Below are 288,358 nucleotides of genomic sequence, written 5' to 3'. Positions count from 1 at the left end.
ATGGCTGAGTGCTTTTCAGCTATGTGTTTACCTAAGCCACTGTTGTAGCCCCTCTCCCAAGATCAAACTCTTATGGCCCATACTCACGAGGGACTTTTGTCGCCTCAACACGCGGCGCGCGCGTGTTGCGGCGACAGGTCGCCCGTGAGTATGGGCCGTTGCACGCGCGCGCACCCTGAAAGTTTCAATCGCATGGCAACAGTCGCCGCCGCACCTCCGCCGCAACTGTCGCTAGTCCGCGTGAGTACGCGGACTAGCGACAGCAACATGATAGTAAATAAACGGCGCTTCCGGCGGGGGGAGGGACAACGGCGACAGCTTCCGTCGCATCAGTTGCCAGGTCCCTCCACCGTGTGTATGCGGAGGGACCTGGCTACTAGCTGTCGCCAGCATGTCGCAAGCACGCTCCCGTGTGCTTGCGACATGCAAAAAAGTTGCCTGTGAGTATGGGCCATTACTGACCGCACACTTTCCATGATGTTGCATTAAATTCATTGGTGAATTGTACATAGGAGATTTTCTATCTGCTAAAGGTGTCCTTTAATGATCAAATTTCCCTAATGATCGACTTTCCGATCCAATTGCTGCGACCAATCAGAAAGGATCCTTTGGGCCCACCAACGGAAGAGAAAACGATAAGGAAACTGCTCAGACTAAAATAATTATTCCGAAATTCATGTTGACGCATTGATCAACAAAACGGTCATTCTTCGTCTATCGGCACCATTAGCGATACCGATCCAATTGTATGGTTGAGCATTCAGGAGATTGCACTTTTCATGAACACCTTTACTGAGTAGTTTATCTGTAGTTGTATTTTATCAGCTTACTTAGGGCTGGTTCAGACGGGCGTTTTTGTGGCGTTTAACGCAGCGTTTCAGACGCAGCGTTTTTTGGGATCTACTGCCATCCCATGCAAGTGAATGGGAGCGTTTAGAGCTGGCTTTTGCAGGCTTTCATGAAAGCCTGGCAGTAGATCCCAGCGTTGCGTCTAGTCTCAAAAGCAACATGCTGCTGTCAGAGGCAGTAAACGCGAGGAAACAATAGCAGAGACCAGAACTGCTAGCCTTGAACGCTTTTCAAAAGCTTTCAAAAGCTAGCTTTTAAACGCTGGCGTTTAAACGCTGGCGTTTGAACGCAATGCCAAGCAAAAGCTCAGCAGACGCCCGTGTGAACCAGCCCTTACATAGTTTGGATAAAACTGTGTACACACGTTAGATGAAACTTGGGCAAGGTGGAAAATGACTGCCTCTGCCTAGAATTCAGCATGTGTATAGCATCTTCCGATCCACCTTAGCTGCTTGGCCAGCAATCAACCTGTCGCATTGCTTTGGCTGAGCACTGGCTGAGAGTATTGTCCTCCACACTCACCTGGCTCCCGTGTGACATTACACCTGGGCTGCTCTGTTGCCCCACTACATAGCAACAGGCAAAATGAAGAAACCCGCACTTCCAGCTTGTTGCAATAGTAGGGATGTGCCAGGATCAGGAGTTGACAGCAAGCAATTCCAATCTTGTATAAATAAAGTTGAGTCCGGCACCATCCACTTGAATGCTCTTTAAATTTATTGTAAGATATCTGGCATCTCAGACAGAGATGTCTGAGATGTCAGATATCTTACAAAAAATTTAAAGAGCATTCAAGTGGATGGTGCCGGACTCAACTTTATTTACTACATAGCAACAGAACACATGTCAAAATGGGAGACTGTTAGCAGTGGGGTCCCACACGGGTCAGTACTGGGTCCAGTGTTCTTCAATTTATTTATTAATGACGTAGTAGATACAGTAGAAAGCAATGTTGCTATTTTTGCAGATGATACAAAATTGTGCAGAATCATCAAGTCTTAGGAGGATAGTGACATATTGCAACAGGATCTGGTTAGGATGGCTATATGGGCACATAAATGGCAGATGAAATTCAATGTTGAAAAATGTAAAGTTATGCATTTTGGTCATACCAATGGTCTAGCACCATACAAAGTAAACCGGATAAAGGTGTGGACATCAAACTTGGTGAAGGACTTCGAGAACTCATCGACAACAAGTTAAATAGTCATATTCAATGCCAAGCCGCTGCAGCTAAAGCAAATACAATTTTGGGATACCTTAAAAGGGAAATAAAAATTCGAGATGCTAGCATAATATTGCTCCTGTTCAAATCTCTAGTAAGGCCACATCTGGAATATGGAATTCAGTTCTGGGCACCACATTACATGAAAGATATTGCAGTTTTAGAGCAGGTGCAGAGACGAGCAGCAAAATTGATACGAGGGATGGAAGGTCTCACTTACCAAGAAAGGTTAGATAAACTGGGTTTATTTAGTCTGAAGAAAAGACACTTTAGAAGGGATCTAATTAACATGTATAAATACATCAGAGGGCAATATAAAAGCTTAGTGGATGAGCTTTTTGTCCCTAGGCCTTTACAAAGGACTAGGGGACATGCGCATGGAGGAAAAACATTTTAGCCATTTATTTAGGAAAGTGTTCTCTACAGTAAGAGTAATTAAAATGTGGAATGCATTGCCACAGGAAGTAGTTTTGGCAAATTCTTTATCTGCGTTTAAAGGGGGCTTAGATGCTTTCCTAGCGCTGAAAGACATCCATGGCTATAATTACTAGGTAATGCCCAGTGGTGTTGATCCAGGGATTTGATCTGATTGTTATCTGGAGTCGGGTAAGAGTTTTCTTCCCTTTTGGGGATAATTGGACCATGCCTTTTAAGGTTTTTTCCCCTTCCTCTGGATTAACAGGGATACGTGAGGGTGTAGGCTGGTGTTGTACTTTACTTTCTTGTTGAACTCAATGGACGTATGTCTTTTTTCAACCCAAATAACTATGTTACTATGTGAATTTGCATTCAGGAAAAGGCATTTAAATATCCATTAGATCACTACTGCTGGTCGTATAGGCTGTAGCAGTGATAGCATTCATAACTGACCCCTGTGCCAGGACTTACAGTATCTCTGGATTTTGACCCTTGCACAAAAATTGCATCCAGCTTGGGCACTTCAGCTAACAGCAATCAAACCCAGAATAACGGCATCTACATAACTAAGAATATATGCAGAGCTGGATCATCCACAAGGCATGGTGTTTTGGTTTGTAAGAAGATAGATAGATAGATAGATAGATAGATAGATAGATAGATAGATAGATAGACATGTGAGCCATTATATAAGTCACTATGCTTAGAGAAAGGGCTTTCAAATGTGTTTTCCACTATATAGTGGATTCCAAGTGTTTATGGGGCCCATACCATTTATGGCTATTATTGTCATAGCCTTTCCATTCAGTCACAGTTCTGTGTAAATGAATAGTATGATGGAGTAGTTATTTACCCTTTAACACTGAAGAGCAACAAGCTGGCAAGTGGTGAATAAACAGTCACCAAAAAGGATGAGGAGGCAAGAATGGCACATCTTGAGACCTTTCCGGCTAGGCAGCCAGCACTGATATTGCTATTGTCTGGCATCGCATTCCACACCGAGGCAGGACAAAGAAGCTACTCACCAACGTTTTATATTGTTCACTGTCAGCAAAGGGCCAGGCACAAACATGCCTGGCATATCTAAGTGGTGCCAAGCTATTTGTGCCACAATTTAGTATCTTAGATTTCTCAAACCAAATGGAACAAAATCAGTTCTACAAACCAGTGCTGTACCATGACCAGGCCTAACAGTTGGCCGCACCGGCAAACCTATATACAGAGCTATCGCATCCATAATACAAAGGATACAATTAAAGATACTAAAGCCTAGTACACACTTTCAATTATGATTAGCCAATCACTGACCGATTTTACCACATCCATGTAGCATGGTTGCTTTTTTGGCTTGGGATATTGATGATGTTCCTTTTTTGGAAATATCTCTTTTTATTCCCTCTCGGTCCTCCTTTCTAACACTAAGCCAAGTGCGCCCTAAATGCATAAGTTAAGTAGCCATGTTCCCCAGATAACAGACTTAATCTGTTCTGAGTGATGGGGATTCATAGGGGAAGTCGTGGCGGTACAGCACAGGGGCAGGTATGGGGCGCAGCACAGGGGCAGGTATGGGGCGCAGCACAGGGGCAGGCCCATGGTGCTGTGGTGCCCATGGCACAAGCCATGCCTGCACCCCTCTATATACGACTCTGCAGCAGGCCACCTGGAGTGTTTGGGAGCCTTCCACAAGGACTCCTTAGACTTTAAAGTCAGATCTGACAAGACTAGCTGCATGCTTGTTTCTGGTGTTATTCAGATACTACTGCAGAGAAATAGACCAGCAGGGCTGCCAGGCAACTAGTATTGATTAAAAGGAAATAAATATGGCAGCCTCCGTATACCTCTTACTTCAGTTCCCCTTTAAGCTTTGGTGCAACTGATGGTGCCCATACACGGTACAATAAAAACATTACATTTACCAGTTTATTCAACTAAAACGATCCAATCGAATGAAAGTTTAAATTAATCTTTTTTTGAACAAGAAAAACTATTCGATTATCCCATTTTTTCAATAAAAATCTTATTGGACATGTTGGAAAAATCTTATATTCGATGTAACAGAATAATTGAACAAAATTATCTAATCAAAAAAAATGAACAAATTGTACCATGTATGGGCACCATAAGGTACACTTAATGTGTAAAACCTTTCGTCCAAGACTCATCAATTTTCCAGCTGCATTCTGGTAAAGGTGCCAAACCATCAAAAAACAAAACAAAATGGGCTCTCAATAGTAAAGACTACGAGTGAAGTGTAATGCATCCTATTACAATACATTGTTACCATCTTATTCTTCCATTCCTAGCCTTGTGTAGGCTCTCTATTGCAGAACTAAACTACTTGATTAGCTCATGGCACATAACATACATTTATAAGTCGTGTCATGAGCCCCTTCACCAGCTATTTCCTGTAGTACCAGAGCTGCAAGACAACAATCTTCTCAGCAGCTCACTCTGGCTGTGTCCCCATTGCAATCTGAACAGCTTCAAATTATGCTGAGTAAAGCTGCAACAGCAGCTCCGCCCACAGAGTTGGTTGTTAACTTCTTCGGTTGGGCTGCTTTAAAGGACCTCTGTCGCAAAAATCTTAAAATTTAAAATACACGTAAACATGTACAAAAAAGAAGTACGTTTCTTCCAGAGTAAAATGAGCCACAAATTACTTTTCTCTTATGCTGCTGTCACTTACAGTATGTAGTAGAAATCTAACAATACCAACAGATTTTGGAGTAGCCCATCTGCTCATGGGGGGTTCTCATGGTTTTCTTTATTTTTAAAAGCATTTAGTGAATGGCAGTTGCTCTGTCCAACTACCAAAGAAGTGTACTGTGAGCAAAGAGGCTGGCCAGCATCTTTGTATAAATCTTTTTCAGGGAGTGTCTTTATTAAGAATAAAGGCCATGCTGAGAATCCCCCATAAAGAGATGGCCCAAAACCTGTCAGTGTTGTCAGGTTTTCTATAAGTGACAGCAACATAGGAGAAAAGTAATTTATAGCTCATTTTACTCTGGAAGAAATGTACTTCTTATTTGCATGTGTTTTAAATTGTAAGATTTTTGCGACATTTACTCTTTAACCTTTTGCCGACGGCGTCACCGCGGCGGCAGCCCCAGGACCGCCTAACGCCGATTGGCATAAAGTCCTGGGGCTCTGTTTTGCAGGAGATCGCCCGCACGCTGCGCACGCATCTCCTGCTTGGGGGGCGGAGTTCAGCCCCGCCTTCAGTCTCCGAGCGGCTCAGGAGACTGTTAGACGGCGTAATCGCCATCTATTTACATGGTGCAGCGCTGCAATCAGCAGCAGCGCTGCACTGGGGACAGCCATCTGACACGGCTGTCCCCCTGGGGGACAAGAGAGCGATTGGCTCTCATAGGGTGAAGCCTATGAGAGCTGATCGCTATGATTGACTGACTGGGGGGGAGGGAGGGAGGGCATTTAAAGAAACAGGTTTTTTTTTATTTAAATACAGCAACAATAATATTTATCACAAAAAAATAAACATGGGGGAGCGATCAGACCCCACCAATAGAGAGCTCTGTTGGTGGGGAGAAAAGGGGGGGGGGGAATCACTTGTGTGCTATGTTGTGCGGCCCTGCAGCTTGGCCTTAAAGCTGCAGTGGACAATTTGACTAAAAATGGCCTGGTCACAACGGGGGTTTAGCCCTGCAGTCCTCAAGAGGTTAAAGAGACCTTGTAACAAAAAACCGTACCCTGGGGGGTACTCACCTCGGTAGGGGGAAGCCTCAGGGTCCCAATGAGGCTTCCCGCTTAGCTGTAGCTGCAGGCAGTCCAGGGCTGGCTCCCTCGAAGTGTCATGGAATCCTCCATCGACAAGCCTGACAAGCGCTGATTTATTTACCTTTCCTGGCTCCAGCAGGGGCGCTATTGCCGCCCTCCACACGCAGATAGGAGAAAATAGACGATCTCTGTCTGGTCCGCTGTACTGCACAGGCGCAGAAGAATTGTGTCTGCACAGTAGAGCGGCCCGACAGCGATCGGCTATTTCCGCCTATCTCCAAGGCGGAGAGCCGATACTGCGCCTGCGCTGGAGCCCGGGAGGTAAATATTTACATCCCTGCCATTCCAGGAGAATTTTCGCCACCGCCGTGGGACCGAGGAGGGCGGGGGAAGCCTCAATAGGACCCAGAGGCTTCCCCCACCCGAGGTGAGTACCCCCCAGGGGAGGTTTTTCTCATTACAGGTTTTCTTTAAAACAAGCGAGCACAGGGCATGGCTGGGAATGCTGATCTTCAATTCCCATGGAATTTCACTGTCCAAGAAATGTCTTTCTGATTTCAATGGAAATAGGAATTTCTGATTACCTTTCCACTAGCGTGCTTTGTTTCTCACCCTAACTCTGCCATGCTATTCTTGGTGTGATCACATTTCGTTCCTTATGGCTGTGCGGTACAATCGCGGCAGGTGGAAAAGGCAGTTTGCGCAAACGCAGCGCAATTGCACTTGCAAGATGAAAAGGGCCCGAAAGCTAGTTAATTGTAAAAAAAAAATTAAATCTTTTTTTCACAATCTGTTATTTTTTGAGGATGTAGCTATTATGCAGGATTCACCTTCTCTGATTGGCCTAATACTTCCAAGTCTTCTGATTGGCCTAAAAATGTGCCAGTAATCTGATTTCTGCAGTACGATACTGATTCTCTGATTGGTCCAAGTCTTGTGATTGGCCCAAAATGTCAAGAGTCTTGGCAATGTGGTATTTCCACGGAATTTGAATTTCTGCAGACCAATTTCTTCAATAGTAAAAATCAACTATTTATTTGAAAATCATTAAAATGACATTCAGGTTAGAGGCCTGCATCGGGTTGGATACCCATGGGTTACCCAAAATGCGGGTCGGGTTTGGGTACCCGTTTTGATTTTTATCAGGTTGCGGGTTGGGTGCGGGGAGCGGGTCTGCAGGCACCAGATTCACCAGAAAGCGGGATGCTGGTCGGGTGCGAGTAATGGGGCTGCACGTGCAGGTCGGGTCTGAAAAAGTAGACCTGCACAGGGCATCAGGTCGGGTACCCGCATGTGCCCTCAGGTTACCCGAAATGTGGGTCGGCCTCAGATACCCGTTTTGACTTCATCGGGTTGTGTGTCTGGTGCGGGTAGCGGGTCTGTGGTTGCGGGTACCAGATTCACCAGATAGCAGGGCTGCGGGTGTGGGTCTAAAAAATTAGACCTGCACAGGCCTCTAATTCAGGTGGCTCCGGCGACAGCCTGCCGTTTCAAGTCCATATGCTCCTTTTCAAGCAGTTTAGCCATATAACTGAAGCAGGGCAATAACCCAGCCTTGTATAGTATAATGCATACAGATTTTTATTTATTTATGTATTGTATTTATAAAGCGCCAACATATTACGCAGCGCTGGACATTAGTTAAGGTTACAGACAATATTTAGGGGTTACATACAGCAATACGACAATACAGGAATACAAGAAAAACCAGATCACACAGCACAGTATGAGTACAAGGTAATGCTTAGTCAGTCACTGGAGGGGAGCATGGAGATTAGGCAAGTTGAGTTCACTCAAATGCATAGCATGGGTGCACAGTAATGGAGGTGCATGATCAGGTAGGACACAAAAGGAGGAGGACCCTGCCCAAAGGCTTACAATCTAGAGGGAGAGGTAGGGACACGAAAGGTAGGGGACCACAGTTCCGCTGCGGATTTAGAGCACTAAAGAGGGGTGGTAGGCCAGAGTGAAAAGGTGAGTTTTGAGGGCCTTCTTGAAGATGTTGAAGAAGGGGGCTGCCCTAATGGGTGGAGGTGGGAAGTGTTGGAGCAGCTCTTGAGAAGTCCTGGAGGCGTGCATAGGACTGGGGTGATTCGGGGGGCAGTCAGGCGAAGTTCAATGGAGGAGCGGAGTGAGCAGCTAGGTATATACCTCTTGCTAAGATCAGAAATGTAGGTTGGACAGATCGACCAATAGATTCAAATGTGGCAGCAACCAATGGCTGCACAGTGCACACAGAGAGGACCTGATGGAAAACTAGTTTAAAAATGCAAAAAAAAAAAAAAATGAAAATAGAAAATCTTCTTGCTACCAAGCGGGAAAGGCCGGGCCTTGTATAATACAATCTAGCCCATCTTACCGCAAGTTACTTCTGGGTGCAGTGAGATTGCCTGATTTTTGCTATTGGTGGTGCCTGCCTCTGTGGACTTATGTGCTAGTTGGCCACATGGTGCTGTGGCTAGGCATTGGCACACCGAAGTCCTTTATTCATGGAGGCTCCCTTATACCATTTGTATCTACCAATTCCTTCATACTGTTTCCCGCATACCAATTTCTGCCACGAAAAGACGATTACCAATCAGAAATCGGATGCTCATCCCTAACAAGTACATTTTGGAAAACATTTACAAGACCCATCTGGCTCAAATAGGTTTATTTGAGCTCTTTGCTTATTAAACTCTCTGATGATGTTTATATGAATTTTTGATAATATGGTGTGTTTTTAGCTGGGCCCAGCAAACAGTGCTTTGGATGTACTAGTACTTTAACTTGCCATATAGGATAAAGTTACTGTACATTCTGTGCAAACCCACACCAGATGCCTTGTTACACTACGCTGAAAATAATCATGCTACCTTGCCGAGGACAGCTGCTCTCTAAAACTGACCTTGCTGTATACACAGTATATTTTAGTTTAAGCAGTGTTTAGTGCTTTTTATGAAATAATATAGTATTATAACTTAAACACATGTCTGATCTCTTCAGAAGCCGTATGTGAGGGTGAATAGCAGTTGTCAGGTTGTCAGTAAAGTTCAGTGAATCTACCACTTCCACCTCCCAGACCTTACAGATACTATATGGCGGTTATATAAAATGTCTTTTTTAAGTGAGACACCTTATAGCAGTCACAAGATGGACTGTCATGGAAGCATATGTCATGTACTTTAAAATATGTCAACACTAAAATGTAGTCTCAACTCTCAAATAAAGTCGGGATCTAATTCCAGTATTGCCATATGGTTGCTACAAAAAAGGTCATTTGTAAATAAATGTTATGTAGACTTTACAGAGAGTAGTGCACTATTTCAATGCACAGGCTTCAAAGCTCACAAAAAAATAAAAACGTCTTTAGGTGGTCTGTAGCTGAAAGTTGAATCCCAGGAACTCAGCATGTTGTTGCACTTCTGTGACAGTTTCCAACATAAGAGGGTACAAGAGTATAACATGCACAGAGTCAGGGCAGTTTCTAGGCTAAATTTCACCCAGGGCGAGGGTGTAAAAATCGCCCCCCCCCCCCACCGTGGAGCCAGGTATAGGTGCCCACAGTATAGGTTAGCTACGTAGGTGCCACCAGTATGTGTTAATTAGCTAGGTGCCTGCAGTATAGGTTAGATAGGTAGATGCCAGGGACGGATCTAGAACAAATTGCGCCTGGGGCAAGGTCAGGTTTTGGCGCCTAAACTGCCATTCCTCATCCAGTTTTGGTGCCTTAAGGTCAGGTTTTGGTGCCTAAACTGCCTTTCCCTATCCAGTTTTGGCGCCTTTTTACGAATTCAACAAACTGCGCCTGGGGCAAGAGACCCGCTCGCCCCCCCCTAGATCCGTCCCTGGTAGATGCCCCCAGTATAGGTTAGATAGGTAGGTGTCTGCTGCATAGGTTAGGTAGGTGACTGCAGTATAAGTTAGATAGGTAGGTGCTGCAGTATAGGTTTGGTAGGTAGGTACTGCAGTATAGATTAGGTAGGTAGGTGCTGCAGTATAGGTTAGGTAGGTAGGTGCTGCAGTATAGGTTAGGTAGGTAGGTGCTGCAGTATAGATTAGGTAGGTAGGTAGGTGCTGCAGTATAGGTTAGGTAGGTAGGTGCTGCAGTATAGGTTAGGTAGGTAGGTGCTGCAGTATAGATTAGGTAGGTAGGTAGGTGCTGCAGTATAGGTTAGGTAGGTAGGTGCTTCAGTATAGGTTAAGTAGGTAGGTGGTTCTAATGTATATAGGGGCTTTGCTATTGACCTGAATAGAATTAGTGGAGTAGCTTCGGCAAAAATTCATGGAATCACATGAAGTTTGAGGAAATTTTCACGACTGCCAAAGACATTCTCACTTATTCCTACCTGCCAGAAACTAACAGATAGAAAACTGATGTCAAGGATGGAATATAACATTTGACCCTGAGAAGATTTAAACCATTACCCCAGGGTCTGACTGTGTGATGGGCAGCAGAGGTGCCGGTCTTGACTCTATCTCAAAGAAGGAGCTGTAAGCGCTGCCTTAAAGGAATACTATCGATTCACATATTTTTTTCAATTGACACAGGAATTATTTGGGAAGTGCTGCTAAGTACTGGTGTATACATTTTAATAGCAACTTTTTTGTTTACTGTTAGCAAAATACTTTCAAAGTTTACTGACGCCAAAACTGACAGCTGACTGAGGAGAGGGGAAATTCCCCTCACACTTGATCAGTTAACTCTATGTGTAACTCTGTGCGTGACAGAGAGAAAGCTCCCAACAGCTGCAGCTCCTGTGTCTTGTGTTTCTGACTGAAGTGTCTGAAGAGAGCAGAGGAAATGTAACTAATTGTCACAGCTTTTCATACTGTTTTTGCTTTCAGAGTTTGATATGTTTGATATTTGCTTTCTGTAGTCTGATATGCAACTCTGGCTCTGCATTGAAGCAGGCACCCCTTCTGCAATTGATTTGTCCCAATATAGCTAAATCCTACCCTCAATAAATTACATCTTTTGCCTCTGATATTTAAAATGAAAAGTAGGAAAATGTTTACACAGCTACTTAGACATTATTTGCACACTGTCATTTTAGAACACTTGAGTATCGATAGTATACCTTTAAGCTGTTAGTGCAGTGACATCGGCAGAGTACCGCGTATTGCATAGGAGAAGGGATTTTAGCAAGTACTATCTATGCATATTGTTCCCTTACCGTGGTTACAAGAGAGGATGGAACTGGAATATTTGTGCTCAGCTGCAAAAAATGTGACTGCTGCTGGTTGAAATGGGAGGGCTCTTTTTAACTGCATTGAACAGCAGAATAATAGATATTAAAATATGTAATTCTGACAGCTTGACGTGCACTGTAATACAGAGCAGTTCTTTTCTTCCAAAGGAAGATTATCAGACAAAGTATCTTGTAGTAAGCTGTGTAACATCTCAGGTATTCTGATCTGACCCATGGGTGACTTTACCAAAGATGTGTTGCTATGGAAACCCACAGAAACACAGACATGTTTAATTGCATGTTCTTTGTGTGAACTTTGGATTCATCAAACCAGTGTAAGAGCCAAACTCAATAACCTGTAACTTCTGCAGCAGCTCTCTGCTAATCAACCTAGAACAATCTAATCAGAACTCTTGTCAGCTACAGCTTTTCATAAGTGAATTACAGAAATAAAAAAAAAACTTATGAGAAGATGTGGAACAGTTTCCTTTTGTGACTGGAGCAGTTCCATTTTTCAAATGTTTTCATAAACGTCAAGTAACCAAACTTACTGTATATTCCTGACACGCTCATAGGTTAGAGATTCGTTTTGGCAATCAATGATCCTGGAGCCGGTTCTCCACTCAGGGCAATGACACAGCTGTAATGGCTACCAGCCCAGCTACTGCAAGGAACAGTGGTCATGTGATAACCTGTATACCTATACATGATCTTTATAACACTGCTGGAAGGAATGGTGGGAGCCACAAAGTGGACATCATTATTATTATTGTGTATTTACAGTATATAGCACCAACATTTTTCCCACCACTATGCAGAGTACATAGTCCTGTCACTAACTGTGTCTCAGAGGAGCTTACAGTCTAAATGTGGCCACACACAACACAATTTATTATATATTTGTACAACTTCAGAATTGCAATCAATTCTTCTGATTGATTGTAACATTTGGAAAACCTGATCAATGTATCACACACGTGTGAGGTTTTTTGTCATTTATAAAAGTTAAAAAAAAATGATTGAAAACCCTGAAAAATTCCTTGGGTTTTTAAACCAAGAAATTGACAATCAATGCCAAACCATTTAATTTTCATGGAAATATACCCAAAAAATCAGCCACTCCGGATCGACTTATATCAATAAAAAAAAGGGAAATTTGATCAAATTTCTTGATCAAATAAAAAAGAAACCTTTTGATTTTTTCTTTACAACTAGTCATTTTTATTGAATTGCCATAATTGGACCATTTTATAATATTGTGTGTGGCCACCTTGATACCTACCATTATCATTGTGAAATGTCCCAACAATAATCTAAGGCAAACTGTGTGTGTGTGTGTGTGGGGGGGGGGGGGTTAATTCACTTACCGTTATGTTTTTGGGATGTGGAAAGGATGTGGAAAGAAACCAGTGTGCCCAGAGAAAAACTCACACAAACATGGAGAAAATCTAAAAACGCAACACAGGCATTACCACTGATAGCGCAGATGAGCATCTGCACTGAAAAAATACTAAATATTCATAAATGACTTTTTTCAAAAAACCTTTATATAAAAATGTCCACATAATTTAAAAAATATATATTTTTGAGAAGTACTTAGTCAATAAGTAAGTGATAATGGACATGGCCCGAACCTCCGATTTTCGGTTCGCGTGAACTTCCGCGTACCGCAATAGACTACAATGGGGAGGCGAACTTTGAAAAATAGGAACACTTATGCTGGCACAAAAGTGATGGAAAAGAGGTTTCAAGGGGTCTAACACCTGGAGGGGGGCATGGCGGAGTGGGATAGATGCCAAAAGTCCCGGGGAAAAATCTGGATTTGGCGCAAAGCAGCGTTTTAAGGGCAGAAATCACATTGAATGTTAAATTGCAGGCCTAAAGTGCTTTAAATCATCTTGCATGTGTATACATCAATCAGGGAGTGTAATTAGAGTACTGCTTCACACTGACACACCAAACTCACTGTGTAACGCACCGCAAACAGCTGTTTGCGTAGTGACGGCCATACTGGACTGGTGCGCACCATGACGAGATTGCTCTTCCTCACTCAGTGAAGCCAGGTAATGTCTGACTGCCTTATCAACTTTCAATGATTGTTTCTCTACCATTGTTAAAGCTTACATCTATTTTTTTAAATACTTGTTCTGCTTGCTGTTCAGTACCTGCAACGAGAATCTTTTATGAAGGGCAAGTCTGCCATTGTGAGTGACCACTGGTAATGGCTGGGGAATCCTGGTTCGATTCCGGTCCGGAGAAACGGCTACCACCACCACACATCCAAGGAAGGCAGCAGGCACGCTGTGGGCAAAGGAGCAGGAACGGCTACCACACATCCAAGGAAGGCAGCAGGCATGGCATGCATGTCCCGAGGTAGTGACCAAAAGGAGGACTTTTGAGGCCCTGCTGTAGATGACACTGATAGACTGTACTACCTGTAACGAGAATCTGTTATGGAGGGCAAGTCTGCCATCCATTCAAGTGAAAAGTATGCAACAACAGGTAGGTAGGTATATGCAGTAATCGGTATTACAATGTGCACCTGTCACACACAGACAGGTAGCGGAGAGGCACAGTGACATTGCGTGCACTCAACTCACGTAGGTAGGTGGGTGCACTGTGAATGACAGGTAGGTAGGTATATGCAGTAATGAGTATTACAATGTGCACCTGTCACACACAGACAGGTAGCGGACAGGCACAGTGACAGTGTGTGCGCTCACGTAGGTAGGTGGGTGCACTGTGAACAACAGGTAGGTATATGCAGTGATTGGTAATGTGCACCTGTCACACACACAGCTAGTCACTGAATGTGCTGGGCCTGGCAGTGACACACACAGTATGAATTATCAAGGCTGTCTATGCAACACAAGTGTCAGTGGGACAGAGAAAAAAAAATAGATCACAAGAACAAGATTAGCTCTCAAAAGAGCTGTTGTGGGGTGCTATTTTAGCAATAAGAATCAGCAAGGAGCAAGCTAAGAAGCCTACAAGAGCCTAACTGTAACGATCGGTGTCAGCACACAGAGAGAATCTGATTATTAATGATCTGCAGTATCACCAAGAATACAGATATATATCTGATTATTAATGATCTGCAGAATCACCAATAATACAGATATAGCTAACCTCTGGACACCTATGTAATGTGAGTGTTTTGGTGCAACAGTAATGACTTTGAGTGAGACCACCCGAGGAGCAGATGGTCTTTGGCAGTATGGGCAATACTGCTTTTTCAGAAGAGCGAAAACCTTCCAGCAGCCTGAGACCTCCAAAGGGGTGGAGTCCCAGGCTGAAGGTAGGAAGGACCTATGAGTGAGTGACACCTGAAAGGTGGATGTCACTAGCAGGACTGGAGACTATCTCTTAAGGAGAGAGATAGCTCTCTAGGTCGGGCAAGCCAGGTCGGCAACACACGGAAAGATAAAGTACAGAGACAGAAGGCTGATTCGGTATCCAAAGGCAGGCAGGGTTGGCAACAGATAATCAGATATGCGAAGGTACCGAATCAGAAAGCAGAGGGATAGTCAGAAGAGCAGTAGGTCATAACAGATATCAACAATGCCTAGTCTTGGGTGTGAGGTCCGTGGTCTCTACACCCTGGAACTAGTCTGAAGTATAACAGAATGATAACAAAAGTCCCTAAGCTTGGGTGTGAGGTCCGTAGTCTCGACACCCTGGAATTAGTCTGAATAATAACACAATGATAACACAAGTTCCCTAATCTTGGGTGTGAGGTCCGTGGTCTTGACACCCTGGAACTAGTCTGAATAATAACACAATGATAAACAGAAGTAATCTGGCTCAGTGTGAATTCCAAGGTCCTCCTGGTTCAAACACACTGTGGGATCTGACTAAGGTCTGAGTGCTTCCACGTAAGTGTTCGCAACGGCAGACCACCTGAAACTGGCCAGCAGTGACTATATATAGGGCAGCACTCTCCGGCGCCACCCATCAGCGATCAACCAATAGCCACTTGTCTTGAGGTCAGCTGACCGACCTGGTCAGCTGATCCCTCCTTGTTTGTCATAAAGGTCCTGCCTCTCAGTGCGCGCGTGTATTCCTCAATCTGTGTGAACTAACAGACCCAGCCACACCAGACGCATGCTGCTGCGGACAAACCGCTGCGCTGGACGCGGAATCAGCCGCCTTGCCGCCAGTACACGCGGCGGATTTTCCGCGTTCTCTCACACTAACTAATCTTTCCCTATGAGAGAGTCTGTAGCAGCTGTCCCTTCTCTATTTACTGCAGGCACACGAGTGAGTATAATGGCCGGCGATGCCTGCCTTTTATAAGGGGGGAGTGGCTCCAGGAGGGAGTGTAGCCTGATTGGCTACAATGTGCCTGCTGACTGTGATGTAGAGGGACAAAGTTGACCCTAATGGTGCACTATGGAGGCAAATCGAACTTCCGGTAAAGTTAGCGGTTCTTCGCGATCGCAAACCCCCGGAAGTTCGCCTGGAACCGTTCGCCGGCAAATCGTTCGAGACATCTCTAAGTGATAAAAAAAAAATCAAGTACTGCTGTTAAAGATTTAGGCTAGTTTCACATTTTGAGTGGTGTGAGCGGTGTGATCATCCTGTGGCTAGAGAGCCCGGGAAGGATGATCGAACTGCACCATTGCCCCATACATATTACCCTGCGGCTGAGTTCACCAACAGGATATGTGTAATGCCACCCCGCTCAGTGATGAACTCCTTGCTGGACTAGAAGTACATCACTGGATTACCGTCACCCTGCGCATGCGCGGCATTACCGCGACGGCTTGTGCACACTTACCACACCGTCATAGACTTGCATTGCTGTGTATTCCATACGGTAGGAACGGATCATGCGGCAACACATTTCAGAGTTTGCGGCAGGCCTCCATCGATTTCGCTACTTCCGTCGCACCGCATTGTGTCGCCATAGTGTGTAAGTTTCCATACTTACATTGCCCTCGTGACAAGCTGCGGATGGGGAGAGCTACAAAACACGGTAAGTGTGCAAGTAGCCTACAATAAAAAAGGAAATAACAGGCAAGTTTAATCACTTCGCATTAGACAATTCAAATTATCAGATGCTGCATCAATGTGTAAAGATCTTCCATATAAAATACACTACTATATTTGGTGGTGATCACAGCATTGCCTGTGTCATATAAGGCCTAAGGGCTTGTTCACACTTAGAGCGTTTTCGGTCTTTTTTTTCTAGTGCCAGGGATTTTTAAAATCGCCCTAAAACTAAGTGCTTGTGCAATCTCACATATGAACGGTTCGATTCCGATCCGCTCACCAAAGTGATGCCTGTACCATTTTCGGGTCGATTTGCCTCAATGGAAGGTATAGGGAAATCGCAAAGTGCTTGAAAAAATGCTTTGTATAGCGATTTCCCCAGCTCTTTCATTATTAAATACATTGTATTAATTCATTTCAGGGTGTAAGAGTTCACTTCCTGACTGACATCAGGAAGTGAAAAAACTAATTGCTCTGCAAAAGTGCTTCGAAAAGCGCTTTACAAAAAAATCACAACACGCAGGTAAGCAACAGGAGGTGCTAAAAAAAATCACGCACAAAATCAAAAAATGCTGGTGTCAGCGATTGCGATTTATGATGTGAACAAGGACTTAGGGCCCTTTTCCACTATCCGCGTTTGCGATGCTGAATTGCAAAATCGCAAATCACTATAGATTTTTAAATCGCTAGGGTTTGCTAAATAACATAGGAATCGCGGTAGGTATTTTCCACTACCTCGATTAGATTTTTACAAAAGTGCAATCGCGCTGCGGAGCAATGTTTACCACAATTTTGCTACGCAATGCAGAAAAAAATTAGGGACTTGCGCAAGCACTAGCAATTGCTAGTAGAAAAGGGCCCTTAGGGGGCCAAATGTTAGCGATTGCGCAAGTCCCTAAATTTTTTTCCGCGTTTGCGATCGCGATTTTGCTATAAAATCGCGGTAACAATCACTCCGCGGAGTGATTGTGCTTTTGAAAAATCGAATTGCGGTACTGGAAAATACTTACCGCGATTCCTGTTATTTAGCCATCCCTAGCGATTCAGCATCGCAAACGCTGATAGTGGAAAAGGGCCCTTACAAATGGTAAGAAAATGGTTAGTAAATGTATGCTGTGCTATTGCATGATTACATGGGTAGGTTTTTTTCCATACATAATATGAACAATATTTTTTTAGATTACCAAAGATAACCACTCATCACTTGTTTATCTCTGATTGAAACTGGAGTTTTAAGCCTGTGATCATCCACCCAATACTGAAATATGAGATCTGGGTGGAGTGAGAATAGTTTGAAAAAGGTACAGAAGAAAAAGCATGCAGAGTATGAGATAAAATGTATGCAACACATTTAGCCCTTCCTTCACTATCTGGCCTGACCTAAAGGCAAGAGCTAATCCCAGTTTGCTGCTGCTGCTGATCCTTCATACAGATCTGGTCACCTGTTAGAATAACACAGGTAGATGAGTGAAGGAAGCTCCTCCCTTCCAAAGGGGATGCTATGTTGTACCTGTCACAGTTGCCAAGCAACACATTCTTTGTTTGTGTCACCTTTTACTTCAGGAAAGATTAGCAAAGAAAAGGAGAATGTCATTTCTACCCCAAGCTGACAAGTGGAATTCACTTTTGCTTCCAGGTAAAACAACAAATTAAAGAGAAAAAAAAGTACAATGCTGCCCTTTTCTTGCTGACAGATGAAGAAGAGGAATCTTATGGTAGTGACAAATTTTATCCTGTGCTCAGAGCTCTCTTCTGGGAGAAATGTTGAAGCAGCCACCGATTCTGCATCCTCTCCTCTACTGGAACGCAGACCACAGATATCAATGTGAGGTCCATCCATCCCAGCCAGCCTCATGATAAAATGTCTGTGCTGTAAACCTGGAAGTCCAGCTCAGCACAGACAGGCTAGGGCCAGGAAAGGCAAGAAGGTGAGGTAAAGTTAGAATTAGGCAGAGGAGGGCAGGCAAGTTGGGGCTTGGAAAGGCAAGGATGTGAGGTAAAGTTATAATTAGGCAGAGGGGGGCAGGCAGATTTGGGCTGAGAAAGGCAAGGAGTTGATGTAAAGTTAGAATTAGGAAAAAGAGGACAGGCAAGTTAGGGCTAGGAAAGGAAAGGAGGAAAGGTAAAGTTGGAATTAGACAGAGTAGAGCAGGCAGATTTAGGCTGAGAAAGGCAAGGAGGTGAGGTAAAGTTAGAATTAGGCAGAGGAGGGCAGGCAAGTTAGGGCTAGGAAAGGAAAGGAGGTGAGATAAAGTTAGAATTAGGCAGAGGAGGGCAGGCAGATTTGGGCTGAGAAAGGCAAGGAGGAGATGTAAAGTTAGAATTAGGCAGAGGAGGGCAGGCAAGTTAGGGCTAGGAAAGGAAAGAAGGTGAGGTAAAGTTAGAATTAGACAGAGGAGAACAGGCAGCTTTTGGCTGAGAAAGGCAAGGAGGTGAGGTAAAGTTAGAATTGGAGGGCAGGCAAGTTAGGGCTAGGAAAGGCCAGGAGGTGAGGTAAAGTTAGAATTGGAGTGCAGGCAAGTTAGGGCTAGGAAAGGCAAGGATATGAGGTAAAGTTAGAATTAGGCAGAGGAGGGCAGGCAGGTTTGGGCTGAGAAAGGCAAGAAGGTGAGGTAAAGTTAGAATTAGGCAGAGGAGGGCAGGCAGATTTGGGCTGAGAAATGCAAGGAGGGGATGTAAAGTTATAATTGGGTAGAGGAGGGCTTGCAAGTTAGGGCTAGGAAAGGCCAGGAGAGGTAAAGTTAGAATTAGGCAGAGGAGGTCAGGCAGGTTTGGGCTGAGAAAGGCAAGGAGGGGATGTAAAGTTAGAATTAGGCAGAGGAGGGCAGGCAGGTTTGGGCTGAGAAAGGCAAGGAGGGGATGTAAAGTTAGAATTAGGCAGAGGAGGGCAGGCAGGTTTGGGCTGAGAAATGCAAGGAGGTGAGATAAAGTTAGAATTAGGCAGAGGAGGGCAGGCAGGTTTGGGCTGAGAAAGGCAAGGAGGTGAGGTATTTTTTATTTAGTATTTATATAGGGCCATCTTCTGCAGCGCTGTAGAGTGTATTGTCACTTAACTGTCCCTCAGATGGACTGACAATCTAATCCCTACTATACTCATATTTCTATATATCATATGTCTATATATCTAGGGTCAATTTAGGGGGAAGCCATTTAACTTAAGTTTTTGGTATGTGAAAGGATACCGGAAACCCACGCTGACACGGAGAGAACATGCAAACTCTGTGCAAATAGTGCCCTGGCTGGTATTTGAACTGGGGACCCAGTGTGCAAGTGAGCAAGGTGAGAGTGCCAACCACTACGTCACCGTAGTGGTCTTCTGCTTCTGGATCAAGTATGCTGACCCAGGGGAGGGTTGGGGCCTGGTCAGGACACTTTAGCATGCAACTGGAGACAATGGGGGGGAACCAGAAAACGTCCCAGCAAATTTAAGCAGCTAAGCAGGGAAGGATCGAGACCAAGTTGCCCCAAGTTGCGCCTGGGGCAAGGCCAGGTTTTGGCGCCTAAACTGCCATTCCCCATCCAAATTTTGCCGCCTTTTTAAGAATTCAAAAAACTGCGCCTGGGGCAAGAGACCCGCTTGCCCCCCTAGATCCGTCCCTGCAGCTAAGTAGGTAATTACTATTTTTTACAACTTGTTGTCTTGGATATCCTCTAACGTAAACCTGAAGTGAGAAATTCACTTCATGTTTGATACTTACCTAAGTAGATGGAAGGCTCTGCATAGTATAGAGCTGTCATAGTGAACCTATGGCACACATGCCTGAGGGGGCACTTGACAGTTTTGAGGTGCATGCCCAGGGCGAAGTTGCGACGGGAAGAAATGGGCTTATGCAGAATGCACAGCAAAGTGGTGAAGTTAATCACTCACCTCTCTAGGATCCATGAAGACACACACAACCCATCTTTCTCCTCCCTCTCTATGCATATCTATGGTGCAGTGCCACCTGGTAGAGATGCACCATAGAGGCGGAACTCCTAGGAGGAGAATGATGGGTCACATGCATCCTCGTGGTGGATCCTCTGCTGTGCACTCTGCATGGGGGGAAGTAAAGGGGGGGGGGGAGGTCTGGCTACCTGTACTTGGGGGAAATAATTTGGATGCTTAGTTACATATGGGGGGGGGGGCCTGGCTACCTATACTGGGGGGGTCATCTGGCTATCTGTTCTGGGAGGTCATCTTGCCCTCTTCTGGCTACCTGTACGGGGGGTGGGGGTATTGGGCTACCTATACACAAGGAGTAAAACTTAAAAGGTGCTGGAGTGGTCACTCTATCAGGTTTTGCCCACCAGGGCAGCAGAGTCTCAGTTATCCGGCACCAATGGAAATCGGCTGATGCCGGATAAGTGTGCTTTCTGGTTGCTTTAGACTCAATGTTAAAAGTAGGCCTAGTTGCTACAGTACAATACCACTCTATATACATACCATGAACTCTGTATTAAATGTTAAAATACAGTAATTGAAAGTATATTAACCTTGGTGGAGCCGTGGAACCCAGTGTTTAACCTCTTGCCGACCGCGTCACACCGATGGGCGTGGCCGCGGCGGCAGCCCCAGGACCGCCTAACGCCGATTGGCGTAAAGTCCTGGGGCTCTGTTTTGCAGGAGATCGCGCGCAAGCTGCGCGCGCATCTCCTGCTTGGGGGGAGGAGCTCCGCCCCGCCTTCAGTCTCCGAGCGGCTATTGCCGCTCGGGAGACTGTTAGACGGCGTGATCGCCATCTATTTACATGGTGCATCGCTGCGATCAGCTGTGTGACACGGCTGGCCCCCCGGGGGACAAGAGAGCGATCGGCTCTCATAGGCAGAAGCCTATGACAGCCGATCGCCGTAATTGGGTGACTGTGGGGAGGGAGGGAAGAAACTTAAAGAAACAGGATTTTTTATTAAAAAAAACACTGACATAAATATTTATAAAAAAAAAAAAAACATGGGGGGAGCGATCAGACCCCACCAACAGAGAGCTCTGTTGGTGGGGAGAAAAGGGGGGGGGGTTGGGGAAATCACTTGTGTGCTGTATTGTGCGGCCCTGCAGCTTGGCCTTAAAGCTGCAGTGGCCAATTTTACTAAAAATGGCCTGGTCACTAGGGGGGTTAGCCCTGCAGTCCTCAAGAGGTTAAGCACTGCAGAGCCTACAAAAAATCCTATGAAGTTGGCCTTAATGGATACCATAGCCGAAATAAGAGGGAGAAACGGGGGAGCAGACATATATTGTCAGCTGTCCTGATGCCCACCGCTTCCCCCGTTCTCTTCTCTGCCCCCCATCTTACCTAAAAGCCCCCCCAGCAGCCTTTTCCAGGTTGCCGGAATTGGGCTTTACTGTGCAGGCGCTGGCCATGCTGTGCACGTCCTACAGCGCATGGCATAATCAGGATGTCATACACAAGCACAGTGAGCTCCCGGGCCGCAAGCGTGCACTATAGAACGCACGCAGCTTGGCCAGCACCTGCGCAGTAAAGCCCAACTCCGGGGTCTCGGAAGAGGCTGCCGAGGGGCTTTTAGGTAAGATGGGGGCAGAGAGGAGAAAGGGGGGAATGGTGGGTATCAGGACAACTGACAGCAAATGCCTGCTCTCCCGTTTTCCATCTTATTTTGGCTGTTGTTCTGGATAACTGGGACTCCACTGTATATTAAAAATTCAAACATTCTGCTACCCACAAAGGCATTACTTAACAACAGTTCTCTGTATACAAATGCTCAGAAATGGTAGGTAGTATGTTCACTATATGACAACTTCTTATCTGTCAGCAGGACTGCTAATGCGGGCTGGGGTCGCCTTCTTCATTTCCTGTAACAACCTACACTTATCTGCAAGTACTGACAGGTCAGCATCCGTGGTCAGCGGAGTAATGCCTATAAGAAGTCTTGCAAACTGGAAGACACTAAGTAAAGGAGGGGGGGGGGGGACCCCTGTCAGTAACTCTTTGACTACATGAAGAGCTGCCAGACAGTCAAAAGTGGGATTTTTAAGAATTTAAACAAAAATAAATGAGGTATTTATGTTGCTGCCAATACATGAATAACTATTAAAGTACCAGAATAGGAAGTTTTACCATAGTAGTCCATTAACCAGTAGCCTTAAATTAACCTAAACTGAATCCCAACATTAACTCTATGCTAACTCTAACTTCATTAGGAGCCCTGATACTTGCCTTGTAATGTTTTTCTAACACCAGGTGGAACTGGGATGAACTGGTGAGAGCCTGTTACCCTCTTTGCATGCCTGAACTAGTAACGTGATTGAAATCACACCATGACATAACTGAGTATAAGGCCTGGAACCCACTTTAAAATCGCCACAGCAATGTGTGCAACGATTCCTAGGACGATTGTGATTCCCCCGAGCTTGGAAGTGCTGTACAGTAAACTGTACAGAGCTTTCGGTTTGCAATTCTTTTTTTTTTTTTAAATAAGACTTTATTATACTTACTCGGCGTCCTTCCATCCGTAGCCCCGCCCCCAAAGGCAGAAATCATACGTGCTTCTCTAGGACCAATCAAAGAAGCGCCTGTGACCTCTACCTTTAGGGAGCGGAGCTGCATAATCACTTTGATAATCGATTTATGAAGCGCTTATATACTTTGCATTGAGCTAACGCGCACAAAATGCTGCATGTCTTGCGGTTGCGATTACCCCTAATTGCACTCTCTCTAATGGGTTCCCCCTCACTTACTTTCATTGGCAAAGCAATTTTGGAAATCGCTGGCAATCCCAAAACGCTGCCAAATATGCCCTAGTGGGTTCCTTGGCCTAAATCTAAGGTCCTGTTAGAATTTCTGTGAAATGGCTGTTTTACATGCACAGTCAAACCAGGTAAGCAAGCTGAAATACTGTTTGTCAATGAATAGGGCTGAATTGAAGAATTTGCTTTTTTTCTTAACGATGTTGGTTTTTTCTCAATACCTTTGAATTTGTGCATTGTAATTCTAGATCTTTTATCCATTGCAGTGCTGAAAAGACGCAAGGAACCAAATATGACTCACCTCACCAGAATTCATCTAAAACCTTGGTTGGACTAGAGCTGATTCAGTGAAAGCATGGCAAAATGCTAGGTTAAATACTAGATAACAAAAGGGCATTACTTGGCATTAACGGCTGCTGTTAGCAGCTACTGACTGGCGCCATACAGCATTTTGCAAGTGTTGACGTGATTGGGAGTGCGTTTGGCCAGCATTCACAGACCTTTTTTTTTTCTTAAAGTCAGTGTCTTGCACGTATGTTGTTTAACATTTTAAAGGTGTTAAACTCCTCCAGTATCAGAATTAAACTCCAAATGCCTGGAGCAGAATGTCAGCTATCACGCTGCAAACACCTGCTAAAGAATGGTTTTCTGATGTGTTACATCACACTGGACAAGCACTGGCCCGATGAACAGCATTTGTACTGCCCTTCATTATGGAGACCATTGCCATACATTCCATTCTGCTTAGCATGTACTCATGAATAGGCCCTTCAAAGTCACCTAAGACATGGGGTCGCCATTTTTACCCCCATTTTAGAAAAGCAGACATTTTGGCATTCGGCAAACAAGCAGCCAGTGAATTCAGAACATTAAATTTGCATAATCGTCCTGAATCTGACATTCTTAATTTATTACATACATCAGCACATACTTCCATACACCTTGAAGGGTATTGAAAGCTACAGGGGTTACCATATAGCATATACATTTGATAGTGTAAGGAATGGTTAAAACCCCAGAGTTGGATCTCCAGTGGCCAGTTTTCTGCAATGACTCTGACTCTCAACGCTGAAACTTCCACATCTTAGAGGAAGTCTCCTCGCTTCATTTCCAATCTCTCAGACAGGAAGTGATTGGAAGTAAGAATGCAGACAGCCACGAATACCTGAGTTAGTGCCAGGGAGTCAGGGTGTGCTAATTTTAGATTAAGGTTTCGATGTAAGATTTGAAATAGATATGAGTTATGAGGTTAAGACTAGGCTAGTGAACTGCAAACTTGGCTGTTAAGGAACTACAAGACCCACAATGCATTGCAGGAGTCTGACAGCCACAGTCATGATTCATAAAGCCAAATGCATTGTGGGACTTGTAGTTCCTTAACAGCTGGAGAGCCAAGTTTGCAAAGCCCATCTTCATGCAAAGATCCCCAAATATAATCTAATAGTTTGCAATCAGTATGCTTAAATGCTGCCTTTTGTGTGAACTTCTGCAGCTAAAAACCCTGTCTTGAAATTTTGATCATATGATCAAAACCAAACAGTTTAGTCAGGCAGCTTTAAAGTGAACCCAAGGTGAAAATAAACTTGTGAGATAAGCAACTGTATTTATCCTCCTACTCCTAAAAATTACTTTTTTTTTCAATATCCCTTGGATTAAGTTTATATTTAGACATTTACAAACCAGATTGAATGTTTTGTTGTCTCTGTTCACTGCCAGCCTAATAAGCATCCCAGAGTCAAAAGTTAATGTATTTTATCTCCCTCTGCTCTCAAAAGTTGTATTCTGCCAGGAAAACATTTATGGCTGTAATTTGCTTATCAGTGATGTTTACTTTACTCATGACAAGGTACAGACAAGACAGAAGCGATCACTTTCATGCCTATAAATTAACTCTTTCAGGCAGCAAAATAATTAAAGTAAAACAGCCTGGTTATTACCGTACATACTCGCAAGCAAGCCGACCCGCATATAAGCCGACCCCCCAACTTTTACCTGAAAAACCAGGAAAAATTATTGACCCTCATATAAGCCGGGGGTAGGAAATGCTGGCTGCGTGATCCCCCCAGTGTGTCCCAGTATAGCTAGTATAGTGCCGGTATGGGTAGGTAGTGCCTCAGTATAGCTAGTAAAGTGCCCAGTATAGCTAGTATAGTGCCCATTATGGGTAGGCAGTGCGCCAGTATAGCTAGTAAAGTGCCCAGTATAGGTAGTATAGTGCCCAGTATGGGTTGGTATTGCCCCAGTATAGCTAGTATAGTGCCCAGTATGGGTAGGTAGTGCCCCAGTATAGCTAGTAAAGTGCCCAGTATAGCTAGTATAGTGCCCAGTATGAGTAGGTAGTGCCTCAGTATAGCTAGTATAGTGCCCCAGTATAGCTAGTATAGTGCCCAGTATAGCGCCCCAGTATGGGTAAGTAGTGCCCCTCCCCATGTCCGCCGCTGCTATTACCTGAGATGGCGCTACTTCCTCTATTCCCCTCTCCTGCACGTAACTAATTCACAGCAGTGCACCCCACGGCGGCTGCTGTGAATGAGGCAGGAATCAGGAAAAAGCGGCTTCCTGTATCGTCGTTACTATGGGAACCACTCTCTCTCTACGGCTCCCTACCTCATTATCACAGCAGCTGCCGTGGGGGTAATAGCAGCGGCAGCCGCGCGGGGAGCGGGGGGGGGGGGGGTACCGCGGACCACATGACTTGCAAGAAAGCCGACCCCCCAACTTTTGGCCTACTTTTTGGGGGTCAAAAATTCGGCTTGCTTGCGAGTATATATGGTAATATGTTTTGTACTGTAGTGTACACAGAGCCGGATTAAGGCTAAATGGGGCCCTAAGCAAAGTAACTGATTTGGGCCCCCCCATCATGTCGTAATAGAATCAGAAGATGCAGCTGCACAGCAATATGTCGCACACACCGGGCAGCCGAGCTACTGGTTGCTATGGGCAACAGCACGCTTTCCTCTGTGGGTGCACAATGCAGGGAATAGCAGCGGCAAAATGCAGAGTGAGAGATGAATGGCTGGGACATTTGCACTCAGGGGCTGGGGCACCCCTGTGAAGAGGGCGCCAGATATCACAGCAGCAGCACTTTCCCCCTGCATCTCCAGCCTGGCAATAGCAGAAAGCTCTGGACACCGCCAAACCGGAAGCCGTTCCCCAGACAGAATTACATAACCACTCCCACCACCGAACAACCAATTTCCTCCCAAACTAGACAGCCACCATGCAGCCTCCATCCCAGTGAATACGATAGTCCAGCAGAGAAGGCAGCCGCAGTGGGGGAGAATGACAGCACCATATGAATCACATTCACCTATTGCGATCCAAGCAATAGAGGTCCCGTCATCCGGAGCCCATCTGTCTCCTCTAGAGTGCTGCCGCTCTGTTACTACTACTATTACTACTTACTACTTCATGTCTGATCTGAGAATCAGGAAGTTCAGAGCGAGCGGCTGCACTGTAGAAGAGACAGATGGGTTTCAGATGACGGGATCTCTATTGCTTGGATCATGGATAGGTGAGTGAGCGTTTGCCATCTGCTGCTATCATTCTTGCTGCAGCTGTGGTTCTCTGTGGGAAGGGAGGGTGGAGTGGGCAGCGGCAGAGCGCACAGTAGCAGGAGGGGGACCTAGGAGGAGAGCCTGGCTCTGAAGACAATCAGCAGCGCACGGCATCATTTGACAAGACAAGACAAATAACATTTATATCGCGCTTTTCTCCTGGTGGACTCAAAGCGCCAGAGCTGCAGCCACTAGGACGCGCCCTATAGGCAGTAGCAGTGTTAGAGAGACTTGCCTACGGTCTCCTACTGAATAGGTGCTGGCTTACTGAACAGGCAGAGCTGAGATTCGAACCCTGGTCTCCTGTGTCAGCGGCAGAGCCCTTAAAGGGACTCCAAGCAGTGCCTGTGGATATGCCTTTAAGCATACCCACGACTAATTCATTACATCCTCACACCTACCAGCATGATGTTTGTAATTATATCCCCCTGGGTTCGTTATATTTCATTGCATTGTGCTGAATCGAGCTGCCAACTTTGGAGAAAAGTCGTCCTGTGGCCGTGATTTCGATCGTGAAAATATCAAAAACTAAAAGGCATAGAGCAGCCGTTTATATATCATTGGAAAGAGGAGAAAAGGAGCTTTAAAATGATATGCATCTTTCTATAGTTACTGCACTGCTCAGAGTCCCTTTAACCATTATACCATCCAGCCACTGCTGACTTTGGAGAAAAGTCGTCCTGTGGCCGCGATTTCAATCGCGAAAATATCGAAAACTAAAAGTCATAGAGCAGCTGTTTATATATCATTGGAAAGAGGAGAAAGAGAGCTTTAAAATGATATGAATCTTTCCATAGTTACTGCACTGCTCAGAGTCCCTTTAACCATTATACCATCCAGCCACCGCTGACTTTGGAGAAAAGTCGTCCTGTAGCCGCGATTTCAATCGCGAAAATATCGAAAACTAAAAGGCATAGAGCAGCTGTTTATATATCATTGGAAAGAGGAGAAAGAGAGCTTTAAAATGATATGAATCTTTCCATAGCTACTGCACTGCTCAGAGTCCCTTTAACCATTATACCATCCAGCCACCGCTGACTTTGGAGAAAAGTCGTCCTGTGGCCGCAATTTCAATCGCGAAAATATCGAAAACTAAAAGGCATAGAGCAGCCGTTTAGATATCATTGGAAAGAGGAGAAAGAGAGCTTTAAAATGATATGCATCTTTCCATAGTTACTGCACTGCTCAGAGTCCCTTTAACCATTATACCATCCAGCCACCGCTGACAGGATGGCAAGGGCTGGTTTATGTGCTAATGGGGCCCCTTTGACTCTGAATGGGGCCCCAAGCGACTGCTTTTGTTGCCTGGTCGGTAATCCGGCCCTGAGTGTACATACCCGTTTATCACATCATGTCACATATCGCCTCGGGTACACTTTAAGGCTCTTTGGAAGGAGCTGCTGCTGATTTTCTTGGTGCCTCATCTCCGCTGTTCAGACAGCAAGGGTGCTGGCACAGTCTTAGGGCTGGTGCACACCAAGGGCCTGATTCACAAAGCGGTGCTAACAGTTAGCACCCTGGTGAAAAGCCCTTTATCACGCCTAAACTCAGTTTAGGCATGATAAGTTTAGGTGTGATAAGTTTAGGTGTGATAAGTTTAGGTATGATAAGTTTAGGTGTGATAAGTTTAGGCATGATAAGTTTAAGCACCAACTGCGTTAGCACCGCAGTGCACAGCTGATCAAAAGTTTTGCGCTAGCAAAGTCTGGTGCACTTCGCATAGAGTTTAATGGCGCTGCTTTGCGTGCGGGACTTTGCACGCTATCTACACTTATCTAAACTTAGCATGCCTAAACTTATCACACCTAAACTTATCACACCTAAACTTATCACGCCTAAACTGGCTTTTCACCAGTGTGGTGCAAAGGTTATCATGCCTAAAGTCTTTTAGGCGTGATAACTGAGTTATCACCGCTTTGTGAATCAGGCCCCAAGTGTTTTTGGTAGCGGTTTCAAAACCGCTGCCTCCTGTGAAAACGCTTGGCTAATGTATCTCAATGGGATGGTGCACACCAGCGGTTTGAGGTTTTTAGCAAACCACAAACGTGGCTCCTGCAGCATTTTTGCGGTTTGCAGATGTGTTTCTGCCTCAATGTAAAATATAGGAAAAGCTAAAACCGCTCGGAAAAACGCTAGATCAGAGCGGGTTTCCAGGAGTATTTGTTACAGTAGCTGTTCAGTCACAGCTTTCCTGTAACAATATATGAAATCTGCTACACAAAAACGCTCCAAAAAACACTAGGCATGTTTACAAAACCTCTCTAAACATGCCTAGAATCGCTCTGAAAATATGCTTCAAAAACCTCTAGCATTTTGCGGATCTGCTAGAGCAGGGGTGCCCACACCTTTTTGGCCCACGAGCTACTTTAAAATTTGCCGAGTCCAGGAGATCTACCAACATTTAGGTAGCTAGGTATAGGTGCCTTCAGTATAGGTAGATAGGTATAGGTGCCTGAAGTATAGATAGCTAGGTACATCGGCCTTTCAATATAGGTAGCCAGGTATAGTATAGTTAGGTATAGGTACCTTCAGTAGATAGCTAAGTGTAGGGGCCTTCAGTATAGGTAGCCAGGTATAGTGTAGTTAGGCGTGGGTGCCTTCAGTATAGTTAGCCAGGTATTGTGTAGTTAGGTGTAGGTGCCTTCAGTATAGTTAGCCAGGTATAGTGTAGTTAGGTGTGGGTGCCTTCAGTATAGTTAGCCAGGTATAGTGTAGTTAGGTGTAGGTGCCTTCAGTATAGTTAGCCAGGTATAGTGTAGTTAGGTGTAGGTGCCTTCTGTATAGTTAGCCAGGTATAGTGTAGTTAGGTGTAGGTGGCTTCAGGATAATTAGCCAGGTATAGTGTAGTTAGGTGTGGGTGGCTTTAGGATAGTTAGCCAGGCATAGTGTAGTTAGGTGTGGGTGCCTTCAGTATAGTTAGCCAGGTACAGTGCAGTTAGGTGTGGGTGCCTTTAGTATACTTAACCAGGTATAGTGTAGTTAGGTGTAGGTGGCTTCAGGATAATTAGCCAGGTATAGTGTAGTTAGGTGTGGGTGGCTTTAGGATAGTTAGCCAGGCATAGTGCAGTTAGGTGTGGGTGGCTTCAGTATAGTTAGCCAGGTATAGTGTAGTTAGGTGTGGGTGGCTTCAGTATAGTTAGCCAGGTATAGTGTAGTTAGGCGTGGGTGGCTTCAGGTTAGTTAGCCAGGTATAGTGTAGTTAGGTGTGGGTGGCTTCAGGATAGTTAGCCAGGTATAGTGTAGTTAGGCGTGGGTGGCTTCAGGTTAGTTAGCCAGGTATAGTGTAGTTAGGTGTGGGTGGCTTCAGGATAGTTAGCCAGGTATAGTGTAGTTAGGTGTGGGTGGCTTTAGGATAGTTAGCCAGGCATAGTGTAGTTAGGTGTGGGTGCCTTCAGTATAGTTAGCCAGGTATAGTGTAGTTAGGTGTGGGTGCCTTCAGTATAGTTAGCCAGGTATAGTGTAGTTAGGTGTAGGTGCCTTCAGTATAGTTAGCCAGGTATAGTGTAGTTAGGTGTGGGTGCCTTCAGTATAGTTAGCCAGGTATTGTGTAGTTAGGTGTAGGTGCCTTCAGTATAGTTAGCCAGGTATAGTGTAGTTAGGTGTGGGTGCCTTCAGTATAGTTAGCCAGGTATAGTGCAGTTAGGTGTAGGTGCCTTCAGTATAGTTAGCCAGGTATAGTGTAGTTAGGTGTAGGTGCCTTCTGTATAGTTAGCCAGGTATAGTGTAGTTAGGTGTAGGTGGCTTCAGGATAATTAGCCAGTTATAGTGTAGTTAGGTGTGGGTGGCTTTAGGATAGTTAGCCAGGCATAGTGTAGTTAGGTGTGGGTGCCTTCAGTATAGTTAGCCAGGTACAGTGCAGTTAGGTGTGGGTGCCTTTAGTATACTTAACCAGGTATAGTGTAGTTAGGTGTAGGTGGCTTCAGGATAATTAGCCAGGTATAGTGTAGTTAGGTGTGGGTGGCTTTAGGATAGTTAGCCAGGCATAGTGCAGTTAGGTGTGGGTGGCTTCAGTATAGTTAGCCAGGTATAGTGTAGTTAGGTGTGGGTGGCTTCAGTATAGTTAGCCAGGTATAGTGTAGTTAGGCGTGGGTGGCTTCAGGTTAGTTAGCCAGGTATATTGTAGTTAGGTGTGGGTGGCTTCAGGATAGTTAGCCAGGTATAGTGTAGTTAGGTGTGGGTGGCTTTAGGATAGTTAGCCAGGCATAGTGTAGTTAGGTGTGGGTGCCTTCAGTATAGTTAGCCAGGTATAGTGTAGTTAGGTGTGGGTGCCTTCAGTATAGTTAGCCAGGTATAGTGTAGTTAGGTGTAGGTGCCTTCAGTATAGTTAGCCAGGTATAGTGTAGTTAGGTGTGGGTGCCTTCAGTATAGTTAGCCAGGTATAGTGTAGTTAGGTGTAGGTGCCTTCAGTATAGTTAGCCAGGTATAGTGTAGTTAGGTGTAGGTGCCTTCTGTATAGTTAGCCAGGTATAGTGTAGTTAGGTGTAGGTGGCTTCAGGATAATTAGCCAGATATAGTGTAGTTAGGTGTGGGTGGCTTTAGGATAGTTAGCCAGGCATAGTGTAGTTAGGTGTGGGTGCCTTCAGTATAGTTAGCCAGGTATAGTGCAGTTAGGTGTGGGTGCCTTTAGTATACTTAACCAGGTATAGTGCAGTTAGGTGTGGGTGGCTTCAGTATAGTTAGCCAGGTATAGTGTAGTTAGGTGTGGGTGGCTTCAGTATAGTTAGCCAGGTATAGTGCAGTTAGGTGTGGGTGGCTTCAGGATAGTTAGCCAGGTATAGTGTAGTTAGGTGTGGGTGGCTTCAGGTTAGTTAGCCAGGTATAGTGCAGTTAGGTGTGGGTGGCTTCAGGATAGTTAGCCAGGTATAGTGTAGTTAGGTGTGGGTGGCTTCAGGATAGTTAGCCAGGTATAGTGTAGTTAGGTGTGGGTGGCTTCAGGATAGTTAGCCAGGTATAGTGAAGTTAGGCGTAGGTGCCACTTACCTCCCTCCAGTTCCAGCGGCAGTGTCTGGGGCTCCTCCTGGTCTCCCCTCTTTCGGCCGCGCTGGCTGGAGTGTACAATGGGTGGCTGAATGGCGGGCGCAGGGGGCGGCAGGCAGCGTGCGTAGATACATCGTGCCCAGCGCCGCCCCCAGCTTTGACGTTGCGGCATCCTCCACTCCCACTGTACCGCCTCTCCCCCGCTCTGCCTCTTCTGTTTGGCTGGCAGCAGAATCTGATAGCTGCCGGCCGCAAAATGTAACATGACGCGGCTGAACGGCCGCGATCTACCAAATAGGCGGTCGCGATCTGCCTGTAGATCGTGATCGACCTATTGGGCACCCCTGTGCTAGAGGTTTTTGGTGTGCACTGGGCCTCAATCTGTATGAGAAGACTGCACTGCGCAAGACCACACAAGAGCTGATATCCAGCAACAAGTGGAAGCCCCACCAACTAAGAGAGCTAACTTTCAGTTAGCCCAAAGCCACCAATTTTCAGTGAGAAGGCTGAAATACTCTGAAACCCTTACAAATAAGGCCTTGCATTAAAAATGGCTCATTTGGGTACTGTACAAAAGAAAACTTTCTATAGTGGCTGGATGGTGTAATGGTTAACCACTTGCCGACCAGTGGATTTCTGAATGATCTGTGCTGCGTAGGCTCTACAGCCCGCAGCACAGATCAGGTTTTAGCCAGGGTGATCAGACTTACCCCCTTTTTTCCCCACTAGGGGGATGTCCTGCTGGGGGGGTCTGATCGCCGCCGGCTCTTTGCGCTTTGCGGGGGGGGGGGCTCTTCAAAGCCCCCCTTCGCAGCGTTTTCGGCGCTCCGTCCCCCTCCCTCCCTCTCCCTCCCTCTCTGAGCTGCGCAGGACGGATTTCCGTCCTGCGCATTGTAGGATAGGCTTCAGCCTATCAAATGACGGCGATCCCTGGCCAATCAGAGGGCGGGGATCGCCGATCTGCCTTACGGCGCTGCTGCGCAGCAGCGCCGTATGATGTAAACAGCGGGGATTTCTTCCCCGCGTGTTTACATTTCGCCGGCGAGCCGCGATCGGCGGCTCTCCGGCTGTTCACGGAGACAGCCTCCGTGAACGGACATGGAAAGGCCCGCAGACGACCAGTTTACGCCAATCGGCGTTAGCTGGTCGTCAAGAGGTTAAGGGCTCTGCCTCTGACACAGGAGACCTGGGTTCAAATCTCGGCTCTGCCTGTTCAGTAAGCCAGCACCTATTTCAGTAAGGAGTTTCTTGGGCAAGTCTCCTTAACACTGCTACTGCCTACTGAGTGCGCTCTAGTGGCTGCCTCGCAAGCGTTTTGAGTCCGACAGGAGAAAGGCGCTATACAAATACTGCCATTATTATTATTTAAAAGCAAAATTGTCAACAGAGAAATACTCATATAGAAAAGTCCTTTGCTGACCTATTAAAATGCTAGTAACCTAGCTAGAAGTACAATCCCTTACCTAATTGTCATTGCCCATATACTGTAAGTGTTCTAACCAGTGGCAAAGCAATGGCTTGCAGAGGTTGAAACTGCACCTGGGCCCCTGAACCCGGGGCACAACTAGGGCCATCAGCCACTGCATTAGCTTTTCATTGATCAAATAGTGCTAATGATTAACTGTTCTTTTAATAGTGGTAACCATTAACAAACTATTTCCCTCCCTGCTGACACTGAGGCTGTCCTAGTAAGGCAGGATTTGGTGTTCTGCACCATGTGACTGGTATACAGTATGTATGTGACTATAATCAGTGGATCAGCCTTAGGACTTAAAAACTATCATTTTCAGAAGCTCTAGATTTTCCTCATGACAGCTTTACTTTCCTTAATCATTGCTGATTTGTTGCCAAGAAATAGTTTTTTGAACCGTTATGAAAGGGCTGAGTTTTAGTGCACTTCAAGCACAAACTTCCTATTCGTATGTATGTGGCCCTGATTGCAATGCAGAACGAAGAAGCATAGGCAGATGTTCAAACAGCAGTTTGCATTAGGCCCGAACGCGGTCACTTCTGTAGCGCCTCATGTATAAACCAGGCTTAGCCTCCCTTTTGTTGCATTGTGTGCCTTTATGAAGAGAACGGACACGGGGGGGGCACTTTGAATGATGACATGAGCCCCATGGAGATTAACCTCCATCATTTAATAGGTCAAGAATGAATTCACGCGTCCCAGCTGTGTAACTTCGAACAGAACGAGCAATTCTGTAGCCACACTTCTTTATTACCATAAAACCCCGGACTCGCTGTCCACCCTTCAGCTGTTATTGAACAGCAACTGACGAACAACAGAACAAGGGGGTGACTAAGCAGTGCGTGTGGATTAAGGGAGATGTACAACAACATTCAGAACACGGTTTATCAACCTTATTATACGGTAGGCCTTTTTATAATGGTCAATGTTTACCAAGTACCACCTGGTGTGCAGCGTTTCATCTTTCACACCCCATAAGCTGTGTGTATTTAGTACCATCCAAAAGATTATGAAAGTTTTCCAAGCAAGCCAATCACTGCCAGTCTGTATGTTGATGGGTTGCTATGGTAACATACATTTCCCCCAGCTAATGCAAAGAGCTGTGAGGATATGCAGTGTGGTAACGTATTGTGACCGCCAGAAATCCTGAAGGTGGATTCCTCTCAGCAGAAAACTATCATGAAAAAGTCCTGCTTATTTTAAAGAGGCACTGTAGTGACATATAGTAAAGTATAGTAAATTCTAGTAGACTAGTTGACTAGTAGAGTCAGCATCAGAAATACTTCCAATATCAATATATTGCTGTATATTGGTATGTAGCCCCACCCTCTCAGTGATGCTTAGCTTAGGCTGTTTAGCTATGCAGAATTCTCCTACCAGAGCATTCTGGGAGACCAAGTATTATTTTCACTGGCTTCTCAGAAACAAGCATCCCTCAGAGTGTCACCTGAAAGGAATAAAGATGTCGTCACCTATAATTAATTTCAGAATGTAAATCAAGGCCAGGAAAGATTTTACAATGGGTAAACCCCAACTAATTTATAAATTAATATTGTAATACAAAAATTAGTAATTGTATTTATTACGTTATTTTCACTAAAAGCGTGATGAGGGTGCACTCACTGTATAAGTAGAGATAAGACAAATAACATTTATATTGCTCTTTTCTCTTGGCAGACTCAGAGCGCCAGAGCTGCAGCCACTAGGACGCACTCTATAGGCAGTGGCAGTGTTAGGGAGACTTGCCCAAGGTCTCCTACTGAATAGGTGCTGCTTACTGAACAGGAAGTAGCTGACGTGCCTGGTCCCATTTTATTTTCCAGCTACATGAACCTTGTACAACGTTTCGAGATAACCATCTCTTTCTCAAGTTTCAATGCTTCTAACATGTATATGTACCTTGAAAATAAAAACATTACATTTTCATTACAGTTCCTCTTTCATACTAGATACTGTTCTAGTTATTTTCAATATTAAATCAGCACTCTCCACATGCAGATTTGGCTGGCTGCTCTGCCCAACTATCAGCCACTTGTTCACTACTGACATAAAAACCAATATGCAATAAGATGAAGTAAAAAGTGCAGGACAGAGCTAGTGGGGAATAAGGGTTTTGGTAGCCTCTCACTCTGCAAACATGTCCACCAGAGATAGGTAGCGAAGGCCAGGTCTAGAAGAACTCATGGAGAAGCATGTGATCAGTGTGGTCAGGTGATAGATATATAAGTCTCTGATTTGCTAGTCATGATCATGTTCTAAAGCAGGATGTGATCACAGCAAATCAGAGCTTTGCAAATCTATCAGCTGATCTAACAAACCACATACTTCTCTATGACTTCTAGACATGCCCATCACTAGAGATGTGTAATGAGATGCCAATTTTCCAAACTTGCAAGCAAATAGTTTGTAGTTGGCTCAATCAAATGCATTTCCTGAAAACCTAGATTGGCCCAGTTCAAAGCTGGATATAATATGTATGAAAGTAAAAATTAGCATCTGATTGATGATCATCTTTAGTATCCACTGTAGACTACACCCCTCCACTACCAACCTGCACCCCAATCAATGAGGGCAGAGGTCACAGGAAGGGGAAAATTATACAATTGGCATACTCAGTGAGAGGGGTTTAGCTATCAAGCAGGCACTAGATGCAACACTGCTACTGATAATGTGATCTGCTGGGTCCCTGTCTGCCTATAGGACCCAGGACAAGGATGGGCGAGACACTCAGAGACACTTTTTGGGATCTTTCTCACCCTCTTCCTGTCATACTTCATTTATAGGTAACATCATCTGGAAAGTCATCTCAGGAATGAACAAGACTGTTAACACACACACTTGCTAAATGGGCATTGGTAGCTAGGAACTAGGCATCCGACAGTTTACTCATTGTGCTCCCGCATGGCTGTGCACAGCAACCATTACCGACAGCATCCTGGGCATGTGCAGTTTGAAAACATTCAGAACTGTACATGACCAGGATGCTCCCAGCTATGGCTATTTCAGGCAGCCTTGTAGTAGCGCATACAGAGAGGGCACACGGATGTACTGTATATGCACCCTGGACATCACAAACAGAGGCTACAATGGCAAGACGAAGGGGAGGCCGGACACCAGGGGCGTTTCTAGGGTCCCTGGAGATCGGGGGCACCTGTGGGCACCAGGCGGGGAGGTACATGCAAAAATGGGCGTGGCCATGCAGTGAGTGGGCGTGGCCATGGGTGGGGCCAAATGTACATGAACTTAGCAGCGGTGTAAGCTACAGATAACGGGCCTGCCCATCGAAATATTGGACGGAGCCCCCTGTCCTTTATTTAGATAATTTACAATCAGTATAGGCATAGATCAAAGATGTATACGCACATACAATTTTGATTGGTCAATCACTGACCCCCAATTTTCCCACCCCCGTGCAGTAAGTGGGCCAACACACAATGAATTTTATGAACAGAGCTAAAATTGGCTAATCAAAATTGTATGTGTGTACCAGGCTTTACAGCTAATACTGTACATACTGAAAGTATCAGGGATCAGCATACAATACAGCTGGTTTACAATCAAAGGCACGGAGTAACACCTTACACTGTACACACTGGAGGTAAATCAGCACACAGTGCAGGCACTAGAGAACAGCGTATACTGTACATACTGTAGGCAGCAGAATTCAGCACACTGCAGCTAGCGTGCCAAAAATGAGGATCACGTTGTGCGGCGTGCTTATCGCGCCGCACCAAAAAATGGGTGGGCCATGGACCAGAATATAGGTGTGGTAACGGGTGGAGACAAATTTACATGAACCTAGCAATGGTGGGACATTAGATTATGACAGTGGTGGCGAACCTTTTGGAGGCCGAGTGCCCAAACTGCAACCCAAAAGTCACTTATCTATCGCAAAGTGGCAACAGCAATTTAAACTTAATACTGTACAAACGTTTTAACTCATACATGAACATTATGGAAAATCCAAGTTGAAAATAAACTGTGAAGATAAACAATTTCATCCATCCTACTCCTAAAAATGTATTCAATTTTTTAGAACCTCCCAGTTTTATTTTCTGTTTTAAAACGCTAAAAAAGTAGGTTTAATGCTATTGTCTCATATTATAAGGATTCAGCTTTTCCCATAGTCTCGCAGTTAGCAATCATGTGACCCTCAACAAGACATATTCAGCAATCATGAGGCCCCCAACAAATCATGAGGCCCCCAACAAGACAAATTCAGCAATCATGAGGCCCCCAACAAATCATGAGGCCCCCAACAAGACAAATTCAGCAATCATGAGGCCCCCAACAAATCATGAGGCCCCCAACAAGACAAATTCAGCAATCATGAGGCCTCCAACAAATCATGAGGCCCCCAACAAGACAAATTCAGCAATCTTGAGGCCCCCAACAAATCATAAGGCTCCCAACAAGACAAATTCAGCAGTCATGAGGCACATAAATAGACAGCATTTCACATAAATAGGCAGAATGCCCCCTTAATATGGTAGCCCCCCAAGTTAGCTAGTGAGTGACAGGGACCCCCAGGTTAGCTAGTGAGTGACAGGCGCCTCCAGTTAGGTAGTGAGTGACAGGGACCCCCATAGTGAGTGACAGGGAGCCCTTTTAGGTAGTGAGTGAGTGCCAGGGAGCCCCTTTAGGCAGTGAGTGAGTGACAGGGAGCCCCTTTAGGCAGTGAGTGAGTGACAGGGAGCCCCTTTAGGCAGTGAGTGAGTGACAGGGAGGCCCTTTAGGCAGTGAGTGAGTGACAGGGAGGCCCTTTAGGCAGTGAGTGAGTGACAGGGAGGCCCTTTAGGCAGTGAGTGAGTGCCAGGGAGGCCCTTTAGGCAGTGAGTGAGTGCCAGGGAGGCCCTTTAGGCAGTGAGTGAGTGCCAGGGAGGCCCTTTAGGCAGTGAAGGGTGCCAGGGAGGCCCTTTAGGCAGTGAGTGAGTGCCAGGTAGGCCCTTTAGGCAGTGAGTGAGTGCCAGGGAGCCCCTTTAGGCAGTGAGTGAGTGCCAGGGAGCCCCTTTAGGCAGTGAGTGAGTGCCAGGGAGCCCCTTTAGGCAGTGAGTGAGTGCCAGGGAGCCCCTTTAGGAAGTGAGTGAGTGCCAGGGAGCCCCTTTAGGGAGTGAGTGAGTGCCAGGGAGTCCCTTTAGGGAGTGAGTGAGTGCCAGGGAGCCCCTTTAGGCAGTGAGTGAGTGACAGGGAGGTCCTTTAGGGAGTGAGTGAGTGACAGGGAGGCCCTTTAGGGAGTGAGTGAGTGACAGGGAGCCCCTTTAGGGAGTGAGTGACAGGGAGCCCCTTTAGGGAGTGAGTGACAGGGAGCCCCTTTAGGGAGTGAGTGAGTGACAGGGAGCCCCTTTAGGGAGTGTTTAGGGAGTGAGTGAGTGACAGGGAGCCCCTTTAGGGAGTGAGTGAGTGACAGGGAGCCCCTTTAGGGAGTGAGTGAGTGACAGGGAGCCCCTTTAGGGAGTGAGTGAGTGAGTGAGTGACAGGGAGGCCCTTTAGGGAGTGAGTGAGTGACAGGGAGCCCCTTTAGGGAGTGAGTGCCAGGGAGCCCCTTTAGGGAGTGAGTGAGTGACAGGGAGCCCCTTTAGGGAGTGAGTGCGTGCCAGGGAGCCCCTTTAGGGAGTGAGTGAGTGACAGGGAGCCCCTTTAGGGAGTGTTTAGGGAGTGAGTGAGTGACAGGGAGCCCCTTTAGGGAGTGAGTGAGTGACAGGGAGCCCCTTTAGGGAGTGAGTGAGTGACAGGGAGCCCCTTTAGGGAGTGAGTGAGTGACAGGGAGCCCCTTTAGGGAGTGAGTGAGTGAGTGACAGGGAGGCCCTTTAGGGAGTGAGTGAGTGACAGGGAGCCCCTTTAGGGAGTGAGTGCCAGGGAGCCCCTTTAGTGAGTGAGTGAGTGACAGGGAGCCCCTTTAGGGAGTGAGTGCGTGCCAGGGAGCCCCTTTAGGGAGTGAGTGAGTGAGTGACAGGGAGGCCCTTTAGGGAGTGAGTGAGTGAGTGAGTGACAGGGAGCCCCTTTAGGGAGTGAGTGAGTGACAGGGAGGCTCTTTAGGGAGTGAGTGAGTGCCAGGGAGCCCCTTTAGGAAGTGAGTGAGTGCCAGGGAGCCCCTTTAGGGAGTGAGTGCCAGGGAGTCCCTTTAGGGAGTGAGTGAGTGCCAGGGAGCCCCTTTAGGCAGTGAGTGAGTGACAGGGAGGTCCTTTAGGGAGTGAGTGAGTGACAGGGAGGCCCTTTAGGGAGTGAGTGAGTGACAGGGAGCCCCTTTAGGGAGTGAGTGACAGGGAGCCCCTTTAGGGAGTGAGTGACAGGGAGCCCCTTTAGGGAGTGAGTGAGTGACAGGGAGCCCCTTTAGGGAGTGTTTAGGGAGTGAGTGAGTGACAGGGAGCCCCTTTAGGGAGTGAGTGACAGGGAGCCCCTTTAGGGAGTGAGTGAGTGACAGGGAGCCCCTTTAGGGAGTGAGTGAGTGAGTGAGTGACAGGGAGGCCCTTTAGGGAGTGAGTGAGTGACAGGGAGCCCCTTTAGGGAGTGAGTGCCAGGGAGCCCCTTTAGGGAGTGAGTGAGTGACAGGGAGCCCCTTTAGGGAGTGAGTGCGTGCCAGGGAGCCCCTTTAGGGAGTGAGTGAGTGAGTGAGTGAGTGAGTGACAGGGAGGCCCTTTAGGGAGAGAGTGAGTGAGTGACAGGGAGCCCCTTTAGGGAGTGAGTGACAGGGAGGCTCTTTAGGGAGTGAGTGACAGGGAGGCCCTTTAGGGAGTGAGTGAGTGACAGGGAGGCCCTTTAGGGAGTGAGTGACAGGGAGCCCCTTTAGGGAGTGAGTGCCAGGGAGCCCCTTTAGGGAGTGAGTGCGTGCCAGGGAGCCCCTTTAGGGAGTGAGTGACAGGGAGCGTCTTTAGGGAGTGAGTGAGTGACAGGGAGGCCCTTTAGTGAGTGAGTGAGTGAGTGAGTGACAGGGAGGCCCCCCTCTAGCCGCCGCTGCCGCCGCCGCCGCTCCCCCCCTACCTCTCAGCAGACCTCAGGATCAGCGGCGACCCGACCAGTTGTACAAGCGGGCGCTGGACGCACCCGCTCTATATGCGGAAGTGATGTCACTTCCGCATATCAGTGCGGGCGCTGGGTCCTAGCGCCCGCACGATTGGTCGCCGGCTCGCCGCCTGATCCTGAGGTCTGAGATTGTCAGTGACGCGGCGGCTGGATGGAGCCGCTGAGTCTGACAGAGGGGGCGGCCGGGCGGAGATCCGTGGCACCCCAGGACAGATTGGAGGCATGTGCCCCCCCAAAACAGGGCTAGCGACGCCCCTGCCGGACACAGTAAGGAAGACTGGAGGTGGCAGGAGAGTCTATTCATCACTTTGGTAAGTACATCTCTGTTAACCCTTTTCTTCCAGTCAGGTTTATATTACCATATCATTTGCACATTGAAAGACTGAATGGTATTGGGGTACTTTTCACTTGCACATCCTTAATCTTACAGATAAGCCTGAAGTTGGTAGGCTGGCAAGCACCTAGAGTTGAACTACTCATTTGCAGTGTATCCCATAGACACAGCAGACCAGTGATGACAAATGAATTGAAATAATATGCAAATTCTGATCGGACTGGACCTGGAATTTGCACAGACTGAAACAGGAAAAGTTCCAGTTCAGTCCACACAAATTCTGGGTCTTTTTGAGCCAGAATTTGCCCATTTCTTAAATGATTTGATCATCACTACCATAACACAAAGTCTGCTCAAACACAGACCTATCTCCCTAGCGGTATGGACAGATATATCCGTCCATACAAAACATGCTGTGAACAGTATAAACGTGCATACACATCAATACTCTCCTGCACTGTATACTAGACCCTTGCTTGACACATTTTGGCAAGTTACAGGGAAAAAAAAAGTTTTAAAAATTAATTTTATCACTTTTTGCACAGAAATCCTGGGGAAATTGAACGCCAGGGAGGTTACCTTTGATGAATGCCACCTGTTTGGGATCGGTATCCGAATCCCTTGTGTGACATCGCTGGGTCAGGCTGCACAGACACGAGTTTGGGGGGGCACAATGGAGTGGGACGTCATGCAGCAGGCAGGGGAGCAGAGTGCATAAAAGAATCTGGCGTCGCTGCGGGTGAGTTGATCCGCCGGGCGAATAACTTGCAGATTGGGGGACGGGCACCTCTGTACACATGCCTGATTATCGGCTGAGACAGTCGTTGTCAGCTGCCTCAACAGACTTTAACCAGGTGGGTATATGAGGCTTTAGCTGGCAAATTTCAACCAATAGTGTGCTGATACAGCAGTAAATAGAATTTCTCCTTTTACTACCAGGTGAATTGCCATAGTTACATGATGCTCAGCCAAAAAGCTGATGCCCCATCACGTATTTATATTTGGCTGAGATAGATATTTCACTCCTATAACAAAAGATCCTTACTGCAGTAGGTAGTCGCAAATACTAATACCTGCTACTTCAGATGAGAAGCATATCAGGCTTATGGGTACTTTAAAGGGAACCTGAAGTGAGAGGAATACAGAAGTTGCCATCTTTATTCCCTTAAAAACAATGCCAGTTGCCTTGCTGTTATGCTGAGTTTTGGGGTCTAGTTGGTTTTGAGTCACACACCTGCAATAAGCATGCAGCAAGTGGAGTTAGGGCTCGTTTCCACTATCGCGAATCCGCATGCGTCCAACGCATGCGGATTCGCACATGTAATGCAAGTGGATGGGCCTGTTTCCACTGTAGCGTTGTTGAGGTGCGTTTTTTTCAGCGGAAAAAAAACGCACAAAAGAGCCAACGAATTCGCCTGCGAGTGGAATGCATGCGAATCGCCGCTAATGTATTTAATAGGAAATTCGCATGCGGCTATGGTATGCAAGCGAATTCGCATAGTTACCAATGTAACTTCAAACAGGCAGTGACATGGTTAAATTCACATATACCCTCACCTATGCGAATTCGCGGCAAAAAACGCGAAAAAAATCGCATCCGCATGCTATTTCATCAGCGGTGGAATCCAGGCGATTCTGCACCGCAATAGTGGAAACGAGCCCTAAGACTAGAGTCAAAGCATCTGATATGTATGCTCATTGTGGTTTAATGACTTTCACAGTGGGACGTTAAAGTCGCACGTTATAAAAAATAACGCAGACTAACACACCGCAATACAAAGTCTGTGCGACATTCACGTTGCGTTGTGTGTAACGTGTAGCAATATTTAGAAAGTGCTGCATGCTTTTAGCGTTTAGCAGTAAATTTGCTGCGTTATGTGTGTTGCACATGCTCAGTAATGTGTTTTTTTTAAATGTAACGCATGCGCCGTTTTTGTTCCATCAGTATATAACAAAAACAGTGCACCAAGAGACACATAATGCAGTGCAAAATAACGTCCAATTTCATAACCTACATGCGCTGCGTTAGGGGCAAGTTATGCGACTTTAATGTCGCATCAAACACAACGTCCCACTGTGAAAGAGGTCTTAAGGTGCGTACACACATTGCCAATCAGTGATCGGGACCCGATCCCCTAGGGTAACATCACTGGCTGGCCTGTAAAGACACACAAGCTATGTGGCAGACAACATGCTCTGTTGCTATACGGGGGGGGGGGGGGGCAAGAGAATGGCGAGTGCATGATGTCACACAGGGGCGGGGAAGCAATGCAGACAATGTGATTGGCTGTCACAGGGGTGAGTTGCAGGTGGCCGATATACACACACCTATCAGCTGTGGCAGACATTATCGGCTTAGTCAGGAGTGTGTACAGGCCTTTAGAGGCAGAGCATAAGCACAGAAATCAGGCCACTGGCATGGTTTATAAAAATAACTAAATCACAAAAACATTGCTGCTGGAGTCTACAAGTCCTTTTATATTTGCTGAAGTAGTTTTTTAAAAAAACAGAGCATGTGTGTCATGAGTGCAGAGGGTTAATGATTGTTTGCATGTAAATTCACTACTCCCTCAACACTTTGCTTTTCTATTTAAAATCATGGTCCCCAATCAGGATGAGCATAGCGCCTCCTTTCTTATATTTATGTCTTAAGGGCTCGTTTCCACTACACGCATTGCTATGCGGAAACAGCACTGCAAAGAAACGTAATGTCAATGGAGTAGTTTTCATTGACGCGAATTGATTTTCGCGATCTAGCACGATGCGATGCGGAGGAATTTATGGATAGCATGCTGCAGTTTTCCACAGCACGCATCCAATTCCCCATAGCTGCTGACGGGAAGCCGCATGACGTATCTGGTTGTACAGACGACAACCGAAAGTACCTGCAGGGATATGCGAGGCGATGCGGTGATCAACTCGCATCCACAACGCTAGTGGAAACAGGCCCTAACAATGATTGTGGTCTGGATAAAGGCTGTAGCTCTCCTGTCCAGTACAGCACATTTATCGGATGGTGTATGCAGTGCAGGTTATTGCTCCCAGGCAATCTCAGACTGATTAACATGCATCCGTGTTCCCGCGAATGATTGAACCAGACGGTGTCTCAGCTGGAATCCCGCATTATGAGCATTAAACGTTTGCTTGCTTGCTTGCTGACTGATACAGGTAGAGTAAGGACCCTTACCATGAAGGGAAAACCTCATCGCTGGTGTAAGGGCCCATTTGCGCTTGAAAATGGCAAACCGTTTAGCGCGGGTGAGTTTACCGCAATTTTCGCGGTAAAATCTCTGTGCACTCTCGCAACTGCAGACCATCACGATCAGCGCTTTTATAAGCACTGTATCATGATTGCTCCAGAATCGTGAAAAAATGCTGCAGGCAACACGTTTAGCGATTGACAATCACTGCCATATTGTTACAATGCCCTCTTCAAACGCATTAACTTGCAACCTAATTGTTCAAAATTATTTGTACCTGAATCAACTCGAAATTATCCATCCTCTACTCTAACACTCTTCTGGTTTTAAATAGGCACCATTTCTCTCCAGCGTTCTAAATGCTGTACAGGTTTTCATAGCAAGAGAGGGGCGTACGAGAGAATTTGCCGCTGGGAGACTTGGGTGCAGGATACAGCCAGTATGGCTTATTCTGCTGCTGCACAAGTTCCCAGCGACGTTAAAAAAGTGTTCCCCCTCCAAGGTCCACGTGGATAGCGGGGAATGAAATAATTCGGCTTCCAGCAATTGCTGGAGGCCGAATAAGTGTTTAAAAAATAACTTCAGCTCTGTCTTCTGACGTCACTGAAGTTACTCCCTGTGCGCTGCTATAGCCGTAATTCCTATTACAGCCTATGGTGGCGCCGGCTGCGTCTAAGTCTCCTGCACTGGATTGCCATTGTTCGAGAGGGGGGACATTAAACCCAGTTGTGGGTAGGTGGAGACACAGACATATGGCCTGATAAATCGCCTCTCTGATGTGCGCTGTAAACAAGCGTCCATAAGGATGCTTAAAGAGGAACTCCAGTGAAAATAATGTAATAAAAAAAGTGCTTCATTTTTACAATAATTATGTATAAATTATTTAGTCAGCGTTTGTCCATTGTAAAATCTTTTAAATCCCCGATTTACATTCGGACATTTATCACATGGTGACATTTACAGGGAGTGCAGAATTATTAGGCAAATGAGTATTTTGACCACATCATCCTCTTTATGCATGTTGTCTTACTCCAAGCTGTATAGGCTCGAAAGCCTACTACCAATTAAGCATATTAGGTGATGTGCATCTCTGTAATGAGAAGGGGTCTAATGACATCAACACCCTGTATCAGGTGTGCATAATTAGGCAACTTTCTTTCCTTTGGCAAAATGGGTCAAAAGAAGCACTTGACAGGCTCAGAAAAGTCAAAAATAGTGAGATATCTTGCAAAGGGATGCAGCACTCTTAAAATTGCAAAGCTTTTGAAGCCAAGGCGCAAAATAACTGCCCATGAACTGAGAAAAGTCAAGCGTGCAGCTGCCAAGATGGCACTTGCCACCAGCTTGGCCATATTTCAGAGCTGCAACATCACTGGAGTGCCCAAAAGCACAAGGTGTGCAATACTCAGAGACATGGCCAAGGTAAGAAAGGCTGAAAGACGACCACCACTGAACAAGACACACAAGCTGAAACGTCAAGACTGGGCCAAGAAATATCTCAAGACTGATTTTTCTAAGGTTTTATGGACTGATGAAATGAGAGTGAGTCTTGATGGGCCAGATGGATGTGCCCGTGGCTGGATTGGTAAAGGGCAGAGAGCTCCAGTCTGACTCAGACACCATCAAGGTGGAGGTGGTGTACTGGTTTGGGTTGGTATCATCAAATATGAGCTTGTGGGGCCTTTTTGGGTTGAGGATGGAGTCAAGCTCAACTCCCAGTCCTACTGCCAGTTTCTGGAAGACACCTTTTTTAAGTGGTGGTACAGGAAGAAGTCTGCATGCTTCAAGAAAAACATGGATTTTCATGCAGGACAATGCTCCATCACACGCGTCCAAGTACTCCACAGCGTGGCTGCCAAGAAAGGGTATAAAAGAAGAAAAACGAATGACAGGCCTCCTTGTTCACCTGAGCTGAACCCCATTGAGAACCTGTGGTCCATCATAAAATGTGAGATTTACAAGGAGGGAAAACAGTACACCTCTCTGAACAGTGTCTGGGAGGCTGTGGTTGCTGCTGCACGCAATGTTGATGGTGAACAGATCAAAACACTGACAGAATCCATGGATGGCAGGCTTTTGAGTGTCCTTGCAAAGAAAGGTAGCTATATTGGTCACTAATTTGTTTTTGTTTTTGAATGTCAGAAATGTATATTTGTGAATGTTGAGATGTTATGTTGGTTTCACTGGTAAACATAAATAATTGAAATGGGTATAAATTTGTTTTTGTTAAGTTGCCTAATAATTATGCACAGTAAAGGTGGCCATACACTGGTCGATGTGCCATTAGATCGACCAGCTGACAGATCCCTATCTGATCGAATCTGATCAGATAGGGATCGTATGGCTGCCTTTACTGCAAACAGATTGTGAATCGATTTCAGCCTGAAACCGATCACAATCTGTTCAGCTGCTCCTGCCGCCTGTCCCCCCCCCCCCCCCGTATACATTACCTGAGGCTGGCTCCCGGGCGTCTTCTCTGCACTGCACCGCACTGCTGTTCTTGCTCCATCCCGGCGCTTCCTGTGTTACTCCGTGACCAGGAAGTTCAAATAGAGCGCCCTCTATTTCAACTTCCTGGTCACCGGAGTGACACAGGAAGTATAAGCGTACACTGGGAGATGCGGAAATGCGGTGCAGCGAGGAGAAGAGGACCCCGGAGCCAGCTTCAGGTAATGTATACATGCTCGGATCGGGCCCGAATCGTACGCCGCAAGCGACGCGCTCCTACCGCCGGGCGATCGAGGGTAATTTCCCGCACGGCGCGATCGACGGTCCGATCCGATTTCGGGAGGGAATCGGATCGGCGGGTGCGTTTAGCGCAAGCGATTGGCAGCAGATCCGATCCCAGGATCGGATCTGCTGTCGAAACGGCCGTGAATCGAGCCAGTGTATGGCCTGCTTAATAGTCACCTGCACACACAGATATCCCCCTAAAACAGCTAAAACTAAAAACAAACCAAAAACTACTTTCAAAAATATTCCGCTTTGATATGAATGAGTTTTTTGGGTTCATTGAGAACATGGTTGTTGTTCAATAATAAAATTATTCCTCAAAAATACAACTTGCCTAATAATTCTGCACTCCCTGTATACTGCTGTAGGTGATGTAGCTGCTGCTTGCTTTTTTGGCAGTTGGAAACAGCTGTAAACAGCTATTTCCCACAATGCAACAAGGTTCACAGACAGGAAACTGACAGGAGTACCATTGGTCCTCAGTTTCTTGTGGGAGGGGTTTCACCACAATATCAGCAATACAGCGCCCCCTGATGATCCGTTTGTGAAAAGGAATAGATTTCTCATGTAAAAGGGGGTATCCGCTACTGATTGGGATGAAGTTAAATTCTTGGTCACAGTTTCTCTTTAAGAGCTGTTAGCAGCCGGCAAGTCCCGTTGCACCCGCCTGCTGATCTGCCTGTAATAAAAGCACTAGTAATTGCTGGATGGTGCCCCTTCTGATTCAACATACTGACTTGCAAATCTCACTGCTCCCATCATCCTCTTCTGCAGCATAACGAGGGTTTGACCATTTTTGGTGCTGGAAGGTGGTGGAACAGGCAAAGCTATGTGAAGGATAGCAAGTGATGCAGCTGGCTGTGTAACACTGCAGCCACCGAATTGCTGTGTGGGGTGTTACACAAACCTCACAATAGGAGTTTGGGAATGCACACTGGGTTGCATTTAACCTCCTGAGCGTTACGCCGCTTGGTTTTGTTACTATTACCGATTTTAATATAAATGTGCTAAATGGCTATAAATCCTCTAGCTAGCACTAGGCTAGCTAGAAGTAGTCTCCGGCACCCTCTGATCGCCGCCGCTCCCAACGTTTATACATTACCCCCCCCCCCCCCCCTGGATCCAGCGATCAGCGCAGCCTCCCCGGACAGCTCCGGTCTTCACTATGGGGAGGATCGCAGATGACGTCACACGCAAACCCGATCCTCCCCATAGAGAGACCGGAGCTGTGCCAGGAGGCTGCGCGATCGCTGGATCCAGGGGGGGGGGGGTGGGGGTAATGTATAAACGGGGGGATCGGCGGCGATCAGAGGGTGCCGGAGACTCTTACTAGGTAGCCTAGTGCTAGCTAGAGGATTTATAGCCATTTAGCACATTTTTTTTATGGGGGACTCCTGGGGCCACAGAGCGCTATTCCTGACACAGTGTCGGGAGGTTAAGAAATGTGTGATCAACTACTGCATATGGAAGTTCACCATTATCCAAGGTGGCCAGTGCCAGGTTCTTGTGGATTAGATAGCACTCCATAGCTTGAGGCTAGGTGCACACTTAGCAGAAATGCAAGCGTTGCGGAAACGGCTGCATTTTTGCCGCTAATGGAAGTCTATGGGCCGCATGAAAAAACGCATATGCGTTTTGTATGTGTGCGTTTTTATAAAACGCTAGTTTTGTTGCATGCTATTCAAAAACGCATCAAATTTAACGCACATAATGAAAGTCAATGGGAAGGCAATGTATTGCATTTTTTTTAAAACAAAAATTTTGTAAAGCATTTCCGCTTCCTGTTGTCTTCCTAGCGATTTGCATAAATCAAAATATAAAAATGCATTTGCGTTTTGTATATGCGAACCGCAAACTCATAAAAATGCACTCATAGTGCTAGAAAAACACATATGCGGAAAGAGTGCAAACGCACACTAAAAAACACACGACAGAAACGGCAACCTTTCACGCTCTGTTGTGTGTGCACCTAGCCTCAAACAGTATTTAAATTAGCAAGTTGATATCCTGTATTCTTTTGTACTTCTAGGGGATGATTAGCTGAGAAAGGGATTGGAAAATCGGGAGCAGCAAGCACATTTTAGTAATTTTAATGATGGGCCAGAAACTATTTTCTTCCTATCAATTCACAGCGGGGGGCTCCGTGAATAGCCTGCGGGCTGCAGATCGCGGCTCGCAGGCTAAATGTAAACACAAGCGGAAATCCGCTTTGTTTACATTTTTACAATGCTGCTAACAGTAGCAACGTTGTACTAGATCAGCGATCCCCGGCCAATCAGCGGCCGGGGATCACTGTCACATGACAGGCAGGAGCCTGTTAGAGGCTGCACAGGACAGATCCGTTCCTGTGCAGCCTCCGATCTCCAGAGCAGGGAGGGAGAAGAGGGGGAATCCTGCCGTGGATGGGGCTTTGAGTTGCCCCCCCCCCCCCCCCGCCAGCCAGCCACACGCAGGCAGGAGCGATCAGACCCCCCCAGCACATCATCCCCCTAGTGGGGAAAAAAGGGGGGCGATCTGGTCGCTCTGCCTGTTATTTAATCTGTGCTGGGGGCTGCAGAGCCCACCCAGCACAGAGCTTAGAAATCAGCGCTGGTCCTTAAGGGGGGGGGGTAAAGGCTGAGTCCTGAAGTGGTTAATATTGGTGATGGGATAAGAGAGCAACGGTCTTCATTTATCCTAGTATAGCTCTTTAGTAGAGAGAAGACATCAGGCCTAATCTGTTTCCTGATTCTTTTGCAAATGAATGTTACAAAAGACAACTGTCTTTTGTAACATTCATTTGCAAAAGAATCAGGAAACAAGTTGGTAGCAGGGCAAACCTTTCAGGGAACAGTATATCATATAACTCGCGAGATCTTGACTGGCTAACGCCGAACACATGGCGCATGCGCAAAGAGGACTGGGGACGAATGTACGCCATGGATGATGCTGGCAGAGGGATAATGCACTGCCAGCTCACCGCGTACTCAGTGACTCTTTGGTAATGAGGGAATGGGCTGGGAAACGGGAGGAGGGTATTGGGAAGTGTATATAGTTGAGTGCAATTCCGTGTCCCCCAGCTTCTGAGTCAGTAATGACGAAACATGTAAGGCAGGGCGAGACACAGGAGTAACAATATTACACGAGGAGATCCCGAGCGGCGTCCGGAGCTGAGGGGGAGTGGAGGTGCATGCCATCCCAACCACAGTAGAGGGACTAAAGGTGCCAGCGGGGGGCCCAACAAAGCGGGGGAGAACCTGTATTTAAATTACTCTGTGCTGGCTTCAAAGGAGAGGAAATTGTGAGTGTACTTTTATGCTTTAAAATAAATGTCGCTGGTTTTACGCTATGTGAGGCGTTTGTTTTGAGGTAATTGTATTGGGAAGTTGGAGACTACAAATGCAAGGATAAGGAGCATCTGATATCCAGTGGTGACGATCATCAGCCCGGTGTGGTGGGGGACAGCCCGAAGTGTCCCAAGGCGCTGATAGACCTAATTGGGGGTCTTAACATTTGGTGAGTGTCTGTTCACCTGGGTGCTGGTGAAGGTGATAGGAAGAATAGAAGCTGTGATCAGTGTGACTCCTGGGCAGATGTGGACTTGTATTGACTTTTATAACTTTTAGTGGCACAGGACCTTGTAGCCACAGTTAGGAGATTATCCACAAGAGGTCTGCGCTCACAGCTGAAAAAAAAGGGGACACCTGGGTGCTCTCCCTGTATACTATTAGCAATGATTAAAAACACCTGTTCACCTCCTCCATACTATAAAACAAATCAAAAAAGAGGTAGCGCTCACGGTGTATTAATAGCACAAAACCTGATCCTTAAAATCATAAGACACAATAAAAACATAAAAGTCCAATATCAATGTGAGGCTTCATCAATCAGATGGAAAACAAATGCTGTTGCCTGTAGTCTTCACAGAGGGATAGGCCACCACCAACACCCTTTGTGTGCCACTCACCGCAATATTAGACCAACTAAGTGGTCCAAATGAGCCTTGGGACCGTTCCCGGGTCGTCCCCCACCTCTCAGGCACCAAATGTTATTGATTCTTTCCTCCAGATAACCTCCTGCTTCTGTAGTATTTTATCATCACCTCAATGAAAAAACTTCATATAGTGCAGTAACGTTTAAAAAAGTTTATTGCTAAAAAACTGGTACACTCACATGCTCCAGCTGAGCGGCGGTGAGGTGTGCACGGGACACACTACCGACCGAGCGCGCGGCGGAGGTGGAGTGAGCCACACGGAAGCCCGGAGCCTGCCTACCCGGCCATCATTACGGGGGAGAGCCCGTTTAATCAAATCACTCTAAGCGTGTACTATCGAAGAGCATGCGAGTGTACCAGTTTTTTTAGCAATAAACTTTTTTAAACGTTGCTGCACTATATGAAGTTTTTTCATTGAGGTGATGATAAAATACTACGGAAGCAGGAGGTTATCTTGGGGAGAGAATCAATAACATTTGGTGCCTGAGAGGTGGGGAAAACCCGGGAACGGTCCCAAGGCTCATTTGGACCACTTAGTTGGTCTAATATTGCGGTGACACACAAAGTGTGTTGGTGGTGCATATCCCTCTGTGAAGACTACAGGCAACAGCATTTGTTTTCCATCTGATTGATGAAGCCTCACATTGATATTGGACTTTTATGTTTTAATTGTGTCTTATGATTTTAAGGATCAGGTTTTGTGCTATTAATACACCGTGAGCGCTACCTCTTTTTTTGAACAATTAGGAGATTGTTTCATTGGACTCTGTATTTAATTTTATTTATCTAATGGGCATAGTTGTGTGAAGTGCCACCTTCTAGGATTGAAGGAACTTTCAGGGAACAGGCAGTCATTATTTGGAAGCAGTTATACAGTTTGTGGTCAGCACAGTGGTATTGGAGGATATTTAAAGATGGCACCTGAATACCAGGAGCCATCAACTGCTTTTTAATCACAAATTGCAGCCATATTGTGGGTAGCCATTTTGTTTGGTGGGCCCATCAAATAGTTAAGCTTAATCTCAAGAGGTTATCAAAGAGCAGGAGTATTTGTTTTGTAATCCCACTGTATTATTGGGGAAATTGAAATACCAGAAGTCACCATTTCGTTTTTGCGTATATTGATGCATATTGAGATACCAAAGTCCCCATTTAGTTTTTGCATATATTGATGCATCTTGAGATATCAAAAGTCTCCATTTAACTTTTTGCGTATATTTATACACAGTCATATTTTACTCTCTCCTTCACAAGAATGAGCAGACAAAATGTTTTCCTGGACAAACATTTTATTTTAGGTAATGCGTCTATACACTGTACATTCAGTCACTGTGGTATATAAGCATAGCTATTTTCATACATAATCTCATTAAGTCCTTTATTTTACAATATTAACTGTGTGAGGGCAAAGGATCTGGAAAAAGGTTTATTTAAAAAAAAAAAAAAAGAATTGACAGTACACAGCGAAATAGATAAATATGCTAAGCTTTTTTTTCTCTCTTTTTCTTTTAATCAGGCATTCATAAACAATAAAGCATACATTAATTACACAAAAATAGTTCTAGAATAGTTGAGTAAGTTTTTTTTAATATTGTCATTAGCAGCAGCATAGGATGATAAAAAAATGATAACATGTATTGAAATGATATTGGCTAAAAAACATACAATGGGTGTATTTTTCCTTGACTGGAAAAAGAAACTGTCATTTGTAAGAACTTTTCTGGTACAAAAAAATCCCTCTAAAATGTGAGAATTTATGAAAAAAAAAAAAAAAGTTGCGTGATAAAAAAGAAATTCACAATGAAAATATGGACAAATGTATTGGAAATAAAAAGTAAGACTACATATATAAACTGTAAAATGTCTTCTAACAGAGTTTTGGAGTTAAAAACACAAACATTAAAACAGACAATTAGCACGTAATAAAGAGCTTTTAAAGGAAAAAAAAACAAAAAAAAAAAAAACACCATATACATTTATAATACAACAGTGTAAAATTAAAATAAAAAAAAAAATCTATATACAAAATTGTGTTTCTTTGTACAATTGGCTAGTTTTACTTTTTAAAAGTTAAAAGTAGAATATTAGGATTAAGAATATCTGCTGAATAATGAATGTTATTGCTGTTGGGTTGTTTCCCTTTCAAATTTTTCAGCATAAAAACGTCTTGTTAAACTGAACGTACACTCAAAGTAATGCTTTTGAAGCAGGAGCATCAGAATCTGCAGGAATGGGCGAAGCAGTCGAAGAGTTTGTGGATTTAAAAAAAAAAAAATAATAAAAAAAAAAAATTCTACAGATTTACTGCAGGGCTGATTATTCTACATAGGAATTACAAACCAAATCCCGATTTTGATTATACAACACCCCTCATTCACCTCCAAATCAAAATTATAGCATGTTGTATTTAAACCTGTAGGCCCTTAACTGCTAGGCTGATAAGATTTTAGACTTTAGGAGAATCTACTCTAATTTAACCGGCTTTAGAAAGTGGAGAGTTTGGAAGGCTGAAAGCTTGTTTAACATTTTCAATACAAAATGACCGATACAGTGAAAACGAAATCTGAAGGTGTAGCCCATAACATCCATAAGCATGCTTTCAAGTTAGCTACTGTACCTTAAAAGGAAAATGAAACCTTTAGTCGTTATGGCCAACATCTTTTCAAATTTCTTCAGGGTTTTACATACAAGGCCAACTATTTTTGTGTGGGTGCACTTAATAGGTTAACCAACAATTTGGGGTAGCAGCAAAATTGTAAGGCAAACAATAGGGTATTTTCATAAAACTTTACTCAATAAAATGGCTTTATTTGTCATACATAGATCAGCTGTTGAGCAAGATTTGCAAAGTCCCTAACCTTGCCTTTAAATTGTAGCTCTAGAATGTGACAGCTAATGGATTTCTGAAGAAATGATATAAGCCTACCTCTATTAAAAAGCCACATAACAATGGACAATAGCCAAGAGCTACCAATCATGAATCCCCTTTCCTTGGTATGACTACACAATCCTGTCCACATTTAGTTGCTGTTGGCTATAGCTCGCTTGCTCCAGGATATTCCATAGAGGCTAAAAAACACTGCAGCGTGAAACAATATTCCAGAGCATTACGCCATTAATAAAGTAGCATCACAATACACAACACTGGTAAATGCAAAAAAAAAAAAAAAAGCCTAGCATTCCAAATATACACCAACAACTATACACTAGTCTGCCTGGCAGCTGAGATGCCATGCTTAAAAGAATGGTAAACTGAACACACCTGAAATTCAATTCCAATGTGTCTTTTGCAATAATTCAAGCGTTTGCTTGCTGCTATTGGAGCAGCAAAATTATGGCTTTCATATTCTTTGAGTGCGGGCCCCTCCCCTAAGGAAAATTGAAAGCATTTAAGAATACTTCAGCCCTATAGCGAGGAAGCTTCTAATCTCAGCCATCTTGACCTAGTCAACACAAAGGGTGCTGTCCACACCTCTAGTTGAGATAACGGACCCCAACACTGATGGGGAGAATGTTCTTACAACTGATGCTATAGACTGATTCCAAGGCACAAACATCCAACAAGGAAGGAAGGCACGGCTAAGAGTGACCTCTGTTGATAAGAAATTCTTGTGTCAAAATGAGACTATAGTGGCATAGAGATGTCAGAAGAACTATCCAAAGAGTAATAAAAGTGTTTTAATGTAAAACTGTGCAACCTCAGTTTTTTTTCCCTCAAAATGAATTTTACGCACATTTTAAAAAACTTTCTAATTTTTAGCCTCTATTTTTGAATCTATATAACAGGTCGACCCGCTATTTAATTTCTAAAGCCATTGTCGGGGACCTCAACATGCACCTAGATTCAGTTTATGTTTGGCATTGTTCACTGTAGTTGAACACCACGTATTCTGTTCACTGAACCCTGCAGAGAGCAACATTTGAAGAGCGAACAAGCAGTTGGAGTAAAAGACAATTATTGCCACTTCTGTACAGCATCAACTCTGAGTGCTTATTGACAACCGTAGTGGGTTGCTTGAAGAACTCAACAAATGTGATATTCTTCAAGGTAACGGAACAGAGTACAGAAAAAACACAAAGGGTAGCGAATGAGCCTATGAACAAACACTCAAAAACTGGACAATGAACAAACTTACGAAAGAAATTTAACTGTTTGCCTACACGCCAAACAACTCCCCTTCCAAAATGGAAATCAGTGCTAGAGTGGGTACAACTGAAAAAGCAGAAAAGTGGATGTACAAGAAAAGCAGAAAAATAATCTGCATAAAAAGAAATTGTTAATGCCCATTCTGTAAGTGTGGCAAAAAGTCTCACATCATGCATTATTTAAATAATGGAAGAAAGTAATAGCTGTAATCCAAAGCTAAAAAGTACTACACATATGTAGACCATAGAAACAATATTTTTGTATGCATTGCACATTATAGGAGGAAAAAGAAATTAACAGCTGCAGGACATAATGCATGCAAATGAGACGCAGGAGCCTCCAGTACCAGCGGAAATATGAAAGCTGCACAGAGGACTGTACAATGAATCTTAAAGACGTTATTCATTGGGGGAAACATGACCTGTAGCACAGCCTTTAAGTAAAATACATTCTATATGTGAGGATACCTGCTAGCAGCGAAAGGGCAGGTCTCCGAACGACCATGAAAATATAATATATAGGTATAACATTAACAAACACTTGTGAGCCACTGAATTTTTGCATTGTGTGTGCACTTATAGTCCACTGAATGAAGGTTGAAAGCAGATACATCAAAGGTGCAGTGACACGGGAGGTTTATACCATATACACGTAGGCATATTTTGGTACTCTGCTAGGCGTTTAAGACTGTCCACTAAGTTATAACCAGCACACCTGTGCAGAATTTGCTAGGAACACTGATGATCAGGAGAACAAGTTGTAAACAGGGAAAGCAGAACGGCAGCCATGTTAGTGCTACATGGGGAAATACTTATTAAAACTTGTTTCTACTGAAACATTATACCTTTAAGTGCAAATTATATCTTTTTTTAAGGTGATCAAGGTTGGGTATAATAATTAAAGCTTCTCATTGCCCTGTTTTGGACAGAATTTCAATACTAGCTGGTATTCACATGAACCTATAAAGAGTAATTATATGAAGGTACCCAACTCACAGTGGCACTGCACCTCTGAAACCAAGAGAACTCATTTGTTTAGAATCAGGGAGAAGACCCCATTAAAATATATTTACAAAGCTAAAATGAAGAGACAGACCAAACATGCAAAGAGACAAAATGTGTTTTGGTGAAGATTAAGACCAGACCTTTGCAGTCCCACCAGCAATGCATCAGTTACCAAAGATCATTTTTTAATTATTATTTCTAAGTATTTAATTCTGACATCTTTTCAGTATAGAATAGTTTTTTTTCTCCCATTTACAATTTTTATCTTAAAAGAGCAGTTAGTAAACTTTACAATAGAGTATAAATATTTTCTGTACATACTCAACGTGAAAGCCCCTTTGAAAGGTATTTAGACAACTGTTCAAATGAAGCCTGAGGATTCCTTGTGGACGCATGAACAGATAATAGGGATATAAACAGAAAACCGGAGTAGCAAATAGCAGAAATGTTTTTACTGGATGAGATAATGGTACATCTGTCTTACAAAGGCAGAAGTTGCAGAAGATGGGTATTTGTGGCTTACCAGGTTCCGTGGACATAAAACTACCTGCAGCTGGACAGTTCTAGGCTGCTTTCTGGGCTGAGCATCTCATACGCCTTCAATTCATGGGGAATACAGGCACGAGAGTATAGAAGGACTTGAAGTTGCCTTTGCTTAATAACATAGATGGTCTAGATACCAGTTGTTGGGATATGACTTTAGATAGACCTGTAGCATTTTTTTTTACTATGAGCAACATTGACGCCCTGTGGTTTATGACACTTGGAAAATGTATTCCATTCAAGAACATCAAACAAACAAAAGATTCCTTCTTTAATGCACACACTTTCATATCACTCCTCAGACCAATTTTACAGAAGCGTAGACAACCCTTTTATAAAAGCTGAGACACCTGCATCACATAACCAGTAGATATTTTTCTAAAGACTTCACACCATAGCTATAACTTGAGGATACAAAGTGGTTCAAACACTGCCTCCAAGACAATGAGTAACAACGTTGTCATGTAGGTTTTAAGTCTCATATGTAAAGTACCTTTTTTCTGAGAAGTGAAAGACCCGTTTAACGTCTCAAAAGAACAAAAACATGAATAACCATGCATAACGTGTTGTCTTGGTTATGCATGATTCTCATACAGTTAAAAGCAATATTCAGCACTCTGTTCAAGAAGTGTTTCTGAAAGATTTTGGCAATGAAACCCATTGGCTTCTCTTATTGCTCTTGGTGATTCCAATTAGGATATCTTTACAATTTAGCAGCCAGGTTCACCTACTTGATTCCCCAAATATTGAGGAGACTTTATTTGCACTTGATCTTACTTTATAGAAAGCAGAAGAAAGTTATCACCATGACCTAACCTGGCATCAGACTCTCACTAATGGAAATCCTCAAGAGACATTAGAAGACAACAACAAATCGGTGTAAAGAACAAATATGGGCAAAAAGCCTTTTTAAAGGTTTTCTCATTCAAACTAATAAGTTGCCAGAAACAAAATTGTTAGCCAATTGTTGAACTTAGCTAATGAGGGACATAAGAAGGCCACCATCCTCAAATTATAGCCATAAATGTGGATTGTGTATCACTTCAACAGCAACACTGAATCTTAAGATTTGCACCGTACAAGGGGTTCTTGCTTTATGTGGGTCTAATTTACACACATGAAATAGGTGTGTAAGTGTCAGCTCAGCCATTATTTTAAAGTACACTTGTCACAAGAGAACAGTGGGAGCAGCAATTTTGAATCTCCTCTTAAACATGCTAGGCATTAAGTTATAATACTTTGAGTCACTCACATGAAATACTACGCAGATAAGGTGTTTCTGGAAAAATGTCAGAACTGATCTGCATGATCATTCCAAAGTGATTTAGCGTATTATAGCCATATGATCAGCTATATATATATATATATATATATATATATATATATATATATATATATATATATATATATATATATATATAGCAGTGGTAGGCTGTATTTTGTTCTTATGACAAATGTATTTTAATTTATATGGTTGAATAAAAAAAACACACATCATACCATGTGTTCTGGGGATGCTGGCATGGGTGGGGCATCGTAAGACTCAAGGGCCCTTAATTCCCTTTTTCTCCTAAGTTTTGTCCAAGGAGAAATTTTCCTCCTTCCCTTTAAAATAACTTTTCAGCAACTAGCAATGTAAATAGTAATAAAAAGATTACAAAGTAGTATCAAAATTATGATTTTCTTGCTTGCTGGGGGTCTTAAAAAGCATTTTATTCACAAGGTGTAAAATTATCTCCTGTGAGAGGAAAGCTAATTGAATAGGGACCAGGTGTAAAGATTTTCTTGGCTATGTTCCCATTTAGAATAGACTCACTGGGATTTAATAGAAGAATTCAATGAACTTTGGCCTGGGGTTTTAATTTGCGCCAACAGCACATTATCAGTACATTTATTGCAACTGGACCTACAATCTGACCTGTGGCAGCAGTAATAGAATAAGTCACTTTAAGTCCTTTTAAAAACAGGTGCCAGCCTACAATTCAGTAGAGCGTTGCTATTTAAAACAAGTGTTTGAACCCCGGCATAAATCAAGAACCTCCTGTACTGATTTAGTAAGCACAAATCAAAGCATAAAATGGTTAAAAAAAATAACCTTTTTGCTTCAACCCTAAACAAATCCAACAAATTATACAGACTTCCAAACAAGCTATTCTTTCCACAAAACATTTATCTATGTCCTCCATTCTATCTTTCCATATCTCCACTTTTACCATGAGCAGCTTTAAGCAACTATAACCCCAGAGATCTTTTCCAATATGGTGGGATTTAAAAACACTGGTCAGTACAGCTAAATATAGGGTTTTTTTTATTTCTTAATTTTGAGTTTCTGTCCTTTACCCTCTCCTACATGCACACAGATAACATTTTTTCTCTGTTAACAAAATAAAAATAAAAAAAATATACATATATTTATATATATTTATATAGGTTAAAAACCAACAAAAAATAAAAATAAAAACACCAAGATGAAGTACACGGAATATTTCCAGAAAAAAAAAAAAAAAAAAAGATCGGAAGGTGAAGCTACTAAGATGTAAAAAGTCAATTTCAGTATTGATGGCTTGCTACCAATACATTGCACAGTCGACATGAATGGTGTTGAGACCAGGGATGGGTGGGTTCAGGTGTAGGGAACGAGGGCCATTTTTTTTTTTTTTTTTTTAATTTTGTAATAAACCCCTCAAAAAAAGCCTGTAACGTCAGTTAAAATTGTGCATCAAAGTTTCAGTTCTGTTATACAAAAATTTGTTTTTTCTTCCCCTTCCCAATTTTAATAGTCTTTATAATGTCCTTGTCATTTAATATATCTTTTTATATTAAATAGCTTATAAGAAAATGTAAATCTCAAAGTGTTCCGGGCAAGCTTAAGAACGGTTTAAAAGAATTGATAATGCTTGCTTCTTTTTCTTTTTTTTTTTTCTTCTTGACTTTGTCGAATGCTGCTTTTTTCCTTGTAGTTGACTTGTACAAAAAAAAAAAAATTCACTGGAGAGCCAAAGTGACTCTTATTTTATAAACACTCTGTCTGAGGCACAGTAAGATGTTGTGCTGTGTGGGTTCAAAAGAGGCGCAAGTTCAGTGCTTCTGTTGTATAGGGTAACATTTTTCCCCCATTTCGGACTTGATAAAGTTCATGTTTATTTGTGTGAGCTCATGGCGCACACTCCACACACTCACACATGCACCTATTCATGCATACATTGGGGCATCCTCCTCTTCCTGTGCATATTTGAAGAATTCTGTATATGAATAGATACATTTCTTTTTTGCTTCATATAGAAATTTTTTTTTTTTTGCTTTAGTTTTCAATGTCCTTCCTCGTGTGTTCGCTATTGGAAAGGTTACCAGGCTTAGCCCAAAGTTGTTCCTGTAGATCTTTAACAACTTTTTCTAAGTGTTCTCTGGCCTCCTGCTCATGTGCAAGTTCTGTCCGCAGTCTCTCTCTGTCACTGTCCGCTTGCTGGAGTTTTGCTTGCAATTCTTCTATCTGAAACGCAAAGGGGAGACACCACAATTATTATACTGGAAATATAACACACCAGAGTGGAGATTAATAAAAAAAGATAATAAAGCTTCTTCTTATTTGGATTTTAATTGTGGCCATACAAAGATTTTAATACAATGCACATTTTTATCTGATACTTTATCAGATTAGATTCAGCCTCTCATTTGATACTACATTCACTTTTCACTGCAAAATATTTCATTACTCAGAAAAAAAAAAAGGAAACATTAAAATGCACCCTGTTTGCATTTAGAGAGTTTAGCCCGTCTAACTCACTCTCACATGTGTCTAATCACAAGTTGTATTTTGATCTCTCCTCTGTATCACATGACTGCCACTGCAAATAAGCCCATTTGAAAGCACAGGATGTTAATGTGTCTGCTTCCATAAATCAGGTAGTAGAAACAGTGCAGAGTTATTTTAGAACTAGTGACCAACGCGCCGTGCGCATGCGTGCGCACACACGCCTGCCCCGTCCTCCGGCTCTCTGCAGTGTCTCTGCGTCCCTGCACATGCGCAGTGTACAAAAAGCACTGACTGACGGACATGGGATGCAGGGACACTTGCCTTTTATTAGGTAGGATGTGTATCAGCTGTAATGAAGAAATGTTTTTCTTTACAGGTTATTATGCTGATGCTTATGTTTTGGAGGAGAGCGGATATTTTGAGTTCAGGTCCGCTTTAAAAAAAATTTGTTATGACAACTGTTAAAGGATAACGGATTACAAACTCAAGGACATGAGGTGGCAGTAAATACAAATAGATGGACACAGATAAGTGTGCTGTAACTTCTAGAAAAGGATGCTGGTTAAATGACCCAGCCCTGACCTTGATTGGGGAAGCTACTTGCCTCTGGACTGCTGGCTGCAAAGCAACACAATTATTTCACAAAGCCTTGCAAAATACCAACTGGTTTTGCTCTTTTAAAGTTGAAAGATTGTGCAAACTCATACGGCTGTGCAATGACTGTTTCTCACCTACCTCGGTCTATTTAAGAAAATAATACCTTCAGATACACTTCATATTCCCACAATTCTTTTCAGCAGCAGCCACAAACAAGGTGTGATCCTGTACATGGCTTGACAGTTTCTGGCTTATATGCACATGCACTTGCAACCTCCAGCCACTAGGTGTTCCTCTTGTGGACAGAGGGCTTAGGGGCAAATAATAGACATGCTGACAGTAGGACTCAAATATTTAGGATTTTGAATTGCCTGGGTATAAGGCTACATCTAGTTTGTAATAGTTGCTATGTAGCTGCATTTTCATTTTGTTAGTACATCTCTTGCCCCAACAGTATTGTGAAGGACAACTGAAGTGAGAAGAATATGGAGGCTGCAAAATTTATTTCCTTTTAAACAGTACCAGTTGCCTGGAAGCCCTGATGGTCTATTTGGCTGCAGCAGTGTATGAATCGCACCAGAAACAAGCATGCAGCAAATCTTGTCAGATCTGACATATGCTTGTTCAGGGTCTATGGCTGAAAGTATTAGAGGCAGTGGATCAGCAGGATAACCAGGCAACTGGTATTGCTTAAAAGAAAACAAATATGGCAGCCTCCATATACTTCTTGCTTTAGTTGTCCTTTAACAAGTAAATGGGGAGGGGATATAAAGATACTAAGGCAAGCAAGGTCTGTATACAGACAGTATATGACTATCACCCAGTCCAACGTTTTGCATTTGGAAGCTGCAAAAACATCTGCACTAGACATCCTGTTTGGAGAACTGCCACCTGATTGTCATTTTATTCCACCACAGTAGGAGATCCTTGGACTATCTCCCCCCTCCTTCTCTCAATAGAAATAGGCTTGGCTTAACCATTATTCTTTTATGCTTGCAGGCTGTTAAGCACATATGACTGCAGCTAAATATCTCCCCCAGCCCTACATCCCCTGCTTGCAGGGTTTAGCAAATGCTAACTACTAAGTTAAATTTACTTCAAAAGGAACAGGACTATTCTTTGCTTCATCCTTCATAAAATTGCCCCAGTGATGCATTGCTTGTGCACAGACCCAGATACTGAGCTACAGGTGACATTCAGCAGACTAACAGTTTTTAGAAAGCAGCAGAGGAGAGGACACTGAGGCAGCGCCACCAGGGAGACAGTAAAGGCTTAATTCCCCAAGGTGACTGAGCGAGAGAAACATGGTAACAAGCCAAGTTTCTTAGCGTTTTTATACGTGATGGAAGTGAGCTGCAGGTTACACCCATCGCACAGTTCTCACTCTGGTAATGTTTAGTCTGGAGGCCTCTTATCAGCTTGACGCTGGCGAGGAAGTCCACATCATTTCCTGGTTTGGCTTGTCTCACATCAGTATATTCCGTCTACTCCCCTTCCCGGAATTGACCGAGTATTTTCAAAGAAAACCAAATTGTTTTCTTCTCTCAGCAGACTGTTGTATACCAGCTTATTTTCACAAAACTTTCATTACTCACTTAAACTGAAAGGCAAACTGAAGTGCAGCATTCTATAGAAAACAAGAAGTCGTCTTTTAATGACAGGACTTCAAAAAAACTTCACGATCATGGTGGTTTATTGTGAATTCTAGGCCATTCACATTTTTTTGGGCATAACAGAACTTCACATTTCACTAATTCAGAGCTTAAAGGAGATCCGAGGTGAAAAACGAATTAGATAAACTATTGCACCTATCCTCCTTATAAAAATACCTTTTTAGTTATCCCACATTTTTATTTTAAATTTAAATCTATTTTTTAGGTTTGTACTGTTTCAGGGTTTCTTCTCAATGGCACATTTATTGAAGCAGGCTAGAGATAAAATCTATCAACTAGTTATAGTCATCTGTGTGCTTGGCACTGTACATTCACGTTTATCTCATCACGTCACCTCGGGTGTTCACTATGAGGTGCAACATGCTGGAAAGTACATCTTCCTACTGTTCCTCTAATAGCAGGCAAGGTTTTGCTCACTCTCTTCCTTTAGCAAAGCTGTGCATTTAAATGCCAAACAGACACATTGATTTCCACTTTCTCAGTTGCAGAACACATTCATAGTGTTGGCGCACTTGGCATATTCGAATTTGCCAATCAAAACCTAAATTTTCGTGCATGCACTCTGTGGCGGGGGCGCTACCACACCCTTGTTGCTACCTCTGTGTGCTGTCTTTCGTGTTGCATTCCAGCTCTCCTATTTTCTCCTTCATAAGGAAATACTGTATGTGAGCTGGAATGCAAGGAGGAGGGCAGCACACAGAGGCAGCAACAAGTGTGAGGTAATGCTCCATGCCTCGAAGCGCAAGCACAAAGCTTGAGATTTTGATCGTCAGAATTCAGAACAAGGTTTCAAATTAGCATATTTTTAAATGGCTATAAACGCGGGAAGAATGCCTGTACCAAAGTTTCCTCTGCAAGTTATAGATGCTTTACCAAAATTGGGTTTAGTGTTCCCAAGAGAACTTACCTGGGCAGAATATTTGACCCGTATCCGGCCGGCCTCGCAGCCCTTGTCGCACACTCTAATCTGCCTGGCTTGCTCTAGTTCTCTCTTCAGACGTAACCGTGACTCATTGGCCTCTTTCATTTTCTTTTCATTCTCTGCCCTGAGGCGCTCGATTTCTTTCCTCAAGTTGCGTTTTGCCTCTGTTGCTTCCCTCAGCTTCTCTTTCTTGGCAACACGGAGGAACTCCAGCTCCTGAATTGAAGAGGAAAACAAAGGATAAGTTCCGGTATAAAATAGCTTTCCTAAGGATGCAATTATTAAAAATAGTTTTTAGTGATCATATTCACTGAGCTCACAAGACTTACTACTATTTCCAGGTTACACTCTCCCTGTACATTCTCAGGAGATACTCTTAAGGTAGCCATACACTGGTCGATTTGCCATTAGATCGACCAGCTGACAGATCCCTATCTGATCGAATCTGATCAGAGAGGGATCGTATGGCTGCCTTTACTGCAAACAGATTGTGAATCGATTTCAGCCTGAAACCGATCACACTCTGTGGAGCCGCCGCTGCCGCCTGTCCCCCCCCCCCCCCCCCGCATACATTACCTGACGCTGGCTCCCGGGCATCTTCTCCGCATCTCCTCCACGCTGCACCCGCTCCATCCCGGCGCTTCCTGTGTCACTCCGTGACCAGGAAGTTCAAATAGAGCGCCCTCTATTTGAACTTCCTGGTCACTGCAGTGACAGGAAGCGCCAGGATGGAGCGGGTGCAGCGCGGAGAAGATGCGGAGAAGACGCCCGGGAGCCAGCGTCAGGTAATGTATACCTGATCGGATCGGCCGCCGCTAGCGACGCGCTCCCTAACCGCGGGCGATCGAGGGTAATTTCCCGCACGGCGCGATCGACGGACCGATACGATTTTGGGAGGAAATCGGATCGGCGGGTGCGTTTAGCACGAACGATTGGCAGCAGATTCGATCCCAGGATCGAATCTGCTGTCGAAACGGCCGCGAATCGGGCCAGTGTATGGCCACCTTTATAGGCAATTTTCCTAATCCTCATACAGACCAATGGCAAACATTCTGCGAAACCTGACACCCCCTCCCCGTAAAGAAAATTAGTCAGAGGGGATGGTGAGATGTTAGTAGTCTCTCAAAGCCTCTCTGCAGTAACAGAAACCGGTATTCTCAAACCCTCAGGACCTGTTTCCACTGCACGCAGATTGGATGCAGAAAAACTGACTTCAATGAATGCCTATGGGGCTGTTTCCACTAAGAATCTGCATCAGAAAAATTGCGTTTAGGGCCTGTTTCCACTACACGCAGATTAGATGCAGAATGGATGCAGAAAAACTGACTCCAATGAATGTCTATGGGCCTGTTTCCACTAAACGTGATTTTTCTGATGCAGATTTTCCCATAGGCATTCATTGAAGTCAGTTTTTCTGCATCCATTCTGCCTCCAATCTGCGTGTAGTGGAAACAGGCCCTCCCTGAAATTGTTAAACTACCTACAAGAATCAAACGGTCTGTATGTGGACAGTTGGACTGACTGTTACCTTGCAGGCCCTAAAATAGCGATTTTAACTAAACTTCCATAATTAGTGGGAGCCATCCTGAATGTCACTGTAGCGCATAAAAAAAAAAAAATAGCACTTTACATCACTGGGAGATGAAGAGAAAGATTTATTCCTCAAGCCAGAAAATTGTGGCCTTCCTTTTTCATGTGTGACAATTTTCTATCCTACTTCTACCAAGTCAAACTCTCAGGATAGCCATGCCAACAGATCACAATTGCAGTTTCTCATTTACAAGCTAGGACCGAGGTTTAGAAGTTACTATACTCTTTCCGACATAACAGACTCTGCAAGGATTCACAGGATAAAAAACATGGAAGAGAGGGGAAAAAGGGACCAGAAGTGAGACTTCCTTTGGCTCTCTGATAGCAGCATGCACAAAAAACATTTCTCTTAAGTAACACCCTGCAGCTAGGTCATGGGAAATCCTTTTCCCTTTAAAATAATGTGACATCCCAGCCAAGCCATTGTTAACTACAGCACACTCCTGACTTTCTCTCCACCAGAATTAGGAACTGGGAAAGGAAGCTGCAACGATTCATCTTGTAGACAAGCAAGAGTCGCAGTAGCCTCCTGTTTCTAACAGCCATGGGATCGCAGGTGGTCAATACTAAACAGCAACAAACATCTGTAGACTGTCTGTCACTGGCCCTGGCCTGACAACTGTCTCTATGGCGTCTTCTTTCTTTAAGATTACCTGTCTAGAGAGAACAGTACTGACAACACCACCATGGAGACAGTCATTAGGGATGGCACAGCTGAGAGACTACACTGGAAAAGCCAATTTAAACCACTCACCAATACTCAAATTGCTAATGTGTAAGTTACTGCAGAGCTTCACCATTTAAATACCTTTTGAATATCCATAAAGTCTTCAACTAACTTCATATAAACCTTAAAAAGATGCACTTGGTTGTGCAGACATTTGAAATTGTAATATAAAGTCGGGCCTAAATTTTCCAGGAAAGCCACATAAGCCGAAAGAGCATGAAACGTCACACAAATAACTATCTGTGATATATTGCTAGATGCTTTCATTGGTTGCTAACAATATACTTTCATTAAGAATGAGTGTCTCCTCAAAATGCAGACAAACCTTCAGCTATCATGTAGGCAACAAGAAGTAAACAGTGAAGATCAAAAACATTTTCACTAAATGTAAGTATTTCTAGTGACTAGTTACATAGTCTACAAACTAGCTGAAGTGCATCAGCAAAGTCACCCATGTGACAAAGGCAAGAAGGCTGACAAGAGCGGAGGTTACATGCTGCCTGGTTAATACCACCTGGTCACCATAAACTACCTGTGACTAAAAAATCTCATATTACTGTTAGCAGTAATCTAGCCCAAGTCTCTCTAGTAATCTTGCAGAAGCTTTGTCAGGGCATCAGTAAAAAAAACTAGACTTGTAAAACTAAAATCCTTGTAGCAGGACTATAAAGATCAGGTTTAGATATGCCAGGTGGCAATACAAGTCCAAAACTACAGTAGAAGACTGATGTCGTCAGAAGGAACCTATTGGCTGGCATAGAAACACAAAACCAGCATACATGACCTATAACACCTCGTGTATCCTCTCCCTACCGTCCTCATAAAACAGAACGGGCTGTTGAGAAGCATATCTGTACAAAGTTTACTAGAATGTTACCCAAAAAAACCATCTCAAAAGGTTCTTTACAGGTGACAATAATTGAAAGACTATACATCCCTCAAAGTATTCTTCTCAATGGCTTTACTCTGAACAATGCACTGGAAAAAAAACAAATTACCTGTTGAAGGCTCCGTTTGGCCTGCAATGCGGCATTTAATTTTTCTTCCTGTTTCACTCGCATTTTGACTACTTCATGAAGGAACTTTTCTTTGGCTTCCTTGGAATCCAGACCACTGTCCAGGGCTTGCCGAAGATGCTCCAACTCTGCCTCAAGTCCACTGCTATGCGAGTCCCCCAGAGGTGCAGTTTCAAAGGAATGGTTAGCTACAGCTGAGGCCAACATGCCTGGAGAACTCAACTCCTTGGCTGAACTTGATGATGTGAAGGAAGGAGACGAGAGTGAAGACAGTGAAGAGGTGACTGCAAGAGAAGAAAGCTCAATTGTAAAAACAAATCATCACTAACCTCTTATTTAAGAATGAGCTGTCAATAGAAGGTATGCAACACTGGTAATTAAGTCAATTGACAAATAGAAGGAACAGAAAAAAAAATCTTAAGGTACAGGATTTGCTTTTAAAGAGAACCCGAGGTGGGTTTGAAGATTATTATCTGCATACAGAGGCTGGATCTGCCTATACAGCCCAGCCTCTGTTGCTATCCCAAACCCCCCTAAGGTCCCCCTGCACTCTGCAATCCCTCGTAAATCACAGCCACGCTGCTTACAAACAGCTTGTCAGAGCTGGCTGTGTTTATCTCTATAGTGTCAGTCTGCTGCTCTCCCCGCCTCCTGCAGAACTCCAGTCCCCGCCTGCATCCCTTCCCTCCCTGCTGATTGGAGGGAAGGGACGGGGGGCAGGGACTGGAGCTATGCAGGAGGCGGGGGAGCAGCTGAGACTGACACTACAGCTGTAAACACAGCCTCACAGCATGGCTGTGATTTATGAGGGATTGCAGAGTGCAGGGGGACCTTAGTGGGGTTTGAGATAGCAACAGAGGCTGGGCTGTATAGGCAGATCCAGCCTCTGTATGCAGATAACATTCTTTAAACCCACCTCGGTTTCTCTTTAAGCAATTTCAGCTCTACATATTGCAATAGTACAGTCACAGAAAGATAAAATAGAACAGCAAGGGTTAATGCATGTACCCCTTAATGCCATACTACAAATATCCACTTATCCTTGCTGATCCATTTTGTCAGTTGGTAATTCCCATTATCCATTTGTTGTTATACTACAGGTGTTGGTAGTTATTAACCTCCTTAGCAGTAATCACGAGCCCAGCTCTGGGTGGAAAAAACAAGCCAGGAGTGGTAACCCCGAGCGTGACTTGTGGTAGGGCGACAGAGATAAATGCAGAGTAATGAGCGCAGCAGGCGTTTTCACTCACCTCCCGGAGGATCCCGACGTCGGCCGGCATTCTTCTTACTTTCCACAGAGGCTTTGCATCCCCCTGGTGAGATCGCTGTCCGTCTCACTACAGGGTTACAGCGCCACCCGGAGGACTGAGGGAAAACTGCAGCGCTAGATCCCAGTGAGGTAATTGCTGGGCTGCTGCAGATCTCCCTAGCAGCATGATTTTTTCCCCCGGTTTTGGGATCTAAAAGCCTGCAAAAAAATTGCACCACTTTTAGACCCTAAAATCCAGAAAGAATCATACCGCCACGGGGGTTAATCATTCCTGTGTAGCTAATTACCAGTGATGGAAAATTTCTAAGCAGACTATACTCCAAAGAGAGCACATGCCATACTTGCAAAGAAATAGAAAATGCAGTTGTTAAAACTCATAGCTGGCTGCAAATTGAGTTAGAAAAAGCTTTTAAATATTATTACACTACAAAAAGATTTCTACAGAATGAACATTAGATGTATTTGTATATAAAAGTGGAGTTTCACTTTAAAATTACCGACAACTGAATGGAGTAAAGGATATGGAAACCTAATGCATGAATACAGTCGGTAAGGAAGCGGTGCTCTCCCAATTCTGCATCCATGTTATCACAGGACAGTACTGACACAAACAAGAGAGTAATGACCTGTGTGTGACCCACATGATTCAGCCGCCAGGCAAGTGATACTCTGCTTCAGAAGAACATTGCAGATTAACAACTGGAATTTGACTCGTAAAAATAATCCACTCAATCTTTGATCTATAATTTCAAATTCATCACGGACCTGCCAAGCAGTATAAAATATTTACAAGGTAGGTGCTTATTTTATGGCTGTCCCATAAGAATAGGCCAGCAGAGCAAGGCCCTGAGTGCCACCGCAGGTGAAAAGACAACCTCAAACACCTTTGAAGTATTATGGAAGGGTTTCGGTTTCTTAACTACTTGGTTTGAAGCCTGCAACTTGCTTTGTAACTTAGATCGTAAAATATATAGAAATTTCAACTCACACTTACATTCTTCTCTGCTTTCCACCTCAATCTCGGTTTCAGATTCCTTCTCCTCCTCCCGTGCTGGGACGGAAGGAGCCGGGGCTTCAGGTGCTGGGGGTAATTCAGCAGTGGGCCTTCGCTTCCGTGACTGGGCAGGGCTTCCTGATGCTTGAGTACCTCTTGGCACAGCTGGGGCACACAGGGGACTTGTAATGACTTTCTGCTGGGTAGGGGGTGCCAAGGCAACATTTGGAGCAACCAAGTTCTCAAAGCTCTTGTAGTTATAAAAACTGTAAAAAAAACAAAAAAAAACAAACAATCATTAGAAACGACAACGTCTACTGACTAAAAAAAGGCAATTGTCACCTTTAGAAACCAGTATTACCTATCTCGGATGAGAGCGGGCAGATTAGGGGAAATCTCCTTCTCGCTGGCTGAAATGGCAGGGGACCAGGGCCGGAAAGCAGACAGCCGCTGGCGAGGGTGTACATAACCCGTATTCTGGAAGAGAAAATAAGATGGAGGATTAATCAAATTGAGTGCTTTTCTACAAAATGAAATAATGTAATATACTATAAATGTTAAACTATATTAAATTCAAATTGCTGTAACATTACATTTATAAGCAACTGCAAAATATTCAAAGCGATAACAGAACTAACATCAGTTTCCAACACATATGTGACTTTCAGGGTTACAGATTGCCCAGCAAGCTCATGGTGAACCAGAACTCTTATGACTGTGTAAGGGGCTAAAAAGGACCAAAATGCCTCCTCACTAAAATGCTAGGTATTTGTGATTATTCAGGTTAGAGTGAGCCTGAGGTGCCCCACAATGCATCACTGCTGCATTTCAGCAGCTCTGAAGGTGTGTTTAGCTTTCAGAGACAACAAAGGGGGCCGATTTGCATATTCAGCAGTGATGCATTGCGGGAACCTCATATGCTCACTAACCTCAAGAATCACAAATACCCACCGTTTTAAGAAGGCAAACTTCTGTTTTGCAGATGCGACTTCGCTGTCTGAAGAATGCTGCTTAAAGCCCTGGTTCAGCCTCCCACTTTTTAACGCTTAGAACAGTAAATCTGCATTATTTAGCAGTGTGCAAAGTGTTATGCCTTGCAGATCTGTAATTTGGCAACAAATTAAAAATACTAAACAGGCTGCATCCAGTAGCTCCTTTTATTACCAAAAAGTGGAAATTGCTTAGCACTAAACAGATAATCCAACTCAGTCCATCGAAAACAAAAAAAAACAAAACTCAATTTTGCGGTACAACTGATTAATTGAACTGGGGTAAAATCAAACAGAAAATTTGTAACACCTGGTGCCACCTTTAAGGCCCGTACACACGCCGTACTAAAGGCAACGACGGGTCCGTCGTCACCTCCCGCTGGGCGGGCGTTCCAGCGACAGTCGGGCGTGTGTACAGTCTGTCTGCAGACTGATAAGGCTGTTTCTGAGCGATCCGCCCGGCGGAATGCGAAGGCAAAAGCCTGACCAGTAGAGGCTTGACCATTTTTGCACTGATAAAAGCTTTTCTAGGGACTGTTCATAAAGCTGACCGGGTTTAGTTTACAGAGACTATACCCATGTGATTCATGTGACATGGACACACAGCACTGTGATGTCTTCAGTTTTATTGTCTAGAGTAATTTACCAGCACCACACACCTCGCTAGACTGCACTTGTGGATAGAACCTGCATGCACATATTTCATATTTGGCCACTGCTACACAGCCCTCTTTTCCTCCATCCGTTGCAGTGTTAGCCCAAATTGCTTAGCAACTTTCACTGGAGAGGATGAGCTGGATTACATTTAAGACCCCGAACAGTTGCTGCCTGCCAATAAATAATATGAAGTCTGCAGAAGATCCGGCTGGGTTTATGGGACGAGGTGGGACTTTAGAGGCTGCAGACTCTTCAAGGCATTGGAGAGCCACTGACTTCATCTCCCTGCATGTGCCAAAACACTTCAGTGGGGCAGGAAATAAACTTTCCACTGCAAGGTAGACACGGGGTGTCAAAGTTTGGATTCTATGACAACCAAAAAACCAGTGTTGTACATTCTTCAGCCCAAAGCTCCTCTGACATATCTCCATTCAAATCTACAGTTGTGTGAAAAATTAATTTGCCTCCTGAATTCCCACTCCTTCCTCCAGCATATTAATTCACTAGGAACTAGTGACATCACTGTGGTATGACCACATAAAATGTGACCATTTTATGCAGGCATGCCATAGCTTTCCTGAAATGACCAAGTATGATTTATCAGGCACATTTCATGCAACCCATGTAAAATAGCGTAGAAATTAATACTTACTTTGCTTGAGTTTGATAAATTGCGCAACCAATTAGATGACTTGTCCTTCTCAGCAGAGTTTGGGGAGTGAATGATCGAGTCATCAGATTTTGATTTTTTAGAAGGAGGCTCTGAAGAAATCTGTACAAAGAAAAAAATGTATATTTGTAATTGGTGCTAGACACTTTATTCACATCTCTAGATTACTATTATTTCAGAAAACAATTGTCTTACTGATCCGCAGAGGACTGAATTGTGTTAAACTGTCACAAGTATGCATTTTTTAATAATTTTTATTTTATTTATTTAAGTATCTATATAACGCCAACATATTACGCAGCACTGTACAAAGTATATGGTCTTGTCACTAACTGTCCTTCAGAGGGGCGCACAATCTAGCCCCTATCATAGTCATGTATGTATGTATGTATGTATGTATGTATGTATGTATGTATGTATGTATGTATGTATGTATGTATGTATGTATGTATGTATGTATGTATGTATGTATGTATGTATGTATGTATGTATGTATGTATGTATGTATAGTTTTACAAAATTTACAGGAAGTTCTATAACCATGGAACCATACCTAATCTTGTATATAATTGTACAGTTTTCCATTCTTTGACTCCTGCTGCACTACCTCAGCTCAAATCCTCTGACTACATTCACAACCTTGTTCATAGCTGTCAGCTAAGAATGCCTTTTTGTAATTTTTTAAATCAATGTGATACACTCAGGCAGCTGATTAGGCCACTACTCAATTTGAAGATTTGTGCTTTGCATCTGGACACTTATACCTCAAAGAATCAAGGAAAAAAAATATGAATCCCTGCAAAAAAAAACAAAACAAAACAACACTATTGTAATAACATGTACCATATGTAAATTCTTATCAATCTTGCTTTACGAGTCCCAAACATAACTATAAAAGATGAATTCAGAGTACCTCCTGCTTTGCTGAGAAATGCCATGCTTCAAATATGGAAGCACGTAAAACTGAAGCCATCCCAGATTAAACAGCATACTGTCCTTTTATGGAAATAAAGTGTCTTGCAGGCATCCAATGTGACCAATCATGACATTGCACCCTACAATCAAACAAACTAAAAAAAAAAGAAACATTCTCACAGGTCACAGCCATGGAAACAGCCTTAACAGTGCTCCCTAGTGGCGGACATTAATTATTAAACATTTCAGAAGGACAAACCCACCACGTCTGCTGGAGATTCCAGCCACCACTGCTGAGTGGAGATAAAACATGCCACAGGGACAACGGTGACAAGCTCGTGTATTTAATTAGAAAGGTTTGAGCCTCTTAGTGCTCAGAATCAGAACCTCAAAGAAAATCATTTTAGCAATCTCTCACTTGAGAAACACATCAAATGTGACTTCAAAGCGCTACTGATTTTAGTAATGACCAGAAGGAGTGCCCTCCTTATAAAATGACAAACTTCTGACTAAGTCTGCTCATAGAAGGAATATTTTATGTGACATGAATTGGGAACAGCGAGAACAGCACAGACTGTGTTTATTTGTGATGGTTGTTAAGCGGATGACTTCACTGCCACAGCTGCACTGGATTCTGGGTAAAATGCCAACTCCTGCTTTGACTTTTCCACAAGTGGTTTGGATCTTGGACTGCAAATCACCATAAAGCATAGAAAAGACCTTTTGGCGAGTACATCATTCCCTTCAACGCACACAGAAGAAGAAAAAAAAAAGTATGACTTAGAAGCAGGTGCAACAGATTCTACTTTTAAGTTACGTTACTAGAGCAAGTATAAGGGTTCAACATCTAACAGAACTCTTAAGTTATCCATAGCGGTCCCAGCAGCACAACAACACTTTCTGGCTAGCTGAGTTACGCATTCTGAGTCAAAATGAAGCTTCTGCTGCTAAAATCCAGTTTTAAAATCCTGATCATGAAGATATTAAGACTGAAAACTGATTGCAGTTCTCAGACGACAACATCCTGTCTTCCTAGGTGAAATACCAAGTGGCAGGCTTTTTTTTTTGTTTTTGTTTTTTTACAAAAACGTCTGCAGAACAAACTGTAAAACCTCTGCAGAAATGCTGCCTGTTCTTATCAGTCCCTCAGTCATCCAAGAGGCATAAAACAAGTTCTTGACAGGAACTTTGTCATCTGCATTTCTATATTTATGGACACAAAACTCTGTCCTCCATGATCCCATCCAACCATTCAGGTTTGTCTATTGCAGTAAAACAATGAGCAGAAACAGAACTGTGTATTCTGGCCCATAGTGAGATCGTTGCAATCCGTCACCCAATCCTTCATTAGTTTGTTGCCCATTCTGATAACTAGTTTGAACCAAGCGTTAAAGTGATCTCATTAACCATCTCCTAAGCGAGTTTATACACAGATAAAAGCAGGCTCTTGCCAAAATTGATTATATAGGACTAGGAGAACATTTGCGCTTTGCATTGGGCTTTAAAAAACATATTCAGTTGAGTTAGTCTACATACTATTATATTTATTTTATTTGCCAAAAACTTTACAAGCATGTCCACTTGCCTGGTAATGTTAGGTTAACAGTGACTAACCAAATCTCATACTTGTCCCAAACGAGTGGAAAAATATTGTAGGTAGGAGAATCACGCTCTACCACCAAGCAAGCAGCATTTTCAGGAGGGTCAGTAATGTCCGCCACCATACTTCTGTCATGAAGAGTTTACTTTAAGTGGCCTACACATTCCATGTTCCTTCAACATAAACAAGCATCGATCAGCATCAGTCAGACGAACGAACACATTAAAGGAAAATGTACGCAAGGAGGGAAGGAAAAAAAATAATCCAAAGTTTCTACAGAAAGCATAACATAGTATAAAAGGATGGAACGTTTTATGCATTGAGACAAATGACAGAGCAGTAAAACACGTATTCTGAAACCCAAGTAGTCTGCTTTCTGGAAATACCAAGGAACACTGGTGTAAAAAGAACAAGCTAAGGCAAGCCGACAGAGGTTTTAGGAAACAAGCCTAAACAAGCATCAAGAAAAGGTTTCTCTTTTACTTCTTTAGCCAAAGGAAAGCTGACAAGGAATGGTTTGGGTCAAATAAGTTTACAGTCTTTGGTCTCTGGCAATCCTGTCCACGAGCGCCAACTCTAATTACATCTACTTGTAGATAATAGCGAGTCAGACACCAGCGAGCAAAACCAGATTTGAACCAATGACCTTGAGGTGGAAACCTCCATATTCACACTGGCAGATGTCCATTTTCCATGGAGACCTGTTATTAAAGTTCAACAGCTTCAAATTTGGTTTGGGTAGAAGGGGGAAAAAAGCATTAGATCAGCAGAATTTCCATAAAATAAACTGTGGAGGCCTTGTCATCGTGTGGGTGGTGAGCAACATAAGAATATCAACCATAGACCCTGTGTTCATGTAAGGCATTTAGGGGGGAAAAATGTCAGCCTCCCTATTCCTCTAACTTCTAATGAACTGTACAGCTGGCTTTACTAGAGCATTAAGCAGGATTCCACTAACACAAGTTATAAAGAATTTTAGGCTAGTTACACACAATGCTATTTCCTGTCAGATTGCCGGGTCAAAGTTATCATTTCTAACATGTCCGATCTGCTTCTGATCAATAACCGGATCAATTTTGTGCAGTACTGATCTGAAAAACTATCCTAATATCGACTGGGAGCAGATCGGACATGTCTAATTGTTTTCGATCCATTAGATCTGACAGGAAATTGCATGGTGTGTACCTAGCATCATTTCAAATCCAAACAACTTGTGAGCAAGATTTCTCAACAGTGCTTCACCTACCTCCAATCATGAACTACTTCTACACACATCACAGTTGACACACGCAAGGTTAATGAGATTGATAGTAAAGTATGAAATAAGCCAAACAGCCAGTAGCCACTGAGCCTAAGCAAGAACAGAGTTTACAAACAAAAGGGAATCATTTTTATGTGGATTTTATTTATTATATTTAGGACTAAAAAGGGGTGTTTTGCTTTAATGAAGTAGACATTTAAGTTTGCTAATTAAAATGTAATGATCACCTTTTTATAGCCAGTAGATGGAACTCCTGAGTAGAGGCTGATCATCCCAAGACACAAATGTACATAAATAAACTAATGGCTAAATTTGTAAAAAATAAAAAAAAAATCAATGTAGTTATTAAATGCTACTGCACATTATTTACTTTGAAGAAGCAAGAGAGTCAGGTAATATGTGCTCCTCTTTCTGAGCAGTCTTAGGGTGAGGTCTTCCTGTTTCGGTACAATCTCTTTTGCACAGCATAAAAAGCTAACAGGGCTCTCGCCAGCAGCAAAAACCACAATACCAGGCGCCGGTCTGATACTTGTTTCAAGTAAACCTCAAAGCTGTAGTTTCTTACCCTCCCTAAGTGTTAAGTGCTAGACGGAAGTTCACAGTTGGGTAGAGCAACATTTTAAACAGAAGTCCCAAACAAGAGATCTGGCTCTGAAGGACAGGCTGTTAAGTCTGGAGAGACAGCCACTGTGCTGTATCCATGGTGGCTGCACAAAGGGGTAAAGTCTGAATTCCTGTATTATTACAGCCTAGACCTGATACCCTAATTCACATCTTAAGAGTTCTTGCAAGTACAGAAAAAAAACAAACTAAAAACTGACAGCTGACTGCATTTTTCAGGTGAAGCGCACATTGTTGCGTGTATGGTGTTATGTGGCTTCATGTGTGTACGAACTCAAATGCCATTAGTTAAAACATAACTACCGTATGCCAATATCTCAAAACAGTATGAATGTAGCCAAAAGGTCAGTGAGTGCCTATGCAAATCATTTGTCTGCCCCTGAAAAGTTACGCCTACATTTAAAGCACACCTTCAGTCCACTGGTTGTAAAAAGACGTAATTACAAACATTATTGGATTATAGCAAGGCAGCCAGTAATGGTAAGATTTGTACAATCAAGATTGTACCATCTCTGATTAACATGAGGAACTACCTAAAGTATCCAAAGTATATTCGCTTAGGACTGTTCAGGCACTTTTCAGCACTTTGCTGATCACCGATCAGCAAAGCGCTGCTACTAATGTATCCCTATGGGATCATTCTTGTTGCTGCGATTTTCATAAATTGCAAACATGCTGCATGCAGAATTTTGGGGCAATTGCGATGCGATTCCCTTTCTCACAAATGCCAATTAAGGCAAAATTGTAATTTCGCAACTCAAAAATTGCAATCGCTCTTCCCGTTCGAGTGTAAAGCAGCCCTTAGTTTACCCTTCTATTACGGTTTCAGGCGCTCTGGCTTTCATCCATGCAGGATACGGGCTGAAATGGCTCTATAGCAGCACTTGTACACAGTTAAGTCTGGTGTTGTGTGGCTAGAACAACGAGTATTTTTGCAAAAAATCAAAAGCAACTGGCTTTGATGAGATCTAAGTTGCAGCATAACGGGCTCAGAGCTTAGTTAGCTACATAGCTCATCTGCAGCTAGTGGTCAGCAGATTGCCCAATCTTTAAACAGGAAGTAAGAAATAGGAAAAGAAAAAAAAATGTCACAATGTAACGTCTAACAAAAAAGAGAAAAATCCAGGAATCCGCCTGTCAAAAGACAACATAGCACGCAGCTGCTTCCAGGCAAGCAGTGTCTGGACACCATTGTACTAGACAAAACAGACTTCATCACTGAACTTTGAGAGGCAGTATGTGTAATCAGAGACACTCCGTGTCTGAAGTGTGGATGAGACAGTGAGCAAGAACAATTGCCCTGTTTAATGTTCTTTCCTGATCTAGAGACACTCCTTCCCTTTGTGCTTCAGTGCCCACTATCTGTAGACACAGAGGCTTGTTACCAGTCTATTGACAAACGTCAAAGCACAACACAGTGCAAGCCATTCTAATGGGAAGGAAAGAAAAATAGATTTAAAGAATTAGTAGGCTTATAGATTTCAGTTTTGTTTCATTAATAGTAAGAGGACTTACCACTAGTATCTTAAGGCCCATACTCACGGGCTACAATTGTCACCACAACACGCGGCACGCGCGCGCGTTGCGGCGACAGGTCGCCCGTGAGTATGGGCCGTCGCACGGGCGTGCACCCCGAACTGTCGCCCGTCGCGGATGTCGCCAGGCGATTGAAAGTTTCAATCGCCTGGCGACAGTCGCCGCCGCACCTCCGCCGCAACTGTCGCTAGTCCGCGTACAGCAACCTCCATTGAGGTATGCGGAGCTTCCGGCGGGGGGAGGAGGTACGTCGGCGACAGCTTCCATCGCGCCGCTGGTCCCTCTTCCGCGTGTGTACGCGGAGGGACCTGGCGAGGAGCTGTCGCCGGCCTGTCGCCCACACGCTCACGTGTGCTGGCGACAGGCCACTTTTGCTGCCCGTGAGTATGGGCCATTACAGGTCAGGTAGCTGAGAAGTGACAATTGTGTAGCAGGCTTCACCTCTGGTATGAGGTGGTAGGACTCATGCTGGAGTTTCCTGTATCCAATTCTTTACCATAAATGCAGATTTACTGAGTAAATTATATTGAATACTCCTTTTACCGGTAGATGGTCACAAGATTGACAATTTCATACTATTCCCCCATATTGGAGAAGTGCAGATACTTTCAGGAACTATTTGTGTGTTAAAATGGATCTCCAGCCAAATTTTCTTACATTCTGGATAGTGTGGGGTATGTTTAGAACATCTGTCAGTTTTTTGCTGCCCTCAGTGTTCCAGCTGGACTGTTTTTGTATCATTCCCCGTCCCAGTGACAGGGTCACTTAAAGCAGGAAATAAGGTGGAACCTCGTCAGTGTTGTCACAGACAACATTTTTTCAAGTAGCATGGGAATATATTAAGCCAGCTACACAGCCTGTCTCAAAAAATTCTTATTACTTCCTATCCCAATTTAACGCTTCAATATCAGAAGACAAAGTCTTCATTTAAAACAATTGTGGGGACTCACAGATATCTTAATCGTATGGCTTTTCTTGGGCATGCACAAATAATTTGACCTCTTGCAAAACTCCTCTGCATTCAGACAGATATCCAGAATTGTTCATTTTTTTTCTAGGAATCTGCCAGGCTGTGATAGCTTGTAATAGGTCAGAGTTTTAGTTGCTCATTTGCAAAGTAATAGAGCACTGAGCTGGGTTTCATAATTTTAGATATGTTCAGGTTGACAATACAGATAAAAAATGGGCTCTGCGACTAGAGCCTTCTGCACTACATTTGTTAAAAAGCCATTTAGGGAAGAGTCCCTTACTACTTAATAATTGAAAGTGTCTAAGGATAAAACTGTTACTGCTTCAACAGCTCGAGGAGGACATGAAAGGGGAACATTGGTTTTGTGGGTAAAAAAATCCTGTTCTCCTTTGGACACTCAATGCTGGTGCCCACTGCCAAGTGCATACTGCTTTCTCTTTTCTAGTTTACATAGGAAAAGCCATATTGTTCTCTGGACAAATATCAGAAGACTGCAGCCAATTTCCTGAGAACCGCTGATCTCGCTAGACAAACCACAAGGCCAGGGTTTACTAGCTTACTTGCACGTTCTCTTTCTGTATATTTAAGTTGAAGAGTTTTTACTATTTTCGCTTAAGCCAAGAAACGTGGTTCATTTCATGGGTGAAAAACACACACAAAAAAAAAAAAACCTGTAGAAGAATAAGGAACTGGAGACAGACATCATCACTTCAAATTGTGTACATCGTCCCACGCTGTTAGCATTACAAGACCGCAGCCAACGTTTGTGTAGTCTAATCACAGACCCTGTGACCGGTGAGATTACACAATTACGTCTACATACAAACGGCCACATAAACCCATCTAAGAGCAGGAATCTTTATATGATGCTGAAAAGTAAATGCTCTTCAGATCAGCACTGTACTGTAGTCACTCTGCTAATCTTGGCTGTATTCTGCAATGATCTACACAAAGGCTCCCCTCCTGGCTCTCCATTGTGTGGATTTTTTTTTCTTAAAATAAAGGAAGGAAATAACAGCCTCTGAGTAAGCTGGGTAAAATGTGATTTCTGTTGTTTAAGCTGAATCACAACTAGTAAATCATAGCTCTGTCAGCACGACCACCAACACATCTTTAGCTAGTACTCCTTTTGGAATCCATCTGTCAAGTTTAGTTTGCTCGCCCCTACAGTGAACCCTTTGGTTTGGAATTCTCCACAGGTACAGTCACTCCATCCTGTGCTGACCTTCACTCTGTACCTTCATCCAAACTCAGTCTTATGATTTTTTCTTTTAATACATGCAAGCAGGCTCAAATGTCAGGAGGAGGAAGTGCACAGCATGGCTGGCTGCCAGGTTAAAAAGCAGGTCAGGAGACAAGAGCAGAAGGGATGGTGTAAGGGAAGTGCACTTTCCTTTGGTGGCTTTGTTTGGCAGGGACTGTGTGGGAACTCTCTGTTCTATGTTGACAATTTGAGAGGTGTTTGTATAAGCCTATAGTGTAGAGAGACAATGCAGAAGAGCTCACCAATAATGTTTCTACAGTCTTAAAGAGTAACTGTCGGGCATAAAATCAAAAATCAATTCTTTATTTTTATCCGGTAAACAAGTAATATAGATGCTAACCAGGCAATCCAAAGTTAAACTCCTTTTTTTGTCCTTTTTTGCTTCTGTACATTTGTTAAGTCTGAGGGGAAATCAAGAAGCAAAAAAAGACAACCCAGCATGCCCTGCAACTTCCTTTGCGCGGCAACGTCCCAGATGAGAATCAGGTAAACTGGGGAATGATCATTTATAAACAAGTAATAGAGATTTTAACTTTTGGATTGCCTGGTTAGCATCCGTATTACTTGATTACCAGATAAAAATAAAGAATTGATTTTATGCCTGACAGTTACACTTTAATGAGGCAAACTATAAGAACCAATGCAGATATTTATGGATGAGATTGGGTGATCTTATGTCTATATACACTTCCTCCATCCTCCCTCAGGGCAAAAGCAATGAATTTGTCAGTATGTCCTATGACAACTTCTCCAAAGAAAAGATACCGCAGTATATTATATCAGTTTCCCTCTTCCTCCACAGATACAGTTTTATCTTTCAAATAAAGTTAATTAATACAGCCATGATTTGCATGTGTAATTAAAATATTGTATTACTTTGTGGAATAGGCTATCAGATTTACAGTCAGAGGTCCAAATCATGACCACTCGCCTTGCATTCCTGGTCCAGCAAGGTTTTGAAAACTAGCATTAGAAAAAGATTGACAGATCTCTTCCTGCAATCTATGTGATTAAATGCTGCCACATCCTGGAGTAAACCATTGCGTAAAAAGTAGGAGACAAATCTGATATGCAACTGGCTAACACCCAATTCTTGCCCCAGTTTCAGACCTCTATCTGGCATAAATACATAACACATTGGGATACAATGAAAGGTTAAGTTTTCTTCCAAGAATCTTTCACATCTCTGGACTTCCAATACCCAAGAAAGAAGAATGTTGAAGGAGCTCGCCCACAACACAACAGAAGTATTTCCATTCATTTTACCAGGTTTTCCCTTGCAGGATAAATGACGTGGAAATGTGAAAGTCCAATTGTTTACAGAGTTTGTTTGATCTGATACATGGTCTATTCACACTTGCGCACTATATTGTAGTACACTATAAGAAAGCACTGTGTCCTGTATTGTGGAGTGCCAATTCACAGTTCCCCACTCAAGCCAATGATGGGATGTGTGAAAACACAAGTCAGTGCATGTCAAACACACATGACATCATCTAGTACCAAGATCTTCAACAGCAAAAATTAGACAGCAATTATTCATTATGTGATCCAGAGACAGACATTTAATTAAATTTTACCTGACAAGATAATAAACAATTTGATGTTTATCCCAATCCATGAACTAGACAATGATTAAAATGCCTGCTCATAGCATTCTACACTGCCAAACCACTAAAACGCCCTGCCCAATACAGTGCAGGCCCTTTTTATGGCACACAAACATGTGACCTGCTGAAGCTTGGTCTCCACAAGACTCTGAAGCAGTCCTGTACTATCTGGCATCTAGGCATTATATAGACAGCCGATTGTTAAATCCCAGTAAGTTGCAACCCCAGGCCTCCAAGGATCAGACAGTTTCCCAGCACGTCCTACAGAGGTTTGATTGTATCGAGATGGCAGGAATTCTGAAGTCTAAAGGCCCATACACACGTCGGATTTGCGCGAACGACGGGTCGTTTGAACGTTCCGTCGTTCGCACGTTTCCGCATGAAATCCGGCGTGTGTACAGACTATCGTTCGGGAGATAAGACTGGTTACCAGCGATCCGCCCGGCGGATCGTTGGTAACCAGTCTTATCTCCCGAACGATAGTCTGTACACACGCCGGATTTCATGCGGAAACGTGCGAACGACGGAACGTTCAAACGACCCGTCGTTCGCGCAAATCCGACGCGTGTATGGGCCTTAAGAAAATTCATCAAACCAGACCACCTTCTTCCACTGCTCCATGGTCCAGTACTGACGCTCACTGGCCCATACTAATAGAATTCCAGCCATAAACAGAGAAAAGGAGGGGCTCTTGGAGGCTGGTTTCACACTAGAAACCAGCGTCACAGATGTGTCACACCCGATACACTGCCTTCAGGGAACACCATTCTATTGCAGCCTAATATGTCTCTGCCCCTTGATAGAGGTCGCTGTGCAAGATAAGCAGTGTAATTTGCTTCACCCATCGTCTGGTTGTAATGTAGTGGCTGATCAGTGTGTCTAGCCCAGTGATCTGCAAACTTGGCTCTCCAGCTGTTAAGGAACTACAAGTCCCACAATGAATCTGCCTTTATGAACCATGACTGTGGCTGTCGGACTCCTGCAATGCATTGTGGGACTTGTAGTTACTTAACAGCTGGAGAGCCAAGTTTGTAGATCACTGCCTTAGCCTGTTTTTTTTTGGCAGGGAGGGTCACATTTGTCAGAAATTGATTGCAGGTGTGTACACTAACTATCCCACTGCAGCACTTCTAGCACCAACATCTCATCGAAAGAAAAAGCCCTTGATTGAAAGGAGAGTGGATTTCCAAAAATAACTCAACCTCGATGCAACTGTCTGGCGCCCGTTTTCACGGCAGTCAAAGCTGATTCCAGAGAAGACTTGGCATTGTCATCTTTGGGGAGATGAAATTGAAAAGCTAAACAATTATTCCACTATGCAATAGGAAAGAAACACCGATCCCCAAACATGCAGTGCTGAGAAGCTGTATTTTTTTACCTGGATGCACAACTAATGGACATTAAAATGTATTGATTTGGGATCAACAGAAGCCAGTTCAACCTGCATTACAACCCTAAGCTTTCCCGAAAGCATTAACAAATTACACAGTAAACTACGCTCTATATATGTTAACTCTTTCAGGCCTATTCAATAAGGAAGTGCAAGGATCAAGGGTGATTTCGCAAAGTGTAAAGACAAAGCAGCCAATCCGATTTCATTCTGCTACAGTAAGTGGCATTTAAAGGGTACCTGAGATAGGGGAGAGAAAAATATATACATACCTGGGGTTTCCTCCAGCCCCCTTCACGCCGATCGCTCCTTTGCCGCCCTCCTCCACCTCCTGGATTGTCCGGAATTGGCCCTGCAAAGTACCCCCAGTCAGAGCCAGAAGGCACAGGCACAATTCGGCTGCCTGCGCTTCCCCATCTCGCTCCCGTAGCTGGGAGCATACTGCACAGGCGCAGAATGCTCCTGGCTACGGGAGCATAGTGGGCTCACACTATGCACAGCACACCGCAGGCTGGGCCACACATGCACAGCACACCGCAGACTAGTGAACTCTGCAGGGCCGATTCCGGACCATCCAGGAGGCGGAGGACAGAGAGGGAGCGATCGGCGTGGAAAGGGCTGGAGGAAGCCCCAGGTATGCATATTTTTTTTTCTCCACTGCCCATCTCAGGTTCATAATTACAGCAGTTTGCACACTGTTTTTGTATTGTAAAAAAAAAAAACATCATTGTATAGTTCATTAAATGCTCAAGGAAAACATTTCCACCAACCTAAAATGTTTACAGATCGCTTAATAAAGGGTTCCACTGACCAAGAGAACAGCCTATTCAATGAACATTCCTGAGGTCACTGCCAGCTCCTATGCATTGTGCAGTGCCTGCATGAGCTGGCTTGGCGTACTACACGTGGCTTGTATGCCAAAGTCCTTTATGCAAAGAGCAAGCGGAAGCTTATTATCAAGCCAGGTGGGTATCTAGCTAAGCTTTAGCACAGTCTGTTACTCAGACTGCTGAGTCCATCATGACAAACTATTCTTGTCACCCACTCATTCAGGGAGAAGCTATTAAAATGTCATTTTGCGACCACATCAAAATACAGGCTAATCTGCTGAACAGAAAAGCTATAGCCTTAATGCCTCATACATAACCACAACACTAATCGGCCTACATATGCCCATACACTGGCCAATGTTCCCAGCAGAATCAAGGAAAAACCGATCAGATGTTTATTGAGGAGATATTCTGAGAGATATAGAGCAGTTGCATAATTATCAGTTTACTGATTGAAGGGAAGACTCTGCTTGGTACTAACATTTTAATTGAGTGGGAGGGAGACCAAAAACAGGGGCGGCTCTAGGCTTGATTGGTAGCTCCTTTGTCCGCCAATGACAATATGGTATCTTGTGCACAGTAAATGGCCACGTCCATTGTGGACATTTATTAGCCGCCTCATGCTCATGACCCACTGCGTTTTGCCTCCATCCCCACTGTCTCAGCACGTGGCGTCCTTTCTCCCCGCTGTCGGGGCTGATAGAGAGAACCTATTGGCGGCTACACTGTAGACAGTGCCTTTACTAGTGGCGCACGCAGGTGCTGGCATTGATGTGTGCAGTTGTAGTGACCAGGTTGTCCCTCAGTATTGCACATGCCATTTGGGGGCAACTTAAAGCAGAGCTCGAGGCTAAAACATTACCTTTCTAAATGTGGTCATTAATGTTACAATTCTCCAGGCAATCCATCATCGGATTAGATTGTAATATCGATCGGAAATGATTGTTCGGGCCCACTAATGGAAGGAAGGCTGCTATCTAAATTCGATCAGATTGATGGAATCGATCTAAAGAGTAGATGTTCTGCGTTATAAAAAATAATTTAACCAGTTTCCCTTTTAGAGTGATGTGATACTACAAAATAATATGTCCAACAAGCCCATTTCTTGCCAGTCTAGTCCAACAAGGAACCAATTCACAAATATAAAGTGCAAAGGTATGAACTCTATGTGATTTCAAATTATTCAAACCAGATGCCTAAAAGCACTTCTGGCAAGTTACTATGGGTTACTGTACCATTTACTGTACCACGTATCAGTCAAGACAGTACCTCATTTTGTTTCTACAGTACATGTTTGTACGGGGAGGGGAGACGGATGCATTAATACGGCTCAGACTTAGAACAGGGCAGGAAAATCTCAGTAAACTTAATTACTTTAATTGTCATGACTTTAGAAACCGCCACACAGCTTGGAGGACAAAGCTACCTAGTCAACCAATTACAGTCTTAGACTTTTAAAGCTTCTTTGCTGCCTTCAGGACCTGTCACATGTTTGCCATACAAGATGCTGAGTCCAGAGGGAGACCAGAGGAAAATAAAATAAAAAGAAAGCCTGCTTACCAGTCTCCCTGCAATTATCATATGCAGCGTGTATTTGATTCTGCTTGGTGCTTAGAAGGAGGGAACTTGTCTTAAGAGGGTTGAAAGGAAAAGCATTTAGGTGCTCGCTGCATGTGCTCAGGCACACATTTGTACAGCTTCTTAAAAACATACAGCATGCCGAGGCTCGTGGGAGATTTAAATGGCAGTCTTGCAGGCGCCTGGAAAAACTACGGACTTAACTAGTCTATTTCAGAGCAGGCTATTTAACCATGTGCATGCTGGGAAGAATTCACACAAGCAGCATTTTCACCATAGCAAACAAGGAGGGTCAGGAAACTATAGCTTCCTGCATAGCTAGCAGTGCGTGCTGAGGACTTCTTTTCCTTTCCAAGCAACATGGCTGCATGCAATTCAGGTCAGCCTTCAATTATTTAAAGAAAACAATATTCTCTTTATATTTCTCTCCACTTCTGAAACCCTTGCTTTATCCCAATATAAATGCAGGTGAGGAAGGTAAACCGTTGCTTCCCAATATCAGAATTCTCCATAAATCGTGGCAGGTTTGCAAGATAGATTAGGGTTTGTATTGATCTCTAGTCGTTACAACCTTCTAAGGGGCCCACCATACACTCAGCCGATTTTCTGGCCGACCGATCGATCCCGATAGATAGCAAATCGGTTGGCCAATCGACCGATCGATGGCCGATTTCGATGGATTTCCTTTGAACTGGCAGGGTAGAAAATTTAGGTCGATTGATGAGATTGCTTATCAGTTTGCATTGGCCTTAATGGAAATCTGATGGCAAAAAAATGCCATCAGATTGAATTTCAATAGATTTTAAACTGAAATCTATTGGAATTCTATCCTGGTAAAAAAAATATTTCTAAAAACGCATCAGATAGATCATCAGATGCATTTCTTATCTAGCTGCTGCCAATCTGACGAGTGTATGGGCACCTTTAGGATTGTATTTCAGTTTAAGGTGGATCCCTAACACTAAAAGCCTCAAGAGCATGCTAGACTAATCAGCCCAGGCACCTGTTTGGGAGCAACTAGGCCAAGAATATAGTGCTTATACAGGTGTTCCACAAGGTCACAAAGATTTGGCATAAATGTGGGGAAAAAAAAAAGTCAGATGCACCATCACATCATTTGTCATCTACACCAAATTACTAGGACCACCAGAAACTGCATACTGCTTGCATGAAGAACACAGTGACCAAGATGTGATTTTTCATTGCCCTAGACGAGAGATCTGCCATGTGCTACGGCAGCTTCCTGCAATACTCCAGGCTTGCCGGTGTGTGATTATACTGCGCCAATTAATGCTGAGGAATGTCATTCTCAGGTTCAAGGGGAGACACGACTGCTAAGCAGATTTTCTTCTGCGATGAAAGGATTTACCCAGGTCAGTGCAGTAATCAAATCCCAGACAGATCGTTCAGTCCTAGCAGGTCAGCTTGCTGTACTAAGCCTCCCTTTTCAAGTCCAATTACATTTAATATCTGCTTGTGGGACCCAGGAAACACGGCGGCATCCTCCTCCTCCCCCCCCTTCATTTCCCAAACTGAACATATGTCGGCAGAAGGGAGATCCATAGAATCCTGAGGGCCATTCATGACATGGTTTCTGGCCCCTGCAGATGAAGGATCTGTGCCCAGTCCCTGCAGTCACTAGTTCTGTCGCAGGAGCTGCAGCTACAATTCCCTATAGGGTTGAGGTGTCAGCTCCGCTAACAGTCACAGTGCTATAATTAAGAGGGAGAAGCTATGGTAAAGAAGTATTTTTTCTTTAACAGGTTTTAAAGTGGATCCAAGATGAACTTTTACTCATTGCATAATTGTGTTCCTTTCCTATTGTTATAGGGCATTCCTCAAGCCAAATACTTTTTTGTTTTTGTTTTAATACTCTAATTCCCTATAAACTGAAGAAGCCTCACCCACAGGTTTTTAGAGAGCCCTGGCAGTAGCAAGGGCTCATGGGAGCTCAGTCTAGGCAGGAGGAGGTGTTACTAGCCATTGATTTCAGAGGCAGAGGAGAGGAGGGAGGAGGAGGGGGGATTAGGTTTTTTTCAGAGGCTGAGTGCTGTGTGTAATGTTTACAAACAACATGGCTGCTGTCGTATCACAGGAAGAAATCTTATTCTATTAAAGCCGTTTTCAGCTAGTTTTGCTGTGTAAACTATCTAAACTTTAGATAAGATGTATAGACAAGTTACTTGTTATAGTTAGTTTTTCATCTCGGATCCGCTTTAAATAACGATCTTGTCTTAGACTGGAGGCACACACCTAGAGCCGATAACACCAGACAATAGCAAGAGCTATTAATAAATTGGCTAAACTATGTGTTAGAGTTAAATTTTACAATATTAGGTTTAGATTGCTGTCTGTATCCTTGTTGAAAAGGCACTTCTTGCCCTAGACTTTGACAACAGAGACCGCAATAAAGGCGGGGCGGGGTCTAAGATTTTTTTGCTTTGCTTTAAATTTAATAAGGCCAACATTTCTAGTCCCAAGTGCGCCAGCGTCTGTTAAGCGGTGCGGTTACCCTGCAGCAAAAACGCACCTTGTCACCTCCGGGTGTAACCATTCTCAGATACAACTCAATGCAGTGGCCACCGCTCCACTGCCCAAGCAAAGCACTAGAAAGTGTCCAGACAGGGCATGGGAACAGATGATAGTTGGCAAATTCACCAACTTCATCCTACTGTGTGACAGAGGCCTAACTGACCTCTGAGTGCGTACCCCTGAATAAAAACTACAATCCTTTCTGTACTGTCCAGCATGTTACATGATAAATAGCAGAAAATACAATATGTGAGAACATGAATTGCTAAGCACAGGTTAAGGTGCTCATTAACATACATTTTTTAGAGAACGACTGTATGTTCCGATTATTACAATTGTATTATATGAAAACAGAGAAGCTGATGGGATCCATCAAGCCTGATGAAGCAGTTTACACAGCAAAACACATTGTCCTAAGTGCTGAATACATTGTCTACTTTTTATACCCACTCTGTGAGCCTCCTTTCAGGTAGGACCTTTTGAGGTATGTACAGTACAGAAGCACTTTTTATTTAACAGATTGATATATCCTTTTGGGTGCCTCCAGTCTACTAATAATCCTGAACAAATGTATAGCCGATCATTTCCTTAAATAAATCATTCCCCATGGTGGATTTTTTCATACATACGATAACTGGTTTAGATATAATCGCAAGTTGGATCGTTTACTGGTGTGGATCGATTAAATACAAGCTTTTCTTTCAATCTAAATGTCGAAAACAATTTTTGTCAACAATTGTACCATTAATGGGCATCTTTATAGTCATTGCAAGCAGATTGGGTGAAAGCGAAACTGGTGGCAAAGACTACAGATTTTAATGTAAACAGCCATAGTTCAGTGATTTATCGCATCACTTGTCAATAATAAAGACTAGGGACTATGCTACACTCATGGACATGTACTACCAGCACACAGAAGCAGGAAAAAAGCATCTATACTTGAAATGCAGTCAAGAAATAACACTTGCAGAAATTGCTCATTGTAGCCACAGCATCAGATGTGGAATGTGTTTAGAAAATGGCTTGTAGTAGAGCAAATCATTTCTCCATGCAAACTTCAAAAGGGAAAACATACAGTGTGTTTACATACCAGCACCTTGAACCAAAGCACAACAACCGACTCGACTATTCAACCGTAAACTACAGTGTTCAAAGCTACTTTAAGACCACTTGCCATCTAAAAAAGACAAAACAAAAACACTACACTTGCCCAGACCCTTTTTTTGTAAAATAATACATATTTATAGGCATCAAGTGGATTATAATTTCCGAACGGTCACATAGGAGCAATCCTTGAAACGCCAGTACAATACATAAAACCTATGTCCTAAAAAGACTGGACTATGCACTGGTTTCAAGAAGTCATGATATCAGTCACAGGTTAATTTATAAAATATGTGAAACGGTCTTAAAACATTAAACTTCGATACACAGCATCCATGATTTCATAATTATAATTTGTATATATAGCTACCAAAAGCAATGCAATCTCTCATTGTATCAGCCACCTGTAATGCCCTACACATTTGAACTCTACTTCAAGTCATACGCTGAAAGTTTGCCTACAAGGCAGAAGCCACAACAATGTCATCAGTGTGCTGCAGTTTTTGCTGTCCAATCAGCAGGCTGGGCGTGTCGGTGACCAGTCTGTAGTTGTGTACAGCGCAATGGAGAATAGGGTGGTCAATTTGCTGGCTGAGGTGTGGGAGTGTGTGGGTGGGTGTGTGTGGGTGTGGACTGTCTAGATGTAATTACAAATCAATTGTACCGTTAAGCTATATTCCTATAGTTCAGCTTTGAGTCTGGTTATTGTATGAAGAACATTGAATTTTTAATATCTGAAGTTGATACATGGCATGCTAGATACCATCTGCAAAGTAAAAAAATAAGGGAGAAAAGTGCAGAGATTAACAATGATGTGCAGAAACCAGATATTGGCTCTCATACGTTATAGTGCAGACTACAGGGCTGCTATGGGTTTAAATTGAAAAAGACCAATATCTTCTGCTTAACTGGCACATAGTCAAATCCACCCTCTTGCAGCACAGAAATGTCACATGCAATAACTGTCTCTAATCCTCGGAACCTTAAACTCGTACAAATGTGACCTTCTTTGGTAAGTAAAGGCTCAGGGTGATCAAAAAGGAAAGAAAAAAATAGTAAAGCCAGCCAGGTCCCGAGGGCTTGTAGCAGACCGCAATGTGTCCGCAGGGTTCATGTCCCATTCTACGTCATTAGGCCTGGCGGTTTATTTATACAGCATGGTCAATAAGGGCTGATTCTAATCACACTGCCTTAATACATGTTGCCCAACATGTGATCTAAACAAAATCTGTTCTCATCAGTAACGGGCACTCCCTGCCCCCCCCCCCCCCTCAATAAACCTACAGTGCGTCTCCTAGACTACAGAGGCACCATTCATACCCCATTTTACTGAAGGTTCCTCTGACCCCCTTTTTGGTGAGACTTGTGTAAATGCAGTTCCTGAGCAGAAATAGGGCAGCCATAAATTTTTTCACATCAATTCCAGCTCTGCTAATGCAATGCTGGGATTGCAGCTTTTTCCTCTGTCCTCTCTTTCCACTTTGCCTTATGTCAAATCAAATTACATGATCAATTTCTCTGTCTAGCCATTTTTTTTTTGTTCTGAAAGCTTGCGCCTCACGGGAGGTGAGCGGAGGTAGAGAGCAGGGTGCCTGGCTTCTTGCCAGAGATTCATCAATAGGCCGTCTCCACGTGTGGTGGAACTGTATGGCGACAATCTGTCCCTATGCCTCTACCTACTCCTTTGGCTGCTGGCCAGGCCTCACACCTGCTTGCTAACAGTGAAGCCCACTCACAATTTAAGCAAGGAGTGTGAAATGATGAAAAAAAAAAAAAATAGGTTGAGGTACACGGGAAACAAGCAAAGAACTCTGGCGGTCAGAAGAAATGTTCAGTTAGAGGCTGCATCCTTTGCAAACATCAAAGCCTCCCGTGTTTCAATTAAACCATAGGGAACTTGCAATCTGGAAAATCTATAATTATGTGGGTGTTTTCCAGGCAGGCCGACAACAGCAGAGGAGAGAAAAGCAAAACAGCGCTGAAATAGTTTTTGAAAGGAAGAAAAGGAGAAAAAAAAAAAAAAAAAAGACAGCTGTAGTGCTGCACGGACAATTAAAAAAAAATCCAAATTTCAACAAAGAATTTACCTGAAAAGAGCTGGGATTCCATTGTGCAATAATAATAATAAAAAAACAGCCCAGTGTTTGCTTGCCTTTAAAATAGCAATTTATGATATGCAGACACTTCAATTAAAAAACAGATAAAAATGAAAGGATTATCAGCATGGAAACCCCTAGCAACCAGATTAAAAAGGATGAAGAGTGGGTGCCGCACTGTACATTTTGGGGCTAATTTATCAAGACAGGTGTAAACTAAAGTGGTGCAAGAGTATCGCAGTTTCCCAGAGCAACCAATCATATGCACATTCACTCCAATTAAATGTGATTGGTTGCTATGACAAGTGCTCAACCTTTGATCCCAGTTTGTGATTTGTTGCGATTTTAGATTTATAAAACATTCAGTCCAATAACTATAATTTCAGTTACAGATGGTGTTTGGTAGCCCAATTCACCTGGTGGTTTCAGTTATGTTTGACATTTCCTTGCTATAGGTCTGTGAAGGTGCTCAGTAATACAACTAAAGAAACGAAGGCAATTTCAGTGTGGACACTGTCTTTTTGTACACTTGAAAACATTTCTCCACTAACCAAGAGGCTTTATCAGTCAAAAGCACTATTTGACTGAAAGAGCTAGAGTTAGCGGTGTATTATTGTTAAAGTTTCAAGGTCCGATATACTGGAGAAACCGTTAGTATTTATATTATAAAACTGATCATAGGTCACATGACCAATATTCTGGCCTATTAGCTTTGGCTACATGTATGTGTATTTTAGAAACTATCCATATGCTTGATTAGGACGTGTACTACAAGTTCTTGATCTTTACATGAGGGAGAAAAAAAAAAAGAAAAAGTGGGGCGACACTAAACATGTAAACATGGAGAATAGCTGTCTGCTCTTAATACAAACATTATATGTATATGTACCTTAGGCCTGAAAGAGGAGAACAAGATTAGTGTAAAAGAAAAATGAAAATAAACGCATGTCCCTAGGGAGACGGCAAACATAAAGAGAATCCACATCTCAGAGAGAAATACAATGCACCATGGAGACTGCTGAGGGTGAAGAGAGGTCAGCGCCTTTCAGGAGAGCTACAGTGGGTGTTCAAGGGCCTACAGAGTAACGTACAAGTCATCAGGGTCACCACAGCTCTGTTTGCTGGCCTGGAGTTCAACCTGAGGTAAATGGCTAGACAAGGGCCAATAAAAACAGCCGCTCTTTCACTGGTGGAGGCCACTGAATCTTAATTCTTTTTGATGACCAGACATAATAAAGCTTGGTTGGGAAATCATTCCTCACAAAAGGCACAGGGCAGGATTAGCTCCCAATTGCTCATTCACCAGGCAGGTCCAGGAACTAGGAGTCAGGGGCTCAAGAGATTTTTTTTGTTGTTTTTAATCTAAGGATTTAGATCTGACTGAGTTCCCAAAAGTGCCCCTTCAAAGAGCTTGCTCACAATACTGCTTCACAGAACTGGCAGGGCTTTGATCTGAAATTCTTCTGATACCTCAACGTGTACCTGTCAACTATCCACAAAAAAAACTGTAAAAACAAAAAACAAAAAAAAACAAAAACAAACAGCAACTATAAATGAAATTTGCACATGCAGGCAAAAAGGTTCTTACCATCTAAAACCTGTGGTATTGATCAGTTATTGACAGAGGTTACCTCAGCGTCAACAGAATTTGTGATAATTTGCTCTACTAAAATAGACCAGTACTTGTACTGATATAGTAAAAAGCTTACCTTGGACTAACTATTGGGTTTTTGTTAAAATATCACTGCAGCGACAAATATGGAGGCCACCATATTTTTTTCCCCTTTTAGAAGCATATCAAATGTCTGGCTGTCCTGCTGATTCTCTGATTCTAATACTTTAAGCCATAGACCCAGATGATTATGCAGGACAGGAGCTCTGACTAAAATTATACCACAATACTACAGCATACTACTTAAGCCAGAAAGATCAATAGGATAGACAGGCAGCTGGCAGTTTGAAAGGGAATAAATGTGTTGGCCTCAATATAACTCACTACCTCTGCTTTTAGGGCTCGTTTCCACTATTGCGGTGCGGAATCGCCTGGATTCCACCGCTGATGAAATCGCATGCGGATGCCATTCCGCATGCGTTTTATGCCGCGAATTTGCATGCGAATTCGCATAGGTGAGGGTATATGCGATTTTAACCATGTCACTGCCTGTGTAAATTTACATTGGTACCTATGCGAATTCGCGGCAGAAAACGCATGCGATTTCCCTATTAAATACATTGTGTGCGATTCGCCTGCATTACACACGCAGGCGAATTCTGAGGGCTCTGCCGTGCAGAAAAATCGTGCACAGAAAACCGCTCCGCACAAAGCACAAGTGGAAACAGGTCCATTTATTTGTATTGGCTGTGCGAATCCGCATGCGGGCAACGCATGCGGATTCGCGATAGTGGAAACGGGCCCTTAGTGTTCTGAGTCGCTACCTCGGAAGAATGCAGATCAGGTGTTCTAACTTCCTGTTATTGACTTCCTAATCTATCAGTGTGGTTTTACATTGAGGTTGTGTTCACACTGTATAAGAAGGGAGTGTGATGAGCAACCCTGTAACTCTATCTTCCAAATGCTGAATGTGGAGGAATAAACTTAGGTGAAAGCCTCAGATCACACTGCCATGTTGTAATAGTGACATGAGGCAATGATACACTGCCTCCCAAGCTGCAATCGCCTCTCCAGGAGAGCACTCAGCTGCTCAGAGTGTGCTAAAGGCATTAGAGGTGTATCTGGCAAGACCTAAAGATACCTAGAGAAATTAAATAGCTCAGGCAACAACTAGTGTCTATAGATGCAGCAAGCAACCACCAGAGAATGGATTTCAGGAAGTGAGGGGGATTACACGGAAAGGTTGTAAACTTTCTTCTAATATGTATTCTCTACTAATAACAAAGAGCTCAGCCTGTTTAATAACGGGCACTAGGCAAGCGGCTGTGCCCATGAACTCGTGTACGGCCGTGAACACCCCCCCCCCCCCCTGGCCCATCCACAACCGCTGCCCAAGGCCCACCAGTGTGCCGCACATGAACTTGTGTGCATGTGACCCCCGCATGTGCACAGCTCCTGCCCACAACCGCTACCCAAAGCCCACGTGTGTCCCACACATGAACTTGTGCGCGTGTGACGTGACACTCCCTCCCCCCATGTGCTCCTCTTCTGTCCACGACCACTGCCCGAGGCCCACCCATGTGCCGCACATGCGCATTAGGCAGCTGTCACGGACACAGGAGGATGCAGGGACAGGGGGATTTTATTATATAGGATGTATCTGAAGCACTAGGCACCCACTCACATCTCTCCCATCCCTCTTTCTTGTAAAGGGCATTGCTTTTCAGGTTTCTCTGGGGGAGTCTCCTGCTGATGCCTCAGGACTGACCCTTTTCAAAACTCAGGAAGAAAAAAAACAAAAACAAAAAAAAACAAATTAAAACTGGTCTTTTTAATTTAAAATAATAAAAACACAGCTCACTAAAATGTCGGCTACCAAAAATCCTTTCATAGAACAGCAGCCCTTTTATAAGAGTTTACTTCTTCAGTGCTGCTAACTCTCTAAGCCACAACAAAATGGAATCCTTCATTTCTCAGCAATCCCAGCGGAGTTCATGGCTGTTCTCTCAAAGCTTCTGAGGCTGTTTCACATCAGACATTCCAGTGACATGACTTGCCAAAGTTGTGGGGTGTACAAGTTAATGGAGTTCTGGCACTATGCCCTTCCTCACAAAGGATCAATATGCAACAAGCAAACTTTTCCATTCAGAATGAAAGGAAATGTTGCCCAAGATGAGAAAGGCAGAATGAAATACAGGATGTTGTGGTCACAGCACTTGGAAGGTTTATACACTAGGAATCCAAGTTAATTAAAAGGGAATGTTTTAATATGAACATCAAGGAAGAACCTCTCTTATTTATGGCTCTGCTGCTTAAAATATATTTTCTCGGACTTGGAAAAAAAATAGGATTAATTCAATACTGCAGAGGAAGTGTTGTACGTAGCAACCAATCAGAAGCTATTTTTTTTTTCAATTTAATGCAGTAAAGCAATTAAAGCCAACTTTGGACTGGCTGCTCTGGTTTAATGGACTACATTACTGTTCTTTGCATTTTGTTATAACATTGCGAGTAGGGATGATCAACAAGATGCAAAAAAAAAAAAAAAAATCCTTGCATTCACATTTCATGCAACTTATTTGCAGCTTGATAATGAACCAATCAAAATATTTTCCTGTCAATTGTATTGGTCCAAGTACAAGCTGCATAACATTTATATGAAACTGGAATGCAAGGAGAAATAATTTACCTCACTGATGAACCCTAATTGTGACCTTGTGGCACGCTCATATCAGACGGCTGATGGAATGCAAGGGTGGAGTTCCGATGCTTGAGGTCCCTCTTTTGGCAGAAAGATTGAGTGTAATGAAGGGTCACAGCAGAATAATAGAGCTTTTATGACACTTTCATACAATCAAAACCATGAAATTATGTGCTGGTGGGGCCTGGAAGTAATGTTGGAAACCCTCAGGCTACCAAGATGCTGGAAAAAAAGTCGGAAAGGAAGAGAGGGGGGTATTTTCACTTGCCAGATTCAGAGCCAATGCATGGAAAAATAAGAGGGGAGGCAAGAGGCCCTGTGACAAACAACTATTTCTTGAATACTGGGTAGGACATCTCAGTCACTGAAATAAGCTGGCAACACAACCATCTGATTTGATTGTACAATCTCTTTTATGACCACACATTATGGCAAAAGTTTATATACTGTAAGGCAGTCACATGTAGTTAAAAAAAAAAAAAAAAATAAAAAAAAGAGGAGAGCAGCATGCCTACTTTGACCCCTGTGTGGCTAGAACTGTTAATGGCTACACACAAACACCAAATCCCAGGTGCCATACAAAGACAACAAAACAGGCTGCCACCGAACGCCAACAAATTCCTTAGAATAAAAAAAAAAAAAAAATGATGCCTACAGGCAGGCTCTAAATTACTCTGGCCAAATTATTACATTTTAAATAATGTGGGCAGATTTGGTCAATCTCACAAGTTTTTACGATAGTTTTTTTCTCTTCTCTCCCTGTTCTTAGTGACAGGGACAGGAAACAGAAATCATCTCAGGGGACAGACTGTAGTAACTCTAGATAGGTAATGAGATCAGTTTGGCTTGCATGCAAATTGTCTGCAGTTCGGGTGAGTCAAATGCACTTCCCCACCAATTTGGATCAGCAGTGTAAGCTGCATACAATTTACACTAAATCTGCATGCAAATTGGAGTTCGTTGCATATAACTGACCATCTCTCAAGCAGTAACTGCAATAGCTTTAAATATTTCCACATAAAAATGTATTTCAGTGCCCTGAGCATACAGGATAGAGAGTGTTTTGCAGGTCGTTTGTTTTTTTTTTAAATAAAAAGCTTCCGCTGACTTGCATTAAATTCACGGTAAAATTGTGTCAAAATTACCCGCATCATTTTTTTTTATTTTTTTTTGAAAATCACAATCGCGGCTATTTTGCTGTGATTTTACTGCAATTTTTGCAAGTCAAAGGAAGAGGTTTTAAAGAAAAAAAAAAAAGCACCAAAATGGCCCGCAAAAAGCTCTTCGGTGTGTCAGGGCCCTTAGTGTGTGTCCTCAGTGGAGAGATTTTAACTCACATCCCCCTCTTATCCTAACAGGAATGACAGGAAGTTGTCCCCAGCAGGAATCACAACAAAAAAAAACAACCTGGCAAAGATTCTTAAGGTGCGTACACACATGCGACTTTACTCGTTTGAAACTATAGTCCCCCGATCATTTTAAACTACGATCGTTTTAAAAAAAAAAAGCAGCCAACGACCATGAAGTCTAACGACGGAAGAGCTAGATCGTTAAAAACGAACGATCTAGCTTGGCACATTTTTTCCAACGACGATAGTTTGCAAAAGTAGTACATAGTTGGAAACCGGTCGTTCGTAGTAAGCTTGACATGCACATTTTGCCATTTCTCCATGGAACGTTTCATTTTTATGCGCAATAGTTGCTTTATGTGATGTAACGTTCGTTCTAACGATCAGATCGTTACACACCTTTAAAAGCTAACTTTACTTAGGTCGTTCTTTCGTCAATTAAAAGTTCGTTCGTCGTTCACAATGAACGATCGCTGTCGTATGGGTCTACGTAGCTTAACTCTAAGCTGAAGAGACATATTGACTGGAATACAGAGGCCTGTGTAGTCATCTGACCATTTAGTCTACGCTGTGCCAAGAAATGCTAAATTATTCTATGGATTAAAGCTAAGAACTAAACTACCATAATGCACTACAGTAGAAAAATAATAATGGCAAAAGCGCATGATTTTCTATCAAAATTCCCCTGCAGTTGGGACAGTTGCCCTTCGTTGCTGCAGGTTTTCCTGCCATATGGACATGCACGACATCATTAACATTCTTGACCCAGTTTGAACGGTTTTACACAGATTTATGTCTCGCAAGGGATTTGTCTCCTTTTAGTGTTCCAATGGCTGGAACAGAATACGTTTACTTTTCATCCTCTATTATTTTTACAGCCTGTGTGTCTGGAGGCGCCGAGGTATGTGGATATTCAGGTGTGCAGCATGCATCCCCACACATATAACCTTTGCACACTCCCTCACTGGAGCGCCAGGTGTTCTGTGGGGCCTTATCATTGTAGACATAACACACAGCTGTGCTCTAGACTGTGGCGGAGTTGCATTTTAAAAGGTAAAAAGATTACCACACAGTCCTTCATGTGGGAGCAGAAAACAGTATATTCTTATCAAGAAACCCCAAACAAGGAAAGATCTCAGATGAGAAATCGGTGACAGACAAAAAATTAGACAGTTCCAAACTGTTTATTTTACATACCAAATGTATCACTTATAGAAAGTGCCTTTGATCTTCCTGATCAGATACACTCTATACCTAACATTCCTTCAGCAGATTTTTTTTCTTTCCACAGTAAAACAATTTTGCTATGTCTGATGAATCTGCATTTCTCCATGCAGAAAGTTAGTTCTTGAGTTGGTATCAGAATCTTTAAAAGCAGACTTCTATACTACATTCCAAATCTGCATGTATAAACTGGTCTAATCATATGCTAAATATATTCTTCTATGAAATCAAGGAAGCTCAGGCACGTGTGTGGCACATATTACCAGAAGGAAGATGCTAGCCAAAGCACTAATGCTAGGTACACGCCATACAATTTTCTGGCAGATTTACAGTCCGACAGATTATTTCCGACAGGTCCGATCTGATTTCTGATCGGTTTTCCGTTCACTTCAAGGGAAGCTCTATTGGAAATCTATTGATTTCCCCCATTTCCCCTGTATATATATGAGGACATCCATGTGATTTCTCCCTGTGCTACAGATCCACAGGTTAAAGTACCTGCAGTGATGATGTGCATCCCCCACAGTGCATGCTGGGAAATGTAATAGGTTGTCGAATTATGGAGCAGCATGAAGGTACTTTAAGGACAGCACATCTCACTTAGCAGAAGATGGAAGATTTGACCTTGTACGCCTGGGAATGTCCATCCAGAATGACTCAGAGGTGACTCAGTGTTTGCGACCTGATGCCAATGATCTCCTTGTATGAAATGTAACTAAAATATTTCTGCTCATTTTTTATCGCTGCTAGATTTTTTTTTTGTTTAAGTGGAATAACAGCAGCTGAAAATAACTGGTAGATTTGGACATCATTATTCTTTGTACGAAGTCCACTAAAGCACAAGGAATGAGAATGGCTTAGTCTACACAAAAGAATGGAAATTATTTTCAATGATCCATGCGAACTGGAACATCTCAACTAGGTGCACATTTGACAAGATTAATAGGTTCAGGTGCATAAGAAAAACTTGTCATGATTCATCATAATACCTGCAGATTATCTTAACAGAAATAGAGAGCACGACATTCCAAGTGACTGGGAGAGAGGAGAGAGCATTCTCACTTCATTACCTCTCTTAATGTAGGCCTACAAGGAAATGGAACGTTCACAATCAGGTTTGTCTGGAGGTGGTTAGTGTGGACTGCTTCCATGTGACACTTCCATAATGGGCACTCAAGGAAAACTCAGCTGCCTTCCCTGAGCAGCTTTCACACATTGCCAAGCCTTGTCTGCTCTACATCACTGTCCATCTCTGCTGCTCCCCTACCACCAGTTCTTTCTGCAGACTGGGAGCGAAGAGGGCGGCGAGGAACACACAAGACTGAGTATAAATGGTTGCTCAGCAGGAAATGAGATAAAAAAGGCCAGATATCACAGCAAGGCTTATAGAGAATTGAAATGACAGCTGCCCAATCTTGTGTGTGGACCTATAGCAGACAGCCAAATATTTAAGTATCAAATGAGGCAACAGTGGGTTGAACTGTCTTCTCTTTTATGCTGTAGCCACACTATAAGCGCTTTCTGAGCACTTTTTGACTATGAGTGCCTTCTGAGAGCTTTTAAAAAAAGCTCCCATGCACTTGCATTAAATTGATGCGATCGAGAGGTTATTGAAAAATTGTGATAGCAGCAATTTTAAAGTAAGTGAATGGGAGCCTTAAAAAAAAAAAAAAAAAAAAAAAAGCTCAGAAAGCGCTGATGGTCTAAAAACAGCCTAACTGCAACTATTCAAACCTGATCTCTGTTACTAGGAAGAAGAGAGGAGGAGCCATTCAGGCAAATGACAGAGGGGGAGGAGTGAAGAGAACGATATCCTCTGTCTGCACTCAGCTGAGATGATACAGCATGCCATACCTCTCTGGGAGGTTTGAGGACCACTGTACGCACTAGACTCCTGACAGAGGTGGCCCTGACATCCATAATGCCGAAAAAGATTTTGGACTAAGAAAATCTGAACATAGCTCCATATGTACAGGCTACAAACTATACTCAAATTGAATTTAACCAAAACTTTCTATTAACAGATGTTCCTTAGGAGTCGGACCTGCCCAACAGCTTCACTTCAGAAAAAAATAAAATCGAATGCAAAGATGACCAACACTAGAAGAGGATTCAATAAGCGGGATATTTCCCTTTGCTCAGTGACAACTGTAGTTGTCCTGGACTTTGAAATGGGCAATGAACAATAATAAAAAGCGGGTATCTGAGTCAATGGTTTCCACTTAATAAAGATTCCTCATAAGATTTTCCAAGTGGTCACACAATAGAAAGTAAAGGCCTTCCTCGGCTTGAAGTTTCTGAATAAAACAGGGATGAATGGAACAAATGAAGAGTTGTTCGACTTGTCTGTCTGATTTTACGCCTGGTGTTGGAGTTGCTAAAAAGAGGCGCTAGTCAGCTTTGCCTGGGGAGATCAGGAGAAAGGAGAAGGCAGAGGTGAGGAGACAACAGTGGCATAAGACGGGACATAAAGGCTAGAAGTGAAAAGTGGATTTTTAAAGAAGAAGAAAAAAAAAAAAAAAGTAAAAAACCTATAAAATCACTTTGAATTTTCAGTTCTCCATAATCCGCTCACTCATCTCACCCCCCTCTCCCCCTGCCCCCAACTCAGTCTCAGCCTCCGCCGCAACAGAATGCTGATCTGTGCGTCTTTTGAAACATTAACATTTAACAGAGATTTTGTGTCTGCTGAATTCCAAGAAATGAAAATAAACTGCAGTCTCGCACTGCCTGCCAGGCAGAGGCCTCTGTTTGCTGAGGGGGATGTTTGCTCTCTCCAGTAACAGCCCACTTCTAGGTCTTCTATATACCTTGGTACATGACACAGTTGCCTCACATCACAAAGCTTTACAAGGTGAAAGGGCAGTACAAGCCATACACAGCCTGTGGAAGATAAAGAAGTTGCTCACGGCAACAAGCCTTTTTTTAAATATATTTCAGTCTCACGATTATCAGAGTGGATGAAAACCATTTTAATGATTATAAGTGGGCACTGACCCCTTCCAGATAGTATACCTTTATTCTGAAAACCATATTTGTGGGTTTTGGGTTTTTTGTTTATTCTTGAGGGCATAAAAGAGCACCGATTTGGTCTTGCTTTTTTGCCACTGCAGATAACCGGTGAGTCGTTTTAAGGCATAACTGTAGTTACATATGAACAGCTATCCATTTGCCCCCACAGTGCTTCTCCAATGCCAAATATTTTGCCTGCTTCTCCAATCCATGCTGGCATTAAACAGCGTTGCTATGTCCTTTCTATCTAGAAGAAAACAAATACTTGTAGATGAGGGGGTGAGACAATAGCAAACTAAGGGCTGGTTCAGACGGACGCTTGCAGAGCGTTTACAGCCAGCGTTCAGGGCTTGGTGTTAAACGCTCCCATTCAAGTGAATGGGAGCGTTTGTACCAAGCTTTCAAGCGCGTTTACACAAACGCGGCGTTTGGGTCCCGATTTTCCCTGGCGTTCAAGGAGCCCCTGGAAGCTACATGTAGCTTCCAGGGGAGGTTAACCGCGACGGCTAATGTCCCCCTAGGGGAAGAAAAAACGCGACCGCATCCAAACGCACACGAACGCTGCTGAACGCGACGCCAGCAAACGCAACGCCTCCAAACGTCCGTCTAAACCAGCCCTAAAGGTAGCCATACACTGGTCGATTTGCCATCAGATCCAACCAACAGATAGATCCCTCTCTGATCGAATCTGATCAGAGAAAGATCGTATGGCTGCCTTTACTGCAAACAGATTGTGAATAGATTTCAGCATGAAATCGATTCACCATCTGTGAAGCTGACGCACCCCCCCCCCCCCCCCTCCACACACGTTACCTAATCCGACCGGCGCAACTCCCCCGGTCTCCGCTTCTTTTCTTCTCTGCTCTGGGCTCCAGCTTCACTGTACTTTGTCTGGGAAAGTTTAAACAGTAGAGGGCGCTCTACTGTTTAAACTTCCTGCCGGGACAGGAAGTTCAGTGAAGCTGGAGGAGCAGAGCAAGGAGCAGGTAATGTATTGCCGCTAGCATCGGTCGTCGGGCATTCGAACGCCGCTATCGACGCACTCCCGAGCCACCGGCGATCGAGCGAAATCTTCTGCACAGACAAATCGACGGAAACGATTGATTTCGGAGGGAACTCAATCGTTCTGTCAGCGTTTGCGCAACAATTTCACCGCAGATTCGATCACAGTGATCGAATCTGCTGTATATCGGCGGGAAAATCGTTAGGTGTATGGGCCTCTTAAAGGGTACTGACAAATTAGTTCACTTCATTTCCCTCCTAGCTTATCTGGGCAGACAGGTAATTGTATATTTATTGTTTCCTGCCTGTGAAAAAAATCCATTGTGACCAATCAAATACAGAAACATCTATGGTAGATTTATCCTCGAATCATTCCTCATCCTTAAGGTAGCCATACACTGGTCGATTTGCCATCAGATTCGACCAACAGATAGATCCCTCTCTGATCGAATCTGATCAGAGAGGGATCGTATGGCTACCTTTACTGCAAACAGATTGTGAACCGATTTCAGCCTGAGACCGTTCACAATCTGTTGTGGTGGTGGTGGTGGTGCTGCCACCGCTCCTTCCGCCCGCATACATTACCTGCTCCGCTGGCGAGACTCCAGTCCCCAGGTCTCCGCTGTCTTCTCCGCTCTGGTCCCCAGGTCCTGCATGCTTTACTTCTTCCTGCCCGGCAGGAAGTTTAAACAGTAGAGCACCCTCTACTGTTTAAACTTCCTGCCGGGCAGGAGGAACTGAAGCATGCCGGAGACCAGCGCGGACACGGAGCAGCAGTGACCGGGGGTAGTCGTGCCGGCGGAGCAGGTAATGTATGCGGCTCTATTGCGTCGGTCGTCGGGTACTCGAACGCCGCTAGCGACGCGCTCCCTACCCGCGGGCGATCGACGGTAATTTTCCGCACAGAGCGATCGACGGGAACGGACGAAATGGATCGAAATTCGGCGTGTAGCGCGAACGATTGGCAGCAGATTCGATCCCAGTGATCGAATCTGCTGTCGAAACGGCGGCAAATCGGGCCAGTGTATGGCCAGCTTTAATGTTGCTGTTTAGAAGATAGTTTCCAATTTCCACATCTACAGGTTAAACATTAGACTTGGTCTGACCAGCACTTGTGCGGCACACATATGGTATGGTAAAAGTGTTTGAGGTGGGGGTGCTTTGGCACATCAACTGCCAGTAATCGCCAATATACCAGTACATAACTGAGCAGTTTAATACATCTACACAGACTATTGTACATCATGTGTGGTTGTAAACCAAAGCAAATACATACTACAAAATAAACCTTGGGAATGTTAGCAATAGTAAGACAGGCTGCAGGGCTTGGGGAGAGGGGGGGGGGGGGTTGTCAAGTGGGGGCTCAGGAAGTGTTCTGGGCAATAACAATGATGTATAAGCGGTCCGCTGAAGCATCTGGCTCCAAGACCAGAGCACAATATTGAACCCTACATTTGCTGCTAATCCATCACCTCTTTATGGCCAAATTAAATCCTCTCATCTCCCTGCAGTGCTCCACAACACACATCATGAAAAACCTTCTCCAGAATGGAAGATCATTTTATATAGAGAACCTATGAAGGCCCTGGACTTTTTCTACAAGTGTGTGGATGTGTGGAGAGGGTACAGTAAATTGATTTTGGACACGGATCTAGGAAACGCGCCCAATATAAGCTGCCATGTCTAACCTCTGTGGAAAAAAGAAGCAGTTATTGAACACACTAGGCTTAGCTGTAAATTTGCATGCGGCTGGGAAGAGAGAACAGCAGAATGGAAAGGGACTGTTATAAAAACAAGTGCAGATGGATATCTTTAAAATTCAACATTTTAAGCACAAGAATGAAGCACGGCTTGTGGGAGGGATAAAAACCGTAAACATTAAAAATACAATTTTCCATTATGTTTCTGTAATAATTCATAACATGAAGTAGCATGGGAGTGGGGTGCAGATTTATTGCTCCTGAGGTTTCATCAAGGAAGGAAACTTATAAATCACAGCCAGCAGATCAGATATAGGTAGTGTTTTGCTGGCCTTCGCTTACTTCACATGTACAGCATAATAAGAATTAGGACTAACAACAGATGAGCAATTGGAGTGTTTTTATGCAAGAGTGGCAGTTTACTGCCACTAGGGATGGGTCAATGAGATGCCCATCATTTTGAGTGGATGTTAAGTTTGTTTATTTTATGCAAATATATGCAGTATGGAATCTGCCCTGTCAAAGCAGTAGCTAACCATTTTAAATTTGTCCCGTTTTAAAGGTGCCCATACACAGATTTTCCTATTTGATTACCTGCAGATTCAATCACCTTTCAAAATCAGAGGGGTAGAGGTTCCTTTAAATGTTCAATCGATTTTTGATCCAAATCAATCAAAATTCGATCAAAAGTATCGATCAGACAGGACACACTAAGATTGTCAATGCACATAGTGTGCAAAATGATGCTACAATTTTTTTATTTTGCATGCTGAAAACATGCATTGGAGAGTGAACTATCCCATTAAATAACATGGCTTCTCAGTATAAAGCGTGTTCTATGCAGAAAATATTCATGAACAAAGACAAGTGTGAACCCTGCCCAAGTCAGTAATGGCAAGGAAGGTAGAGAATTAGGTAATGCTGCTTGTGCTAGCTTAACAGAGGCATTTATTTCCTATATTTCCACACTTCAGAGAACAATTCATATTGCTAGCTGGCCCTCAATGCTCTCTATTTACCACAACCGACCACAGCTGCTGACCTGCAGGTCTGTGGGCAACCAAAAAAACATAACACCTCAGAAATCAGTGACTTTGAACCCCAGCATTGCTTTAGTTCACTAGTTTCTAGTGTCCAAGCTGAACTATTTGGCTTTATGGCTGAACCAATGAAAAAAGCCTTCTTTCACAAGGTACTGTGGCACGGTGTAGAATTAATAGACTGGTATTTCAGCATTCACTATTTAGCGTCACTGGCATAAATGAGAGCACAGGGTGTCTCCTCACAGAGAAGAAAGTGCCTCCCCAGTGCTCAAGGCTTTAGCAATGTGATGCAACTTTATTTATGCAAACTGCAGAGGATTGTACAGAGAGCCCAAAAGGCACGGCAGGCTAAATCCCTTAGCAAGACACAAAGCTGTACACCTTCACCTTACCCAATCACGCTGAACTTTTCCTGCTTGAAGTTTTTCCCCTCTGCCCTCCCAAGTCTGGCAGGCACTGTGTTTTTTCGCTCTCTCCATAGAAACAGACATAACAGGGAGCCTGAGACAACTTCATCTCGAGAAGAAAAAAAAAAAACATCAGCTCTGGCCCAGCAAAACCGCCCAGGATCCAGTCTGCTTGCCAGTACACGTGACTCACAGAGGTACTCTCCAATTGTTTCCTTTTATTTTTCCATTAAATAAACATTCTGTACCCAAGCCTTTAACCGCTTTCATTAAAATCTTATGCTTAGCGATTGGGTCAGAAATGTACTCTGTAACACAGTCTACATAGGAAAATAAGGTTGCTGCTGCCGCCATTTTGTCTTCCACTGAAGATAGATCTCCTAGCCAGACATGCAACAAGTGCTTAAGCCTGTAGCTAGCCAAATGATTTGCTGAAAGAGTAACTAGCCAAAGTGTTAAACTTAAGATAGACTGAAGGAGGATAATACGTTTTTATTGCTGTTTATGGGACCCATTGGGAAGATGTTTTTCCTATAATCATGCAGGCAACAGCATTTCCTGTACAGAGGTGTACCAGTTATCTGTAATGACACAAGCTATCTAGCAGTAGTATTCTATGGCTGCACCTGAAAAGACCCCCTCTGAAATGCCAGTTTTAAGTTTCCTATATCAGCCTGCACAAAGTTAAAGCTTCCTCCAGTCCAGCACACCTCAGCTGTGGTTCTAATTTGAGAGCTGTAGGCTTCCTCATTTTTAGTTCTGTCTACAGGCAGAAGGGCCAAACAGCTGGACAAGCTATACTACATGCTCACTAGTAACATAAAAGTATATTTAGTAATCAAATGGGAGGTGTGTGGGGGGGCGACGACACCCTTTTGGGTCTATGGTACCTCATCCTTGGGGAATTAGTAAAAATCCCATTAACTGATTATTCTTAGACATGAGAGAAGACCCCTCAATCATACCACAAAGAGGTTACTGTTCTACAAGAACACCTTTGAACACCAGCACGCATGGTCGACCAGCTCAGATGTTCATTTATTCCATGTGACCCAGGGGAGGAATAATGCTTGATTGCACAATCATAAAGTGACAGCACTCCACCTGAGAGTGAGGAAGTGTGTCCAGCTGAGGAAGGAAGCACAAGCCTCCAAAACAACACTTTTCTGTGTGCACTTTGCGCATGGAATAAGCGGGGTTTTCTCACACTTCATGAAATGGAGTGTTTTTGCGGTTACATCCTTAGCTTTAACCCATTCTGCAGATTAAACCAATCTGGAAAAAAAGTCAGTAGCAAAGTTCTCTGCAGTATTGCAATAGTTGCCCTGGAGGCTCAGAGCTTCATGGGTAAAGAAAAAAAATGCAAACTGTAGAAAGGCTGAACTATGCAACAACTAATTTGGCGTATGTAGTCACTGCCCTTCATTTCCGACTTTACAAGGTGCCTGTTGTATATGTTCTGGCTTGCCTTTCAGGCAGCCCAGGGGATAATGACTGGCATTAAAGCCCAGGCTCTTATGGACAGAGAAGCCCGTAAAATGATCCCGGACATCTGATATTTTATTGGAAGAGGCGCCTGCTTGTGTGAAGTTGTGCTTTGACTCTCGCATGAAAGCGTGTGATTCAAACGTTCGGGGGATTTTACATGGCTAGTTCCAAGCTTTATTGTTAATGCGGCATGTAAGGAAAATGTGTTATTTCCTTTTCTGAAAGGCCTTTGATGATCCAGGACAAGAATTTACTCCACTTTTGACAGTAGAACAATTCAGGAAAGATGTGCAACCAGCAACAAAGCTCGCAGCATGGAGAGAAAGAGCATTTTGTTTGCATGACTAGAAACTATGTGACATTCTATTTAATTATGAATCACATGCTGCTTGTATGGAACATAATGTAGCGAGCTACAACTACAGTCTAGTAGTGTAAAGGTCAACTTTAGACCAAAACTGTGATTTTAGTTTTAGACAGAGTTCAAGCAAATTCACTCTATACATGCTGTGCAACTTTTGCACAAGATAATGCCTACCTTTGCCACGCATGATACACCAATATTAACAGCAGCCACTGTCATTACAACTTGTGTGCTGTGCAGAGAAATGTGTGAGCAGTGTATTGCCATGCATTATCGCATTGGCACCATGAGCAACTTCATATGGTTTTAACATGGCTTGTGTCACCACAGACAGAATGTTCCTCCCTAGCTGTCACAGTGATGTATCCCCAGGGACAGGAGGTGTCCATAAACAGGATACAGACAGCAATAAAATGTTAAATGAGGAAGATTCCTGTGCTTCCTGGCATTTCTTAACTATCAGACAGACACAAACTACAACTAGAAAGAATCAAGTCGCAACTTCAGCCACACTAAAGGAGAACTTACAGATGTGTCTTATCCATTGCAAACATCTATTAAATGTACAGAAGGCCTTAAGCTGAGCATACAAACATTGATTTTCCAATTCAATTCCTGGCAGATTAGATCATTCTGATGGAATCTGACAGAAATCTATTGCTCCAACATGATCAGTGGGAAGGGCCAGAGCTGTGGTTTATCGATGGGCCAAGGCTCTGAATTGAACAGTTCCAAGCTGCAATTTTAAACGATTTTCAATTGATTTCCAGCTATAGTGTAAAAAAAAGTCAAACTTTACAGAGTTCCCCTTTATAAGTTATTAAAGGATACCCGAACTGACATGTGACATGAGATAGACCTGTGTATGTACAGTGCCTAGCACACAAATAACTATGCTGTGTTCCTTTTTTTCTTTCTCTGCCTGAAAGAGTTAAATATCAGGTATGCAAGTGGCTGACTCAGTCCTGACTCAGACAGGAAGTAACTACAATGTGACCCTCACCTATAAGAAATTCCTCTTTTTTTATCAATTTCTTGCTTTCAGAAGCCATTTTCTGCTAGGAAAGTGTTTTATAGTTGGAATTTGTCGGTGAGGGTCACACTGTAGTCACTTCCTGTCTGAGTCAGCCACTTACATACCGGATATTTAACTCTTTCAGGCAGAGAAAGAAAAAACAACAACAGTTATTTGTGTGCTAGGCACTGTAGATACACGTCTAACTCATGTCACATGTCAGTTCAGGTATCCTTTAAAGGAGAACTGTAGAGAGGTGTATGGAGGCTGCCATATTTATTTCCATTTAAGCTATACCAGTTACCTGGCTATCCTGCTGATCCTCTGCCTCTAATACTTTCAGCCATAGACCCTGAACAAGCATGCAGCAGATCAGGTGTTTCTGACAATTTTGACAGATATGACAAGATTAGCTGCATGCTTGTTTCTGGTGTGATTCAGCCACTACTTCAGCCAAATAGATTAGCAGGGCTGCCAGGCAACTGGTATTGCTTAAAAGAAAATAAAAATATGGCAGCCTCCATATACCTCAGTACAGTTCTCCTTTAAGTCTTTGACTGTTCTAATCATTCAAATCCACTCACTGTCAAATTGATCAATCATATCTGCAGATCACTGGCAACAACAGTCTATACTCGCCTGGGCATTTATATTTAAAGCTTTGACTGGTGGTTGGCTGCAGAGCACACAGGGCTGTCCAACTGAGCCTGCACAGCCATCAACTCGTGTATGTAGGAGTTGCTCTTCCTTCTGCAATAACAGATGATATGTGTAAACACACAAGGGGCACACTTTGCAAGCTGCCATCACCTTAAATTGTGTGCTATTCAATGGTAATGCTGCACAGTTCCTCCTCAGCCACAGTCACACGAGTCAGTTACACATTGCAGACAGTCTGAACAGTTCAGTGGCATCGGAGTACAAGAAGTGCCTTCATCCCGCGACCTCTGTCCCTTTCTGATAGACACGATAATTCCATCTTGCAGTCCATCATACTGTTGAAAGTGATAAACAATGTTGCTGCTGCTGCTTTGTCTACAGCTCCATATCAAGATTCCAGACTGGACTATTATTGTTAGTTTAGGCTTTCTTTCTGTAAATAAGACTGCAGCCTCCTTGGTGTTTATACACAATGGTATACACAAGGAGGTCACAACAGCCTGAGATCTAGTTTTCCACAAGCCAAAATGCTTTTGATGCGGTAAGCTTCCCATTTACAAAATATACAAACACAGGACATAAAGTATGCACAAAGTATAGAACAAACACAGCCAGCTACCCCGAAAACAAGTTACTGCTCCCCACAGAGGACACTGTCATCCCCCAAATAACAGTGTTTTGACTTAAAACTGTTCTTATTGGCTTCATATAACAAACTTGTAAAATAAAGCAAAAAATAAATGCTTCCTGTCACCAGAAAGCTATATGCTGATTTTTGCCCAAAAGAAAAACGGTTAACCCCAAAAATTTTGATCTTGGCTTTTAGGTTGCTTTTGAACAATTAGACAAAATCTTGGCGGTTTTCCATAAAACTTTTTTGTGCTGTCTGGTTTTATTTCTACCTCAGCTACAGATAAGGGGTGTAACCAGGATTTAGAATTTTAAGAAAGAATACATTGAAGTCAATGGGGATGCCAAAATGTAGAAAGTCACCCAAATTCTACCATCACTGAAATCAATGCAATTCCACTGCTCATCCCTATCATCTAGTGAAATTTTCATTCATTTCCTGTCCCACTAACAGATGTCATGACAGGAAGGAAGGCAAAACGTCCCAGCTATGACAGACTTCAATAAAAGCCTTTTTTAGTGGTGTGGAGAAAGTGAGACGTTCTATCAGGTTTTATCGCTGGGGCCTCTTACTTCCCGTCGCAATGCCCAGTCACGTATGGGTGACCTAGCCATCTCTCAAGTTTCATTGGTGCTTTGAGTGATGGCAGAAGGGGAAGGAGGAGAGAGGCGAGGTGAAATCTAGCCATATCAGCACTGCACAAATATGGATCTCTCTTTAAATTTCTTTCACCTGCAATAGAAAACAGCAAGAATTTGGCTAGTAGACAAGCTTTAATGCAACTACATGCGGAAAATGACAAAATAATGTTCAGGATATTAAGCTTCAGTTGTAGGAGAAGAGCTGTGGGAGACTGAGAAAGTGAAAACAATCACCAATGTCAGCTTTGTCTTGACCAGAACGCTTAATGCTGGCCAAACATGCACAGAAAGGCTCTACTGTCTCCAGACTTTGGCTGGACCAGTTTGAATTGGCAGCCAGGCAAATTTCCACCGACCCTGGCTCCTCCCACACAACTCATTCTCCCATACTTAGGGCAGCTGGGGATGTCATTAGGGAAAAAGAAGAGGCATTTCCTGCATTTTTTTTTTTTTTTTTTTTACTTTTTAGCATTCTTGGCAAACAGCAAGGGAGAGCAAGGGAAGAGAGAGGGGAAAAAAAAAGTCTGCTCTGGACCAAATACACTGTAAGGGGCCCCAAAAACTCAAGTACAGGGACAAGTCAGAAGACAGCTTGTACAAATATGTAGATGAATCCAATTAGTCTCCATTGCGTAAGAGGAGGATTATTGGCTATATTTAAAATAGTGTGGTTAAATGGGAAACACTGGTCCTTTGCGGACATGTGTAGCTATTCTCAAGCAGGGAACTTAAAGATCGAGTTCATCCTCTCATCTTTTAAATGCGTATGAGGGTAAATCAGAAACCCACAATGTTTTGTGCACAGCATGTCTATACTCTTTGCAAATTATATATTTGTACCAGAGTCCTGTAACTATTTCCTGTTGAGAGGACAGAGCAGTTTTATAGGGTAGAAAGCAGTTCAGTCCTCCCTGTCCCACCATTCACTACACATGAAGTAGTTAGAGAGTGGCTAGGAGAGGCAGCAGTCTGTCCTTCTGATTCCCCCCCCCCCCCCCACACCACCACCACCCCTCTGCTGAGATAGTAACTCTTTGCAACCAGCACTGCAGGAGTCTCAATCATAAGAATGTCTTGAACAGTGCTGGCCACAAAGTTAATCTTTCAGCTTTCAGTAGCAGAGGAGGGAGCTGGACCTTAAGTGCAGCTCCCTAGTTAGTAACATCCACTATGCTGGCAGCTCTTTCTAGAGGGATCTATGGGTCACACAATTCCTCTGGATCAGTAACATCAAATGGAAAGATTGTGGGAATGACAGCATTTCATTTACATTACTGATCAGTGGCTCACATTAAGTCCGATGAACAATTTAAAAGTACGGTTATCTTTAAGACTTCAGCAGAGTTCATGCAGCAGGATGAAGGAAGAGGAGCACAGCACTCTGGGAAGATATATAATCTAACATTCTCAATGACATTGGAGACTAAACAAATTCCTGTGGTAAAGAGGCTTTCTTACTCACCAATAACATTCCTCCATCCCTTCTAGACTGTATTTACACTAGAGCCTTTTTTCCCCTCTCAAGAAGAATACCTTTAATCATACTGAAGGAACATGTGAGGAGATGGCTGCTACTCTAACATCTTGTCTCAATACTTTGTACTCCAAACAGTCAGCACAACCTGAGCTTACAAGTGAATGTAAACGTTCTCATTGTCATAAGCCTCTCTCAGCAAGATAAAGAACCAAATGAAATGTATATGACAACAAATTATGATAAGATTGCTATGGCGACTGTTCATTAAAACAATTCTGATGCCTTTCTGTGACAATTGTATACAGTAAGTGAAAGGAAACATTAGAAAAGTTTTTTCTCTAAGCCCAACTCCAGTCAGGAAGAATGTTGTCTTCCCGTGGAGGGACTAGGTGCCTGCTCGACTTCTGTGTATAAGATTCTAGATGAGCAGCTGTCAGATCATTTAGATTTGAAGTAACCACTCAAGAGTGACACCCCCCCCCACCAGCCACTTCCTGCTGCCCAGGCTTTCAGAGCTGCAGGCTGCACTCTTATCAGATGAAGCTGAAACCAAAAGAGGTGGCAGCTGCCCACAGATTCTGCTTTTACAGAAGATCTCCAAGAATCATCATCGATTATTTAGCTGATGCGATAGGCCCCTTTCCATCCTCATGTCCCTCGGTATGTGGCACTTCTACCACAATGGTTAATGGCAGGAACCACGTCCCGAGTAGGGATGAGCTAAAATTTGAATTTATTTATTTCTTGTGGAATATCTACTACAGTAAACAGGACTGGAATTTTGCACAGGGCTAATCAGATTCAAACACTACCATCTTCCTGATCAACCGACCTAACGGGTATCAGGCTTCTGAATCGGTTTACAGTTCCTGATCAGTTCAGGGGAGCTCACGCTCAGTGCAAAGTAAGAGAAGGTACCTCTAGGAATTTCCCATCACACCTCTAGGAGCTGCCAGACTGCCCCCATTTCTCTGGCAATGCAGGATCAGGAAGATAAGCCACAGTCACACAACCATGGCTTTTTACACCAGAAAAGAACTGTATTGATGGATTTTCCCCAAGCAAGCAGCCATTGGGACTCTGGAGTGGGTGGGGGAATTGCCATCTCTCTAATGACTACTAATATTGGACTACAACATGGAGGACGGCATGTTTCAGTTGTCATGAACAAATAAAACATGTCTTCCCTTATTAACAATTAGGCATTCTACACAGAAGGAGAAGAAAAACCATTTGTACCCGGAGTTTGGCTTTAGATCTGCCAATCACCAGCACAAACACTGGCTTCCAGGGCCAATAAAAGCATAATTGTTGATAATTTTAGATCTGTAAAGGAAGAAAATAAAGGATTAGCATTGCAACTGTGCAGCTTATTTTATTGGCAAAACCGCTGTAAAAATCCATTCTTTGAACTTCTCTACATCTCCACATAAGACTGTGAACACAAGGACACGCTGTCAGAGGGGTCTAGCACATGCAATTATTCAGCCAGCCACCGGGGAGTCTAAGCTCGCTCTGGCAGTAAAAATGACATTGTATAGGCCAAGAAAGAACGAGCTGCAGAGGTTTTTTATGAAAGTGCATGTTTAGAATTGGAAAGGCAGGATATCCAGATTTTTTATTGATTTTGCTTCTTTGCTAAATTGCTATTGACACCTACAATGCACCTTGGTGATTCCTCTGAGGAAACTAATCTATCCTCATCTTTAAATGGCCTGTGTTCTTGAGGAGGGCTACACTAATGTGCACTTGGCAGGAAGCAGGAGGATGGCTTAATGCAGAGTGCTTTAAAGACAATTTACAGGTTCACATACTGCGCCACTTGATTCTTCAGGCGCGGTATTCTTATTCTGTGGCACACGGACATAGTTAATTGAAGACATAAATTCTGCATAGTAAAAGAAATCTATTCATACATTCTATTGCATTGCAACAGCCTTACCGTGGACCTACCAGTACGCTGGATTTATGAAGTAGTTAATTTTAGCGTAATGGGTATTGTTGTGCATCGGCATAGACAGCAATATAATTTTGCACAGACGAGGTGCCAGGTGCTTTTAGTTTAGCTACTCTAGCCAAAAACATATCGGGAAAAACAGCCAAGGCATCAGTAAGAGTTATAGGTGTGGCTACAGATTAGACAATTTTACAGTTGTTGCGGGCAACTGGTTAGGCATATTGGGAGAAAGGTGGTTAGGTGTATTGGTATGAGGGAAAGTGTTAGGGCCAGTCTTCACTAGCACAAATTTGCATGCATTTTCTGCATGCAGATTCGCACAACCAATACAAGTCAATGGGCTTGATTCCACTAGCAAAAAAATCTGTGCGCTGGGCTGTGCAGCAAAAAAAGTCAAACGCAAGCAAAGTGTGCGATTCGCATAAGTTTTCGCCATGCGCACATACCATGCAAATTCAGGTACATTTTCACGTAAAATTAATGTAAAAAACACACATGCACTGACAGTTACAATCGCATACTTACAAAAATACGCAAAAACGCACGCGTTTTCACGTTAAAAATTGCAGACAAACGCAAACAAATTCACATCCGAATTAGTTTACGCGTTTTCCGCAACGGAATTGCACCGCACTAGTGGAACCGTAGCCTAAGACATAGTGGTAGGAGGATTAGTGTTGGGCATAGCGGTAGGAGGGTTAGTGAGAGAGGATAGGGTAGGGAGAGGTTACATTAGTGCTTGGGGTGACACTTTTATACAGCAGAGTTTTGGCGAAAGTATAGTCAAAAGCAGGCTACTGGGCATGTATTATATAGGCACCAGATAGTAATACCATTGGTAAGATTATATTACCGATATACTATCAGCATTATATTGCGCCAACTTGAGTCTTTACAAAACGCTGGATTTATACATACACTAGACCAGTCTATTTTTTTGGGAGGCTCAGGCTTGAATACACCTTCTGTACCTCATGAAGCAGGCTAGCCCTAAGTAACACGTGTTTAACCACCTTCGGACTGGATGTCTCTGGCTCTTTTTCACAAATACACGCAGTGATCACTGTGATTGGCTCAAAGTGACCACAGGGTCAGAAGCCAACGAAGCTCTGCTGTCAGCATGAAAGCAGAGGGAGCAGGTTATAGCATCGCAGCATCGGCGCAGACGCCAAGAGCCGCTTGCACATGCAAATGCAGAAGTTGAAATCTACACCCTGGCAAGGATAAAACGGGCATAAACATGGCATAGATTTCAACTAGCCCAGTCCGAAAGTGCTTAATAAGGTCACTGGTTACATTACTGACTGTATCATTTGCTAGGAGGCAAGTCTTAACTCCATTTGTTAAATGTTTGTGCTTGAAGGCCTCTTACAAGATAATTACAGTAGTGTGATGCTCTCCTCAAAGAACAAAACTTTATTTACCTTCTGCAAACACTCACCAGGTAATTCTCTGTGACTAAGGGTGTGTACACACATCCTATTTTAAATTGGCCAATTATACCACCTCCATGTAGTATGAGAGTTTAACTACAGAATACATTTCATAGTGTTTACTGGTAACATCTGTTGGCCTTCATACTACATCGAAGTGGCAAAATTGGGCAATCAGAATTGGATTCGTGCACACCCTAAATATTTCAGATAATGAGGTCACCAATCTCATGAGGAAGGTTAACTCATGTTCATAGCAATCAGGAGGATAAGTAAATATAATGCACAGAAGCAAAGTGGTAGAAAATAACCAAACCAAGAAGCTGCTAATCAATTAGGCCCGGATAACATTGGCATAAAAAAAAAAAAAAAAACGTTTATTTAGCAGATTGTAAGGAACTGATCCTTATGGCCCGTACTCACGGGCTGCAGAAGTTGCCTGTCGCCAGCACACGTGAGCGTGGTCCCTCCGCGTACACACGCGGAAGAGGGACCAGCGGCGAGGCGGAAGCTGTCGCCGACGTTCCTCCTCCCCCCGCCGGAAGCTCCATATGATACAATGGAGGTTGCTGTCGCTAGTCCGCGTACTCACGCGGACTAGCGACAGTTGCGGGGGAGGTGCGGCGGCGACTGTCGCCTTGCGATTGAAAGTTTCAATCGCATGGCGACATGAGCGGCGGGCGACAGTTCGGGGTGCGCGCGCGTGCGGCGGCCCATACTCACGAGCGACCTGTCGCCGCAACACGCGCGCGCCGTGTGTTGAGGCGACAAAAGTCCCTCGTGAGTATGGGCCATTACAGATGTGAGCAGGTCCTATGTTAATAGGGTCCGATCACATTGCTCTGTTGGAACGGATCCGCAAGTTTGGAGAGGAAGTGATTTTTCCTGATCGACGGACCAGTCACATTCACGGCGCCCACGGAGGGTTACAGATCGAAAACGGATGCTCAATGGATCAACAACTGATGTCCAATTAAAACTGATCTGTAAAACTGATCAGTTTTTCATCCATCCAGTGGGATCTAGCTGGTAGCTGGTTAATTAACCAGCAGTCACTGGGTCTCACTGGCCGAGTTCCAAATACATTGAATTTAAAGCTCATCTCTGCTGTTGAACACCAAGATCTTGTTGAGATCCGATTGGCTGCTGTGGGCAACAGAATTATTCCAAACAACTTGCACAGACAGGTATTTGTCTTCTTGAGTTTCAGGCCACACAAATGCATTATTCATTCGCTATCTTTGTGATGGAATCCTGCTCCTGAATGTGCCCTGCCAGGGAAACTCATGGAAGGAGCCAATTTTAGTACTGGAACAGGTGGCAGTCAGGTGGAATTGGGGGGAATAGATGAGAGACTTCCTCTTCTGCCTGTCTCGAGCCACTGCGTCCGAGCTGTGCTTTCAGAGCAGGTGCTGGGTTACCATATGCTCTAAGACAAGCAATACGGACTCCTCTGATCGGCTGCAGCAGGAGTGACAAGAGCCTCGGCAACATACAGGAAAAAACATGCATTTCTACATCTAAATTCCTGAATTCTCAAAAGCTACAGTTTTTAAATCTTTAAAAATGTCCATTTCCGTATGTTGGATTTACGTATGTAGCAGGAATATAAGGAGCTGTCATAAGGAGCATCATAAAATATGACTTACCTACTCTGTATACACAACAGTGAGCAGAGAAGATTGCAAATCAGTAGCTATAGTGGCAGACATCCTTACAAATCATGCATCCTGTGAGATATCATGTGGATATGCTGATGAAAGCTACTGAGCATACCAGACAGCGCAAAGTGCCTCCATTGGGACTGAAATAAATGTGTTCTATAAGATTATAACAGTGTTCAGTTATTTCTCTAAAAAGGGCCTTTAGTAGGTAATGGAGAGCTCACCTGGCAGTAATGCTGCACAAGATGCAGCCCTACTACCTCAGCACCATTTGCTGCTGTCACTAACAGGGTTAAGGAGTGACTCATTAGCTCATCCATAGGAATGCTCTAAAGGGCAAGAAATAGAAAATGGAGTCTCTTTTCAAAGGTCAGTCCACCCAAAAAGGGACATGTGCAAAACAAAAATGTAAAATAAATCTGGCTAAACATATCTTGGGTGCACCCTGATGAATAGCCTAATTCAGCAGCTCAGTTCTTCGCTCCACCTACCCAGTGCAGCATAACTGTAATTCGGGGTTCTAGTCTATCAGAAGTATATGGCATGGCAGAAGACCATGCAGAGAAATTGTACAGAAGCCAGGGGAGCAAGACATTCCTGCAGCCGTAGCCAAGGTCGGTATTTCCTCAGACATACAAGAAGCTAGTGGGGGAAGAAACCCATCACTTAAGTATAATCAAATAAAAAATTAGTGACTTCGTAATGTGCGCATCACAACGCACGGTACCTAACCGCCAGCGATTTGTAACGCAGGCGTAACATGCGCAGTGTCCGGTAGCACATAGCTCAGACCACATTATGGACCAGTTGTAGTGATTACACGCACTTGTGAATGCGCCCATAATTGGAACATTGTGGCAGTAAGCCAGCACCTATTTCAGTAAGGAGTTTCTTGGGAAAGTCTCCTTAACACTGCTACTGCCTACTGAGTGCGCTCTAGTGGCTGCCGCGCAAGCGCTTTGAGTCCGACAGGAGAAAGGCGCTATACAAATACTGCCATTATTATGTTCATTTCTAATTACGACTTGCGTTACAATGCTATGCACATGTGAACTTGCCCTTTAAATCCCAACCACAGAGGCTTGGTAGGTGGGGTGGCAGTTGTGCTGCTGGACTGGTATTGCTTATACATGTTGGGCCGGATCCACAATGGTTAGGAAACATTTGATTCATCCCTAGGTATATCCTGTACTGACTGCCTTTTGCTAATGTACTTTCCGTAACAACTGCTGACTTTTCTCTTTGTAACCCTTACTTTACACACAATGTACCTTTTAATATAGCACATAAGGACCAGTCACAAAAGGACAGCCTCTATTACCTCACAGAGGACTTCTACACGTGAGCAGACCAGAAATACAAGTTCTCTAAAGAAATAAAATCTACTGGCCAATAAATTCCAAGGAATAGGATACATATAGAAAATATGCAACACAGTTTAAAAAGACTATAAATATAGATGTTGCCCTCTTGTAGGTTTCCCTACAGCTTATAATTTATGCTAAGAAAACGGCTTTTGTTTTTAGCTTTTTCTTTGAAGCAGAACAACTATAGCAGAGGTTGCAATGCAAGGCCAGTACAAACGTCAATGAACTAGTTACCAATTTTAGACCATGAGACTCTGAGTCTGTGTCCAGTGTCAGTAAAACAGGAGCCTGCCTGTGCAATGCTTCCTTCAGTTAGATTTCCCCCCCACCCTCTTCCTGTATGGCTTTACATAAAAGACAGGTATATCCTCTCCTGTCATTCATGCCATCTCCTGAAACATGCTTTTTTCACCCAAGTGCAGTGTGACTGTAAAAATTCCTACGCCTGCTATTTGCAGGCAAGGTCACTGTGAAAGGGCATGGCTGGGAGCCAGAGTGTTTTTCAGCTGAGCTGCAGGGAGGGGAGGAACAGCTCAGGAACTCAATTATAAGTTTCTGCAGTCTAGCCAGGAGGCTGGGAGCCCAGACTGTGGCTGTTCTGTCCTCTGTGCCACCTCCTTCCTTTTCCTCCTCCCCACCACTTCTACACGCCTCCTCCCTGTCCTCTCTCTCTCTCCCCACAGTCTGCCAGAGCTGTCTGCCGCCTGAAGCTGACGCATGCTGCAGGAATACTTAAAGCCGCAGTACAACCAGATCAGCTTCTGCAGTACGTTAAGGAATAATCGAGCTGTCAGGATTGTTAAAGCGAGACTTTGCTTTCCTTATAAAAACTGCCATTAGCAGACTGGTCCTGTAAAAGTATTCTTGCAATTAAAGGTTATTCAAATAATCTGTCCATTTTAATCTGTAACTAGTGCAGAATTTCCAAAACAAACACAAATTGCTCTTTGCAGCAACAGTACTCTCTGTAGTGTTAGAACAATGGCCGCAGGTCCTTCCATAAATTCCCACTTTGTTTCAGGGGTAATGTGCTGCATAAAGCAGGAGCCCTTGCTACTCATTTTCAAGAAATGGACCATACAAGTGAACGGAGAACAGAAACAATATTCTGTCATATTTAATCAGTGAGGGGGGGGGGGGGGGGTAGCAAAAAGCTACTGACTTTGCTAGCGTTTTGCAATACCCAGTGCGAGTGGGGCCCAAAGGCAGAGGAGCAGAATACAGAACTCTGAATACTATAGTAAATGCAGTAGCAACCTACTGATGAAATCCAATACGCTCCCCCATCCCCACTATTCCCATGCAAGGTAGGATGGAGAGCAGCAGAGATGCCTATATAAACAGGCTCTCCTGAAAATCAATCATGAACAATCTATTGGGTGACAAATCAAAAACATAGCCTACAAACCTGTACTGGCTGCTCCATGTAAACACCCAGCTCTAAATTATGTACAAGATTAAAGCTTTACAAACATAACACAGATTTAGGTCACATGAAAATGATATATATCACACACACATAAAAGACCTAGACTTAAATATGAGCACCTGACTTGTTGCCAGAAAACCAACTACCAGCATGCTCTGGAGGTTCACACTGACCATACCCTGCTAATTGCTTAAAATGACACCCACATTACAACGTCATAGCAGAGAGCCTGCAAGAATACACTGCACAAGACCGCCGCTGCTGTGAATTTCTAGGTCAGCCTGACGTCCTGTTATTGTGAAAGACTGCGGTTCACTGTAAGCACCCAAGGGTGTTGTGAGGTCAGGTACAGAATGTATTCGGTTAGGTAAAGACTGACAGCACACAAGCTGGGCGCCACTCTTAAACACACAGCAATTGTTCTCACTGAGCCTTTTAAATCCTCTGGTTGCGTAAGGTGCAGGCTACTTTTAGAATTGAAAAGAAGACTCAGTACCGGGGCTGGCCAGCGTATGGCAGGAAGCATAAATAATACTGCAGGGAAATCTGGCTAGGAGGCGTGTTGTCCTGCTTCGAACGCAAACCTCAAGACTGCCGCAGCTGTGTCTTAGAAGAACACATGCACACAATTCCCTTAGTAACATTTCCAAGACAGCCAGATCTTCTGGGACCAGAAGGGCCAATGAAGAAGAGGAGACAAGAGGAAAAAAAAAATCATACCTCTGGTGAAGCAGATCTCACGCAAGGATTTGAGGAACTACAGAAACTCTAGAAAGGGGTATGCCAAACGTGAAGGAACAGGCCCTCCGTACAAGGCCTTCTGATCCTCTAAGGCTAAGCAGTGGCACCAGTGCGGTCAAAGAAAAAGCATGATACATGAGGCATTTTACGGTAATTACATTTTGCTGATGTGTAAAGAACACTCCAGAACACTCCCCTCAAACATGCAATTATAAAGTATTGCTAACTTTGGTTCTGAAACAGGATCAGCTATTTGTTTACATGCAGCAGGCTGCCCTGAAGTCCCCCATTGCTGTACACCAGCCACTTCCTGCTCTGCTGCAGGTCTGTTCCCGCAAACATGACCCACCTGAAATGCTGATGGAGTAACCAGGCAGTCACTATCTGCTATCCTGGTACAGGTTCATACACGTTTACAACAATCCCAACATTACGTTCCTGGCTAGCGAACGCACAAAAAGATGGAACGGCAAGTGGGTGCCTGCTTAAGTCAGTAGGTAAAAGCTTTTCAAGTAGATGGACAGAATGGAACAAGGGAAGTGAATAGAATGCAGAAATCAGAATTTGTGAAGCCTGCCTCATGTAAACAATGAAGTAGCTTCAGTGTCAGAGCCAGTTTCTGAAGCAAAATCAATAGTGCTGAATTACCAGAGAGTAGGGATTTTAACACATTTGCCAAGTGCCATACTGCAGTCGTAAAAACACTCAAAAAGCAATTGTGAAGATTCTGAAAGCTAGCAGTGGTATTTTTTTTATCACAAGTTATTGGAACAAGGGATGTGCCCGGCTGATGAGGGTCCTCAAGGAATATCAAAGGCTCAATGTGAGCATGACTTCATCAAATACCAAGTCTACATTATTTCTGGGATCTCAGGATTCAGTTGTTCAGGAGCCATTTAATCATGCAGCCCTTAGGCCCCGTTCAGACTATGTGCGTTTCTAGCCGTTTTTCAAGAACGTGTACAGACAGATTTTGCGCAAAGAAACGGCTACTAATGTTTTCTAATGGCCTCGTTTACATGTATGCGTATGAGACGCATATGTTTCTCATCCGCATTGCTGCCCGCAGGTCTGTGCGTCACGCACAGAAACTGACGCAATGAAAGTTTATGGACACGTATCAAAAACGTGTACTATTGCATTTTTAGCGCACGCTTCCCTCTGCGGTTCCCATAATTATTTTGTTTCCCGGGTCACCTGTGTGCAAAACGCAATAGAGAACGCATTGGAACGCATAGAAAACTCATGCAAACGCATGCGTTTTTACCTTGCGTTTCGTTTAATTTATACGCATTCTGCAAACGCTGACAGTCTGAACAGGGCCTTACTCTACCCAGTATCTGATGTAACTTTCATGGTGCTAGCATTTACAAGGAAAAATAGATCACAAAACTGGTGCTGATTTATGAAATTGACTAAAAACATTCATTTAGATTGTAAGCTCGCAAGGGCGGGGGCTCTCTTACCCTTTTGTGTCCTGCAATTTGTTATACATTGTATTAACTGTTACTTTTGTCACTGTGATTAGCAACTCTGTATTTTGTACCAATTCTGTATATCGGGGTACACCACTGGGAACAGTTTTCCACCCTGACTCTGAAACCCCCTCTTTACAGCTCTTTGTAAGCAGTTAAAAAGCTCAGAAAAGCAGGACTGTTCTGGTATTTGTTATATAATTGACAAAGCCAGGTGACCAGATGGCTGCAGATTACAAGGAATATTTCCAGCCAGCCCTGGCTGCTGCTTCATCCACTGCCTAGTACTGCTGCTCTGCTATGTCCCTGCTTACAGTAAGCTGCAAAATGACCACATGCTACGTACAGGGAACTTAGATGTGACCAATCCTAGTACTGTTAATGGCACTGCAGGGGGGTAATGGTGGACAAAATGAGTCTTCATATTTAGTTCAGAGGCAAATACAAAAAAATGGAAGATGTGTGATAAAACTGCAGCTGCGTGCCCTTATGACAGTATGTCCAACTTGGCAGCATAATCTTGGCACAAGTTATCGGGTCCATAAGTTAGATATCTTTAAGAGTATTTTCACACTATGGCTGTACGCTGCGCTGCATTTTAACAAAGCCAAATCGTTTGGTTTGGAAGCTATTCGTAATGATGCATGGCAACACATCTATTGTCTGCAAAAAATGCACACAGCATTGTGTTAGAAGTCTGCAACACACTGCACCAGAATAAACATGCCTTTCAGTGCCCCCCCACCGCGCTATAGCCTCCCGAGATTAGCCACAATATTTATTGCCATCTTGCTTGGAGGTAAACATCTTGGAGGTAAACAGTAAGCTGGCCATACACTGGCCCGATTTGCCGCCGTTTCGACAGCAGATTCGATCACTGGGATCGAATCTGCTGCCAATCGTTCGCGCTACACGCCGAATTTCGATCCATTTCGTCCGATCCAGTCGATCGCTCCGTGCGGAAAATTACCGCCGATCGCCCGCGGGTAGGGAGCGCGTCGCTAGCGGCGTTCGAGTGCCCGACGACCGACGCAATAGAGCCCGCATACATTACCTGCTCCGCCGGCGCCACTCCAGTCCCCCGGTCACCGCTGCTCTGTCTGTGCTCTGGTCTCCAGGTCCGGCATGCCTCACTTCTTCTAGCCCGGCAGGAAGTTTAAACAGTAGAGCGCCCTCTACTGTTTAAACTTCCTGCCGGGCTAGAAGAAGTGAGGCATGCCGGACCTGGAGACCAGAGCGCAGACAGAGCAGCGGTGACCGGGGGCAGTCACGCCGGCGGAGCAGGTTAATGTATGCGGGGGGGGGGGGGGGGGGAGCGGCGGCGGCAGCACCACCACAACAACAGATTGTGAACGGTTTCAGGCTGAAATCGGTTCACAATCTGTTTGCAGGACAGCCATATGATCCCTCTCTGATCAGATTCGATCAGAGAGGGATCTATCTGTTGGTCGAATCTGATGGCAAATCAACCAGTGTATGGCTACCTTAAGTGACAGCAACATAGGAGAAAAGTAATTTATGGCTCATTTTACTATGTAAAAAATATACTACTTAATTGTCTACGTTTGTACATATTTTAAATTTTACAATTTTCGCTATAGTGCCCCTTTAAGAAGCCTTTCTCACGCAATTCAACTAGCATGCAATAGCTGTGATGCTTGGTATATACTTCAGCACACTAAGAGCAAAAGAAAGTCTGACCACTTCTGTTTCCTAATGTGCCTGCATAAGGATTTTACCACAGTATAAGAATGCTCAGCTAGGCAGAGAGTCATTCCTTATGTAGAAATTACCTTATGAATCACCTCTGATATTTGTTGTCAAAAAAAAAAAAAAAAAAAAAAAAATCGAAGAAAATAACCAAACACATGATGCTTCATATGTTCATTATACAAAATGTAAATCTACCCTCCTAAGGAGAATAGAGGTCTCCAGCTATTGTCCTTGCAAAGATATATCACCGTCTGTGGCCAGCTTGCAGCTTGTGCCTATAAAAATATCACAGTAGTAGGGATACAAAAAAAAATAAAAAAAAAAATGTAATCGCATAAACACCTCCCACTACAGATAAGTATATAGTGAAGACCTTGTTAACAGCACTGCAGGGACGTGGGGGTGGAAATCTGCCTGGCTGCTCTATCTCTACTCTAATAGGAATAAAAACCTGCAGTGTGCCCGGCAGATGCACTTTCAGTCTCGCGCATCAGCACTGCCTGTTCTCTTCCTCTCTTGCTTTTCTCTCGACTGACATCAACCTTATCGGCCGCAGTGAGGGCATGAACTCTAAACATGAACAGAAACAGCACAGGAAGCTGTTTTTTTTTTCTCCTAATGGGTGGCAGTAAGCAGCTGAAAGTGTGGGTGGAAGGCAGCACAATGCTGACTGTAGCCTACTTCTGCTTTTCAGTCGAAGAGGGGATTCTGGGGTCCAGCCTGGCACCAGCCGATTTGCATGTAGGTGAAAGGTTCTCACGGCAGACGCACACGACTGCTCAATGAAAAAAGTCTGACAGTAAAACTTCTAACGTCCTTTTACACATATCTAAATTAGAGTAGAGTAAACTGGAGCAGTTGTTCAGTGCTGCCACGCAATAGCTGAACCTGACTGGTTGCCATGGGAAACTGCTGCATGCTAGCTATGATTTTCTGTTTTGATAACCCAGTCCCACAACAAAGTACAATATCGAATGGCAGCTAAACAGTATTCATTGCAGAAAAACAGGACTCTTTAGTTGCTATGGGTGAGCGTAGTAGAGGGAAAGAAAGTGATAATATTCTCAGCAAGATGGACAAACTTGTAAAAGTTCTAACATTTAACCATTCTGTTCAAAAAGAAAGATAGATCTTAGAGTTCAGCCTGAAATTAAATTGCCTAAAGAACTGGTTACTGAAGTCTGAAGATGGGGTCACGTGATTGTTCCAACAACTGCATGCCAATATGTAATTCTCACACCCATGTTTCTCAATTACCACCTGTTACAGCAAGCAAGACTTGGCTCAGAAGGAGTTAATATCAGCCATGTCCTTGGTATGAGACGATCCTGTCAAAGACTTTCACCCAGAAGTGAAAGAGGCAGTGGTCATGAGACTGCAGCTTCACACTACCACATAGGGTGGTAACCAAGGATTCAAACTGTATCCATACAGGCCACTTCCTAATTTGCAACAGAAATTCAATTTACCCAGCTTTAATGTAACTGAAGTAGTTTTACTAGATGGTTAGCTCCTGAGATATGCAGAACAAGGTAATTGCAGGAGTTTGTAATTATTTAATGGTCATAACGGACTTAAATTATGTAAAATATTAAAAAAATGACTTATAACTATACAAAAGGTACAAACAAAAATTATACTTTTACTGTTTATGGTTTCATAAGCTGTGAACATGTCAGACACTACAAGAAAGCTTTATTTTGCCAATATCGCACAGCTGTTTTGATGCTGCACTGCAGTAAACCTACACCGTGGGATAGCGGTCTACTCCAACCACAACTATGCCTGTCTGACATGCTTCTGGACAAGCAGCACAGCTGACCTCTGACCTTTGCCCTCTGGATGCTCCTTGACTAGTTCACTGTCCAGGCGCCCTGGGACATTAGTTTTATAGCTGTAATTATGGCTTTTACTGATAAATCAAAGAGTTGAAAAGTACAAGCCTGGCTGGAATGACTTCATTGCAAGACACAAGGCTCAGAAACCAGGTCAGGTCAAGTGGGAAGAGAGCAAAATGGATGGCAGACCATCAAAAAGACCTGTCATACTTTACATTATACACAAAGATAGATAACATGACAGAAATGGCGATTCAGGGGCTGCTTCAAGGGACATCATGCTCTCCCCCCATTACCACCAAAACCACTGAGCATGTCCACGTATGAAAGAGACAGTCTGAAAAAATGTATCATTATCAGAGACGAAAAAGTAGCATAATAAAGACTCAATGAGGTCAATGGTGCAAGACAAACATATTACGTTTTAAGGATGTCAAGTCTTGCCATGTAGCATGTTACAGATCGCCCCTTTCTCTGTGGGCATTTACAGTGCCCCATGGTCTTTGGTCAGTCTGGATCCTATGATATGCTGGCTCAAAACAAAGCTGACTAACTGTGCTGGACCTTGGGTCTCCATTATCAATACCAGTACAAAGAAAGCTCTTGGAACAGCAGAGTTGCTCTCCGGAGAAAATTGTAAGAATGCCATCTAATAGCCGAAACCTGGCTAGCTTCTCTGGGTTACTATTCTGTGTTAGCTTGCTTTCTTTCTTTGCACCGGTCTTGATAAATCATTGTTGATGTATCAACCCCCATCTTGTGTCATAGCAATGTCACAGATTCCTGAAGGACTGATATTGAGTAGAACATGCCGCTAATTTAAATAAGTAAAACATTTACTGTGGAAACTGGTTGGGGGGGGGGGGGGGCAGGGGAGTCCTGAGTATACATGTGGATGTGCATTTGGCATTCTTGACCTTTTGAACAATTGGGAAAATCGATGGCACAGTCAACTGGACGTTAAGCTATGCTTAACATTACACCTAACTTTTTTTTCCCCTTTTTTACCAGTTTGATCATCCTACTGGCAACGGTTTCCCAATCTAGCTGGAGAAGGCTACATCAATTGGCTATCATCTTTTCTACTGGCTCATTCAGAAAAACTCAATTGACGTGTGGAAAGTCCTTAGCAATCAACGTGTAAATATACTTTTAAACATTTTAACAACCCAGCTATAACAAACCACTATAAAGCTGTGTCTCAGACTGCATAAAGTCCAACCAAAAATTATTACCCAGTCAATTTCTACCAGATGTTCCAACAGATTAAAATTCCTCACATAAAACTCAAGCAAGTCAAATGATACAAACCGCTGTTACAGCATTACAAAAATCACAGCGCACATAAAAAGCCCCCTACAGAACCGGACGGAACAGAGTGACCTGTTTGCCTCAGGCAGGGTATAAAATGCTTTCATACGTGAGCTCGTCTTCAGCGTTCCTTTACCATTGTGTCATTTTGGAACCATCTGGTTGAAAAATTTCTGGTTGTCATGACAGCCAGTAGAGGTTATCCAATGTGTCTCCCACATTTCACCATCTAAAGGGGTTTTAAGAAAAAATGTAATTGTGAATCACTCGATGAATGAGTGTTTGAAGGCTGGGGAGGGTGGGGACCCACACAAAAGTAGGAAGTATCTGCAGAACAGCATTGTAACAGGAAATACTTGCGACTAAGAGCAAGAGAAAAAAAAAAAAAAAAAACGAAAATTGCAGACAGGACACAGCTCTGTACAAAGTACGTCAGTCAGCATGTCTCCTGGATCCATTTCACAGCTAAAAGGGATGTAGGATTTGAACTTGACTGAAAAGACAGATGTAGTGCTCTAGTTCTCATAAGTGAAGGACTGTACATTAAGAAATGACTCGTCTAAAATGACTGTTTGTCCAGGACATGGAGGCTGCTAATAAAGGGCTTGATGACAGCTCTACTATACTGACATGTTTTCCAAGTTCACGTACACACAAGGCAAAATGTGATACAAAAGGCTATTTACAAGTAGACCAAAACAAGTGTTTTTATTACACAATCTGGCAAAGCTTCTGATTAAAGTGGACATTCAAAATAAACATTTTTTTAGGAAATCTGTAAATAATTTGAGCCACTCAAATGTGTATGATGTATAATGGGAACTTTCTCCACTGTTGAAACAGTCTAATGCTGGGAATACACTGGTCCATCCGGCGGCCGATTAGCCGCCGGATGGGCCTCAGCCGCGTCCCCGCTCGTCTGTGCGGATCGATTGCCGCTCGTCCCTGCCAGCGCTCCGTTACCAGAGCTCGATTCCCTGCCACTGTCCGCCGGCGGGGATCGAGCGGGCGGGAGTCGAGCGGCATGATTGGGCCAGCTGAATATTATCAGCTGGCCGGATCAGCTGGTCGATACACTGTACAGAAACGTACCGTGTATCCCCAGCATAAGGCTGGAGACGCCATAGATCGATTTTCAGATCGTTTTCGTAAAAAAAAAAGAAAAAAAAAAAAAAGCTCCGCAATCACAATTTTTTGTCAAGTCAATAGGATAGTTTTCTTTTGCATCGATAACGATCCGAAAAAGTGCTCTGCAGGGAGACTGGGAGAAAGCTGCCTGTCCTTTTAGGGCCCTGTCAATAAATGGGCTACATTGTATTTGCAAAAATATTTATATATGCCTAGATCACAGCAACTTCATGCCACCGATTTAAAAAGCAAATACAGGAGTACTATAGAGCTGTAAATCATTTGCTTTAAGTATTTGAGTTCGTGTAAAGCGGTGAATGGAGTTTATAAAACAGATCCTGCCCTGTTTACAGCATTCACCACTTCAGTGACTGTTTTGCTCCCACTTTCCACCCCAAACCTGAGCGCTCTGTAAAAGGTTATTTAAATATTTGGTTCAGTTTTCCACTTTCAACATTCCAGTAACTTACAGTCTTGCAAGGCCTTCTTATGGGAGTAAAAAAGACATGATGCTTACATACTCTATGAAAATTCATAAGCGGTTACACATCTTAATACAAAGACTGTACCGTATCAGCTTCTATGATGATCATTATAAATTACCTACAGGGAAAAACTGCATTTCTACAGTTTCATAGATTGGAGCAGATCAAGTGGAAATAAAAGTGACCGACGCTCTAGATTTCCCCGTTGATCAGTCCAGTCATCCAGCACATTATAATGCTGGGAATACAAGTTATGTTTTGCGCATTCGATTCGGCGCTCGATCTATTATATTAGCCACTCGATTTTCTGCTCTTTTTTCCATTCACTTCTATGAGAAATCGAGCAGAAAAGAATCGAGCGGAACATCGGACATGTCGGAATTTTATCATCAAAGGCATCTATAGGAACGATTCTTATGCTGGATACACACGGTGCGTTCGTGCACTCGATTTTCCCGTCGATTCGTTTATTTCCAACATGTCCGATTTGGATTTCGATGGATCGTTAGGTCGATTCGCATGCAAAGTATGCCGAATCGACCTAACGATCCATCGAAATCCAAATCGGACATGTTGGAAATAAACGAATCGACGGGAATCGACGGGAAAATCGAGTGCACGAACGCACCGTGTGTATCCAGCATTAGAAGAAAAAAAAAAAACGTACAGTGTATTCCCAGCATAAGGCTTGGGAAATGTGAAAAGGGGAGGGACTTCCTCCTGACACTTCTCCTGGGTATAGATCCGTAACAAAAAGTGCTCCAGACTCTGCACTCAGTAAAGTGCTGTGCAATGTGTGGATGCTATACTAATAGTGGAGAAAAATCTGCCACCTTTTTCTCCACAACTGCACAAATTTATATTTTACAACCCCATAAGATATTACAATCTTGCTAACCTCTACAGCTCTGTATCCACTAGTTTAAATCCCAGCATGGACATTACAAGCAGTTTGATTCTTGTACTTGGTTTATTTGTGTGTGATTTTTGAGGGGATGGTCTCTTGGCATTTTTTGTTTTAAAGCGCAGCAAAATGTTAGGACAATGTAAATGTCATTTTTCTCATAGTGGCTTAGACGCTGACCAGCTTTGCAAATAATCCTGCTACACGCATTCTGGTGGCGCTGACTAGTGATCTGACCCCCAGGAGTCAAAGGAAAAGGACAATGAAAACATTAACAAACGCCAGTCAAAACCTGTAAGCAATTGTCAAATAGGCAGCGCCAAGCAACTATAAAGCATCAGTCAGCACTAGCGCTTTTCAGGGCTTCCAACATGAATGTGCCGTAAAGATAACAAAGGTGTGGATGGCTCTATGTGTGCTGTAAAGTGCGGCATAATATGTCAGCGCTAAATAAATATGGCCAATAAAGCCAAATCACTTCACGGCCGGTTTGCAAATGGGACCCGATGTTTATTCTAGCTACAACAAAAAGCATCCCATGGACAATGTATTCGTGTCATGCTGATAAGGTAGTCTGCCCCAATGACATGCTTTCACAGGTACTGGTTCTCCATTGTACTACAGGCACTGAGGTCTCCATGTCAGAAATACAGTGATCATTACCAGCAAGTGTGTTCTCGCTGAGAGGAAAATCAGAACACACCAAACAAGCCCGTTTTCTCTCAGAAGAGCTCTGTGCCAGAGCAGTCAGGGATCAGGTGTCTAACGCTTCATTATTTTTCTGACTTTTCCTACCCATTTCTCTTGTTGCATTATGCGGACACTGACCTGAGGGGCGAAAACCTGCACCTACATAAAGGAAGCAAGCCGACCTGTTCGAATGCATTCTCAACTCTTGGGGCTTTGGAGAAAATGCTACACGACCAGGCCTTAGTGCATTCTTCTAAGAAAATATTTCCAAACTGTGAGGAAGCCAGGAGCGGAATTCTCGGTTGTGGGGGAGAGCGTACCTGAATGTGTGTGCAGGTGTGTGCGACTGACAGACAACAACATGAATCAAGTCTTACCTGTTTGCCCAAATCCAGCGTAGCGCAGAAAGTAGGACATGAAAGAGAAGAGAGAGAAAAGAGGCTTTGTTAGAACTTGTAATAAGACCAAAAATGTACTACTGGCTGTGGTATGTATGCATACACCATGAGTCATACACCTCTGTAAGAGATGCTGGAGTTCTCTAAATAAGCGCCACAGAGAATCCAGGATGTAGAAACTTACAGTGAGGCACAACTATACTACCCAAGGCAAACATTTAAAAAAAAACAAAAAAAAAAACAAACACTTATCTGAACAGCAAAATCAGTTACATAATGTACACAGCAACTTGTTACAAGCACTGGAAGAAACCTCGCTAATGGCAACCACATTCTAATTTTCACTCCCAGCCAGCATAGCAGAAACGTATCTAGACAGAGGGGAGGTGTTAGTCACAGGGGACATTCAAGGCACGGAAAAAAAAAAAAACTTACACATGTTATACATTCCACATCATATTATGATGGCTGAATGCTGTCTGTGCTTTTATTTCCTGTATAGAAACCCCAGAGGAAGGAAATGCAATGTCCATGGGACAAAGCTAGTGATAACTTGAAGTCATACAGATCAGTTATAGATCAATCTGAAGTCTAGACCGACAAAGAAGCCTGGCTATTCTCTACATAACCGCAAAAAAAAAAAAAAAAAAAACCCAGCAAGCTCATTGGGTCACAATGAGCTTGCTGGTTAGTCTGTACCACTAAGAGGACGGAAAACAAAACACAAAGCTAAAGTCAAGTGATTACCTGGGGTCATTCCCAGGTTTGAATATGGAGGGTGTTCTGTCTGGCTTTTGATACTGTAGTTCAAACACATATGAACTGCAGACGTTTTAAAACCGCGCACGCGGCGCACGCACACACACACACACACACTTTGTACTGGGGATGCCAAATGTTCCGATTGTCTATTTTGCACTCTGTACAACGCAACAAAAACATCACTAATGCGACAGCTGAGTCAAAAACCGGTAAGTACTGCCCGTCTGGTCATGTCAGAGATTTTTAATTTATAGCTAATATAGCAGAGGAATATTTACTCACAACTGAAAGCACGCTTGGGGAAGAGGGGTGCAATAATGGCACGATGATGTGATATCACTTTTCCTGGTCATGTGACAGGCAGAATATGGCATGGCTCTCTTCATTGAAGCACTCTAGTGATGTGCAGCCTGGGAAGCAGAGATACACTGGTAGCAGTGATTTACGCACAGGCCTGTCCTCTCTGCTCTTTTGTAGCCCTGTCTGTTTTATTTGTGGATTGGGGAAAAGTATTTTATGGGCTTCTTGAAAGGATAGGTAGTAAAAAAATAAATGAATAAGTAGATGGCTGTTCTTTGGACAGACGCTGTTGTAAAACAGATAACACTGCTGACCTGTCTGATGCCCTTAGGCCGGGTCACCTCCACAACACAAATGGGAGATAATAAAAACAAAACAAAACCATAAAAAAGGCTGTGAACTTTTCAACTTTATCCTTTAGGAGGATTCAGCAGGAAAGCTGCTCCGCATCTCTGGCAGCTCTGCCAATCGGCAGTAGCCACAACTTCAATCTGAACTAAAGTCCTGAAAACAAACTTTTAAAGCAACAAGGCATCCCTTGAGGGCAACAAATGCACGCCTACCATAATCAGCTGATCTCTTATTTATGTGTAATGATTGGAAATGTGGTGCAGCACGCAACCTAAAATAAGGGACTCCATTTCTGTGTTAGGAAATGTGTAGCTCTATACAGATGTTAGACTTTTTGGTTTGGGATCTAGCATCAATACAGGTGTCCCTTTATGCCATTTAGTGATCCACTGTGCCAGGCCACTAAAAAAAGCCAATTGCTATTACTCTAATAGCAATTGCTAAAACCGGACACTTCCTGCTTAAGGCACCTCCTCCTCTCTACATAGACTACCGTGCTTGTGCGGCTGTAGCCAAGCAGCATGCCTGTACAGTGATTCTTCAAACGGTCTCCCCTCCCCAAGAAATCAATGGTGTTTTGGGCAACTTATTTAGAAGCTATGCATAGCTTTAAAAACACTAGACACGCTTTTCTGTAGGGTCACTAGATTATCTGAATTGGATGTCTCCCTACTGAAATTTTATTTGTACAAAAACAGGGTGCTACACAAGTCTTCTACTCCATACAAAATCAAATGTATACTTGGCAAATGTACATAGGCAGTGACCAGTCACTAAAGGGTATGACAGTAATGGGATGTTTCAGTGTTATTTCTATGGGTAGCTTAAAGCAGCAGGCAGACAGTGTTTGTCAGCACAAACAAGTATCCTCTGATACACGCTTGGCTGGAAACAAAGCAATCAAAAATGTGACCCAGTCAATTGGGTACAGAAAATAGGGGGGGGAGGGTGCCTGTAAAAACTGACTGTTGGCCGTCTATAAGCACAACGGAAATGAAGTTTAGAATAATTTGCAATAGTTGAAAAGGGTGGTAAAGGAAGCGCCTTGTAAGTGAAATGGTATAAAAAAAGAAAAAGTAAATGTTGGGACAACTTATTTTCAATGCTTTGCAGGCGGAGGTCCAAAAAGTTACGTTATTGCCAAATCTAAAGGGTCTTCTGTGAGAGAATACGGTAAAGCCAGCCATACACTATACAACTTTTTCTTTTGATTGGCATGGCGATCGATGTTTCGATTGACACCATGATCAACATGGAGCAACAAACATTGCTGTTCAGTCTTTGGATTGTGATGTTGACCGTAGCATTGATCGCAAACAAAAATCCACTACAATTTTTTGCCCAATTGAACATCTAATTGGGCAAAAAATAATTAAAAAAAACTGTATAAAGTATGGCTACCTTAAGTTTAATGAACCGTGCTTAAAAAGAAACTCTGACCAAGAATTGAACTGTATCCCAATCAGTAACTGATACCCCCTTTTACATGAGAAATGTATTCCTTTTCACAGACCATCAGGAGGCACTGTATGACTGATATTGTGGTGAAACCCCTCCCACAAGAACCTCTGAGGACCATGGTACTCCTGTACTCCTGGCAGTTTCCTGTCTGTGAACCTTGTTGCATTGTGGGAAATAGCTGTGTACAGCTGTTTCCAACTGCCAAAAAAGCATGCAGCAGCTTCATCACTGCCAACAGTAAAAATGTTGCCACGTAATAAAGGTCAGCATGTAAATCAGGGATTTAAAGACTAAATAATTTATACATAATTATTGTAAAAATGAAGCACTTTATTATTTTCACAGGAGTTCCTCTTTAAAAAAGTACCTTTATCCACAGCAAACTTATGTCAACTTTTGCCATAGTTCAAGCCTTGTGGGTTCTTTAACAGACAAATACTGCCAAAATAAGTAAGAAATGCAGACAGCCTTGTCAGGACATTTCTTTCCTCAGGAAAACTGCAATTCATAAATCTAGATTTTTCTTTATCATCGCAGTATGACACACAGAGAGGAAACAGAACAGACATTTGGTCACCACTGCCTGTCAAGAGAACATCAAATTATAGGTACAACCAAGCAAAACCCTCAGTGACCACAAAAGCACCGGAGTCTGGCAAACACCATTTCGTTAGCAGCTTTCAGACCAAGCCTTGGAATCAAACACCCTGTGCAGACGTACGTTCTGTACACTGTCTACGCCCAGGAAATGACTAGACAATTCGGCGACCTAGATCACGGAACTTCCCCAGCATGTCGTTTCCTCACACACTGCGTTTCCAGACATCATACTCTCGGAGGAGAACGCCTGACTTTCAGAGAGAGGAATGAAGTATGTTCTGAACAGCCCAATTTCCTTTCTCCAAAAGTGCCAGCTACATCACACACAGCTTACATACACAAAACAGTACGCTGCAATCTGCAGGAACTATATACACTAGGGTACAATCTTGTCAAGAACTACCTTACATGATACATGAGTCACTGCAAAATTCAGACACAATAGCATGATAAATGACTTGATCATCGTGTATTCCTTTAATGCACAGCACAAGTGTCTTATAGAATGGAATAACTTATGTTAATTTGGGACAACTAACAGTTCTTTGCTTGCTGGGGGCTCCTGCGTACAAAAAAAAAAATCCAGGCAAGTTTAATGAATTAGAGCCTCAGTAAGCAATTCATACATTTAGGTTCTAGATCATCTTTTCACAGCTGCCAAAACTAGGGAGGCGCCTAGTTTTGGCAAGTACCCAGCTATCATTAGCTCACCTCCTATGCTGTAAGCAGAGTGGCACACAGAAGACCTGCATGCTCTCATATCGCCTCATCCGGCTACTTTTTTATGCTACCTGGCTACTATTTCATGCCACCCAGCTGGAAAAAAATTCTGGGGAGAGCACTGACTTTAGCGTAACACCCCTAACTTGATTGAATATCAGTGACTGGATAGTGTACCGGTTAAGGGCTCTGCCTTTGACACCGGGAGACGAGGGTTCCAATCTCAGCTATTCCTATTCAGTAAGCCAGCACCTATTCAGTAAGGAGACCTTGGGCAAGACTTCCTAACACTGCTACTGCCCATAGATCGTGCCCTAGAGGCTGCGGCTCTAGCACTTTGAGTCTGCCAGGAGAAAAGTACAATATAAAAGTTATTTGTCTTGACTTGGAAAAAAAATGGGTTATGAACTTGACTACAAATAATGACGATTTTAAATTGCTGTGCACCACCTGGTTAGACTTCCTTCACTTTCAGTCAGTCGAGACCAAATTTTCATGATGCCAACATGTTCAGCCTATTCTGCATTACCATTACAGCCTAGGCGGGTTTAGTTTTTGCACTACAGTGCTGAGTAAATCACTCTTTTTACTATGCATCAGTAACAAGCACAGCATATATAAATACTAAAGGGTGGTGGAAAGGCACTTTCAAAAGTTTGCATCTTAAAAGCTTTAATTGCTGCCATAGACTTGGCCACCACCCAGCAGGACGTCAAACTTTCACTTTACAGAGGAGCACAACTTTCCAACCATGTGTAGTCATGAAGTGTTAATTCACTCATAAAGAGGACGTGTTATCCTGCTCCTGCTGGTAAGAGTATATGTGCCAACAGGTATATGGCTGATGATAGACCCTGACACACTACTGTGATAAAATCAAGAAAATGACTGACATCCTTGTACCTGAAAAGTTGCCCTGATACTGAAGCACAAGAAAGTGCAGCCACTGTAAGCAATATTAGGCTCCAGCTCACTTGTGTGTGCAGCAGGCAACAAACTCTAAAAGAAAGCATTCAAAAAGTAAATTAACTGGTAGCATTAAAAAAAACATTTTACCAATTACCCATCTACACGCAAGGAGCAACTTGCTGCGATTTCGTAAAAATAGCTTTCATTCTGCATCCTAGGTGACTAGTTTCCTAACACTACAAATAACCTGCACAGACTACTAAGCAGCCCCTTTTCTTTTAGTAGTAGTATTTGGCCTGAGAGCATAGTGTGAATATTTTGACAGCTCTGCTCTATGATGTCCTTGAACACAGATTCAAGCCCTCACGGCAGTTTCTGCAAAGATATGTTTTTCACACTGTTCAGTTGAACTTTAACTTTTGAAGGCTTAAACAAAAACAAAACAAAAAAACACAACAACTGACATCTCAGCAAGTAGAGTGGAGACACTCCTACAAGTTACACACCAATTCTATTTTCATTGTGTGTAAGGGTCAGAGAGTAACTGCACTTACCTTGTTAGGACGTAAACTAGTTTAAAAAACAGACCAAGGGCCATCTAATTCAGCCTCAAGTCTCACTGTATCTTATTACTGGGTCCTGATACTTACAGGACCCACAGTTTTGGTGGCCTCTCCCCTTTTTCTCCTCGTGGCTCTGACTGAAGCATGTTGAATAGAGTTCTCCTTCCATGCATACTCTGTCCCACACCACATTCCCTGTATGCATGCACTCCCGCCTAGCTATGTACAGCAACCACAACCAGGAGCGTTCCGGGTATGAACGCTTTAGAAGTGGCGCTCATGCTGTGCGGATATACAGAGGGAATTAAGCACATCAGCCGGGGGGGGAAGGGGGGGGAGGCTAGGGGGGTGGTGGAGAGTAGAAAGGGACAAAAAAGCAGGAGTCTAAAGCAGGCCATACACTGGCTCGATTCACGGCCGTTTCGACAGCAGATCCGATCCTGGGATCGGATCTGCTGCCAATCGCTTGCGCTAAACGCACCCGCCGATCCGATTCCCTCCCGAAATCGGATCGGACCGTCGATCGCGCCGTGCGGGAAATTACCCTCGATCGCCCGGCGGTAGGAGCGCGTCGCTTGCGGCGTACGATTCGGGCCCGATCCGAGCATGTATACATTACCTGAAGCTGGCTCCGGGGTCCTCTTCTCCTCGCTGCACCGCATTTCCGCATGTCCCAGTGTACGCTTATACTTCCTGTGTCACTCCGGTGACCAGGAAGTTGAAATAGAGGGCGCTCTATTTGAACTTCCTGGTCACGGAGTAACACAGGAAGCGCCGGGATGGAGCAAGAACAGCGGTGCGGTGCAGTGCGGAGAAGATGCCCGGGAGCCAGCCTCAGGTAATGTATACGGGGGGGGGGGGGGGGGGGGACAGGCGGCAGGAGCAGCTGAACAGATTGTGATCGGTTTCAGGCTGAAATCGATTCACAATCTGTTTGCAGTAAAGGCAGCCATACGATCCCTATCTGATCAGATTCGATCAGATAGGGATCTGTCAGCTGGTCGATCTAATGGCACATCGACCAGTGTATGGCCACCTTTAACATGCAACAGTTGACAAGGCCACATTATTTTGTATTGAATGCAAAGGTGGCAACATCACTTCCTATTTCATCCAGTAGGTCATTTCTAGTATCAACCCAAATGCTTTGTGTGTACCCACACTACAGGGCTGACTTATCAAAGTGGTTATAGACTCATCCACCCTTCTCACTGGGTATAGGTCGCCAACCACTTTGGTAAACCCCTACAGATTTAAGCGAGGTCGATAGCTAAAGCCATCCTTGTTAAAGGCTAATGTAGCTTTTTATTATAATTTCCAGAGTACCAACCTATTTCATTGCGCTGTCCAGTTAATTATCTGCTTTATATTACATATACAAGAGGGGTATAAAAAAAAAAACCCCCACACAAAAATAGGACAGTAAGGGAAAAGGAACCCAGCTGCGGAGTCGAGGAGTCGAAGCAATTTTGAGTATCTGGAGTCAGAGGTTTCATAAAGGCCCGGTTCACATTAGCGTTGAGTGAAACTGAAGCAGAATGTATACTGTACAAACGGTCCGGTATGCGAACGGATCCAATGTTAACCAATGGATCTGTTCACATCCATCTGCTTGTACAGATCCGTTGTCCGTTCCACTCAACAGACAAAAAAATGCTGCAGGACCTATTTTTCCGAACCGTTGTGCCCAGCAGAACGGAAAAAGAAGGTTTTATAGCTGCATAGGAACAAATAGAAAACTAACAGTTTTTACCTGATCCTGATGGCAGGGTCCGTACGGCTGGCTGCGCAAAAAAAAAAACGTTTATGTGAACCAGGCCGAGGAGTCAGTATTTTTAGCTTTTAAAATCTCTTTATTAACAGAGCAATAAAGATTTGGAGTATTTTTGTACTGACTCCACAGCCCTGCAGGAACCGACTTGAATCCGAATATGTGGGAAATTATTCCCTATCGTTCAGTTTTCAAAAGGAGTAAGGCATGACCAAAGTAGTAGATACATGACAGAAAATTAAGTTACACAGGGTGTGAGGTAAGAAGGGGAAAAAAAAAAACAAAAAACACATTTCAGTATTCATCTTCATATTTCAGTATTGGTTGTTCATCTTCATAGCCTCTGAGGAAGCGTTTGTTTACACAAAACAGCTTACGCAAGAAGATGCAGTACAGTAACGTAGTTCCTCTCACCTTGCAGCACTGGGTCCCCGGTTTGAATCCCAGTGTTTGCATGTGTCTCTCCCCCTCCCCCCACATGTCTGTCAGTTTCTTCTGGGCACTCCGGTCCACATCCCAAAAGCATACAGATAGGTTAATTTACTTCCCCCTAAATTGGCCCTAGACTACAATACATACAACAGTACATGTTTTGCAGAGAACCACAAACATGCACAGGTGGAGTAATTAGTGTCTCAGCAGAGCTGATTAACTACCTCTGCAGATTTCCACAAACCATGCACTGTTGGTAGGCCTTGAGGACAGGGTTGGGGACCACTGCACTACACGATACATACATAGGCATATGGCTATGGTAGGGATTCGATTGTGAGCCCCTCTGAGGGACAGTTAAGTGACAAGACAATATACTCTGTACAGCGTTGCGGAAGATGCCGGTGCTATAGAAATACTAAATAGTAGAGAGGCTGCTGCACATGGAACAAAGGATGACTACACGTGGATAAGAGGAAGGCTGCTAAACATAGAAGTGGCTGTGGAACAGAGGGGGTAGCACAACACAGTTGATTTAGCATGCGCAAACAGTACAAGTCTGTACGACAACCAAGCATACATGCCACAGGACCTGGCAAAGCCCACATTAAACCAGTACTTTGGTTATTTCTGCCTGAAATGACAAGGCTACTCCCATCAGCAGGAACACCTTAATTTAAGAGTGTGAAAATACAACTAGACAAATGTATTCGCAGTATAGGAAGGAAACACTGACCGTTTCCAATTTCACAAAGGGAGGAACATCTCTGGAATTTATTTCCTGTACGACAGCTGAAATCAGCGGGGTATTACTGGATGGATCAACTGTGCAAAGGCTAGCAAGATCACATTCTATACAAGCATATCTAATTCACAATGGATAGAAGGGCTTATGTAATAACGTGAATCATATGACACAACGAATGTGCTGCACCCTACAGCAAACAATGAGATATTAGTTTACTTCACTCCAGCCTGCCATACACCAATCAGGGCTCATAGGGTGTATTTTTTGGGATTACAGTACACCGACGCTATTTGCTCAACGCTATCAAGACATGTTGAGGTACACAAGTCAACCCCCCCTCCCTTAAAATTTGGAGTGTCAGCTGCCCACACCACCGAGACTATCGAGAACAGCGGGTTTGTGAAAAGCAAACAGTTCTGCATTGCAAAAAAACAGAACAGAGGAATATTGGCAGGAGTTTTGGTTGCACAATAATACAGAACAGATGTAACATTCGCATTCCAAAATTTTTGCTCATTTGGAGGTTTTGTAATCAGAATGCACAAAATAAGTACAAGGCTAGATATTTAATACAGAACATTTTTGTTTTAACATGGCTGACCAGTGTTCTCTACACATGTAAACAAAATAAACAATTATCCAAAAAGAAGATGGTCTATGAAATCGTAGCTAAATGCAAAAAGATTGGAAGGGTTTCCCATAGCAACCAATCAGGATTCATGGCTTGCGAGTTCCAATAGCCATTTTACACACCTAGAGGCTTAAAAATCCATGCCTGATCTATATGATGCACTACCACAGGCGTCAGCATCACTCCCCCCCCCCCCATACAGCAGAGAATGCTTATCAGAAGAGAGCTGGACAGTGTGCTATGGGGTAAGTCTGACTGCAATTCTCAAGAATGACTATTTGGGGTGACTATTGAACAGCTATACAAATCTTTAAAACCTGCAAATTAATCACTGTACACAAGCCTTCACATAGTTTGGTCTGTGCTTGGAATTTCTGCTCTACAGGCATTTTAACAATGAGATGATGATAGGAAGTCTCCACCCTGGACAGTCATAGCTAGTCTGAGGGATAGAAGGAGGTGGGAGAACAAGTCAGCCATGTGCAGTCTTTACATTCCAGATTCCCCCTCCCCACTTGGCCTTCAATCTAGAGGGGGCAGAGGAATGGACAGTCTGAACTTTTGACCCGATCCTGTGCAGCACTCACGAGTTAAATAAGGTCCATAAAACGGTGTCTGCCAGTGACAACAGTCAGCTGTGCACCTCAGTTTCAACACCTTCCCTGCCTTATCCTAGGAAAAAGATGTGTATTGCCCCGTTAGTTTATGACTGCCAGATGGCACACTCTGCCCTCGGTCACTCAGTGACTGTCTGACCCCACATAAAACTGAAAGCCATACCAGTGGACAATTATCTATAGCAGTAACCACCATGTGTGAGCAACTTGAGGTGGAATATACAGGAAGACCTGTCCATAACAAATAGTAACAGTCCACAGGGGGGAAAGGAGGACTGGAAAACAGACAGCAACCGATGCAAACCACATTCTCGTTATGGAAAATATTGCTGGCCGTTTCGAATCACTACGAATCAGGAGGAAAATTCTTCAGATATCAGAGGGAAGACACAGGCAGGAAACCTCTACAAATGCGCAATAAAAAAAAAAAAATTCTACCTATTGAGCAGATTTGATGAGCTAAGGTCACTGGAAAGCTACGGCTTCGTGCTTTACAATTTATTATGCCATCTCATTCTCTCCACGATAATAAAAACGAGGAATAAATTCAATCTGAAGGTCCATCTAGAAGCCAATGGTTTAGAATTAATCAGGCTGTCACAGCCCCAGCATCCACAGTGCCCAGCAATCTTTTGTCTTGCTGTCTTGTCAGTGCTAAATTGTCAAGCTAGCATATCCTTACACAGCCGGGAAGAGAGATGTGGCGCCAGGCTTGCAAAGCATGAGGGGTTGGAGAGCCTCATTCACCGTCACCCCAGCATTTAAAAGTGAAGCCACCATATTGAAGGCAGTGCACAGCTATCTCAAACCAGGAGATAATCGCAAGTAAAAAATAGAATGGTTACTAAAAAGCATGAAAGTCTTTGGGCATTGAAAAAAGTGGAGGAAGAAGAGGATGTCCTCAATAACCAACCAACCAGACAGCTGCTATTTAGATAGATATATTTTTCCCCTCTTTTTCTATTGGCACCATTTTGCCATAGACTTCTGAAAGTACTCTATTGGGTTTACGCTGTTTTAAATGCAATAGCAGTGTTTAATGCACACGCTTGAAATGTACAGAATTCATGTGCACATCATCATAAATGAGAATGATACAAACATGCGCAGTCTCCAAAAAATGCAGGCAGAGGCGCTGTGCAGTTTACTTTAATTCACGGGCCCACCAGGAGCTATACAGTGTCCATATTGTGCAGATCTGCTGCACCATACAAGAGAGGTGTAGCGACAGTCCTCTGCCACTCCGTTGCGCATACTGTGCCAGAAATCTGACAACTGGCAACACAGTCCTCTACTGGGTAAGAATTCCACCTGTTGGGACTGTACTTTACAACAGAGAAAATGGACACATTGAAAAAAGGTAGGTGTGAACTTGTCCTTGAGATGGCCACAGACCCTGTACAATTTTTTATACATGGTTTTCGATTTGGGACATAAGAATGAATGATTTCTCTAAACCGATTATAACATTTGAAACATCTGACCAATGTATCATGGTGGGCGGAATGAGAATAATGTACTTTGTGGGTCGCTGAAGAGTCAGCATGCTGGATTTCTCACCCAAGGCAGACTGTATTGACTGCCTCAGCCAAGTTTCATCTAGTGTGTACGTAGCCCAATATCGACAATGGTAAAACAAGAATTCCTTGGTATATTTGTTGCTGCGTACGTAACATTTTTTCCCCTCTCAAGACATTAGATCCCAAGACCAGCAAGCAGCAACAACGCATAATGGATATAACAGACCATTGCCAGACTGATAGTTGTAGACAAAAGCAAAAGTTCTTCCCCCGACAGCCATGCCTGCGGTGAAATGCTGTATTTACTTCTGAGAAAGCTTGAGAATAAGTGGGAGGGACTCATGGTAGTGGGCAGGACCAAACCTGACAGGTGACTGACTGTTCAAGCTGTATAAACATTCTAGTAGCAAAGCAAGCCATTACTATATAGATATTTACAGGAAGGGCCACTATATTAGAGAGCAGATACAATGTTATTGACTATATGAAAACATGTTCTGCTGTGGATACCCTGTAAATAATCACATTTTGCATATGTTCCATTTCCCAATTCAGTATTAATTGTGCTCTTAATGAATTAACAACTCTGCAAGCAAAAGCATAGAATAATTCTAAGCAAAGTACAGTACTCATTTTCGCTTTGGCATTGCCATCACATACCATTCGTTTCTGAATTATTTCCACGGTTTACAACAGGTGCACTATAAACATAAAACTCGTAGATAAAGCATGAAGCCTGCAGAGACCTCTGATCCGGCGCCCGCTTTATAAATTGTCTCTGGACTATCTAATCTAACCTGAGGTTTTCCCAGGATGTGCACAATGATTAATGGGAGCCTAGGCTGGCTGTTCTCATCTGACTCTTTCTGCATAAACAGACCTGCTGTGAGCATGCTCTCTGCAACTGTTTGTGCTTTCCAAAGATCCAGCTCAGTTTTTATTTTCTCCATAAGCGTGATGTTGCAGAACAGAGCTGAAGGGGGTATAAGCAACACCCAAGCAGATGCCTAGACTAGCCCAGTAGTAGGGGGAACTCCTAATCTTGCACGCTTCTAATCTAGCCTTTCCCATCTACTGCTGCAAGAGGCCCCAGAAAGTGGCACCTGTTACACTAGCTGGCCTGGAGGCCTGCTTTTAAAACCAGTAGCAGTCTAAAGCGCCGTATTTAATACAGTGCATAGACGAGCATGCAGCCTTAAGTCACTAGCAAATCTTGCAGAATCTGATGCAGTGATTCTGTTCATAGAGGGCTGCCACAAAATCTACCTGCCCTAAGTAGCTGGATAGTGTACCGGTTAAAAGCTCTGCCTCTGACACAGGAGATCTGGGTTCAAATCTCGGCTCTTCCTGTTCAGAAAGCTAGTGCCTATTCAGTAAGGAGTCATTGGGCTAGACTCCCTAACATTGCTACTGCCTACTGAGTGCACCCTAGTGGCTACAGCTCAAGCACTTTGAGTTGATAAGGAGAAAAGCGCAATATGAATGGTTTCCTGTGTCTAAGTAGGTTTGTGCCCATAAGGTGAGGATTTACTGCATATCAGTACCCGGTTATCCCCAGAGGAGAGGATTCTGAAGCTTCAACAAGTTTTGCCCAAAGGGAGAATAATGAACGGTGCACTAGAGGGAGCCATGTTGCAAGTAGAAGCCATTTTGTGCAAGAAATGCTGAAGAAAGCTTAGCAACCTTCAGAAGACGGATTAGCAATTACGACTTCACCAATTTGATCAAAAAAGGCATACATCGAGGTATGTTATGCAAACATTCTGAATGCATTTTGAACAACAGGCCAAACATACTCTACTAATTCTCTCTCCCCCCCCCCCCCCTCCTAAAACACAGAAACATATCTACCTATGAGGCACAAGAAAACCGGCATTTCATTTATATGTGTATTTCAAAAGAGCAAGGTTTGGCAATTGGTGGGTCAACAGTTCAAAAAAGAAAACAGGAAATATGCAGTCGACAGACAAGATTCCTCCACTGTTGAGGTATTTCAATATCTGGGTTCTGTATCCTGAGCAACACTTAGAAAATGCGCTTTTACTGAAATAAATGTCCCATGAGGACCGACCGCAATCCTGTTTTTTTCCTATGGGAATTAAACAGTGTTGAGTTTTCCCATAGTTAAAGCATTTTACCTCAAAGGGGAAAATGGTCTATCATTTTTTTTCCCTCCACATTTTCAGCAGTAGACAGGCGAGGGGGAGAAGGAGAATGATTTCAGCATTTCCTGACTAAAATGACTGTGAAAGCATATGTCTATGTCTTCCAAGTGTTTCTGGGATTTTTTTTTTTGTACTACTGCACAGGCCTGGGCCCTGTCACTATAATGAACGCCTGTACCCGTCTACTAAAAATGTGCTCCAGGCATTGCAGTAAATCCTCTGCACAAATGGCCCTTATTCCCCCTGCATATTTGCCCCCCTTGTCTGCTTCTATCCCTCCAACATCTGGCCAGCAGAAGGGACGGTATATCCGCTTATATATATTACGCTGATGTAATTTACATCCTAATACTAAACAAAAACCATATGAATGAATCGACTGGAGCCGAGGAGCCTACAAGGTTTAACCTCTTCACTCATAGAAAAGTCTGTGCCCTAAGGAGAATTTTTAAGTTGGATTAGTTGCACGAATTGAAATGTGTGTGGCCACCTTAAGGGTTGCCAGCTGAGGAAAAGGTTATCTAGGTCATGAAGAAATTTTAAAAAAAATGCTGTTCTAGTACCTTTAGTATATAGTGAAAGGAGCAATGTTATTAAAGTAGTGACTGGATGTGGGTTAGGCATTATGGGTATTGCTCACACTGAAAAAAAGGCTCAAAATCAGCAACATGAGGAGATCCTACCTACCTTTACAGTACAACCCGATTGCACCAAGAAATAGGCTGTTTTGAAACCTATAAAAATCTGCACGGAAACACTGCTGGGCTTTTTGCTGCCATTAAAAAGGCAGACATTAAAAAACTGAAGCCCTGTAAAAAAACAGTAATTCCTGCAAAAGCAGTTTCCATGTGCCTTCAATAAAACAAAACCACATGTGTTTTTTTCTGCAGCCATTTTCTTTTCATAAATGAGTTTGTTTCAGTAACATTTTTCACAACTGGTGGGAGAAGGCCATCTGCTAACTAACTGTAGCTAATGCACTAAATGTCTTATATTCTCCTTAAGCCCCATAAAACTGAACACACAATGCAATAGCCCAACCTGATTGACAAATGATTCCAATCGAAAATGATCAGATGGTCCAATGATCAGTTAGCAAAAATGTATTTCTGATCAGAAACTTAAAAAAAAAAAAAAAAAAACATTCTCAGCCATGTATGGGTCTGTCATATTGTGACATTTCTGTTGCTCCTGTAATGATCTCAGCATGCGTTGTGCAGGACCACAGAAGCATGCTAATGAGGGCAGGATGTGGCCAGGTAGCCACAGAGAGCTGCCACATAGCTCTGTTATGTCAGAGTCCTGCTCCACTCTGCTTTGCCATGTTCCCTGGCAACCCAAGCTCCTCCTCACCTGTGTGCATCCAAGGGTGCCTGCAGGGAACTATAGATCAGATGCATGTATACACTAGTCTGGTATTGCCTTTTGGGAAATCTGATTGTCTGTAGACATAACATTTTTGCATATAGTGGCAGTCATACGGTCCTGTTGCTGTGTGACCAACCCTGCCTGAGCTACAAATACTTTTTGGGAGGGGAAGGGAGACCGAGCTCCACACCCACCAACCATTTCCATTCAGGGCATGGGATGTTGCCAAACTGCCACTCCAGTACCCTGTCCCTGGAGCCAATGAAGTGCAGCCACCTGGGGGTGGGGGGCAGATTCTCAGGGTCGGTCCATCCTTTGGAGGCATAACAAAGTAGTGGGAGGAAGGCATGTTTGCAAAGAAAACCAGGCTTTAAATTGGTATCCAATAGCATTCCTCTCTCACAAGTCTTATTATGGCATCATATCAATCGCAGTTGTACTGTATGGACCTGTAAAACTAATAAGCTACAGGTGTGGCATAAACTGGCAGTTCTGGACATACGCCTGTCTTTTCAGGGAAATGCCTTGATTAGCATAGTCACTCACTGTCCTGAAACATCATGGGTGTTACTTCTTGCTCATGTAAGGGCCTGTTCAGACTATCTGCGTATGAAGAATGCGTTTAAAATCAAAGAAACGCAAGTAGAAAAACGCATGCGTTTTTCTTGCGTTCTAATGCGTATTCTATTGCGTTTTGCACACACACGTGACCCAGGGGAAAAAAAAGAATTATGGGAACCGCAGAGGGAAACGGACGCTAAAAACGCAATAGTACGCGTTTTTGATACGAGTCCATAGACTTTCATTGCGTCCGTTTCTATGCGTGGACGCACAGAACTGCGTGCAGCAATGCGGATGAGAAACGTATGCGTCTCATACGCATACATGTGAACTAGCCCATTCAAAAGCATTAGGAGCCGTTTCTATGCGTTTTTGGTACCCGTACGCATTCCCTGAAAACGGCTAGGAACGCGCATAGTCTGAACAGGCCCTAAAGCTGAATATCTGCAAATTCCATGTGTTTGAAGAGGGCAAAAAAGTAGCTTGCAGTGCTTTTAATAGAAGGCTTTTGAGATTCTGTAGATCTACTTCAAAAAACCCTACTGGTTCTGGTTAATCGCAATACCTAACTGGTTACCTCGTAATGCGATAGTGTAACCATGTTTGAGGTAGAACTTGAAGGAAGGAAGAGGTATAAGGAGGCTGCCATATTTATTTCCTTTTAAACAATACTGGTTGCCTGGCAGTCATGCTGGTCTATTTGGCTGCAGAAATACAAAAGCATGAAGCCAATCTTGTACGATTTTTGTAAAAAACACCTGATCTGCATGCTTGTTCAGGGTCTATGGATAAAAGTATGAAGGCCTGTACACAAGCCCTGTCACCCAAGGGGATCAGCAGGGCTGCCAGGCAACTGGTATTGTTTAAAAGTAAATAAGGCAGCCTCCATATCCCTCTTAAGGGGCCCATACACTTAACGATTTTTCCACTGATATACGGCCGATTCGATCACAGTGATCGAATCGGCTGTGAAATTGCCACACACACCGCTGGCAGATCGATTTCCGTCCGAAATCGATAGTTCCCGCCGCGCGGAAGATTTTTCTCGATCATCAGCGGGTCGGGAGTGCGTCGATATCAGCGTTCGAATGCCCGACGCAATGCAGCGGGTATACATTACCTGTTCTGGCCGTCACGAGTCCCCTGGTCCCCGCTGTCTTTTCGTGCTGGGTTCGGGACCGGCTGCAGCTACACAAAACTTCCTGCCGGGACAGGAAGTTCTAACAGTAGAGCGCCCTCTGTTTAAACTTCCCCTGGACAGGAAGTTCAGTAGCTGCAGGAACGGTCTGGAGCCCGGAGCGGAGAAGACGACAGCGGGGACCAGGGGACTCACGCCGGCCGGAACAGGTAATGTATGCAAGGGGGGGGGGGGGGGGGGGGGGGAGGGGGGGGGGGCGGCAGCTCCACAGATTGTTATCGGTTTCAGGCTGAAATCAATTCACAATCTGTTTGCAGTAAAGGTGGCCATTCGATCCATCTCTGATCAGATTCAATCAGAGGGGGATCTGTTGGTCGAATCTGATGGCAAATCGACCAGTGTATGGCCACCTTTACTTTGGGAGTCATTTAAAATGCCATTCTGCAGATATCTATAGTGCTGGTGAGCGTGCCTAGTAAAATCACTGTCCAGTGCGCCTGAACCACTCTCTGCCTCATGCCAATTAATGAAAAGAGAGAGCGGTGTGATTATCCCGATTGTTGTCCGTTTAGCTATTGCTATCTGTGGATAGTGGCTGATACATGTAAACAAGAATACACTTCAACATACCAGAAACATAAAACATAGACCGGCTAAAAGATAAAGATTTCAAAGCCCTGCAAAAGGATGACAGAGACTCTGCAGACAAAGCATTCACTAATAACCAGCAAACACCATTTTCACGAGCACGCTTGTCAAGAATCAGACCCGCTTCACCATAATCACAGGTTGCAATTCCTGAAGGGCTGTCGTTCTCAGCACTGCAACAGGGAAAAAAATTACATTGAATACTAGAGCTCCCGTAGGGCTAGACGTCCATTATTACTTAATTTACAGTTGACAAAACTTGAAACAGAACAAAAAATTTTCTCTCTCGCAGAGTGGGGTCTCTGAACTCAGTCACACAGACCTCTGGCCTTTCCTCTCGCATCTAGCACTGCTCTCCTCTCCTGCCAAAATGCCAGCAAATTACCCTGTGGCGGAGGAAGCAATGGTTACCTGGGTGGACCTGCTAATCCTTAAGCAGCTTTAGATTTAATTATACTCCGCAGAACCTTCCTGTCTACTGTGTGAGGCTACTCTGCAGTGTTTTAATGAAGTGCTGAAGGATGTAGAAAACTGGGCTGAGGTGCAGCTAGAGTAGAAGCCAAGCAAAAATGTTGGGAGGGATGGTAGGAGGAGCATTACAAATTGAATTAGGAATACACAAAGCAGCCATGACAGGGAGTGGGCTCATTTGTCCTGTGCCTGGTGTAAAGCAATTAAAATGCAACTACACTTAAAGTGGACCTGAACTCAGAACTTCTTCTCTGCTCAAAAAGATAAGCAACTGCATAGCCACCTTTAAAGAAAAATCTCTGTTACAGCCGATACAAATGCTGCAATAAACCTGCAGTGTCTTCTTCCTACTTTCATGGAAGCAGATATACGGTTAACATCCTGTGTTTACAAATTAGCTGCTCTGCTGAGGACGGCAGATTCCTAAGCTGACACAGCTGAGAGATCAAGTTACGTTGTGATTAGTCACAGATAAAGGTACAATTAGACAGGCTAAGCTCTAAATACCTACAGGATGCATTTCTGTAGGTTTTCCTTCTGTCCTGTGTGACTACATACTGTAATCTGGAACTTGTGAATATTTAAGCATTATCAAACCCCATAATCTCAGTTTAAGAACCAATTATTAAACAAGGGGCAAATCCATATGCTGTTCAAGCTTGTTTTCCATTGATATTAGGATTGCCATTAGAATCGATATTCTTTTAAGACCAACAATGCGGATCAGTTTTTGCAGCGAGCGGCTGCAAAAACGCCAAAAAACCGGCTCGGTGTGCACCAGCCCTCAGTGACTGAATTGATGAAGGATTCTGTGTGGTTGCTATGGATAGATGCAACAATTTAGCTTCAGTGTACTTTGCTCCTGCTTGATAAATCCAAGTGGTGTATTAGAAACTATATTCAGCCAATAGGAGCAATAGTCCTGCAGGCAAACAGTGAGTCCTTACTATTTCCACACCAACAGGTAAGGACTGCAATGGGGTATGCCAGGTTGAAGAAAGCCACTAGTAATCAGCATGAATCATAATCAGGAGAGTGGCAGCAGAATTCCTAACTTGTACAAAAAACAAACAAACAATCTGCTAGATAAAGAACAAACTAATGGAGCAAACTATCATCAGCAACAAGATAGACCCAAGGATGGTGCTTGGCTGAACCCAAATTTGGCAGAGCATCAGCCCAGTGTTCATTAATAGAGTGAATTATTAACAGACCCAAAGATGTCCATAGATACAAACACTCTGCAGTACACTCTCCCTAATAATGCTGGCTAGAAGAGTACCAGTAAGCACAGTAAAGCCAGGATCACGTGTAATATGCTATCACACAAAACATTCCTGATCATATCGGGTGACAGTTCCACAATAATCTTTACACCAATGCTGCTCAGTTACTTATTAAACAGCATGTTCTCTTCCATCAAAAGGTAAAAGGGGGAGAATAACAGGCAAAGTGTGCTTTGCATTTCTATTATGTTTGTACCTAGCTTAAGGGCTACTTTGCATGGGCAGTTTAACAGCACCATGATCTACCACAAACTTTGTTTCTGAATATGCAGCTAATTGGGAGTATCTACATGTGCAAAGATGGGGCCAGTGGAACAAAGCCAGGACATGTAGCATTTCCACCACACTTACCAGAGGTACTTATACGCAAGCGCACACACACACTCTTGTCAGCAGGGATTGAGACTGATCCCTCGGCTGACAGATCAGGGCCGAGTGCTGTACAGATGCGTTGTGAAGTTACGGTCATAATGCATTATGTTTCTATGGAGAGGCATGATGCAGCTTCCAGTGATAGGGGGTATGGAGAATGCCGTACTCTGTCTCTTAGCGACACATCGGGAAAGCTGTCCACCTGCTAGATTCTCCACAGACGGCCTCAACCTGCTGCTTCAGCCAAGAGCCCTCTAGAAGGCAAAGCTTGTCCTTGCTCTAGCCAAACAGGTGGTAAGATAAAAGTTTTGAACATAGGGTTTAATTGAACATGTACAGATTTATGAAAAAGTGCAGCTATTGCCAACGGCAACGCTAGGAACAAGACGCAACTTCTGGTCCAATTGATTTTGCGAAGACTTAATCATAAAATCGATCCCATTATGGAGCATGAGCAGTTTGGACATGTACGCATGATACAACTACCCCTTAGATGGGACAGGAAATTGCATCGTGTGTTCCCAGAATATTGCCAGTTACATACAATGCAATTTACGGGAATTGGCAATTATTTCTGTTCTATCCGATCTGCTCCCATTTGATAACTAGATTTTACGAAGTTATCACGGGAAAAATCAATCCAGTTATTGATCGGGAGCTGTTAGGACATGTACACACAATGCAACGTCCTGTTAGATTACCAGTCAATTGGACAGGTAATTGCATCGGGTGTACCCAACATTAGGCAACTGCTATGTGTTCTTTTCTAAAGGCTGATTAATTCCTTTGTGCATTAGAAAAAAAATCAGATCGGACCTGTCGGATATAATCGGTTTGACCCTTCTATCTCACAGGAAATTGCATGGTGTGTACCAGGCATAAGAGAACCACAAGCGCACATTACAACATCAGCATTACATAAGGTGATTTGAAAGGGTGCTTGAGGGGAGGGGCAACAATTCACACACCACTGTTTCCACAAGCTCAGCCATTGCAGACAGTACAAATTAATGTGCACATATCACTAGCAGCAGCTTTACAAAAACAGAACCAGACCTTGGAAGGAGAGAAAGGAAAGAGAGAGAAGGGGGAAAGAGAAAAAAAAAATGTAGAGTGCCTGCAATGTGGAGCGTTCCAGCTTGCTATTGAAATGGGAATGTCTTGAAGCAAGCCAAGGCCATGATAGAGAGAGAGAAAAGAAATAAGCAAACTTTTGTTTTAAACTCTAATCCTCATAACTGCCTCAGTGTGCCCCTTGAAAAAGAAATAGAACAAATCCTCCCAGACAGCCTCAGAGAAGAGATGAGGAAGCTGCCAGTTTGAGACAGCTGCCTCAAATGACCCCTTCCTGCTCAAAAGGCAGTTGCATAAGCTGCTAAAGAGAGCTCCGGACATCAGAATACAACTGTGCGGCCACGGCTTCCTCTCTGGGCAATAGGGCACTTGTGTGATAAGCATCTTACAGAACACAATGTGCATCGGCTTTATATACTAAAAAAATAGGAAGCCTTCATTCCGGAAACATAACAGTGAATAACGATAAGTGTTATCACTGAAGCAATCACTTGAGTACAGCTTTTCACCTTGTTAGACTTAATAGCAAGCATTGTTTTAATTGGCCATTTTGTTTCATTTATGCGTACTGAACAACCATTCCAGTGTGTTCCTAACATCTAAATCTGCTGCAAATCACTGGATTAGTCCGGGTGTTAAACAAAACTGTATTCTGCTCTGTGCATCTAATTACTCATGGAGGCAAAGTCTGTGCCCCAAAATGTACTTTAGCCATGGTTAAAACAACTTGTAATTTGAGTTTTAAAGAAAATCTGTAACGAAAAAAACTCCTAGGGGGTACTCACCTCGGGTGGGGGAAGCCTCCGGATCCTATTGAGGCTTCCCCTGTCCTCATCGGTCCCACGGCAGCGGCGATGTGAATATTTACCTTTTGGCTCCAGCGCAGGCGCAGCATCCGCTCCTTCCCACGGAGGTAGGCGGAAATAGCCGATCTCCGTCGGGCCGCTCTACTGCCCAGGTGCAAGTCTCCTGTGCCTGCGCAGTAGAGTGTACACGACGGAGATCGGCTATTTCCACCCATCTCCGTCAGAAGAGCCGCAACAGCGCCCCCGCTGGTGCCTGGAAAGGTAAATATTGAACAGGCTGTCAGGTCTGTCGGGCCGCTGTTCGGAGGGCTGCAGCGAGACCCCCGTGGGACAGTGGACGACGGGGGAAGCCTCATTAGGATCCGGAGGCTTCCCCCTCCCGAGTCGAGTACCCCCCAGGTGACGTTTTTCTTTTTACAGTGTCTCTAAGTTTCACTAAGTCTTCTGCAGCTAAAAACTCTGTCTGAGAAATGTGGTCATGTACCCTAAAGCTGCCTTGTAGAATAGAATTACAGCAGGCACTGTGGACAGATTGCTTATCATGCAGTTTGGCCTACTAAAGAGGCAAGGGACAGACATAGCACTGAGTAGATTGCAGCCAGCAGCTCAAAAGTAGTCATCCCACAGAAATATGCTATATAGTGGCTGGTACATACAAACCAATTCACTTCTGATTGACAATGAAGTGAATCGGAAGTGAATTCAGCTGCAGACCGAACTGAAGCGACCAATTAGTAATCCCATCATTGGTTGTTGCGATATAGATTGGGATTATAATTTGCATATCACAGCGCATGCTCTTCTCAACACTTGCCAGTTAATAAACACAAAAATAAATTGGAGACACACAAAGCAACTGGCATATATTACACAATTATGATTTGCTACACTATTTATAAACAAATGCCTCATAACATTCACATCTTATTGGCAAAATACAGCATAACAAAATACTAATTCTTCTATTTTTTTGAAGTCCATCTGATGAAGTGGATCACGCTATTAAAATATATCACCCCCAGATGCTTGTCTGCTGACAGAACAGCTCAGCCCTCTTTCCTGGACCTTGAGCAATGTGCTGTCGGTAATTTAATTAACGGTTTACCATCTGACATACGGCTGTTCAGAGGGGAAGAAAGAAAACTTTCATGCTACAGAAGATGAGATTCCCCAAGGAAAGGAAGAAAATCTACGGATCAGATCGCTTTACTCAGACAGAGGTAGATCTGGGCTGGCACAGTCAGTCTATGCTTTAATCATGAGGAAGATCTTTAAACTTTGCTGCGGTCATTAATCACCCTCTGCTTACCACAAACACACATGTGCTGTCTGGGGGTCGACCGGAAATTTCCATTCACGCAACATGAAGCCTAAACATTTTGTTCCCCCCCCCCCCCCCCCCCTTATAAGCCACCAATTATCTCCTTCAACATTACAGCTCCTCTGCTTGGCACCCATTGCTGAAAAGTGTACTAGCGCTGCTGGTCGCTAGTCTTTATACAGTAAAACCCGTTACCCGGCACCAACGGGGATTGGCTGATGCTGGATAAGTGTAGTTTCTAGTTGCGTGAGAATCAATGTTAAATATAGGCCTAGCTAAGACACTACTATACCCCACACTGTACACTTACTATGAACTCTGTATTGACTTGATGTAACAGAGGCTTATTATAAAGTGTAAAAGTAGATGTATTCTTTTTGCCAAGGCTAGGATTTTATTTCTGGTTGCTTGAAACTTCTGGTTAACGGAGTTCTGGATAACCGGGGTTTTACTGTAGCAAAAAAAAAAAAAAAAAGGCCAGCAACATCCTACGCATACATGTGTATGTACGTTTGTGTATATCTAAAATGGAAATGAACTGTCTGGCACTGGGGCCAGGCAAAATTCCAACAGTCTACAGTTTTTATTACCATACATCCTGCAATTCTTAATAAAAAAAAAAATACTGCACAAAAGAGCGATGCTATCTTACATTACAAATGCACAGGACTGCTGTCGTAGCTTTGCCTGCGATGTCCTGTAATTTTGTTAACACCGTAACCTTGTGGATAGGCGTTTTCACCTAACCTAATCAGGAATAGTCAGGTATGTGGAATGGAAGAACATTCGTGGCTGAGAAATGAATTCTCTCTCACAAGTCCAAGGAGAGCAAAGGAGAGGTAGGGATGTTAACTACAATATACAGCGAAGGGAACACTTCACAGGTAGTTTACACTTGTTTTGGAAAGCTAGGCAAAGGCCACTTGCCATGTATTTTCAGGTAACAAATATTTGGGCTTTATTCATTTTTAAAATATTCACTTGCACAAAGGGAAGGACTTCAGATGTAAAGAATAATTTTGGAAACCACTGATGACTGACGAACAAAAATGTCATCCTTTTTTCTACTATCCTACAAGTTCCTAAACCTATTCTAATGTGCTCTGGCTTACTGCAGCACTTTCTACTATCACCGTCTCTGTAATAAATCAACTTATCTTTCCCTTGTCGGATTTGTCGCCCTCTGTCTGGAAGGCTGCCAACTCTTCAGTGTTGATCTGTTATGCACGCCACCCCCCACTCCCCTCTATGCACACTCCCATGTGTGTTATTTACATTAGGCAGGGTCTCTGCTCTCTTGTCAGTGAGAGAAGAGAGCTGCCTTTTGCAAGCTGGATAAATAGTCCTCTGTTAGGCTGTGAAAGGAGCTGGGCTGTCACATACTGAGGAATTACAGACACCGCAGAGCTGTCTGCAGGAAGAAACAAACAATCAGCCTGTCACTCTTCAGCGTACCTGTATTGTTCTGTCACCCCTGTTGTCTGTAATCCCATTTATTGCACAGCACTGCGTAATATGTTGGCGCTATATACATCTAATACTTAATAATAATTAGTATTAATATTTTTATTATGAATAATAATATTATATTATTATTATTATTATTATTATTATTATTATTATTATTGAGAGCTGCAGGGGAGAAGGTAAACACACAAATGATCTCTTGAGATTCAAAAGGAAGGCTGTATACAGCCTGCATGTGTATGGATGTATTTTTTGTGTGGACATACTGTACATCAACCTACTTCCGGTTTTGGTTTTTGTTTTGTTTGTTTATAAACAAACTTTTTAACCACTTTACCCCCGCCCGTACAAATTTCTCCGTCCCTTTTTCCATCCTTTAACCCCCAGGGACGGAGAAATCCGTACTTTCCGCGCTCATGCTCACTGTAGCGCGCGCTCCCGCTCGTAAACACGCCGCCCGCCCGGAGATCAATGAACGGGAAAATCCATTCCCGTTCGTTGATATAAGCCCCGCAATGATCCGCTGCTTTTCTGCTAAGCAGCGCGATCATTGTGAAGAAAAGAAAAGAAATAAAAAAAAAAAAAAAGACAATTACCCAGCCTCCTAGTACTTTCTCCAAGTGTCCGGAAGGACGCTTGGAGGTCGCATTAAACAAAAAGTTACTGTTGCCATCTTGTGGCCAAATAATAAAACTACACAATAAATCTTTTTTCACATACAAATTCATTCCTTATACACAAAAAATTAACTCATTACCTCCCACACTCCCCATTTATTTTTTTTTTGTACGGTAATTAAATTTTTTAAAAATTTACAATAAAAAAAAACAACAAATAGTTACCTTAGGGACTGAACTTTTTACATTTTTATGTCAGGAGGGTACAACACTGCTACTTTATAAACTATGGGCTTGTAATTAGGGACGGACGCAAAACTGAAAAAAATGCACCTTTATTTCCAAATAAAATATTGGCGCCAAACATTGTGATAGGGTCATAATTTAAACGGTTTTATAACCGTGACACATGGGCAAATACATTTCATGGGTTTTAATTACAGTAGCATGCATTATTTAAAAACTATAATGGCCGAAAACTGGGAAAAAAAATTTCCCACATTTTTCCTATTTTCCCATTAAAAACATATTTAGGATAAAATAATTCTTGGCATAATGTCCCACCTAAAGAAAGCCTAATTGGTGGCGGAAAAAAACAAGATATAGTTCATTTCATTGCGATAAGTAATGATAAAGTTATAGATGAATGAATGGAAGGAGCGCTGAAAGGTGAAAATTGCTCTGGTGTTCAAGGGGTAAAACCCCTCAGTAGTGAAGTGGTTAAAACAGTTTTTGACTTCTTTTAATGCGGCGCGGAGCGGCAAAATTGTGACAGACGGGAATAGGAGATATCCCCTAACGCATTGGTATGTTTACTTTTGTGCGATTTTAACAATACAGATTCTCTTTAAAAGGGCAACTGAAGTTAAAAAAAAAAAAAAAAAAAAATGGAGGCTTTCATTTAATTTTAAAAATACCAGCTGCCTGGCAGCCCTGCTGGTCTATCTGGCTGCAGTAGTGTCTGAATAACATCAGAAACAAGCATGCGGCTAATCTTGTCAGATCTGATAATGTCAAACACCAGATTTGCTTCATGCTTGTTCAGGGTCGATGACAAAGTATTAGAGGCAGAGCATGAGCAGGGCAGCCAGGCAACTGGTATTGCTTAAAAGGAAATAAATATGGCAATCTCCATATCCCTTGTCCTTTAAATAGTCTACTTCAACAAGCAGCAGCAGGGCATTACCTGGGGCAACTGTTCTGAATCCATCTGTTCTGAATCCAACTGCATTTTGCTTCCTGTCCCAGTTACTGAATAAGGCTCAGGGATCTCTCACAACACATATGAACAATAGCTTTTCACTAAGCTTCACATAGAGGACAGCTATACCGTATCACTGTTTTGCTTTAACGGAAATGGTTTACATTCTTTTTCCACTCAACTTTCTCAGCCTTACTTCTATCTCGCTGACACTGCATTACTATTAAAACCTCCTCCAGCTGGAACCTAAAGCATTGTCTTTATCGATTTGTTCCAACAGAAATGAACTCTGGGAGAGGGCACACTGGGAGCAAAAGTCACGGAGCACTCTCTTTATACCAAAGTGACTTGCAGGCAGCTATGGGCTATGTTGTCCAAACGAAGACATCTAGACTTGGGGGAGGGGGGGGGTTAGACACACGTCAGTTGTCGCGTGTGTTTTTGTGTGAAGTTGTCTTTTTAACCATTGTGTTAGAACGGGGGGGGGGGGGGAGACAGCCAAGTCACACCAAAATTGTGTCTGTACACTGGGCTGACAGTCAGCAGGAAGTGCCCAGCCTTAGCATTATTATGCATTTGTACCTCATGAAGAGAAAAAAAAAAAAAAAGCAATTTAACTGGCTACACGATGCGATTTCCCACTCGATCGCCAGGCCGTTCGATTATTTCTGACACGTTCGATCGGGTCTTGATCGATACAGCCGTCGATTTACTCATGTTAAGTATACAAAATTGATCGAAACCTGATAGAACATGTCGAAAATAATCGCTCAATCCTACCGATCCGCATCGTGTGTACCCAGCACAACAACTGGATAGGTCGTTCGATTATGAGCCGTTTCATAGGCAGTGAATTGGTGCAAGGTTCTCTGTACAGTGCTGTGAAAAAAATGTTGATATGTGACCATATTTTAACCATTGCCCACCAGCAGTAGAGTCTACTAACAAAGTCAGATCCTGCTTCCATTTTTTTTTTTCTCTAAACAAGGGACAAGAGAAGCTGGAAAAACTGGCCTGATAGTGATCTCTGTGTAATAACTAGCGAGCTTACGTTCTTGTGTTTTGAAACATCAACTAGTTATTTCATAGACAAGGATGTGTTTTATGACACCTTTAAAAAAAACCACACACAAACATGCCAGGATTAGATCAGCGGCGGCGAGACACTCAGGAAGGAGCGCCTGTGTGGCAATGAATGTCTCAGACAGAAGTTAAAGCTTCAAAAAGAAAAAAAACAATATTGCAATAACTTGGGGCAAAATGCAGAGCAGCACAAAAGACTTCATGTAGAAATGGCAAAAAGACATACAGAGAAAGTTTTAAGGATTAACCACCTTTACTGAAATAGGAGAAACCTTGGATTAAATGTTTTTAGAGAACAGCATGTGCCTTGTCCCGAGAGGTGAATTGTTGGGTCAGACCTTGAGCATCATTGGATGAACAGACAGCCACCAGCCTGTCAGATCACCAGCTGAACACAAGAGGCTTCACAAACAATAGTTCCCCCAGAACTCTGCATGTCACAAAGAACTCAATCAACAGCTGAAACCTGGCCTGATAGTGGCCTGAGCTCTTCCTTTTGTGTGCAACACACTGACCACTTCACAGTCTGCAGTCCCCCTCCATGCTCCCCCAGCCTAAAAAAAAAAAAAAAAAAAAAAAAAAAAAACGATCAACTATCCTCCCCTCAGCCATCCTAAACAATAGTAATACAAGCGTGTGCATGGATTTGCCCTGGAAGAATCTAGGCTAGACTAGTCATTTCACAACTACTGTGTCACAACACCCAGGCTGAGAAGTTGAGAACATTGAGGCCTTTGATGCATCACTCTCATTAACCCAATTTAACTAGATAAGTGGCAAGGTCTTCCAAGAAGTAGCTTACTCTTATGAGCCACCTAAAAAGGAGGTACAAGCTACAGTATGTTTGAAGACTTAAACCAAAGTCATGAAGATTGTCTGGTATTTCATTTTAAATAAAAATAGCTGAATTCAGTTTGCAACACATTTGCAACCAACAAGGAGCTTATGACAAAAGCCATATCATTTCCAAGAACATCGTAGAATGCAGTGATGGATTAAAATGGCTTCACACACAAAATGGCAAAATGGATTTACTGTCAGATCAATTCTTTCCAACATGTCCGATCTGATTCCGATCGATTTGCCTTTCACGGACATGTTGGAAATCGATCTGACAGTAAATCTGTCAGAAAATTGCATTGTGTGTACATAGCATGTGCATTATGTGGCTTAAACCTTTGGGTTGTGGATAGAAACTGAAACACACAAGCTAGGAATACATGGGTTAATTACAGCCCAATATGCCAAGCAAATTAATCCCTATCTGATTGGAAATTACCAGTTTAGTGATCAATTCCTACACCACACTGGGTGCTTGATCTCAATAGATTTCAGCATTAGTTGAATTGCAAACGTTCTACACCTCGCTGTAGAGCAAAGCTATTCAGCCACTAATCCCCCATCAGTCCTCCCCCAGCACTGCAGAGGTTTCACAAAATGTCTGACCATACCTTTAATCAAACTGTCCCAACTTGATCGAACGTGAATAAACTGGATATTGGGGGGAGAACGATATTTGGCAGATTTGTGGGATTCAGCTGGAAAAATACATACATGTATGGTCAGTTTTAGATAAAACAATCCCAAGCAGATAAGGTCTTTGTTTGGAAACAAATGGATGATAGAACTGCAAGGCAAGAGTGCTAACCACTAAGCCACTGTGCTGTCTATTTTTGCTGTTGCGGAAAACAAAACAGTGGCAAGGAAGAAAGGGTCAAACAAAGCAGCCAGGGCCAAAGATCGGTTGAGGTCACTGATAAGAGCCAGTGAAGTTAAATTTTAATCTGTACACTCAGCAGCAGTACAGGAGTAGTAGAGTAGTAAAACTTGCAAGTGTACAGAATGTCCAACCCCGCTTTACAGCACAGCAATATTTTATAGACAGGACTAGGTTAGCTGAAATGAAACAGACAGCTCTAAAACGAAAAACAAAAAAAAACACCTAGGTAATTTGATAGGTAATTTCAACAGTTAACCTAAATCAAGGTGGTTTGAGGTCTTTGTGTTAGATACATAAGAGTTTATCTAGAATGAGGTGACGTTCACACTGATATGTAAACTGGAATGATCAGTGAATGTAGCTGATCATTGCTGATTGCCACCCAAACCCAAGTGCTGAATCGCCATGTTGTCCTGGCAGTGCAAAAAATTCAGCTGACCCAAACATAAGAGACATGAGTTGCTGACACAGGGTACAGGAGGGCTTTCCCTGCTAGGAAAGATTCACAAATAGTGGTGTAACAGACATATTTTGGATGCTCTTTTGCATGGTACTACTACTTTAAAGAGACTCTGATGTGGTCTGAAGATTGATGTGGTCTGTCTTACTGCAACCTTTTCTAGTTGCACTGTCTCTGTAATAAATCTTATCTTCTTTCCTCTGTGGTGTCTGTCGGGAAGAGGCTGGAATGTGTGGAATGTGCAGCACTGCTTGTCATTGGCAGAAGCTTTACACACCCCCTCCAAGCTCTGCATGAATCACACAGTAAGCTGTTCTCAGCCTATGATACTCTGGTTAGAAGCCAGTCATTTATTTGTAAACACTGCCTAAAACTGTTAATTACAAGCCAGGATTGCAGCAGGGAGTGACAGAAACAGCACAGAGGGGCCCAGGAGAACATAAGGAATAGAATGGTATGCTTTTTATTCTAAGAATATTAGAGTACAGATTCTCTTTAAGCTGAGCACTTATAAATGTATATTTTCATTCAAATTAGCCAGACATATCTAATAGATTCACTTTCAACTTGCCCAATTTATCTATCAAAAGTCCGATTGGACATGTAGGAAAATATCCTTTTAAGGGGACGGCGCAGGAGCAGTGAAGGATCCATGGCCCTCAGTGTTCCACTGCACCAAGCAGCACAACATTTGCCATTGTACATGTAAGAAGTCAGGATGCATGGTGTTCTGAGAGTCCACCAAAGCTGGTGTGGCCAAGGACAGCATACATGTGGTTTATGTAGGGAGAACTTTAATGCTTGAAAGAAAAAATCCGGAATGCGAAGAGTTTTAGGCATGCATTTGGCCAGTTCTTGTGATGCGGTGACTAAAGCATTTAACTCGCCTGTCTTGCAGCGCTAAGGTCCTGGGCTTGGAAGATGCAGTACACACTGGTAGAACAATATGGCTATGGTAGGAAAATTCAAATGTAGGTATTCTTTGGGGCCAGATCCATATCCGATGGTTCCCTGTACTCTGCAAAGAACCGTGTAAAGAAGTGTGCGCTGCACAATGCTAAATATTTTCATTTACCATACATGGCTATGGAGTTCCAAAATTATAGCTAGACAGGAGTAAAAGCCAAGCTCTAAACATATCCTTGACATCAGGAGTCAAGGATCTAGCCCCCTTCTTCAGGCATATTTCCAGATGTTAGCTGAAGTAAAACACTGATGCAGGTAAATGGTAAACATGAAGATGACAGTTGTGCTGGTTACTGTTTATCTGTTAGGTGTCAGATGATCAGCAGGCTGGAGCCAGTGAGTTAGTGCAACCATACATGAAATCCAGCAGGTTTCTGAAGATTTGAGAAAATTAAGGTTTTTGAGAAAATGTTACAATTATTCCTTGTCATCAAACTATCAAGTACTTTGAGGTCGGAAAATGAAATTTATAAAAAGGACTTCTTTATTTACAGTAAACCAAGCTCACCAAAAACTAGCATCTCGCCAAGACAGCTGAAACCAGCAATATTTAATAAAAAGAGGAAGTTGAAGCAGACAGTGTGGGGAGACAGCAAGCTGCTTGTTATCTCACAACATCCGTCAAATCTGGTCTGAAATTTTTTTTTACGAAAAATGAAATCAATCAATAAGGAAAAAGGTATTAACCTTTCTAAAAAATGTATAAAGAACAAACTATCTGGAGCAATAAAAACATACAAGTTTTTTGGTAAGCGCCAAAGTTTATTTAAAGGCAAATTATAGTTATAGTAGAACACAAATTGTTTGACCTTTGTCAGTGTTGTGGAGTAGACAGGTATTTTTTGTTGTATCTACTGTATTTGCTGTAATAGTGACGGGGAGTCCCCAAGGGCTTGAATTTAGGGGAGATCTCAGGTCTAAGCCCTCTATTAATCATATCAAAGCCATTGTACATAATATAATAGATTCTTATGTTGCTACCCATTGATTCTCATGTTGCTGCCCAAGTCAAAGAAGTGCACCCACTTCCTGTTAAGACAGGAAATACTGGGACTTCCCCTTCATAGAGACCGACTGATTCAATATCTACTATTTGTTTCCCACACCATCCAAGATTACATTTTTTTTTTCCAGCGTTTAACCTGTTACAGCTTCAGAAACTTCTAAGTGACAAATCTTTGTGAAAATGCTGATGATTCGTGGCATTTTCAAAAGGTATCATTCAAGACACACAGGAATTAAAAAATGTACGGTTCAGGATTAATTTGCAAACATTCAAACCGCTGATGGCAGGAGTTATAGTCACAGGTCCAGCATTTTCTTTTACCTAAAGCTGGACATACACTACACAATTTGCAGTAGATCAGAAAAACAATCGAAGCAGGAATCTGATCTATCGATCACCCTATCGCTACTGCCAGCTGCAATGTGCTTTTTTTAATCAACTAATTTATTAAAGATTTCAGTGTCCAAGGATGTAATGAATACACATGATGGTGTGGAGCAGCATTGGACACTAATGTCTCATTCACAAAACAACAGATGTCAAGATCATAGCTTTACCTTTATTCTATTTAAAGGTTACATACAAGTGACATGTGGCTTGTCATTTCTATCCCTTCCTATGGTGCATGATAATCCCTAGTGTCCAGAGGAATCGGGACCAGTGCAAGGACGACACAGCACAGCCTCATTATGTATTTTCACAAACCAGGCCTGGCTTGGATGAGGAAGCATAGCAGAGGGGATGGAAGGATTACCAAGGGAGCAGTTAAGTTTTGTTTACCATTCTCATGTTATTTCCAGATACTTGGGTTACATCCTGTAGGAGGCTTGGAGGATGCAGTACAGATATAGAAGATTCTGAGGTTTTGTCTGTCTGCTCTCTCCCAAGGTTACCGATATTACCCATCAAATGTCAATGTTATGGGGTATGAGCTCACTAGCTTCCAAAAGGGAAAAAGATTCCAACACATGCTGGAAAACACACTTCAAGCTACAGACAAAATATGCTTATTGAATGACAGTGTAGTGGAATCAGGTGTGCTTCCACAGCTGAGAAAGCCTCTAGAAGGCTAGTGGATCTGGAGCTAAATATCCCACTCTCTCCCTGACTTGCAGGAAGTACAAGTGTTGCTTCATGGGAATGTCACTTTCATGGTATTATGAAGTCAAATGTGCTTTTGCAAGCATTATGTACGGCGATTTTTAAGTGATTTCCGCCAATTTGTGAAGCTTTTTTTTGTGCTTATGTTTGCAGAGCAATTGCGATACCTTCAAAAATCACTTTTGCACAGTAATTGCAAAGCGATTTTTGCAGCATTAGTATCTTTTGTATTGGAGCTGCACCACCAGCGATTGCCATCTCCTTAATCGCAATCACTATTGTGGGCTCACCTCCCACAATTGCCAGCAATTCCAAAGTGTGGCTAAAAGCAATCTAATGGGTCACAGCCCTTATAGGGATTAAACTTATAACACTTCTAATCACACCAACCCACCAACTTTTATATCCACTGTACTGTGGACATTCAAAACCTAACCAGCAAGATTTATGCAATCCTTACCAGATGAGTATATTGCCCATGCCGCAGTCTCACTCACTACAAAAATGCATGTTCCACAGTACTGTATTGTACAAAGCAAAAGGGCAGTGTAGAAACCTCTCCAAGCCACCACTGCTGGTGTACAGACTAGGGAACCTTACTGGCCGTTCATGACAAAATCCCCACATAAAAATAATCCGTCCAGACTATTCTTTATACTAGTTGAAAACATTTTTTGCCAGGGCAGAGTGCAAGCAGAAAACCCCCACAAGGCTTTGCAATGTGCTTGAGTGCTAGTGGGAGGAAAAGGGAGAACCTACTTAACAAAAGAACACTGGCTGCTATTCATATATATCATTGCAATTCCCATTCCGGATTAAAAAAAAAAAAATTTCGGAAGCCTAAAGATAAAAAAAAAAAATAACACACCACACACACACACACACACACACTAGGGAGGGGGGAGGAGGATGGGACATAAGAAATAAACCAGCTTTAACACAAAACATATGCAGGTCATTGAACTTCCTTACATTTTGAACCAATGACTTCCAGCCAAATTAAGCAGAATTCACACATTGATGAGGGGCTGTGAGGGTAAATGAATCTCCAGCAGCTGAATTTGGCCGAATTCCGAATACACATTTAGACAGGGGAGGAGTTCAAGAAACACGGAAGGCCAAAATGTTGTCACATACACATAAAACACAGCTAAACTTTTATATAAAAAGCAACTAAAACATACTTTCCAAATAACTATTCAGTGAAGAGTACGCAGTTCTGCCATTACATCAGCCTCCAGTAAACTGCAACTAGCCAAACACTAGCAGTACACCAAACGTTTTTCTCGACTGATTCTAAAATACAAATCTGGAGTAGCAATAGATTTAGCACACTGCACCCTGGATCTCAATTGGATTTTCAGCAGATTCAAAAGATCAAGTCTACCTTAAATCAATTCAGGACCCTTGTGCCTTGTGTATACACACACACACACACACACACACACACACTATAACGGGTGCAGACTGCAACGCACATAGCAAGAACTGAGGCTAAAACTCACAACACCACAAATAGTACAGAGGGCATCCAATTGTAATTAGATAATGATTAGCCAATTTTAACACTCCCATGTATGAGAGAGAGCATACCTACACAATCTATTGCCCCTCGTTCTACACAAAGGTGGTAAAATTGCCCAGTCATTGGCCAATCAAAATTGGATGTATGTACCAGGCTTTAGTGTGTCATCCTTAGCAGATGCAGGTTGCTTATAGGAAGAGAATCCAGCAATAACCTCCATAGGATGTTGCTATCCATTTAAACAGAAGGGTGAGGGGAAAATCCTGTCCAGTGCAAAATCCTGCGCCTGTCTGGGCACTTCCAGCCACATTACTTTGCATTGTCAATCACATTTTAGAAAATGTTCACCTTTGAAATTCCTGAAGAGTGCTGGTGGACGGAATTTAAATACAAAAAGAAAAAAAAATATATATACCACTGTTGATGGGGGAAAAATAAAAACAATATAGAGAAGAGATAGCCAACACAGCTGCCCGTGTCATCTCATGTACAAAGAGAATTAAATCCGACAGCCCCATAGGTTTACATCAATGCCAATATTTGCAAAACAAAAGGAAGTTGAGAAGGAGGAAAAAAAAGTTGCCCCTTCCCCCTTCACCTTTTGAAGCACCAGCGACTTGTAACCAGACCTTGCACCCCCTTGTCATTAATATTCAACAGCCTAAGACAAAAGCAGACAATAGGGATGGTCACCCCTGCACCCAGGGAATTCATTAATCCATTCAATTTTTCAATTCACCAGGCACTAAGATTCAATCGCGTGAAGCTGGAAAGAAAGGCAGTGACCAGTGTTTGGCATCGCTCCGGGTCAGGGAAGGGTAGCGAAAATCCCACCATAAATCCAGTTTGCAGTGACAAGAAGGGTCCCCTGATACCTGGGGACACAGGGAGGCCAGTGGGAATGTGGGGGCCTCCCTCGTGGAGGCCGTAAAAGAAACTGACCAGAATGTCACCCTCAGTCTTACTTCACACAACAAAATTGCAAAAGAACTTCAGCCCGAGAGAGAAAAATTCACAACTCTGCTCATATTTAGTAAGTATAGTGTCCAGTCTGGCCCAGGTACAGTATACTAATAAGTGAACTAATTACAAAAGGAAGTTTGTACTTCTAAAGGCCCATACACACGTCGGATTTGCGCGGACGGGTCGTTTGAACGTTCCGTCGTTCGCACGTTTCCGCATGAAATCCGGCGTGTGTACAGACTATCGTTCGGGAGATAAGACTGGTTACCAACGATCCGCCGGGCGGATCGCTGGTAACCAGTCTTATCTCCCGAACGATAGTCTGTACACACGCCGGATTTCATGCGGAAACGTGCGAACGACGGAACGTTCAAACGACCCGTCGTTCGCGCAAATCCGACGTGTGTATGGGCCTTAAATGTTACAGTAGATCCATTCACATGAAAAGGCTAGCCCACCTCATTATGGCCGATCATTTATGAGTGCAATCAAGTAGGTTCATACTAGGGCAAATAGCCAAAGCAAACCTGCAGCCAGTTTATGTTGGGAAGGTCATCACATTGACATCTACATGAAAGTTGGAGGACGCACCACACCAAGTTCATCTTGCAGTAACATTCTCACACAAAGTTACATTTAAATTTTAATACTGAAAGCTAAGCAAAATTATCTTCTAAACATGGCTTTCATCTGTTTTATGTGGTTTTATATAACAACGTGCAGATTATATCAGTTTATAAAACTCTTCAGTAGTTTTTCGATCTCCAGGACCTAGGTTCTCAACATGTGGTACGCGTACCCCAGGGGGTACTTCTGATGGTTCCAGGGGGTACTCGAGCTTGATATACTTAACCAGGAATAACAAATTTAGAGTTTTAGAAAATGATAAATCTTATTAAAAACAATACCAAATTAGTATTTTAGCTAATTAAAAGCAATCGTAAATGCTTGGAAATTGTTTAGAACCACTGATCATGTACTACGATAAAATATATATTGGTCAGGGGGTACTTGTGATAATGTTTACTATGCTAGTGGGTACTCGGTGAGTACAGGGTATTAAAAGGGGTACATACCAAAAATATGTTGAGAAACACTGCTCCAGGACATTGATTTTTGGGGAGCATGGCTTTAAAGCTTTGTACACACAATAGTAGGCTCTTGGCCAGGGCCAATCTCGGTCAAGAATCTAGAGAGTGCGATCCAGAGAGCCAGATTGTCTAGGTCAGGACAAGCACAGGCAGGGTGCATTGCTCTCCCCCTTATCCCTCTTGCTCGAAGCCATGCCGTAGTGCCGCCTCCTCCTTTCTATTGCAAGCAGTCTGGATCTTTGCAGTTAACAGCAATTGTGCATGTGTATGCACCTTAAAAAGGGCATCTGAAGTGAGAGGGACTTGGAGGATATATTTATTTCCTTTTAAACAATCCCAGTTGCCTGGCATCCTGCAGACCTTGCTAGCTTCATTCGTGTCTGAATCACATGCCTGAAAACAAGCATGCAGCATATCCAGACAAACATCAGATTATTTGAACTACATGCATGGCTAAAACTTTGTTCCCATGGGCTTTGTACCTGGGCGACACAGAAAAGGGGCAGACCAGTTCAGTGCCTGCTTCAGTTTAACGTCGTGTTCGCACCATATGTGGTTATGGGCAACACATCCGCTTGTCCGGAAATACGTAGCCGGTAGGGGCACCACATTGCGGCAAACAGATCTGGCGTTTTAGCAAGCAGAAACTGATCCTATTTTTCATAATAGGATCCGATTCCTGCATCGAGCAGACATTTACAAAATGGGTACACTTTCCACACAGGTGGGAACTGAGCCTAAAAGTATTAGAGGCAGAGGACCAGCAAGACAGCTATACTTTAAATGTAATCATTTATACTCCGTACTAAATGAAGTAAAATTTTCTTATAGCCCAGCTTGAAAAAGGATACCAATATTCTTTTGTGGCATATTTAAAAAAAAACAAAAACTGCACGAAATAAAATTAAATATGTAAATAGGGCTCATCTAATTTGATTTGTATTTGTGTGCACAAGCCAGAGGCCAGCACTAACACAATGCAAGTTTAATGCAGATTTTCTGGAGTGTGTTAGATGCATTAAACATACTCTTCCACTCCCCCCCCCCCCCCCCCCCACCACCACCACCCCCCTTCTCCACCCCCAAAGACTTCCAAATAGACAGCCTAATTTGATCATTTAAAGAAAAAGTCAGTAGAGAAAGAAAGGAACTGAAAAAGGGAGATGGACAGACAGTGTGGACTTAAATTAGGCTTAAGAAAGGGAACAATACTGTCACTTCTATCTCCTGCTGTTATTTAGCATCTGGGATGTTAAAGAAAAGGGACCATGGTTGTGTGTGCGTCTGACAAGTCTGAAACAGGGCAAGTATGTTCGGGATCTATTTATTCCCGCAAGCGAGGCCATGTGTCAGTGGCCTTTTAGCGCATTCAAACAGGAGTAGCAAAAGAGGATTCGTACTGGGTAGCCATAGAGCCAAGCCTGGCCGTAACACTGTGCCCTGCAGGACAATAGCCTTGTGTCTCTCTGCTCCTACTGCAGAGCTGAATGGTCCAGTAAGTGAATTATTCTGAAGCACAGTATAACAAAAATCAAGCCTCATCTGGAGCAAAAACACTTTAATGAAAGCCACAATGAATGAGTCAATCACCGTGTATTCATTCAAATTCTATAGCGATTTGGGCGGCCTCGTCGCTAACCAGCTGCTGGATGACCATAAGTTCCAGCATGGCAGGAAAGTTTACAGGAACAAAGTGCCCCAAAAGCTGCAGTAAAATAAACAGTACTGGATTACAGCAAGCACCACAAGGTGTTACAACCAGGGCTGTGGAGTCGAAGAGTCGGATGAACTTTGGGTTCCTGAAATCGGAAATGGTGGTTTTATAAACTGAGGAGTCTGAGTTGGAGTCAGATGATTTTTGTACCAACTCCACAGCCCTGGTTACAACACTCACCGAGTATCTTCCATACTCAAGACTTGCAGGAGAACTTTCCTCTTCTGTATACTTGACCTAGGTATGTCATTTAGAAAATATAGCTCCCAATAACCAGAAAAGTGGCAGTCTTTAGGAGACTGGTATCAGATGTCAACCTTGCAATGCATTATGGCACCAGCATTCTACAGCTGTCACCCAAAAATTCAGTGGGCAGAATGACATCCGTTCATGTCAAGTTATTTGAAGGCCCACCTGCAGTCCTCTTGCCACAGAGAAGAGTATGGTGCTTTATTTCTGCCATTTTCTTCATACTTACCCAGATTTTTGCTTTAACTTTGCATAGTTGATTTAAGAAGAGATTGAATCCAACATAAAAGCCTTAAAAAATGCCAGGTCTGTACAAAAAGCTATGTTAATTTGGCATGGCTCTGCCTTATGAACCTGTCACACGTGAATTGGTTTACATGAGTCCCCTCAGAAGGTACACAAGCCAGGAGAGAGGTTGAATGTAAGCGTAACGTAGTCGGTTCTGGAAAGCTCTTCTATATCCACCACCCATGCGAACAAAAAACTAGGACCTTAGCATCATTTACAAACAGCTCAAAACTGCAAATTCCTTCAAAACGACACCACCCGCCCAAAGTACAAAAATTCCATTCAAGCCCACTGTTCCGCAGCAGACGCCCACCCTGCAATAGTTAACCGAGATGATGGAATATTGACTTTAAGAGTGTCCTCGCTGCCTGCCCAGACTAGCTGTCTGCTGACTAGAGAATTTCTGACAATGTGGCTTCTGTAGACAACCCTGCCTGCACTTGTTAAATTATTCACAATCCTCATCCTAGGAGAGGCTGAGACGTAAGAATGAGGGCCCTGGAAAAAAAAAAAAATACTAAACTCTGAAATCCATGCAGTGTTCTTCAACCCTTCCCTCCACCAGCAAGGACAACCCTGATGCTGCCCCCATTGTCATAGTGTTCATAGGATTCCTGGCCAAGGTTCTCACAGGAAAAAAAAAAAATGGGTTAAAAAAAACACACACACACACACACACACACACACACACACACACACACACACACACACACACACACACACACACACACACACACACACACACACACACACACACACACACACACACACACACAGCTATGCAGTGTAATTTGATGTCTGTCCAGGAAAGGCTTCCCCAGACAGCGCACAAAAGTACAGATCTGATTTCTGAGCCCTTGTCTGCGGACTGAACCAAGCTGTGGAACGTACATTTTCCACACAAAAAAAATGCAAATATATTGGCAGGGTGTAGGTTGCAAACAGGATATTTCCAAATTTATATATATATAAAAAAAATAAAAAAGGATTGTGCCTGAGGAAATCCCATGCTAATAAAATAAGATAGGCCTAGACAACAGTCTCATCAATCTAAAAATGACGTCATGCAAGGATTTAGAACACATGCAATTAAGCTATAATATCCTGCCGTAAAACCCTTGTTAGCCCCCAGTTCATTTGCATTCTTAATGCCACTTAATGTTATTTTTTTGGGTCCTGAAGAACACCGGCCACCATTGATCCTCGAGATGGAATGTCCTCTTATTAAATGGATTGCTCTGTAGATGGTAACAGGTAGCTCATAGCCACACTAACAACTCTTAAATATATATTTAGCTTGGCCTGCTTAGCAGCTGGGCACTTGTACTTCATGTTTACATTGGGAGCAGTTACATGCATGCAAGTGTTATAATAGTTAGGAGCATAAGAGACATTTGAACGGTGATCCAGCAAACAGAGGGTGGAGAGAAGATACTTTCAGGCAATATATTTTATTTTACTAAAATTTTCAAAACCTGTGTTAAATAAATCTTCATAATTTAGAATTGGAGTACTTGTACTCAAGTTGAAAGATTTATTAATGTATATAGTACTTTAAAAATATTCAGTAACCTATAGCAACAGAAGGCATCTTGTTTTAAAGAAATGTGTTCTTGCTGGCCACCCTTAATTTACCGGTCAAAAATTAAATTAGAGGTCTCAAACCTGGACCAGTTGCCCACAGCAACCAGTCTTTTTCTCTTCTTCAAAGCAGAAATCCTATTGGCTCCTATGAAAAATGTTTACTTCCTCCAGTTTCATTGCCTATGCTCTATGATTTGTACCAGTACAGCTGAGCCAACTGGTTGCCAAAGGCAACGGTACATAACTTCTCCCCTCCCCATGTTACTAAATAGAAGGCTAATGTTTTGCTGTTTAGATGGCAACCTAACCTTGCTTCACAATCACTAGAGTGGTGTTTAACCTCCTCCTCGCCAGAGAGGTCAGGCACAAGCTACAGACCACACTCAGCTAAGCTTTGTAAGGGATCCACTCAGAAGGCCCCGATACAGCATTCCAGAAAAGAGGCCCAAGTCCCCTTTGTTTCCTGGATTTTGCTCTCCATGACTGCACAAAGAACACTTGAACTTCAAAATGCTCTGAACTCAACTCTAGACAATTGCTGGGACTCTTAATAGCTGCCTGCTTAGGCTGGAGATACTAGTCTTATTCATTTAAACAGACCTAATCCAGACAGGCAAAACCGCTTTGCAGCATATGATGGAAGGGCTTAGGAAAATCATGTCTGAAGAAAGCAGGTTTTTAATTATATAAAACATACTTCAGCTCAGGTTAAGATCTGGGATTTACAATCTCATTTGAAATTCAAATAGCATAGAAAAAAAATGAAATGTGGAGGTGAGTAATGCCTACATGTCTATTAGCCCAAAGCCCTATAATCTTTGGGGACCCAATTTGCTTAAAGGGGTGCTGCAAGATGTATGCAATACTACTGTTTAGTCAGAGTTTGTAAAGTTCATATTGGTGAAATGATTAAAAGACCACTCCAGTGAAAAAAGCAAGCAGTTAAAATCAACAGGTTTTGGACTGGTCCATCTCATGGGGGACTCTCAGGGTTTTCTTTGTTCTCAAAAGCATTTCCTGAACAGCAGTTGCTAAGTACAACTTCTTTTAGGGAGGCTAGCTGGTATCTTACCAGTTTGGCAGTTAGGACTTACCAACTTCCATTCAGGAAATGTTATTGAAAACAAAGAAAACCCTGAGCATTCCCCATGAGGAGATGGACTAGTCCAAAACCTGTCGGTTCTGTTAGATTTTAAAGAACAAAAAAAAATAAAAATTCTATTTTTACTAACTTGGGGCTTCTCCCATCCCCAAGAAGCAGTCTTAGTCCCTCGCCGCAGCTCCAGTTGTCCTCAGTGTCCCTGCTGGCTGCCCGCAATGATGGCGAGTTGCCAGTGGAAGTCAGCTCTTCTGCACCTGCACTCGTGCCCGCGCATCCACATCATCTAGCGCATACTGTGCAGGCGCAGTACCCACCAGATGACGTGGACACGCGGGTGCAGAAGAGCCGACTCCACCAGCGTGTCACATCATTGCGAGCAGCCAGTGGGGACACAGAGGACCACCGGAGCTGCAGTTAGGGACTGAGACTGCTGCTCGGCGCTGGAAGAAGACCCGGGTGAGAAGAAGAAAAAAAAAAAAGTGGTCCTTTAAAGGAAACCTGAAGTAACATGTGACATGATGAGATAGACATGTGTATGTACAGTGCCTAGCATACAAATAACTATGCCGTGTTCCTTTTTTTTTTTCCTCTCTCTGCCTGAAGGTGTTAAATATCAGGTATGCAAGTGGCTGACTCAGTCCTGACTCAGACAGGAAGTGACTACAGTGTGACCCTCACTGATAAAAAAAAATTCCAACTATAAAACACTTTCCTAGCAGAAAATGGCTTTTGAGAGCAAGAAAGAGGTAAAAAAGGGGGAATTTCTTATCAGTGAGGGTCACACTGTAGTCACTTCCTGTGTGAGTCAGGACTGAGTCAACCACTTACACACCTGATATTTAACTCTTTAACCGCATCTACATGCGTAGATGCGGCCGCGATGCTCCTCATCAATCGTGCCGCATCTTGCTTCCGCCAATTCCCTGCTCGCTCCCCACGAGGGGACAACGGCAGGGAATCGAGCGGAAGATAAGCGGCGCCGGCGGGGACGAGCGGGGAATCGAATGCGGCGGGGTCGCGGAAGAGGAGATCCGGCGGCTAACCGAGCAGCCGGATCGCCTCAATATCTCCCCGTGTAGACGGGGCTTTTCAGGCAGAGAGAGGAAAAAAAAAAAAAAAAAGAAAGGAACACAACAGTTATTTGTGTATTAGGCACTGTACAAACACATGTCTATCTCATGTCACGTCGGGTATCCTTTAACATCCTTTAGTGGTCCTTTATCATGTCATCAGGTAAAGCCTCACTGCAGGAACTTTAAGAAGCTTGTCCCCAACAGACCACCCGCTACAAACATTTCTCAACAGTACTTACATTTAAAACTATCCAATGTCGCTTACAACAATCTGCAGCTCATGTGAATGTCTCTAGAAAATGGCAGCCAGGCTTCCTCAGATTCACTTCAGGTATCTTGACTGTCTGAACTTCACACCCTTCCTCCACTACTTACCAAAGGAGGGAAGGTGAGCGACAACCTGGCCACACCCAATCCTACAATGCTCTGTGAAAGAGAGGGCAGCATCCATACAGATTTCAGACAGTGCAACAAGAGTGCATGAATGACGACTCATTTATGGTTTACATTCTGCTGATTGATGAGGGATTGCAGACAGGCACCTCAGATTGTGTATTGTACTTTTTTTAAAGTGGACTCAGAACTTCCCCTTTGCTCTAAAATATAAGAAACAACATAATCTTTAAAGAAAAAAAAAAAATCTTTGTTGCAGCTGATAGAAATCATGCAATAAATCTGCAGTGTGTCTACATCCTGCTTTCACGGAAGCAGACAGTGTTAACATCCTGTGTTTACAAATTGCCGAGGCAGTCACCTGACACAGCTTAAGAGTTTAAATTACAATTGATATTAGTCACAGATGAAGAGGAATTAGACAGGCTAAACTCTAGATACATACAAGGTGCATTTCTCTAGGGTTTCCTTCTGTCCTGTGCAAGAGATCAGGTCCACTTTAAGATGCAATTGGCTTGATTTACAAACTTTTTAAACACTGTAAATGTTTTTACCCACTTGCACCCCTTGTTAAACTGTATAGTGTGCAGTTGGTCATTGCACACATTTGCTAAAAGGAAAGAGTAAAAATGTGTATAAATACAAACAGGAAATTCACAGCTTTTGTAGACACATAGAAACACCCAAAACTTCGCAAATTAACAACAAAACTGTGAAAAGTGATTAAGTTGAGGCACTTCACACATGAACTTACAACTGTTAATTAAAAACCTCCCACTTAATTGACTACATTTGCATACCACTCAGACTAAAATGTATAATTAAAATGGGGGAGACGAGGCTCATTTCCAAGGTGAGAAAAAAGGTGACATAATTCTGTCCATCAAAATATAAGAATAAATAAATTAATATATTAAAAAAAAAAAAAAAAAAAAAAAGGGAATTCTCACAGATCTGTCCCCCTAGAATGGTTTTCCGATTAAAAAAAAAAAATCCAAGTGATTATGCAAAATCCATGTCTACCCTACAGCTTAGGAACTTCAAAGTTTCAGGTTAAATGCATGTCCCTTGCAATCCCACGAATCGCTCGAGACAGAGGAACAGAAATAAAAGGAAGGCATTTAAAACCTGCACATTTCCAAATGTTTTCAGACAGTTTCAAAAGGGCTTCAGTTTCTTAGCGGCCTCCTTTCATGCAGCTGTGCTGAAGACACTTAACTCCAGGCTTCTTTAAGAGGACCCCTGCAGATTCCTTATCAATGAGGAAAACCTAGAATGTATTCCATTAAACTGAAAGTTAAATATCTTTTTGTGGAATTCACTTCTTGCTTCTCCGAGCAACATGATTCATCGTATAGTACACAAGGCTCCACTAACACCATTACAACCCATTAGCTTACAGCTGCTGTGTTTGGGTGTGACACCCTTAGGTTGTATGGAATACTCACTTACAATCCTCTTGATCTGTTTTTTTTTAAAATCCTTTTGCATATAAAAAAAGGACACTACCCACCTCCCCCCCACCGCCGCTATCCTACAGGGAGCCTGCTTCCTCCCCCTTAGACAAGCAGCCCATTCAGCAGAAATGGAAATCCCATGATGCACTGCAGCAGAACAGCACAGAAAGATATATATAAAAAAAAAAAAGTTACAGTACTGCAGTGAGGCTGTAACATCTTTGCTACAGTAGGTCAACCAATGCTACAGCAAGAAAATTTCAATTATTTCCCCATGCAAAGAATATAGTCTCAAGACTCACTAGGATACTGATGTGCTGGTTAAAACCGTTCCTATGCCTGCTAACATATAAGCCATTAATACTATAGTGGAAAACCATGTTCAGGACTCCACTCATTTTGGATAGCTTCCTCAGTTTGCAATAGTAGTCTTTGGCCTCAATTCACTAAGCTGTATCAAACACTTTATCGAACGTTTCATAATTTACCTCATAGGTAAAATCTAATTTTAAATTCACTAAGGTGTTATATATTTATCAACTGTTTTATCAATAAAATGTTCAATACATCTATAACACCTTAGTGAATTCAAAATTAGATTTTACCCATGAGGTAAATTATCAAACGTTTGATAAAGTGTTTGATAAAGCTTAGTGAATTGAGGCCTTTGTCAGTTATTAAGTGCTTAGTTTCCATCAGAAGTTATCGGCTTTGAAAAATGATTATTTTCATAAAGTAATGCTTTCAAGTTTAAAGTACAGTGAGAGATGTAGGCTGCCACTGGAATCACTTAGAAAGTGTCACTGCCACAGACCATGCGTGTTGACCACCTGATATGCATAGGTTGAGGTGACACCTCCACAGCAAATGAACCATGCAAATAAAATGATGAACAGGAACTATCATACACCCCCCCCCCCCCCCCCCCCCCCCCCCACACACACACACACACACACACACACACACACACACACACACACACACCATGTGTACTGAATCTTCCATCTTTACTGCACAGTGCATACAGTTAATTTTTTTATAGCACATGGCTTCAAACTGATATTTGAAATACTAAAGCCAATCTTTTATCTGAAACTGTATCAGCTTTGATTTAAACAAAGAGGGCCTAGAAATTACCTGCACTTCTTAAATGATAAATTTTACTTTTAGCACAAAAGAAACCTCTTGTTTCATCTATTTATCATGAAGTCCACTCTAAACAAACTTCAAATTTGTCCTCTGTCACCCCCTTGCTAAAGACCTGTCGCAGTGGGCTGGGGGAAAAAAAAAAAAAAAAAAAACCTGTGCCTGGGCTGCAACAACTGCCAGGAGAGCCACTGACACTTGGTGTTAAAAATGGTTGAGACAGGGATAAAAATGTTCCCCTCCCCCTGCATAGTATTCAACTTTGCCCTCTTGGCAAATGGCCTTTTCCAGGAAAAACTGGGGGAGGCGGACATAGTGATAACCAAACTCAGAGTTCACAGCCACTGCGAGATCCGCCCTCCCCGTCCCCTGTAGATATTGGATCCTGAACCTGCTTGGCAGCAATGGGCTCGGGGTTAAGTTGGTGCAGAAGTGTTTAGTCTGACAAATCGGCCATGGCCAGACAGCAGAGAGTACATACTGCGCACCTGTTTAATATTAAATCATATTCTGCAGCCTCAGCTTGAAATTCAAGTTCCTTCAGTCCATCGCCAGTTCTTTTGTTTAGGTGTAAAAAAAAAAAAAATTAAAAAAAAAATGGGGGAGTGAGATAAACAGCCTACAGCAAAGATATGAAAAGGATGAATGGCTTAAAGGACAGGGGAGTGTCGACAGGAGAATGGGTGCAGGAGGCCAAAGGCTTGGCACTTCTATTTACCAAATCTTTGTCAGGGTTTCACGGGGATTTAGATATTTTAATGCCTTTATTGATTTGCTGCTTAAACCCCGAGATTAGCTAGAAATAATACACCTTGTCCAGATGTAATGAAGTGAATGGGGAACCAGATAGATTGGCGGTATTGTTTTTGTTGGCATTCCTTACAGGCGGCGTTAGTCAAACAGAAAATAAACTAAAACCATTGTGTACTCTCTGTTAACCCTCCACAGGGCTGAAAATATGCAGACTGACCGATTTTATCTTGTAAAGTACACAGACGTATGTAACGCACGGGTAAAGGTGGCTGCCACTTATGTACACCCAATACGTGTCATTGACTTGGAAACGTTGTCAGGGAAACAATCTTACACAAACTTTTGGCAGCCTCAGATGTGAACAGTGACAGTAATTCCCAGTCTTGGAAATGTTATTCTTTGGTGACATTTTTTTCTTTTGCTTAGAAACGGCCATTTGTGTGTAGACACACCTTTGACGGATGTCGCCTGCCTGGGATCGGGATCTTATCCCCTCAGGAGACATCTCTGGGCCACACACGCGCGTAAGCTGTGTACCTGACTATGTGTAGTGTTGATATGTTGGGGAGGGGGCGTGGCGTTGTGGTGGGCTGTGGACAGGTGCAAGCAATGGCATCAGCGTTGCTGGTGTTGAGTAGATCCATTTGGCGAATCACTTGTGAGTTGCCGGCAGCGGTAGACACGCCTCATTGTTAGCTGAGGCGGTCGTGATAAACCACCTCAAGTCAGACGTGTAAACAAAGGCTTAACAGGCTCTTAAAGGAAACCAGAGAGGAACCGTCATTAAAAATACTGTATATGGAGGGAGCCCCCTGTGATGCAGACAATTGGCCACATCTGCCGGCCAACTAGCGGTAATGACGGGACCCGGTAGCGGCGGATCCAGGCAGCGGAGGACGGCGGCGTGGGAGCGATCCGTGCGTATGGTGCTGGAGAAAACCCCAGGTATGTATAACAGCTTTCCCCCAACGTCTCTGGTTCCCTTTAAAGGACACCTGAAGTGCCAAGTATATGGAAGTTGCCATATATCCTTTTAAACAATACCAGTTGTCTGGCAGATCTTTCTAGCATCAGTAGTGTCTGAATCACACACCTGAAACAAGCATGTGGCTAATCTAGTCAGACTTCAGTCAGAAAATTTTGATCTGCATGCTTGTTGAATGTATTAGAGGCAGAGTATCAGCAGGCCAGCCAGGCAATATGCATTGTTTAAAAGGAAATTAAAAAAAAAAAAAAAAACTGTCAGCCTCCATCTCTCACTCTGAGTGCTTAAAAGAACCATCCCAAGCAAGGAACCTGCATTTCCTCTTGGCTTCTTAAAATGATCCCCACGCGCCGCTAGAGCCCGAACTCTCATTATGGCATATAGAGGCACCTAAACGATCGGCACAACACTGCTCCAAAATTAGCTGATCCAACAAGGAGCCCAGAACAAAATGTGCAGATGTTTGCAGAGTAAACAAAATATAAACCGGCATCAGGTTGACTAAGGACATCACATGCAAGAAAACATGAATGGCGAGATGAAGCATAACGGGAAAAAGCAGTCAAACATGCAGCCCATCCCAAACATTATGAATAATTAACAATGCACACACTCAGACACACAAACACAGCCACTACAAAACGACCAACAGCCAGGCGAGTGGCAGCGATAACACTGAACTACCATTGCATCATGCACAGTGGGATAGGGATAGACCGGCCCAGTCATAGTACTTAGCCATCTATCCTCAATAGAGATGGATATACATCTTTGCATATGTAATCAACACACACTGCACCACTCTTTTCACTGAGCGTTTTCTCCATGCATTTGTCTGTCACATTAAGAGTAATTGGTGGTTTCAACCGGCTGGTAAAATTATCCCTACTGTCGTAATCAGCGCAATTTCAATTGAACTCATATTTTATTTAATATCCGACTCTGGATAAATTAATGTTGAATGAAACATGGCAACCCCATCCATTTTTTGTTGTTTCACGCTAAAAACCCAATTAGCTCTGCATGCCTATGACAGCAAGATAGTTACACTTAAACTGGACCAGAAAGACTACTTCACATGGATAGCAGCAGCCATCGGCCAATGCAACAGAGAGCATCCCAGTCAGTACTGAGGCTACCCTTGGCCAATTCCATAATGAGAGGCTTGTTCTAAGCAAAGCTGTCCAATCACACAGCTCTATTGTAAACCCCAGAAGTAGATCTGCATGGTGGAGTCCAAGCACGGCAGCCTCATTCTCATTAAGGAGTCACACCAGGGGACTGTGATAGTCATATTTTATCCCGCAACACACAGACCATGCAATGCATTGTCAACTAAAATGTATACTGTGTGCAATTCCGCATCTCACAGCAGTGCTCTGCATTTCTGATAAATGGGCACGCAGGCGTTTTAATGTGGACCCTTACTCTTGCACAGGACATAAGGAAAACAGAGATATGCACCCTGTATATATTTAGAGAGTTTAGCCTGTCTAAGTCCCCCTCATCTGTGACTAATCAAGTTGTAATTTGATCTCTCCCAGCTGACTGCCATGGCAGAGAAGCTCACTTGAAAGCACAGGATGTTAATAGGTCTGCTTCTAGAAGTAGATACACTGCAGAATTTGTAACAGCTGTAACAAAGAAATGTTTTTCTATAAAGGTTATTATGCTGTTGTGTATCTTTTAGAGCAGAGAGGAAGTTCTGAGATCAGGTCCGCTTTAAGCCGAACACCATATACAGCATGCTGTAACAGATGGCTGTAATCACTTACTGCCCAGTGCTCCATTATAAAAATGCTGATCAATAAACCGATTCTTAATGCAGGTATTATAAAATGTAAGATCTTCCACTACTAGCACTGACGTATGTGCAATTTACCTTTAACCGAGGCAGAGCACCCTCTGCTGCACTGACTCAAATAGTTATTTTATGAACTAGAGTCCACACTAGTAAAAAAATATTCCAGAGGTCTGAAATAATGAGCTTCATTATAAATGCACCCAAATGCATTTTGGATCAATGGCATCAACTATACAGGAAATTAAGAAATAAATACAAAAGCCACTTTCATCACCCATTGAACTGAGAACTGCCATCAGCCCATCAAGCTTAAAAACCTTCAAGAAGCTTCAGCAGGATCATATCGGAGGCTGTGGGCAGCTACTTAGCACGCTGACAACCGATGACGGCTCATGGGCAGACCAGTTAAAGATGTCCCCTAAACACAAGCAAAATCTCTGCAGCTGACCAGTCACAGTGCCATCTATACAGGATGGACAAGCTGCCAATAAGACACGACTGAAAATGGATTTCTTTTGAATATTTCACAACAAAAAAAACCTTTCCAAGCACCAGCGTAGCCCGGGGAACTGGATGTCTTGCCGTATGAAACGTCGAGACAGTCTATTCTTGAGCAATACCGATTCTTGACCATTAGCCAGGCGTGGTTTTAAAATGCTTTTAGGGAACTTTGAAGGAAGAAAAAATGATTCGAGCCTGCCTTTTACTGTAAGCTATTGCATTATGCAGAGAACCCATTTTAAACGAATGCTTGTCTTATTAGAATGATGGAGATCAAGGAAAAGGCAGATAAAAACCCTATAAGACTTATCTTTTGCTGCCAAATAGTGAATAGACCCATTCCCATGGTACAAACAGGAAAAAAAAGGAAATTCAGCATCTCCACCACAGGAACAAACATTTAATCATGGAGGGATAAGGATAAAAAAATAAATAAATAAGCAGTAACCCGTAGCACCCATTGAGAAGCTGAGATCTGGTCATCTGCTGCCGGTTACTGACCAGTGTACTTTTGAATTGCCCTCTTGCTGCTGAACAAGTTTGTCAGGGAAACACAAAAAAACACCACCACACCTTCACAGTCTAGCTCACTGTCTATGTCCTGTTTAGCACAGACTTCCTAATACTTGATATCCTGTCTGCTGTATCAGGGTCCTACTACACGCTTTAGCAGACACACACAAAAGGAAGCTGCAGTGCTTCACAAACCAGGGAGCCACTTCACATCTGACCCATTCTGTGTGTCTAGAAAGCACCCTTTAATCATCATCTCGCTGAAATCAGAGGAGAGGGAAATAAATCCACACATTCGAGCAGCCTAGAGCAAAACAAGAAGATGACACAAATACAGTATTTAGTGTGCAATGTGTTATTTACATGATAGAGATAAGCAAAGCCATGTAGAGCTCATAAGTAAGGATGAGGAATAAAACAAGATAGACTTAAAGTGGCCACACACGATACAATAAAATGATCAGATTTTACAGTAATTCAATAAACAAATCGGATCTCCCGAAAAAAAATTAAAAAAAAAAATTTTAAGCCTTTTTTCATTCGACTGAAAAATTCGATCAGATTTCCAGTTTTTTTTTTTATCGATCCGGAATGCCAGATATTTTTCTTCAATCTTTCTAAAGATTGCATGGTGTGTTAGAGTGTCAATTTATTAATATACCCAACCTAGCAATTTTGTCAGAGTTCCCAATCATTTTTATCGTAATTGGGAAAAAAAATTAACATACGTGTGTGTGGTACATTGGTCATATTTTTGAAATGTTACAGTCAGAAAAAAATGATTCTTAAATTGAACAGATGTTTAAAAAAAATTGTATGGTGTGTGGCCACCTTAAGCACTAGGGCAGAACAAGTGTCCTTTACTGATATTTTAAAGGTAGCCATACACTTATAGATTTGCAGCAGATTCGACCATCAGATAGATTTGTCAGATGCCTGTTAAGTCGAATCTGACAGGAATCTGATGTGTGCCACACACTAGCAGTGTTCTCCCCAGGCTCTTTTAGCCGGGTGCTCCACCCGGCTAGATTTTGTGACCACCCGGCTGTCATCGGTTCAGCTCCTCACATCCTCCTATGCTGTAAGCAGAGTTGCCCTACATTTTCAACTCGCCCCACCCGGCTCCTTTTTCATGCCACCCGGCTACTTTTTCATGCCACCCGGCTGGAAACAAATTCTGGGGAGAACACTGCACTAGGAACAGATTTCCAATAGATTTCAGAATGAAATCTATTGGAAATCAATCTAAATGCATTATTGGACCATTACAGTGTTCTCCCCAGGCTATTTTAGCCGGGTGCTCCACCCGGCTGGATTTCATGACCACCCGGCTGTCATCGGCTCACCTCCTCAACTCCTCCTATGCTGTAAGCACAGTTGCCCTGCATTTTCAACTCGCCCCACCCGGCTACTTTTTCCTGCCACCCGGCTACTATTTCATGCCACCCGGCTGGAAAAAAATTCTGGGGAGAACACTGCATTAGATCCAATGCAACTCTATGGGCCAGCAGCAGATCAACCTAGATTTTCCATCCTGTCAGATCTAATTGATCGAAATCAGCCGCAAATCAATTTGATCAAATCAATGTCCAATTGATCGCTGAAATCGACCAGTGTACGGGCCCCTTAAGTGTAAACTGCAGGAAAGTGCTATAAAAGGAAGCCACCAATGTCATGGCACTGGAAGCCGATTGGCCACCAAAGAAGTCATTAGTAAAAACTTGAATGACCAACTCCTGCAAGTTTAGGGGCTTGAAAGTTCTCCTAAGGAAACTTCTGCATGACATCACTGTGTCCATACATGTCCAAGACTGCAGTCATGTGCCTAGGGAATACTGTTCAGCACAGCCTGTAATACATCTGCTACCTGCGAGACAGGTACTCTTAAAGCATTAGCAATCTATTGTCATTGGGTTTGCTAGCCAGTGAATGAAGTTGCATTAGCACCTATAACACAATAAAACTATGATTTACTCAGTGGCATCGCTATTTGTCGCTTTTAAGTCGATGGACAGCTGCTGGCAACCTGTATGGTTTCCAATATTCACACTGAAGAGCCATTGAACAAGCTGCACAAGTAGTTGGGAAGACATTGGTTGGGTAAGTGCTTCTATGTTATTCAATCTCAAGAGCACCTCACTAAGGGCAACTAGTGCCATTTAGAGCCCATAGAGCTGGAGTCTGTCTACAGAGGAGAGCAGGAAGAAAAAAAAAAAAAAAAAGAAAAAAAGGAATAATGGGAAAGGGGGAAGGGAGGGGGAAGGATGCCCACAGGGAACTCAGCCAAATGAGATTTAGATCTATTGAGATAATTAGAAAGTTGGGAGAGAGGAAAAAAAAACAAAAAAAACCTGTGGTCAAATAAGAAATATAACGTCAGTGGATAAAAGTAAAACCAGATTTAGCCATAAAGTGCCTGTAGCGTAATCCTATATCCTTTTATACTGGTAACACAGACTTGCTCACCTGCTGATAGCTGAAGCTGTAAAGCAAAGCACTCATTTGACTGATCACTAGGTGACCACATCTTTACGAGGCAAAAAGCCCCAAAAACCTGCATTCTCGCAGCTTGAGATCACAGGGAAGTGGTCAGACAACAAAATCTCATGAAGTGTCCAAAATATTGTTTCATGCTTTCACTCACCCACTGATATACCGTGTAACAGACAAAATCTGCCCAATGTCACCACAAAGCGGCATGGCAGATGAAAATGCACTAATAGTCTTTCATCACCCTGAAGCCTCATACCCACCAATCCTAAAAACTTCTAGTAAAATGGAAGAAAAGAAAAGGGGGGGGGGGGGGGGGGGGACTCTATACCTAAAACAAACTTCCTGAGCCAAATACAAGGCTGATTGGTGCCATACAAATGATTGACTGATGCTCTTAACTATGACTACAACTTCAAGGGAAATTCATACCAAATTTGCAAACACAGCAGCTTCCAAGGCATGAAATACATTCTACAAATCAGCCTATTCAGAAGGTCATAAGTTAGGGTTAGATTGGTCAGGTTATCGCAAGCTATTTGCCTGCTGGCTGGGTACTTTATAAAGAAGGCTGAAAAGCAGCAATAGAATGCTAATGTACCCATCAAAATTCAAATAAATATTACAATAGCTATCACATTAAAAAAAAAAAAAAATAAGGGTTAAAGTAAAGCCAGCAAGGGCAGACAACGAGCTGGCTGAAAACGGGTTAAACAATGTCGTCCTAAGCTACTCACAAATGGGTCCATTCTTGCCAGACAGTTCTATTCAAAGCTTCCACCTCAATCCTTGATTAGTCGGGGATAGACAAGCCATTAAAAACGCATCCACCTCCAACTATCACAGATAATGTGCCTCATTAATGCGCCACAATAGCTCTGACACACAGTTGTAAGAAACTCCTGGGGAAATTGGGAAGGAGTCTATTCAGTGATAATACAGAGGGGGGAAAAAAAAAAGGTTTAAGCAATAATGTGATTTAATTGGCCTCCCAAGTAGAGATCCTGAAATGCAACTTTATTATGCGCCAAGGAGAATAAAAAAAAAAAAAAAAAAAAAGAGAAATCGAGAACGGCACATGTATTTAATGCAGAAAGAGCACTGAATAGCTATATGGAATAGGGTGGCGAAACTGTACAGTTACTCACTGGCACAGAAGTCAAAGTGTCCCCCTTTGCTCCATAACATGATTCATTTCTTCATGGGGGGGGGGGGGGGGGAGAGATAAAAGACAAGGCCAGTGTGCATAAATCAGAGAGAGAAAAAACTATTTTATTATGCGTCTGTAATGAAATATAAATGGTTTATTACATTTTTCTCCTCCCATGGAAAGATCTTTAGTAATAATGGGGGTAGACCAGAAACAAACAGCAGTTCAAGCAATATTTATTAAGTTGGCTTCTGCATAGTACACAAGATCTACAAAATGGAACGAAGATGTGAAAAGGGCTGTGGAAGAAGTTTGTCATCTGCATAGCTCTTAAGTGCTGCCCACTAAGTCGGATCGATGCCAGCTACCAACTTGCCTTACGCACACACTGGCATCCACATATGGCCGAACCCAGACGCCTAAAATAAACCGCTAGCGTCTGGACAGTCAGTCTGGGTGGCATGTCTTCATTCGGCTGCCCCAGTTATGTATACACCACCTACACACAAGGCAGGATACCGCCACTGCGCTGGTGCCAGGTGCCTAGTGCACTGGACAGCAAGAAATAAATATGCTGTCATTCCTAGAAAGAATTCATTATCTTCTGCAGTGAAAAATATTTGTGAGGGTGCACATCTATATATAGCAATGTGGTTCCAGCTCAAGCACAAACTACCCAGTGAACATTTCATATTCAGGAGTGCTCCTGCTGCACTACAGCACCCACATCCAGAGATTGCAGGGACAATGTGGCTCTCAGCCTACACAAGAAAAACACTGACTTGTCAACACCTATATTACTACAATTTCACTAGACTGGGGGAGGGGAGAGGTTACTGTCTGCACCTGTTCGGCACTTATAGATATAAGTGTCTGCGTGTACTAATGTATGCCTTGGATTTCCAAATGCTGCTGTAATCAATAGCTGCAACCGTAGAGGGTGCCGGACGATTATTTTTATCGTCCAGTGACATTAAAGCACGAGTTGGAGCAGGGTTGCTATCAGGTCATATTAAATGCCACTGCAGGACGACAACGCTGGTTGACTGCGCCCTGGTGAAAACCCTCCTAGCCTTGCGTTTAACACCACCCTAAAGGTGACAGATCTCTCTTTACACAAAAAAAAAAAATTCAATACAAACACAGAGGAATTAGGTTACCAGGAGGTCAAAACAATACTTTTGTCATGCTCAGTGCCTCTATCTCCTGCTCTCTGTCCAATAGCCTGTCTAGGGAGGTCTGACTCTCCTACTCAAGACAAGTGCAAATTACACCTTTATGACCAGTAATAACTTCTGCCCAAATGCCCCCAAACAAACTTGAACTGCAATTAACCCAAACAGTTGTAAACAGAAGCACAGAAACCCTGCCTCTGCCCAGACTGCCTTATCCCAGCAAACCCAGTTATCAAATACCCCTTAAATATGGATTGACCACTTGCCTGCCAACATTATAGGTTATATCTATAAAACTAAAATACAGTTAAATACTAAAGAAATACTTTTAACAGATAAACACACAGTGAACCTAATCAAATTACATACCACTAACAAAAAAATAAAAAATAAAAAAAAACAACTTACATTCATCTAAAACACATATGCCTCATAATACTAAAACAGTGTAGCGTTAATATTAAAAAAGGTCACTACAATAAAATTACCAGATTTTAAAAAACATTATTGGTAATAAAGACACACTAACCCCCTTAGCTGGTAGAGCTACTTATCATAAAAATAACCTTTAATAATGCCCTAATCTAACAAGACCCATCTATTAAACAAAACAAACAAAAAAAAAACAAAAAAAAAGTTCACTGCTCAATAAAAATAAAATTCAAATTAACCCCTCAGCTGCCAGAATATAAATTATGGCAATAACGTTAAGAAATGATTCACCCCTTAGTTGTTAAAACAGACTAAACACACTGAAAAAAGACCAAGTAAACATAAAACTATTTTGTCAGCTGCATGAAAGACAGAGCATCCAAGTGAGGCAGACAACTCAGGAAAAATGGTATCTACAAAAGTGATTTATAAAGTTTCAAAACTTTTATTTACTTTATTTTGTGTTTTTTCAAAGGAAGAGGTGAATAATTGGACCAGAGTGGCAAGATTCACCAATCATAAGGCAGCCAGGGTAAATCAGGATGGACTGCTGTCACAATGCATTTAGGAAAGGTTTAGCACACGTCTGCTATGTGCTGCAGTGCATTCTCACCAACATCCTATGCATGGTACACACCATGCTATTTGCACATCAGATTGGTATTCAGATCTGACATTGATCGGATACAAAAGAAAGCCTTCATTTTACCAATTGGACACAGATTGAAAATGAACAGCTAGGACATACACATGGAACGAATGCCAATAGTTAGACCATATTTTTTTTTAACCTGATTCGATCCTTTTATCAATCGAAAGTACAATCTGACGGGAAAATTTCATGGTATGTACCAGGCCAAATGTCTGGTACACCCCATGCAATTTCCAGTTAGATTGACAGGTCTGATAGTATCAGACCTGTCAATCTAACTGGAAATTGATAGTTTACGTTGTTTTTCCAATCCCTTGAATCCTGATCAAATCTGTTGGAAATCATCAACTAGACCTCCCTATCTGACAGGAGATTGAATGGTGTGTACCATGCATAAAAAATAGCTGCAATGCTGCCTCTACACAAAAACGCATGACAAACGCGTCTACGCTGCCACATAACGCTCATCTGACGCCGAGCAACGCCCGTTTGCAGCCCTTACCCTGGAAGTTTTCCTCTTGTACTTGTTGCTGTAGTCGAACTTCTCCTTCATCTCCTCCAAGAGCCGGCCCAGCCTGAGCTGCTCGTCCTCGCCGGCATAATCCTGGGCCAGGAGAATGTAAGCCCTCCAGTTGGCGGAGTCGAAGCCCCAGTGGCAAGTCCGGTTCTCCAGCGCCTTGTGCGAGTGCACCACGAACTTGTGCGGCGCGTAGAGCAGGCGGCAGTCCAGGCACTGGATGCAGGGGGCGCTGGGGTTGGCGTACAGCTCGGGCACGAAAAGGCCTTTGCACTTGCCGAAGCACTCGTGGTACACCCTGAAGCTCCTCTCCGTCACCTCCAGCTCCAGCACGCCCGGGAAGTCCTTCTTGCAGCGCGGCGGGTAGCTGCCCCCGTAGAGCAGCGCGTTGCACAGGCGCTCGGCGTCCGTCTTGGTGATGAGGCCGCAGGAGGGCGCCGAGAAGGGCAGGATGCCCATGACTTTCAGGATCTCCAGCTGGTCGGCCGTGCACCGCGAGCAGTAGACGTGCAGCTCGTCGCACACCGCGTTGATCTGCTGCAGGCTGAAGTCGCGCAGCACGGAGTTGAGGATCTGCGGCAGACACAGGCGCTTCTCCCCTCCGACCACGAAGCACGAGATGGTCTCACCTTCCAGGATGGTCTCGCACCTCTCCGTGGAGCGGTCGGAGGGCATGAAGAGAGGCCCCCCGGGAATGACCGGCGGCGGCTGCACGGGAAGGTGCAGCACCGGCTCCGGCTCCTTGCCGCTCTCCTTCTTGTACATGTCCTGAGCCCAGCGAGCAGAGAACGCAGCCGGGCCGCCCAGGGAGCTCATAGAGCTCAGGTGGAACTGCTCCAGGGTCTTCTGCAGACCTGGATGCGGCTGGAAGTTCCTGCTCACCGTCTCCATCATCCAATCCAGCCTAGCCAGAGGGGCGAACGCCAAAACCTAATAGAATCCCAAAGACTTTCCTTTCCTCCTTCTAGAAGCTTAAATCCAAAACGTAGATAGAAGTTCACAGCAGCTCCATCAGCTCAATGGTGTCCCCAAAGTCTCCAGCCAAAGTGTCCTCCTTCATCGGTTCAAAAGTGTCCTCCCAAAAAAAACAAAGTGTCCTCCTTCCAGCGAGGCAGCTCAGCAGTGTCCCTCCAGAAGTGCAGGAGATAGGAGAAGCCCCCCCAGGAAGATCATCCACGACTAGCAGGAGGTAGGAGAAGCCCTCCAGGAAGAGTGCCTACACGTGCCCCGCAGTCACCTCTCTGCTGTCCATAGCGCTGACACCCATAGGACTCTCCAAGCAGGGCTGAGGAAGAAAAAGAACTACAAAAAATAAAAAAATATTAGAAGCCAGAACCTTTTAGAGTCAAGTTGTGAAGTTCCTTAGAGTTCTCAGGAGTTTGTTTTCATGTCTTCTCATGGAAGAGCTCTGCTCAGTGCTGAGGTGGATGGAGCAACACAACTGCAGCCTGGCTTTCCAATTGAGAGTGCTTGAATGCTTAGCTAATGCACTCTGTCTGTGGCTGAGCAGCACTCCAGCCTCCTCCTCCCCCTCCCACCCGTCTCTCCCTTCTCTGCACCCCTCCCCTCTTTCCTCTCCCTTCTCCACCCCCTTTCTCTCTGTTTGTTGGTGTCTGCCTCAGTCATTGAATCCCAGCCAAGAATGTGACCAACTCCCCAGGCTGGCTCTTCCAGGAACAACCTCCCCTCCCCGCTGGCTTTTTTTTTTCTCTGCTGCAAAGCGGAAAAAAAACTTGTCTGTAGAAAAAGCACGTTAAAACTGCTGGTTGGCGAGCCGGCGGATGAACAGAATACGCGCGGTCGGGCGGGCTGGCTCTTGATAGAGGAGGTGATGAAGCGGGGGCTGGGGTGGGTCAGGAAGGTAATGGTTTTCATCTGTGCCTTTTTGACCCTGCTAGCGTTTTCTTGATGCCGCTTCACTCATAGGGCGTCCTGTTTGTTCTGTTTTCTCACGATGTCTCCTCTTTTGTGGGATATTTTTTTTAAGTCTCCTCAACTAAAATGCAAAATAACAATGTAATTTTTATTGCTTGGTGCATCGTATATCCACCGAGTGTAGCTAGTTTCCTCAATGTGTAATCACTTTTGTAATATTTTCCTTATCAGTGCATAACATTACTGTCACCACAACATATCTACTTCCAAATTCCTCTTTGCTGAAAACTGAGTTGTCATTACAGTGAACTTTTGGCTTTAAAAGGAGAGAACGTGGGTTCCTGGTTCAAATCCCAGCCAGGTCAACATCTGCAAGGAGTTTGTCTGTTATTCCCATGGATGGGTTTTCTCCAGGCACTTCAGTTTCCTCCGACATCCACAAAAACCTACAGATAAGTTTATTGTCCTAAACTGTGATACATGTTCTACAATCTACATGATACATACGTAGACATATGACTATGGTGAGGGACAGTTAGTTATAAGACAATATACTCTGTACATCGCTGCGTAATACGTCGGTGCTATATAAATACTTAAAGAGACTCTGAAGCGAGTCTAAATTTAATTTTTTAACAGTCAGTCATGTAAATCAGTATAATCTCTGCTAAAACTCTGCTATCCCGCAGCAAAACGAGGGGTCTTTACCCCCCAAATCCCCCCTGCAAAATCCACAACTTTCTTGGTCGTGGATTTTGCTGCTCATGGAGGCAGAGCTACGAGCAGTAGCTCTGCCTCCATGCACGTCAATCGCCGCACGGATCTCCGCCTCTCCCCCGCCCCTCTCTGTGAAGGCAGATTGAGAGGGGCAGGGAGAGGCGGCGATCAGCGGGGATTGACACGCTGAGAGGCAGAGCTACAGGGCTTAGCTCTGCCTCTTCAGGAAGCGCTCCCCCGAGCTTACAGAGGGGATTTGGGTGGTAAAGACCCCTCGTTTTGCCACGGGATAGCTGCGTTTTAGCAGGGATTATACTGATTAACATGACTGCCTGTTAAAAAAGTTAATTTAGACTCGCTTCAGAGTCTCTTTAAATAAAATAATAAATAATTACCTCGGTAGAGGGAAGCCCTGTATCCCGCAGAGGCTTCCCAGATGCTATTCGAATCCACCGATCCAGTGCTGGGGCCTTCTGGAAGTTTGCAGCCAGGCTTCCGGTTGTGTATAAGCATGGCCGTATGTTGCAGGATGCCTCATGCCTGCGCAGTAGCTTGGAGCCAATCCTGAATGGTTCTGTGAAACTGTTCAGGAGCGAGGCTACACCTATGCTTGTTCATGTACGGGAGCTCGGCCGCATTCATAAAAATGTTGGCAGCTGCGATGCAAGTGCGGAGATCTCCCGCTGAAGGCTGGCGGTAAGCTGTCGAAAGGCATGCGGAAACACTTACGCCGGCAGAGTCCCTCCGTGCACTGCTCTCTCTGGGAGGTCTGTCCCATTCACTTGTATGTAATCTGCAGGCTTTGAGGAAGCGGTATTTCCCGTCCACATACCGCTTCCTCTAATCTTTATGAATGGCCATTTTGTTACTTTTTTCTAGATAAATCTAGAAAAACACTGCAGAAGGCGGAAATTTCTCGCTCTGCTGGGGGATTGTAGATTTTCATGCGGGAACAGCTTTTATGAATGCTTACTTTGCTAAATGGTCGGAAACGTCCGCTGTTTTGAGCGGAAAACTTGCGGTAACGGTTTATGAATAGAGCCCAATGCGTTCTGTTGCTATGTGGGGGGGGGGGGGCAACGGAGCGGCCCATGCGTAACGTCACATGGGGAAGCAGGTCTTGATCCGATGTGTGAATCACTCTCGGGTTGGGGGTCAGGGGCTGTCATACACACACGTGATTATCGGCTGAGGCGGTCGTTATTAGCTGACTTTAGTCAAGTGGTGTACGAGCCTTAAATGATACAAGTGAACAAGCGTATTGTATTCTCACTTACCCAATAAGCTGTTCACTCTTTCACCGCCTCCTTTTCCCCCTCTCTATTGATCAGGACTCGCTTCTTGGCTATTGCTGAAAAATGTGTCTGTACAGCACTCGCGCACAGCAGTGTCAATCTAACCATCCAGTAACAATTGTTATTGATGGCACAGACTTGGAATGTGCACAAGACTTTAGGCTTTGTTCACATCTAAAATCGAAATCGCTGACGCCAGCGATTTGCAATTTTGTGGGTGATTTTTTTTTCCAGTAAGCAAGGTAAGTGGGAAGAACAATGCAGTCAGCGGTCAGATCTTTGGGCAATGTAGGGGGTTCACATACACACACAAAATTCTCACCTAAACCTGTATTTATCAACTGCCCCTCACAAACATTAATCTAGCATGTGTATGTAGCTTTAGAGAGGGCTGAATTGTTGCAGATGCTCTGATAGATGTGTTCCAATCATTTATTCATTTAAAATAAACACACGACGTAGCTGCAAATGAATATTACATACCTACCTCACCGTCCGTTCCTCTCAGAAGCTCACCATTTTCTTCTTACAGTGATCCCTTCCAGTTCTGACAATATTTTGTCAGAACTGAAATATACCAGTTGCTGTCAGTTATATGTCAGCAGCTGTCAGTTACAACTGAATGTGCAAGGTAATGTCCATGCTTCCCTATGGCTCAAGTGGGTGATATTACAATTTAACAGTGTGCTTACCAGGAAGCTGTTGTGGGGTAATGGCCATTTTTAAAATGGAGGACTGAAAATTCCATTGATCACGGTGGACAAATGGGATACAGGAGAGGAGAAAGACATTGATGAGCAGACTACACAGGAGGTAAGTATGACCTGTGCATGGTTATTTTGACTTTTTATTTTCAGTTTAGGTTCTCTTTATGTATTCCTAAAACTAACCCCTCCCTAACCTATGTTTGACATTACCTGTCCATCCTATCGGGTGCAAGTCTATGCACTGGGCACCGCTATAAAGCTGAGGTAAGGGGAACCATAGGTTTCTTTTCTTTCCTGGGGCTACTTCCAGCCCCCTGTAGTCTGTCAGCTCCCATGATGTCCTCCCGTTGCAATCCAATGAGCTGCTGCAGCCAAATTAAAGGCTGTGCATCTCTTAGATCCTGCTTCCATGGCTGGGAGCGTTCTGCACCTGCACAGTTAGAGCTGAACTCTTCTGGCTATTGGAGAGCAATTGAGAACGCATGGCCAGAGCTGCGCGTGCACAGTAGTCTACGAATGAGTTGAGTCTCGGACTTTACTGGGGCTGACAGCAGTGGAATGAAGTGGACCGGATGACGCTGAGAGGAAACGTGATGTGTGAATGGCCTGCTTATGTTATACAAAAAAAACTATTAAGTAAAAAAGAAAAAAAAAATCCCAGTTTAACTTCCCTAGGGCTTCTATTAGCCATTTGTAGCCGTTCTGGTCCCTCACTGTCATTACACGCTGCTCCCATCAACTGCTGTGCCTGTACAAAAGCTGGCCGACTGGGTCACGGGTTACTGGGCATGCACGGCCCTGGCTGCGCGCCTCTTGGATCACGCTCTCACCAAGAGCATTCATTGCATGCGCAGTTGCAATTTTCTCTAACTGCGCCTGGCGGTGGCAGCGTGACCCGGGGCCGCGTATGCAGTTTGGATGGGCACAGCAACTGAAGGGAGCATCGCGGTTTGATGGCAAGGGACCAAAACGACTACTGGGGGCAGGAAAAAGCCCCAGGTAAGTTAAAGGAAACCAGAGCTGAGTACTAATAAAAGTTTTATACATACCTGGGGCTTCCTCCAGCCCCATTTGCACGGATCGCTCCCACGCCGCTGTCCTCAGCCTTCTGCTCCGATACCGGGTCCCATAACTTCGGCCAGTCTGCGCAAGAGAAGTGCGCCCTCTACGTAGCACTCCAGTGGCTGCTGGAGAAATACGTAAAGAGCGCACTTCTCTTACGTCAGACTGGCCGCGACTGGCTGAAATTACAGGACCCGGTGTAATGTCAGAAAATGCAGCCCTGCACGCAGAAGATGAAACGTCATTGCGTACTAGAGCATCGGGCTACACGTCTTCAGTACGCGACAATTAAAAGCGCATGCCCGTTTTTATGCAGCTGAATTGTGTATAAACGTTTTGCCCACCACCGCTGACATTAGCATACTAACCTCCTACAGCCCTCCCTGATATCCTCTGTATCATCCTATAGAAGGTAGATATAAAAAGTGTTTCAAAGAGTTTTGATAATTAATTGGCATTGAATTAGAGAGGCAGTGGCGAGCAAGGGGTGGAGTATGCGGCGAAGGGGTGGAGTATAATGAGGTAAACAGAGCAATATTAAAATACACAGATTCTTCACACTACACCGTAAGTGAATTGAACTGCAGCGTTGGAGGATGACGTAGCACGCACGTCTCATAGCCGCATGCGCAGAACCCACAGAGCTGCAAAATCTGTGGGGCTGCAAACGCTGACACTACACCGGAACTAGAGCAGGAGAAGGCCGAGGATGGCGGCATGGGAGCCATCCGTGCAGATGGGGCTGGAAGACGCCCCAGATATGTATAAAACTTTTATTAATACTTAGCTCTGGTACATTTCACACTGATAATTTGTTTACACTTTACATTTCCTTTAAGATAAACTACAGTGACACCAACAGGTAAGGAGAATTAGAACATGCCAGTGCCATCTGTGACTGATGTCTGAGTAATGGTATTTATTTTGTTTTATAGCTCAGCACAAGCATTTTGTGGTGTTTTGGATGTTGGGAAGACAGTAAGTGGAAAAACAAATTTGGAGATTAGCATTGAGAACTGTCAAGAACAGATTTTATGTCCCCACAAAGAAACATTGGTGAGAATTGCTTTCTGCTTTTCCATGTTTTTTGTTTGCAGTGTGGCTTTTCTTTGCACATGTTTATATTTGTATAGTTCTGCTTTTGGCATGGATACAGTTAGTGACGTACAGTAGCTGTCTCTCAGTGTAAAAAGGGAACTCAGAGGGTGGTTCCTTCCTAGGATATTTTTGTATCATGGATTCCTTCATGTTGCCCACACTGCATTGTCTCGGTATAATAAATGAGGCTATTCTGAATGTTCTTTAGGCTGTATCCTGCAGGAAGGCCTAGTACATAGCACCACACAAAGTAAACACTGCCTGGCCTAGAGGTCACTAGCATTCCTCTTGTCTTATTAGCAAGTAGTGGAGATATTTGGATCATGCAGGCCTCAATATCCAGTGCTAGAATTATAAAGCTAGACATACCCAGATCCATAGCACCCACATTCTGCAAACTATTACTTCCTGATGGAAAATCAGAGAGTAATGATCAGAGCACCACTATATCTCCATGAAGGTAGTGACATTTATTTAAAAAAAGATCAGATTCAAGCATTCCTATAGATTTTTCTGATGATACTTGTGCTAGATCTGACCAATGTATCACACATTTGTGTACCCGAGATGGGCAGAATGAGGATGTTGACTTACCTGGGACTCCTTCCAGCCCCCTGAAGTTGTTAGCTCCCTCGGTGTCCTCCTGGTCCAATCTGTTGTGCAGCTAAATTAAAGTCCATGACCTGGCTGAGTCACTGTCTACTTTACATGCACTGTCCCAGCCACATGCCTCCTCGATCGAGCTCCCAAGGCATGCACAGTTTGTATAGACTTGTAACTGTGCATGCGCAGAACACTTCTTGGCATCGGGAGCACAATTAAGGAGACACACGGCCCAGAACAGCACATGCGCAATAGCCCCAGGGTCGCAGACTTTCATTTGGCTGCAGATGCACAAAGAACAGGGCCAGGAGGACACAGAGGGAGCTGACAGACTATAGTGGGTTGAAAGAAACCCCAAAATTTACTTTAAAGATAATCTGTAAGAAAACAAAAACCCTGGAGGATACTTACCTCTGGAGGGGAAAGCCTCTGAATCCTAATGAGGCTTCCCTGTCCTACTCCATCCCAGTAATCCAGCCCTGAAAGCCCCTGAAACCACAGCCAACAAGGATGTCAGCTGTAGCCTTACTGCATCTGCAATATTTACCTTCCCCGGCTCCAACGCAGGTGCAGTAGCGGCTTTCCGATCAGGCTCAGGTGGAAATAGTCTAGGCCGTTCAGGTCCGCTCTACTGCACAAGCGTGAGTCACTTGCATCTGCGCAGTAGAGCACACCTGATCGGGCTCAGCTAATGATCAGAAAGCCGCCACTGTGTCTGGGCTGGATTGTGGTAGGTAAAGATTTGCCTTCCCAGTGTTCAGGGCTTTCCAGTGCTGGATCGCGGGGCTACTGCAGAGGGTGGGGGAAACCTCATTAGGATCCACAGGCTTCCCCTTCCCGAGATAAGTAGCCCCCAGAGGGTTGTTTTTTCTTACAAATGTTCTTTAAAATAGAAGAAGATCTAGGCAACACAAAGTGAGCATATGATCCATCTTCAGATGTTTCCTACAGTGAAAGCTGCATGTCTGCATTTCAGACAATGGAGCAGATATTAGTGAAACAGAATAAAGGGTCACGAGCTCTCAAGCAAACCCATTACTTAGTGAAATGATCCATTTTATTAAAGCCCCAGTAGGAAGGTTTGACAAGTCAAAATGGAAGGGATTTCTCCTGAGACTGAAAGTGAACTTTCACTGTTGACGAAAATCATTATGAGTGATTGTCTCAGGTAACAGTTTGTATTGGCATGTTTACTCCTTTGCACCCATCCCTAGGTCATGGCTAAATAAGTTGGCCATGCCTTTATTTGGCTAGTTACTATTGTACACCTCTGCACAGCACAGTACATGTTGCTGTTTCTGGAAAGAGAAGTTTCATGTATGCATGTACTTTTATTTAGCCAAGCCTTCCCACATTCCCACCTATCAGATAAATGGACCTGATATTTATCAGGAGAGCCTGGTTAATGACAGCTGACAGTGAAGGTGGTGAGACTGCACAGTATGCAGCCTTCCAGCCTGTTTACATTACAGCCATAAACCACAGGATCACTATAATGAATACACACTTGTTGAATGTACAATAGAATTTAGTAAACAAATGAGGATAATTTAATGTAAAGTGAGGGTCTTGTTTCCTGTAGCCTTTGTGCTGCAGTTTGGACTAACATAAAAGAAATGTGCAGTATTGTGTTTTTCTAATAACACACTAATTGGTAATAAAAGAAAATAATAATAACCCTGATCACCTGCATTCCAATCCGATACTACAATATAATTTGCCTAGGATGAATAGACAGAAACAGAAGATACCAAATGTAAATTAAGGTATTCAACACATATTATTTAATGTTTACAATGAAAGCAGACAGCCCAAAGGCTGGACTGTAGACTGGCCAATGGCAAATGCTTTTGAAGTTTCTAAGCTGGCCATGTATATTATACAGCAGAGACGATGTAACCTGACTGGCCGATTATGTAACCAGACTGGCCAATGAGAAAGTGGGCTCCCTCTCTGTGCAGAACATTGGTGGCCAGATGTGAGCCAGGCTTGCACTCACACTCACTGTTGAGCACTAGCTTCATTCAGTTTAATAGACTTGACCCCTTAAAGCTCATATGTAGTCAAAAATAAAAACTTTAACGGGTGGCTAGAGCTCTGCTCCAGCTGCCTTACTTGCTAATACAGTGCTTTTCTGTAGTGTACCGCTATATGTATGGATATATACGGGTCGACCTGCTCAGTGCCCGGCATCCTATGTCACAGCAGGCTACATCCAGCCATGTCCTTGTTCCTAGAGATGGTCCTGTCTGACTGCCTCTGCTCTAGTATGTGTGTATAGCTATCCCAATATGGAATGCCAGATCATTTTATCCAAATGCAGTCCAAACCCACCCCTTAACCCTCCCGCTAGAACGTGCCCAATTGTGCACAACACATCATCCTCAGCAACAGAAAGCATCACTAGCCTATAAGTTAGCGATACATCTATATGGCACTTGGCCCAAAACTTTCCAGAGAGGGATAGAGTCTGTGAACGACTGTAATTATGCATGTGTATGCACCCTTACAGTAGATGGCAAAGATGTATAGCCTATTGTTACTCAATGGGAGCTTGGACTGCTGGAGAATTGCCAAATTTTTCCAGCAGTGATGCAGTCCTAGCTCCTGGAAAAAGGGCACTGGGGAGGGAAATAAGCTCCATACCACCACAGTGGTATCCTGCAGCCCACATTCTATCGCAGGGTCTCTGTATACCTGGCTGGTAGAACAAAGCCTTTCTCGCACAGCTTTTTTCCTCCATGCACGAGTGCCTCATTCCACTTCCCAGTGGAATGCTCCCCAGTTGGGATGCGCAAATCCATGGTGCAAGATGACACCTCTTCGACTGGCACAAGTCGAATAGGTAAACAGGACCCTGCGAAGGAACGGTTGAGTCTTTTGGCTGTAATCTTCCTTGTGGTCCTTCTTGTCTCACCTAAACACAGTCTGTCTGATTGAAAGCAATGGACTGTCTTTGTTATGCATGTAGTTTGTATTGATGTAGAACTTTAAAAATGCTCTAGACCTTCTAGAAGTCTGTGTATCTTCTTCTTGTTTCTGAACTAGCAAATATGCACCCGTTGGGTACAGCACAGCTCGGGAGGTCAGAAAGGGTGGGACAGGCAGCTACTGGGGACTGAAGGTGGGTGCACAACAATTGTGAACTCCAGCCAAACATAAAATAACATTTAAAGTAGAATTCCGTTCTCTTTTGGGGTTTGGTTTAAATAGACTGAGGTGATGCTTGAATATTTATGTCATTTTTATTGTTTCATGTGTCCACCATTGGAGAGATCTTTCTCCACTTCCTGTTTTTTTGGCCCTGGCACAGGAAGTAAGCAGAATCTCCTTTACAACAATACAAACAGTAATACAACTACTACAGATGTTTTAATATTTTTGCCATTTAACAGTAAATAAAACGTGTATTATTGTTGTATATATCCCCAGTGGAGAGGTATTACTTCACCTCTTGTTCTCTGTGCCTCAGCCCTGGGACATGAAATGAAAGAAATCCTACCAACTGAAACCCAGAGAGCAACACAAACCTAACGGGTTCTCAACTTCTTTTACTGTTTCAAAAATAATGTATAGAAATGAAGTGTTAATATAAAAACAATAATTTCATAACAATTGTTTATAGTGTTCAAATAGTTCTTTTGTAATGTCTAGTGCAGAACCAGGGAGGAGTGCCCAGTCGCTATGGAGAGAAGACACAGGAAGTGAGGCGAAAGACAGGTGAGATAAAGAGCTACTAATAGATTGCACCTTTGTCACCACCTTTTGGTAAGATATAGTACTGTGACAACAATAATTGAACATAGGCATGTGTTATATGTGATGTGTCCATTTGAAACCTTTTTTAAAGTGGACCTGAACTCTTGCACAGGACAAAAGGAAAACATAGAGAAATGCACCCTGTATGTATTTATAGCATTTAGCCTGTCTAATTCCCCCTTATCTGTGCCTAATCACCACTGTAATTTGATCTCTCAGCTGTGTCAGCTCGGGAATTTCCTCTGCCACAGCAGAACAGCTAATTTGTAAACACAGAATGTTAACAATATGTCTGTTTCCATGAAAGCAGGAAGTAGACACACTGCAGATTTATTGCAGGATTTGTATCAGCTGTAACAAATAAATGTTTGTCTTTAAAGGGAATCAGAGATGAACTATATATGAAAAAATGAAAAAGAAGTTATACATACCTAGGGCTTCCTCCAGCCCCATATGCACGGATCGATGACACGCCGCCGTCCACTGCTGCCCGCATCTAGCAGAACGGGCTCTCGTTGCTGACGTCATCGGAGCCGGCTACGCAGGAGAAGTGCGCCCTCTACGTATCTCTCCATACACTCCTGCAGAGATACGCAAAGAGCGCACCTCTGCTACGCTTAGACTGACTCCGACTGGCGGATCACCGCGGAGCCGGTTCTCGTAGCTGCGGGCAGAGGAGGATGGCGGCGTGGGATCGATCAGCGCGTATGGGGCTGGAGGAAGCCCCAGGTATGTATAACTTCTTTATTGTTTTCAGCTCTGGTTCCCTTTAAAGGTTATTATGCTGTTGCATATCTTTTAGAGCAGAGGAGAATTTCTGAGTTCAGGTCCACTTTAACGACCAGCCAACGCCGATAGGCGATGGCTGGTCGCAGTGGTATTTCCATTCGAGCGGCCGTTCCATGTCAGTTCACGGAGGGAGTCTCCGTGAACAGCCTGCGAGCCTCCGATCGCGACTCGCAGACGAAATGTTTACGTCGCACGGCGCTGCTATCACAGCAGTGCCGTAAAGGAGATCGCCGGCCTCTGATTGGCCGGGGATCGCCACCGTCTGATAGGCTGATCGCCGTCCTGTACCGCCCACAGTAATGAGGAGAGGGAGGGAAGGAGAGGGAGGGCGGAATAGCGCTGCGGAGGGGGCTTTGAGGAGCCCCCCCGCAAGGCACAAGGCAGCGGCGGCGATCAGACCCGCCCAGCAGGACATCCCCCTAGTGGGGAAAAAAGGGAGGAAGTCTGATCGCCCTGCCTGCCACACGATCTGTGCTGGGGGCTGAAGAGCCCACCCAGCACAGATCACTGAAAATTACTGCGGTCCCTTAAGTGGTTAAAGAGGTACTGTACCAAAAATAGCACAATTAATAAAATTGCCTATTTTTTTTTTTTTTTACAATATTCATCTACAAACTATTTAGTCAGCGTTTGTCCATTGTAAAAACCTTCTTCGCCCTGATTTACATTCTGAAATTTATCATAGCTGGCGACATCTTTATGTCTGGTAGGAGCATTGCTGCAGTATGTTTGCTTACTATGTGCTCTGAAGCCAGTCTCCCACAATGCTCGGGGGGGGAGTGGGGGATTCCACATAGGTAAACAGCCTAGGCTAAACATCACTGGCGGGCTTACACACCAATGTACAGCAGTATATAGATATAGGTTGTGTTTCTGATGCTGAAACCTGGATAACTAATGTAAAAGTGGGTATCCTGAATAATTTACTACATTCTACTATATGTCACTACAGTGCCTCTTTAACTATCTGGCTATGAATGATGAGGGAATGATGAGATCATAAAATGCACAACAATAAGAAAAACATTAGCTAGGTCTTTGCTTATATTCAGACTGGGATAGGACCGGATATAATGATGTTTACCAAGAATTTCCACTCACATTTTGAGAAGGTGTGCAGAGACTACCGCCTTGTATACACTAGATGGTTCCCAGTCAAGGGGGCCGGTCAGGGTTACCTCTGACGACACTCTACTGTGTGCACAGTGACCACCCGATCCCCCTTGTTGCGTTAGCGAGCGATCTGCCTGGCAAACACCGGCCCAGAGCATTGTTCTTCTACTCTCCCGGTCCACTATTTGCTACTCCACCATGCGCCATCATCTCTCCTTCCCCCTACATAGCAGCAAAACATACTGGGGAAAGCCGCTAGTAGAATATCAGTAAAATTACAGATAAGTCTACCATTGGCAATGGCTAATTCCGATAGAAAATATTAGTAATTTTTAACACTATTGTACTAACACTTTCCCTAACTCTCTTCTCACACTAACCCTCCCTCTACCGATGCCTAACACTAACCTATAACCACACCACCCCACTAGAATCTCTTCAGAGTACCACCCTCCCCTGATAAATATTCCCTCCTTCACTATTTATCGGGCACCAGCCACCTAATAGCTATTTATCCCCCTAATATTGTCGTCTATGCAATGTTCATTTTAACCAGAGGGCAGCCAACGCCCAAATTACCTGCTTCGTTTGGAGACAGCTTGTGTTGCCAAAATGAGCAAAGGTAGCCTAATGATCATCTGAAAATTATCGCAGGCTGGTCATACATGTGGTTCTTGTTTCTAAATTGCCAACAGTTCACACTCGGAACCACAAAAAAAAGATGGCAGTCTCCTATTATTATTATTTATTTTATTTATAAGGTGCTAACATATTACGCAGCTATGGACAATAAATACATACAATGATAGAAAGGATGACAGATGTAACTAGGTTATACAACATAGAACAAAGCTATACAAGGCAAACAGGGTACAAGATACATTTTCATGGGATTTTGGGCTGGTTAGGGCCCGTTCAGATCAGAAATGCGGATGGCCATGCGTGCGGAACGCGTGCGAACCGCAACGCGTACGAACGCATGGCCATCCGCGTTTGTGTGCGTTGCGTGGCTGATCCCATCACTGAAAGTGAATGGGACAGCCACGCGTTTTTGCAAAATCTGCGTGCAGCATGCGTTCCCGGACCGCACAGGTCCGGAACGCATGCAGTGTGAACATCAGACATTGCACTCTATGCAATGTCTGATGTCGTGCGTTTTGGCCACCTGCACGCGTTTCCAAAACGCAGTAATACAAGTACAAGGCTGTCATAGGAAGGGAACCCACAATCATGTAGAATACACTAGGGAAGGGAGTACCCTGCCAAAGGCTAACAATCTAAGTCCTCAGCCTTGATATAATTGCTCCTCTACTACACAGAATCTGATGACTGTACAATAAATATATGTTTTTGGTCATTCAAATATTTAATACATCCAACCCGATAGGTTGGTGACTTTTTGTATTCGAATAGCTTATATGATTATGAAGTATTTTCAACTATGTGAAATTTAGGGTTTATTCCTTTTTTTATATATGCGTTTGGTTATGTTTAATTTTATATTTGTTATAATAAAATATGTTTTTATACGTTGAGCAATGACATGTGACCTTCCTTATGTTTGATAAATACTACTTTCCCCATTCAACTTTCATAGACTCCTCAATTGTTTCACTATAGAAATAGGGAGGTGGGGTATACCTATCTAGTGGAACTATGCCCCTTGTATTGGTGCTTTGATGGCCTATCAGTCTTCATTCTGGAAAGTCACTTGCTTAGTTTGCCTGGTTTATAATCCTGCTTCTGACCAGATGTGCTCCTGTGCATTCCGGTAAACACTTTGGAGAATATTTTAAGATTGTGTTGACAATGTAATTGGGTAGCACAAGCAGTCAATCTATAATAATCCAGGCCAGCAAACATGATGATGGTAGTTTTGAGCAATGTTCGTTAAAGCTAGGTTCACAGTGCTCAGCTGCATTAAGTACACGTTATAATGGATTATGATGTGTGAATTACAATGGATTGGCCAAAGAGGTTGCAGTAGGTTGGCGCTCCAGTGTGAACACATACATGTGGTGAACTATGCACTAGTGGACTCCAGCGTACACTCTTCCTTAATAAACTTCACCAGCGTGCTCTAGCCAGTAGACAATCAGTGTGAAATAAGTAAGGAAAGGGAAAGGCTGGCACTGCTGCAGATGCTTGATTTATTCAAACTGGTTCACAGATGCAAACTTCACATGATACATAAAGGTTGTAATACACATACCAGATGTGAGAGGAGGTGGTGATGGTGGATGCTGGGTACAGGATGCCTGATGGCTGTTTTACACACTGCTGCGCTTCAATCCATGTGCTTTGGCTACTGAATAAAATATCGCCAGAAAGCCAGCTTGTGACATCACGTCATATGATAGCACCGCCTTGTAGTCCTCCGTACGCCCGTACGCATAACACCTAGAATATACATGAGCCAATTGGTGCTCGCGTCATGCATTATTATGCATAGCGTAAGTGTAAAAATAGATGCGATGAAGAAAGTTGCTCCATCTAGCTGCCAAAACAGTGCGCAACAGTTAAATGCAGTTCAGGAATCAAAAGGCATAGGTGGAAGGAAGTGGGGAATACAAAGGGGGGAAAAGGGTAGAAGATCAGGTACAAGACCTAAATAGAAATGAATAGGAAGTAGATTACCTCTTGGTGCATGAATAATCCAGCCATGAATCTAGAATACACAAATCAATCAAATGGACTCCCACTTCCTTCCACTTCCAATCTCCTTCTTACTAACTCCCAGTGTGGTATCTTGTTGAACCACTAGGGGAGTCAGTTTTTATCCCCCCTTTTTTTGCTCCCCCATCGACCCTTCACACTGATTGATTCGTGTGTTCTGGATTCACGGCTGGATTATTCTTGCACCAAGAGGTAATCTTCTTCCTTTTCACTTCTATTCAGGTCTTGTACCTGATCTTCCACCCTTCCCCCCCCCTTTGTATTCCCCACTTTTTCTTCCCTCCACCTAGGCGCTAGGCTATGTACCGGACCGCATTGGTGATATGCTCCTATTTATTGCCTGAGGAAGTGGGATATACCCGCGAAACGCGTTGCACCTTTTTCGGAGTATGTAAATAAACTGATTTTTGCTTAAAACAGCAATTTTTGTGTCTGTTTTGGAGGGGTAAGTCCACCGCTACCTACTTCATTTTATCCATTTTAAAGAAATATTGTTTTTACCCTGTTGGCGCCTCTGTACTACTTTTGCAGTTGTTTCCACCCCTGGTGGAGGGAAATTCCTCTTTTTTCCCGATCTACAGAGAGCGACTTCTTAATCCTGAGTGGGGACAGGTCTAATCTCCTCACCTGCCTTCATAGTGGTTACCTGGACGGTAACCCTTGTTTGTGAGTATAATCTACCTATACTTACCTTCCATACCCAATTTACAGTACATACTACACTATACTGGGCTCTCGGCGTCTTCCCTTATATTTTAACTTTCTCCATCGTCTCTATTCTTACGCTATGCATAATAATGCCTGATGCGAGCACCAATTGGTTCGAGTATATTCTAGGCGTTATGCGTACGGGTGTACGTGTGCATCGCGCTGAGGTGCAAATGTGTTCCAGACGCACGCACGCGTACGGAGGACTACAGGGCCACGCTATCACATGACGTGACGTCACATGCCGGCTTTCTGGCAATATTTTACTCAGTAGCCATACCACATGGATTTGTAGCCTCCGTATAAGCGCAGCAGTGTGCGAAACGGCCATCAGGCATCCTGTACCCAGCACCCACCATCACCACCATGCCTCCTCTCACATCAGGGATGTGTATTACAACCTTTATGTATCATGTGAAATTTGCATCTGTAAACCACAAAGTTTGAATAAATCAAGCATCTGCAGCAGTGCCAGCCTTCCCTTACTTGTTTCACACTGAATTGCAATGGAGGTTGGGCATAGGCTTTAATACTAAGCCTGCATGCAGCCAGTTAGAATAGTGACCTGTTACAACACAGTACTGTGAACAGGCCCATAGAATTGTATGTGCAGTGAGTTGACATGCAAAATTATTCTGCAACGCAACTGAGCACTGTGAACTAGCCCTAAATGCTGCCCTAATGAATTATAATAAGGAACACAAGGAGACTGCACTCTAGGATGGAAGAACAGCATGTTCAGCTCACAGCTATAACTTGTGTGTAAACAGCACAGAAGTACTTGGTACATCTTTCCAACAGGGACACACAGAGCAATAAAAAAAACAAGTATGTACAGTGGCTTGCAAAAGTATTCGGCCCCCTTGACGTTTTCCACATTTTGTCACATTACTGCCACAAACATGAATCAATTTTATTGGAATTCCAAGTGAAAGACCAATACAAAGTGGTGTACACGTGAGAAGTGGAATGAAAATCATACATGATTCTAAATATTTTTATCAAATCAATAACTGCAAAGTGGGGTGTGTGTAATTATTCAGCCCCCTGAGTCAATACTTTGTAGAACCACCTTTTGCTGCAATTACAGCTGCCAGTCTTTTAGGGTATGTCTCTACCAGCTTTGCACATCTAGAGACTGAAATCCTTGCCCATTCTTTGCAAAACAGCTCCAGCTCAGTCAGATTAGATGGACAGCGTTTGTGAACAGCAGTTTTCAGATCTTGCCACAGATTCTCGATTGGATTTAGATCTGGACTTTGATAGGGCCATTCTAACACATGGATATGTTTTGTTTTAAACCATTCCATTGTTGCCCTGGCTTTATGTTTAGGGTTGTTGTCCTGCTGGAAGGTGAACCTCCGTCCCAGTCTCAAGTCTTTTGCAGACTCCAAGAGGTTTTCTTCCAAGATTGCCCTGTATTTGCCTCCATACATCTTCCCATCAATTCTGACCAGCTTCCCTGTCCCTGCTGAAGAGAAGCACCCCCAGAGCATGATGCTGCCACCACCATATTTGACAGTGGGGATGGTGTGTTCTGCGTGATGTGCAGTGTTAGTTTACCGCCACACATAGCGTTTTGCATTTTGGAACAAAAAGTTCCATTTTGGTCCCATCTGACCAGAGCACCTTCTTCCAGATGTTTGCTGTGTCCCCCACATGGCTTGTGGCAAGCTGCAAACAGGATTTACTATGCTTTTCTGTACACAATTGCTTTCTTCTTGCCACTCTTCCATAAAGGCCAACTTTGTGCAGTGCACGACTAATAGTTGTCCTATGGACAGATTCCCCTACCTTAGCTGTAGATCTCTGCAGCTCATCCAGAGTCACCATGGGCCTCTTGACTGCATTTCTGATCAGCGCTCTACTTGTTCGGCCTGTGAGTTTAGGTGGACGGCCTTGTCTTGGTAGGTTTACAGTTGAGCCATACTCCTTCCATTTCTGAATGATCGCTTGAATAGTGCTCCATGGGATGGTCAAGGCTTTGGAAATCTTTTTGTAGCCTAAGCCTGCTTTAAATTTCTCAATAACTTTATCCCTGACCTGTCTGGTGTGTTCTTTGGACTTCATGGTGTTGTTGCTCCCAAGATTCTCTTAGACAACCTCTGAGGCTGTCACTCAGCAGCTGTATTTGTACTGACATTAGATTACACACAGGTGCACTCTATTTAGTCATTAGTACTCATCAGGCAATGTCTATGGGCAACTGACTGCACTCAGACCAAAGGGGGCTGAATAATTACGCACACCCCACTTTGCAGTTATTGATTTGTAAAAAATGTTTGGAATCATGTATGATTTTCGTTCCACTTCTCACGTGTACACCACTTTGTATTGGTCTTTCACATTGAATTCCAATAAAAATGATTAATGTTTGTGGCAGTAATGTGACAAAATGTGGAAAAATTCAAGGGGGCCGAATACTTTTGCAAACCACTGTATAAGGATATACTGGATATTTTTGGCCTGCAGATTTTAGTGACTGTTTAGTGACTTTTAGTGATTTGCCTGATAAGTAAGCACCAGCTGATGAATCCTACTACCAGAGCCCTGGGGAAAGTAAGTGGCCAGCATAGAATTAATTAATTTTCCGTGGGTGGGCTTAATCTCTTTTTCTAGTTACAATCAGCTTTTAAAACTGCAGATATTAAAACTGGCAGGCTGGAAAGCCTGGATGGGTATGCCTTGTGCCACCAAAATCTGCTTCTCTCGCTATGAATGAATCCAAGTTAATAATCACAGTCAAGTATGGGCATTGCTTTATCCCTTCTGTACAAATGTAGTTGGATTGCAGTCACTCTTCCAGAGACAATAATCTATTTAAGAACAATCACTTATCATATGCTGCATATTGTTTGGTCCATGATGCCGGAAGAGACACCATCTGCCGACTGATCAACAATATTCAAATAAGAACCGTAGCAGCAGAGGGCTACATATTAGGCTCCCAAAAAACACATTAACATGCAGTTTAGACTCCCCATATTTCCCCACATTGCCGGTGTGCCAGACACCACATTGGACACATATGGTCGGTTGCCATTACCTTCCTGTTCAACTGTTGTGATGGGAGATGAATGCCATTGTGAGTACAACAAGACACCAAAAGCAGTTTTAGATCGGTTTATCGTATAGCTGGTGAGCACAGACATTGACAGTCAGTGTCTGCATAATGCCGGAATTCTTGTCTTAGATGAGTTTTGTTTTTTTTTAATCACAGAGTTCTTTCATAAGATCATAACGCTGGGCTGACTCATAAAGGCTGAAGCAGAGAAATACTGGAAGCTGAAAAGTGAAAGTGAGAGTCTGCCTGCCATGGGCAATACAGCCACTATTCCTTTTCCTCGTATATATATATTTTTAAAGGAAAATGTCAGCAGTGTTAAAATATTTATGAAACATATATATCTACTGGACAAACTGAGCCAAAGGGATAACAGAAAAAAACAACATTTATGTTAAAGAGAACCAATTGAGAGTAAGAATTTGGAGATCAGAATCTGTAGTATTATTAGTCTTATCTGCCTGGCATAGCTGTTAGAATTCTTATTTAATGGAACTTTCTTTCCAAGTTTGAAATTATTGTGAGGTTGGATGGACCTTACACACAATAACATAAAAGAACAAGCATTTCTCCCTCACTCAAAAACTTTTCTATTATAGTTGTTTGAGAGTGTGAACTTAGATAAGAAATGCCACTTTTTAACAGTTTGCTTCATATGATGCAGGGGGTACTCATTAGCTGCAAGAAAGGTTTCTTACAAATGTGGCTCAAGCACTCTATTGCTAATGCTCTGTAAATATAAACTTCCTGAGGTTAGTTTGCCCCCAAGTGACCATGTGCTTCATTATGGTTTAAAAGAGAAAGTCCAATCTTTTCCTGAAATGCAGAAACTGAACTACAACTCTGCAGGAGCTAATCAGGTTTGGTAGCTACATATTAAGTACCGTAACTGGAAGCTAAAAGAGTTGAAATTTGAGTCTGATTCTGATCATCCCATTGCATATAGTTCTGGTCCAGCCCCACAAGATCCCATCAAATTAGTTTGCATATTTGACAAAATGATTATATGTTGGAGGGGGATTGGGATTAGCATGACAAGTCTTCTATACAGACTTTTGAGGACTTTTGGCTACATATTCTAATAGCTATAAAGAGCAAGCACAATTTTGAAAACATTGCAGCCATGTTAATATGATAAATGTGCCTAGTATAATGCTGGAACCAATCTGTGAATGGCAGAATAGATTATATCTTGATTCTACTAACTTTGCAAATAAAAAATGAGCTATGTAAGATAGCTAAGAGAAATATGGTATCCCAGTAAAGATCCTTATGTACAAAGGAAGGAAATTTGAAGTATGAAGGAAATTTCAGTATTTCATTTACTGTAAACTCAGGGGTTCAACAGGACTGCCTACTTTTTACCAACATTATTTCTGCAGGTGTTAGATCATATTATGAGAAGAGTAGTAAGAAGAAAATAAAGAGAATTGCAATGAGGACTAGATGACCGGGTTAAACATTTAGATCTTCTAGATTATATTTGTTCTCAGATATAATAAGAAAAATAAATTGCTAAAATTAGAAGAAGAATCTGTCATGGGATAAAACATGAATAACAGAATGACAATAGAGATGAGAATAAATGTAAATACAGTTACTAGCCTCAGAGCTGGAGGAGGAGGACCTGGAGATTGTCATATTCTTCACCTACCTATGTACAGGTCCTTCTCAAAAAAATAACATATTGTGATAAAGTTCATTATTTTCTGTAATGTACTGATAAACATTACACTTTCATATATTTTAGATTCAAATACACACAACTGAAGTAGTTCAAGCCTTTTATTGTTTTAATATAGATGATTTTGGCATACAGCTCATGAAAACCCAAAATTCCTATCTCGCATATCATGAAAGGTTCTCTAAATGAGCTATTAACCTAATCATCTGAGTCAACTAATTAACTCTAAACACCTGCAAAAGATTCCTGTGGCTTTTAAAAACTCCCAGCCTGGTTCATTACTCAAAACCGCAATCATGGGTAAGACTGCCGACCTGACTGCTGTCCAGAAAGCCATAATTGAGACCCTCAAGCAAGAGACACAGAAAGAAATTTCTGAACGAATAGGCTGTTCCCAGAGTGCTGTATCAAGGCACCTCAGTGGGAAGTCTGTGGGAAGGAAAAAGTGCGGCAGAAAACGCTGCACAACGAGAAGAGGTGACCGGACCCTGAGGAAGATTGTGGAGAAGGACCAATTCCAGACCTTGGGGGACCTGCGTAAGCAGTGGACTGAGTCTGGAGTAGAAACGTCCAGAGCCACCGTGTACAGGCGTCTGCAGGAAATGGGCTACAGGTGCCACATTCCCCAGGTCAAGCCACTTTTGAACCAGAAACAGCGGCAGAAGCGCCTGACCTGGGCTACAGAGAAGCAGCACTGGACTGTTGCTCAGTGGCCCAAAGTACTTTTTTTCAGATCAAAGCAACTTTTGCATGTCATTCGGAAATCAAGGTGCCAGAGTCTGGAGGAAGACTGGGGAGAGGGAAATGCCAAAATGCCTTAAGTCCAGTGTCGAGTACCCACAGTCAGTGATGGTCTGGGGTGCCATGTCAGCTGCTGGTGTTGGTCCACTGTGTTTTATCAAGGGCAGGGTCAATGCAGCTAGCTATCAGGAGATTTTGGAGCACTTCATGCTTCCATCTGCTGAAAAGCTTTATGGAGATGAAGATTTCATTTTTCAGCATGACCTGGCACCTGCGCACAGTGCCAAAACCACTGGTAAATGGTTTACTGACCATGGTATTACTGTGCTCAATTGGCCTGCCTGACCTGAACCCCATAGAGAATCTGTGGGATATTGTGAAGAGAAAGTTGAGAGACGCAAGACCCAACACTCTGGATGAGCTTAATGCCACTATCGAAGCATCCGGGGCCTCCATAACACCTGAGCAGTGCCACAGGCTGATTGCCTCCATGCCACGCCGCATTGAAGCAGTCATTTCTGCAAAAGGATTCCCGACCAAGTATTGAGTGCATAACTGAACATAATTATTTGAAGGTTGACTTTTTTTGTTTTAAAAGCACTTTTCTTTTATTGGTCGGATGAAATATGCTATTTTTTTGAGATAGGAATTTTGGGTTTTCATGAGCTGTATGCCAAAATCATCAATATTAAAACAATAAAAGGCTTGAACTACTTCAGTTGTGTGTAATGAATCTAAAATATATAAAAGTCTAATGTTTATCAGTACATTACAGAAAATAATGAACTTTATCACAATATGCTAATTTTTTTAGAAGGACCTGTAGTATGGTAACAGGATAAGCCGAGAAAGATGTTTAGACTATAATCAATATGGAAAATAAGGCTTTTGTTCAGCTCTACTCATTATGAAAAAATAAAATATCTCAACAAAACAAACATTAAACTCTTTAGCATAAAGTTAGACCCTACTATATGTGTGTGTGAAACAAGGGAGTTTTCCATTTACAGACATTTATAAATCAATGTCTCCATTCTTAAAGTAAGATGTTCAAACATCGAAGTTCCAAATAACAAACCAATAGAGCAAAGAAACCGAGATGTAAAAGAGCGAGTGGAATTGGATAGGACATACTCTATGCCAACAAGATCAGCAATAGAGAAAAACAGCTGTGGATTTAAACTCCCAAGATTCTCAAAAATGAGGCCGGCCAAAGAAGATTTTGAAAATAACTGTAGAGAGAGAAGAGAATGTTGGGAGAAGCTGGGTGAAATTAAAGAAAAACTGTAAGGAGAGGAAATTTATTTTACAAAACAAAGGAAAAAAAGAGTGTGTTATAAGAAAAAGAAGAAATAAGCAGAAGAGAGAGGAAAAAAATCCTCTTACCCTGACAGTGGGGTATAGAAAAATTGCCTCGCGCAGCATGAACGGAATCATGTTTACTACTGGCACGCAGAGCTAAAGGGTTTTTTTCTATTACCTTATTTGAAAACATGTCCCTTTTTGTTTCCTTTGTTTCTTTAAACCCAAGTTTGTTCAGATTGCTCAGGGTCCTGTTTCACACTGAAAATCACTGCAAAATGCCTGCTATTTTGCCGCAATTCCGTTTGCAATTCTCATTCATGGAGCGATTCTGATTTCCTGATTGAGATTCTTGCAAACACAATCATGGCACAATGTTTCCACAATTTTCAGTATGAAACAGACTGGTTTGCACACTGTGTCATATTTTCTGCTATGTCTATCTGCTATTTCTCTGCTCTCCACTAGGCTGCAATGCCAGTGCTCTGTCTGGTCCTGTGTCTGGTCACATTTTCTACAGTATTATATTATGCTGCTGCTGCTATTTAAGGTCCAGTATCTCAGCATTCATACTTTATAGACATGCCAAATTGAGGGTAGGAAGGCGACCCCCCCACCCCCCGAACTACCTCTGTGCATCTCTACTCTCAAAATTTGGAGTGTGTAGGAGGTATGACTGCTGAGATATCATGCCTTAAATATCCGCAACAGCAAATCAGGAAGGAGCTGCATGTGATGTGCATCCACGGCTATATTTTAATTAGGCCTAGGACTAACGCCACTGAGTGGGAGGGATTTGACCTTTTCAGCTTGTATTTCCATTGGCTGCAGGACTTTTCCCCTCTGAGAACTGGGTTTTCTCTGACGAACCTGCCATCAGCTTCACTCTGGGACCAAGCACTGCACTAGTCCTGTTCTGTTTTAGTTGCTCTCATTGGAGGTTAAAATTATCAAGATGAATATGGTGGCTGCCATCTTTTTTTTTTTTTTGTTTCTATTTTCTAGAAATGCAGTTGTCTGGCTGTCATCTGATCTTTTTGCGTCGGTAGTGTCGGACTCACACACCTGCAAATGTTAATCTATCATCATGCCAGTTTAGTGTGTCTTTTAATAAATATTGCAATTCATTATAGTTTCTCTCATTGTATTCCGTTAATGTCTGAACATCTTCCAGAGGTGAGAGGTGAAATCCCCTCTTATGCCAGAAGCCTCCATTATAGTCCCTGTTAGGCAGTGCCTTCAGTGCTAAGTATAGTAAAAGTACTGCCTGCTGTTAATCTCTTTGTAATTGAAGCACGTACGGACTCCATACATTCTTCAGCTGTATAGATCAGCAGGAGGAAGCACTATCGGTCTGTCTCGTGCTTGGGTTTGTAGATGCTTCCATTGCCTCGGGACCAGCTTGTTCCCTGTGTGGATACAGCAGTGTGTTCCTGCCAGCTCAAGTGGCTGCTTGTCATATGGCTTCCCAACAGACAGATTCAGATTGTATCTCTGTATTCTTTTTTTCTAGTTTAACAGACAAATGACTACACAGTGATATGATTGTATCAGGGATCAGCGGACTGACCTTTACATAAGCAATTATCAGGGCTGTCAGGCTCTAAAATGACAGTTATTTTCTAGGACGCTGAAAGAAAATTTTATTGTTCCTTTATTTTCATTCCTTAGAAAAGCCCCTTTTTTCTTTTTTCAATCACTTGCCACCTGCACACTCAGAGATTAGCTTCACTATATTACTGTTCACCGTCTGCTTCTCTGAGAAACAAGTGACTTAGGCTGGCCATACACTGATCGATGTGGTCAACAGATTGAGAGGGATCTATCTGATTGAATCCCTCCACAAACTATTCACAGATTTTCAATAGATTTCAGCATGACAGATAGCCAGAGTAAAGGTAGTCAGAAGAAACTCCTCAGTACAAGTAGCCCCTCAATGTAGGTGACGAGATATGACCCCCAGAATAGGTAGCCGGAGGGCCCCCTAGTATAGGTAGCCAAAAATATCTATCTCCCCGTGTAGGTCACCCCCTCAGTATCGGTAGCCACAGGGTCTGTGTATAGATTGTCAGTATAAGTAGTCAGAGTACTCAAAAGGTAGCACCCTCCATATAGGTAGCCAGATGGCCCCCAGTATTTACCTCTCCCCCCCCCCCCCCCTCCCAATATAGTGTGCTGAAGCACTTTTCCTGTCTAGGTCCCTTTTTGGTCTTGATCTTGCTTTGTGTGCAGGTATTATGATTATTATCATCTATACAGCTTTCATCACATTGTACAGAATACAAAACAGTCAGTAGTGAGGAGCGTAGATACATACGTAGCTCACCATACAGTACAGTCAGAACATCCACCTACATAAATACAATATACATACCATATATAGTCGCATATAAGCCAACCCGCATATAAGCCGAGGTACCCACTTTTCCCTCAGAAACCAGGAAAAAGTGATTGATTCGCGTATAAGCCCCCTCCCCAATATAGCCCCCTCCACAGTAGCCTGATGTGCCCCCAGTACAAGTCATGGAAATAAAAAGAAAGGGGCGCTCTGAGTCCTTCATACAGCAATAGTATATACCGATAAGACAGGTCTCACCTGTTTGAGATGCGGCCGGCACAGCGTGCTCATCCCGGATACACCTTGTCCCACTTAGCTGAGCCGGGGACTGAGCTCAGACGTGGGGCGGAAGTGACGTCACTCGCTCCAGGAAAAAGCAGGTGTGTTGCCCAGTAACGCCGGAACGCTCTATACAGAGCTGCTAGCACAGCGCGGCGATAGGCAAATGGGCTGGGGACCTCTCAATGGAGATAAAAAATTAGCACATGGGCTATAAAAGTAAGAATTTTATTAAAACGTTTTTAATAAAATTCTTACTTTTATAGCCCATGTGCTAATTTTTTATCTCCATTGAGAGGTCCCCAGCCCATTTGCCTATCGCCGCGCTGTGCTAGCAGCTCTGTATAGAGCGTTCCAGCGTTACTGGGCAACACACCTGCTTTTTCCTGGAGTGAGTGACGTCACTTCTGCCCCGCGTCTGAGCTCAGTCCCCGGCTCGGCTAAGTAGGACAAGGTGTATCCGGGCTGAGCACGTTGTGCCGGCCGCATCTCAAACAGGTGAGACCTGTCTTATCGGTATATACTATTGCTGTATGAAGGACTCAGAGTGCCCCTTCCTTTTTCTTTCCATATCTGCAGTGACTTTTTGGGAGCAGCCGAGTTCAAGACTATGGGGGCCTGATCGCACCGAGGGGCGTACACTACCCCCATATTGCTTTTGGACCAGTACAAGTCAGTCCCCCTCCCCTTAGCCAGATGTGCACCAGGATCACACAGCTCTGTCTTAAGTAGCCACCAGATGGCGTCATAGATATGAGACACAGCGATTGCCACACAGGTAGAATCTCTGATCAGTGCACTGCTGACAAGTTGCTTGCATTCTCTGTTCCACAAGCCAGGGACACAGGTAGTCTTGAGCAGCGCACTCTGCACACCATGTTTCAGAGGATGGGGGGCACGGGCACAGCAGGGAGCCAGCTGGCAAGAGCAGGATCACTAGTGCACGATCCTTGCGCTCCTCTGCCAGTAACAAAACCTGCTCCACCATGCGTTCTGCTCCACTGACCCGCATATAAGCTGAAGGGGTAACTATTCAGCACATTTTTTGTGCTGAAAAATTAGGCTTATACCTGAGTATATACTGTACATAGTTCATGTGTGGATTAAACCATCAGCAATACCAATACATGTTCATTTCATAGATGAAGTACAGCAGAAAAGGGAAACACCTGGAGAAGGACCCTGTGTAACGATCGGTGTCAGCACGCAGAGAGAATCTGATTATTGGTGATCTGCAGTATCACCAAGAATACAGATATATACCTGATTATTGAGGATCTGCAGAATCACCGATAATACAGATATATTGCTAACCTCTAGGTACCTATAGGTATGTGAGTGTTTGGTGTAACAGTAGTACTTTGAGTAATGCACCTGCTGAGCAGGTGACCATAGGCAGTAAAGAAATACTGCTCTTGAGGGCACAGGAACCTTCAAGCAGCCTGAGACTCTCCAAGGGGTGGAGTCAGGCTGGAGATAGGAAGGACCAGAGAGTGAGTGACACCTGAAGGTGGATGTCACTATCTGATCTGGAGACTATCTCTTAAGGAGAGATAGCTCTCGAGGTCGGGCAAACCTGGTCGGCAACACACGGACAGATAAAGTACAAAGACAGAAGGCTGATTCGGTATCCAAGGCAAGCAGGGTCTGGCAACGGAAAATCAGATATGCGAGGTACCGAATCAGAGATCAAAGGGATAGTCAAGAAAGCAGAAAGTCATAACAGATATCAACAATGCCTAGTCTGGGTGTGAGGTCCTTGGTCTCTACACCCTGGAACTAGTCTGATGAAATAACTGATAGATAACGCAAGTTCCCTAGTCTGGGTGTGAGGTCCGTGGTCTCTACACCCTGAAACTAGTCTGAAGTATAACAGATGGATAACACAAGTTCCCTAGTCTGGGTGTGAGGTCCGTGGTCTCTACACCCTGGAACTAGTCTAAGCATAAACAGAATAACAGTACAAGTAATCTGGCTCAGTGTGAATTCCCAGGTCCACCTGGTTCAAACACACTGTTGGATCTGACTAAGGTCTGAGTCAGCGCCGGCCCTAGACTTTTTGCCGCCTGAAGCAAAATTAGAAAAAATCGCCGCCTCCCCCCCCCCCCCCCATCCGTGGTTGGGGAAGCCGCCAAGCTGGAGGGGTAGCGGGCTGGAAGGGGTATTGGGCCTAGCGGTGGGGAGGGGGGTCGGACCCCCCCCTCCCTCGCCTGGGTCCCCCGATCTGCGCTCCCCTCCAGCTTTAAAAAGTGAAGTACCAGCTCTATGATTAAGAGGCAACGGGCGGGGATCACTCACCTTTTCCGCGTTCCAGCGTGCGCTTCACTGACGTCACTACCTGCAACGCCGTCCACTTACAATACAGTGGGCGGCGTTGCAGGAAGTGACGTCAGTGGAGCGCACGCTGGAACGCACTCCATAGACAGGCGGGTGTCGCCCCCCCAGAAATGCCGCCTGAGGCAAATGTTTCACCCCGCCTCATGAGCGGGCCGGCCCTGGTCTGAGTGCTTCCACGTAGTGTTCGCAGCGGTAGACAACTTGAGACTGGCTAGCAGTAACTATATATGGAGTAGTGCTCTCCGACACCACCCCTAATTGATCAACCAATAGTAAGCTGCTCTGGAGTCAGCTGATCGGCGTGCTCAGCTGACCTCTCCTTGCCCAGTATAAAAGTTCTGCCTCTCAGCACGCGCGCGCGTATTCCTAAGCCTGTGTGCACTAACAGACTCAGCCACACCAGACACACGCTGCCGTGTGCAAACCGCCGCGCTGGACACGGAACCAGCCGCCTTACTGTTGTTACATGCGGCGGCTTTTCCGCGTTCTGCCCTGTTACCAGACGCACGTTTCCGCGTGCAAACCGGCGCATTGGACGCGGAATCAGCCGCCTCCTCAGCAGCACACGCGACGGCTTTTCCGCGTTCTCTCACACCCTGCCTTTGGAAGCTTACAATCGAGAGGATAGTTGGGTGGAGACACTAGTTGAGGAGACAAAGGGCTAGCAGTGAGCCTCAACATCTGGCTATTACAAATAATACATTTTAAGTGTGTGTTTGAAGGTTTCAAGACTTGGAGAATGATGAACAAGCTATAGGAGAGAGCTCCAAAGGTGAGGTGGCTTCAGATGCACAGAATCAGCCACTGCATGTTGTGTTCACAGTCTAAAGACTATTCCTAGGCTAGAAGGCATATTCCTACCACACACAGCACATTGATTTTCAATAAATTCCAGCAGGGAATCTATTGAAAATCGATTGAACTGCAACGTTGCACTGTTCACTGCAGTGCAATGCTATGGTCTATTGATGGACTACTGCTCCTGTCCCGCCACCCAATCATCCTGTCCATTAATACCATCCTGTCTGATTAATACTTTCAATCGATTTTTGGTCAAGGTTGAACAGAAATTTTGGGGGCATCAGATGAATCTAATCTACAGGGAATCAAACAGGAAAATTGATGAGTGTATGGGTACTTTAAAGGACACCAGAGCCTAACATTGTACTAAAAATGGGGGGGTCAGGCTGGTATTAGGTGCAGTCCGCATATCCACAATCCCCCCTCCCCATTCTTCTCCGTCCTTCTATATACTGTAATTCCTCCGTGGCAGCTGAGTCAGATGGTAGTGCGGCCAGGAGCGCTCTGCACGTGCGTACGACGGCACAATGATGTCACGTTTTTAGTATAATGTTATTTGAATGTTATTATATTTGAAATGGCAGCCGTGATTATAGTCCTATATCTAATAATGTATACAAATTGCAATCACATATCAGTGTTGTCTGTTTGTTGAGAATTATACAATACTGATCCATTTTATTAGTATATTAGGTGGTTGAAGGGAAACTCATATGACTGTAATTTCAGATTAGATTGATATAAACTTATAACTGAGCCATTTGTCCTTTATCTCTTCCTGAGATGTGCTATACGTTGGAGGGCACAGAAGTTGCAGCAGGACACCGCCTTGTTCCACACTTTTACGTTCACTTATGACACTCCTTTCATTCACTTTGGAAAAGACATGATTCTTTCGTAAGGAAATTTTCTGGTTGCTGTGTCTGCGAGCCCTCCCTCCTGTGCTTTGGCAGGAGCTAGACAGGCTAGCACTTTTAGCTGGCTCTGCTGTTTCATTGGCTGGATGTCCCCTGTGTCTCCTAATAAGTGCAGGGAGAGTCTCTTATAGCTTTATTAAAACAAACGACGGCTTGTCGTGGAAGCCGCATGTAACCGTAAGGCCTGATGGATATACACAATTACTTAGCGCCACAACCTAGATACGAGCACTTGCTATTTTCTACACAGATCTATGATGTCAAAGGAATTTCAATTTTCCCTGAAAATATCCATGATAAATTAGGAAGCTGCAGTGAAGGGCTCCTATCACCCAATTAAAAAACTTATTGCTGATTTAAATGGTGATTGTAAATTTTATTTGGCAGCAGTTGTCAGGCATAAATATAACCGTTATCCTTTTTATTTTATATATTTTTTTACATTTTCATAGTGTTGTTTTTCAAATAAGTCAGCTCTTCTTTCTTTTTAAAAGGATAGCTAAAATTAAAGTGAGAGGATAATGGAGGCTGCACATTTTTTTTCTTTTAATTTTTTTTTAATATTCCTGACCAAAAAGCTGATTGTTTTTCAGTACTGGATGAGAATAGAAAATCCTTATACAGTGCTTCCTGAATTTTTACTGTTTATACAGTGGTGTAGCAATAGGGGATGCAGAGGTAGCGACCGCACCAGAGCCCCTGGACCAGAGTTGCCCATCAAGGGCCCTCTTTCAACTGCTGTATTCTTCATTGGTTCTATGCTGGTAATGATCTCCTCCACATGTGCTTTGAATAGTGGTAATCATTAGCAAACTGTTCTCCTCCTCCTGCTTATAACTCTCTGTCACTGCAGCTGGTAGATTTTGGTGCTCTATATCAATTGCTTGAGGCCGCCTTTACACTGCAGTTTAAAAAAACAGGCCTTCCGGGATTACCGCATTAGTATGCAGTAATCCCCTTCTAGTATCTGGCCAAACAGGAAGTGATGCTCATTTCCTGTTGGGCAATCAATGACGTGCGCAGAAGCGTACTGTTAAAATACGCTTCCGCGCATGTGCAACGCTGAAAACTGGTGTTTTTTTCTTTTAAACACGCAAGTTACCATAGACTTACGTGACTCATGACTCCCAGTCCGCAGGAGGTACACAGTAAGGTAGGTATGGACGCACGTTAGATAGGGCACTTCCGGCGCAGCATACCGCAACTCTCCCATAAATTTTGATTAGGCTGCGGTGGGGTGTTGTAAATTTACTGCACCGCCTCAGTGTGAAAGGGTCCTGAGAGGGACCCCAATGAAAAATTCGCTGACGTCATCAGGTGCGTACTGCGCAGGCCCAGTACATTCTGCGCCTGCGCAGTACACTCCCGGTGGCGTCAGCAGGAGCAAGGACTCGGCTGTGCAGGCGCAGTGGTTTGCCACATTAAAGTCACAAATTCCACAAGTGAAAGCCAGCAGTGGGGACCGGAGGATTGTTTTTGTCCCGGCGCAGGCACAGGATGTCTGTGGGGGACCGTTAGAAGCCCCTAGGTAACTTCAACTCTTTTTCCCCCGTACAGTACTCCTTTAACGTTTCCGTCAGTGGTTTGGCTGTATTCAGACTGACACATTGCAGTGCGTTGCATTGGACAACATATTCGCATAGCAAACACAATGCAGTTACTGTATACTGTAATGGTATGTTCACATCAACATGTAACCAGCCATACATCTGAATCTGTTGGAGTAACGTGAGGCATGCTGTGTGCCTTTACAGTTGCAGTAAAGTGCAGTTTTCATGTACTGTTTGCTTCAGTGTATACATCACGTGCATAACGCGCAATATAACTTTTCCCCTCCATGGTGTTGCAATCCTGTTTTTATAGGGTACGCAATGCTCCAGTATGAAACTAGGCTTTCTCAAGTCAAATCATTAACCACTTCACCACTGATGGGTTTTACCCCTTGAACACCAGAGCAATTTTCACCTTTCAGCGCTCCTTCCATTCATTCGTCTATAACTTTATCATTACTTATCACAATGAAATGAACTATATCTTGTTTTTTCCGCCACCAATTAGGCTTTCTTTAGGTGGGACATTATGCCAAGAATTATTTTATTCTAAATGTGTTTTAATGGGAAAATAGGAAAAAATGTGGGAAAAAATTATTATTTTTCAGTTTTCGGCCATTATAGTTTTTAAATAATGCATGCTACTGTAATTGAAACCCATGAAATGTATTTGCCCATTTGTTCCGGTTATAAAACCGTTTAAATTATGTCCCTATCACAATGTTTGGCGCCAATATTTTATTTGGAAATAAAGGTGCATTTTTTTCAGTTTTGCATCCATCCCTAATTACAAGCCCATAGTTTATAAAGTAACAGTGTTAGACCCTCTTGACACAAATATTTAAAAAGTTCAGTCCCTAAGGTAACTATTTATGTTTTTTTTATTGTATATAAATATATATTTTTTTTAATTACAAAAAAAAACTTAGGGAGTGTGGGAGGTAATGAGTTAATTTATTGTGGAAAACTAATGTATTTGTATATGTAAAATGTTTTAGGGTGTAGTTTTACTATTTGGCCACACAGTGAGTTTGTTTACATGCGACCTGTAAGCGTCCGGAAGGACGCTTACAGGAAGCACTACGATGCTGGGCAAATCACAATGATCCTGCTGTTTCTAATAGAAGCAGCGGATCATTGCGGGGGCTTAGATCAATGAACGGGAATGGATTTTCCCGTTCATTGATCTCTGGGCGAGCGGGCGGCGGAGTGCACGAGCGGCGGGAGCGCGCGCATGAGCGGCGGGAGTGCGTACAGCGGCGGTAGCGTGGAAGGTACGGATTTCTCCGTCCCTTGGTTTTTTAGGGGGGAAAAAAGGGACAGAGAAATTTGTACCGCGGGGGGTTAAGTGGTTAAAGGATATGCAAGTTGACGTAAGGATATAAATCCATACTTAGGGCCCGTTTCCACTGCAACACAGAGCCGCACGGCTCTGTGTTGCGCGTCACTACCGGGGGCGGAGCTTACGATCCCATTCATTACACTGAATGGGATCGCAGGGTGAAAATCCCCCCGAAATGCAGGCAACCATTTGCTGCGATTCAAAAGTAAATCGCAGCCCATGAATGGAAACAGCAGACAATGCAGTCTATGCACTCTCTACTGTCCCTGCGATAGCGTTTCCATAAGCCTGCATGAAAGTGGCTATATGGAAGCAAGGCCTTACCTGGGTTTTCTTTCAGCCCCTAGAAGTCTCTCTGGTCCATCACTGCAGTTTCGTCTTCCTCCAGGGTCCTGCTGTCAGCCCTGTAGTGATCTTTAGGTTGGCAGCTTCTGCTCATACACGGGCACCTCCAGCGATCACGCTTCTGTAGCCATACAATTCTGATACTTTGCTTACTGCCATATCATTTTTTCTTTGTTCTTCCAGGTTATCGAGTTTTAGTATTTTCGAAAGCTAGCTATACAACTAGCGATGATGGGCAGATTCGACCAAGAGACAAATCTCTCACTAATCGACTTCATGCTGAAATCGATGTGGAATTGGCCTTGTGAAGCCGCATCGCCAACTGGACACTATCCTCCCTAATGTTCAGTGTTCCCCCCCTCGGAGACGTCACACACATGCCCCACGGCCCACGTGGTTGGACATGGACGAATGTCGCAGTCCGGAGCTAGCGGAGGACAAGCAGTTGCCACAGACAGGTAATGTATAGTGCACTGGGGGGCACATTGCACATTAGAGGGGGACAGTGTGGGGTGTTTTGTCGTGTTTGTTGCTCGTCCTGATATCACTCGCCATTACCTCTGCGCACCCGATTGAGCAAGTTGGCACTACATCTTGCAGCATGTCGATCGGGCTGGCACTTGGCTGCCCCAACTTTCATCCAATTTGATTGTAATAATCGAATCGGATGGTCGATTGGCCGCCAAGTCGCCTGATGTTTGGCCACCTTAAATATTGACTTGTGTGTTCTAAAGCTGGGCATTCACTATACAATATTTTTGCCCAATTGGACAATTGATTTGGCAAAAACGTGTAATTGTGCAATAATTGTAGTGTCCAACTGTACTGCGATTGTCCCGTGATCGACCCATGGATGACATGACAGGATCGTGAATTGCGGATGTTTGGCGTGTCATGTCGTGTCTTTGGGAATATGTACACATCCATTAATGTTTGTACCATAAATTTTGTCTATATTTGAGACAGAGACTTGGTGGCCACGCCTTGGTTTTACGTGTTTTTATATATTAGTAAATTCTAAATAAAGTTGCTTTGTTGATTTACGAAGTAGTCAGTGATTTTTGTTTTTTTTATTTTGAAAAAAATTGGTGATTTCTTTATTATGTTACTAATTATTGGGTTAACGACCCATTATTCCCCTTTCTTATCATGTCCCCTTTATTTTGGGTAAATATATTTATGAGATATAGATCATCTTGCTCAATTTTTGTGTTGAATGTTGAGCATGATGTCAATCATAATGTCGACCACAGGTCGATCCCGGTGCAGTTGTAAAGTGTATGGCTAGCTTTAGACTGACATGAACTGGAGGTTGCAGAGCCCCGAAGGAAGGTTGAATGACGTCTGCCTGCATGACTGCCTTCCTGTGTCTGCAGATATACATCACATTAGCTACATGAAAGCGCTGTGGCTGCACTGTGACCGAGTTTTCCCCAGAAAATGACAGCTGACTCTCTCCACTAACTGTACAGACAAATGTACAAACACTTTCTACATTGTTCCATTCTGTTTTGCAATTTTTGTTTTTTCATTCTATTTTGAAAAGCACTGCAGTTGGGTGCCCTCAGACGCTGCTGGTCTTTCTGTCTATACTGTCAGGAGACGTTTTGCTTGACTGTGACCCTTGATTCCTCTTGATACTGCAATTGCAATACTGACATCTAGAGGGGAAATAAAATAGGTGTTTATTGGCAGTGAAAACAGTTTTCAGTATCTGTTTTTTTCTTTTTGCTTGTTTCATTAAATTACCTTCCTGCTGTATGGTGTTTAAAAAAAATTAATATAATAAAGCAGACTAGATCCTGTTCTTACAGGTTAAGGCTATGTTCACACCATGCATAAAAATGTTACGTCTTCTGCAACAAATAAGGGCAGAAAAGTCAATGGATCATGTTATTATTAATATAGCACCAACATCTTCAGCAGCACTGTACAGAGTATATTGTCTTGTCACTTACCTGTCCCTCAGAGGGGCTCACAATCTAATCCCTACCATAGTCATATGTCTATGTATGTATCGTAGTCTAGGGCCAATTTTAGAGGGAAGCCAATTAAGGCCCGGTTCACATTAGCGTTGTTTTACAGAATTGGACATACGGATCAGGCCAGCTGGATCCGGTGAAAACGGTCGGTTTTACAGCCAGTGTGTTGTAAAACGTCCGTTTTCATTGGTTCCTATATGCTGCAAAACCTTCCGGTTCCGTTCCACTGAGCGAAACGGTCCGGAAAATTGGGTCCTGCAGCATTTTTTTTGTCCGTTCAGCGGAACGGACCATGGATCCATGCGGCCGGTTCCGTTGGCAAATGCTAATGTGAACCGGGCCTTACATGTCTGCATGTTTTGGGGTTGTACGAGGAAAGCAGAGTGCCTAGAGGAAACCCATGCAGACACAGAAGAACATACAAACTCCTTGCAGAAAGTGACTTAGCTGAGATACGAAAACGGAGAACCAGTGCTGCAAGTGCTAACCACTACGTCACCGTGCTACCCATATGTTATCTATAGGATCCATTCACACTTGTCCGCTTAATTCCGTAGTGGAATCGGAATGCAAACTTGGGATATACCCAGACCCCACAAAAGCTGCAGATGCCTTTGGAAACATTGAAAGCCTTTGGTAACGAACCATCCCCACCTTTGGGAACGTCTGAATTATCCATACTCACTAGGACTTTTCCCTATCTGTTCTCTTGTCTTCTTACGTGTGCTGATGGGCGCCCATTGGATTAAAACTTACTAATAGGAATCCTCCCTCCCCAGGGAGGATTCTCATTGGCCCACTACTCAGTCAGTTTCAAATCAATGGTAAGCTGCCTGGGCACCCATCAGTACTGCACCACTTTTCCCCAGTGGCGGTGGAGAACCCAAATAGCAGCCGATTAGACCAGATCAAATGCACAATGCCGAATAGTGTGGCTGGCTGCAACAGGCATACAACGGACTTCATGACGGGCACATCGTATCAGGTTACACTGTGAACATGCTGTTGTGCATCCAGCCTGATGTGATCCTAGCCTTACTTTATATACAACTGGGTCATTGGCAAGGATTAATCCAAAAGTGTGTTATTTTGGGGGATTTATATAGCACCAACACCTTCTGTGGTGCTGTATAACAAACAATACATATTGTATACCATTACAAAATAAAGAGGTACGATTGAACAGGTCATCAATGTATTAACCTCCCTGACGTTCAGTTTCTGCTGGATTTTTGTGCAAAAAGTGATCCAATTAATTTTCATAACCTTTTTTTAGCACTCCCAAAGCTATTATTGATCGCGTGCAAAGTTTAGCGCAGCGCGCAAAATGGCACCCCGGGTGCGACTATAACGTCGCACCTGATGCTCCTAAATCATCGCACCTGATGCTCCTAAATCATAGCACCGGGTGCCCCTAAAACACCACACTATGCGACGATTCGGGCGCACCCAGTGTGACATTTTAAGGACATCAGGTGCGACTGTATAGTCACGCCCACTGCGACATTTTGCGCGCACCGTGCAGCTCTAAACTTTGCGCGCGCTAACTTAGCATGCAAAACTTTGCGCATCCTAAAGGGCTTTAGGCGTGCTAAGGGGCTTTTACGCGTGCTAACTAAGTTAGCACCCTTTTGTGAATCAAGCCCTTTGAGTTTAATAAAAGCTTGAAACACAAAATCTAAACTAAATTTCAGCATTCCTCCTCATAATCTCTGATTATTTACACTTCCAAGCTGCAGCTGCTCAACCTGTACTAATACGAATGTAAAGGTGGCCTGGCCATACATCTAGCAATGATGTGCAGATTCAACCAAGAGACAAATCTCTCTCTCTCTGATCGAATCTGATTAGAGAGAGATCGGTCAGCTGCCCATACTCCACAGGCCAATTCCCGACAGTGAACAACATGAAATTGCTTGAGAATCGGCCACGTCTGTTGCCTCGCCGCTGCACCCCCCCCCCCCCCCCAGTGTATAAATGCACTCCCGTGTGTGCATTTATACATTACCTGTCTTGTGTCGCCCATCACTTGGTGCCCATCTGTCTTTGGAATCCCCCGCAAAGTCATGGCGTTGATGACATCATTGGTGTCATGACGTCATCGAGGTCATGATGCTCAGACGCTCAGTTGCGATCCTCCCCATAAAGGATTCCAGAACTGTGCAGGCTGCAACGATCGCTGGACAGAAGCTTGGTGAGTAACAGTGGCTGGATCGGGTGGTGGGGTACACCTATACTTGCTCCCCTATTGCTGGCTAACTTTTACTGGAGCCCCTTCACCTAGCTAACTTATACTGGGGGACACCTGTGCCTTGCAAAACCTCCTGAGCAGTATGCTCAACACTGTCTGCTATTCCACACTCCGTAGAACAGAACAAGCTGTTCAGTCAGCTGTAGCCAAGCAGTCTGTCTGTACAGCGATCTTTCTAAAAGCTGTCATCCAGAATGACTACCAACAATCATTCCAGATGTTTGTGATCCAGTATCTGTACACAGCTTAACCTTAACTCTTTAAATGATAACTAAAGGTACCCATACACTGGTTGATTTCTGCCATCGATATACGGCTGATTCGACTGCTCTGATCGAATCGGCTAGAAATCGTTGCAGCAGGCAGCTTGATTGATCAAATTCTGACCGATTTCGATCGATTTAGTCGATCGATCCGGATGGAAAATCTAGGTCGATCGGCTGATGGTGGCAGGTTGATGGCCCATAGCGTTGGATCAAAGAGTGCAGCAATGCATTTCAATGGATTTTCAATAGATTTCATATTGAAATCTATCGAAAATCTATTCCTAGTGTGTGGCACACATCAGATAAATTCCTGTCAGATTCAACCTGACAGGCATCTGATGGTCGAATCTGCTGCGAATCTATAAGTGTATGGGTACACTAACCTATCTTCTGATCTTTTAGTAATCCAATTCTAAACCCATACTGTTCACTAATCCTATCTGACAATCCTAGCCTAGCCTACCTGTTTATCCTGCCAGGCAACTGGCATTGTGTAAAAGGAAAATAAATATGTCAGCCTCCATTTCCCCCTCACTTCAGTTGTTCTTTAAATGTTAAATCATTGTGGTATAATTAGAAATTGGCACATATTTCTTAAGAGAAAACCTGTCTTTACTTTGTTGAATATAGTTCAGTGGTTATGGTCTATAAAAAGCTCCAGTTCTCTGCTGTGTGTGGAAAAAGGAGCTCCTTATTCCAGTGTACCCACAAGCTTTTGGCTGATGGTGTAATGGTTAAGGGCTCTGCCTCTGACACAGGAGACCAGGGTTCGAATCTCGGCTCTGCCTGTTCAGTAAGCCAGCACTAATTCAGTAGGAGACCTTTGGCAAGTCTCCCTTACACTGCTACTGCCAATAGAGCGCGCCCTAGTGGCTGCTGCTCTGCTCTGGCGCTTTGAGTCCGCAAGGAGAAAAGCGCAATATAAATGTTATTTGTCTTGTCTTGTCTTGTCTTTTAAAATGAACAATGCAACCAGGGTGCAGAAAACTGTTGTGTAAGGCCTGGTACATACGGACAAACCCACAGCCAACCTTTCAGGCATTCCATTGTTTTGATCAATTTCCTGATCAAATGAATATCTGTGGTTACAGCAATCAGCATTTATGCCCAACTAACAGGAGGTGCTGGGGATGGGAGGTGCCTATGAACTTGACTAGTTGCACCATAAATACACTTTGCACAAGTGGAACATTTGCAGAGCATCTGCAGGCACTGTAGCGGAGGTGGATGTAGATATATGTATGGTTGCATTTTGATGACAATTACTGGTGCAAACTCCTTCTCATGTTTTATAATTGGTTTGGTGCGATACTGGCGGATTATGTTTGTATTTTGCATGTGTTTTTGGTACAATACACAGCATTTGAAGCAATTAAGTGATCTCTGAGTCATATGTTTAGTTGATATTCTCAGTTGTGCTATGCACAAAAGTAGTAGGTTCTTATATAATGTATCTTTACCTATCTGGAGCTTCTATCAGCCCCTAGGAGTCTTCTGGTTCCCTCGCCACAGTGTTCCCTGCTTTCCTGCTGGCCGCCCATAAGGCTTCTGGGCATGCACTGGAGCACGCAAGTGCCTGCTCATTAATGTGCCCATGTCATCGGGCGCTCACTGCGCCTGCGCATACAACTGTGTCTGCGCATACTACTGCACAGGCAAACTATATTTCTGGTGATGTGAGTGCAGGCACACAGGAGCTTGCGGCGAGAGAACCAGAAGACTCCTATGGGCTGGAAGAAGCCCCAGGTAAGTAAAGATACATGTCCCTGCTCACCTTGTTTGTCCTTTAAAGTTCCTCTTTAAGTGGGAAAAATAGCTGGGGTGGGGAGAAATCAGTTGTCAGCATGGTCAACATTTTACTGCACACTGCAGTGTAGTTACAACTCCAGTGCTGAAACTAATGATTCCAAACCACCAGAGCGGAGTCGCCAAATACCGGCCAGCACTAACTGTTTGTTGCTCGGTTTACAAGGCTGTGCAGGCAGCAATCAAGCACCACTGATTCCTGCCTGCAGCTTCCCCATCTTCCCACTGCACTCGCTTGTGAAGGAATAGTCTTTCCCGATTAAAACATAAATAAAACGATCAAAAATCAATCTGAAGGACCATAGTCTTCAATGTTATGAATAGTGTAATCAAACCAACAATGTAGTGAAATTACATACGGGCATAACTACAAATCATGGGGCGCTCCTGCAAAACTTTGATGGGGCCCCCAATAACAAGATTTCCCTGGACCCCTCCCACCCAGGCTGCCGTTTCTTCAAGGTCCTCCCCTCGGGCCGACGCTATAGGACCATCTGCCCAAGAACCAACAGGCGAAGGGACACCTTTTTCCCCCAAGCAGCCCTAATGCTAAACTCCAGCCCCTTGGGGGTAGGACGTGGCACGCTGTAGCCCAGCCCCACTTAACCCAGCCGCCACCGCATACAGCACTGACTTTTTGACTATCTTTGCGTGTATTGCCAGCCTGTCTTATTGTGCTCTGTTTCACTGTTAATGTCTTTTTGTCAATGTCTGTCTCTGCTCTATTGCCAATGCCATGTGTACCACAACCAATTCCGGGTATGACTTCGGTCGCACTTGGCGAAATAAAGATTCTGATTCTGATTCCCTTGGTGACCCTAACAGCCTAGGTGCCCATCTTGCAAGGCTCATAGAACAAGTGTGGCATCATACTCTTCACACCCATAACAAGTGTAACCACAAAATCACCTATCTGAAGGGTGGATCCCTATATCAGAGGGAGTGAAGTAGTACTTTGGGCCCCCTTACAGCTCTGGGCCCCCCTGCGGTCGCAGCGGCTGCTCCCCTCTAGTTATGTCCATGATTACAAACCTTGTATAAAGCATGCAATGCTTACAATTGCATGAGTCAGAACATAACGATAGTCAGCCTAGCTGTCACAGTGTCGTTATATTACCGTCTACCCTAGAAGTGACATTTCTGTAATATAAAAAGGGACAGTAATCCTGAAAGGAGAATAAAATATCCATGATTATACAGCTAAAATGTACTGTACATATTCTCATTAGATTCCATGCTTCATGAAATCAAACATGTAATATTTTAAAAGATGTGAGAAGCATATGGCCAGCTTTATTCAGTTCACATTACCTACCCAGTGCGTGCTTTTCCCGCCCAGTGAGCTATCCTCTCCATGTCTGCAGTGCAGCCAGACCGCGCTGCTTGTGTTATACCTTTCTGTATTAACTGTGCGGCAGTTGTAATGTGAGTGAATCATTACATGGGATCATCACTCCTTGTTGTGTAAACAGGTATGAGAATTGCTAACAATTGTGGTTATAGTGAATGAATTGTAGACTGCATTAAGTTTATGGTGAGGTAAAGTGTCACCACATGATTATTAAACATCCTAGTGTATGATCTCCATTCAGCTACCTACAGAGATACAAACGTTTTGTACATCACCAATTCCTGATTAACCTATTTTGGTTCCTCCAGGAACCATGCGCGCTACCGCGCGCTCCCGCGGCCGATCGTGCACGCGCACTCCCGGCCGCGGATTCGGTAGCCAAGGAATCAATGTATCGGGCTATGGAGCCCGATCACTGATTCCTCTCCCCCGCTGAAAAAGCGACAGCTTCTCTCGGAAGCTGCGCCTTTTCTGGCCGTTCCCTTCCCGATGTGTCACTCTAAGCGCGTGCTACGCTTAGAGTGACGTCATGTAAATAAACTCATGGCCGCCATCTTGTGGCTAAAAAGTAATACTACACCTGAAAAAAAAAAAAAAAGAATTAACACACATTTACATTATAAATCTATTGTTTACCTCCCACCCTCCCAAAAGTACCCAAATAAAATGTTTACTATAAAAAAAAAATCCATTACAATAAAAAAAAAAAAAAAAAACATGTAAATATTTACCTAAGGGTCTAAACTTTTTAAATATCAATGTAAAGATGAAATATTTCTATATTTTTTTTATTTTAAACTTGTAAATAGTGATAGATGCAAAATGGAAAAAATGCACCTTTATTTCCAAATAAAATATTGTCGCCATACATTGTGATAGGGACATAATTTTAACGGTGTAATAACCGGGACATATGGGCAAATACAATACGTGAGTTTTAATTATGGAGGCATGTATTATTTTAAAACTATAATGGCTGAAAACTGAGAAATAATGAATTTTTCCATTTTTTTCTTATTCTTCCTGTTTAAATGCATTTACAGTAAAGTGGCTCTTAGCAAAATGTATCCCCCAAAGAAAGCCTAATTGGTGGCGGAAAAAACGAGATATAGATCAGTGCATTGTGATAAGTAGTGATAAAGTTATAGGCTAATGAATGGGAGGTGAACATTTCTCACGTGAAAACGACGGAACCTGAATGGATTAAAATAAAAAATTCAAACAGGGTACCTCACTCCATCCACAAACTGTTTATGCACAGAATCCTTGGGGCGGCATAATCAGCATTGCGTGTCTTTGTGGCTCTGTTCTTCCGAATTTGGCGGCGTGCAGGCGCGTCACCGGCTGCAGGTTGAGGCCTGTGGCTGAAGGTGTGTGCGGCGCGGCATGCGACTTTGTGTACGCATGCACAGTGTTGCATGTTCACGTCCATGTGCACATATTGCACACAGCCATGCCTGGAGGCATTCCTATTGGCCTAAAAATGAAGGCCTAGTTCAGAGGTCAAGCGCTGATTACTCTGTCAGCTAGTGGTTGTGCGAGACCCGTGCAGTTGCTCTCCAGCCAGTTCCTGCTTGATCTTTCGTTGTGACCCAGCCTGTTCCTCGACTGCTGCCTGTTCCTTGCTTACGCTTCTGATTACCGTCTGCCATTGACCTCTGCCTGCTCCTTGTTTATGCTTCTGATGTCTGCCTGCCATTGACCTCTGCGCTTTCCTGGATTACGCTTCTGATTACCGCCTGCCTTTGACCTCTGCTTGTTCCTGGATTACGCTTCTGATTACCGCCTGCCTTTGACCTCTGCTTGTTCCTGGATTACACTTCTGATTTCCGCCTGCCATTGACCTCTGCCTGTTCCTGGAATACTTTTTTTGATTGCCACCTGCCACTGATCTCTACCTGTTCCTGGATTACAATTACGGTACCTTCAATGCAGAAAGTACAAAATATAGGGTCTCTACTTTGATTTATGCAATTTTAGCTTGATTTATTAGTAACACAGCCACCAAACAGCATAACATTTTGGCACGCAGACCTTTGTCAAAAATCGACAAAGGCTTGTGTGCCGAAACGTTATGCTGTTTGATGGCTGGGTTGCTAATAATTCAAACTAAAATTGCATAAATCCAGGTAGAGACCCAGTCTAGTCTTTTGTACTTTCTGCATTGGATTCTACACCCCATGCTGGGATCCGCGTGTTGGCTGGTTGACTTCCTGGTGGTGGAAAAGTCAGTGGATCGAGCGATTGGCCAAATCGTTTTGTCGTTACGATTGCCTTCAGCCAGTTCTCTAACTCATCGGAATCTGTCTTTTCATCAAGATCCTACCTGCAGTTACTCCGTTTCCTCCACAACATGGTGTCATCTGTTTCTCTGACTCACTGTTAGGGTTTTCTCGTGTGCGCAACCTGGTGGGCACCAAGCAGCAAAGTCCAACGACCCTTGGGAAGCTCTGGTGAAGACTTGTGGTCACCTAGACTCTGTGTCTCGGGTGACTCTCACCTCAGTGGGGAAGTCAACCAGTGTCACTACCGTTACAGCCCTATATGTTTTCATTGCTGTAGCATTACCCTGTGGTAATAAAAGAGTAACACAAGACAATGAAAACATTCCATTGTGAAAGGGGCCTGAATGCTGGTGTACAAGTTATATTCCCAAGAAGTAACCAAGTTCTTGTATGTTTCCTACATACCCCCACAGATATGACATGACAATTTCCAGATCTAGCCTGGTTACTTATGACTCTCTCAATGAGCAGTACAAAAACCCGCCTCTTCCCAGAATGCAAAGAAGGTGGAAGGGAGTACCCACCCCCCAGATAGTGGCATGATATTCCCTACGTCTCCCCTCACACCATATAGCTGCATTAGGTGGCTTTTGCCCCCCTATTAGGGTAGCCTTTGTCCCACATCCAACCCTCCACTCTCCATCCCCAGCAGCACCTCTTCTTTGTTCCCCGCAGGTATGTAAGTACTTATCGAAGGACACCCTGAGGAAGGAAGGAGGAGCCCCCTTGTTGTGTACCTTATAGTGTTTCCCCTTACAGGCTCTGGGGACCTGGGCAATTTCCCAGTTTGTCTCTATACAAGGAGGCCAGGCTGTGTCTGAACATCTAGCTGGCCTTTGTAGCGTCTTTACGATTTTGCTGGACTCTATTGTACCTATTTGGTGCACACAAAAAAGCTTTTAGTAAGCGTATCCACTTTTCTTCGTTTACATTTTTTTCTATTAGTTGAGAGACCCCTCAGGATCCTTCAGGAGGTCTAGCCAATTATCTCATTTATCTTGCATTATATAACTCAGAATGGGCGATGTCCTCATTACAGCTATTTAATGACATCACTACTTGTGGGACCAGAATTCCCAGCTAAGGGCTGACTAGCGTCATTACGTTAAAGCTCTCTCCCTGACCTGTTGCTGTAACATAGCATAAGAATTTGCACATGGAGTTTCCTGCAGAAAATGCCCCCTAACCTTTGTAACTGTATTTCACCTTACCTAAGTCAGATGATATTAACTGAGCGAACAAAAAATATTTCCCACATGCCTAATATGTTTGTGAAGTGAACATGGCTTTGAGCTCCCCCAGAGCTGTGCCCCATGGAAAGGAGGGAAGTGAGAGGGGCTTTGTGGTGGCTGTAGATTTTAACAAGCACCTACAAGCCACAAACATACTCAATTAGTAAACTGTACTTACTTTCTAGAAAGAATTGAATTGTGCAATCTGTTTAGTAAGCCAACTTCAGGTAAATATCTAAATGTCATTCATTGAAACCACAGGATGCAGAACTCTAATATTCTAAAACAGTGTTTCTCAACATTTTATTGGTATGTACACCTATTAGAACCCTGTACTCACCAAGTACCCCCTAGCATAGTAAACATTATCACAAGTACCTCTTGACAAATATACATTTAATTGTAGTACACGATTAATGGTTCTAAACAATTTGCAAGCATTTACTATTGTTTAATGTTTAAATAAGATTTGCTGTTGTTTAAATAAGATTTATTATTTTCTAAAACTCTAAATTTGTTATTCTTGGTTAAGTATTTCAAGCCCGAGTACCCCCCGGAACCATCAGAAGTACCCCCTGGGGTACGCGTACCACACGTTGAGACCCTAGGTTCTAGAAAATGGATGTGTAATGATTGTGGGATTTCTCCGTGGTCAGCGCACAAGATGTGCGCTGACACTGCGGAAGTCCTCCACAAACATGTCAAAATGATAGAACCCAACTTTTTGTGCTAAGCACCAGTAGAGGGGAATTCCCACCGGCAGATGGAGCTGTGGAGTGCAGAGGAATAAACCCTCTGCGCTGCCACAGATGTCAGATGGAAATTGTACGAAGAGAAGCAACACAGGGCAAGATAGCCCCTAAAGAGAGAGAGCACAGAGACAGAATCAATGTGTGTCCACCAAACTAGTCGCCACCCAGCGACGGCGAACACACAGCAGCGGAAACGAAGTGGGAACGCAATCGCAACAATGGCGATTGCCAAATAGTGACACCAGACTGAGCAGGACAGAGCATGAGAGTAGCAAAGGCACAGCAAACAACCATCAGAGGATAAGGAAAATAACAAACGCTAGCTAAACGCGAACACCGCACTCATTCGCAACAGCGAACGCGTTTTCTGCACGATCACCGCACGTTAGGCGCCCAGTGATAAGTGTGCCACCCTAACTAGCCACAAGTAACACAAATGAGCACAAACAGACAAGACAGACAAATGAGGTAGCCAGTAGCAACCGCTGCTCCAGCTTACACACCAAGAATACAGATCAGAAGGATCCACAGCCGCTACCGCTATTAACTGCCGCTGGCGACAGTGCAATCGCGACAGACAAGACAGGACAGAATAGGCAGTCCAAATTATACACAAACTGACTGCACTAAATAGGAATGCAAGGAGCACTCCCCAAGAATTAACTATACTAAGATAGCAATGGCTGACACTCCAGGTGAGTCCAGCAGGAACAAACCTCTATGAGCAGCAAAGGATTCTGGGATCACATGGTATTTATACTGCAAGCCTTCAAAGGAGGCAGCTAGACCGTTTGCATGACAAGTGTATGCAAATTGCTCAGCAGCAGAGCAGGTCTGAAACTTGCAAAGCACAGGCAGGTCTCTTTTCCAGAGACCTGCAGCCCTCAGACTTAAGGAATGGACAACCAGCTGTCTGCCCGTGCAGACAGCTGAGCAGATCGTTACAGGATGTAACATTAGGAAAGACCAGTTATCCCCATTCCAACCCTTAAAGTATTTTCTTACACCCACAATATACAGAAATGTGTCTGTATGAGAGGCGTTCTATAACAGTGTTTCTCAATATTATTATGCCAGGTAGTGGCAGTGGCTGGATAGTGTAATGATTAAGGGCTCTGCCTCTGACCCAGAAGACCTGGGTTCAGATCTCTTCCTGTTTAGTAAACCAGCACCTATTCAGCAATGAGTCCTTGGGCAAGACTAACACTGCTACTGCCTATAGAGCGCACCCAATTTGCTGCAGCTCAAGCGCTTTGAGTCTGCTAGGAGAAAAGCGTGATATAAATATTATTTGTCTTGTCTTGTCATGTACTACTTTAATAATAGTACCCACTTCTAGTGGCAGATATAGTCAGCAGTGGGCCCCAGCGCAGAACAAACATGGCAGAAAGTGGGCCAGCCAAAATAGTGGACAAAATGTAAAACTACATGAATCTACATTACATGGTGTAGGCATTGTATTAATGTAGCTATACCCATAAATTATGGCTCATACATGAGTGGGCCCTAAGCAGGCCTTGCATGCAACAGTGTCACACATGCCCCTAAGAAAAACGCCAAAGATTTGTGGATATTTAAATGGGAAGAAAATTGAAAATGCATAACTTACTAAGCAACAAGATATTATCAATAACAGGCAGATAGAAATAACTTGCAAACATTATGAACAACAAGCACATATCGATGACATGCCGATATTACTGACAAGTGACAAGCAGATACCATCAATACCAATCACAGGCAGATTGTGAAAGGCAGTTTCAACCCTAAAGCTGGCCATACACTGGCCCGATTCGCCGCCGTTTCGACAGCAGATTCGATCACTGGGATCGAATCTGCTGCCAATCGTTCCCGCTACATGCCGAATTTCGATCCTTTTCGTCCGATCCCGTCGATCGCTCCGTGCGGAAAATTAGCGTCGATCACCCGCGGGTAGGGAGCGCGTCGCTAGCGGCGTTCGAGTACCCAACGACCGACGCAATAGAGCCGCATACATTACCTGCTCCGCTGGCACGACTACCCCCGGTCACCGCTGCTCCGTGTCCGCGCTGGTCTCCGGCATGCTTCAGTTCCTCCTGCCCGGCAGGAAGTTTAAACAGTAGAGGGCGCTCTACTGTTTAAACTTCCTGCCGGGCAGGAAGAAGTAAAGCATGCCGGGGCCGGAGACCAGAGCGGAGACGGAGCAGCGGTGACCTGGGGACTGGAGTCGCGCCGGCGGAGCAGGTAATGTATGCGGGCATGCGGGCGGGGGTAGCGGCGGCAGCACCACCACCACCACAACAGATTGTGAACGGTTTCAGGCTGAAATCGGTTCACAATCTGTTTGCAGTAAAGGTAGCCATTTGATCCCTCTCTGATCAGATTCGATCAGATAGGGATCTGTCAGTTGGTCGAATCTGATGGCAAATCGACCAGTGTATGGCTACCTTAAAGCCACGAACACATGCTAGACTGTTCTTGGCTTAGGTGGAAAGTTAAGGCCATTTTGGTCAAGAGGTCGCCTAATGAGCCGTCATCCGGGATCTTTAAAGAGACTAATTAGTGTAAAATCAACATTCTATGGATCCTCTTCTCAGAAAAAGTTATAATTACTTGCCAGGTCTTTTTCCTCCAACTCAGTCCCCGAGCTGTGCGTCCACCAGTGATGGTTCATTGCAGAATGGCAGGATTAAGACAAGCTTCTGTTAAAGAACACCTGAAAGTGACCCCCAAACTGTTACAGTAAATACAGTATGTAAATGTGTGTTTTGGGGGGCCTGATACTTACAGTGCGTAGCCCCACCCCTTGCAGAGAAATGCTGTGGTGCTTCCATAGCACTCGTGTGTGAATCTCCTAAAAAGTTTAGATATTCATAGCTGATTGCAACATTTAAAGGGTTTCTGGAGTGAAAATAATCTTATGATATAATGATTTGTATGTGTAGTACAGCTAAGAAATAGAACATAAGTAGCACAGATATGAGTTTCATATTGTTTCCCGTACAGGAAGAGTTAAGTAACTTCAGTTGTTATCTATGGAAAAAGAGCTTTTCTGAGCTACAGTGCTATTGTCTGAAGAACTTATTTAAACCTGTAAACTATATTATATTAGATAATTCAATTCAATTCACTTTATTGTCATTGTGTAACACAACGAAATTACTTTTCATGAGAATGATGCAATGTTATAAAAAAAAAGATATATAACTGAAAATAAAACTATAAAACTCTTTTATTTGCTACTAATGTTCTATTAATTATCCATACTACACATACAATTCACTATATCAAACTTTTTCCCGCTTCAGTGTCACTTTAATATCTTAACTAAAGTAGAATTTTACTTTAAAAGTAAAAGTAGTGAAATGTCTACCTATGACAGGCCAGTTCACCTTTGTCCTGTTTTCCCATTATGTTCAACCAATATAGTGAATTACCAAGGGGGTAATCTATACTGTTGTGTCTTCCTGTAGATTGGTTGTAAATTAATGGATCACTCTTTACATATACACATGCATTGTTTATACTGGCTACAAGTCTAGAGTGGAAATGGGTGATTTCACTGGTAGTAAACAGTAGTAAAGATTTAAATGGCTCCAAATATAGCTGTTCTTTACTGTATGTCACAGTGAGGTAACAGATAAAAAATAGACAGAAAAGTTTCACGACATACTGCTGAATACAAAAGAGACGATTGTCTTCTATCATGTTTACCAAACTTTACTTAGCTGGCTGTCCTATTTTTAAAATAAACCCGACAGTAGACTTTGTAGTGTGTAAAAGCAGCTGATCGCTGTAGCGCCGAGAAGTCACATGAGCAACCGAGCAGCCACTGGAAAATGGAGGTGAGGAGAGTCCCAGAAAGCAGGACCATAGTGGTTAGTGATCTTCAGAAAGATAGACTGAGTCTTTATCAACACTGTATCTGGGTGCTGGCTGCTAATTAAAATAAGAAGCACTTCTGTAGTGTAAGGTCTGTAGAAAGCATTCTCTGTCTAGTGCAGAAATGTGTATTTTAGTCATAGATGAAGCATGTTTTCTCTACTGTTCTAGAACTCCAGAATGAGAATAGAACCAGTGGTGTAGCAATAGAGGATGCAGAGGTTGCGATCGTACCGGGGTTCTTGGACAAGAGGGGCCCATTAGGGGCCCTGCTTCATCCATTTTGTGAGCATTTTATTGGTGCTATGCTGGAAATGAATACCTCTATATGTGCATTGCATAGTAGTAATCCTTAAAGGGACCCTGAGCAGAGGAGTAAATTGAAAATCTGGACTTATCTGGGGCTTCCTCCAGCCCCCGTAGCCTGGAAGGTCCCCTGGCGTCCTCTTGGTCCCTTCCGGGGTCCCGTTGTCGGCTCTGGTATTCCAGCGACTACATCGTCATCACACTGGTTGCCGTGAGCCTCTTGCACATTAAAGTCTTTAGAGAACCGCGCAGGAGGCATACAGTGACAGGCGTGATGCACCAAAGTCTCTGGATTACTGATGCTGCCAATGGGTACCTGGAAGGGACCAAGAGGATGCCAGGGGACCTCCCAGGCTATGATGGGGGGCTGGAGGAAGCCCCAGATAAGTCCAGATTTTCAATTTACCACTCTGCTCAGGATCTTACTCTAAATACAGCTCTCTAACACTGCAGCTGTCTTTGATAGGTTTTGGGGCTCCATATCAATAGAGTGCTTGGGGCCCAATGTAAAACTCGCACCGGGGCCCCAAGTTCCTTAGTTAAGCCACTGAAGAGACCCTGAGTAGCCACGTGCCTGTGAAGTAGAAGTTCTGCAACCATTCACTGTCTAGCATCCCACATTGTCACACTCTGTACTTCTTTTTCCTGGTGTGATCAGCACCCATGTATCACCAGAAAAGGAGTGCCAAGGCCTGGCTGTCCTTCATTGCCCCTCAGACCTGGGGCAAACCCAGGATTTTCAAGGGGGGATTCCTGAAAGGTCTCCCTCAGCCACACACAATACAGTATTATAATATGGTAGGACATTATTCTGGGTACACATAATGCAATTTCCCGTCCAATTGACAGGATCTGACAATTCTTTCCTAAATGTCCAATCTGCTACTGATCAACACCGGTATCGATCAGGAGCAGTTTGGATACAGATAATGAGGACAGCCGACAATGGTAATGAAGGGGAAAGTGAAGCATTGACACAGCAGGGCACATGGCTGTGCTCATATATGACTCTGTTACGTTCCCCAGAGTTGCTCCATGCTCTGTACACATGCTGCTGCTCCATGCTCTGTACACACACTGCTACTTCATGCTCTATACACACGCTGCTGCTCCATGCTCTGTACACACTGCGGCTTCATGCTCTGTACACACGCTGCTGCTCCATGCTCTGTACACGCGCTGCTGCTCCATGCTCTGTACACACACTGCTGCTCCATGCTCTGTACACACACTGCTGCTCTATGTTCTGTACACACAGTGCTGCTCCATGCACTGTACACACACTGCTTCTCCATGCTCTGTACACACGCTGCTGCTCCATGCTCTGTATACACACGCTGCTGCTCCATGCTTTGTATACACACGCTGCTGCTCCATGCTCTGTACACACACTGCTGCTCCATGCTCTGTACACACGCTGCTGCTCTATGTTCTGTACACACAGTGCTGCTCCATGCACTGTACACACACTGCTTCTCCATGCTCTGTACACACGCTGCTGCTCCATGCTCTGTATACACACACTGCTGCTCCATGCTCTGTACACACGCTGCTGCTCGATGCTTTGTACACGCTGCTGCTCCATGCTCTATACACACGCTGCTGCTCCATGCTCTGTACACATGCTGCTGCTTCATGCTCTGTACAACGCTGCTGCTTCATCCAAAGTCAACTGTAGCAGGGAAAGAAAGGGGACAGTGCTGTGAGCTGCAGGATACCTGCAGATATTCTGGTGTCTCAACTTGTGCCTGTCCCAAGACACTGCAGCAGCCCTAGTCTGAGGGGGATTCTGGGCAGCTGTAATCCCCCCTGCATTTGCCTATGCAGACGGTAATGTGTAGTCCTCAAAAAGGGTCAGCACCTCCAAGTATTATAGCTGTTAAAATATAGCTCTTTATTATCAATCCATTAATCAAAGGTGGTAAAAAGTACGGGGCTGAGATCCAGCAAAAGCCTGCAGAAAGACTGCTTGGCCTGAAACAGCGGGCTGTCGCTGGATCTCATCCCCGCACTTTTTACCGCCTTTTAAGAGTTATAATACTTGGAGGTACTGACCCTTTTTGAGGACTACATGCTCTGTACCTCTGTAACCCTCTGTGGATTCACACTGCAGAATGGGAGTGTCATCGCTTCATGCCTGGAAGTGGATATTTGTGTACTGAACTGAACATCAGGGGGGCTCGTTGCACACTAGAACATGGATTAACAAGGGTTCATGTAGGCACCTCTGTGGTCTGTATTTTATCTTGAATTATTTACTTAGAAACAAAAAAGCTTTGCCTTATGTGATGTCATACAGTGAGGGATGTGATGGTTCATTATAGAATAGCAGGATTGAGACAAGCTTCTTTTAAAGAACACTTGAAAGTGACCCCCATACTGTTACAGTAAATACAGTACGTAAATGTGTTCTTTAGGGGGCCTTATAATTACAGGTACGGAGGTACCCCTGTTTGGCCGGGCTTCCCTCCATCGTGCTGCTATGTGTCCCATTTTGGTGGTTAGTTCAGGTGTGCTTCAATTAGGCAAAAACATACACTGTTCAGTGCATGTCTGAAATATAAGTGCTTCCAGCAGAGCTGGCAGTGAGCATGCTGTATTATATTTACCTCATTAGATATTTCTGCACCCTCCACCATCTTTCTAAGTCTACCGTTACCTGGCACACTCCATTGTTTGATCTGCAGGGGCAGGTGTCCCAAATCAGTTAGTTTAGATTAGTCTCCGCCCCCTCAAGACTGTGCTTAATGCTAGGTATGTATGAGTAAGGAGAAGATTAAAGTAAACCTGAACCGAGTAAAATGATTTAAAATAAACACACGCGGTTCTGGTTGCTAGCCTGGCTTACAGGGGCAAAAAGAGATCATTTGCATATTCAGTAGTGGTGCATTGTGGGTAACCACAAATGTTCACTAAGGCCTAGTCCACACTAGGTCAGGAAACGTATCCGTGGCTGCGTTTTTCAGCCCTGATGAAAAATGGAGTCCCGGATACTAATGTTAAAAATGGCAGCCGTCTTCACCCAAGCAAAAAACGGATCCGGCTGCGTTTGCAGGGCCTCGTTTTCAAAACCTGAATGGAAGGTCCCGAATTGCTGCATTTTTACGGACCACGGATACACGGATGGGTAGTGAAAAGCAATGAGAAAATGCATCTCCATCTCCACAGGCAAAATAGCACCAAAAACGGATGAAAAAACGGATAGCCTGGACTTTATTATTGGCCCAAAAACTCCTCCCACTACCTTCCTAATGATAGAGACGTTTTCTGTCCGTTTTTTGGGGTAAAAAACTGAATGGAAACTGATGCAAAACTGATGCACTTTTTTTGAAAACGGATCAGTTTGCGGTCTGGTGGTACTTCCCCTGATCCCGGACTGCAGCGTCCGTCCTGCAGCCGTGCCTAGTGTGGACCTAGCCTTATAGCTGAATTATTGCAAGTGTCCTTCTGTTTTAAGAAGGCAAATTACATCAAGCATTGCGTTTTAGTAGGAGGGCTTTTCGGTCTCTTTTAGCCCCCTATACATTCCTAGGGGTCACCCCGAGCTGCTTGGTTACTCTAAAATAAACACATGATGTACCTGCAAATGAATATTACATACTTACCTGGCCGTCACCTCCTCAGAAGCTCACCATTCTCTTCTTACAACAATTCCTTTTAGTTCTAACAAGATGTCGTCAGAACTGAAATATTTCAGTTGCTGTCAGTTATATATCAGTTGCTGTCAGTTATAACTGTAAGGACAACTGATGAGCAAGATAATGTCCATGTTTCCCTATGGCTCAAGTGAGCTGACCAGGAAGCTGTTATGGGGTAATGGCCATTTTCAAAATGGAAGACGGAGAATTACATTAACCACAGTGGACAAACAGGATGCAGGACAGGAGAAAGAGATTGAAGAGTAGACTATACAGGCGGTAAGTATGACGTGTGTATGTTTATGTTGACTTTTATTTTTCAGTTCAGGTTTGCTTTAATACTTAGCACAGAGCTAGGATTTGAGGCCAGGGTAGATCAGTTGGAAAGGCAGTGGTCGGGTTCATTTTCAACTGGGTTGTGAATGCGCCATAAAATTGTTTTTGTTTTCTGTATTTACGTGTTCTAAAAACCACTATCTGTGAATCTAAAGTTAGCAGAAAAAAATTTACCAACTCCCTCCTGCACTATACTAATTTTTGGCACATAACATGTACAGTTGTGGTAAAAGGGACTTCTCTCGGGTCTACACAGATATCACTGTCAAGTTCTTTTACCTGCTAGTTGTCTAGGTGTTTCTGTGTAGGAGTCACAGGCCCCAGGTCTTTCCACCTTGCTGTACAACAGGAAAAGCTACAAATGTCATTAATGTCAGACTGCCTCACGTGAGGGACGACTGACACATTGGTGTTTTCACTAACAAATCATACGTGTATCTTGTTACATGTGAAAGGAAGTTACACATAGGGCATTCCTTTATTTGCAGTGAATGAAGATGAAGAATGACTGTCAGTGTGCATTGAATGGGACACTCCTAGTGTTTGACTTATCTCAAGGATTATATGCAGGATGAGACGAATGTACTGTATGTCAGAATAGTGTATTTTTGGAACATGTATACATCCACCGAAGGTTATCAATACAAAGAAAGACTTTAAAGCCATTTTCTTCTTTTTGTCAGATGCCTGCCATATTTAAAGCATTGCTTTACAGACAGAAATGGAACAGTATCGTTTTCTGTGTGGTCAGGTGGAAATTAGTTTAGCCTGTTATTACCTATAATTATTTTCATTAAAGGACAACTATTGCAAAAAATTGTAAAATTAAAAATACATACACATAATGTACCGTACATATTTCCCAGAGTAAAATGCACACAGATTCTTAGTTATTTCTTTACAAAAGCACTTGCTGAATGTTAGGTGCTCAGTCCAACTGCCAAAGTGGTGTGCAAACCGAGTAGGGTGGCTGGCTAACATGTTTTTATAGATCCTTTCCAGGCAGTGCTTTTGTAAAGAATAAAAGGTAATACTGAGAATCCCCCATGAGGAGAGGGACTAGTCCAAAACCTGTCAGAACTTTCTGCCTAGTTTAACTGTCTGCGATCTCTAGTTTTTACTGCCTACTGTAGGTGAACGCACCATAGGAAAAAGGTACTCTGGGAGAAATGTACATCTGATATGTATGTAATTTAAATTGAAACATTTTTTTATGATAGTGATCCTTTAAGTTCATTAGTTACTGCACAAAATGGGGATGATTCATTTAGCAGCTTAATGACAGCAGCGCGAGGTAATAGTCTGCAGCGCACGCTATGCTGACATAGTGTGCGCTACTAAATTACGCTATGCTCCAATAGTTTAACGATTGCTCTGTTAAACTTAACGAGCGCTCCACTGAACCACCCTGAGCCCCAGCGGGTCCAGTGGCTTCAAAGGACGAGATTCCTGCACTTTGATTGGCCCAATAGGCTGACTGTCAAGTAGCAGTGCAGCTTAATGAATCAACCCCAATCGGTTGTACAATCTCTCTGTTATGCTGAGAGTACACCATGAGATTTTGTGGCAGATAGATGGTTCAATGGAAACATGTCCGATCTGATTTTCGATCGTTTTTCTGATCGATTTCTCATAGACGTGAATGGAATTCGATCAGAAAAACGATCGGAAAATCGATCGGACAGTAAATCTGCTGCAAAATTTCATCATGTATTCCCAGCATTACATTCTTTGCCTCAAACTACTCTTTTCATAGACTTTGAATGAGCAGGTCAGAGAATTATGCTAATTGTAGGAACAGAGGCGCCAACAAAAGGATAAAATGTACTTAAAAACGTTTAAAAAGGGAGACAGCGGTGGAGTTACCTCCTGAAAAGTAGACTCAGTTCTGTTGATTTTAGTCAACAATTTGCTTTATTAGAATACTCCACAATGCAACATATTTTGCAGGTGAAATCCTGCTTCATCAGGCAAATATCGGAGCAACTGAGTGGCATAAAAACATTTGGCTAAGTAAGTGATAGTTATCAAATTAGTAATATTTCTTGATTCTGTAGTTAATATACCCTTATTCGAATGTACTAATCGCCTTCTTTACATGTTAAATAAAAGGGCATTACTGTTCAGATACTGTATATAGGACATTTGATCTTACCATGAACAAAAGGAAAATTTGTAATACCGACATATAAACAAAGTTTGCAATTAGAGGATGTAAGAGAGCCAATAAAGTTGCAAGTATATCAAGGTATTACTACATGGTAAAATTGAGGGTGTATTGGGGGTACAAGCCATATAGAGGGGGTAGGGATGTGCATAAAATGGAGGGACATGTGAAAGCAGGGGTTAATGAAGTACTAGAAACAGTGGTAGTAGTCGGTGACATTAGACATAGTTGTGGGAGGGGTATCGCAGTGAAAGGATTACAGTTCCTTAGTGAAGAACATAAGGTGCGGTGGAAGATTAGATGGACGAGTTGCCTGTTAATATACAGGGTGGGCCATTTATATGGATACACCTTAATAAAATGGGAATGGTTGGTGATATTAACTTCCTGTTTGTGGCACATTAATATATATGAGGGGTAAAAGTTTTCAAGATGGATCGTGACCATGGCGCCCATTTTGAAGTCGGCCATTTTGAATCCAACTTTTGTTTTTTCAATAGGAAGAGGGTCTTGTGACACATCAAACTTATTGGGAATTTCACAAGAAAAACAATGGTGTGTTTGTTTTTAATGTAACTTTTTTCTTGCATGACTTATTTACAAGTTTCTGACCATTTATAAAATGTGTTGAATGTGCTGCCCATTGTGTTGGATTGTCAATGCATGCTCTTCTCCCACTCTTCATACACTGATAGCAACAACGCAGGAGAAATGCTAGCACAGGCTTCCAGTATCCGTAGTTTCAGGTGCTGCACATCTCATATCTTCACAGCATAGACAATTGCCTTCAGATGACCTCAAAGATAAAAGTCTAGGGGTCAGATTGGGAGACCTTGGGGGTCATTCAACTGGCCCACGACGACCAATCCACTTTCCAGGAAACTGTTCATCTAGGAATGCTTGGACCTGACACCCATAATGTGGTGGTGCACCATCTTGCTGGAAAAACTCAGGGAACGTGCCAGCTTCAGTGCATAAAGAGGGAAACACATCATCATGTAGCAATTTCGCATATCCAGTGGCCTTGAGGTTTCCATTGATGAAGAATGGCCCCACTATCTTTGTACCCCATATACCACACCATACCATAAATTTTTTTGTTCCAACAGTTTTGGAGGGATCTATCCCATGTGGGTTAGTGTCAGACCAATAGCGGTGGTTTTGTTTGTTAACTTCACCATTCACATAAAAGTTTGCCTCATCACTGAACAAAATCTTCTGAGTAAACTGAGGGTCCTGTTCCAATTTTTGCTTTGCCCATTCTGCAAATTCATTGCGCCGATCTGGGTCATCCTCGTTGAGATGCTGCAGTAGCTGGAGTTTGTAAGGGTGCCGTTTGTGAGTAGCTAATATCTGCCGAAGGGATGTCCGACTAATGCCACTCTCCAGTGACATGCGGCGAGTGCTACGCTGTGGGCTCTTGCTGAATGAAGCTAGGACAGCCACTGATGTTTCTTCATTAGTGACAGATTTCATGCGTCCACATTTTGGCATCTATTAATTGTACAAGTTTGGATACTTTGTACAGGCAACAAGCTTTGGGGTTGATGCACTAACCATCAGTAATACTGGCGTGCGCAGGCAGCACATAGCAACATTACCATTACTACCACCATCAGTGTACCTCGTGTTACCTAATTAGCATGACCCACGGTATATAATTATTATAAGCCTTACTACGATAACATGCATTACGTAAGTAGCGTAATGTGCATTACTGTAGCATGGTTCGAGTTACTCATGTACCGTGGGTCTCGCTAATTGCATAATGCGCGATACACTGCTGGCTGTGCATGGCAATATTACCGGCGGTTAGCGCATTACCCCCATAATTCCTTACCTTAAATATCTTAAGTAACTCATACAGAATTGTATTTATGTGTGAGCACAAATAAAGAAATGTCGTGCTGTAAATGTTCCTATAAATACTCTTTTAAATCCCGCATGGTGTAAAGTGCATACAAGCCATGTCATCCGTTCCTGTACAATCAAAAATATAATTGTATACTGGCCAGGCTTCTACTTCTGTATTGCATTGCATATTCTGCATTGTATAGTGGCAAACTTCCTGTGGTGGACATCTGTTCACTGTCACTGTCAATAGTAGCTCATGCTTCATGTATGTGTTGTGTGGGGTCTGCTGCTGTTATGAGAGCATGGGTAATCATAGACCTGATAGAACATCTACTATATGATAGTTTGGTCAGCCAGTGGCGTACCTAGGACTTTTGGCACCCGGTGCTGGGCATTAAAAGACACACCCCCCCCCCCCCCCCCCGGAAAAATGGGCATGGCCACAACCTGCGTCGAAAAATGGGCGTGGTCATGACCTGATGAGGACGGAGATAACTGTAATTTAAGGTATTCGCTAGTGTAGTTGCCCCAGTATAGCTAGTATAGTTGCCCCCAGTATAGCTAGTACAGTTGCTCCCAGTATAGCTAGTACAGTTGCCCCCAGTATAGCTAGTACAGTTGCCCCCAGTATAGCTAGTATAGTTGCCCCCAGTAAAGCTAGTATAGTTGCCCCCAGTAAAGCTAGTATAGTTGCCCCCAGTAAAGCTAAAATAGTTGCCCCCAGTATAGCTAGTATAGTTGCCCCCAGTATAGGTGCCCCCAGTATAGTTGCCCCAGTAAAGCTAGTATAGTTACCCCCAGTATAGCTAGTATAGTTGCCCCCAGTATAGCTAGTATAGTTGCCCCCAGAATAGCTAGTATAGTTGCCCCAGTAGTATAGTTGCTTCCGGTATGGGGGAAGCTTGGAAGGAGGAGTGGCAGGGAGGGAGGCCAGACCCCCCACCTCCCTCACCTTGGTCACCTCCTTCCGGCGCTTCCCCCCTCCTAATTAGCAGCAGCTTAAGATATGCGGGCAGGAGCAGGCGGAGAGGACTTACCTGCTTCCTGGCGATGGCGCACACGTCGTCACGTGATGCTGGTCTCCGACTTCTCTGTCACTCACTGCGCTTCCGCTAATCAGGAAGCACAGTGGGCAGTGGAGAAGGCGGAAAGCAGCATCACGTGACGATGACGCTGTGCGCCATCGCCTGGAACGCAGGAAGCAGGTGAGTAAGTCCGCTCCGCCCGCTCCTGCCTGCATATCTAAAGCTGCTGCTAATTAGAAGGGGGGACCCAGGTGAAGGAGGTGGGGGGTCCGTTCCCCCTCCCCGCCACTTTCCCCACCACCCCTCCATTCTGTGTTGCTTCCCCCTCTGTGGGAGGCCTTGATGACACCCCTGGGGCACCCGACACCCGGAGCGGGGCGCCCCCTGCCGCCCCATGGTAGGAACGCCACTGTGGTCAGCCGACTATCTGCTGCGAGAATGGTGTGTCACTGACTAAATGAAAAATTTTCTTCTACAAAAACTCGATCTGCCAGGACAGACTCTTTCCAACAAGCATTAGGTCATAAATAGAAGATAATAGCTGTGCTTCTGTTTGTGCTTGTGTTTCTTCCAATATAAAACAATCAACGGGTAATACAACAACCCCCGTCAGGTGGGGGACTCACCAGATGGTGCGGCCTTCAGGGCCCAATGTCGCGTTTGGGGTATTGGCCACCCCACAGCCTCTCTCGCACCTCCCGTCCGGTCCTTCAGGGACTCAAGTACATCACCAGCTGTTTGGAATAGAAATGGAGACTCCTCATCGCGTAAAAGTCTACTTATGGCTTTATTCATTTTAAAATATGCAAATATATGCAAGAATGATCAGCAAAAACATAAAAAAGTTCCAGTAATAAGTGTTCCCAACATGGGATAGTAATTAGTAACAACTCAATACGAGCAATTAGGGATCACTTAAAGCAAAGTAATGCACTTAGCTGGGGTGGTTAGAGCACCCAGGGACCACCTAACAGCCTGCTCGGTGTCCACAGATGTCACTCCCACTATCAGTGCTATTACTGCTCACTGGAAGGAATAAAAATCGCTCCTACGCGAATACCGCCGGTCGCGTCAGACCAGACATTCGCACTGACGTCACGCTGCGACTCCGCCCATTGGGTCAGCATCAGCTTTCCATGGCAGCATCACCCTATGGTGAGTTGATAATCTGCTTGTACTGTTGCATTTGCACATCTTCTAGCAAAACCTGTCAGTTGAAATAGGGCAAAAGTCCCTGTTGTAACAGACTTTGCACTTTGCAGAAACTATCTAGCATTCCAAGTGAACTGATTTGGCTGGTAAAATACCATTTTTTTCGGTGACTGTACCAACTCTTAGCGCATACCAGTTGTTTGTTTATTTGTTTTTTTTATCACTTTTCAAATACAGACGTGGACAAATCTGCCAACGGGAAATGATTGAAAACAATCATTTTAAACTTTTTATGCATATTCCCTAAGGAAGGTATGCATGGCATTGGTGCATCAACCAGCTGGGCGTTACGGACGAGCTCAGCTCGTTCAGTACCGCCGCGCTGGATTGCTCAGGCTCTGGTGGGCGGATTTGCATAATTTTTTTTTCAAACACGCAGCTAGCACTTTGCTAGCTGCGTGTTTTTCCGATCGCCGCCGATCTACCGTTACCCGTCGCGAAAGAGGCCCCCCCCCGCAGACCCCTTGCACAGCCTGGCCAATCACCGCCAGACTGTGCTATGGGGTGGATCGTGACTCCCCATGACGTCAATGACGTCAGTCCGATCTTTGCCATGGCGACGGGGGAAGCCCAGAACGGGATTTCCTGTTGGGTATTTGCGTCGGCGGCTATCGGACGGGTGGGTGGGATAGCGAAGGGAGGGGGGAAGCATGTAGCTAGCACTAGGCTAGCTACATGTTAAAAAAATAGCCAAAAAAAAAACCCTCACAAGGCCGTGCGCCGCATATAATCAGTACACTAGGAAGGATAAGAGGTCTTGTAAGAACAATCCAATGTTTTGGGGTTTTTTTGTATCAAAGTGTACATTCCAGTCACAGTAAGGTAGATGTACATTTGGCTTGATACGTGTTGATCATGTTGGAATGTGTCTTGTAGCATAAACCGTTTTCTGTATGTGACCAGTGATACTATTTGGTAGAGCAATACCAGGTGCTGATTATACCAAGCAATCTCACCTACTGAGAAATTTGCTTGCTACTTTGCTGACAAATTATCTTCTATTCGGTCTCTGATTCAGTCCACAGCACCCAAGACTCATGCAACTAATGGAAATAGCTGCAAAAACAACCTAACACCCTGGACTGACTTCAAAAGTATTAGTGAGGAAGAGATCTCAGACATCCTCTGTCGTCTCCGCCAGACAACCTGCGACCTGGACCCTGGACCAACTAAACATATGCTGAAATGCCCTGACCTGCTTGGTCCAGCATTTCACAAAATAGTAAATTGCTCTCTGCAAGCAGGGAGGTTTCCTACCTCTCTAAAAGAAGGAATCATCAAGCCCCTTCTTAAAAAACCTTCCATGGATCCAGATGCTATGAGCAGCTACAGACCTGTCTCCAACCTCCCCTTCTTAGGTAAAGTTATTGAAAAGGCTGTCTATCTGCAACTTGAAACCAGGCTGTCAGTAAACAACATCCTGGACCCTCTACAATCTGGCTTTAAGAAACACCACAGCTGTGAAACAGCCCTCATCCAAGTCTGCAACGATCTGCTCATGGCAAGGGACAGAGGGGAATGCTCCATCCTAATCCTGTTGGATCTCTCAGCTGCTTTTGATACAGTTGACCATAAAATCCTGCTTAACAGACTGCAGGAGTACTGTGGCATCAGTGGATCAGTCCTCCAGTGGTTCAGATCATTCCTGACTGACAGAACACAGAGAGTATCCCTAGGACCTATAATGTCCAAACCTGCACCTCTACAATTCGGAGTGCCACAAGGATCAATCCTATCCCCTCTGCTGTTTGCAATCTACATGTTGCCAATCGGTACACTTATCCAACGACATGGCCTGACGTACCACTGCTACGCCGATGACACACAGCTATACCTGTCCTTCAAACCTGGTGGAACAGACCCTACCCCAAAAATAAACTCTTGCTTAGCTGAGCTTCAGGCATGGATGAATGATAACTGGTTGAAACTGAATGCTGACAAAACTGAGGTCCTGTTTGTCCAAAGCCAGTGCTCGCCATCAAAACAGCTCTATCCTAAAGCAACACCAATCAGGATTGGGAATTCAGACATAAACAGCTCCAACCTTGTGCGCAGCCTTGGCGTACTAATCGATGGGGAATTGAGTTTCAGAAACCAAATTTCATCTGTAGTTAAATCTTCCTTCTTTCATCTGAAGAACATTGCAAAGATTAAACATCTGATTCCCCCAGAGGATCTTCAAACCCTAGTCCACGCCTTCATCACATCACGGCTGGACTACTGCAATGCCCTTTATGCTGGCCTCCCCAAAAAGGACCTGCGTCGCCTGCAATTAGTGCAGAATGCTGCTGCCAGATTGCTAACAAACCAGCCTCGCCACTGTCACATTACACCGATCCTTCGCTCACTGCACTGGCTACCAGTAGAATGGAGAATACTCTTCAAGATTGGACTGCTGACATTCAAATCCCTGCACAATCTGGGCCCTGGATACATGAAGGACTTGCTGAAGCTGCACCACACCTCTCACAACCTCAGATCAGCAAGTTCTATAAACTTGGTCACTCCCAGAGTGCACCTCAAAAAATCTGGAGACAGAGCCTTCTGTCATGCTGCCCCTACTCTTTGGAACTCCCTACCACATCCAGTAAAGACAGCACCATCCCTGGAGCTATTCAAATCCAGACTGAAAAGCCACCTGTTTAGCCTGGCATTTCCAGAGTTATAAAATTCTTCCTCTGTACCACGATGGTCGGAGCCATGCTTATGCGCTTTGAGTCCCACGGGAGAAAAGCGCTTTACAAATGTTATTTGTTGTTGTTGTTGTTACTGCATGCTGCTTATACAGACTACTCTCCCTAATGAATCCTCTAAAAGAGAACTACAAGCAAACAGAGAATGGGATTTTACGAAGACAATAAAGTGAGCATAAGTGTTTATTACCCATAAAAGCCTGGGATACATATTAAAATCCAGACATCTCACGGCTTGATTGACAGGTATGGCAGCCTGACACACATTTCAGAGGACCACTTCATCCGAGGTACGTTACCTGTAATAATAACTACAGCAAATTCAAAATTATTACAGATCATTTATAAAACAAAACATTGACAGTTAGTACAACAAAACAATCCCCATAATGTGTCAATATAAAGACACAACATAACAGGTGTATAGTAGATGTTCTATAATCATTTTTTTAATTTGATCACAGCAAGTTGTTCTAATTATTGCATATACTGTGCATCTGATAAAGTGGTCCTTTGAATCACAAAGCACACACCAGTCCATCATATCCATGCCATGAGATGTCTGTATTTTAATGTATGCCGGTCCTTTATGGTTAATAAAGGCTTAATATTTATACTGTGGTTTACTTTATAACCGATCTTGTTCTTGCTTGTGGTCAGCACCTGCTATTGCTCTACTAAGAAGTATTTCTGTCATACACAGGAACTGGTTAGCTATAGCTACTAAGTTTTGAATTTTGCACTGCATGATTTATTTCAGTTCCATTTTTTCTTAGTACAATTTATATGATTAATGTATTCATTATCACAGCACATTGATCACTATATTATTACCACTGCACAGTTTAGAATTGATTATCCGCTCTTAAATCTCCCAGTAGCGCCGATATACTCCGTTCACAGGCGCTCGTAGTAGCGTAGCAGCTCTCTGGCCCAAATGCTGCCTGTCACAGCAGCGCGTGCAACTGCCCACACCATCATCGCGGCCAATCAGAGCTGCTGCTGTGACAGGCAGCATTTGGGCCAATCAGAGAGCTAGCTAGGCTACTACACATCTCCTCATGAGGGCCTGTATATGGAGCATAGCGGCGCTACGGGGAGATTTAACAGTGGATAATAATTTCTAAACTGTGCTGCAGACACAGTATGTATATTGTATCTGGAAAATATAGTTTTTCGGGGGGAGGGATGGTTGAGCAGAGGAGCAGGCCACGGGAAGGGGAGGGGAAGGGAAAGGAGGTGGCAAAGGATCTTCCGTCCAGCGCCATTTGCAGACTTTTGCTGCATGTGGCTGGACGTTTGAGAGGGAGTTCTCACTGTGTATCACTAACAAAAATACTGGTCCCAAAAGCTTTTATAAAAGCTATTATTAGGAGAAGGAGGGGTGTTAATAGTGAAGTGGATAGGTAGGCTGATGGTGGAAAAAACTGTTTTTTTTTCCAATCTTTTTCCTTGCTGAGGCTCATAGATTTTCATTGTGTGTGCTGTTAAAACTAGGGATGATCGGAAAGAGCAAATTCAGTTCCGGCGGAATTTGCGAATTCCGCAAGTGCTTAATTCCGTCGCTATGAAAATTACGCTGGATTTTTGCGAAATTCCGCTGGAAAAATTAAAGTAATCGAAAATGGAACCTTGTTTATACTAAATGGTAGCCCATAGAACCTATTGGACTGTTCCCTTAGTCCTCCTTCCTCCTCCCTGTAAGTCTGCTCCAAGAAGTTTCAGCATGTAGTGTTGGTGGTATAATGGTGTGGATAGCTGCCTACCAAGTGGTAGGCCTGGGTTCGGTTCCTGGCCAATGTATGTGAGTTGGCTTTTGACATCCTACAAATCCCTAAGCAAGCTCATTTTTCTCTTGGATATATCACAATGGTACATGCTAGGCTGGCTTCCGCATGTAGCATTGTAGTGTGTTGGTAGTATAATGGTTAGGATAGCAGCCTACCAAGCGGTAGGCCTGGGTTCGATTCCTGGCCAATGTATGTGAGTTGGCTTTTGACATCCTACAAATCCCTAAGCAAGCTCATTTTTCTCTTGGATATATCATAATGGTACATGCTAGGCTGGCTTCAACATGTAGCATTGTAGTGCGTTGTGTTGGTGGTATAATGGTTAGGATAGCAGCCTACCAAGCGGTAGGCCTGGGTTCGATTCCTGGCCAATGTATGTGAGTTGGCTTTTGACATCCTACAAATCCCTAAGCAAGCTCATTTTTCTCTTGGATATATCATAATGGTACGTGCTAGGCTGGCTTCAGCATGTAGTGTTGGTGGTGGTATAGTGGTGAGGAGAGCTGCCTACCAAGCACTAGACCTGGGTTCGATTCGCGGCCAATGTATGTAAGCTGGCTTTTGAAATCCTACAATTCCCTGGAAGACAAGACCCTCCTCCAGAGGAGGAGGGAGGAAGGGAGAAGGTAGAGGGAGGAAATAAGGAAGCCTGTCGAGCAGAAATTCTTCTTATTAGGCAGAAATCAGTTCGGTGGAAAAAAAAATTTGCATTCCGTAAAATTCTACGGAATTTCATATTTTTCCGCGAAAATTCCGCCATAGTGATATAGCAATACCGGTCCATCACAACGGAACGGAATCACCAAATTCCGGCCGGAATCACGGAATTCTTAATTCAGCGACCATCCCTAGTTAAAACGTGTACAATTTGTTCTTTTTTCAGTCTTTTTCCTTGCTGAGGCCCATAGATTTTCATTGTGTGTGCTGTTATACCGCGTGACTAGTGCACCTGTATTTCGCTAGTATTTGGCTCCACCCACATCATGTTATGGCCACACCCACTTTTTTGCCATTCGGTGGGGGGTATATTTGCTTAGGGATGACTCACAAAGGGGTATATGTGCAGAAAACGTTGAGAACCACTGTCCTACTGGACTGTTGCACTCCATACCCTCCTAAAAGTATACAAATAAGCAGTGCTGCTCAAATCCGGATCCGGGAGACATCCTGATAGTTCTATCCAGATATCTCCCAGTTACCTGTGCAGGGTGGGCGGGGGGGGGTCAATCTTACCTGTCTGACGTCTTCCTCGGTCCGTCCCTCGGCACCTCCCACGATGCGGTCCAAGCGGCGGTCTGGTGATTACAAACACTTCTTCCTTCGAGGTTGAAGGAGGAAGTGTTTGTAATCACGTGGCGCGCGTGGAGCACATCGTGGGAGGGCGCTGAGGGACGGACGAAGAAGACATCAGGCAGGTAAGATTGACCCCCCTGCCCACCCCGCACAGGTTTACTGGGAGATATCCGGATAGCAACTATCTGGATGTCTCCCGGATCCGGATTTGAGCAGCACTGCAAATAAGTTTTAAACAGTTGTTTTAAGTTAACATATCTGTTTTCATTGATTATTTAGATATAGTTTAAGTAACAAAATTGTTTGGGTTTTAATATTCAGGATGGTTTTAAGGGTGGAGCTTGGGCAGAGTTGAGGGTTAGATATCAGTGTTTCAGTGTGCGTGTGTTTCTGTTTTAGAACTGTTGGAGAATATGCCTTGCAATAAAGCTGAAACAGTCTTTGGGAAATATCTGGTATATGTGGAAGAGAAAAAAGTTTTTTTTATAAGATGTCTTTACCTGGATGACATTATGTGAGGACTAATCAAAATGAGTGCTAATAGAAGGTGTAAAAGTCATAGAGGCATACAGACTATTTAAGTGTCATTAATATTCAAAGCGCACTGGCCTGTATGTCATAGACAGCACACTAAAGGGACACAGAGTGCGCTCTGAACTGAGTTTGAGCAATACTCTTACAGAATCAGACATATATGTAGTCCAGCGCATATCTTAATATATATATATACACAGACAGTCTCTGATCACAATATTCTTGTTATTGTTGCTTCAATCTTCTATGGTTCCACCACCAGAAACACCAATATAAAGTGCACTCACCAAACACAATATGACCACTGTCAGATTGGTCAAACAGCGCAGGGATTGGACGCTGTACCAGGATATTTCACATCAGCCCTCCTCTCCTATTGGTGTATTTTTCCGGGCTCTGATTCACTGCTGTCTGTTGGGTTCTAATTGGCCATTTCTCATTCACATAGCGAGCCCGCCTACCTCCCTCAATCCACCTTCTCTCGCCGTTATCCAGCCCCTACCATGCCCACGTCACTCCGCAATCCTGCGGCTATTGGTCTATTCTCATCCTTTTGGTTTGTAATCAGTGTTATCACCACTTACCGTAGTTGGATAAGTTAAGAGGGAAAGCCCGTTTACATGTATGTAAACGGGCTTTCCCTCGTAACTTATCCAACTACGGTAACAAATATAGTTTGTGGTGGGAACACTGATTACAAACCAAAAGTACGGGCTAGTAGAAAACGACAAAAAACACAGGGACACCAGGAGCCCAATATCGTGTGATATCGTCACTTAAGATGGTCGAGGTTTAAGAAAGAAGGTATTATACTCACAAGTGTAGGTTGCTACTAAAGAGCAACCACCTTCAACGTGTGTGGAGAAGTACCGTCTCCACTCAGCCTTTATTGGTCGCTGCTCCCGGAAAAGGCGTCTTACACCAAGGTAGAGACGCTGCCACTGGCTGCGATGCCAGAGTCACAGGTAGTAAAGTTCAGTAAGGGGAGGCGCCCATAGAATGTATGTAAGACCAATAATTCTATGTACACTATATAAGTTGAATAATCAGGTAAGGAAGAGATGCTCTTACCTGCTATGAAAGGTAGAAGACAACTTGTATAAAAATATATAATAATTTATTAGATTAGCACCTCGACAACGCGTTTCATGACAAAAGTCGCTTCCTCAGGTCATGTAAAGTGCTCTATAATTGCAGGGCGCCCGGACTTCCTACTGCAATTATAGAGCACTTTACATGACCTGAGGAAGCGACTTTTGTCGTGAAACGCGTTGTCGAGGTGCTAATCTAATAAATTATTATATATTTTTATACAAGTTGTCTTCTACCTTTCATAGCAGGTAAGAGCATCTCTTCCTTACCTGATTATTCAACTTATATAGTGTACATAGAATTATTGGTCTTACATACATTCTATGGGCGCCTCCCCTTACTGAACTTTACTACAAACCAAAAGGATTGTTGAAGGAAATGACTAAACTGGGACACCGCCTGTATTCGGAAATGGGCACATAGATGTCTTTCAGGGACCTGATTATTACATACTCATAGGCTATCATTCATAAAAGCATGTGTGGTATAAAAATCTGGTCGGAAAAATACTGCATTCTGTTTTTTAGACTTTTGTGTACTAATTCAATCACATTTTCACAGCTGCAATAGAAATGCGGTGTTTTACCAAAGCCCAACTGTCGGTAACATTGTTACTTACAACATTGTTACATTCCTGTTCTCCATGCAGAGACAGCATTACAATAAAAGAGGCATCCCCAACTTCTGTTTAGATGTGCATCTTTTTTATACTGCCTCTGCTTGCCCTGAATCTGCTCTGTATCTTTCTATTAGTCTTTCTTAACAATCTATTTAATTGCCACAGTGTAGAAGAACTTCAAGAAACTTTACACATGCCATGCTTTCTGATGTGAAATACACATCTTAGAAGCAGGAACCCAAGAGGTTAAACACAGCCTAAGGTATTCACGGGAAGCCTTGTTTGTTCCGCTCTCGCTGCTGCTGCCTGGGCAGATCTCTGCTTGTGAGTCTCCACTAAATTTGCTCTTTTCGCTCTTTTATCACCTCTTCAAAGCAGGCGGTATTCTTCATGCCATTGCCGCCTGCTCTAATCTTTATGAATTGACATTTACTGACATTTGTGGAGGTATTTACCGCAAGTTGGTAATCTACCTCACTGCTTGAGTATTTCAGCTTTTCATGCGGTAACTGCTTTTATGAATTAATATTTTGCTAAGTGTTTGGTAAAGTCATCTGTTTTCTGCATTACCTCATGCGGTAATGCTTTATGAGTGATAACTTTAGTGTCTAAAGCTGATTTTTCTGCCCTATTTGCAGATTCAGTCCTGTGAGATCACATGTAGCCAAAATTGCAGATGTAGCTCTCCCAAATGCCTTTGATAACCCCAGAAGTCCAAGTGGTCCTTTGAAAACTTTAGACAACTTCACACGCTGTCTCATGGGACAAGAGGAGGCTACAAATGCTCATCTCCATTTTAAGAAATTGAAGAAGGACTTGCAGAGGGAGGAGCTGGAGGAACATATAATTCAGGGTCTTGGAGTTCAGATCACACCTCTTCCTTTAGATTGTAAGTTCGCAAGGGCAGGGCTCTCACCCTTTTGTGTCATGAAATGTTACTAATTTAATTGCTTGCTCTCTGTTAGACATTTATACATTTTAGTCATCATGTTAAATCAAATTGTAATCAGCGGTGCTGCATTTTGTATCAGTGTTCATATTTGATGTACAGTGGGTTGCAAAAGTATTCGGCCCCCTTGAAGTTTTCCACATTTTGTCATATTACTGCCATAAACATTGAATCAATTTTATTGGAATGCTACATGAAAGACCAACGCAAAGTGGTGTACATGTGAGAAGTGGAACGAACATCATACATGATTCCAAACATTTTTTACAAATAAATAACTGCAAAGTGGTGTGTGCATAATTATTCGGCCCCCTTTGAGCTGAGTGCAGTCAGTTGCCTATAGACATTGCCTGATGAGTGCTAATGACTAAATAGAGTGCACCTGTGTGTAATCTAATGTCAGTACAAATACAGCTGCTCTGTGAGGGCCTCAGAGGTTGTCTAAGAGAATATTGGGAGCAACAACACCGTGAAGTCCAAAGAACACACAAGACAGGTCCAAGACAGGTCAGGGATAAAGTTATTGAGACATTTAAAGCAGGCTTAGGCTACAAAAAGATTTCCAAAGCCTTGAACATCCCACGGAGCACTGTTCAAGCGATCATTCAGAAATGGAAGGAGTATGGCACAACTGTAAACCTACCAAGACAAGGCCATCCACCTAAACTCACAGGCCGAACAGGGAGAGCGCTGATCAGAAATGCAGTCAAGAGGCCCATGGTGACTCTGGACGAGCTGCAGAGATCTACAGCTCAGGTGGGAGACTCTGTCCATAGGACAACTATTAGTCATGCACTGTACAAAGTTGGCCTTTGTGGAAGAGTGGCAAGAAGAAAGGCATTGTTAACAGAAAGCATAAGAAGTCCCATTTGCAGTTTGCCACAAGCCATGTGGGGGACACAGCAACCATGTGGAAGAAGGTGCTCTGGTCAGATGAGACCAAAATTGAACTTTTTGGCCAAAATGCAAAACGCTATGTGTGGCGGAAAACTAACACTGCTCATCACTCAGAACACACCATACCCACTGCCAAATATGGTGGTGGCAGCATCATGCTCGGGAGTGCATCTCTTCAGCAGGGACAGGGAAGCTGGTCAGAGTTGATGGGAAGATGGATGGAGCCAAATACAGGGCAAACTTGGAAGAAAAACCTCTTGGAGACTGCAAAAGACTTGAGACTGGGGCGGAGGTTCACCTTCCAACAGGACAATGACCCTAAACATAAAACCAGGGAAACAATGGAATGGTTTAAAACAAAACATATCTATGTGTTAAAGGAAAGGTTCAGGGAGGGTGGAGGAAAAATAAAAATCAATTTCCACTTACCTGGGGCTTCCTCCAGCCCGTGGCAGGCAGGAGGTGCCCTCGCCGCCGCTCCGCAGGCTCCCGGTGGCCGACCCGACCTGGCCAGGCCGGCTGCCAGGTCGGGCTCTTCTGCGCTCCAAGTCCTGGTACTTCTGCGTCCCACGCGGGCGCGCTGACATCATCGGACGTCCGCCGGGCTGTACTGCGCATGCGCACTACGCAGTACAGCCCGGCGGACGTCCGATGACGTCAGAGCGCCGGCGTGGGACGCAGAAGTACCAGGACTTGGAGCGCAGAAGAGCCCGACCTGGCAGCCGGCCTGGCCAGGTCGGGTCGGCCACCGGAGACCACCGGGAGCCTGCGGAGCTGCGGCGAGGGCACCTCCTGCCTGCCACGGGCTGGAGGAAGCCCCAGGTAAGTGGAAATTGATTTTTATTTTTCCTCCACCCTCCCTGAACCTTCCCTTTAAGCCTCATCTACACGTGTAGATGAGGCTCCAATGTGTGTTATCAATCGAGCTGCTGATGCGGCTCGATTGATAAGATCCGACAGGTCGGATCTTGCTACCGCCGATTCCCTGCGAGGGGACAATGGCAGGGAATCGAGCGGAAGATAAGTGGCGCGGCGCGGGGACAAGCGGGTATCGAATCCGGCGCACACGCGCGGGCGAGCGGGGACGCGGAAGAGGCGATCCGGCGGCTAATCGAGCCGCCGGATCGCTGCGTGTAGATTTAGCTTTAGAATGGCCCAGTCAAAGTCCAGATCTAAATCCAATCGAGAATCTGTGGCAAGATCTGAAAACTGCTGTTCACAAACGCTGTCCATCTAATCTGACTGAGCTGGAGCTGTTTTGCAAAGAAGAATGGGCAAGGATTTCAGTCTCTAGATGTGCAAAGCTGGCAGAGACATATCCTAAAAGACTGGCAGCTGTAATTGCAGCAAAAGGTGGTTCTACAAAGGATTGACTCAGGGGGCCGAATAATTACGCACACCCCACTTTGCAGTTATTGATTTGTAAAAAATGTTTGGAATGATGTATGATTTTCGATCCACTTTTCACATGTACACCACTTTGTATTGGTCTTTCACATGGAATTCCAATAAAATTGATGCATGTTTGTGGCAGTAATGTGACAAAATGTGGAAAACTTCAAGGGGGCCGAATACTTTTGCAACCCACTGTATATCATTGTCTGTATCATTATGTATCCCTTGTTTGTTTTCTTACATTGTACAGCACCACGGAATATGTTGGCACTTTATAAAGAAATAATAATAATATATATCCAATGAGCAGCACATAACGTCTCATCTTTTCGTTCATCCATAGGGCTAAGTATGCTTTTAATATCAGGTATAAACAGCCCCCTGCCCACTATATATCCCTGCTTGCTTTTTCCCAAATGCAGATCTGATGCATTGTATTTGATGATGTTATGTAGTAGACCATTTCTGGGATCGAGTATTAGTATATGCCAATAAAATGTGTAACAAAGAGGTACAAAGGGATCCAAGGCTATGTCTATCATCTTAGCAATGCTAGAAGGGTCATTGCTTTGCTAAAAAAGGTTAACCCTTTTCACTTTGGAAACATGCAGGTGTGTCAGGATCTGGAGAAAAGATCAAAACATAAAAAAAAATGGAGAAAATATATCCTGGACACTTTTTCACCCAAAGAAATTAATGAACTGCTGGGGAGCTTTGCTATGACCTTGTGGTACTGTTTAGAGGATATTGGTGGATCATTAGGTGCACTGAAGTACAATACGCCAAGGACACAGGCTTAGGAATTTAAGGCTTTTTCTGTCAGGCTGCATATTATTTCTTGGCATACTCACAGTTGGTGCTAAGAGAAGGGGCGGGGGGGGGCAGGGTTCTGAGGTATGGGGAGGGAAAGGGGAATAATAGTCATTGTAACAAGTGTACCAATATGCACAGAGGCGGCCTTTGGGGGTGGCAAGTAAGGCGATCGCCCCAGGCCCCGCACATGAAGAGGGCCCCGCATGTCATGCCCGCCATACCATGCTCATTTTGGTGGTGGTGAAGGAAAGGTCTACAGAAGTCTAGCTGTTTGTGTTCTGAGCAGTGTGTCATTTACAAATACTCAGATGTTCCCATTTTGTTTTACACACCTTATATTTTACACCTCCCCCCCCCCCCTTTTATTGCTTAGGTTTTCATCTTCAGCAGTCAAGCATGGACTGGAGCTAGAGGGGGCTTGGGCTGGAGCTTCTAGTCTGGCTGGTGATTGGTGCTAGGTTTCATGGAGAGCTAGGGATAGGTAGAGGCTGGCTGGGGAGCTAGGGATAGGTACAGCTTGATTACATTACGTATTGTTAACAAGTTTTTAAACAATAATAAGGCATACTGTTTTAGAGGTGGACAAGCCCGTGACTGTGGTGGTACGGTACATGGCCTACACTTATGGCTCTAGGCCCCGCATATAACACTCGCCCCAAGCCCCGCGTACTCTAAGGCCGGCTCTGAATATGCACCTACTCTCTGTCTATCGGGTTTAATTAATCTAAGTACAGGGGTCATTGTGTAGTGTTGGGGTGTACATTTTTGAAAACTGTGACAAAAATATATATATATATAGTACATATTTGAAAAAAAGAGCACTAATGCAATGGAGATGCCTTCTTCCCCTTTGAAGGGTCCAATTAAGGTACCATACTGTGGTTGGGTGATATCAGCTATTTTGGATAAACACCTTCTGAAATAAACATGATTCTTTATAAAAAATAAAAGCCTTTTCTTTGCCAAAACCATGATGCCAAAGAATGGATGTAATTGGAGCACTCTGCATTCATAGGGCAACATTACCAAGCAGTGACTGCAGGAACTCCGTCCACAGCTACATTGACATAACTTCAGCCAAAGCTTGTTGTTCCAGCTGATATTATGCAATTATAGCAGACATTGCATTTCAGCATCTAAGGACCAGTTGGCAGATAGTAGGCTGGATGTAGTTGCTTTTCAGCCAATCACCTGCAGAGTGAAGTTTCATGTTTATATATTTAACCACTTCACCACTGAGGGGTTTTACCCCTTGAACACCAGAGTAATTTTCACCTTTCAGCGCTCCTTCCATTCATTCGTCTATAACTTTATTATTACTTATCGCAATGAAATGAACTATATCTTGTTTTTTTCGCCACTAATTAGGCTTTCTTTAGGTGGGACATTATGCCAAGAATTATTTTATTCTAAATGTGTTTTAATGGGAAAATAGGAAAAAATGTGGGAAAAAAATTATTATTTTTCAGTTTTCGGCAATTATAGTTTTTAAATAATGCATGCCACTGTAATTAAAACCCACGTATTGTATTTGCCCATTTGTCCCGGTTATTACACCGTTTAATTTATGTCCCTATCACAATGTTTGGCGCCAATATTTTATTTGGAAATAAAGGTGCATTTTTTTCAGTTTTGCATCCATCCCTAATTACAAGCCCATAGTTTATAAAGTAACAGTGTTATACCCTCTTGACATAAATATTTAAAACGTTCAGTCCCTAAGGTAACTATTTATGTTTTTTTTTATTGTATTTTTTTTTTTTATTACAAAAAAAATTGGGGAGTGTTGGAGGTAATGAGTTAATTTATTGTGTAAAACTAATGTATTTGTATATGTAAAATGCTTTAGGGTGTAGTTTTACTATTTGGCCACAAGATAGCCACAGCGAGTCTTTGTTCATGCGACCTGTGAGTCCGGAAGGACGCTTACAGGAAGCACTATGAGGCTGGGAAAATCACAATGATTGCGCTGTTTCTCATAGAAGCAGCAGATCATTGCGGGGGCTTAGATCAACGAACGGGAATGGATTTTCCCGTTCATTGATCTCCGGGCGAGCGGGCGGCGGCGTGCACGAGCGGCGGGAGCGCACGCACGAGTGGCGGGAGCGTGGACAGCGGCGGTAGCGCGGGAGGTACGGATTTCTCCGTCCCTTGGTTTTATAAGGGTGGAAAAAAGGACAGAGAAATTCGAACCGCGGGGGGTAAAGTGGTTAAAGGACAACTGTAACGGGAGGGATATTGAGGCTGCCTTATTAATTTCCTTTTAAACAATACCAGTTGCCTGGCTATCCTGCTGATCTTCTGCCGCCAAAACTGTTAGCCATAGACCCTGAACAAGCATGCAGCAGATCAGGTGTTTATGACATTATTGTCAGATCTGACAAGATTAGCCACATGCTTGTTTCTGGTGCTATTCAGACACTACTGCAGCCAAATAGATCAGCAGGGCTGCCAGGCAACTGGTATTGTTTAAAAGGAAGTAAATATGGCAGCCTACATATTCTTCAGTTGCCCTTTAAAGAGGAACTCCAGTGAAAATAATGTAATAAACAAAGTGCTTCATTTTTACAATAATTATGTATACATGATTTAGTCAGTATTTGCCCATAGTAAAATCTTTTAAATCCCTGATTTAAATTCTGACATTTATAACATGGTGACATTTTTACTGTTGGCAGATGATGTAGCTGCTGCATGCTTTTTTGGCTGTGGAAACAGCTGTAAACAGCTATTTCCCACAATGCAACAAGGTTCACAGACAGGAAACTACCAAGAGTACGTACTCAGAGTTTATTGTGGGAGGGGTTTCACCACAATATCAGCCATACAGCGCCCCCTGATGGTCTGTTTGTGAAAAGGAATAGATTTCTCATGTAAAGGGGTATCAGCTACTGATTAGGATAAAGTTCAAGTCTTGGTCACAGTTTCTCTTTAAGCTACACACACTTTGTTCATATTTGTCAAATAAAATAATCTTTCGTCAATTATTTTTACATTTATTTTACCTTTCGATATGTACCTAACTTTAGTTCATATGTTGTGTGATTCCAGTAGCAGATTTACCTTAAGAAAAGCCCTTGACCTGCATTTACCATACATTGCATTCCTAAATCCAATATTATATAGTCAGTTCACAGGATTTTATTGAACAGCGTTCACAGTATAGATGAGTGACATTTCACTATACATGCAGTGTGTACAGTAAGTATGGGTTGATGCTTATGGATACTTATACAGTTGCCTGTGGCTCTTGCACAGTGCTAAGTGGAGACGTATGCTGCCTAACCACTGCTTAGACCAATGATCAATGCATCTTGTGAGTTGTTTTTGCCAGAATTCTTCATTTTAATAATTAAACACTGATGAAAAATACATTCAATGCCGGTTGCTAGGGCAATGCTTAAAAGCTTGATGTTATTGTATTTTAGATGGCTTATGAACTTCAGACCGGAGCAGGTAACTGCATGTATACATTATGTTCTAAAGCGTGTCTGCTTATGGAGGTCCATCTGCAAGCTGATTATGCCATTCTCTTCCTAGAAATATGTTTGTGTCTAAATAATATTTGCTCGTAGCAATTTCTTTTCTTATCCCAATAACCAAGACAAGGGGCTAAACAAGGTCTTAAATAATTCCCACATCCAACTGCTGACAATTAAGGTGGTTACATTTTCCCTATTTTTCCAAAAGGCGAGGTAGAGAGAAAGGACGAGGAGCGTGTATAACACACATGCAGAAAAGAATAGAGAGAAAACAAAGAGAAGAAGAAGAAAATAAAGGAGACCGTATAATGAGAGCCTGGATTGGGGTCCCACATCGGGAAGCATCTAGCTCCTATAAACAGGGCAGTTCATACCTGTACACAGATGTTCACACCATCTCTTATGTCCACATGGTAGTAGGTCAAATTCAACCTATATTGGCTAGGATTGCTTTGCAATCATTCAAGTCTCGGAATTCAATCCACCCCACCAGTACTTTTCAAACTGTCTAGCTGAAGGGGAAATTTGCTCCTCCGAGTCTTTAATAGTCTCAAACTCTGAGTATGCATTCTTTGAGGGTAGTTGGATCTGGTCATCTCTATTTAGTAGCTGGTAATCCTGGGATTATGCTCTTGGCTGTGATCAGCAATTGGGGAACGATAGATTTTTTTATACCTTGACATAGACTGCACTTACCAAGTTAAGAGGCAATGCAATCACATAACGTCCCATACTGAGATCACCAAGCATTCCTCCTCTCCTCTGGCCAGCCATGACCCTTAGCACCTTACACATGCTAGATGGTTCATAGACAAGGCAGCCAGTCGGCGCTATCTCTCCCAAGAATGAAGTGTGTGTACGGTGGCCACCATCCTCTCTAGTGCATTGCCAAGAGGAGGAGGCTGAAGTAGGGTTGTACAGTGAGTGTTTGAATGTTCAGCAGCCAGAATGCTCAGACGGCAGTCGATTACGCCTGTCTGATCAATCCTGCTGTGAGATCTATACACATCCTTATTTAAAGATTTATTGATCCTGGACTTGAACATTCTAGTTCTAGGAAATAGTGAATAGTAACAAGAGCTTCTAGTACAACAATACTTAATAATAGAAACAATACAACAGCAGCAGCAAACACCCCCCGACATATAAAAAGACTTTTTCTTTTATGCATGGTTTCCTCTTGCGTAAACTGTCATCAGTAATAGAGCATGTAGTACATTCTTCCTTTACCCTCTGAGACTGGAATGAAAGGCAGATTGAGGACGAAATACACAGTTTAGAAATAATACAATTAGCATCCCCAAGGGTATGTAAAATATTTTTAGTTCAAAAAACATAAACACATAAGAAATGTAACTCTTTAGGTACCAGACAGCTTAATATATTGTAATAATTTGTATTACTGATTTCTGACTTCATGCAGCATTGTTAAAAATGAATGAAAGGATTAATTAACAAATAAGGGCAAGTTCAGACAAACAATGGAACCATACAGTTCAGCTGCCCCATATCTACTTACTGATGCTACATGGTTGCTACACTTGCAACTTAGGCCCTGTTTACACTTAATCAGTTGGTACGCGCTAGTGTGCGTTAGTATGTGTTTTATTCATAGCAGTGCATTGTGAAAAAGATTTCAGTTAAAACGCGTTAAGTGTGAACTGTGCCATAGGAACACATGGGCATTACTTTGAAAATCAGTTTTTCTTCAGATTTAACTGAGAGCAACTGATTAAGTGTAAAAGGGCCAAAATATGTGGAGACCAGAGGGGGAATATAAAAAAAACGGAGGGTGCTGTGGGCTCTGTCATAACCAGGGCTGGATTTAGCATAAGTCACTGTAGGCTTGTGCCTACAAGCACAGGGGCGTAGCAATAGGGGTCGCAGAGGTTGCGACCACATCGGGGCCCTTACAGTATTAGCTTTCTATTGGTCCTGTGTTCATAATAATCACTTCTATAGATACTTTGAATAGTGGTAACCATTAGCAAACTGCTCCCCATCCCCTTCTTGCACCTCTGACACTGTGTTTTCCATTGGCAGGTTTTGGTGCGCTGTATCAATTGTTATGTATACAGTGCTTGGGGGGCCCCAATGTAAAACTTGCATCGGGCCCACAACTCCTTAGCTACGCCACTGTACAGGCAGCTTATGTGAGAGAGGTGCCTGCCCTCTCTGAATCCCCCCCTCCGAATGTCACCCTCTTTCTCCTCGCCCTCCCTCCCTAGGCAGAGGCTGGTGTATACATGCTGCGCCGCATGACTCACGCACTCTTAGCATTCCAGCAAAGAGATCTACATCTGCAAGGTCTGTGTTCCCGTTTCTTTGGCTACAGCGGTGTCTCATGTAATCTGCTAGAGCATACTGGCAGATCACATGTAACTTTGCTGTAGTCAAATGTACATGTGTATCTACACTCTACTGTAGTGTAGATACACGATGTGCAGCTGGAGATACACCAGTTTCTGCATAGAGAGGGAGAATAAGGAGAAGGTCTGATGACCGCCCTCTTTCCTCCAATATAGGTATCCTTATGACCCCTCCCCCTCCTTCTAGTATAAATAGCCAGATGGCCCTCCCCCTACCGTGTAGACAGCCTAATTACCCCCTCCCTCCAGTATAGGTAGCCAGGTGATCCTTCCCTTCCCCCTAGTATAGCCTGCTGCCCACCCGCCCTTGATCCTGTGATGCCCTAGGCCATGGCCTATGTGGTCTTGTCTTAAATCTGTCCCTGGGTCAGGGACTGATGTACAGAGGCCTGAGTGTAAGGTCAAGGGAGGTGGTAAGTGACAGGAACTTGCAGGAACAGGAGTTGTTATTATTGATTTAGCTGTCAAAATCCCCAATAATGACTGAAGGAATGCCAGTGGACAGGAAGAGGGGAAGCTATGCAGAGAAATGGTCTAAAAGACTGGCTTGACCTGGGGTACAATGGATTACAGCAATTTGAAAGTGAAAGGGGGAATAGTGACAGGGGAGTGCGTGTGGCTGGACTGCGCCGACTGGCCCAGACCGGAAAAATTTCAGGGAAATTGCGGAGGAACCAGGTGGCAAAGGAGGATGGCAAAGGAGCAATCAGCCTGGAGGGGGCTGGAAGAAGCCCCAGGTATGCATAATTTTTCTCTCCCTCCCCATCTTAGGTATACTTTTGGTCACACTGCAAACTGGCGGCAGCGATGCGGTGTGTCGCACTTGCCGCACCACCAGAAACAGACCTTCAGGGAACATTGCGTTACTACGCAGTGTTCCCTGTGTTGCCACCACCCCAAACAGGAAGTGACGCGCTTGCCGAAATACGGTTCCGCACATGCACGCCACAACTCCCCGACGTCAATATTTTTTAAATCCCTGTGTCGCCATAGAGCAATGCAAGTAGACCCGTTAACGTAGTTTTGTCCTAGCATCGAGGATGCAGCGAAAATGTCACTTCCGTCGCATCTCGCCTTAGCATGGCAGTATGAAAGCCTCCATAGATTTTTATTGCCTGGCGGTGGGGTATGAAAGGGCCCTCAAGATTTGATTTACAATCAAGTTTATTTGCACTGTGAAGTAAAGGAAAAAAATAGAGCGACAGAAGTCACATTAATGGTTTTAAAACTAGGTAACTGTGGCTGACAGATATTTAGAAATGATTATTAAAATTATTAGAAACTACAAGGATCTTTAAACACGGCTGCAAAATGAACATATGCTTTGCACTTCTGCAGAGTCTAGCACAGAAGTATGTCTGGGGAATAAAAAAAAAACCCAGGAACAGTAAAAGCATGGAACTAGCTACTTCCACAGTAGGGGTGCTCATCGGCCACACATCATAATGAAATTCCAGCTGTTCTCACCAGCTGACCTAATGGCTGTTTGCGCCATTGTGATGCTCTTTCATTGGTTTGATCCTGGCGCCCACCTGCCTTCCACTGTCTTTGTACGGTATCTACACGTGTGTGGAATAAGGGGGTCATTTTCTTGATGACCTTTGTCCTGAGAGTTTTTCGCTGGTGAGTATTGATGTTTAAAGAGAGATGTTCTATACAAAATATCCAGCTATAAAGCCTTTTAACTACTATTTGCTGTCAAGGCTTTGCAAAGGCTGCCTGAGTCATAGCATTGGTGCCATTAGCTGAATGAATGTGCAGTCACACAGTTCAGTCACGGGCACACATATAGGCACTTTGCAAATGCATATTCCATATCTTCTTGGGATCAGCTGCCATTGCTGAGGATAACCATGCTTTCAGAACTTTAGGAAATTAGGCCCATTATACTTACAAAACAGTAAAACTTGTGCCTCTTACTGTAGTAAAATGGGGAGAAGGATTGAGCTTCTGATGAACGCAGTCAGTCATTTTTTTTTCGAACATTTTTGCCCTGCCTAACATTTATTTTTTAAGGGAGGGATGTGGGTGGAGCAGAGAGTATGCAGGCTACAGAGGCGTATCTAGAGGGGTGCAGGCATGGCTTGTGCCATGGGCGTCACAGCACCATGGGCGCCATGGCTGCCTCCTCCTTCCTCATGCTTCACCACCATACTGAAGGATGCCTCTCAGGCATTTGCACCTGCTCTTATACTGGAGGACATCTCTCACTGCCTATACTGGGGGGGTCTACTTATACTAGGGGACACCTGCCAAATCTATACTGGGGGGTTACTTATACCGAAGGGAACCTCTTATTACCTATACTGAGGGACTACTTATACTGGGGCATACCTCTTACCACTTATGCTAAAGAAGGCTACTTATACTGGGGAGACATCTCTAACTACATATACTGGGAGGGCAACGTAAACATGGGTCTACTTATACTAGGTGAGCTACCTCTGGCTACCTATACTATGGTGCTACCTCTGGTTACTTTTACTTGGGGGTTAACTCTAGCAACCTATACTGGGGAAACTTGTATCATTGCAAGAAAAGAAGCTGTTATTATGGGACAAGGTGGTCTGATGGGGGAGGGGGCGCAATTTCAGTGTTTGCCATGGACGCTATGTCACCCAGATACGTCCCTGGCAGGCTATGCTGTTGGCATTGCATATTCATTTATGATGACAGTAGAGATTAGTACACAATTGTTTATTACATCCAAGAGGTGAGTTGTAGGCCATCTGCTACACCCAGTGACTTGAGAATATTTGCCAGCTTAGCTGAACATGGACTCTATTCACTAAGCATTACCGCATTCGGTAATGCTGAAAACCACAGATTTTACTGATCACCTTCCCAAATTACAATTCACTAAACCAATACTGCACAGAAAATTAATATTACTGACTAGTGAGGTAAATTACCGACTTGTGTGATTTGATAGACAGCCTTTAGGGAGAGCCAGGCAGCCTATAGGGAAAGCCCTGCTTCTCACGCTAATTTGGTGCGACAGGGTATCGGACGGGTCTTCACTCTCACAGAGCAGAGGAAGGTGACATTTTAGGAGGCTTTTCTGCATCCCTTTAGATCAGTGGTTCTCAACCTGGGGTCCGCGGATTCCCCTGGGGGTACATCGGCAGCTTTTAGGGGGTCCCCCAGGGGCCGCAGACAAAATGGCGTATGTCGCCCCCAGGAGAGAACTGTGGGGCAAGGCAGGCAGTGCCGGGGCACAGTAACTTACTTATCCCGTTCCTGTGTGGACTCCTGTCGCCGGGCTCTCCTCCTGTCCGGGGTCTCCTCCTATTGCCTCCTAGCGTCCTGTCGCCATGGTTACCTGGCAGCCGCTCATGACGTCAGAGTTGCTGCCGGAAGTAACCATAGCGGGAAGATGCGGCGAGAAGAGAAGAGTCCGGCGAGAGGAGGAGAGCCCAGCGAGAGGATTCTGCGCGGGAACGGGGATACGTAAGATTATACTGGGGCACTAGCTGGCTATCTGTATTGAGGCACTACCTGGCTATCTGTACTGGAGCACTATCTGGCTATCTGTACTGGGGCACTAACTGGCTATGTGTACTGGGGCACTAACTGGCTATGTGTACTGGGGCACTAACTGGCTATCTGTACTGGGGCACTACCTGGCTATCTGTACTGGGGCACTAACTGGCTATGTGTACTGGGGCACTACCTGGCTATCTGTACTGGGGCACTAACTGGCTATCTGTACTGGGGCACTACCTGGCTATCTGTACTGGGGCACTAACTGGCTACTGGGGCACTAACTGGCTATCTGTACTGGGGCACTACCTGGCTATCTACACTGGGGCACTAACTGGCTATCTACACTGGGGCACTACCTGGCTATCTGTACTGGGGCACTAACTGGCTATCTACACTGGGGCACTACCTGGCTATCTGTACTGGGGCACTACCTGGCTATCTATACTGGGGCACTACCTGGCTATCTATACTGGGGCACTGACTGGCTATCTGTACTGGGGCACTACCTGGCTATCTGCACTGGGGCACTAACTGGCTATCTACACTGGGGCACTACCTGGCTATCTGTACTTTTGCACTAACTGGCTATCTGTACTGGGGCACTACCTGGCTATCTTTACTGGGGCACTACCTGGCTATCTACACTGGGGCACTAACTGGCTATCTGTACTGGGGCACTAGCTGGCTATCTGTACTGGGGCACTACCTGGCTATCTGTACTGGGGCACTAACTGGCTATCTGTACTGGGGCACTAACTGGCTATTTGTACTGGGGCACTACCTGGCTATCTGTACTGGGGCACTAACTGGCTACTGGGGCACTACCTGGCTATCTGTACTGGGGCACTACCTGGCTATCTGTACTGGGGCACTACCTGGCTATTTGTACTGGGGCACTACCTGGCTATCTGTACTGGGGTACTACCTGGCTATCTGTACTGGGGCACTAACTGGCTACTGGGGCACTAACTGGCTATCTGTACTGGGGTACTACCTTGCTATCTACACTGAGGCACTAACTGGCTATCTGTACTGGGGCACTACCTGGCTATCTGTACTGGGGCACTAACTGGCTATCTACACTGGGGCACTAGCTGGCTATCTGTACTGGGGCACTAACTGGCTATCTGTACTGAAGCACTACCTGGCTATCTGTATTGGGGCACTACCTGGCTATCTGTATTGGGGCACTACCTGGCTATTTACACTGGGGCATTAACTGGCTATCTGTACTGGGGCACTACCTGGCTATCTATATTGGGGCACTACCTGGCTATCTATATTGGGGGACTGACTGGCTATCTGTACTGGAGCACTACCTGGCTATCTGTACTGGGGCACTACCTGGCTATCTGTACTGGGGCACTAACTGGCTATCCACACTGGGGCACTACCTGGCTATGTACACTGGGGCACTACCTGGCTATCTACACTGGGGCACTAACTGGCTATCTGTTCTGTACTGGTGCACTAACTGGCTATCTGTATTGGGGCACTACCTGGCTAACTTTACTGGGGCACTACCTGGCTATCTGTACTGGGGCACTAACTGGCTATCTACACTGGGGCACTAACTGGCTATCTGTACTGGGGCACTACCTGGCTATCTGTACTGGGGCACTACCTGGCTATCTGTACTGGGGCACTAACTGGCTATCTGTACTGGGGCACTACCTGGCTATCTACACTGCGCAATACCTGGCTATCTACACTGGGGCAGTACCTGGCTATCTGTGCTGGGGCACTACCTGGCTATCTACACTGGGGCACTAACTGGTTATCTGTACTGGGGCACTAGCTGGCTAGTGTACTGGGGCACTAACTGGCTATCTGTGCAGGGGCACTACCTGGCTATCTGTACTGGGGCACTACCTGGCTATCTGTACTGGGGCACTAACTGGCTATCTACACTGGGGCACTACCTGGCTATCTACACTGGGACACTACCTGGCTATCTGTACTAGGGCACTACCTGGCTATCTGTACTGGGGCACTACCTGGCTATCTGTACTGGGGCACTAACTGGCTATCTACACTGGGGCACTACCTGGCTATCTACACTGGGACACTACCTGGCTATCTGTACTAGGGCACTACCTGGCTATCTGTACTGGGGCACTACCTGGCTATCTGTACTGGGGCACTACCTGGCTATCTACACTGGGGCACCGTCTGGCTATCTACACTTGGGCACCGCCTGTTGTGACAACATATATGTGCAAATGTGGGTTTGCAAAGTACTGTGACACAAAAGTTGAAAAGAGGAACAGACTTGATGCCTCTGCAGATATATGCTGTCAGCTGTCACTTCTGATACCAGATTTTACCAAAATTGCTACAAATATGCAACAACAGATTTCGCATTAACTTTTTTAAAATTAAGTATGGACACAGTCCCTGCCTATCTCATTTGTTAACCATGGACTACCTGTATTTTGCTAGTATTTGGCTCCACCCACATCATGCCATGGCCACACCCCCGCACAGCCTTATTCGGTAGGGGATACATTTGTTTAGGGAATGACCCGCAAAGGGGTACATGTGCTGAAAAGGTTGAGAACTACTGCTTTAGATGTAAAAATCTGTATTCTGGCATGCATAAGAGCTCCCCCTGGTGGCTGCAGCACATCTAAAGGGAAGTCAGAGATACACTGGACAGAAAACCCCAACTCATACACGCAACTCCCTGCCTCAGTGCTGACCTGCTACACGGCTGGTAAGTAACACTTACTGAGCAGGGCTTAGTGAACAGAGGCATGTTTGTTCAGTAAATTACCGAACTTCTGCCTCATGCAGAAAATCTTTAGTGAATTAAAAAAAAAACGTAAAATACTGAATGCAGTATTTTACTATACCAGCCAAAATGATTTTACCGAACTGCCCTTAGTGAATAGAGCCCCATGTCTGAATTATTGATTTATTTAAATATTTATATAGCGCCAATATATTATGCAGCGCTGTACAGAGTATGTTGTCTTGTCACTAGCTGTCCCTCAGAGGGGCTCATAATCTAATCCCTGAATTGAGACAAGAGTTAGGACAAATTTTTCATCTACAAATACTGGGGTACCTCTGCGCGGTGTTGGTGACTAAACAAGCAAATGTATTCTTTTTTTACCAACACCCCCATCTTTTAAATTAGCTGTAGCGATAGCAGGGGGTCCTGGATCATTGATTTCTGTGAAAGCATTTGTATGAACATTTGCATGTGAGCATGCAAAGGATTAGCTGACTTTGCTATTTTGTTGGCCAACATAGGAGTATCGTCTTTTATCAGACTTAGCAACTGCCATTCAGGAAATGGTTCTTAAAACAAAGAAAATCCCCTGGGAGAAAATGGACTAGTCCAAAACCTGTTGGTTCTGTCCAGGGGCGTAACAAGGTCCCACCGGGCCCCTCTGCAGAAATACTAAGCGGGCTCCCCCCCCTCGGGGCCCACTTTGGGTCGTTTTAGGGGGCTGGAGGGGGCACGGCATGAGGGGAAAGCCATGCTGCACTTCGGCGGGGAGGGGGGGACAGTCTCTCCCCTCTGCGCTCCCCTCCAGCGTTGAATAGTTTGTGTATGCAGGTGGCGGGCAGTGGCAGTTACATACCTTCCGTGCACTTCAGCGTGGATGTTCCTCTCTCTAGCCTCTAACACGACTTCCTGTTTATACCGGAAGTCGCGTCAGACAATAGAGGGAGAAACGTCCACGCTGGAACGTACGGAAGGTATGTCTCTGCCGCTGCCCGCCGCCTGCATACACAAACTATTCAACGCTGGAGGGGAGCGCAGAGGGCTGAGCCCGAGGAGAGGGAGGGGGGATCATCCCCCCTCCCCGCCAAAGTGCAGCATGGCTTTCCCCTCATGCTGCGTCCCCTCCAGCCCCCCCCCCCCAAATGGCCCCAAGCCCCCCGCAGGGGCAGGGGCTGCAGGCCCTATTGTTACGCCAGGGGTTCTGTCATTTGAACTGCTTACTTTTTTGCTATAGTTGTCCTTTAAGACAAGAAAAAACTAAATCTTTCTCGCACTGCTGAATGAGCTAATATTTGCAGTGCAGTGTTAATGGTATCACATGACCTAAAGATTGCATTAGTTAAATGATCACCAGCTCTTAACCACCCTGGCGTTCTGATTAAATCGCCAGGGTGGCTGCGGGAGGGTTTTTTTTAAATAAAAAAAAAACTATTTCATGCAGCCAACTGAAAGTTGGCTGCATGAAAGCCCACTAGAGGGCGCTCCGGAGGCGATCTTCCGATCGCCTCCGGCGCCCAGAATAAACAAGGAAGGCCGCAATGAGCGGCCTTCCTTGTTTTGCTTATATCGTCGCCATAGCGACGAGCGGAGTGACGTCATTGACGTCAGCCGACGTCCTGACGTCAGCCGCCTCCGATCCAGCCCTTAGCGCTGGCCGGAACTTTTTGTTCCGGCTGCGCAGGGCTCAGGCGGCTAGGGGGGCCCTCTTTCGCCGCTGCTCGCGGCGAATCGCCGCAGAGCGGCGGCGATCAGGCAGCACACGCGGCTGGCAAAGTGCCGGCTGCGTGTGCTGCACTTTATTTGATAAAAATCGGCCCAGCAGGGCCTGAGCGGCAGCCTCCGGCGGTGATGGACGAGCTGAGCTCGTCCAGACCGCTCAGGAGGTTAAAGCAAATCTGAAGCGAAAATAAACTGAATTGAATGTGTTGTACGGATAATAAATAGAACATTAGTAGCAAAGAAAAGTCTCATATTTTTATTTTCAGTTATATAGCTTCATGTATAACATTGCATCAGACTATCACAGTTGCAGTTTAGAATCTTCACTCTGTATTTTAAGCTGTAAAAAAAAGCAGAAGTAATAACCCTTTATACTTTCCTGCATTAAAACCTTATCTCAAGCCATTTCTCACTGATTCTTGGCTGTTTAATCTCTTTAGAAAACAGGAAAACACAGAGAGCCCAATATAGTGTAGTATGTATTGGAAACGTGGAATGATATAAAATTTGAGGTTGAGATACTCACAAACATGGGTTACCTCATAGACAACCACTGTACAGGCAGGTGAGGAGATTAGACCTGTCCTCACTCAGGATTAAGAAGTCGCTCTCTGTAGATCGGAAAAGATAGGGGTAGGTCACCCCTCCACCAGGGGTTGACAGAGTGTAATCATAGGAGAATAGAGGTGCCAGCAGGATAAAAATAATTTAAAAGTTTTAAAATTGCTTGGGAGGCAGTGGTGGACTTACCTCCGAAAAGCAGACACGATGGACTGTCCAATTCAAAAAATACATTTATTTAAGTACCCCAATAGATGCAACGCGTTTCGCAGGCGTAGCCCGCTTCATCAGGCAATAAGATAGGGGACAAACTGTAGACAGAGACAAAAGATTTTTTTTGCTATAGCGAGCCACATGCAATAGATAGTCATTTATAAATCGCATACAACAATTATAAAAAAATCACTCAGTGGACTAGCATGTTGAAAACCAGATATAGTAGTACAACCCAAACCAAGCTATGCAAATCACAGTAATAAATAATCAATTAATAAATAAACAATTGTAATAAATAATCAATTTATCTTGTGGCTATGGTGAACACAATAATGTGCAATAGGCAAATATGGGTGTAGGTTGCTATCACTAAGGGCCCTTTTCCACTAACGCGTTTGCGGTAGCGGAATCGCAAAACCGCAAACCGCTAGCGATTTTACAATCGCTAGGGTTTGCTAAATAACATAGGAATCGCGGTAGGATGTTTCCACTACCGCGATTCGTTTCTGCCTGAAACGCGATCGCGGCACGGAGCGATATTTGCCGCGATTTTGCTATGCAGTGCATAGCATAGCAAAATCGCGGCCACAAACGGGAAATCGCCGGTAATTTTTTACCTTTGCGATTCAGCAGTCGCTAGCGTTCAGCGTGAACGCTAGCGACTGCTAGTGGAAAAGGGCCCTTATAGTTGGTGTGCAGCAGTATAATTGATGTAATGAAAAAAAATGCAGCAGTGGTGTAGTGCAATAATGTAGCCATAATAGGTGTTCACCAAAGTATAGTGACTTATTTAGTAGAAAAGATATGTATATACATATAAATACACATAGAGATATAGTAGAGATATACTGTAGTATGGTAAATATATGTATTTAATGCAGCAGCGTGTTATATATAGTAATGAGGCGTGTAGTCTATGGAGTAAAACCAGGTATAAGTAGAATGGGAAAGCATGGAGGGTAAAAAAACATAAATACACAGATAAAGGTTAAAGGACTTACCAGTAAATCGTAGGTAGCAAGAGAAGCGCCTCTGTACTGAAAAAAGACCGCTCGGTGCTTTAAATGTGGTACCTGCCGTCAATCAACCAATAGCTTCTCGTGCTACCTGCGATTCACTGGTAAGTCCTTTACTTTATCTGTGTATTTATGCTTTTACCCCAGTATTTGTAGATGAAAAATATGTCCTAACTCTTGTCTCAATTCAGGGACTAGATTATGAGCCCCTCTGAGGGACAGTTAGTGACAAGAAAATATACTCTGGACATCGCTGCGTAATATATTGGCGCTATATAAATATTTAAATAAATAAATAATTCAGACATTGGGGCTCCAATCACTAAGGGCAGTTCGGTAAAATCATTTTGGTCGGTGCAGTAAAATACCGCATTCGGTATTAAATTTTTTTCAAAATTCACTAAAGATCTTCTGCATGAGGCAGAAGTTCGGTAATTTACTGAACAAACATGCCTCAGTTCGCTAAGCCCTGCTCGGTAAGTGTCACTTACCAGCCGTGTAGCAGGTCAGCGCTGAGGCAGGGAGCTGCGTGTATGAGTTGGGGTTTTCTGTCCAGTGTATCTCTTTTGTCTCTGTCTACAGTTTGTCCCCTATCTTTTTCCTGATGAAGCGGATTACGCTTACAAAATGTGTTGCATCTATTAGGGTACTTATAATAAATGTATTTGTTTGAATTGGACATTCCGTCATGTCTGCTTTCCGGAGGTAAGTCCACCACTGTCTCCCAAGCAATTTTAAAACTTTTAAATTATTTTTATCTTGCTGGCGCCTCTGTTCTTTAAAAAACAGGACTGAGTTTGACCAAATTGGTCGACTAGCTCAGAGAAGCTCTTTTGCATAAATATTTATTATCATACTACACATACAATTCATTATCTCAAAAGTTTATTTTAGTTTCAGATTTGCTTTATTGGTGGGTGGAATACTGGGTGGGAACCTACCTAATACTGGGGGCACATCTGCTATCTATATTAGAGGAATGCTATCTAATACTGGGTGGGAACCTACCTAATACTGGGGGCGCATCTGCTATCTATATTAGAGGAATGCTATCTAATACTGGGTGGGAACCTACCTAATACTGGGGGCACATCTGCTATCTATATTAGAGGAATGCTATCTAATACTGGGTGGGAACCTACCTAATACTGGGGGCACATCTGCTATCTATATTAGAGGAATGCTATCTAAAGCCCAATCAACACGATACGATTGTTTGTACGATTCATTTACGATTCTATTTACGATCCGATATGTCCGATCAGTATTCGATTCGATTTAATTCGATTTGCCATTGTTTTGCAACATGTCGGATTTAATCGGATCGTAAATAGAATTGTAATCGAATCGTACAAACAATCGTATCGTGTAGTTTGGGCTTAATACTGGGTGGGAACCTACCTAATACTGGGGGCACATCTGCTATCTATATTAGAGGAATGCTACCTAATACTGGGTGGGAACCTACCTAATACTAGGGCACATCTGCTATATATACTGGGTTCAAGGGTTCCGCTGCATTGTGACACTTGTGCAGAAACACGGCTGCGTGTGAACAGCCTCTGGACTAATCGTATTTTTTCTTTGGGGCACTACAGGTTTACATGACATTTTGGTTTAGGGCGTTCTTTAATCCCACTTTAAGTTCCATCATTCCCTGCAGCTTATTTATTTTCTTCACTACCTAATAGCAAAACAAGAACATTTGTGGTTTAACAACTTCTCAAATCAGTAAGTGTTGCTCCACACAGATATTAAATTACGGTAACATTTGTAATATTGCATACTGTCCTGATGCCGAGGAATAAAAAGGGTAAGATTTATAGTAGTGCTGACATTTTGGGGTCTGAAATGTTAGGCAGGGGGTCACACTTGTGTGAAAATGGAATGCCTTCCTATGGAAATGCTGCATTTTCAGGAGCCATCTGCAATTCTGTATAGAATTTTCTAATATAAGATTGTAACGTTTGCGGAATTATCTCCGTGGTCAGCGCACAACATGTGCGCCGACACTACGGAAAACCTCCACAAGCGGTTAGATAAGGGATCCCAGCTTTGGTGCAAATGCACCTGTAGAGAGAAATTCCAACCGGCAGATGGAGCTGTGGAGTGCAGAGGAATAGACCCTCTGCATAGCCACAGATGCCAGCTAGAAATTTTACAAAGTGAAGCGATACAGGGCAAAATAGCCTCTCGAGAGAGAGAGTGATCACAGAGACAGAATGTATGTATGTCCACCAATCTAGTCGCCACCCAGCGACGGTTGACATACAACAATGAAGACTAAAGTGAGAAAGCAATCGCAAGAATGGCGATTGCTAGCAGAGACACAAGACGGAGTAAAGACAGAACTTAGAATGAATAAAGACAGAACCAATTAGCAAACTGCAATCCAACACGAAGGAACTGACAGGACTAGCTAAACGCGGTCACCACACGTTAAGCGCAATAGCGACAAAGCGCGTTCAAGGCACGGTCGCCGCACGTTAAGCGCAACAGCGACAAAGCGTACCAACCCTAACTAACTATTGAGCACAGAACAAAAAGACAAACAGATGGCGAGAACGCTTTGCTAATCGGTTGCCTAACACCAGACAACAGCAAGCGTTCACACCAGACAAAAGTTCAGGCCCACACTCCAGGAACATAGGTCAGAAGGATCCACCGCCTCTACCGCCAAGGCGAATGCGATCCAAACAGACAGACAGATGGAGCAACCAGTAGCAACCGCTGCTCTGGCTTACAATCCAAGACAGAGTACAGAAGGATCCCCCGCCTCTACCGCTAGGGCGAATGCGACCCAAACAGACAGAGCGATTCACTATCAGCCGCCGTTGGAGAAAGTGCAATCGCAACAGATAAGACAAGACAGAATCAAACCATACAGATAATTAACAATCTGACTGCACTAGAAGGAATGCTAGTTGAAACAGTCATCCGACAACGTTGTCTCTTTATTGGATTCAATTGGTTGGTGTGTGTGCAATTCATACAAAATCATCTGCCACACACAAATCACCGGATTCACAAAACACTCGTCACACTCACCAGATTCAATCAAAGTGCACACATAGTTAATACAAGCATTAAGAATCTCTTCGCTTTCTGCGATGTAAAAATCGCAAAATGCCTTCCAATCAATATCGAACTCCTCAATCAAAGACCCAATCTCCCCTGGAGCAAATGGAGGCTCAAACAACCCTGTATCAAGGTAACACTCATACGGGTTGGGATCAGGAACATTCATAGATTTTCTTACTCCTTTAATATACTGAATAATTCTGTCTATTGTAGGATCCACATATGCTTCTGCTTGGGGTAATAAAACCTGAGACTGAGAAGTTTCTCTGGATTTATCACATTCAAGTGTGTTCCAAATTTCAGACTTTACAGAAATGATTTTTTTTATTTGTAGTTGCTATGGGCAATGGATCTTTCAGCTGGGAAGCCTTCCTAGACTTTCTCCTTTTAGTCTTAGCCGCTTTAAGTGGCTGCTGTCTAGATGCAAGGGAGCTGTTATTGCATTCATTCTCAAACTGAATGGTTTTGCATGGAATGGATAGAACAGCTGATTGATTTGCAATTACACACCCATCAAGAATAGGTGGTAAGGAAGGCAGTTTAAACCAGTGAGAAAAAATTAATGTAAGAAACTGATAAGGTTTATCATTCCAAGAATTGCTTTTCAAAATCTCATAAGCCCACTGAAACAGATCTCCTTACAATAGAACATAAGCTATTTGGAAAGCCCATGTGGACGAATCAGTGATTTGAAATGCAGGATAAAGAAAAAATCTTACACATTCAGAAAGAAAATCCTCTTTGGTTTCAGAGTCTAGTTTTTTTAAACCTCTTAAAGGTACAAGAACCATATTCGACAAAATCGTACAAATTGGAAATTCCCTCTATACTGGGAATTTCGGTTTGGCTAATCATACGGTAACGTTTGCGGAATTATCTCCGTGGTCAGCGCACAACATGTGCGCCGACACTACGGAAACTCTCCACAAGCGTTTAGATAAGGGAACCCAGCTTTGGTGCAAAAGCACCTGTGGAGAGAAATTCCAACCGGCAGATGGAGCTGTGGAGTGCAGAGGAATAGACCCTCTGCATAGCCACAGATGCCAGCTAGAAATTTTACAAAGTGAAGCGATACAGGGCAAGATAGCCTCTCGAGAGAGAGAGTGATCACAGAGACAAATTGTATGTATGTCCACCAATCTAGTCGCCACCCAGCGACGGTTGACATACAACAATGAAGACTAAAGTGAGAAAGCAATCGCAAGAATGGCGATTGCTAGCAGAGACACAAGACGGAGTAAAGACAGAACTTAGAATGAATAAAGACAGAACCAATTAGCAAACTGCAATCCAACACGAAGGAACTGACAGGACTAGCTAAACGCGGTCACCACACGTTAAGCGCAATAGCGACAAAGCGCGTTCAAGGCACGGTCGCCGCACGTTAAGCGCAACAGCGACAAAGCGTACCAACCCTAACTAACTATTGAGCACAGAACAAAAAGACAAACAGATGGCGAGAACGCTTTGCTAATCGGTTGCCTAACACCAGACAACAGCAAGCGTTCACACCAGGCAAAAGCTCAGGCCCACACTCCAGGAACATAGGTCAGAAGAATCCACCGCCTCTACCGCCAAGGCGAATGTGATCCAAACAGACAGACAAATGGAGCAACCGGTAGCAACCGCTGCTCTGGCTTACACTCCAAGACAGAGTACAGAAGGATCCACCGCCTCTACCGCTAGGGCGAATGCGACCCAAACAGACAGAGCGATTCACTATCAGCCGCCGTTGGAGAAAGTGCAATCGCAATAGATAAGACAAGACAGAACCAGGCCATACAGATAATTAACAATCTGACTGCACTAGAAGGAATGCTAGTGCACTCCCAAGGATAACTACTCTAAAACAATATTAGCAAACAATCAGCAGAGGGGCTGAAACTCAAGGTAAGTCCAGCAGAACAAAACCTTTATGAAATGGAATTTATACTGCAAGCCTTCAAAAGAGGCAGAGCTATCAATAACCAGATGAGTGAATGCAAATCCCTCACCAGAACAGCACGTCTTAAACTTTCAGAGTGAAAACCGGTCTCCTTTCCAGGGACCTGCAGCATGCAGACCTGAAAAATGGTCAAAAAGCTGCCTGCCTGTGCAGACAGCAGAGCAAATCATTACAAAGATACAACCTGTGCTACTTTTCTGCACAATGCATGCAATCAGGCCCGGATTTACCTAACAGGAGCCTACAGGCACAGATGTCCTGGCACCCTAGACTGCACCCTCCACACACATACAAACCCTGCCGAACCGCTAAGCAAGTGTTCTGGCTGGCACAGCTGTCACTCCTAGCTTACTTTCCTTACCCATCATAGGTAACTACAGGTGCCCCTTAGTATTAGGTAGCCAGAGGTACCCTCAGTATTAAGAGGTGCACCTGACTGAAGGCAGATCTCATCAGTAGAATGCCGGAAGCAGGGTGAGTAACCTCTCATTTTGCACTCTCATCAGGACTCTGCATAGGGAAGGAAGGAGGGAGTCACTTGGGGAGGGGAATGAGCCGCCTTTCCATCATCAGGTGCCTGTAGGCACCTGCCTACAGTGCCTTATGGTAAATCCAACCCAGCATGCGATTCCTCATTGATATTCACTGCAAACTGTAAGATAAAATGTTAAATTGCAGTGAGTGCACATATCTTGTGGAAAACCGATTACAAGTGTGATTTCTCCCTTACCAATGTCCACATTATATTACGAGGAAAGCACAAAGGAGTATTGGGAAAACCATAACAAATTCAGGGAGACTTTTCTACCTTTAAATGACCCGTGGAATAAATGGCTTTGGTTCTTAATGCACTTAGACCAGTGTTGTTCTCCAATTTCATGGCTTTCTCAAGAGTTAAAATGCTGCCCAAGCATTTAAAGCCCTCTATGTTTTGGGGGGTTTTTTTGTTTTGTTTTTTCTATATTCAGTCACTATATTGCTATGGTAATCTTCATTCATGCAGTCTTATGTCACTGGATCAAAATGTCCCAAAGAATGATGTTTTCATATTCATGTTTGGGTGAAATGTTAAGGTCTCTTTGAATTCCATATGCAGTCTTCTATGTCTTGTTACAGGTCTACACAATGGAACCTTCACAAGGTCACTTGGAGACAGTCTTGCAATGCATACGTATAGAATCTCCTGAAATCTCTTCAATAATCTGTCATTTGCAAGTGGCTTTGCAAATGAGTGGTTGTGTACATTACTGTTACATTAAAGCTGTGTTCACCATCTGATCTCTTTGAAATAAAGCCTGACATAAGAATGTCTGTTTTATTCTTAGAATTTTCATGTCACATTTCATAGGTCTATTTTCTTTGCCAAGCAGTAAACATTTCACTATAGTGAAATATATACAGTATACTTACAGTGGTGTGAAGTGTGAAAAACTATTTGCCCCCTTCCTGATTTCTTCTTCTTTTGCATGTTTGTCACACTTAAATGTTTCTGCTCATCAAAAACCGTTAACTATTAGTCAAAGATAACATATTTGAACACAAAATGCAGTTTTAAATGATGGTTTTTATTATTTAGTGACAAAAAACCTCAAAACCTACATAGCCCTGTGTGAAAAAGAAATTGCCCCTGAACCTAATAACTGGTTGGGCCACCCTTAGCAGCAATAACTGCAATCAAGCGTTTGCGATAACTTGCAACGAGTCTTTAACAGCGCTCTGGAGGAATTTTGGCCCACTCATCTTTGCAGAATTGTTGTAATTCAGCTTTATTTGAGGGTTTTCTAGCATGAACCGCCTTTTTAAGGTCATGCCACAACATCTCAATAGGATTCAGGTCAGGACTTTGACTAGGCCACTCCAAAGTCTTCATTTTGTTTTTCTTCAGCCATTCAGAGGTGGATTTGCTGGTGTGTTTTGGGTCATTGTCCTGCTGCAGCACCCAAGATCGCTTCAGCTTGAGTTGACGAACAGATGGCCGGACATTCTCCTTCAGGATTTTTTGGTAGACAGTAGAATTCATGGTTCCATCTATCACAGCAAGCCTTCCAGGTCCTGAAGCAGCAAAACAACCCCAGACCATCACACTACCACCACCATATTTTACTGTTGTTATGATGTTCTTTTGCTGAAATGCTGTGTTACTTCTATGCCAGATGTAACGGGCCACACATCTTCCAAAAAGTTCAACTTTTGTCTCGTCGGTCCACAAGGTATTTTTTCCAAAAGTCTTGGCAATCATTGAGATGTTTTTTAGCAAAATTGAGACGAGCCTTAATGTTCTTTTTGCTTAAAAGTGGTTTGCGCCTTGGATATCTGCCATGCAGGCCGTTTTAGCCCAGTCTCTTTCTTATGGTGGAGTCGTGAACACTGACCTTAATTGGGGCAAGTGAGGCCCGCCGTTTTTTAGATGTTGTCCTGGGGTCTTTTGTGGCCTCTCGGATGAGTTTTCTCTGCGCTCTTGGGGTAATTTTGGTTGGCCGGCCTCTCCTGGGAAGGTTCATCACTGTTCCATGTTTTTGCCAATTGTGGATAATGGCTCTCACTGTGGTTCGCTGGAGTCCCAAAGCTTTAGAAATGGCTTTATAACCTTTACCAGACTGATAGATCTCAATTACAGTACTTTTGTTCTCATTTGTTCCTGAATTTCTTTGGATCTTGGCATGATGTCTAGCTTTTGAGGTGCTTTTGGTCCACTTCTCTGTGTCAGATAGCTCCTATTTAAGTGATTTCTTGATTGAAACAGGTGTGGCAGTAATCAGGCCTGGGGGTGACTACAGAAATTGAACTCAGGTGTGATAAACCACAGTTAAGTTATTTTTTAGCAATCACTTTTTCACACAGGGCCATGTAGATTTGGAGTTTTTTTTCTCACTAAATAATGAAAACCATCATTTAAAACTGCATTTTGTGTTCAATTATGTTATCTTTGACTAATAGTTAACGGTTTTTGATGAGCAGAAACATTTAAGTGTGACAAACATGCAAAAGAATAAGAAATCAGGAAGGGGGCAAATAGTTTTTCACACCACTGTATGTTGTTACAGCCATATACCGTTATCAATCGCTTAAGAGACATTTGGCTCAGTTTACACTACAGTGCAAAACACCCAGCGTTCACTGATCCAGTATACAGATACGCCTACATTTGCCTGAGGAAGCGGGTTGCATCCAGAAAAACGCGTCACAGTTTTGGGTCATCAAACTGGAGGCAAGTCCACCCTTCCTTCCTTTTGTATTTTATCCTTGTTGGCACCTCTGGTATACAGCAGATAATGCAATTCCCCAGTAAATTAGCTAGGTTTTATCTACACAAACCCTGGCATCACAGTATGCTACTTTCTATTCAAGATTTAGTAGAAGCAACAAATAAAGAAATCAGAAAGACCAATAGCCACTTAAGATGGCCATACACTAATAGATGAACCGGTATATATTTTTTGAGTTTCAACCCACAGGAGAAACAATGTCTCCTGCTCTTTCTTCCCTGTTTAGCTAACTGTTGAAGCAAGAACATTGTAGCCTAGAACCAGGGGCGTAGCAATAGGGGTTGCAGAGGTAGCGACCGCATCAGGGCCCTCAGGCCAGAGGGGCCCTCCCTCAACTACAGTATTAGCTCTCTATTGGTCCTGTGCTTATAATAATCACTTCTATAGATACTTTAAATAGTGGTAATCATTAACAAGCTGTTCCCCATCCCCTTCTTGCACCTCTGACACTGTAGTTGCCATTGGCAGGTTTTGGTGCGCCGTATCAATTGTTATGTATAGAGTGCTTGGGGGCCCCACTGTAAAACTTGCATCGGGGCCCACAGCTCCTTAGCTACGCCACTGCCTAGAACTTTCTCTATTCCAAAGTGTACACCAAACAGCGTACTGTCGCTTTGGCTGCAGGGAACAGACAATTGCACTCCCAGGTGATTTAAAAAAATAAATATCTGATTACAAGCTGAAATGGAAGATCATTCTAATAACATTAAAATATGAATAAATGTGTAGCACAGACATAAGCGTATAACAACTTTTTTTCAACATAGGTAAAATTACACTTCAGTCCCATGTTATGCAAAAAAGTCACCACCATACACATGTAGTTAAAGGACAGCTATAAAAAATTGTACTTTTTAAAATGCATACATATAAAATGTAGCTTTCTCCCAAAGTAAATGCTCTATAGATTACTGTTTTCTTCATTGTCCCTTACAGTAGTTAGTGGATGAGTGCATCTCAGATAATTATTTACAAAAGCACTTGCTAAATGGCAATTCCTCAGTCCAGCCGTCAATATAGGCTTTGATTCATAAAGCATTATCGCATTTGGTAATGCGGAAAACAGCTGACTTTACCGAGCACTTACGAAAATGTCAATTCATAAAAGCAGTTACCGCATGAAAAACTGAAATGACTGAGCAGTGAGGTAAATTACAGCCTTGAGCAGTAATTACCTCAACACGTCGGTAAATGTCAACAAATGTCAATTCCTAAAAACTAAAACATGCGGTAATACCCAACATAACTACCGGCACCTCTGGTGTGGTCTTAACAATGCGAAGTCTGTGTGAGTCTGTGCTGGGAACCGTGACTCGCAGAAGCAGAGACAGCTGTGACTGACAGGAGCAAGGAGCCAATAGAAACAGCCCTGTCTCCTGATCGGATGTTGATAGGACCCGCAGGCTTCTCTGGTGGGACAAAACTTTTCTAGCCCCAGGCAGCCAGCAGAGAATCAGAACAAAACAAATTTCCCCAGAAACCCTTCAGCAGTGTAACCCATTCAGTTCCTGATTAAATGTGCAGAGGAACTAGTGGGTAAATCACCTAAGTATGATATATGTAAAGTCTCTTGGAGTTCTCCTAAGCTGTGGCAATTAAATAAAATGCTAAGAAAGACTAGTGGACAGAGGGAGCAGAGGCATTATAACAAACGTGCATTCTAAAGGGATATCGGGATGCCTGTAATGCCCTCACTGCATGTAATTAGCTTGTTACAAAAGAGAGATAACTCCACACTTCTGCTGTTACCGCTCAATGGGCTTCGGTAATTTACTGAACTTCTAAGGCACCTGTGAAAATCCTTATGAATTAGCACACTAAAATACCAAATGCGGTTTTTTAACGACCAGAATTTTTTATCGCGCAGCCTTTAATGAATCAAGGCCATAGTGTGCTAGCAAGTAGGCAGGCTGTCTGACAGCTTTGTATAGATCCTTTCCAGGGAGTGCTTTTGTAAAGAATAAAGGTAATACTAAAAATTCCTCATGATGAGATGGGCTATTCCAATATCTGTCAGCTTTTTACTATCTTCTGTAAGTGATAGCAACATAAAAAAACAGCAATTTACAGTGCACTCTACACTGTATGTGTTGTAAACTTTTTTTAGTGGTCCTTTAAGCATTTTCCAGTCTCTAAATTTACATTGGTAATTACTGTGGGTACCTTATGAAACACATGACAACTACAGCAATTAAACCAAAGCTTTGATAAGAATAAATATTACTAATTAGAGGCCTCCCCTACGCATTGTGTGGCCTTGTGTTATTTCTCTTTCATAATTCTACATCCTGCAGGCATGATGATTGCAATCATCCTTTATTTAATACTTTTGCATTTATTGACTTGACAGCTACTTGAAAAGTAGTTGTGCTGGGAAGGATTTCTGAGTCAGTGGCGGTGAAGCCGGCCCATGTATAAAGCAAAATCTAATGTCCTGTGGTTCCTGCCTGGGGGGACCTCTGACCAGAGAGCAACATACTGGAGCCGCAATCTCGTTCAATGATAATTATGCACTGCAGGTGAGAACACCAGCATATTTCTTCACTTGTGTTAACCTTAAGGTGACCAGAACTTCTGCTGAAAATATTTTTCTTAAAGCCCAACTCCAGGTACTAATGTTTTACTTTCTTTGTGTAGGCACTACCTGGCACAGCTTTTCCATTAGCTGCTGATATAAGTAATTAATTGAAAGTCCCTGGTCAGGAGCCCCTTTTACGAGTCATGTCCAGTAGTGTAGATTCAAGCTGTGACCTTCTCCTATCGTTTAGCTGTGCCCTCCGGGGCCAAGGATACCTAGCCCATGGCCTAGGGCACTACAGGAGGAAGGGCACCAAAGCAGCAGGCTAAACTGGTGTAGCATTTGCAAGCTTGCAAATGCTGCAATGAAGGGATATCAGGCGAGTGCCTAACCGTGGTACTCTGCTGCTAGCTGCCTGTGTGGCAGCCACCTTGCTCTCTGTGCACGTTTGCATTGTGGCCGGCGGCTATGGACTTGGGCAGCATTGGAGATGGAAAAGAAGAGGAAACTTCTGTACTGGAGAAGAGTGGAGAAATGAGGGACACAGGTGGCTGCTGTGGTTTGAAGATGAGCTAACTACGTATACTGAAAGAGGGGGAGTGGGAAAAGGAAACATTAAGGGAGTCATCTGGCTACTTATACTGAAGGGAAAGGGGGGGAGGAGTCATCTGGCTAAATATACTAGAGGGAAGAGGTCATCTGGCTACCTATACTGGACGGAAAGGGGGGAGAAGTCATCTAGCTAGCTATACGGGGGGGGGGGGTGTGTCATCAGGCTACATATACTAGAGGGAAGGGGGGAGGGTTCTTCTCGGTACCTATACTGAAGGGGGGTGGCTGGTGACAGTGTCCTAGGGCGATAAAGAGTACAAATCCGGCCCTGGTGCCCTCACTTGCAGTATGAAAACCATGATAATACTAAGCCCAATAGCAGGAGCAGGACCATCCAGAGCTCGCTGTGTATACAGTATGGTGACCAAGCAATGGTTAGTACTCCAGCCTTGCAGCAATAGAGGCTCCACACCTAATCAGCAGATTATCTGTGTGAAGTTTGTATGTTTTCCCTACGCTTGCTTGAATATCCTCCTATACCTCATATATGTACTGTTAATTTGCACCCCACCCCAACTCCATCTAAAAAAATTGCATTTATACTATGATAGGGACTTGATTCTGAGCCCCTTTAGTGATGGAATGGAATGTAGGTAGTTTAGTGTATTTCCAATGTGCTGCACACTATATTGATGTTACACAAACATAATGAACAAATCAAATTATTTCCGTTAGGTCACATGACCAAATCCCTCAGACAGATTTTTGGCTGCGGAAACCTCGCTACACACTATAACAGTATCACTTTGAAAACACTTGGCCTATGAAATGGTGTATTAATAGTTTGCCTCTGTTCATCTTTTGAAGAGGCATCCTCTATTTTTTAACCAAATTTGCCTTTCACTTTTTCTTCCTTAACTCCACTAGTTCCAATGTACAGATCTGTATAAATGTATACATTTTTTCTGCCAAAAAAGTATATTGTGCTAAGGTTAATGTTGGGCAGACCTCTGAAGCATTGCTTACTTTCAAATGGTAGTGATGAAAGAAAGGACCATCTTGATTTGTAAAACAAATACATTTCTTTTACTCATGTCACAGAGGTCCTTTCACTTGTGTCAAAACCGGGGAAAGAAATATATGGGTAGCATCATTCTGATGCGACATTTTTGTCAGCTTGGTTTAGTTTTTCAACCACACCTCAGTTAGTGTACCATATGTTCCTGCCTTGCTCCTCTGTGTCTGCCATGTTTAGAGCCAGGGCACAGCTCCTGCATTGCATGAGTCTTATTGCTCCACCACTTCATGCCAGATCTGATCAGGTGGATGATAAAGACAAATTGCACCCAGAAATGGATTAAGATCAAATGGGGCGGGCCTCAGGCAAGATAGCAATTTTTGCCCAAATCTGATGGTCATCTTTTTTAGTAAGATTTGGTGGGGGCTTCCATCCACCAGGCCCCAAGACTCTCTCCAGGCCCTAGGCAATTGCCTTGGTTTGACTTGTGGATGATCTACTCTGACTGCATTGATTGAATATGATGGCACCATCTACATGTCTACCATTCTACATGTCTGTTTCTGCCTCCACCTTGATTTGGATTTTTGTCAATCCCCCACAGTGCTGTGTTATTTACCATGCCACCCTCATAAGTGTACATATATGCCCACCATCCTCCATGATTAGATGCCTGCAATGCCTTCTGCATTACATGAGACATGTTGCTCTGTTCCTGCCAACATCCTAGTAGAGAGCATCTCCTCCCAGATCTGGTTAAAGTTGTGATTGCCATAGTTTAAAATAGGGGATTTTGGTTTTATTTTGATAATTTTGCCTAATCAATGTGTGATTAACATCAATTGCAAAACAAACGTGAGCATTAATAGAGATGTGTATAATGTATACATAGTGACTCCCACTCACTTCAGGACAGTCAGCGCACATGCAAATCATTCCTCATGTCCCTGAAAATGCAGACATCCTTTTTGGAGCACTAGTTCATAAAACACCTACAGCATATTAATTTTATAGGCCCAAATTTATTTTTATTTCACTGCTTTGTTCTCTACGAGTTACCCAGCAGATGGATGGATCAACTCAACCCCAGCAACGCCGATCCCTCTGCAGATCCCATTGTTTGTGCCGCTCCCCCGCCCACCATGTGACACCACACATGCACCGCTCCTCGCCCCTCCGTCCCCCCGCAATTACTAACACAGCGCATGTGTGCAGCCCAGCCAAACGATGTTCCCGAAGGGGATCAGCCCCTGATCCCCAGTGGGCGACATCAGCTGGGCATGTGTACAGTTTGGAATCCACACTCTGGCCCATATGCAATTAGCTTTTTAGCCTGAGTTTTCTCCTAGGTGATATGCTCACACCTTGTCCATAAAAAAATACTTTTAATCCATCAGCACGCAAGAAAATAATCAAAATAATTTTGATAGTATTCTTTTACTGACTTTTTGGTACTTTTTCAATTGCAATGTGTTGAAAAATAAAAGGTGATTTTTTTCACACTTGTGAATAAAATTATTTTTAAAACACCTGCAAACAAGAAAATACTTGCAAGCAAGAATCATTTTGATAGTACTTTTTCAACTACTTTTTGGTACTTTTTCAATTGTGAAATGTTATTTGAAAGAAAAGATGAAAAATGTTCTCCTAGGAGAAAACTCAGGTGAAAAACTTTATTGCATATGGGCCTCTGTCCAGGGCTGGTTCTAGCTAAGATGGGGCCCCGGGGCAAAAGTAATCCGGGGCCCCCAACACCAAACACCCCCCCCGCCCGCCCCCGCGGCTGCCGCCAGCCAGATCCCCCCTTCCTCGCTTCTCCCTCTGCGTGTTGCCCCACTGCAGTGTAATAAAGTCAGTGGGAGAGAGACACACTCACCTCCCGAATGATCCAGGCAGTACAGCTCCCGTCTGTCTGCCCTGTAGTGATTGTCCTGCACTTCCTGCTTCTCCGTTCAGGCACTAGAGCACAAACGGATTAGCAGGAAGTGCAGGACAATCACTACAGGGTAGACAGACGGGAGCTGTACTGCCTGGATCATTCGGGAGGTGAGTGTGTCTCTCTCCCACTGACTTTATTACACTGCAGTGGGGCAACACGGGAAGGGAGGGGGAGAAGCGAGTGAGGGGGGATCTGGCTGGGGGCAGCCACGGGGAGCTAACATGGCATATGAGTCATATGCTTTGAGGCAAAGGGGGACACTTGGGGGCCCCTATGGATACGGGGGCCCTGGGGCAATTTCCCTCTTCGCCTCTATGGAAACAGGGGCCCTGGGGCAATTGCCCTCTTCGCCTCTATGGAAACAGGGGCCCTGGGGCAATTGCCCTCTTTGCCTCTATGGAAGCTGTGGCCCTGGGGCAATTGCCCTCTTTGCCTCTATGGAAGCGCCGGCCCTGCCTCTGTCTTTTAAACTGTAAAACAAAGCAGAAGTAATGACCCTTTGAACTTAACTGAAATAAAACCTTATTTCAAGCTGTCTCTCCCTGTTTAAGCTCCTCAGAAAACGGGACTGACTTTCACCAAGTTAGTTAACTGGCTTCTAGACTAACTAGACTAACTACAGGTAAAACTCAAAAAATTAGAATATTGTGCAAAAGTCCATTTATTTCAGTAATTCAACTTAAAAGGTGGAGCTAATATATGAAATAGACTCATTACATGCAAAGTGATATATTTCAAGCTTTTGTTATAATTTTGATGATTATGGCCCAACATTAAAATCTCAGACCATTAGAATATTGTGAAAAGGTTCAACATTCGGACTCTAATCAGCTAATTAATCCAAAACACCCGCAAAGGGTTCACAATATTCTAATTTTTCGACCTTCACCTGTAGAAAACAACTCCAGTATTTTGTTAACTCTTATACTGGAAAACAGAAAGGGAATTCACATACCTAATTTCTTAGTAGGGCCGGTATCATATGTGAATATGTTTATCTCATCTTGTCACTTTGCTTCAGAGTTGCTTTACACTGTATTGACATATAGTAGAATGCAGTAAATTATTCAGGGTAACCACTTTTATAGTAATTTTCCTGGTTTTAGTATCAGAAACACTTCCTGTATTTAGATATTGCAGTATATTAGTATTTAGCCCCACCCTCCCAATGATCCTTAGACTAGACTGAACTGATAAGATATGAGGAATCTCCCCCCCCCCCCCCCCCCCCCTACCGAGTATACTGGAAGACCAGGCGTATTTTATATTTACCAGGCGTATATTATATTTTCTACTGGCTTTAGAACTCAGTGATCAAACATTCTGCACAGAATGAAAAGACTATTGCCACCTGTGATAAATTACAGAATGTATATCGGGGTGGAGAGAGATTGTACAATGGATAAACACTGACTAAATAATTTATAAATGAATATTGTAAAATAAAATAACAAAAAGCAATTTTTTAAATTTCATTATTTTAATACAATTCTAATCTCAAAATACTCTCCTGCTGATCCTGTGTTTCTAATACTTTCAGCCACAGCTCCTCAGCAAGCATGCAGATCAGGTGCTCTGACTGAAGTCAGACTGGATTAGCTGCATGCTTGTTTCAGGTGTGTGATTCAGCCAATACTGCAGCCAAAGAGATCAGCCAGGCAACTGGTATAGTTTAAAATGAAACATCCATATCCCTTTCTTCCCTTCCCTTCCCTTTAAAGGACAACTAAAGTGAGAGGTATATGGTGGCGGCCATATTTATTTCCTTTAACCAATACCTGTGTCCTTGACTGTCCTGATTGGCTGCAGTAGTATCTGAATCACACACCTGAAACAAGCATGCAGCTAATCTTGTCAGATTTTTGTCAGAAACATGTGATCTACATACGCTTGTTCAGAGTCTATATAGCTAAAATAATTAGTGGCAGAGGATCAGCCGGACTGCCAGGCAATGTGCATTGTTTGTAAGAAAATAAATATGACAGCCTTCATATTCCTTTCACTTCCGTTGTCATTTAAGCAGAACTGTTAGTTTACCAATGTTGCAAACTTTAACAGGTTCACTTTAAATAGCTAGGCTTAGAGGTAGCCCATCTTTTGACACAGACAAGTGGAGCAGAAGTG

At 43.6% G+C, this 288,358-nt stretch overlaps 1 protein-coding gene and 2 long non-coding RNA genes across 4 annotated transcripts; 2 read left to right on the top strand and 1 right to left on the bottom strand.

The window, feature by feature from the left end:
• Nucleotides 1-17,914: 17,914 nt before the first annotated feature.
• Nucleotides 17,915-23,964, top strand: LOC137522711 (uncharacterized). The gene is made up of 2 exons (XR_011022411.1): nt 17,915-18,028; nt 23,338-23,964. It is a non-coding gene; the product is annotated as an uncharacterized lncRNA (long non-coding RNA).
• Nucleotides 23,965-57,456: 33,492 nt separating this feature from the next.
• On the bottom strand, nt 57,457-186,285 carry SKI (SKI proto-oncogene). Of its 2 annotated transcripts, none has more exons than XM_068240666.1 (7): nt 184,814-186,285; nt 70,872-70,991; nt 68,935-69,050; nt 68,568-68,839; nt 66,292-66,593; nt 62,962-63,192; nt 57,457-59,520 (listed from the first exon to the last, which is right to left on the bottom strand). In XM_068240666.1, the coding sequence occupies exons 1-7, from the start codon at nt 185,720-185,722 to the stop codon at nt 59,332-59,334; spliced, it is 2,139 nt and encodes a 712-aa protein (XP_068096767.1). In that variant the 5' UTR covers nt 185,723-186,285; the 3' UTR covers nt 57,457-59,331. The 2 variants fall into 2 exon arrangements, with proteins under 2 accessions (XP_068096767.1, XP_068096768.1); XM_068240667.1 differs by having other exon boundaries at nt 68,574-68,839.
• A 4,995-nt stretch (nt 186,286-191,280) lies between these two features.
• On the top strand, nt 191,281-218,236 carry LOC137522710 (uncharacterized). Its single transcript, XR_011022410.1, has 3 exons — nt 191,281-191,540; nt 195,840-195,905; nt 218,114-218,236. It is a non-coding gene; the product is annotated as an uncharacterized lncRNA (long non-coding RNA).
• Nucleotides 218,237-288,358: the final 70,122 nt, after the last annotated feature.

This window comes from Hyperolius riggenbachi, chromosome 6 (genome assembly GCF_040937935.1).
Source record: "Hyperolius riggenbachi isolate aHypRig1 chromosome 6, aHypRig1.pri, whole genome shotgun sequence".
NCBI lineage: Eukaryota > Metazoa > Chordata > Amphibia > Anura > Hyperoliidae > Hyperolius > Hyperolius riggenbachi.
This window is presented reverse-complemented; position numbering and strand designations above follow the sequence as displayed.

Coding starts and splice junctions, on each gene's coding strand:
- SKI (XM_068240666.1), bottom strand. CDS start 185,722: ATGATGGAGACGGTGAGCAGGAACTTCCAGCCGCATCCAGGTCTGCAG. Junction 68,840..68,934: donor CCCGCTCTCATCCGAGATAG/GTAATACTGGTT, acceptor TTTTTTTTACAG/TTTTTATAACTACAAGAGCT. Junction 59,521..62,961: donor GGGTCAAATATTCTGCCCAG/GTAAGTTCTCTT, acceptor TTTGCGTTTCAG/ATAGAAGAATTGCAAGCAAA.